A 218,712-nucleotide genomic window follows, 5' to 3' on the forward strand; every position below is an offset into this window, starting at 1 on the left:
TTTGAAGAGCACAGGTTCCTACAGCAAACTATGCTAAACTATGGCTTGGGCTCACTGCAGCACAGCTGCAATACATCCAAGGATGCATGAAGCATCTGCTAGCCATGATTTGGCTTAGCATGATGTGTTAACCAGGTCATTATATCACGGGAGCACAGAAAAAAGCATAGAACGTTACCCTGGGTGCACCATTTATGACTGCAAAGACATGCTTGGAAATGGTTGGCAATGCTTGCTAAAACCTCAGGTCAGAGTTGGAGCTGAATGAAAATCAGAGAGAGAGGAGATCAATTCCCTGCAATGCTCAGAGAAACCAACAAATTAGAACAGTTTACCTGTGAAAAGTGTGCATTAAGCCTGGGAAAGAGGCAACTGAGATAGGATAGCCATCTTCAAATATCTCAAGGGCCAACATATTGAAGGGGGAACAAGCTTCTTTTCTCCTGCTCTGGAGGGTGGGACTCAAACCAATGGCTTCAAGTTACAAGGAAGGAGATTCCAACTAAACATCAGGAAGAACTTTCTGACAGTAAGAGCTGTTTGACCATGGAACCATCTTCCTTGGGAAACTGTGGACTCTCCTTCCTTGGAGGTCTATAAGTAGAGGTTGGATGGCCATCTGTCATGGATGCTTTAGCTGAGATTCCTGCATTGCAGGCAGTCGGACTAGATGATCCTCAGGGTCCCTTCCAAATCTACAATTCTATTATTCTATGGTTCCATGTCCAGCTTTAAAGGTTCCCCACTTCCCTAACTTCTGGAAAGCTGTGAAATATGTCCAAAACAACCAAATGTTGCAGAGAAACGGTCCCGCTTCCAAACCTCCTTGGTATAGCCTAACACTTTGATTCTCAAATGTAGCTTTTAGCCAAATGTAATCCACATGAACAATCAAGCCAAAAACAAGACCCAATATATATTTCTGAGTTCAGTAATTTTTATTTTATATTACACCGTGGGGCACTTTATGGCAACGTGTTTACCAAATACTTTGTACCAACATTAGCAAAAACGGTCAATTTAAAGTGCATATAGAGGAGCTACTGACAGGAGTTTGAGTTCCACAGTCTTTAAACTCTAGGGCAGTAGTCCCAACACTTTCAGGCCCAGGACCCATCCCTAATTCCAACCTAAAACGAGGGACTGGCTTTTAATCCCCTGCAACTGCTATATGTTCATAGGAATGCAAGAAGCTTCCCCAAGCTGAATTAGGCCGTTGATTCCACTAGCTCAGTAGACTGACTGGCAGTGTGTTCTCCTGGGTTCCAAGAAAGGAGCCTTCCCAACCATCCCTGGAGATGGTCCTACCTTTGAGCCAGGGTCCTTCCCTCCACATCTTCTCTCCATTCGTCTCCTTGAAGTGCAAGGAGGATACGACTCCTGTACAAAAGAGATGTTGGCAGATGCAAGGGAAACGAGAACTAACTGAGAAGCTGCACGTGCTGAATTTCTCCTCTTCACAGCTTCATTAATGTTCAAGGAGCTTCAAACTCCATTATATGGTCTCCTTCTCCTTCTCTCTCTCAAATTACTGTTTTAAATGGTGCTGGCATAACACTGCTTTCATAAGCGTATGTCCCACCTGTGGGTCCTGGTGCCTTCAGCTGAAACTGGTGCTCTAGAGGAAAATCTCCTGTTATCTAAGCTAAGGTGTGCAACACTACAGATCGAAGCCCTAATTGGTTTTTTTTAAAAAAAGGGAACAACCCTTGTTGGCTTTATTTGTAACACAGTTTCGATTCATTTACATAGCTTTGCATTGTCAGAAGAGATCAAGAAATGCGTTTCCATGCAAACGATTATTTATCCCACAATGCCTGTATCAAATGATTTCTTCAAAACTGGGTAAAAGGCAGCTATGAAACTGTTTAGAGATAAGGCCCATTACAAAGGTAGGTTCTTCTGTTCACAGAAAGAGACATTTCCCCCTCTCTTCTCTGAGACATAAATTGAAATATGCTAGATTTTCACTACCTCCATGAAATAGCTTCATGGGTAGCATGGGTATGTACAGAAAAAGAAATTTACCACAAACCTTGTTTGTAAGTTGCGTCTAGAGCTAGATAAATTACACAGTGCTTCAGTTAACTCATTCAAGTAAGTTAATTTAAAATAGCTCCTGATAAAACGCTTGGCCATGAGAAGAAAATGTACATCAAATACATGGATTAACATCATTAACAAACAATTTAAAAGATACTTGCAACATCTATTGATCTGAGCAATCATTTATATCAATTAAGGATGCCACATGCTGGATTATGAAGCTGGAAATGTCTACCATAAGTTGCCACCTACCATCCATCGTATGGAACAAACATTATTTTGCTTGCTCAAAGGACAGAGGAAGTTAGCAGCAGAATTTCCAGGTGAATTAAACACAAAAACTACCCTGCTGTGTACTTACAAAGTACTGTGTGGAATATAGACGTCATTAGCTGTGAGTCTGTTGTCTACTATGTAATTGGCAACACTTCTGTTTATCATTATAGCACAACAATGTGGCGTCCCTAGTCATCTTCAGTCAACAGAAATGCCATTTGTCTACTGACAATGTACAGTACTTTCATCCACAAGACAATTGTAATTAAATGCTACATGTAACTCTACACGATCCTGAAACAAAGCAAAGCAAAACGAACACCCCAGAAAAATTAATCTCAAAGATCTACTGGGGAAGCAGATGTTTTTAGTTGTCAAAATAAATTCTTTTTAAAACACATATACACACAATAAAAGCAAGCAAAGATATTGCACAAAATCCATCTTTTGTTGTAATCTAGTACTTTCCCTCACATCCCGGAATCTCCCTTGCAGTGCAATTCAATACAGATCTACTCTGAAGTTAAGTACCATTGAGTTCAATGAGACTTATTTCCAGGTAGATGTGTATAGGATTGCAGCTGTTATCATGATATCTGGGATTGGCGAAGGGGAGAGAAGGTTCACCAAGAATCTCGGTTTTTTTCTTGTCCCTTTCCTCCTCAACCCACCCATATTAATACTGATCCTAGAATCTAAATTAAAAAGCTTATTAATATACATACAATATTATTTATGTCTGATGTTAGGGAAGCACTCAGAAGTGTACTGAATCCATCCAAACTAGTCTATAAACACCTTTTCGTCAAAGAAGAGTTGCAGGCGGGGGGGTGAGAGATGGGTCTGCTGTCCACAAACTCTTTTAGTGGGATTTACCTGATGCACCCTATCAGAGGAAGCCCTGTGAAAGGATGACCATCTGCACAAGAGGGCTTCCCCAAAATTGGTGGGGCGAAGGGGCCAGGAGAACCCCCAGTACAGTGTATCCGAGGAGAGAGGCGATTGCTGTGTGTGAAAAGCTGGTGGGACATAATGCAACAATGAGTTCCTTTTTTTTAATGCTTAGCACTCAAGACGACTTCATAATGGAGGATTCCTTGTTTGGATCTCTCATATCAAGGCAGCCTTTGGGTGCCACCGAGAATGGCAAGGAGGAGAAAGGCAGATCTGACTAAAGGGGCCCCAAGACACAAGTCTCCCTACACAAACACAACTGAAACACATGGGATCTACATAACAGCACACCGCACAACTCTACTCTGACCCATTTTAATGTGAGAGACACCATTTGGATTTTCCACCACAGGTGGCAAACATCTTACACTCGTCTAAGATCCAATGCATCTCATAAGTCATAACGTCTGGAATGGCACACAGAGTATTATTGTGGTGTCCTTGAAGTGGAAAAAGAACCAGTCCTAACTGCCTGGAAGCTATTAAAGCAGCCCCTAGGCAAGTTAAACTAAAAGGAAACAGGGTCCCTAAGCACCCTTTTCCTGCCTCGGATCTGGAAAAATATATATATAAATAAATCTAGGGTGGTTTGCTGCCTTCTGTAAGATTAAGGAGTTTGGTTTATGAGTGATGTCAATGGTCTTCAGAGCTAAAATCAGCAGAGCTTGCAGTCATCCTGTGACTAGGCATGTTGGAGAATACCAATGGAAATGGAAATGGCCATTTTTGTTGATTTTTCCCATGTCCAGAATAGAAATCAATCCAGTGAATTAAAGTATTCACTGTTGATGTTGCTCTCAATCCACAAACAGTACATAATTATGTTCCACCCCCACCTCCCTTTTCTATTACGTTTCTTTTGCACTGAAATGAATGGGATGGAATAATGCTACAGCAACTTAATTTATGTAATTATGTAAATTATGTAATTTCACTGCAGCAGACAGCAAAATGAATAACATGGTTTTGGGTGAAGATGAATTGCAGCAGAATGGAAACAGTTCTGCATGTGAATATACTGCGGAATATAAAATAATGCCTTCTTACATCTCTACCTGTGATCTTTCTTTTAAGAAGTTAAAAGATGTAGGCGTCAAAGGCAGCTGATATCCTATGCAGGAATTTAATCTTTCCCCTCTGGCCACACAGATTAGGGAGAGAGGTGACTTTCTCTTGTACCTATCCTCCTTGCATTACGTTGAGAAGTAGATGGTATTGTTAGCAATAACTTCAGCTCCAGTCTTGCCCTATTATGAGCAAAAATATCTGAAGAAAAGCCTATGATAACAGAACTACTTTTCTAGTTTTGCAGCTTAACAGGATCCTGAATTATCTCTGGTCAGATGAACAAAAGTTTTAGCAGATGATTATGAAAATGAAAGGCTTCAATTTGGTAACTAGCTAGTTACTATTTTTCATTTTCTGCACAAAGCAAGCTATTTAAAATCCTCCTTTTGCAAGGACACGATGTAAAAGAGAAAAGAAAAAGAGATTTTCATTCTGCTTGAGATAATCTGTCTAATATAATTTGGGGCACAATCCACCATAAAGTTCTCTTGTGAAAGCCCCAAAGAATTCACATCAGTGGGACATCTGCAGGAGAATCTTCTGGTAGATTGTATTGTTTTATCTATTCTATAACAATGAAAATTAACATTTTCAAAGGTGCTCATCAGTGCAGGCTGCACATTCAATCAATTGGAAAACTACTGTTGACATCTTTGGGAGCAGAGTTAGCCAGTACTGACAGCTTTTGATAACCCAACTCTTAGCGATCAAAAAGCAGCAATATCACTCGTTGAAATGCTAGGGAACAGTACAAGTTTCAGTAAAAAGTGACTTCTTTCATTATTTCCAACAGCACACCATGCAAAATGTTGGGTCATTTCGGGGTTTTCATTTCTTTGCATAATGTTTACAATCTGTGACCAACATTCTAGCTCATTCTCAGTGCACAGAATTCTACGTGAACATGTAAGGTCTCCTGCTAGTTTAAGCAACTTTCGTTTCCGAAACTTGGCAAAGGCCTTTTCATGATCTTGAGCACTATTCAAGGGTTTGGGAAGGAGATGGCAGAACAGTTTATTATCCATTAGCTCCATCAGTTACTGTGATAGCCTTTTCCAATTTTGGAGTATAGCTAATGTCAAGGAAAGTCCTTGGTGGCTAGATCCCCTAATATGTAGATGCTGTCAGAACCTTACAAGTTTGGGGATTTAAAACAAAGGGCTTAATGACCCCAAACATCTGAGGAACACCATGGCAAGCTCCAATAATATATTAAAATCTGCTGAATTTAATATACTAAAATAAAATGTGACCACCTTTGTTTGCAACTAAAAAAGGCTAGAGCACTGTTAGTACTGAATTGTCTTAAATAACTAGGTTAACTTTCAATGAAATTCTTTAGGTGAAGAAAGGAATCTAATGGTCCAAAGCAGTTTTACTTAATTGGGATTCCTGAGAAACTTTAAGGGTTACCTGAAGTCTGTGAGCACTATATTAAAATCTGTGATTTCCTAAGTTCCTATGAACATTGAATATGGTGGGGGAAATGTGACAATGAAGCAGAAATTGAACCATTTGTTTTCCTATGACACTATAGTAAACATCGAAATGCTACAGATGCGAGTGATTTGAGAATTTTACATCATAATCAGTGGAGAACAGAGTAGACACTGACTAAATATTTGATAAATTGATTCATTTGGCAAGTCTAATGTTCTTTTGACAGTAAGAAAGCTAACTGGCAACTATTCAGGGCAAAAATGTAAGGCACAACTATTAGCCTTCTAAAAATCTTATCAGTGATAAACGATGCGTGAATGCTAACAGTTCTAGCAAATCTACATATATTGCAGTTTAAGTGGGGTCAAAATGAAGTTGCATTTCAAAGGTTCATCAACAAGACTACACATTACTCATGTTACTGTAAGAATTACATAAAACGTATTTGACATTAGCGTGGCAACTCTAAACACATTCACTGACAATGTGAGTCACTGAAAACCTGCATGTTTTGCCAGACATTTCTTAGTTTTCTCTCCTCCAGCCTCCCACCCCCTATGATTCAGAAACCATCCATGCAGGATTTTGTCACTCTCGTTTACTGAAAGAAACCCGTTATGGCTGTAGTAGGAAGTTTCCATATGCATAGAGTTTTTCTTTTCATGAAGGAAGAACTGGAAGCTCCTGTATGCACTGGGCTATGGAACATGCACCTTCATCCACACGTGTACACAGAGACATAAATATACCCTCACCTAATCACTACTCTCTTGACTCAAGCAATCTAGACCACCACCAGTGACAATTGAAAGGACAAACACAGACATCGGGAGGGGGAAGGAGGGAACAGCACAAACACAGGGAAAATAGGTCCTTCTATCTAAGCAGATAGGTCCTGGAAAAAGGACAATGCCATGGGCTTCCACACTAAATTGTTACTTGTATAGTGCCTAAAAGTGTACTACCCACTTTATAAATATGTGGAATACCACTTCCAAATGGTTTAACAAAACGTTCTTTGAAAGGCACCTTTGGATACTGATGTTACGCACCAAAGGTTTGCTTTTAAGAGAAGACTTTTCGGAAGACAACTTTTAGAAGTTGCCATTGGTGAGCATTGTGGTGCATCCCATAGCAGGCCAGTTTTGAGCCACTGGATGGCAGGGACATTATTTTGGATGCATCTTTTTAAAAGTTATGATTAAGCTTCAGAAATTGTGTGTGGCCCTTGATTCCTTTGCTTAGGCCTGGAAAGAGATTTCCAGATTTACACTATTAAATTACTTTCTTTATATTATTATTTTTCAGCTGCTATCATTTTTGTTTTAAAAAAAACATTAGAATTTGTTGAAGGAGCACATCGAATAATGATCCAAGTCCTAAACGTTACTTTAAAACACTACCTCTGAAGGTTAAATTGGCATGAGCCCCAGTAGGGCAGATCAACTGTAACACAGAAATATTAAAACAGTGGAAATTCTATGCCAATAAAAATCTACCTGTTCCACTCGAGCTTTTTCCTTTTGAGAAAACTGAAGATGCAAAAATGATGACAGTGAGTAACACCTTTTAAATGTTGTAAACTTCACATTGTATTTCAGCACTTCAAAAAAGATTAAAAACACACAGTACCATTTTTTCAGGATTTGGAAGACAGAGCCACAGTGCCTACTTGGTAAAGGACCCAATTTGGGGGTAAATTCAGACAAACCAATAACAGTTAATTCATATGGTGATAAATACATCAAGAGACCTTTCCTCTCACTGATGGCTATTGCTTGGCTAGGTGAAAAGAGTTCTCACCAAGGAAGACAAACATGTGGGAGAGGCTCCCATTCGAACCAGGCTCTCGTGTGGTAACTACATTGCTACATAACACACGGTCACATGAGTGACCACTGTTGGTCGTATGAGTTCCTGGGGTTTGGAAACGACCCATATTTCCCTTTGTTCATGCGCTTCACTGCTGTGAAATCATGGCATCTCTTTTCTAACAATTTGCATTTCATCCTGTACAATATTTAAGCGAGTCCCTAAAACTTTAAGGCAACTGGATCATGGATTGACAGGACTTGATAAGTTCCAGACGAACAATGTTGCATTTGTTGACTTTGTGCTCGGCAAGATAAAAGTCAATGCCTACCTGGGAAGATACGTTCCTTTCTGGAAAGGGAAAAGGGGAAATGGTAAAAACTAGCAGGTGCCAAATACCAGCTGAAGCTTAAATATGGAGTCAAACTATTAGCTTGACTTGAGAATGCAGTAGCTGAAGAAGAAGCTGCCCTATACTGAGTCAAACTATGGGTCCATCTAGCTCAGTGCTGTATGGGGGCCCCTAAATACTTCCAAGGACCACCACATTCCCTTGTGGGCAATATATAGGGGAGGGTGCATTTTGGCAGTGGGCAAAGCACCCTTCTCTTCTTTCCGCGCTCACCCACCCACATGAAATGTGCCCAAACGTCACAGGCTCCCCACCTGTGGTCCAGACCGATGGAAAACAGCTTCCTGGGGTTTCAGACATTTCTTAGACCTACCTGGAGATGTCAGAGGCTGAACATGGGCCGCTCAGGATGCAGAGCATATTCTCTGACACCGAGCTATGGCCCCACCCACCCCAATCCAGGCCCATGCTGTGAAATTATGCAGCAAAGAAATGTGTTCCGAAGATATGTTCAAAGCAAGAGGGAGAAAATGGGCATGTAAGGCAAACCACAATGAAGGTTAGCAAAACGGAAGGTTTGTCGCTTCCTCTGTGATGTTTTGGTTTGCTATGTGATATGGAATCCTGAGTTGTCTTCCTTAAGTCATTTGTCAGGAGCGTTATTTCTCCCCTCAAAAAATAAAAATAAAAAAATTACGCTTTATTCCCGCTGCTACTGGAAAACCTGTCCCCTGAAATGTTTAAACCATGGTTGAATGCAGAAGTCATTTTACACAAAGACACCACTTCGTGAAGAAGACCACCCTCTTCCAGGATTTCGTTTCCTGTTCTGGCTTCTCTCTCCCAAGGAACCTGAGAGGATGGATTTTGGCTCAAGTTTGGTGGTATCTCATCTGCTGAGGTACTGCTTAGTGTTTCGCTCCACTTAGTCTTTTTTACTTGAAAGACTCCTGGAGAACACAACTGCATAGTTTCTTGAGATGGGTTTGGAGATTCTGCATGAATTTTGAGGAAGTTCACATCATCGGCACTAGGGATATGGGCGGGACTTCCTGTTTTTGGCACAAAGAGATTTTCTCTGTATCCAGTCGAAGGAACACGTTTCCTTGGAGACGGGGGAAGTTGCTTCCCAGTGAGGATGCTGTCATCTTGCCCAAGATTCCAGTCAGCTGGGTCAGACGTTCGACCACTGCAAAGCAGAGCCAGATTGCTCTCACTTGGCGTGTTGGATTTATTCTGAAATAAGAAGAACAGGCAACACATGAGGATTCTTGGCACTAGGGTCTCCGAAACAGCCACTTTGTTTTTACAGAAAAGTGGGGTGTAAATATTAAACTAATATTTTTTTAAAAAAAATGACTGAACGACTTGTTGTTCATTGTACTGATGATGTGCTAAACTGAATCACAATTTATTTTTTGCTAACAACCTCTTAATAGGATTCAAATTTTAATTCCTCTTCTCCTTCCAACATTAAGCAGCTAAACTGAAACCAAGATAATTCCATTTCAAGTTAAAAAGAAGTGTTTCTCAATGTGTTCTGCAGCCAAAGCACACTTTCTCTGCTTTAGATTTCAGGGGTACACATCACTTTTACACCACAGTCAGACATTGAGGAGCAATACCTGGTTATCACAGAAGCATGAGGATGTATGAGAGACCCTAAAACACCATGTCACCCAGGCAGCAACTATCACCAACAGAAGATTATGTGGATGCAAAGAAGTTTTAACATTGGAAACACAAGGGGTGGGATAACTAACCGTTGCCTTATAATCAATATCATCCATTGATCGAAAGAAGTCCAGGCTTTTTGCTCCTGAGAGCTTCCCTTGATCCGAACTGTGTGTACTCAGACTATCCAAAATCTCTCCTAGCAAGTCCATTTCTCCAGGAGGAACAGATGTTTTGGCCACTTCCCCAGAGTCATCACTGTCATACAAACAACAAGATGTTTCCTCACTATCTTCAGATGACAATCTAAAGGAAAACAGAAAACCACTTCATAGCTATGACCGCAACAATGAATCTGAAAATGAATGAGCTTTTTACAGGAGAATTATTATAAAGATAAATTTCAATAAAATAAGTGACTTCTGAACCCTTTGTATTCATCATAAGAAACCAAAAAGGATTCAGCACAGGATTATTTTAAACCATTTTATCTTGCAGCATATTCAGATATAATAAATAACTTTTTAGTGTCTATTTTAAATTTAATGTGTGTGCGTATGAATGGCTCTCCGTGTCCTTTGCTTCAAATGGCAGGCTAGGAAATGGTTTCTTGCTGCAGGCAAAAATAAAAAAATGTATACCTATAACGCATTGTGACAATGCCTTGATGCATATACTTTTTGTGTGTGAAAATCTAACTTTGCAAAAGAATAGACTCAGACTCACCTCTTTCAAAACTTTTTATTTGCAAATAATGTTTTGGGAGAGTCTCGAAGCCTTGTGATCATACTTGTTTTGATATGATTAATTGTTCAGAAGCCTACCTAGATTTCAACATGGGGTTTTTTTTATGACAGACATTCTTCTAGAGCAAATCCCTAATGTATTTCATAGATCAAGGGATCATGGTTACAACTGCAATTAGGTCTTACAGCAGCCTTTCCTAAACTTCTGATAGGTTGACTCTGAGTCCTGGAAGATCTGCTCCCTGCCTTGAAGCCTTTTTCCACATGACCTGGGAGAGCACAACCCAGACTGACTCCAACAACAAAAGCTGAGTGCTGAACACACTATTAGGCTGGGTGTTGTTTCTGGGTTGTTGGTTTGTTTTTTTGTATCTTTATTTTAGATTTTGTTGTGATTTATGTGGGAATTGCTCAGTTTGGTTTTGTATTTTTTTCATGTTTTATTTATAGTATGCTTTCGTTAAGTTGTGGTTATGTATTTTTTCATGTTGAACATGGTTTGAATAGTAGAAAGGCTTCACACAAATAAAATTACGTATGCATGTAAAGCTGGGGCACACTTCTTTGTAATTTTTGTACATTGCACTATTATAGATGATGCGACCAGTTTTTAGTACAGTAAGTAAGAAGTACTGACTCTCAGAAGAGTCTATATCATATATCGTATTTTTTGCTCTATAAGACTCACTTTTTCCCTCCTAAAAAGTAAGGGGAAATGTTTGTGCGTCTTATGGAGCGAATGCAGGCTGCGCAGCTATCCCAGAAGCCACAACAGCAAGAGGGACCGCTGCTTTTGCTGCGCAGCGATCCCTCTTGCTGTTCTGGCTTCTGGGATTCAGAATATTTTTTTTCTTGTTTTCCTTCTCCAAAAACTAGGTGCATCTTATGGTCTGGTGCATCTTATAGAGCGAAAAATACGGTAAGTTGCTTTACAAGTTGCCAATCTGTCCTTGAAATTGTGAAGAGACACATGCATGCAGTGACTCATGCAGAGACACAATGGACAGTCTCCTCTAAGGGTGGACAACTCTGATACATTTCTGCATCAGGAACAACTGGCAGTGCAATTTCAGACACATCTACTCAGAGACAAGCTCCAATGAATTCAATGGACTTATTCCTAGTGTGTATAGGATTCTACCCTGAATAATCTAATTACAGTGGTACCTCGGGTTACATAGGCTTCAGGCTACATACGCTTCAGGTTACAGACTCCGCTAACCCAGAAATAGTACCTCAGGTTAAGAACTTTGCTTCAGGATAAGAACAAAAATTGTGCGTCGGCAGCGCAGCGGCAGTGGGAGGCCCCATTAGCTAAAGTGGTGCTTCGGGTTAAGAACAGTTTCAGGTTAAGAACTGACCTCCGGAAAGAACTAAGTACGTAACCAGAGGTACCACTGTATGCTCGAATGCAGAGGCTGCTTTGAATGAAACCAGCAGAGAGTATGAAACTGTGCGAAGGTGCATTAGAAAGCCTCTCTTCCGGGAAGGGGCTCAAAGGCACCAATCAATCCATTTTTGTAGCACATGACCAGTTCAGTCATGATGGACTAGGGTGGCTTAGAGAACAAGTTTGGAATTCCTACTTGAGGGGTTCCCTGTAATCCCCTTTCCAGTGGTGGCTGATGCCCATTGGACATTGGAAAGGGTACGGTGGGAGGCAGGGAGTCCAAGAGGAAGTGAAGCCAGAGTCAGTGACATCCCATGGCTGGTGGCAAGTAAGAAGGCAGGCAGGTGGGGACTGGCCGAGGCTGGTGGAGATATGCCCTGCTTGCCTGAATGGACCTCCCTCTAACCTTCGGTTCTGCTCTTCTCTAGATCAAGATATTGCTTCTTCTCTCCTACACATGCTTTTGAATGCCACTCAATAATATCTTAATATCCTTAAGTGCAGTTCCCTGACCCATTTCTCCCCACACTACCAGGGTTATGTTCAGAGTTTAGCAGCAGCTCAGAACTCTCTCCACACAGCAAAATGGAACATTTATCCTGCATTTAAAGCTGCTCTGATGAAGAACTGAATGCAAGCTGGGCTTCTTAACAACTCATCTTACTTGCTTCCTCCATCCATCTCATCGTCTGCATCATCGTCCAAGGCAGGATCATGGTTATATGTATTGGCATGGAGATGCCCAAACCGTGTCTGCAAAGGCAAAAGTTATACACTTCAGGGCTTCTTGCTGATTTTCACATAGGCTGCCAAGGGACAGAAGTATTCATAAACAATACTGCCCAGTAATTTCAATTGAAGTGTCCATAGAATCAGTTATAGTCATATGTGAAGTATTCAAATGGATTCATCGCTTATCCAAAGCAGTTCAGATGAAAAATTCAGGGTGAATTGACAGGCAATGGACAGAGCAAAGTTTGTTTCAGACCGGGGTTGAAATCACAAATGAAGCAAGGACTATTTTGTTCATATATATATATAGTTCATATATATAGTTACCAGTAAACTCTCTCTCTCTCTCTCAATTCAAAATGACATATTAAAACTGAAGTAGAAATTAAATCAAAGCTAAAAACAGATGAAAATACACTAGCTATCCTCTAAAGTGCAGCAGAAATTTCTAGACTAGCACTGAAGACATGTACAAAATAAAAATTAATATATTACTATTGAAGAAGTCACCATCGGGAATATGAAGACATAGCTAACAGTACATTTAAGCTTCTGGATATGGCAGCCATTGTTGTTGTTGTTGTTGTTGTTGTTGTTGTTGTTGTTGTTGTTATTATTATTCACTTAACAAATGTAAAAGGTAAGTGGACCTCTTTAGGAAGTGTGCTACCATGGAGAAGAATTAGCAGGTTGAATAAGAAATAAGGGGATAGCCAGGACATATTACAGAATGGCAGGCTACAAGAGGAACATGACTCAAATGTAATGTCACAAGGCACTTGGACACTTGAGTGCCAATAAACGTATATCTACTCTCATACACAAACGAAGTCTCTGCTGGGGTCTTAGCCAGCTCTACAGATTCCAATATTTATTAAAGAATTTCTATCTTGCATCTTTATTTAAAAAAAAAAAAATCCTACAGATGGGATGCAGCAAGAATTTGTGTTATTTCGTTCTGTTCATTCTTGCCCCATACTCCTGAGCTTACCTAATATAAAGATAAGATGGTAGTATTCTTCTTTTAAAGAAAACACGGATAGGTTTTGTTTTTTGTTTTTTTTATATCAGAATAAAACCTCATGGGATTACTGTGAAGGTCCACAGAATAGCTTCTGAAAACAATGAATATTCAGTTTGTAAATATGGCAGGGTTAAAAGGAAAGGAAAAGGAAAGGAAAGGATGCCTTTGGGGAATGAAAAATGAATTCTCCAATTAAAATTGGCAAAATTCCACTGGTACTGTTACGCTCATCTTCATTTCCTCAAAAAGGTCCACAGAAAACTGTGGTTCTGCCAACATTTTGTATTAAGATGGGGCAGATCATATTCCAATGGGAAAATAAAAATTAATAGGTACTTTCCCAATTCTCATTGTAGAAGGGTGGGGCCACCTTTCTGTTTTCCCTTATACCTAGACATATGCTATAAAGATGCTGACATTTAGTTGTGTGTGTTTTTATTTAAAGAGATAGCTATATACAGAACAATCCTTGCATAAAATTAGTGGAGAAATGTCACTGTCTCCAAACCTTTTAAAGGTTTAATATTATCACCTGTCACTTAAAAGCTCTTTTAATGAGAAAACTTGTTTTACAATCTTTATCCTGCTAATTTTTGAAACAGTCCTATGAGAAAGGTCACCACTGTTCCCCTTTAAATACAGAAAACGGGAGGTGGCAGTGCCTTCTCTACGACCACCCAGGGCTTATCATTTATTATTTTCTTTCTATACCATTTTTTTAAATAAAACATTTAAATATAATAAACATAGTGAGGCTGGTTACATAAAAACACAATATTGAATAACATTTCCTAAAAACTAGAGATAAAACAGCAACAGTAAGTCACAAGTAAAACAGAGCAGTATATAAAATAATAAAATAAAAATTCAGAGAATGCTTGGGTAAACATATGCATTTTAAAGAGGCATTTAAAGCTAATAGTGTCTCAGCCTTGTGAATTACCTGAGGAAGGCCAATGCAGAGGGTGCTATCACCCAGAAGGCCTGCTTCCACCTTGTCACAAAGTGACCATCTGCTAGTCGTGGAAGATCTTAAAGATCAACCTCACCAGTACCAGGGGAGCTGGCATGCTACATAACCTGGGCCCATGTTCTCCAGGGCTTTGAATGTCAACAACAAGACCATGAACTTGGCTCATTAGCTAGTAGGCAGCCAGCTGCAGCTTCCAAAAAAGGGTCAAGAGAGCCCTACATTCAGCAAATTACACAGTAGTCCAATCATGAAATTACCAGTATACGGACTATTGTGGTAAGGCTCCCCTTGTCTGGAAATGGTAAAGGTAAAGGAACCCTGGATGGTTAAATCCAGTCGAAGGCGACTATGGGGTTATGGCGCTCATCTCGCTTTCAGGCCGAGGGAGCCAGTATTTATCCACAGACAGCTTTCCGGGTCATGCAGCCAGTATGACTAAACCACATCTGGCACAATGGGACACCGTGACAGAAACCAGAATGCATGGAAACGCCGTTTACCTTCCTGCCACAGAGGTACCTATTTATCTACTTGCACTTGCGTGCTTTCAAACTGCTAGGTTGGCAGGAGCGGGGACCGAGCGACGGGAGCCCACTCCATTGCGGGGATTCAAACCGCCAACCTTCTGATTGGCAGGCCCAAGAGGCTCAGTGATTTAGACCACAGCGCCACCTGCATCCCTACAGTAATAGCTGGTGCACCAACTAAGTTTGGTAAAGGATGCTCTGAGTTCATACAGATAGGGATTGGGAGTGAAACTGATAAGATGCTTTTTACATTTCACTATGAGACTAGTTCTTTTATGTGCTAGTTCAGCTCTCATTTGCAGACTTGAGCACTTGTTTACTGGAATTTTCCTGAGTTTCCAGTACTCTTTCAAGATGGAGCTAAAAGTTAGGAACAACCTTTTTGTTCTCTTCCAAAGCACTCTTAGCCCCTGTGACCACAGGCAGAGCACGGTCAGTGTTGTGACCGGACTGTTACCAGTCACATAAGCTGGGGAGGGAAAATCTTTGGCTCAGCTGGTCAGGGATTTCCTTTGAGGTCAGTCCAGCAAGCTCAGGGGTATCACAGTTCTTTCGCTTTCAAGGTTTGGGAACCTCCTTGAGCTGTGCCTTGTTAGGGGTAGGTGAGTAACTACACAGTTCCCTGGACCCTTAAAATCCCCCTTTAGGCTTTTTAATTTGTTTATTTTTTGCACACTTTCTTCTACAGTCCAGAATTCAGGTGAAAAATAGGCAAACTTTCAAGGGGGCAGTCAAAGGCACACAGAAAACCTGAGGTGCTTTTTAACAATAATAAAAGCGAAATGGAACCAAGTAAACTCTGTTGGATCTGCTCTGTTTTCAGTGCCCCGAGTTCACGGGTTGAAGTGTGTAGATGGGGGAGGAGAGAACATTTCTGTCACTCATCGTCCGTGAAGTAACGGACAGTACTCGATAGGTATCTGTGGCAAATAACTTGCAAAACAACCTGCTTATAAAATGGCAAGAAACACCAGTGTAAAGAAAGGGGGGGGGGAGAGAGAAAGGAAAGAAACCCTTAATAAATCCCAAAAGGAGAGCAGTAAATCCTTTTCAAAGCTCTACTAGATGAAGCAGCATAGAATGCACACCTGCAAAAACTGTCAAAGTCATTTAGGATAACTTTCCTTTACTGATGTCCCCCTGCTGTTCACAGTTACTTAAGATTTTAATTTCTGTCTTTTCTGCATTTTCAACTGTGCACAATTTTCTCTGGCTTTTTTTGGTGGGGGAGGTGGGGAATGGGGGAGGGGTTGAGAGTGGGGGACTTCTTTTCTGATCAGTATTCTAATAACCACCAGACTTCTTCCATTTGCTAAAACAGAGGGGGGAAAACAGAACTGGTTTCAAGTTCTAGGAAAGTTTATAAAGGTTTAATTTGGAGAGCACTTGCACAAAGTTAGAAACCAGCTTACATTTTTTGTGTGATTTCTGTTTATAGAAATACCTTTCTTTCCCTTTGTAAAATGAATGCTGTGTCAGTGCAATTTCTTATCTTTGTGGGGAAAAACAGCCATGTTCTTGCTTGTTCCATTGAACCAGGATGAGGTTTTTGTCCATCCCTATGAAACACCTTTATTATTAAAACTTTAGGACTATTTTTATGTTACACTAGAACAGCAAAGGCAAGCAGATAGGTGTCCTATATGGCTGTCCTACGATTATGAAGCTCTTTCCCTGCCAGAAGGCAGCCGAAGTCTGAGAAAAACTGTAAAAAAACCCTAAACTAAACAAAACTGGGGTTAAATTTTAATTTAACTCAGGATTTTCTTGTGAGTTTTATTTTCAACTGTTGTTACCCTTGAAGAAAGAGAGGATATGGACTGCCCACAGTAATAAAAAAATGTGCATTGTGCAAAGGTGTCTTTTCCCATACTGTGGAGACCCAGAGCAAATCGCAAATTCTTGTGGTGTGTTTCAAAATAGTGGGCACACTGCCAAAAAAGAAGGCCAAGACCATGAACGTCATGATACAAGAAACACCCACGGTTACATTTGGTATTCAAGCATGAATCTATTACTGTAATATAACAAGGGAAGGAAAGGGGCTGCAGAATCCACTAGGTGTTGCTGGTGATATCTGTATAATAAAACAGTGTGTTTACTAATATCTTACTGATACCTTCACACTGAACAACTAGCAATTTTCCTTTGGAACTGTATGGAAAAGTGTCCTGGAAGGGAACTAAATTTGAAGAAAAGAAAAAAATAGGCCAAAATGAAGAGATATACTTAACAAGTTCATTTGTGAGATTTTACAAAAATTAAAACTAGTAGCAGAGTGGCAGAAACACAGTCATGATAAATAGCCATGTTGTATGCCAGCATACAGAAAAATCATGGATGCAAACTATCTCTGAACATTGTCCATTAAAAAATAATAATCAAGAGATGCAGAACAGATGAAATGCCACCTTTTATTGGACCTGTTAAGTATTATTATTATTATTATTATTATTATTATTATTATTATTATTATTATTTCAATAATGTATTCTATGGAACTGATTCTATGTAATTCAGTATATTTTAAAATGCTTAGTGTCTCCATTTCCATAATCATAGGCAACTGCCATGATATAGCAATATTCAAGATCTCAAACTTGCCAAAACCAAAACCAACCAAACAAAATTCCTTCCAGTAGCACCTTAGAGACCAACTAAGTTTGTTATTGGTATGAGCTTTCGTTTGCACACACACTTCTTCAGATATGCACACGAAAGCTCATGACAATAACAAACTTAGTTGGTCTCTAAGGTGCTACTGGAAAGAATTATTATTATTATTATTATTATTATTATTATTATTATTATTATTTAACCATTATTTCAACTATGGCAGACCAACACGGCTACCTACCTGTAACTTGGCAAAACCATTTTGCCCACAAAGCTTTGTTTCAAATAACTAAATCTGATACCAGATTCTTTAACCAAATTCAACCACTTGGTAGTACATTCAAAATGCACAAAAGAGAATACTTCTTCACCGATGCATAATTTGTTTAGGGACTTTCATGCTAAATGTGTAGTGAAAGCCACTTACTTAAATGACCCGAATAGGGCATTCGACCAACCATGACCAGATGAAACTCCATGTTCAGAGGCGCTGTAGCTATGAATGCCAGTTATTTGAGGTCAAGCTACAGGACAAAGTCTGTTGCCTTCTGCCTCTGCTTGCATGTTTCCCAGATCATCTGGCTGGCAACAGTTAGAAACAGGATCCTGGAGAAAATGGACTTTGGTTGAATTTAGCCAGGCTAAACTAACTTTCAGGAATTTGTGTTCACCATAAAACACCACAAATCTAGCCGAACCCTTACATTTCATGTTTATAGCTCCACTTCAGCTAGTCTGAGGAGAAAAGGCTGATCAAAACAGAGAAAGCTGTGTTGGTTCAGGCACTATTTGTTTTTAGTGGGAAGAACACATTGCATGTTAAGCCTGTTAAATGTAGAAAAGTGAATTAAGGGGGCGGGACATGCAAAAGTGCTCAGGAAATGCGCCATTGCCATTTATTGTTCCATTTGGGATTTCACAGCACACTCAGAAGATCAGGGGCCAAAAGCCCACACTTATTGGGCAAGCCCAAGAGAACATTGTGTTTGTGTGCCTCAAACAGCTATGATAAACAGGGGGCAATGGCTTTATGCAGAAGTCACAGTGAAGGCAGGTCTAGACTGGTATAAGCATCAAAAGATCATATCAGATGAAACACTGAAGGAATTATTGCTATTTTAAAAAAATCTATGACAAGAATAAATATTTTGTTTCTTAAAGCTGATCAGCTGTAAAGAATTACGGCTCAGCATGCAGCATTCACTGTCTGCATACAGTGAAAGCATTCACACCACCAGAGGGCAGTCTTGTAATCTACAATGTAAATTTTTAGCCGTATAGGTTTTTCATTTTTAATTAAAAGATATGCTGAGTGTTTTGCAATACAGAGGGATCATAATTGACATGCAAAAGACAAAAGACCCTCTTTTAAAACAAAAACTGCCATTACCAAGTGAATTTATAGATTATGATTTCTCTTGTCCAAAATATTTTCCTAATTGACTGAATTAACCATTTTTCCGTTGGAAATCTTCTCTTTAAAACGAAGCATGCTACCAAACCACACATTCAATACTGCTCACTGTTACTGTATATGACATCTGTCACATATAATATTTTATTCACATTACTTAAATTGCCAGATAGGGCTTAACGCTGCCTCAGAATTGTGTGGAATTTCCAGCAGAGAACTACACAGTGGAAGGACTGGAGTTATGTGGGCATAAACCACAATACAATTCTCCAAAGCTTTCGGCTGATCTAATTCCGAATGAAAACATACAGGTATTCCTCTTCCAGTTTCTGAAATTATTCTGTGCAAGCGGGACTTTGAATTTGTTGCATGCAATCTTCAGATCACAGTATGAGGTTTTTGTCCTGCCAGGATTGAGTTTTATTTGCTCACTGTATCCTACTCCTTACTGACAGGACAGGAGGGCAGCGAACTATTGAGTATGCCATTTCTCTGCTGGTTGGGCGGGCAGGCGGGGGGGGGGTGGAGAGTGGAAGGGAGGTTCCTGATGTATAAGGAACATGCTCCTCTCTGAAAACGATCCAACATGCCAGCCTGCAGGAGATTTGCCATGTGTAAAACAGAATCTACAAATGAACACACACTGCAACATGGATGGCATACATTTGCTTAGGAAGCTGCATCGTTTAATGTGGCCTTTGGTTTTTCTTATTCAAGGATAAAACTTCAAAATATCAATTGCGCCACTCCGATTTTTTTCTCCCCTCCACGAAGCAACATACAACAAATATTGAGGTGCTTTTCTGAGGGCTTCGTTAATTCTATTTGAGATTATATTACTGATGGTATTTCACATGCTGTAATCTACCCCTGAAACCTTTGGGACAGGATGCAACAGAAAGTCCAGCTAACAAAATCCAAACATTTCGTTGCTATTTTGTTGCTGGAGCTTTGTTAAAACAAAGTTTCAACAATAAAGCACACGGTATTTTAAATACAGTATCTTTAGGAGAAGTAATTCATTTGCTCTTTTGAAACATGCATATTGATACGAGGTGTGCTGGGCTTGCTGGGATTACTGGAAAATCCACACTTTGTACCCAAATGTCATTTTTTTTACTGCAGCTACAAGTTACCGCATGCCTCAAGGTACAAATCTTATATATATTTCATTGGAGACAAGGATGCACTGCTAACTTATTAATTATAAAATGTTCTCATGGCTCTGCTACACAGGACTCTGCCAAAAGTGCAACAATATTTTATAAGCCAGTAACTATTTAAAGCTCTCAAATGTTTCATTTTAAATGGATCAAGGCCTATCCCATCAGCTGAGAAGATGCTTGTGTGAAGAGGAATACTAGGGAAATCAAATTCACAATAGCAAAGAAAACTGCCAGTATATTTGCCTTTGTTCTGTCTGAAATCCTTATTTTTAAGCAATGCTGCGGAAACAGAATTTTTTTTTTACCATTCAGCTGAAAAGTGACATATATGGACACTAAACAAACAATGTCCCCCCCCCCAAAAAAAACCCCAGCCACCAGAATCTGTAGAAGTAAGAGCTCAATAGTTTATGATGCCTGTTTTTGAAGGAAGGAAAGAAGTAAGAAGAAAGACATGTAGCTGCGATCAAAAATTGTGAACGCTGAAAAATATCATAATCTGCTTTCACTTTCCTTTTTAGGATCTATTCTGATATTTATCAGAAAAGCTATGTTCGATCTAATTTATGCAGGAGACAGGAATTATCAGTTAGGCGTGAAGGCACGAAAGAGTTAACAGTAAAATACAAGCCAAGGTTTTAATAAGGCTTTACAATAAAAAGCTTCAGTCCTCTACTTTCACTAGATTTTGTTGTGGTGGTTTTTCCCTTGCTTAGGGCAATCCATCTGTTAATTTTGACTTGCAGTGCAGTTAAGCGCTCTCTTCTTCCACCACCCCCCTCCTCTGCACACCCACAACCAAACAGCCCAGAATAGCTACGAGGAGGCTGACACACACGCCTTACAGAAATAGAACAATTCTTTTCGGAACATCTTAGGCAAAGATCAATTGTGCATTTCTCATTTGTGTTTCGTTTCGGGGTCTCCCCCTCCACCACTTGCAGGATTAATACACAAACGGTGCAGGCCCTACTAACGATAAAATAGTTTGCGGTGAAAATTATTTACTTCTCCGTCTCGTTTCCTTTTGGTGCATTTTAATTCACTGATTTCCTAAAGTGCCTTCCCGATTGGACAACGCGAAAAAGAAGAAGTCTATGCTGGCTGTGATAGAGATTAGTAAATATTCATTGTTAACAACTGATCTGCACTGTGACCAATGCGGTTATTCTCAATGGGCAAACTGGCCTTGTTTTCAATAAAAGCAGAGAAGTAGCCTTTCCCTTGAGCCCTGTTAGACTGACGCGGCAGTTGGAACTGTCATCTTCACACAAAAGCAAAGGGGCTGGGTTTTACAAACGCAAAGCCTAATTGGGAGATCTTCATGGCTGTACCCCTGACATTTATTTAAACCTCATCAAAAAAACAGGAAATAACTGAACTAATTAGTGGACTGGCATACAAACTACTATTTGTTGGGGTAGAAAAGCATATTCATATTCTGCTCTAGAAAATGACAGTGCTACTAATGATGATGTCAGAAACAATGGCATTAACGTGATCTTCAAGAAGGAAGATGACTTTGGTTTTATATACTGTTTCATATTGCCAATTCGTCAAACTCCTCGGCCCCAAATAATTTCTGCCTTTTAAATAAAATTGCAAATGACGAGTTGAATATTTATCTCTCAGGAGAAAGCAATAGAAAACACCTTAAAACTCCCTCCCAGAGCGAGGATGGAACAGAAAATATTATATATCTTTGGGCTCATTTTTATTTAAAAGGTCACATTATTTTTCCCAAGGTAGCACAGGATAAGCAATCTGTAGATGTAAAATTTGCACTGGCACTCTTTTAAAGGTTGCTGAACAGAAACCAATATTAGGGTAAGTGTAGCAAAGACCACATTCATTTGAAATTAAATATAGTATATATAAATCATAATTCAGACACACACATAGGTACTAATTAAAGACTGCTAAGCTTTATCTTACAATACAAAACAGATTTTAAAAAACCTGGCCTAGACAAAAATGTTTGGGATCTAATAGTAAAAATCATTTGTTTAACAATGTAATTCTAGAATCCTTAGCCCATCATTAAATGTTGGGTGTCTTGATTACCTAGTTTATGCATAGAACATAGAATATACTGTTCTCAAAACTTGTACAAAATATGTAAAATAGATAATAAATTGTGTTCTGCCAGCATGCAGCTCTCAGTAATGATGCAAAACATTTATGATTTATTAAGATTAGCTCCATTACTGAACAATTAATGTGGAACAGCAGATAGAACAAACTGGGCAATATATCAGTAGATTTCTAATTTTCATGAATGTAACAAATGGATAAAAATAGATCAGTGTAAAAATTCAAATTAAAACTACAAATTGCCAATGTCTTTTACATTTAAAAGATACCTATATATTGAAAACAAAGATAACACAGATCTTGCCATATCAGTTTACAGAACACACTGAACTTGTGGTAGAAGATGACACACTAGCTGTCATAATGCTTAAACGTGTTAACTATACATTTGCAGTTCAGATTTTTTCACATGTACTATTTGCGTTCTCAGTTGTCAATATATTAAATATTTACAGAAGTGGCTTGCTAAAAAAATTGATGCACTGGGTGTCTATATGGAACATACACTGAGATGCTATGGAGATAGTCGTTTACCACCATGTACCAAAAATGAATCTCTTTAAAACTGAATACAGCCTTCTTGCCTAATTAAAACACAAATATGCATAAATTACATCTAATAATTTGTAGACTAAGGGATTCAGCAGTAAGTCTAAAATTGCTACTCACACAATTGAATCTCTTCCTACACCCTTTTGCTGCTCTACACATACATACACACACACACATGAAAGATCAAGATTTGGGCACCGATTCTTAAGCACAACTCTTGTTCCTATGTTCTGCTGACATAGACATTGTTATGTTGGCATGGGGAAAATGATTTATGCGGCAAAGGGGGTTGGGAAATATATGGAGACACACCAAAGATGCTTTCTCTCTGTCATACACACACCAAACTCCAACATAATTGCACAATACAGTATCAGCTAAATTCTTTAACCTGTCTTTGATTATGAAGCAAGCAAGCATGGCAGATGTGAAAATCTGTGCCCATTGCCTTGCACAGTCTGTGCCACAGCAGTCATGAACAAAACCAGGTTACCCTTTTATATAAAGTGATTTTCAAGGTGGGTAGAAATACAAAGCTTATTTAATGTTTATCTGCACATGGTGGGAAAGCGAGAAGCATTACGCTAACATTAATTCATGCCGACTAATTCATCATCATCATTATTACTAATTACTAATCATCATTATCATCTGCCACCATTTACAGTTTAGCCAAGGAAAGTGAACTACAAATCTTATCTTACAAAACAACCGAGAAGCAATCTCCTTCCACTTTGGAATCGAGGCTCAAAGTCCACCCAGGGAGCTCACAGTCCTTGAGTTGTAAGAACTTCCCAGGTCAACAAAAATACTCTGACTACTGTAGCATATGGAGTCTCTAAATACGTATAAACATGAACCATTTTCAGAGGGGTAGCTGTGCTTGTTGTTTCAGCCACAACAGAGTCAGCACCCTAAAAGTTTAACAAACATTTTGTGGCATGTTTAACGTCAAAGCTCATGGCACGATGCATAGGTCTGGATATATAGCTTTATTTGTAGCATTTACCGTCAAGAGCAGAGATTGACTTTTGGTCATCATAACTCTGGGAACCAATGTGCACCCAAAGCATTAGTAAAGAGGAAGTTATTTAAAAGATCTGAATGTAGAAAAAAAGGGAAAAAGGTGTCCTGAGCACCTTTCATTTTGTGAGTGATAAATATATTCCTTGACTACAGGCATACTTTGCAATATTCTTATAACATGGAAGTTAAAATCTGAAAACATGTGTATGTATTTTGCTCAGAAAACTAACCATCTTTCTAGTTTACTGGCACTAGTAACCAAAGTAATGAAGCATATGCCTAAAATTTGGAGACTTGGGGTTATAGCTCCCGCTCTCAAAGAGTCCAGGTACCATTTTCACACCTACAAGCAACCTGAAGACCAGTATACTAGATAGCACTGCAATTCTTATTGCATGATACACATGATTTAGTACAACAAAAACAAAATGTGTACAACACAGGGGTTTGTTGTTCTGTACCTTTTTCACACCTATCTCTCACTGAGGTATGTAAACCTGTGTCTGGACTGTGCCACTTCAGATGACTGGCGGGGGCTCACACAATAGTATGCTCCATTCATATGTGAATATTAGATGTCAGAAAGAAGGGTTCTAGCCTGAGATGCTATTTTTCTCTGTGCAAGAAATATGTTTACATGTAATACTCAGTCAGATGAGCTCCAATCTGCAGCCAGAAGGGGAACATCTGTGAGAAGTAGGGTTTAGTCTTCATACATAAAGGTAAAGGGACCCCTAACCATTAGGTCCAGTCGTGGCCGACTCTGAGGTTGTGGCGCTCATCTCGCTTTATTGGCCAAGGGAGCCGGCGTACAGCTTCTGGGTCATGTGGCCAGCATGACTAAGCCGCTTCTGGCAAACCAGAGCAGCACACGGAAACGCCGTTTACCTTCCCGCCAGAGTGGTACCTATTCATCTACTTGTACTTTGATGTGCTTTCGAACTGCTAGGTTGGCAGGAGCAGGGACTGAGCAACGGGAGCTCACCCCGTTGCGGGGATTCGAACCGCCGACCTTCTGATCGGCAAGTCCTAGGCTCTGTGGTTTAACCCACAGCGCCACCCGCGTCTTCATACATATCCTGCCTCAATAGGTGGATGGGTATGGGTATATTTGAACACACTGTGTAGGGGGACTGGGGAACATGCTAGACAACACGCACACCCTAACCCACCCACCCTAACCCAAATAGGCAGGCAATACGTCTATTGCAGACAGAACTCTGGACTGAGGTTGCACCTTTTTCCTTAGATGCAAAGCACCTAGTGCACATGTGTACATGCAGAGCTGCAACATACAAAAATTTAGCCATAGTCTTCCAGCCCAATGCATCCCGAGACGACAAAAGGAGGAGAGCCATTTATCTGGGGAAAGGGTGGGGAACAAATGCAAGTAACAACGGTAACAACAAATATACACACACAAATATACACACTCTTCCAGGATGGAGGTCCAAATGCCATACCTTTGCTGCACCTCATCTAACAGTAGTACTGCATGTATATTTCACTGAGAACATCGGATACTTGGTGAATGCCAACATATACTTAAGAACGAGGGCAATCCCACAGGAATTTTGTGAACTGCTTAACTGATATACAAGTGCATGTCAGCAGTCACCTAAATGGAATTGTCAGTATTTGCTATGTGCACGTCCAAACAGTGCAAAATATCTATTTCTCAGCATCGGGGAAATTTAAAGAAATGATTTATCTCATTTTATATACATTTAAATAATATTCCGTATAATTTACTTCCCAGTTTGTGGAGATTCTGTCAAGACTGCCTGCTTGCATAGATCATACGTAATGTTACAATGGATTTCTGAAGTTTGGCGAGTACCAACACTGGCATATGAATGCTGGCAATTGTAGTTAAATAAAGCATTGCTTAAATAGATCCTGGAGTTCAACTGTTCTGGCTTGGCACTATTCCACCCATTAGAATGGGCAAGCAATGTTAAAAGGTGACACACAGAGGATCTGCTGGAATACATTACTGATTGCAACTAGACATGACAAAAGAGGGACGAACTGTCCCTATCTTGATTTGAAGGGAGTCATTCTTTTCAGAGTGCAAAGAGACCTTTCTCATGCCAAATGTTTACCCGCAAGGCATCCACCATCTCCAGCTTTCTCTTCAGCAGTTACCCTCCCCAAGGAACTCCCTTGCTAGCTTGGACCCCTTTCCTTTTCCCTAAACCTACCTTCCAACAGCGTGGATTGGAGGGTGCAAGGAAGGGGACTGCTCCTCTAGGACTTCATTTGGCCCGAAACCCATAGTAACAGGAGGTTATCAATGCAATGGGGAATTTTGGAATTGCAGTTTGCTAGGATTTTAGGGTTGCTACAAAAGCAGTAGCTCAAAATAAGCCTGATCTTATTTATGAGCTGAGCCAAAATTTAAGGAGGTTTTGTCTCGTATCATAAAAAGCTTGTTGTTTCCAAACAGCTCTCCCACTTCCAAAACTAGGCAACATAACCAATCATAACAATTAATGGCCCTCTAAAAAGCTATCTAACTTCTAGACCAAGTCAAATCTATAATTTGACACTATGTAAGATAGGAAAAATTACAGAATCAGTATATCTACAAATATATCAGTTATTAATATATTTTTGTTTATCCTTTCTGCTTAATGCTTGTACAAAGTATGAAAATGAGAGCAAGAAAATGCTTTACTAGATAATAAGTCCAGGCAGCACGAATCTAAAATGTATATGTGTCTTACAATTCTTGTATCTCTGCCTATGGTACCTTGTTCCATTAATAATTCTGTACAAATACTTTTAATGTGGCAGTTAATGCTCAACATTGGCATGAACATAAATGATATTTACTTAAGCTTCTCAGTGTTTTGGTTTGACATATTTTTGAAATAACAAAATCACAGGCATGCATGGAGATGAGTTGGAGTAGATGTTTGAAAACCGCACTCATCCAAATTTTTGTGCCCCTTTAAAGCAAATTTCAACACACACAAGTAGCATTCTTTTCTATTTCAACAAAAACATGCAAACCTACATGCTTTATACAGGGCCAGACCACAGTTCAGTGGTAGTCCAAATGCTCTCAGTTCCAAATACTTTTAATTCCAAGTATCTCCAATTTGAAGGGGGGAGGGACTGGAAAGCCTCTACTAGCCATAGAGCAGATAGCATTGAAGGAGATGGAGAAGTGGTCTGACTCAGTATAAGGCAAATTTATACATTTTTATGCTACCCATCAGACAAAGAGAATAAATCATATTTCTTCAATAGCTTTCAAGAGGATTTTTCTTCTTGAAATTATCTTACCTGCCCAAGTCTTCTTTTCTCTGTGCTAAGTCTTTGTGGATTATGCAATGTGTAGACAGGAGTATATTGCACAAAACCCGAGCTACAAATTCCATACTCATCTTCTGTTTCCTACAGAATAAAATTAAGATTGAAAAACCTTTATGCATTTACTATATGTGCGACATTTAAAGCGTCAAACAGAATTTCAGACAGTTTTACTCTGTATTCCAAAGGACACAGTTAATCACTGAAACCATTTATTTATTACAGAGACTAACAAACAGAGATATTTCTTTAAGAGTTTAATATCTCTGTTTTGTTAGTCACTGCATACACACACATATATGGTACTAAATCACTTTTGCTAAAACAGATGGGGGGAAAGATGGCATAAAAACTGTCACCAAAATTAACTTAAACTTCATAGCAAGATGTTTAGGCTGCCAAATAACTTTTAAATAGAGTGAAGCTTTCATGAAGAACAATTAACAACCAATTCATGTAACCAGCCTTCACGCTTGAAGGAGAAGAGAAATAATATTAAAAGTACTCGCTATACAATTAAATATTGCAGGCAAACAAATAAAAATTTAAAACGAACAAACAATGCCTTGACGACATGCCTCCAATACGTTTATATTGCTGCTCTTGAAAGTTAAGGGATTTCAGCATGCTAAAATACTGCCACCATTTACAGATCTCATGAAAGTTAGACAACTACACCTTCTGAATTACATTTCTCTGGTAAAACTGGCTTGCCTTAAATTCTCAGCTTGAAGCAAAGGCTTCAATTGTGATATCAAAGCAATCAGCTTTATGAAAACATACATCCTGTTAACGTATCTTTGAAGACCTCTGTTTTTCCATGATAAATATGCAAACAATAAAGAGATTATTCGAGTGGATGCATAGAATGACAGATAGTTGCCAGAGGGCTTGTTATAAAAAATGTATTGTTGAACAAAGGGCTAAGCATATTTCAAAAGTCATTAAAAACACAAATCTTGTGGGATTTGTAAGGTATGTGCTTCAAACTGAAGAAAGAAACAAGGTAAGAAAGTACAAATTCTGTTACATACCTTGTGTTTTAACTTACTTCTCACCTCCTTTATCCCCTGTTTTGCATGATTTTTTGCCTAGGAAAAAAAGAAAATAGAACTAAATGGCTTTGCAAAACAATGGTTTGAAGAGTGCTGCATATGAGGTGAAATTTAATTAAAAATTAAATCTCTCACATTATGTGGTATAATGAAAGGAAATTACTTCCTTGCTAATTTCACACATGATTGTTAATAAGGTTTGAGTGCATTAAAAATTGTATCTCAGCATATGTATATCTGGGTTACCAAAAGGAAAAAACAACCGCCACTAATTAAATGATATTTCTTTAATAGTTCTTTTGTGCATAATGGTATATTGGAGAAAGACTTAGTTCAACCACTTGTTGAATAGTGAAAAAGTTATGGCAATGGAGTTCCAGTTGTGTCATTTTATGCAGTGATGTTGCTAACTGTGGCATCTTTGAGTTGGCACCATTATTAGGTTTACATTTTGTTGCACCAAAAATATCAGTCAAGTTTCATTCCACTATATGATATCAGCTTGCATAAAAATGAATCTTAGAACTTCCCTTAATTTAGAGATGCAATAACCTCATACAGCTTAATTAACCATGAAGCCCAAAATTTGTGATCACCTCCAAACTGGTACCAAAGTTGTGTGGTTGTTTTGCAGCATTTTCTGGTGAAACCTTCATGTTTTGCAGCGCCCCATGAACTGAGTAATTAATACATCAAACCGGGATTCATAATTAACACTAAAAAAAATCCAGCGTTGTCTAAATTGCTTCAAACCACACACACCCATTGCATAAAAGGTAGTGGATGTTTACTTAAAGAAAAGGTTAAGTTTTAAGAGAGCAAGGGGAGCTCCAACCACCACCCATTTGGATGCAGCTTAGATATTGGAATTCCTAAGACAGAATTCTTTCATTGATTAGCGGTTTTCCACACAGATATAGCTGTCGGGCAAAACAGAAGTCAACCGGGGCAACTAACTCTAAATTATGATGGGGACTGTCACTCACAATTTCAAGGACCTGGGGAGAAAAATGGGCCTTGCAACGAACACAATAAAACTGGTAACTGAGACTGAATTTAAATATATATGTGCATTTGGATGGTCCCTCTGCACTGCTCTGCTTGCAAGTGACAACACACTCAGATGTCTCCAAATGACTATTTGAAAGCATTGCAACACAGAAAAGCAGTATCCATGCTCTGATGTAGATTCGGGCGATCTTTTCAGACAGATCTAGACAAGTCTGAAAAGTTGAATTTGGGTATAGGAAGGAGTAGCATCATGACACGGCAACTTGAGGTAGCAGTGGGTCACCAACGCTATGGTGCAACACAGCAGTGATGCCTGGGTTTCCCAGTGGCAATATATGGTGAGCCGCCATTTTAATTTACCTCAATGCTACAGAGTGATGCTAGGTCAGGGCATTGTGGGATATTCAGATGGTCACTGCCATAGCCACCATCAGCTGAACCCCAAGGAGGCCACAACAACATAGGGGGGACCCAGCAGTGGGCACATTCAGCACTAACAGATAAAGAGATATAATTGGCAAAATAGAGGGAGGAAAATCTAGTGGAAAAAAAGAGAAGGGTAATTTTCTGACAACCTGTTAATGAGCTGCGTGTAAATTATAAATGAGCACATGAATCCACAGTGCTTTTAATGTATTTACCTGGATTATTTTTCTTCAAATGTTCGGTATGGTTTTGAATTGATGTACAATTAAAAATTCTCTTTTAAAAAAGAGATTAAGGAACTGGTTTATTTATTGATGACTGGAGCCTCAAAGGAAGGCTGTGATTTGGAATAATAGTTTTCAGGCAAGGAAGGCTCTCCTTTGCCTCTGTGTTTGGCATTTAACCTTGCTGTTCCTTCACACGCAGAGCGTTCCCAACGTGAGGATAATCCCCATGTAGAGGGAAGGGTTACTAAACTTGCAATGTTGCTGTGAAGCCAAGTGTGTGTACTTGTGGCAAAATGTCAGATGCTGTGGCATGAATAGCCAGCTAGCTATTTGGGGGAAGGGGCGTCTTGACTGCTACAAAGTCTAGTCAAAAAGAGGTAATTCTCAAACCACTCATTCCAACTGAGTCTCAAAAAAGAAAAGCCATTAAGACCATATGGGATTATACCTCAGGGGCATCAATTCTTTCTGACCAACTGAGTTAAGTTTCACATGATATATAATTAAACTGGGCTTATGCTGTGGGTACGAATGCCAAAAGGTACTGATAGTTTTGCTTGGGGAAAGGGTGGTTGCCAGTAAAATGGCTAAAGTTGTTACGACGCAGTAACAAGTAACCTCAGCAAAGGCTCTGGAAAATACATTACTTTTTTTTCAATGTAAAAGTTTAAAATGCCTAGGAATGACTATGCAAATTTTGCAGAGAAGCTCTAAAACTGGTGCCCTGAAACTCTTGTTTTAGTCACACATCCGTTTGCCCTGCTGCTTTCCCCCAGCAAAACCTGAATCGGAACAAACAGCAATCTGGGTTTCTGCGGATTGCTGTTTGTTCCGATTTAGTGCTAAAGAGTGGTTTTTCTGGAGGAAAGTGGTGGGACAAAAGCAAAACTGCTCAGGCCCGTCCCTAGAAAGCACAGGACAAGTGGAAAAAAGTAGAAGTGTGGATGAGCCCTAAGCCAATGACATATAACCCCAATATCTGAACAATCCACAAATTGATGAAGGAACTCTAGAAATATCATTACTAGACACTGGAAGGACCTTTCAAGAGTGAACATAAACCACTGGTACCAAAATGTATGGGAAGTCGCCCTACTGGAAAAGTTAACCAACCAACTTAAACTAGCATGGGGACAAGCAAAGGAGGATGCCGTCACCCCAGTGTGGCTCCCCGTAATCACATATACAGCACAATACAATACCTATCCCCTGCAACAGCATACAAATCAATACGGCTAAACTGACCCAACAACCCTGGCCCCCATACACACACATTAAAAAAAACCCATACTGCAACCAACTGAAAGCAAGCAACCTGGACCCTCCAATCTCTCGCAATGCCTATATATATATATATATATATATATATATACACACACACACACACACACACACACACACACACACACGACCTACCCACATGATGCTGGCACAAAGCACTGCATAAACACTATGCAATAGATGGACTATCATAATCCCTATGGCCTTTCCCCCCAACCGCACAATGTCTATGATAATAGTGTCTCATCACGAATGTAAACAAACTGTGAAAAAGACTATGAATTGAAAGTGGAGACACTTTAAAGTAACATATCTCGGGATGAAGTCGCTTTGGGATGAATATTTTCAGGTTGCGCTCCATGGCGACCCAGAAGTAATGGAGTGCGTTACTTCCGGGTTTCGCCACTCGCGCATGCGCAGACGCTCAAAATGACGTCATGCACATGCGCGGAAGCAGCGAAAGGCGACCCGCGCAGACGCGTCTTACGTTCACTTCAGGATGCGGGGCTCCGGAACGGATCCTGTTCGCATCCAGAGGTACCACTGTATAGACTTGTTTGTTTGCTTGTTTTGTAACACAAGAAAATCTTTAATAAAAACTAATTTTAAAAAATTGATGGGGGAACTGACTTCCGTTTCCATCTTTATCTAGAAATGTGATGATGTGGAATTCGCTGCAGTGCTGAAGAAAAAAATATTAGTAAGAGACAGATAATGCTCATCCGAAAGTCAGTGCTGGGGTGCAGTACTTAGATGGAGATGAAGGCCTGTGTAAAGAAAGTTCACAGCCAGAAAGGTGGTGTTGGAGAAATTGAATTAGTACTATATGGAGAAAATCACTCACAAGGATGGAGGGAGAGGTTGGAATTTTAGACCAAAACACTGGGTACAGGGAAGAAAGGGCTGAGTTTCCCTGCTGTGCTGCCAAGCTGCAATTGTGTTGTGTTTGAGTGAAATGAATTTCCCCACTACAGTGGTACCTTGGTTCTCAAACGCCTTGGTTCCCAAACGCCGAAAACCAGAAAGTAAGTGTTCCGGTTTTTGAAAGTTTTTCAGAAGCTGAACGTCCAATGTGGTTGTCAGCTATTGTTTCCGGGGCGCCTGCACCCATCAGAAGCTGAGCCTTGGTTTTCGAACATTTCGAAAGTCAAATGGTCTTCCGGAATGGATTAAGTTTGGCACTTTTGTTTTTGCTATTTATTTTGCGCTTTTGCTTTTGAGGCTTTTTTGGTTAATTAGTTTTTGTGACTGACTGACTGATTGATTGTGTGACTTCGGAAATGGATAAAAGCCCCCCATCCAAACAATGACTATCATCAGTGCAGGTAAGAAAAAATAATAATTTTAATTTTTATCATCTACAATACTGTCTTATTTGTTTTATAGTACAGCACATTGATTATTGCTTTCATTTTATGGATCAATGGTCTCGTTAGATAGTAAAATTTATGTTTAATTGCTGTTTTAGGGGTTGTTTTTAAAAGTCTGGAACGGATTAATCTGTTTTGCATTGCTTTCTATGGGAAAGCACACGCTGGTTTTGGGATGCTTTGGTTTTGGAACGGACTTCCGGAATGGATTAAGTTTGAGAACCAAGGTACCAGTGTATACCTGGCAAAAATGGCCTTCAGTTTGGATAGTGAACAGTGAGTATGATTTGCATGCAAACTCCAGCATACTAGGAAGCCTGGAAGTTGGTGGAACTCTAAATTAGTCCTCTTCTCTGCTTGCAGCCTGCTCTATTATTCCGTTCCCTTTCTAAGCAAGGAACTAGGTTGGGTCCTGCATCACGGTGAAAATGAGAAAATACTATCTGCATCCTGGAGTTAAGCTTGGCAAGAAGAACAGGAGGACTGGGGGAGTTATGGTCCTGTTCTTGCCAACCCTAGTTCCTGGAAGCTGTAATAGCTGTTCTGGAAATAAATTCATTTTTTAAAAAAAATTTTGCAGTAATTTAGATTAAAATAGGACATGCAGTTTGCAGAAAAATGAAACAGAACAGGGCTAGAGCTTACATATTGGTATGCTGTTTTCATAGCTGGGCTGGCTCTGGTCATAGCTGTGTTGATCAGGGCTCCTCCTTTCTGAAATATACAATGCATAAATATTCTGAAATACACAAAACACACATTGATCACTTTCCCAGCATAATTAAACGTTAAGGTTTTGCAAAGCAAAAATAAAATGCAATGGCCTCACCACTGCCATTGTCACTCCCTGATATCCCTCTCAGAAGATTTATACAGCTGCATTTTGTCAGCCTTTGTCTGCTACAGCCCAAGCATTATAATATGTCATCCCTATGGCTGACACATTTATCAATGCTTTTTAATGTAGCCATATAGGGCACAATCTACCAGGAAGTTCTCCTTCATAAGCTCTGATTGTATAAACAGAAGTTGTGTAAGAGAGGCTTGCACAGAAGTTCATTGTGCATATGCTCCCATATCTGTTGTACAAATTCCTAGACATCTTCCTGTAATTTGCTAAATGAGAATACTACATTATAGCAATAGATAGAAGCCATGGGCACATTTTAAATACCATTGACACACTTGCTTACCTTAACTGTATACATCCACTGGTGATATGATCTTGAATTTCCTAAAACACAAATGAGAGAAACCAGAAAGGTAGGATTCCTTTAAATTTTTGTTTGTTCAAAAACACATAATATTCTTTACAGATTTACATGCAGTCCCAACTTCCTATGGAATGTAAAAGACTGAAACCTCACTGAACATCAGCATGAAGTATTCTGCTTTATTACAAAACAAAACAAAAAGATGTGTTGGTTTTCCTGAGAATGCCCATACCAAATATGAAGAAAACTGAATAAAATTGCAGGAATTTGTACTAGAATATTAGTTTCATACAGTGGAAATAAGGGGTAATATATTAGAGTATTAAATGACATTTTTCTTTTTCTTTGCTGTCTACAGGAGCTACTGCCTTGTAGGTGAGGAAAATTAGGCAAATGGGAGAACTACAAACAGATACACGTTTACTGGGCACTATTACTCTATTAAACTGCTCACAACGGTCAAGTTAAAATTTGACTGCTTGAAAGAGGAAGCTTTCCTTTTACTTAGCAGCACAAGCAAGACTCGTGAATTTGGTTTTTAGAGAATATTAAGAGCAAACGGATTGTTGATTTTGAGACAATGTGAGAGGCAATGACAATTGCTGCAATGGAAACTTCCAATCCAATAAATGGAGCTAAAAAGAAAGAGAATGTGAAGGGTTTCCCAAGCTACATATGGGTTTTACAACAGTGCTTCAAAAGCCTCTTAAACTCAATAATAAACCTAACAGCTAGAGGCGGAGTGAAATTCTGTTTACTTTGCACATTGGGGTAAAGCCAAAAAAACACCTCACCTCTTATAAACCACTTCTGCAAACTACACACGATGGTGGCAGAACCACATCTTCCAAAATGCACGTTCCTGTCAAAAGAACGCCTGTATAGCAGGCGGCAGCAAATTCTAGCGAAAAAATGGGAAGGGACTCTCAATGATGAGAGTGCATGCCTGACAATGAAAAAAGATGTCAGGCTCAAGCCCTGGTAGGGAGAAAGAGCTCCGCCATTGGAGTGTGGAGAGCTGCAGTCAGGCAGAATAGACAATACTGGTATATAAGGCAGCTTCCTAGGTATTCTGCATGGCAGGTGGTTGCGAAATCCAGGTTGTTTTTCCTTTCTGTTCTCAGAGCTCAGGTGGGACAAAAACGGCTAGGATACATGGGTTGCATGAGGAAGAACGATGGGAACCTCCTTTCCCCTCCAGCTTTGGAAGAACTCATTTTGCTGTTTTGCGTTTTGAGTAACACGGCATCCATTTTGTATATCGATTTATCTGTTTAGTGAAATAATGAGAACTCTCTACAGCTGCCTGGTGCCATCCAGCTGTTTCTGACTACACCTCTCACAACCTCAGTCATGGCCACTGGGTACCATGCTGGTGAAGGTCAACAACATGTCGAAAACCAATTTTAAAAACTATTGTCAACCACCATTATTTCTTTCATAACAATCTATGCCCTTTTAAATGGAGGAGGGGGGTGTTATTGTTTTTGTTCGTTACTATGGTATGAATTTCTGTGTTTTTACATTGTAAACCGCCTTGTGGTTCTTGAATGAAGAGTGGTATAGAAATTTTAACAACAACAATGATAATTTCAACGCAACGAGAATGAAAAGACCCAAACAGTATGGACAAAAATCTATACCTCCACCAAAGCCACCTGAAGAGATTTCTTCTTCAAACACATCAGAAAACCCTTTTCCTGCATTTAGCTTTGCAAGTCGACCTTCAATGAACTGCGAAAAGAAAAAAGTGGATGAAAGCAATTATGTCTTTGTTGAAGGTTCACGTTTCAAACCTTCTGTTTAATTCTTATTTGTTCACAGCCCTACAGAAAGCGCCAGAGTTACAGAAGGAGCCCCATTATTGTCGGCTAATTCTCTGATGATGCTCCTGAGAGGATTCCACAGGCTGCCAATCTGCTAATGGGCCATATCTAAGGTGCTAGCAATTATATAAAAAAGTTCAAAGCAACCTGGACCCTAAATGTTTGAATTAGCATCTCCGCCCATATAAATCTACCCATGTGTTAAGATCGGCTGCTGAAATCGCCTTGGCTGTCCTGCATCCAAGGGGCACTGCCTGATTCCTGCTTCATCACTGGCACCTTTGGGAGAGTCACTGCTAGTGTCCCTTCATGGCTCAGATGCATGGCATGCATCCATAAGAAGCCATGCATTCAGTATCAAGGGCCCAGTTTTGTGAAACTCCCTACCAGGTGAGGCCAGACTGGCCCCCTTCCTGTTGAACGCCTGGTGCTTTTGTTCCAGGCAGCCTTTTCATTGAAATCTGATTTTATAACATCGGCCCTGAAAGACCTACATTGGCTCCCAGTATGTTTCCGAGCACAATTTGAAGTGTTGGTGCTGACCTTTAAAGCCTTAAAAGGTCTCGGCCCTGTATACCTGAAGGAGCATCTCCACTCCCATTGTTCAGACTGGACACTGAGATCCAGCACCGAGGGCCTTCTGGCTGTTCCCACACTGCGAGAAGTGAATCCATAGGGAAACAGGCAGAGGGCCTTCTTGGTAGTGACACCCACCCTGTGAAACACCCTCCCATCAGATGTCAAGGAGATATAACCTTTAGAAGATATCTGAAGCTTGCCCTTTATAGGGAAGCTTTTTAAGGTTTAATGTTTTGTTATGTTTTTATATATGTTGGAAGCTGCCCAGAGTGGCTGGGGCAATCCAGTCAGATGGGTGGGGTACAAATAATAAAATTGTTGTTGTTGTTTTAACTCATTTTTAGTTTTATTGTACTGGTTTTCTTGTACACAGCTCAGAGATAACTTTGATTAAGCAGCAAACAAATTGTGGACATCAATGAAATAATGATGAATCTGCTTTGCAACAACCAGAGAAAGAACTTACTCTGTTGTGGCACCCAATTATGGAACACCTTCCCACTTGATGCATGGTTGGTGCCAGTGCTGATGTTCGATGAATGTAGTTGAGAAACCAAACCAATTGAGTGTGGCTTAACATGTTAACAAAGTAGCAGCAGGAGGAGGACATGGAGATATTGAGTGACATTATTATTATTATTAATTATAATCATCATCATCATTATTAGTATACTGCCCTTCATCTGAAGATCTCAGGGCAGTTCTTAAAGGGGAAAATGCAAAATAATAATATAAAATACATAATAAAACAAAAACAAATGAGTAACGCCCCCTCTCAGAAGACTTGGACTCTCATCTCCCTGTGAAGAAATGTGAGAGTTCCACGCACACATCTGGAATGTACAGATGTGGGAGACATTTGCATGTGTTACACAAGAGGGCAGTGAGAGTAATATGCACATATTCTACAGGGCCTAATTTGCAAATTCTGATTCTTCCCCAGGGTACCTCCATAGTCATTAAATAATGCTATGAATTGTACTGTTCCGTATTGTACCCAAGCATTTATATTTCATATTGCTTCATGAAGCAAAGTTCATGATTTACTCAACTGAGGAACAGAACTATGCTCCAGTCAGTTTTACAGGATGACTCAAGGAAGAGTCCATTCATTTCCTTAGAATTATTATAGACCAAGGCCAAAGAGCTGAACCTTCCATAGCACTTTCCCTTCATTAATTCCTTCATATTCAGTTGTATTTATACTTGTATTTATACCCACACATGGTCCAAATTTAATTATAGCCACAAAGACTTTGTGACTTACCTTTGTAAAGTTTATTATTTAGGTACATACATTGGTTCATTTTACACCATAGTTTGAAGGACTGGGAACATGCCAGAGGTTTACACCATCCTTTCCCTCATATGTATTCTCCCTTCTCTTTCCTGGTTTGCCTAACTATATTTTTTTCCAGTGCTAAAATCAGACAAACTATGGTTAATGCTAACCATGCTAACCCACTTGTTTTCAAATCATGCTTTGGAGACAGTTGCCATTTAAGCCCATTTGGACCTCATGGCTCTATCTGATTAGAACAAACTAGGAAACAGAATAAGAAATCAGCATGTGAGACTAAGACATGCCCGTAATTCACCAAACCATGGAAAATGCTAATCTGAGCCATAGAGAAATTTAGAGTCTGCCTATACACAGACGCATGGTGTGAAGTAACACCAGATTAAGAACGCAAGATCAAGAATTGTTCACAATGGTAAACAACTTAGTAAAAGAAACTACAATGTTTTGTTAAAAGCTTTAATTTGCCTTAAAGGATTAATAAAAACAAAGAGTCTTCCCCCACTCTTCAAAAGCACTGACATTTTTAGAATGCTTTCAAGCAGTAATCTATTTTGGTCAGGGTTAGGTGGTAGCCCAAGTATGAGATAAACGGAGAAAGCATTTGACTGATTGCGCATTTTTCAACATGAATTACTACCGAATTGCTGTTAGCCGAAACAGTACACAGGAGCCAATAGAAATTAATTATTTGGCTGACTGTCATACACTATCACAGATTATCCAAACAGACCCGTCAGTGACAATCTGATGCTTGTCAATGGATAGACTGATGACATGAAACAAACTGTTCCACGAGTACATTTTTTAAAAAAGAAGAAGATAAACGCAGACACAGCAGTAGCAAAGTACACACTATCACTGGCGATTATTTCCTCTTCTCCTCAGCTAACTTTTTTTACCCACCCCACTTAAGCTGGCTTTTTCCCAAATGGGTTTGGTTCATGGTCAGACCACAGTAAGGGATTGCTGGATTGTTTCACAGCAAGAATGAGATAAAGCACCTTTAGCTACCAGGGTGCAGAAAACATCTCTTGAACCACAAGACATTATCTATTCAGGGAAAAGCTAAGAATTCATCCCTCGCTATAAAACCAGCACATGATTTATGGATAGTCTAATCATTAGGTAAAGTTACACAGACACAAACTGAGCTGCTAAGCTTTAGGATATGGGAGGCGGGCAGGGGGGAGCTGAAATCTTGCATAGACCATTTTAATACAAAAGGGAATTGCACTGAAATGAACAGTGATTCCACAGAGCAGTGTTAGCTGGACTGGATTTTATTTTACCTACAAATTTAACAGTATACCATAAAACAGTGATGGACAATTAGTGATCGAGCTGGATGTGGCTCCCAAAGCAATTTTGGGTGATACCCAATGTTAGTCATACTCTGTCCATTTATTTCAATGGGTTGCTTTGAATAGCACTGGATCTCACCCTTCATTTAGCCCCTAGTAGCCCTGGTTTAGGAACAAAAGTCTCACACTGTCATGATTTAACGTTGCGCGCACACAATCCTAAGGATTGGTGCAACTGGGAACTATGCTCCATTAGCCATGACATTTTTCTGCTAGGTAGGTATCAACTTTATTATGGAGCTGACCACCTCTGGCCCTGAAGAACGTAGTGGCCTCTAAGATTAAATAAGTGGTCGTTGAACCAAGAGCACATTTGCACAAAAAATTCAGAAGGGCTGGAAATGCTGAATGCACTTCTGAATGCTGCAGAATTCTTTTGCAAAGAAGTGCAAAAAATAATGTTCTGTTTCTTACAGTATTTACCATCATGGAAAGAGATCTCCCAGTTATCTATTTGCCAAATTACATGCAAGCCTGACTTCCCGATTCCAAATTACATCAAGATGCTGTCCTTTTTCTCCCCCTAAGGGACCTTTTTGTGCTAAGATTTAGGATTATGAAGACAAGCTTTGATCTTTCCTTCTTGACCTTTGATTCTCACTTATGATTCCTTTCGGAACAGCTAGCTGCCATCAGCTGTAGCAGCCACGGTTTTCCAAAGCAGCTGTAAGCAACAGTGCAGGAGTTAATACCAAATATGAGATATACTCAAGGCTGGAGTAATTGTGGGTTCATTCGTTCAAGTGTGCTGGTGCCAGTAGTCCCATACCAATCATCATCAGATTGAAATCATCCCATCTGTGGCCTCTTATTTGCACAACCAAATAATATTGGTGCAATAAGCATCGCAAATGTTGCTTAGTAATGTGTATGTAGAGATCCTGCGCATTAGCAGTGATATACCAATATTTTTGTTATAACATAGCTTTGCTCTGTAGCCACATAGGATACCCTTCTCGTTCTCTCCCAATTGCATATCTTCCCTGTTGATTTCCATTTCGAAGTAGGTGGGTTTTGAAGAGGATTAGAAGACAGTGAATGGGAAGCACACCAATAGTTGCCCCTTTGCGGAGCCACCAATCTAGTCCAAAGTCTTCTATGACCTATTTGTTTTATCGGTGTTATATAACTCTGTGTATTCACAGCCCTTATAATCTAGCCTATAAATTTATTATGATTCAACTTTCCCCAAAGAGCCAGAGTTAACACATGGATGTGTCTCCCAAAACTACCGTAATAAAACTGCTTTCTCCTATCTACATATTATTCCACTATAGGCCTTCGGACTGTTTAAAAGATTTATTTCCTGTTGCAAAGGAAGAATGCTTTGCATTGGATAGAGCAAAGTTTTAAATTGAGCGTTCTTATAACTCAAATAACCTTGAAAGAGACCCAATTACAAACAAGAACTCTTGGATAAGAGGCAGCTGGATGAAGGATAAGGAAGAAGGATGATATCCAAAATAAACTGAAGAAGAGGCAATACATTGGCTATAAAAATGAAATAGTTTTATAACATCTTCCTTTGCCTCTTGGAAGATAATATTATTTCTGTTCTACCCAATTAAAAGCTGCACATATTTCACTTACATTGTCGTAAATCTCTACCTCAGCCATTAAATCTCAGACACAAACTTACCATTTTTTATAGTGAAAGTTGGCTACCACCCTCTGAATTTCACTTATCTATCATGGTAGTATATCTTCAAAGAGAGCTAGCAGATTAGTTAAACACGGCCTCCCCACCTAAGATTCCTGATGCTTTAATCAGAGATGGCGTTTTCTGCTTTGACCTGTAGCTTGTGCCGCAGTGTTTATCCAGCACTATAAAAATAACCTTTTTGGACTGATCCCTTGGCCATATTTATATTGTATTTTCCTCTCCCCATCCAAGCAGTGGATATCTTCATGGCAGCCATGTAAGGATCAGTTTCTTCCAACAAGGGAGGAGCAAGTCTTATGACACCTTTCTTAATATTTAAGTAGACATTTACAGGCTCAAAAGAAATGGATAGAAAATGGCAGCCAGCACTGGCAAGGATATGTCCAGGGCAGAATTGAAGCACCTCCCTAAGTCCAGCAAGTTAAGAGTATTTCTAGACTGCTTCCATTAAGCCCCCACCTCTGAACATCTAGCTTCAAACCTAGAATTTAGGATTCAGTGGGGAACAACTGAATCTGTTGTAGCAGTGAAGAATAGATCAGAGGCATCTGCTTATAACCTAACCAGAGTTCCTTATTATGTCAGAACGCAGGAAACTCTGATTAGTTTAAAACATGATTTGCAAATGAATCAGGGCCAGAAGTTACAGTTTGATCCTGGCTTGTTTGAACAAAGCATAGTTTCGGAACTGTAGTAGATTGACTAGACCTCTTGAATTCTCCTTGCATAATCTCCGGAGTTGCTGATAGAAATGGTCAATAGCTATTAAATGCGGGAAACATATTGCACAGATTGCATCTATTCTTCAGTTTTCGTACATGTACAATAGAGGAGAACTAAACTGAGAATCCACTCGTTCTGTACCTGTTTAAAAAGTTGAAGGTTCACTGCAGTTTCCAAAAACTGCTTAAAAGTGCTGGAACGATGCTTGACAAAACTTTCTTCACAGAAACTGACAGGCTCACCCTAAATTACAAGAAAGGAGATCAGTAAGATATTTATTTGGGAACAGTCTGTGCAATTCTATTTAATACACACACATATATACACATATATCAATCACTCCCTAATTTTCAGCACTGAAGAATTACATATCCTTCAAGCCATGTGGGCATTTGCTGACTCGCAAACAAATGCAAAAGACAAAAATAACAACATGTGAAGTTCACATGTAACAAATCTTAATTTACGTTTTACACAGAGAACAAAATTTGAGACCATTCTTACCAATGCAAGACTGCAAAGTTTTAACTTCATGAAAAACTGAAACTTCCAAAGGGACCTTGGCATGGCCACTAAGTCACTGCAATTCTTATCATAATCTTATTATGCATATATCAGTAAAAAAAAAAAATCTAATAATTTTTATGCCCCCTTTACCACACATATGCCCCCTTTACTGCACAACTGAAACCTGTGCAACTTTTTTTTAACCCCTTCCTTATGAAAGGCAAGCAGTTTGTTAAAAGCAATATCTATGTATTTTTTTGGCCTGTGGGGAAAATCTTTGAAATGTGGTAAAGAGATATATAAGAGCAGAATAAACGAGACCTCCATGGTTATAAGATTTGCCAAGTATGACCCATGGGGAGACTTTGAAACTTTTACTTTCCTGTAATTCTATAATGAACTACAGTGAGCTCCATTTCCCCAATCAAATCCTTCAGTCCTGCAGATTCATTGTGAATTTCCCATAAGGCTCCAGTGGCTGCTTAGTTCTCTACTGGGTGCACCTGCATTTATCCTAGTCTGTTTATCCAAAAGATCTGAATAGGCTCCAAGATATTTACATGAACAATATTGCATTGAATTCCTGCTGCACAATCCAGTCAAAATTGTGTGCATGTTAGCCCCATTGACTTAAATTAGAGATAAAAGCTTATGCCTACATTTCCCTCTGAAATCAATGGGACTACGCTTACACTTGGATCTTCCTGAAAAGATTCTGTGAGAGTTGTGGGAGACTCAAAAGAGGTCTGTCATGAGCCACTAAGTGCTTATGCTAGAGAGGGGAAATTCTCAACCCAGCAGTCAGCAGTCTACAATTCCACATGCACATGGAAGTGTTTTGTGCACTGAGCTCTTTGGATACTAGCATTTTCTTTTTTATCTGTTTGCCATTTATTCAGATCTCTTCCTGACGTTATTGTTACTGCAAGAGGCTTCAGAAACAAAAATTAGCAACTGTTGCTAATGCAATTCCCTAGAGTTTTTCTAATGCAATAAATTTCTGCCATTGACTTGTTTGTTCCTTATGATGCTTCGGTCTAGAACGTAGCCTTTGGAGGAATGCTGTGCTGATACGTAGCCGACGCATGCTCTAATGGTCCTTTTAGTATTGATTTACAACATACTTTCAAAGTTGTTCGATCAAAGCCTAGTAGGGATTCTATACAGAAGAGGAGACTGCTAATACTTGGACCCCAAAAAATCTATGCCAAACAAGTTATCTGTCCTCTTTAACAACAGTTATTGTAGAATGCCATCTCTCCCCAACTCATCTTCATGGACTGTTGGGCACAGCAGGACTGATTCCATTTAAGCTGCATTCACATTTTAAGCAAGCGCCTTAATATCATTGTAAATAACTCTGATGCATTGACTTAAACAGAACAATCATCTTGAGCACAAGAGCTTAACCTATCCAATTTTATTAGAAGGAAAGGGAAATCTGGCACAGCAGAGGAGATATTCTTGCTTCTAAATATGCTAAGCAATATGAACCAGAATTCTTTCCATGCAAAACAAGACACTTGCTCAGTTTGTAATACATTGATTGCTGTCTTTTTGCCTGAGATATTACAAACCGATTTAGGTGTTTCTGTTGTTTAACTAACAGGGTTGCTTATTTGTCGCTCTTTAACCATGGTTGACACAGGATGGATTTAGAAACCTAGGAGTAACGTGGTAGCTACGGAAAAGCACAGGGGTAGAGAAAATGCTTTGCACACAGAAAAGACTGGGTTCAATAAGCAGCATCTTCAGGTTTCAGGGCTGGCAAAGACCTCTGACTAAGGTTGTTGAGTGTACAGTCAAGGACCAGATGCAAGCACTCTTGGAAGAAACTACCGTATTTTTTTGCTCTATAAGACTCACTTTTTCCCTCCTAAAAACTAAGGGGAAATGTATGTGCATCTTATGGAGCGAATGCAGACTGTGCAGCTATCCCAGAAGCCAGAGCAGAAAGAGGGATTGCTGCTTTCACTGCACAGCGATCCCTCTTGCTGTTCTGGCTTCTGAGATTCAGAATATTTTTTTTCTTGCTTTCCTCCTCCAAAAACTAGGTGCGTCCTGTGGTCTGGTGCATTTTATAGAGCGAAAAATATGGTATATCTTTTCTAGATCCACTTCAATCGGGGTTTAGGCTTGGCTTTGGCACAGAAACTGCTTTAGTTGCCCTATACGCAAGAACATTCTTCTTCTCCCAGGCCTTCAGTCATTTATGGCCTTTTAAACTGTGAGGGAGCAGGTATTTTTGTTTGTTTGTTACGATGTTTTGCATTTGTGTGTTTTTTATCTTGTAAACTGCCCTGCGACCCTCAGATAAAGCACAGTCCAGAAATTTAACAAACAAATAAAAAACAAATTGGACCCTGGTGAGTGTCTGTCTATCAGAGTAGACAGCAGACAACGAAGGCACACTCCCCAAAATTCCTGGGAAATTCCTAGCTGGGGGACTGAGACTAGGGAACAGAAGGGGAAGGGGTCGGTGCCAGTAAGGACTTGGACTAGGTTGAAAATGTGTCGAGTTATTTCCGGGTTTTTTTTCTTTTTCTTTTAATAGCCAGGCTCATTTCAAAACCATGCTGGATACAAGCAGAGAGGCACCGGGAGTCAAATTATTTTAAACTGCACCCCCCTGGAAAGAGCTGTTGCTACTGCTTTCCTGAAGCAGTGCTTCTTAGGCTGATCTAGAGGCAGAGAAAAACAGAGTGAAGTTGTGACCGGTGTGATGGGAAAGCTGTCCATTGTGCTTCTTCCACTAGTAGGTCACAATCTACTTTTTCTGCTTTTTCTTTCACTCCTACTCTGAAGGGAGAAGGAAAAGTTAGATTGGGTAGTAGGGGAAGCTGAGGGTAGGGTCCTGTGGGATAGGGGAGGAGGGTTTTAGAATCAGAGCTCTTTTCTGAACTCTCTGCAAAAGATAAGAATAGGAGAGTATGTCATCCTTCCCATTCTTAATTTTCTTTTCTCTGTTTCTCTGTTATAGCAGGCTATGCCAAAAACGATTAAGTCATTGAAAATCTTGCTGTCTAGGTCAAAAGAAGTGGACAAGAGACCACGGCAGAAGTTTGACCACATTTATTATGAACAAAGCTTATTAAGGAAAGGAGAACAGAAAAACTACTTTATAATTTGTGAAACGGCTCGGGAGAGCGGGAGGGGACATTATGCATGATAAATGTGTACATCTTCATGATAAAGCATGAAGGGGGGGGGGAAATACCTGAAAGAAATCACCACTCTTAAAAACATGCATCGTTAAAAGATTGTAAGGAACATAAACAGCTAACCTGATTTATATTGCACTTTTAAAAAGCTGGCATTGTTTCAGAAAGCTAGCTAAGAAAAAGATAACTCTGTGAAAAAAGATAGTGGCACCTCTGCAAGAATAAAGGCAACCACACAGAGAGAGGCGGGGGGCATATGTTAACATTTTAAACAGAAATTTACCCCCATAACTTTGTTTAAACACTAAGGCTTACTGATTACTGATTTGAAAAATTAGAGAAAGGCTTGAGGTCTGCTTGTCTCTTATATTTAACTATTAAACATCCTGCAGCATCCTCTTATGTTGATAAATGCAAGCAGAGAACAGTGCAAGAAGAGGCAACTTAAATATTTGGGATAGCAGTACTGAGATTTGCCCTAAGCCTTTAGACTCAAACTAGAGGAACAACATTAATGGGGGTGTGGGCAGATTATATAGGAGTCTGCTGCGATTTTAGTTAGAAATTTATTCTTCAATTTGTATACACACAATTAATGTACTGTAAAACTCAACCAGATCTATAGTGGAGAGGGGGAGAAAAAAATTCAAGAGTACTTCATGAACCAAAATGTTGGCATATACTAGAAAATGGAAATGGGATGTTCAGTAAAGTGCTGAAATATTTATACATAGAAAATGAATTTATACTTTCACTTCAAAATCACGACGAGTTCTGCAGTACTGGTACAGAACAAAATCCAAAGCTTTCAAGATATCGGAATTACTATTTACTACTGGAAAAAATATTTGAGAACAAAAATCTTTTTTTCAATTGTTCTGTTAATGCCACATTTTACTGCACATCCACTATTGATCTCGGTGCAAAGATGATTATGTCCCTTGAACTACTTTCATAGTTTTGGACATTTATCCTATTTTTGTCTAAATATAGCTGAACTAGATATCATTTAGCTGGACCCTTCTAAATCTACTCCTCCTAACAAGGTTAGGGAGAAGAGCAGAGCTAATGTTTTGGATACTTCAGGTGCCAAGTTTAATCTTCAGTTCAGAGAAACTCGGATAGCAAGGCTGGGAAAGACCTTTGCTTGGAGCCTTGGAAAATCACAGTAAGTTTGAGTACGATAGTACTGGGTCAGAACTATTTTTTACCCCACGTGCTTCACAGTTACCAATTTTAGAACTACAATAACTTATTGCTTTAGAACAGAGGTGGCTAACCTATGGCTGGCCAGATACTGCTGGACCACAACTCACACCATCCCCAACTTTTGTCCATGCTGGCTGGGGTTGATAGAAGCTGGAGTCTGACCACATCTGGAGGACCACAGTTGGCCAAGAAGAACAGATATTAACCTAACCTACAAATGTACCAGCTTTTCAGCAAGATACTAGGATGCAAAGGAGTTGATTCACAGCATTCGATGCCACAGCATTCAGCATAGCAGCCAACTCCTAGGGTCTTTGGCCCCCAATAAAATAGTTGAGGGGGCTAGCTCCTCCCCCAAGTTGATGGGAATTGCTATTCCAATGGCGAGCGTGAACTGTGTCATGTGATTGATTATGTCAGGTGGAGCTTACCTGCCCCCTGCTCCCAATATTTTTGAAGTTGGCACCCCTGGCATTCAGCAACTTGGGGGAAACTGAGCCTGGGCAAGTAGCAAACTGGGAGGCAGTATCTGGAAAGTGTGCCCCCAGCCCAAAACAACTGCCACTTGCACCCAGACATTTTCCATATCCCAACCACACTGGGTCTCTAAAGTGACACATAAATGCTGGGTTATTTGTTGGGTGTTTTGGCCCATGAGCTCACAAAGGCTTTTACCAACAGCTGCTGTAGTCTGCGTTCACTGGACTCTCCACAACCTTTCCACAACCAACCTTCGGACTTGTTTACCTTGAGGGGTGTGTTTTTTTCTAACTCTGGTGAGATGTTTAGCATTCCTCCTCACAGACATTAAGAACATTTGCAATCTTAAGAGTCAATGGGAAATGGATACTTGAACTGCATCGCTTACTGGTTTGTATCTTAGAGCATCTCTGTAGGATCCAAATAACGCTGCTTGTGCCCTCAGGAAGGCCCTGGCTACTCCATCACCGGTAGCTGTGGACTGCTTCTTCAGTTTATTTTTCAAGGCCGAGACCTGCGTGACAGAGAGGAGCAGTTAAATTAACACCTCAGAAATTGGTACAGGGAGACACGAACCCAATCAGCAGGCAAACCATGGTGTCTGCAGGTCAGCCAAAAAGTCATCCTCTTCCTTGATAGCTTATCTTTTTAACTGCAAAGAACACCTGCTGGTCTGTTAATTGAAATGAAAGCAGGGGGGGATAGTAAACGGCTAATGCAAATTGGTTTATGCTCTCTTTTTTTCTCCAAGGCCTCTTGACATAAATAAGCTTTAATTATTTTACAGTAAATGGCTTGTGAGCCTCTCCTACTGCAGATTTCTTGCCACCATCATAACATGTGCCTACTTGTCTGAGGCGGCACCGACCGGGTTTCTTTCATTTGTCTGTGTTACAAAGGTTTTTCTGGGAGGCTCAGTTGAAGCTCAGCTAGTCACTTAGGGCAGCCCTATATAGTCCCAGGGCTCTTACTGATGGCTATAGGAGACAAACTCACAAGCGCACAAGGTCTTTACCTTTCCAGAACAGACTTCACGAAAGTCTCACTGTGATACTGAACGGGCCCTGCTAACTAGTTGTTGGTGGTGTGGTCATTATAGCTTTAAAAAAATAATTGTTGCATCATAAGGTGATTGCAGAAGCCAGGGAGGGACAAGCGTGTTTGCAGTAACTCACAATTAAACATTTACCTTTGGTTTAATGTGATAGGCAAATCAGGCCCCTGTGTGCAGCATATGCAAAATTTTGGGGTTACAGCCACTGCATTTATGCATATATGAAGATGGCAATGCAGATGTCATACTTTGAAGGGGAAAAACCGCCTGCACAAATGAATATCCTTTTGTTTCTTCTTCATGCAAGCAGTCACGGCTATTCTTGTCAGTGATGACTGTAATTGAAGCATCAATCTAATTAACAACTAAACTCTGAATAATGCTAATGAGAGCTGAACACGGCATCAGAGAAAAGACCAGCTCTACAGGTGATAAACCTTCACAGTAGTGACATTTTCCAGTGTAAAGTCATGGTTACTGTGATCTGATCAAAGAAACAGACCCCCATTGGGTCCAATTATAACTATAGTTTTGTGGGGGGAAATATTGAGTTATGATGTTCATAATCTATGCAGAAAGGCCTTTACAGTATAGGTCTTTTCCCTATAGCTGTGATCTTTTCAATTTATATCCAAACTCCATAGATCCAGATAAAAGTTTAGAGTCTGATTCATTTAGTCCATGGAGAGCCTACACCAATGTTCACTAAAACATCTTTAAAAACTACAAAAAAAATACAATCTACAATTTTTAAAGTTACAGAGTTCAAGGTTGCAAAATAAATTTATGCAATTTTGTTACCTGTGAGTTAGTTTACTATTACACTGAGTTGTGTTTTTTAAATTAAAGTATATATATGTCATATACAACCTTTGAGAAAACTAGGTGCAATAACAACTGCAGCTATATTTATTTATTTACATTTATATACCACTTTTATCTTCCAAGGATCTCAATATGGTGTACATTTCTCAATCACTGCAGCATGGGGCTGGCTTTGAAGTATGGCCAAAAATGTTTTGGTTTTTCTTTAATTGGACATTTTCAGTAGGTTCAAAAAAATGCTACAGAATGCAAGTGCCAGGCTAAGAGGTAATATAGCCCACGGAACCATATAGTCTGACCGTAATCCAAAAGAGGAACCAGAGACCAAATTGCAAACATGCGCTGGATTATGGAGAAAGCTAGAGAGTTCCAGAAAGACATCTACTTCTGCTTCATTGATTATGCAAAAGCCTTTGACTGTGTCGACCACAGCAAACTATGTCAAGTTCTTAAAGAAATGGGAGTGCCTGATCACCTCATCTGTCTCCTGAGAAATCTCTATGTGGGACAAGAAGCTACAGTTAGAAATGGATATCGAACAACTGATTGGTTCAAAATTGGGAAAGGAGTACGACAAGGCTGTATATTGTCCCCCTGCTTATTTAACTTATATGCAGAATACATCATGCGAAAGGCTGGGCTGGATGAATCCCAAGCCGGAATTAAGATTGCCGGAAGAAATATCAACAACCTCAGATATGCAGATGACACAACCTTGATGGCAGAAAGTGAGGAGGAATTAAAGAACCTTTTAATGAGGATGAAAGAGGAGAGCGCAAAATACGGTCTGAAGCTCAACATCAAAAAAACAAAGATCATGGCCACTGGGCCCATCACCTCCTGGCAAATAGAAGGGGAAGAAATAGAGGCAGTGAGAGATTTTACTTTCTTGGGCTCCATGATCACTGCAGATGGTGACAGCAGCCAAGAAATTAAAAGACTCCTGCTTCTTGGGAGAAAAGCAATGACAAACCTAGACAGCATCTTAAAAAGCAGAGACATCACCTTGCCAACAAAGGTCCGTATAGTTAAAGCTATGGTTTTCCCAGTAGTGATGTATGGAAGTGAGAGCTGGACCATAAAGAAGGCTGATCACCGAAGAATTGATGTTTTTGAATTATGGTGCTGGAGGAGACTCTTGAGAGTACCATGGACTGCAAACCTCTCCATTCTGAAGAAAATCAGCCCTGAGTGCTCACTGGAAGGACAGATCCTGAAGCTGAGGCTCCAATACTTTGGCCACCTCATGAGAAGAGAAGACTCTCTGGAAAAGACCCTGATGTTGGGAAAGATGGAGGGCACAAGGAGAAGGGGACGACAGAGGACAAGATGGTTGGATAGTGTTCTCAAAGCTACCAGCATGAGTTTGACCAAACTGTGGGAGGCAGTGGAGGACAGGAGTGCCTGGCGTGCTCTGGTCCATGGGGTCACGAAGAGTCGGACACGACTAAACGACTAAACAACAACAACCAATTAACTTGCAGGTTGAATTCTGTGTGCTGGTTTTGATTTATAAAGTCCTGAATGGTTTTGGCCTGTGGTTACCTGAAGATGCATCTCTTTGTACAGGTGCCCCTTCAACTCTGTGTGAGCATCAGTCAGAAATACCCTGTTGCAGGTTACAAGTCCATCTGAAACTTGGAAAGTGGTTACCAGGTCTAAGGCCACCTATTTGAAGCACTTTCCTCCCTGTGGAACTCATTCTGGAGGGAATCTTGTGTCAGGTAAGTTCATGTCAAGTTTTTAGAGAAAGATGACAAGATATGCATTTTCAGAAAAGCCGAGTGGTACCACTACGAATGATCGACTTGAATTTACTAGTGGCTATTGTCCTCCTGCTGTGGGACGCTCTTTAGTGTAAAGAATTTGTTGTACAGTGGTACCTCAGGTTACATACGCTTCAGGTTACAGACTCCACTAACCCAGAAATAGTGCTTCAGGATAAGAACTTTGCTTCAGGATGAGAACAGAAATCTTGCTCCAGTGGCGTGGCGGCGGCAGGAGGCCCCATTAGCTAAAGTGGTGCTTCAGGTTAAGAACAGTTTCAGGTTAAGAACGGACCTCCGGAACGAATTAAGTACTTAACCCGAGGTACCACTGTAATTATATTCTAATCGCTATTTTTATTAAGGGGCTTAAATGATAAGCAGATTGAGGAGCAAATTTTGGCTGCTACGTAGAATAAATAAGGTGTTATATTAAAAGATGTTCCTGAGAATATCCTAGCTTTCCCTCTTTGAGGCAAAGAACTGTTACAGGATGCAGCTGCTAGGACATTTGTGGGGGCCAGGAATTCAAAGCATAGAACAACAATGTTGTACCAGTTGCATTGGCTTCCTAGGTTCAATTCAAAGTGCTGATGATGACCTTTAAAGTCCTAAATAGCTTGGTATTATGTTATTTAAAGTATCTCCTATACCCATATGAACCTGCCTAGACCTTAAGTTCATAACTGGAGGCCCTGCTCACAGGCCTAGTTCCATCAGACTAGCAGGCACACGAGTTAGCCTTTTTGGTGCTAGTGTCTCACCTTTGAAAATGTCTCTGCAAAACAGATACATATGGTCCAATATATGAACTGTTTCCGTTTGCATCTTTTATGTATGTTATGAGCATGGCTACTGTTTTACCTTTATAGTTGGGATTTTAACCATTTGTAAGCCACTTCAGGAGTCTCCAAACACAGTATATAAATACTTTAAATAAATAAATAAAATTAATTCAACACTACGTATTAAGAGATGAACACTATGTTGGTACTTCAGATTAGTATATTACACACACACACACACACACACACACACACACACATACACACACACACACACACACACACTGCATAGACATACACATAGATACAATCTCACACGTTTACTACACTCTGTTGACATAAAAACCTTAGAATCATGAATCAGGTTGCTTGATTCTCATCCCTACTGATTTCCACCACACTTCAGGACTCCTATCTAACTGGCGTACAAGAAAAACTAATGAGAATTATTAAACTACTGTATCAAAAGTAAACTTCTGTTCCTAATGAAGCCACTATCCATTTAGGGGAGGAGGCTATATCTCTCAAGTGTGAGACAAATGCACAGTGAAATGATGTATTGCAAAAGCCAAGTATGTTTGGCAGAAGACAGGAATAGGGCTTTTTCCTCCTGAAAGAGAAACAAAGGATTCCCGAAAAGCCTTACATTGATTTATTTTTCCAATTTTGAATACCTTAGGAGTAGCGGAACTGCTACTGGCATGGTAGTATTACTAACAGTCAATAAATCTAAAATATTATGTGTGAATATTGGAATGAAGCCATTAAGAAGATTACAGCACACAACACAGCAGAGGGTCCACATGAAAAAAAGGACGGGTAATTCAGGACAACTGTGACCGCTGACCTCTGAACAGTCGAGACCACTGGTCAATCTGACAAACTAATAGAGTTCACATGCATAGAAAGTCATCTAGCCTGTAAGTATAATTTAAATGCTTTGGCGAATGATTTAAAAAGGCCCGTTAAGTCTCAGGTAATTTATTAAAGAGTTGATTAGGCACAATGCCGAACAGTAATGTTTTTCAGATTTCAACTGATAACTTTTTCTTTAGAATGAAAAACCGTCCACAGTAAGTGAGACATTTCCATATTAAACAGTACTGAGAACATATGCTGTTAAAACTACTGTGGGCTGAACAGTAGATATAAACTTTATATAACGATATAAGCTTTAGCCTTCATGTGGGGGGGGGGGAATCACAAGTCACTGAAAAGATTAAAAAGCCATTCTAATTTGAGAACACTGCTGTTTAAGGAAATCTTTTTTCCAAAAAAAAAAAAAAATTAAATTAGTTTTTAGACAATGGCAGTAAAACTTCATATGTTTATCCTTCATTTTTCAGTTGCCTTCACTGCTACTCTTTTTTATCTTTTTGAATATAAAAGTTGGCAATGAGAGATTACAGATATAAAATGATGAGCCTAATGTCATATATGCAGGAATATACTTACATCTACCGTATATTAAATAATTGTGTAAATTCTTATAAAATTTGGCATCAGCTTTTTTTGGACTTATGGTTACTCAATAGAATGTCAACAATATTGTTGCAATTTACTGTCAACACTGATACAGGCATATGAATACTTACTCTTACTGTTGAATAATACAGTGTTTATCAGGTTATCAAGTAAAAAGTCTGTAGAGGCTGCACAGTGCACATAGCCTATGCCTGTATGTGTTTTTAATTAACAAATTAGCTCCATGAGGAAGGTTTTTATGGTAGAGTTAGAATGAAAGGGATCAGGACAGTAAAAATATCAAATAACAAAACAAACCTTGTTTTAGCAGAGAGGGTGGAATCGAATTATGGAGTATACATAAGGTATTTCCTTATTTTGCTATATATTTTATACAATGAAGCACCTTTGTAAAAAGCCTGTTGTTTACTGAGTGGATACAAGAAAACCTAATTAATACTAGTAGCTTGTAGGCTTGTAGGCTTGCATGTAGTTGCAGACACTGATCCAAAAAGGTTGAAGTGTTTTCACTTACTATTTGCCCCCATTCAGAGAGGTACAAGAATCCAATGCACATACCATGTGAAAAAGCGAGTCTGCTCATGTAAGAGCTCAGTGAGTTCCTGTATTTACTTGAATCTAACACTCACCTTTTTTGGCCAAATTGTGTTGTGAAAATTAAGGTGCGCATTAGATCCAACGGTACATTTGCCAGCAAATACTTTTTTTGGTTTCAAGGTTCTGAGAATTGAGGTGCTCATTAGATTTGATGGTGCATTCGACTTGAGTAAATATGGCATTCGAAGTACCTAGGGACCTTAAGGTACCATATTTAATTCAGGGTATCTTGGTGAGATTATTCAAAAGCCTCAGACATCTCCCCACTGGATGTACTTGTTTTGGGAAATCTCTGTATATATATTTTCAGTTAGAAAACAAAGGCATACAGGGATGCAGAAATTGTACTCAGTTGCTATTAGTACTGTTAGTTGTAACTATGGCGTGTGTAAAATGGGCCTAAGAAATGTTGTTTCCTCTCATGCCAAGCCAAGATATGGTCATTAAGGAAACTGTAAAATTCGCATGATGAAGTTGTGACTCGCCCATCATTTTGCATAAGTTTACACAATCCCTCTAGCCAGTTTTGACTAGTGAGCATAAAGAGAACTGGGTTGTAACCTATAGACACACACAAAAAACCCCTATGTAATGGGAAATCCCCACTGGGTGCAAAGTGCATTCTGCTGTTCACAAAAGAGAACTGAGAGTCCCCTGTGTGTTCAGAACTCTGCATGCGCTTTGAAACTACTCTAGCTTCAGGGTCTAATAAGCTAATTTCATTTCGGTGATTCAGGCGGCAAGGTCAACGTATATGTATTAAGATTAAGGAATGAGTGGTTTGTTTTTGGCACAATAAAATACGATTCAAATTTATGAGAATAAGTAGACTTGTGGATAAGGTGGGTTATACATCTAAAAATAATTTGAGCACCACAATCAGTCGAGAAAACACCAATTTTTGTTTCTTTTTTCTGCCCCTACTCCCACCCAAAAGCAAAGAACAAATGTATTCAGCTGAATATTTAATCTGCTTCTGGTCAAGATTAATTACTTCAAAAAGTATATTATAATTTAATACAGGAACTAAATAACTTATGGTCTCAAATTAATTTACAATGAAAATAAAAATATAAAAATGCCTTCAATGTCCTATTGCCTTGAACTGTGGCATATTTCTTAAAAAGCACATAAAACCTAGCACTCATTTTATGAATAATAGATTATTATTTCTTTCTCATTATGGAACATTTACCAACATCTAGATATGTAACAACAGCTTTTACTAAATTCTGCCTCAAAAATGCACACAACATGATAATTTGAGCATTTTTTTCAGAACCATGATGCAGGATAGCAAGGGAAAGTAAAATGCTATTTTTTTGGGGGGGGGGGAGATCTTATTTAACATGAAATGTAGAATATGTTCCATTATAAGCAGCAGGAGGGGAAAATCTCTATAAGATCAAAGTCCAGGAGGAACTGGCATTTAATTTATCTTCCTTTACAGACAAAAGACAGTTTTCGTCATTTTCAAAAGGATCCAATGTCTTTTATGACAAACTGGGTTTGCAGTTTAATTTACAAATAGAATTATAAGTAAGCAGTCTTTGCTCTGCCAAAGCAAATGACAAACAGAGTAGGATTTTCAGTTCATGCAGCCCTCAGCAGGATAGAAGAGATTAAAATAAAACTGAAATAATTTAGAGAAAACAAATAAATGTTTCAGAAAGTTGAATGAGATCAAAGTGTGCATTTTCTGACCCCAACTGTACAAGCATTCCTTATTATATTGACCAGTGTCATCAGATCATTAATTAAAAGGAGATGTGCTGGCAGGTGGCAGGGAACCAGAAGCCGATAATTGGCCCCCTTCTTCTTTTTGCCTTCAAAAACTCTTCTTCTTCTTCTTCTTCTTCTTCTTCTTTTGCAAGATATGCCACTAGGCAGACAGAAATGCCTACTTTGTAATATAATGATTAAAATGAGATGAAGAGACTCTTGCGTTTAAAGCAGCTATGCCTAATGAATGCAGCTAGCTTTATAATTATCTTTTTTCTCTTTCTTTTTTTTACAATACGAAGCATGATGCTCCACTCAACGTGTCCTCAACTGTCAAAAACAGGTAAAAAAACACACACCAAACACATTTAAATAGGAAATATACAGCTGGTGGCATAGTGTTATTTTTGTGGGGGAAGGGGCATTCTTTTCATTTCAGCTAGTAAAAGCAGGCACAAACGTCAGCGATTCAAGCAGCTAAGAGGATAAAAACCGACGAATGAAACCTCTCAGGCTTACCACTTCACTTGGTAGGTTGCTCAGGTCATTAAATGGAGTTTCCAAAGTGTTTGTGTCAACGTTTAGCATCACCACATCCTCCAGTGATTTACTTTTCACTCTCTGTACAAGGAAACAAAATTGGTTACAAGCATCTTAATGCATCATTTGCTTATTTTAATAAGGTAAAATGCTACTGGTAACTGGGGATTCAGCAGAGTAGGAACATAAAGAAATGTGGCAATATTTTTCCTAGCCTGCTTCTTCTTGTCCTAAGGGCCAGCAGAGAATCTTTACACAACACAAAATTAATTTATGGAATTAATCACCAGAAGATATGGCAATGTCTGAAATCTTACATGGCCTTAAAGTGGGATTAAACAAATGCATAGAGGATCGGGCTGTCTATCATGGGGGTTGTATAGTTCTCTAGGATCAGATACAGCATGCCACTGAATTCTTCTTTCTGCTTTGGCAATCACTCATAGCCGAATAAGATTGTCTTCCATGAACATGGTTTTAACAGTGAGTCCGTAAGTGACCGTGGAGGCCAATTCTGGATCCACACGTCCTTCCACAGTGGGGACATAGGTTTCCGGGTGGGAGTCGATCACGGTGAGGGTTTGCCAAGCATGCCGTCCTCTTAGCACATTTCTCCCTTTTGTCCTGAGTTCAAGCGTCTTCAAAGCCCATGACACCTTTGGTAAAGGCTGTTCTCCAATTGGAGTGCTCACAGGCCAGTGTTTCCCAGTTGTCGGTGTTTATACTACATTTTTTTAAAGATCTGCCTTGAAAGAGCCTTTAAACCTCTTTTGTTGACCACCAGCATTACGCTTTCCATTTTTATGTTGGGAATAGAGTAGTTGCTTTGGAAGATGATAATCGGGCATCTGCACAACATGACCAGTCCAAAGAAGTTGATGTTGAAGAATCTGCCCAGCCCCACAGGCCACTACAGTTACTAACTGAACTACAAGCAAAGAAGCTTCGGTAAGAGGGGGCCTATCAGAAGTAGGTACATTTGGTGGGGTGGGGGCTATGTCTTTGTTTGTTCTTGATCTACACCATAAATTAAGAGAGCCAAATGAACCTGCAGTTATGAATCACCTGTGATGAATCTCACTCAAGTTCATGCAACTGACTGGTGCTTTCAAATTCCTTAGGAAAAAGTTCTGTCATATTCCAGCTAAAACAACAAAATAAGCACCAGTCCTGCCAAGGCAGCTGTATGACAGGTGTCATTCTTCAAACTTGCCAAGACATAGATTACTTCCTAAAAGATACATATATACAACATGCTATATAATATCTGAATAAGAAATATCAAAAAAAATCACACATGTTACCAAGTAACAAGTTGTACACACCCACAAACACTAGCTATCTGAAAAATCAGTATTCACTTATTATCTATATATTTTAAGAAGCAATATATAATAAATAATAACACTAGCATGTAGCAAGCAGCTGGTTCTCTTTCTTTTCCAGTTACCTCCCCTTCCATATTAGAGGCCTAAAGGTAAAGGGACCCCTGACCATTTGGTCCAGTCGTGACCGACTCTGGGGTTGCAGCGCTCATCTCACTTTATTGGCCGAGGGAGCCAGCGTACAGCTTCCAGGTCATGTGGCCAGCATGACTAAGCCGCTTCTGGCGAACCAGAGCAGCGCATGGAAACGCCATTTACCTTTCCGCCAGAGCGGTACCTATTTATCTACTTGCACTTTGATGTGCTTTCAAACTGCTAGGTTTGCAGGAGCTGGGACCGAGCAACGGGAGCTCACCCCGTCATGGGGATTCGAACTGCCGACCTTCTGATCGGCAAGTCCTAGGCTCTGTGGTTTAACCCACAGTGCCTAGATGCTGCTAAAAGAGCAGAGTACAAAGTGACCATTGCAGTGCTAGCAAATTCCATGCTGAAAAGGACCACAAAAGAAGGACAAAAACAGGCTCTAATTCCATTTCCCAGCAACACAGGATACCAAATAAAAGCACATGTCGCTGAAGGGACCCACTTTCCGTACAGTCGTTTCCAGTTCATCTCCTGCAATAATGCCAGGGTTACTTTTCAAATTTCTGCTGAAAACAGCTTCACTTTTTTCACTCTGAATACTTTTCAGGACAAAGGAGGAAGTTGTAGGAGAACAAACCATATATATATATATATATATATATATATATATATATATATACACACACACACACACACACACACACACACACACATGCTCATGTACCAAATGCATAGAGAAATGAAAAGGCAGCCTGACTCACCTCCATTAAACTGAAGTGAACTCCAATCAAGTATGGCATGGGTGCGCTGAAATTAAAAGAAAATGAAACAAAGTGAACTACAGTTAGAAAACCTAAAAGGCTAGCATCTCCATTCACTTTGCCGTATTTGCCTGCAAAGCTACTGCAAGATGGTAGTTTGCAACTTTCAATGGCGGTGTGACAGTGGATATTTAAGAATGGCAATTGGTCTAGAGATCTCATCTTCAATTGACGGGTCAGGATGCACAAATGGGTTGTGCCATGATCCAAGGTGAATCACAACAGGAGCATCACCACCATGAAAATATATGGTAGAAATTAAGAAATGGGTCTCTAAATGCATGTTTGGTTTAAAAGTGGGTCTTGGGTCTTAAAAGGCTGGAGATATGTGGTCCAGAGCTTTCATTTATTATAGCACTCCCCCCCCCCCCCCAGGTTTCAGCCCAGCATATTTAAGTTGATTTTCTAATTACTCATTTTAAAGTAAGTTATAAAAAGTATTTATATAGAACTATTTATTTTTTTAAAAAAATCAGAGCATCTTACAACAATACAACCATACAGTTAAAAATTTAAAATCAGAGTTCAACTATTACAGAAGTAGATTTTTTTTTAGGTTAAGCTTGCCATAGCTGCTTCATTATGTGAAGTGTCACTATAGTATAGAGTAATCCTGCCCTCTGTGTGCAGGGGCAGAGTATGAGATACTGTACCGGGTGATGACATTGCACACCTCCATTCATACCACCAGACTAGTCTTCCGCAATCTGGTGCTCTTCTGATATTTTGGAATACAATTTCCATCAGCTTTGGGCCACATTGACTAGAGCTGATGGGTTTTCTATTTCAAAAGACCTGGAGCACACAAGGTTAGAGGAAAGCTGAACTAGGCTATTCAAAGACTCCACATATTAGCCACTCACACTGAGTGCTTCATGGTGAGGAATCGAGGGAATTAACCAAGACAATCCGTGTGTGGAGTGGCTGAAGCTGGGGTCTAGACTGACTCATTCTTGCTCCTTGCTAATTGATCAGAAAGTCATGGCATCCAACATCCAACTGGAAATTTCACTGAAAACCTCCCCACAGGGAAGGCAGGACTGTGGCCAAAGAAAATGACATAATGTGACATATGATGACAAAACCATTCTCTTTGGCGACTAGATATAGCTGTCGTTATGAGTAATCTTGTCACTTCACGATAGTTATTACAACCTATATGATAAAGCTACAGGAAATTAATAGAAGTGGTATTGAATATATGCAGGAAAATTCTCTTTCACCTGTGTCACAGTGTGTATTTGAAATTATTGCATTTTAAAATAGATCAAATCCCCACGACAATGTTATGCCTTGCTGGACTGCTACGAAGAGTTTTGGTTATACATGGTTTCTTTTCTTCAGTACTGGAAGTCTAATTTCACATAACTGAAGTCTCAAAATGCTGGTAGCTCTTATTGTTTCCAGAACTGCTCTCCTACATCAATTATCCCTCCTCTTGGCCACCTCCAAAGTAATTATTATGATTAGCTTTATTAACCATCCATGGGAGGTGACAGCAATATAAAATACAATATTAAAAACAGTTTAAAACAACTTGCAATCATAACCAGAGTGGGTCCTAAAAATATATACCTTAAATGTCAAAGGCCAGGGTAAAGAGGTACATCTTTGGTATATGATGGAAGCTGTACAATGAAGGAGCCAGACATACTTTTGCAGGCAGAGCCTACCTCTGTAAGCTGCCCAGAGTGGCTGGGGAAACCCAGCTGGGTGGGCAGTGCATAAATAAATAAATAATATTTATCATCCACCGCTTCAAAACAGCTGAGGGCAGAGGAACTACCAAGAAGGCCACTTATGCTAATCTTAACACCCAAAAGTGTATGTAGGGAAGGAGGCAGTCTTTCAGACACTTGAGGCCTAAATCAATTAGGGCTTTAAACCTAATTGGGCCCAGAATCAAACTGGCAGCCAGCACAGTTGTTTTAAAACAGGGATTATGTGAGTTTTAAAGGAAACCCAGCCAGTAATCTGGTCACTGCATCAGGGATGAGCTGAGTTTTCCGAGTCATTTTCATGGGCCAGCTCCACATCGGGTGCATTGCAATAATCCCATCTGGAAGTTACCAAGGCATGGAGTACTTTGGCCAAGTCATATCCATTCAAAAGGGGTCAGAACTGGTGAACCAGCAGGAGCTGGGGGGGGGGAGCTCTCCTAGTTACCAAGGCTACCTGAGCCTCAGGTGACAAGGCTGAATCAAGAATCACCCCCAAGTTATGGGCCTGATCCTTCCAGGGGTGTGCAACCCCATCTAGGACACGCTATCTCCCCACCTCCTGGACATGAGAACTTGTGACACCTAACACCTCTGTCTTTTCAGGATTCAGCTTCAATTTACTGGCTCACATCTAGTTCATCGCCATCTCCAGACACTGGTCTAACATACTGGCTGCCTCTCTTGATTCAGATGGAGCAGTGATATAGAGATGAGTTTCACCCACATACTGATGATACTATAAACCAAATCTCCTGATGACAGCTACCAGCTTCATATATATATTTATATTAAATAGCATGGGAAACAAGATGGAACCCTGCAGGAAACAACAGGACCACTCCCATGGTGCTGAACAATAGCCTCCCATAACTACTTTCTGGACATGATCCAGGAGGTACCACCAAAGTACAATGCTGCCAAGCCCCCACTTCTCTGAGACACCCAACAGTATCAAAAATCACCAAGAGATCAAGGAGAAAAAGCAGAGTCACACTCCCCCCCCCCCCGTTTCCTGACAAATGTAATCAATCAGGGAAAGCAACCAGGGCAATTTCAGTACCATGGCTAGACCTGAAGACGGACTATAATGGATACAAGCATGTCTGAAGCTGTACTTCTTTAAGGGAACTCAGTACCACTCTGGATGCCTCCATTAGACTTGATCTAACTGTGGCATCCAAAACTCTGTCCAAATCCAAGTGCTTTTGTCCCTGAAGTGCCTTGCAAAGTTGTCACAAGTGGCTTCCGAGCAAAACTCTCTTAACCAGACGACAAAAGCCCATTCACCACTTAGAAAAGCTCTGCTGGATGACGACTTGAGAAGGCAATGGTGGCAAAAAAACAACCCTCCTCCCTCATTTGGGAAATATTTCGCCTGACAGAAGGGGTATTTTAAAGAATGTAGTAGATTGCACTGAAACAACAAAGGCCATGGGGACCATAAAAATCTGAAGTAGAGATCAGAAAACATCAAATGACTACACATACATAGATGAATGTTGCTTTCATCTCTAGACATCTTTATGTAAAGGGGGGGAGGAAAGGTTTGCTCTGGTTTATTTTGTTAAAAGGCAAAGTTAAAAGGCACCCATATCTGATCAATAGAAAGAAATAAAAGGTTGTGAGCTGATGCCTATTAAATAAGATTCATACGTTTGGATCAGGATGAGGTTGCAATTTACAAACATATTTTCATACATTTGGTGTAGCTTCTGCAATGTTTTAAAAGTTCATTTTACTTATATTTAGAATCTTCATCAAAACATAAAATTAGATGTTCTAAGCTAGAGAATTCCAGCATTTTAAAGTCCAATAACCTGCCAGCAAATGGGACAAGCATTCTGTCCAGACCATGTCCAGTCCAGTCAATGGCATCTGGTTTCCATCTAGGATCTGATAATCCTAATATTTTGTTCACTTGCTGTGAGATGCAGCTGATGCTAGAATGGCTACCCAAAAATTGTTTGCAAAATACCCACAATAGTTGCATTGCTCTACTGGTTATCCAACACAAGTCCTTCAGCATCCCTTGATAGGCTTTCTCCCTTATGAGAGAACACAACCCACTCTTTTCTGCATTTATGGATTTTCAACAGCCACTGCACATAAATAGAACAATCAAAGTGATCTGAAACCAAAGTTGGGAGCTCTCCCAATATTGTTTTTACATATATATAAAGTTCATATTGCATGCAGCTTGCCCTGCATCTTCCCAAACAGGTGCCCATTTTGATGGTATTGATTATCTGTCATAGCATAGTCTTTTGTGCTCAGATGCACGTGGCCAGCAAAATACAAGGGTCACAGAAGGGATTCAGCAGGGGAATGACTTGCAACATAGGGAATGTGTGCTGGGACCAATTTATGTCCCTCATTCATGACATGCATCGTAGGCACAGATGACCTAACACCAGGTTCACCTGAGACACAATGATACTGTATCACGAAGCAGTAGGGGATGTTGGATAAAGCAGGGGAAGCTAGAATGAGCTGAACTGCAACAATATTTCCCCAGAATGTAGATAATTCTGGCAGCAAACTACCTAAAAACCACCTTAGTGCTCGCTCCTTCTTGGGTAAATAAGACAGAAAGAAACAGCAGCTGAGAAAGTCACTTATGACTTCCATACTGCTCACAAACATCAGAAATGTCAAGGATATCTTTGTAATGGCACACCTTGCGAATGTGAATAGATTACTTGGGCTGGGGGAATGCCACTTTGTGTATGCAGAAACTGCTGCATATGACATTCAGTTTTGTTGGCTTAAAAGAGATTTCATTGTTGAACGTGGTCACGTTTTAGTCAGCGAACCAATGATCAATGTTGAATTGAAATCTGGGTTTGAATCCAAGTCCTGCTGCTTTGTAACTTTGCATTAGGCAAGTCAGTTCCGATCTAGAAGTTGGAAATAGTAACAAGCAATCTATAGGAGTGCATTTTAGAATGCTTTATATATTACCTTGCATAATTATCACACAATGCAATTTGATGCATGTTTAATCAGAAGGTAGTCCCATTGTGTTCAGTGATCTGCCTCCTAGTAAAGCATGCAAAGGATTGTCGCCATAATGGGAAATAATATATTTTTTCTATCTTACCAGCAGTAGTCCAGCAGATGTGGAGGGAGCACTGGGATGTATATGTGTTGCCAGTACATTGGATATAGCAATGCAGATGACCCATGAATGCAAGCAGTTAACTAAAAGTAAAAACAAAACACAGATCTGAGAACAAAGTAACAAATTCCTGATTTAAATTTAAACACCAAGAAAATAAATTTCCAAGGCAGAATACATTTTACCAAGAACTGAAATGTATTTTACCAAGAACTGAGATGTATCTGAAACATCCGAATGAATGTCATATGAATATAAACAATATAAAGGCAACACCACAATTAGTCACATTCTCATAAAGGCATAGAGAAACAGTTGTGTTCTCATTTCAAAATGAGCCGATTCAGATTTGCAAGCCTTCCTCAATTATTTTTCTTCAGACATGAATCTACAGGAACAATACTGCCACAGAAAGTGACAAAGGCAACTAGTTCTGCTGCCCTCCCATACTCAGCTACTATTCAGACTGTGATCACAGCAGAGGATGTTTTGTTTTTAAATAATTTCCTCCTTGGGCTGCTATCATTGCCCAGGATTATTAGACAGATAGATCCAAAAAACTCTGATGTGCACAAAAGTAGAAGACTGACTCTTACAGGAACACATAATAGAATAAACTCACCCCATCCCCATGAAAATTAAAGGTGATACCTGTAATTAGACTAAACAGAAAAAGGCTCCTGAAAAACTCAACTGCTACAGGCAAATATACTGGTAATAGAAAGTAGTAAAAAAAGAGACTAATGTTTTGTTTTCTCTACTTCATACAGTGGTACCTCGGATCTCAAACTTAATCCATTCTGGAAGTCCGTTCCAAAACCAAGGTGTGCTTTCCCAGAGAAAGTAATGCAAAATGGATTTATCCGTTCCAGAATTTTAGAAACAACCCCTAAAACAGCAATTTAATATGAATTTTACTGTCTAACGAGACCATTGATCCATAAAATGAAAGTAATAAACAATGTACTGCAGTCACACAATCAATCAATCAATCAATCAATCAATCAGTAGCTGAACTGGGTTCAACACAAGTCACAAAAACAAAAAGCCACAAAAACAAAAACTCAAAATAAATAGCAAAAACAGACAGACCTCAGTGTAACACTCAAAACGGAAGTGTGGCACTTAAAATGGAAGTGTAACACTCAAAACAGAGCACATTCGGCTTCCGAAAATAGTTCGCAAACTGAAACACTTACTTCCAAGTTTGCAGTGTTTGGGTTCCAAGTTATTTGAGTACCAAGGCGTTTGAGAACCAAGGTACCACTGCATTGCAGTGAGCTGAAAGCAACTGTTTGAAGAGCAATCCTATCTTTACCAGTTTCTGGGGGTTACTCTGAGGCAGCTGTGCATAGCATGAGAGTCTAAATCTATTTAGGGAACTTTTACAGCATTCCCTTGTGGCTAACTTTCCAGGAGCCACATGCCACCACGGTGGATGTGGCCAAACTGAAAGTGGGTGTGGATAAGTTGAAAATGGCGGGCCATCCCACGCTCTTTCACACCACGTACATTTGTTCTCTTTCACATACACACACATCAGGCTTTCACTCTAACTCAAGCCCTCCCCAGGCTCTAATTTGGCATTAGTAAAGTCTCCTATGGAAACCAAGTATAAGTTTTTCCTGAGCCCAATTCTGGGGGGTGGCAGAGGTTAGAGTGAGAGACTAGCTGTGATGCAGGGGGAAGGGGAGTGGAGGGAACTTACTGCACACAGAGGAAGAATTCACCCTCCCCTCCCCAGATGACACCTCGTCCAAAATTGGCGCCTGAGCCATATTTAGACCGGGAAGGGAGGAATTTCCTCTTGACACCAATGTGGAATCTTTTATTCAGTAATTTTATTTAGTATTTGTTTGCATGTATGCTTTTCCAACATGGATTATGGAACACATAGAAAGGTGATGTGTTACGGGCAATGCCTGCCTCTTTGCTTACTAAACACTACAGTCATACCTTGGGTTGAATGTGCTTCGGGATGAGCGCGTTCGAGTTGTGGAGCGCATTACTTCTGGGTTTCGCCGTTTGCGCATGCGCAGATGCTCACAATGACGTCACGCGCATGCGCAGAAGCGGTGAAAAACGACGCGCGCATGCGCAGACGTGCCGTCACTGGTTACGTTTGCTTTTAGATGTGAACGGGGCTCCGGAACGGATCCCGTTCGCATCTAGAGGTACCACTGTACATGCCAAACTGGGGAGGCCACCATATGCAGCTTTGGACATTAGTGTGTGCTCGTTTTAATCGGAAAGCACTTTTCCAATTTTGCCACACCAAATCTTGCTAAGTAAAAAAAACAAGTGACATTAAGGTGGCTCAAACCAAGAGAAAAGGAAGCATGTTCTTCATGCAAAATCCTTGGCATTTCTGGGTAGGGCTGGGAAAGAAGACCTCCGTCTGAAACCCTGGAGAGCAGCTGCCAGTGTTGACAATGCCAGACTAGATGGACCAGTGGTCTGACTCAATATAATGGAAAATGGAAGGGCAGCACAGGAGATCTGAATGAAAGCTTAGTGTGCCAAGGGTGAGGCAATCCTAATATGCTTCGCTACAGCAACATGAGACGGGGTGGGGGTGGGGGGGTGGCGGCACTAAAATGGCAAGAAGACAGAACAAAGCTGGCACCATTTACGGAACAACTTTCTGAATAAATGCCCAAACAGCATCTTGTTTGATGAAAGCCGGGATCATGCTTCTCTGTAATGAGGTGTTAATCTCTGCTAACAATTGTCTCAAGAGCCCAGTCTGCTGTACAATTCAAAAAGGGTACAAACAATCCTTCTTCTGCATAGTATCCAGTTTGGGGCCTTCTCATATTGTAAGCACCATTTGAAATACGAGAGGGATTAACACGAATATGCTTCTTTGGACAAGCCCCTTCCGTTGTTAAAGAGAGCTAGAGTGATTTCATATGAATGAGATATATTCCTTTCCAGCAGATACGGCAAGGGCAGATACAGCAAGCTGAATATAACCCGTTGCATTGCTTTGTTATTTTTAGACTCTGCCAATCTACTATACATTTCCTGCTGCTATAACAGAAAACTGCTTAACTCATTGTATACTTCTGACCGAGGACAGCTTAGAAACCATTGTGGGACTGCAATAAAACAAGAGGCCTTCTTTTTATTTGTTAGATCTTAAATTTATGTAGGGGTCGAGCACTCTCTGTCCAAGAGGGGACCTCTTAGAAGATGCACGTCACAGGACCCATTCTGACAACATCACCGTGCAACTGCACAGGTTTTAAAACATGGTTCTACTGGAGAGAGGAGCCACTTCTGTGGATTCCTTCCTTGTGGTCCAGGGATTCTGCCATCATGCCAATAGCAGCAAGGAAGAGCCTACTACACTGCTAACGTGAGAATGGGGCTTAAATTAGGCATCCCCAAAGTAAAGAAACCTAGACAGCATCTTAAAAAGCAGAGACATCACCTTTCCAACAAAGGTTCGTATAGTTAAAGCTATGGTTTTCCCAGTAGTGATGTATGGAAGTGAGAGCTGGACCATAAAGAAGGCTGATCACCGAAGAATTGATGCTTTTGAATTATGGGGCTGGAGGAGACTCTTGAGAGTCCCATGGACTGCAAGAAGATCAAACCTATCCATTCTGAAGGAAATCAGCCCTGAGTGCTCACTGGAAGGACAGATCCTGAAGCTGAGGCTCCAATACTTTGGCCACCTCATGAGAAGAGAAGACTCCCTGGAAAAGACCCTGATGTTGGGAAAGATGGAGGGCACAAGGAGAAGGGGACGACAGAGGACGAGATGGTTGGACAGTGTTCTTGAAGCTACCAGCATGAGTTTGACCAAACTGTGGGAGGCAGTGGAAGACAGGAGTGCCTGGCGTGCTCTGATCCATGGGGTCACAAAGAGTCGGACACGACTAAACAACAACAAAGTAAAGAATAGAATATGGAAGGGTGGTTGAGGGAGATGAATGGGACACAGCAGTCCAGTTAAATAAAAGGGAAAGAAGCAGAACCATCTAGGCCCACAAAGGAAAATGGCTGGTGGAAATCAAGGCTAGGCTCTCCTATGGGTCCTGGAAAAGGGATGAGGCACCAGCCACCTGCACTGCCTAGGAGTGGTCAGGGGAGCTCATATGCTTCTGACAGCTGTTCATACCTCATGCTCTAAGGGACTTTTGCATAGAGATCCTCAATGAACAGACTGAGCAAACCTAGGGTATTTCAGAGAAGGATGCTTGCATTTCAGAATCATTCTACCATTTGAGTTATAAATTTCTATCATTTAAAAAGGGGGGGGAGCAGTGGGGAAAGAAAATGCTTTAAATAATAATAATAATAATAAGCCACACACAAAAAAACAAGAGACAACTGTTTTGTGCAGCCCTGTTTGCTCTTCGCTCGGATTAATCTAACAGGATTAAATATGGAAAAGAAGAGGGGTCTGAAAGCTCCTGAGGGATATCATTAGGGCAAATTGCCAAAGAATGAAACATGAGCCAGCCAGGGGAGGCTGGAAGATGCAGTAATACCAAGGGACTTGAATGTTCGACAGTTGGAGCTTCAGTAATGTGTGAACTGCGGGTTACAGACTCTGTTCACTGACACATAGAATGTCACTATTGACCACCGAACTGCCCAAGCTTGACAGCTATACTACAGGCAGCCAAAGATGTCATAATTCCACTGTTAAGCTGCCCATTTCTGATTAAATTTTGCTTCCTACTTCTAAGCCAAACAGCTGCAATGTTACAGAGTTGTGTTTCTTCCCCCATTGTTACTTAAGATAAGTGCCATTTTAATTACTGTTTTCTTGCTAGAGATAATTTAATGTTTCAGCAAATGAATAGCTTGCCTCCCTCCCTAATGTTTATTCCACTGGCTGCATTTCCAATTACCTTCCTAAATAATTTCTGAAATCCTCATGATGCTCTATCATCATTAAGAAAGGCTTTTTTTCAGGTAATCTTTACAAAGAAACAAATTGGGAATTTAAATATTAAAACTTTCGCTAACTATAATCCAAAGAACCAAGCATGTGGCATAAGTCTTCACACCCAATATTTCTGGACGGTTTCCATAAGGAAGTTAATACTTATCAATATGTATCTCTGAGTTCAGCTTCTATTTCCCTTCCTGGCTTTCTCCTGGCCATTTTCTGCTTCAGTACTCAACTAGTCTCTAACTCTTTTCAGTATTCCAGCTTGCTTAAAAGTGTTTCAGCCTTTTTTAAATTTCTTGCAGCTATTCAGTTCCAGCTCTTTGACTTCTCAACTCTGTAACTTCACAACTTTTCTTTTTTTTTTATAAAATATTTATTAAGGTTTTACAAAAAACAGAAGTTTACAGAATAAAAAGAAAGCAAAAAAAGAAAGGAATAAAGGAAAAGACAGAAAATACAAAAATACATAGGAAAAAAAAGAAGAAAATACAAAATACAAAAAACACATAGATAGAAAAAAATTAAGAACAAATCCATTTTTTGAAATCTTTAAGCTCATTTGCATATTTCCTTGACCTCCTCACACCTCCCCTTTTTGTATTCCCATTTACATAATCAATTCAGCAAATCCTTACCCTCTATATCTTAGCATATTATAGCTATATAATTTCATCCATTATCAATCCATTTTTTGCATATTCTTATTAACCTTGTTGCTAATACCACTTAATTTCAATCCAGCATCATTTTAACATTCATTAATTTTACAATATTTCTGCAAATAGTCTTTAAATTTCTTCCAATCTTCTTCCACCAACTCTTCTCCCTGGTCTCGGATTCTGCCAGTCATTTCCACCAATTCCATATAGTCCATCACCTTCATCTGCCACTCTTCCAGGGTGGGTAAATCTTGTGTCTTCCAATACTCTGCAATAACTATTCTTGCTGCTGTTGTTGCGTACATAAAGAAAGTTCTATCCTTCCTTGGCACCAAGTGGCCGACTATGCCCAGGAGAAAGGCCTCTGGTTTCTTCAGGAAGGTGTATTTAAATACCTTTTTCATTTCATTATAGATCATCTCCCAGAAAGCCTTAATCTTTGGGCACGTCCACCAAAGGTGAAAGAATGTACCTTCATTTTCTTTACATTTCCAGCATTTATTATCGGGCAGATGATATATTTTTGCGAGCTTGACTGGTGTCATGTACCACCTGTATATCATTTTCATAATATTCTCTCTTAAGGCATTACATGCCGTAAATTTCATACCAGTGGTCCACAACTGTTCCCAGTCAGCAAACATAATGTTATGTCCAACATCTTGTGCCCATTTAATCATAGCAGATTTAACCGTTTCATCCTGAGTATTCCATTTTAACAGCAAGTTATACATTCTTGAAAGTATCTTAGTTTTGGGATCTAACAGTTCTGTTCACAACTTTTCTTTCCTTCAACTAACAACATTCTCCAACTCAATTTTTCTCTCAATACTATATTTGCACCAGTCCATCCAAGAAGCTCCCATTGAAGAATTTGTAGCACTGCATCGTGAGCCTGGATTTGCATGGTTTCAGGGTGGGGTAGAGGAGCATGAGAGAACACAGGTTGCAGAACAGCAATAGCCGTAACATGGGAGCAGAAAGGGAAGGACACTGAGATAGGAAAATTTGGTGTTTAAAAACAATGGGAGTGATTTTTTTTACTGGAAGATTTTATTACAGATTTTTCATAATAAAGTACAATAAATAAAAGAAACTAATCTAAATAAAAACAAGAAAGAGAAAAAGGACTGAATAGACTGGGAAGAGAGGAAGACTAAAGAGTTGTTGTCTTCAAAAAAAGTTTTTTAAAAGTAGAAATAGTGGAGAAGTGTACAACAGAGAAGCCAACACAAAAAGCTAACACAACCAAGCCTTTCTCAATTCCCTTAACGCTGTACTCAAAACTTATTTTAAACCACCACTTTTTCACTCTCAATGTTTTCCCCCACTCACTCTACTCAAACCTCTGCTGTTGTTTAACACTGCCACTTTTCCCCTCTCAGTGTTACTCCATACCTCCTTTATTCAAATCTCTCCCATTCTTCAGCTGCATCATGTGTGAGAAATAAACATACCCCCAAATATTGTATCATGTGTTGTCTTCTACATGAAGTTTCAGATTCAATACAGTAAATTAAAGCAGGTGTTTTATTAACAAGCAAACACGCATGTATGTACAACATCCATCACATAATCCTCTACAACTGACCAAGCTGTCAGGTTTGCTCTTAAGATTTGATTCATCTTAAAGATCTAGTTAACAGATCCTCTGAAGAAGAGGGTTGCAGAATAGAAGACAGGAGGAGACATGGAAATGGGGATGGTCTGTGTGCAAGGGGTAGCTGAGAAAAGAAGCAATAAAAAAGAGGGTTAATGTGAAAATGGAGGAGTCCAAAGGAGTGGTTGCCAAAAGGAGGCAGTAGAAAATATGGGAATGGGGGTGAATATGATTAAGCCAATGTAATAAGAACATTTCAGGAAATGTTGATGGGGTTCTGCACCAAATGCAAATGATAAGAATATATGATGGAATTGTGATAGCATTAAGGATTATTGGAATGATGTTCTGGCTATTAATAGAAGCAAATTATCATTCAGAACAACACTAAAACTACTTAAGTTTCTCTTAACCACGTTGACCATGTTGCTCAAATAACAATGGTTAATCTAGCAGCAGCAGCAGCAAGAACTGAAGTGACCAGGAGGTGGGGAAATGCTGCAAAACCAAGTATAGTCGACTAGTTCGGGTGTTTTATTATTTCTTCTTATTATTTGAGGTGTTTTGTTTATGGATAAAGGTTACACAGTTAATAAGATATCGAAAAAGAACAGATAAGTAATATTAAAACTTACTATGAAACTTACTTTATCAATTTTTGGAATGCACAGTTCGAAACATTATCCATTAGGTGGATTGTTTATTGCTAGATTATATTTAAAAGGAGTCATGCTGACCTAATTTTTATTAATTTTTTCATTTTCCATTGGATTAGCTGTGTTAGTCTGTTACAGGAAAAACAACTAAGTCTTGCAGAAGCTTAAACACTTTCATAGAATCCTAGAATTGTAGAGTTGGAGGGGACCCTGACGGTCATCTAGTCCAACCTCCTGCAATGCAGGAATCTCAACACGCCACCCCCCCCATCCAATTTGAAACTGTATCACACCCTGCTTAGCTTTGCAAATGTCCTAGCAGTTTTACTGCTGCACCACTAGGTTTGCTTTTTTATGACATTTATTTAAGACATTTTTATGCCACCCGAAAGTTCTTTGAACGCACTAAAATAAATTAAATAAAAAACAAGTGAAAGACAAAGTAAAACATAAAAACATTTAAGGGAGAAGAAAGGGGGACATCCTATGCCCTTTTAAAATGTGTTTTTTGTGTGGGGGGGGCTATAGGGTCGTTCTTTCTATTTTTATCATGTATTTTGTGGTTTTATATCTTGATTTTATTCTGTGCACCACCCTGAGACTCCCGGGTATAGGGCGGTATATAAATTCAATAAAAAGAAGAAGAAACCAACGTAAACAAAAATACAATTTGCTGCTGCTCCCAAATTAAAAACAGAAGCCTAGGTTATTTTAGGTATTTAATAGGAATGTGTTCAGCTGGCATTGGGTAGAGTGGAGGCAACAAAGATGGTGTCAGGCAAGCCACCCTGGGAATTCTGTTACATAAGATGGCTATAGGTCTACTGAAAAGGCTCTCTTTCTGGGGATTGCTGATCTCACTTTATTCTGCAGGGGTACTTGGAGCACAGACTCTCATAGAAGATCTTAAGTTTGGGTAGTCAGCACTTTGAATTGGGCCCAGAAACAGACTGGGAGCCAATGCTACTGACAAATATTGTCAAAATTGCCTAGTCACTTATAGAATATTATGTTTAAAGCAAAGATGAAAAGAAACAAAGATGTTAAGACGACTAAGTAAATTTTATGAGATTTTGTTTTGGAAATCTGTTACAATGATATATAATGAAATTCAGTCAAGGGAATTTGAGGAAGTCTCTTAACAATGTTATTAAGATTGGATTAAGTACACTTATGATGTATGTTTGTTTGTTTAAAATTTTGGAAAATTAATAAAAAAAAATGAAAACAAAATTGCCTAGTCACAGAGAATTAACCAATTTATTGCTCTTGGGTATCTACCATAAGAGTAGGAAACACACTCCATTCTGTAGGAGGTTGGCAGCATTGGAGAGAGTCCAGATTCCTAAAGGTCAGTGTGCATTTAGCAGGAGAGATGGTAAAACCCATCTATACCAAAGCTGTGGATTTGCTGCAACATGGCAAAGAGCAGAACAGAGCCATCAGGAGAATCATGAAGCCAGGCTGTGCGCTGTAGTGGCTTACAGGCGTTTATAAAGAACACCCTTCCTTCAACAGATTATTCTGAAGTTTCTTCAAGCCTTTAGCAGAGTGTATGATGCTACATTTTTTTATGACTTGAAACTCAGGTTTAGACTATCCAAGCATCCATGTTCAGCTTCCTGGTCCATACAGGTATAGGTTCTATGTACTGGTGGCAAAAATAAGTGATTTGTACTATGCTACATGTAATACAATATATATGCACATACTCTGACATATGCAAAATATAAATGTATAGTTCCTAGAAAAACTAGGGCAGAAGCAATGTGGTTTGAATGTATGGTGTGTACATGACTTAAGAGTCACCCTAAAGGCTATTTTTTGTGACTATTGTGACCTATCACAAGAACCTACTGTGTCAGATGCATGTTTTTAGAAATCTGATTCCAGCTACTATTTTGTTTAAAGAATGATTAATGTTCAAGATTCAAGAACTTCACATTGCTCCGATTATTATTTTTTATATTTCTACAGCTGCTTTAGACACGTGAGATTTTGAGATCTATCCTGCAAAACAAATACACTCTCAAAGGTATCATCAGATTTTTGAAAAGATTTCAGCGCTCAGTGTAATACATCCTGCACATCATCTTCATTCCTAATATAAAATATTTAAGTTTGTGTGTGTGTGGACAAAAAAATATCAACCACCTTATTCTCTTTAAAGAACCAGGAACACACACACTGAATGAGTTTAACAGAGTTGAAAATAGACCATTTCCTTGGCAAAAGCAATTGTTTTGAAACTTTCTGGAACTGAGATCTACAATGTTGGTTGGGGGGGGGGCAACCCAAAGAACAAGCATGCCTGGAAATGACTGCCTGCTAGATATCAAATGGGGCAGGAGGGGGGGAATGGTACTGAGAAAAACAGACCTTTGGGAACCAATCTTATTGCAAAGCACAAGGGCTGCCGCTGCTGATATTATTATAGTTGTCTAAAGCATTTGATGTCATTGTTCAGTGCATTCTGCAACGCTGTCAGGTTTTGACTGGGAATGTTTTCGTCTGATTCCACCGTTACCTGACAAGACATTATACTGCAGTCTAATGCTAGAGATATGTGTGGTTTGATGTTGCACTCGCAGTGGGTTACCACCAAAGCAGTTTCACTGAGCTGCAACCCTAAAGGGACACCTGGGGAGGAAGAGAATTCTCATTTCTGGCAGAGATGAAGCAGTGCATAGAAAGGTGATATGTAGGGAGCCAACATGATGGGTTGGTGAATGTGGGACCTGTGCAGATACCTGATCTTCCCATGAGATTTTAGTTTGGAGGTGCAGATGAGAAGGAATAGAATTTCACAAAGTCTGAGAAACACCGATTTGAGATCCAAGTAATATAACAATACTTTCTGTTGGGAGTACGTACAAGAATGTTTAGGTGAAATGGTCCTGATTTCAAAATACTTAAAAAATACTGATTCTAATACCAGTTAACATTTACTGCAACATGTTTACGTATTCATTAGTTGTACAGTCACCAAGCATTTATCTAGACGGCTCTAGCAAATTCATGGATTAAAAAGGTAGCCTAAAGTTTTAATTCTTAATGTGACTACCAAACACTATTGCCTCCAGTACTATTGCTTCCAGCTTCAATGGCGATACTGCTATTGTGTTTGTTCATATGAAGCAAGCTTTTGCAAATCACATTGCTATTTGGGTTTTATCCAATCGTTTTATCCAAGACTACTTAGTCTTCAAGTTCTCTTCAAATTCATACAATTCAAGTGAGCAATCTTAAAACAGTGTATCATTCAAGAACATCTCTCTATAGTCCTCAGCAGTTCCAAACAATCTAAATTATTATGCTCAAGTACTCTCAGCAATTTTGTACAATCATATAGAACAGGTGTGAGGACTCCCTTGCCCAGAGTGCTCGAATTTGGCCCTGGAGGCCGTTTTTTTAAAACCACGCCCACCTGCCAATCAACTGATGTCACTCAGATGGAGGTGATGCCATTTGATGGGTGGGGGTTGATTCTGCTGGGAACTGGTGCATGCAGTCAAACTGAGCATGATTTAACCACACTCATTAGCCAGAGGTCCACGGAAAAGCACAAGGCTATTTGAAAGCACTTTTGCAAGCAGCTGGGTACTGATCTTTAAACCTCTAAAAACTGGAGATTTAAACAGCAATGCATAACTGTTTGCATAAGGGCTTTTGAACAACCTCGCCCTGCACTTTGAAGTGCCTCCAGTGGGAATTTTAAAGCACGACATCAGCTGATGTCGCTAGGATATTGAAAGGTGGGCAAGTTCTCTACGGGTGGGGAGAGAAGGGTTCAGCCCACAAGCTAGAAAAGGTTTCCCACCCCGATACAGAATATGGGAAAGATTTATAATGTCGACACATGAAGTCCAGGATTTCAAAAACTAAATTCAAGAAAATCATCTGGCATCTAAGCAACTCTGAGATCATGTCCAGAAATGGTAAACTATAATTCTGCTAGATGTGAAAAGGCCTAGGCGCCTCCCGGGCTTGTCTGTTCCGCTCCCAGCTTTTCCTGCTGTGTCATTATTATTTTTTAAATAATTTTTATTAATTTACAACAAAAACACACAATAATTCCACATCCAATTTTTCACAAAATATCTCTTTTCTGGACTTCCTTCAGCTTCTCCATAAATCATCCATAGTCAATTTTAAATTACGCATTCCTTAAGTTTGTATTGTCATTATTTTATCCTTTCCCCTTCTAATCCCTTTTAACAATACTTCTCAAATTTCACAGTGCTTCTTTAAACCCCTCTAGCGTTATCTGCCCCTCACTTATACTTCTCAGATATTCTGCAAATTCTCCCCAGTCCTCGATGAACTTTTGGTCTCGTAGATATCTAATCTTCCCAGTCAATTTATCCAACTCAGCATAGTCTAACAGCTTCATTCTCCATTCTTCAATCTTCGGTAGTTACTGTTGTTTCCATTTCTGAGCCTTCCCTGCTGTGTCATTAAGAGGATTTCTCAAGTTTCGCATGTCATCTGAACTGCGAACCGTGGTTAACATTAACTATTCATATTTTAAGCAGGTTGGCTTCAGAAACCACAGCTTGACGTTGGTTTAGTTTAATCTAGCAATAATCACAGATCATAGTTCAGATGACATGGCAAGCCATGCCAGCTACAAGCAGAACCTTAGTCATGTTAACTACTGTTAGTTAGTCCAGACAATATGACAAATTTTGACTAAAAGCAGAAGCTTCCAAATTCCTGTCACCCTGAATGATGCCTTGGAACGGGGGTTGTGCTTTACCATAGTTTTGTGTGGTATCCACATGCCCTTAGAGAAATATCCTGATGATAAAGTAATCTGCAAGCACTTAAATATTGTTCTTGTATTTGATAGACTACTTACTGTAGTGCTCAAAATCAACTGTACGTCTTCCTTATTCATGCAAATCCATCTACTTGATTTGCAAAACACCTATTATTCTACCTAAAACAAGATGCTCACACCTTTGCTTAATTCAGGAAACTTTGACAAAGTTGCTTTTAAAGCAAAGTAATTGTCTCTGCCTAATTCTGGAAACTGTCAAAACACCGCCGGCTGGATTATGAAGCTTATGAGAATTCTTAAAAACAACTCTTTCTAATTAATGAAGTGACCAGAGGAATGGCTTGATTCCTTAGCTAGTAAATAGGTTCCATGATAATATCATGACTCAACAAGGTTATCCTTCCTGAATATATTTAACAATCTCAAAAATGTGTAACATTTACAGTACAACCTTTGTATTTGACTAAACTGCTAATATGCCACACAGTTAAATCTCCAAATACTCTTCATTGACTTTCTTAATTTTGTTTTGCCGGGATTCTACTGGCACAACAGGACTTCCCTTTCTCTCCAACAATGTGTGCTGAAAATCACTTCCGGGGTAACCCGTTTTGAGGGTGTGCAGGATGCTAGAGGGGAAAGGAGACGAAATTCTGCTGTGAGCACTGAAATCCATTGAGCCAGCAAAATTGCAGAGTTGAATATGGCCTACTGTTTTGGTGACTTTTAGTATCTGATTTCTGAAATAATTGCTACTGTGACATCCTCACACCTTATTTTGCTCCCAAATGCCTGAAGGATTTTATCCCCTTATATTCCCATCCTAACTATCTTGTTCATATTATGTTCGTCACTACGATTTGTCTTTATTGAGCTGACTATCCCTGCTGTATATGTTAGATTGCATGACCCTTGAATTGCGGCATGTCATACCTGTTCATTGTAAAGTGAACATAAATAGTTCTAGATAAATAAAAGCAAATTTAATATAAAAAACTTGTTTCTTGCTTAAGCTATCTGTTCTCCAACTATATCCTCCCCTTAATTGATATATTATTCTTCTCCCACTTCTTTGACAACACTGAATATTTACATATCTGAATTTTATTTCTGTACAAAGGTGTTCCTGCAATGACCTAAATTAAACTCTTTTGCAGGAGAGAGGAACACTTAAAAAATTGTTTCCGGGACCTTAGGAAGATGATATTTGGAACAGCATCTCAGTTAGAAGCAAACTGAAGACATGAACTTCATGTTAGTAACTGTAGTGGCCTGTGGGGCTGGGCAGATTCTTCAACATCAACTTCTTTGGACTGGTCATGTTGTGCAGATGCCTGATTATCATCTCCCAAAGCAACTATTCTATTCCCAACTTAAAAATGGAAAGCATAATGCTGGTGGTCAACAAAAGAGGTTTAAAGACTCTCTCAAGGCAAATCTAAAAAAAAAGTAGTAGTATAATCACCAACAACTGGGAAACACTGGCCTGCGAGCGCTCCAATCAGAGAAAAGCCTTTACCAAAGGTATAATGGACTTTGAAGACACTCAAACTCAGGATAAAAGGGAGAAACGTGCTAAGAGGAAGGCACGTTTGGCAAACCCTCACCATGATCAACTCCTGCCCAGAAACCTATGTCCCCACTGTGGAAGGATGTGTGGATCCAGAATTGGCCTCCACAGTCACTTATGGACTCACTGTTAAGACCATGTTCATGGAAGACAATCTTACTTGGCTATGAGTAATCGCCAAAAGAAGAAGAAGAATGATCTTTTCTGATCTTTTACTGAGGGAATAAGTTGGATATCTGTCCAGATCTTCCAGTGCTGTGGCTTTCTTGTGTCTCTGACACTAAATCTTAAACTCTGACATACAGAATTTTTGATCCAAGATTCATGCCAAATTGAAACAAATGGAATGAACATTTCAATGGGATGAGGAGAAATAGGACAGTTAAAATTTGCACACATAACATTTCTACCTTCTGTACTACAGTGGAAAAATAAATGACAAGTGTGCTGCAAATAACTTATGGAACCAAGAGCAAAATTTGAATTAGGCTGTGTTGGAAAAGTAAGATGCATATCCCACACATGACTGAGTGGAACTACTCTGGGGAGTTTGTGATTCAGTAAAGCTGTTTAGATCATACTCTCATCTGACCTTATAATGTGAAGCCAATTCATGCGAATTGCAGATTCGTATTGGATTTTTGCACTGGATTCTTGTCTTAAGACAGGAGTACAGTAACGGAAAGTTCAGAACCTGCCCTCTTCCTCCCCATTATTCCTCTTCCACACGATCTGCACAGAATGCTTTTTAAGTCTCTCTCTGTGTGTGTTACACACTACTTCTGAAGTGGGAGGGTGGATCTGATGCACATTTTTAGATCTCCAGCAGTCAGAATAGCAGGTTCTAGATCTGAAATATTTCATAATATATGCAGGCCTCTGAAGACTGCTCCTCATAATAATTTAGAGACTCAAGATGAATGAACTTTTGGCAAGGCACACCCACATCTTATTCCCTACCAGTTGGACACAGGGGTAACTATGATGGAATTCATCTTATTAAACAGTAGATTTCAAGAAAGGGAAAACACACAGCAGAAAGAAACCATAATAAATAAAATCAAATAAATAAATGATGCAATGCAGCTAAATGGCTGGCTGGCTGGCTGACTGCAAAAACGTTGTATGCAGGTTCAGTTCAAAAGCTGATGTGATCCAGCGGAGTCATTAAAGCACAAGGAACTTTTCCAAGAATTTGTGATTTGAAATGGAATATGAACAATAATACTCCTTGCAGCCTGGTCCACAGCCAGGCAATAAGTCAAGCTTGGAAGTTTCTTTGAAGGCTTCCATCCCCATTAACAAAGAATACTGACGTAAGAAACAAGTTATTAAAAACACCAAAAAGGGGGGGGAGTAGTGGGCTTTCTTTATATTGGTGCAGGAATATGCAAAATGGCACAAACTAGTTTGCTCATCAGTAATCTCTTACTCATGATGCTTACACCAGTCTTCACCTGTGTATCCATCTTGACTATGAGTCCTAGAAGACCTGTTCCCTGCCTTGACGGCCTTTATGAAGCAATTGTTCAGTTTGGTTGTGTACTTTGTGATAGGTAAAGGTAAAGGGACCCCTGACCATTAGGTCCAGTTGTGACCGACTCTGGGGTTGCGGCACTCATCTTGCTTTATTGGCCGAGGCAGCCGGCGTACAGATTCTGGGTAATGTGGCCAGCATGACTAAGCTGCTTCTGGCGAACCAGAGCAGCACACAGAAACGCTGTTTACCTTCCCGCTGGAGCGGTACCTATTTATCTACTTGCACTTTGACGTGCTTTCGAACTGCTAGGTTGGCAGGACCGAGCAACGGGAGCTCACCCCGTCATGGGGATTCAAACCGCCGACCTTCTGATAGGCAAGTCCTAGGCTCTGTGGTTTAACCCACAGTGCCACCCGCATCCCAACAGCGCTACCCGCATCCCAATTTTGTGATATGTGTCATTTATTGTTTATGACTTTTGCTACGTTTGCAATTGTGTAGATTGTGTTGTAAACTGCCTCAAGCATGATTTTAGCTATCGAAAGGTGACATGCAAATAAAACAATGATGGACATGTGTACTTCCTGGCTCTCACATAAGGATGTAATGTGCAATCTAGCTCTACGTTGACCTGGAAGGGATTCCTACAATGGCTCTTGCAATTTTTCAAGCCATCCAATTTGTAGGAACGCTGATAGAAAGATCACTGTAGTTGTGAACAAGCTGGGTCAAAGGTTAACTTATCCACAATGATGCATTTCCAGGGATAGGTGAAATAGGGATTACTAGGGCTTTTTTGTGGCAATATTCACTGGTACGGAGTACTCAATTTATTTATTTTTTTATTTACGGCTATTAGCCCATAAAATATGTACAAACATAAAAACACAGGGACATAAAAACAGATAGGTACGGAGTACTGACGGAGTCCTTTTTTTGTACCCACTGCACTTTTATTAAGATAAAAGTACTGGAACTTCATTTTTTAAAACCAAAAAAAGGACTGCGAGTTGCTTTACTCGTAGCCTCTTTGGGTCTGTTTGAGAGTAAAATGCCTACATGAGCCTTGTCCCGTGTATAGGACAGTAATATATAGCAAGAGTTCCTTTTATCTGCTTTTACCTAGTTATCAGCAAGCTACTCCAGCTACTTTTCAGGTGAAGAAAATAAAAACCTTGGCAACTATAAACAATAAACTGCTGCAGAGTACAATGCCACACATTCTAAAAGAAAATGGTAGTGTTCCTTTTGAAAGCAACAGAAGGAAACCATCTGTTCAAAGTCTAAATATTTAATTTATGCTCACTTTTTTAAAACAAAAAATGCTGCAAAATAAGGTGGCAACCATCTATAAAGCAAACAACAACATATTTAAATAAGTGCATAAATATTTTAAATTACCTCAGCAGGTAAGACTCAAAATACACTTTAGGGCTTTTAGAATAGATTTCTTTGAAAATGATGAAATCGTAGTTAAGCCAGGCTGTGGACCAGCAAGCACTTTTTCACAGGACCCCATCTTCAGAAATTACTTTTGAATGACACAAGTAAATGCTTGGATGGCACTCCATGAAATTCAGAACACCACAATCCTACAACACTGAGGCACATATAAAGGAAGTCTCAAGGATTCAAAACAATGATGCTAAATATTGTGGGATACGGGTGGCGCTGTGGTGTAAACCACTGAGCCTTGGGCTTGCTGATCGGAAGCTCGGTGGTTCGAATCCCCGCGACGCGGTGAGCTCCTGTTGCTCAGTCCCAGCTCCTGCCCTCCTAGCAGTTCGAAAGCACGTCAAAGTGCAAGTAGATAAACAGGTACCACTCCGACAGAAAGGTAAATGGCTTTTCTGTGCACTGCTCTGGTTCGCCAGAAGCGGCTTAGTCATGCTGGCCACATGACCCGGGAAAAACTGTCTGCGGACAAATGTCGGCTCCCTCGGCCAGTAAAGCGAGATGAGCGCTGCAACCTGAGTCGTTCGCAACTGGACTTAACTGTCAGGGGTCCTTTACTTTTAAATATTGTAATCTTTTCTGTGTAGGGGTTGGGGGTTTTTTTGTTTGTTGGTTGGTTTTTTTGTATTTACGATTTTGTTGTATAATGTGCAACCTGCCCATGTAGAATGTCCACTTATCATTGCCGCATGTCCCTGGCAGGGCAAGAGACATTTCATACAGCTGCACAGTACACGGTCCCTTAGAAATCCATTGTATCATCTTGGTAATAGCAGTGTATTGGTGACTGAGCATGGGGTATTTAAAATGTGTTTACAGTTAAAATCAGAATTGTTTATACTGAGGAAGTAAGTGTAAATCAAACCCTGGTCCTTTATCCATCAGTGAAATGGGCAATTTGTGGATGATGAACTGCATGCGACCTGCGGGCCCTTATATTTTGATCTCAGCATGTATTCCATTTTTATTGTGCGTGACCTGGTAGTATTTATTTTTTAACAACTCAGGCTACACTAGCAAAAAAAAAAAATCTCCACTCTATGAAGAAGCTATGTACAAATATGGGGTTAATGAATGTGCGAGACATATTCACATACCCAATAGCCTCACCCTCGAACTCTACACATCGGTTAACCCTGCATAGAAGAGCCAAGCAATGTGCGGTCGGAACGGAACGGACAGGCACAATCCTATTCTGCCCCTTCCCATGTACTTACTGCCCCTACATTTAGTCTTCTACCCAGGCCTCTCCTCTACTGGCATCACACAAACTGGACTGGTCACAGAGTCTGGGGGACCTACTGTTTAGAAAGGAAAGATGGTTCACCAGGGGTGTCAACTTTAATAAAACATGGGGGGGCAGGTAGGCCCTGCCCCACGCAATCAATTACAAGATGTGGCACACACACAGCATTTGAATGGTAATGCCCATTAACTGAGGGGGGGGGCAATCCACTCAAATATTTTAGGGAGGGCGAAGAGACCTCTGCCCCTAGGAGTTGGCAGTGCCGGATTAAACCCCGTGGAGGTCCCTAGGCAGTCGAAATCTTGGGGGCCGCCCTCACATTGAACTAAAAAGGCTTGATTGTAATTTTCCTTCAATATCAAATAAATTGTATTTTGATGAGTTGTAGCGGGGGCCCTAAAAACCATGGGGCCCAAATAGGTGCCTACTCTACCTATTTGGTAGTCCGGCACTGGGAATTGTGGGGAACAAAAGTCACTTATCCCTGTTTTTCAGCACTCAGTGGAGTTTTTAAAGCATTTAAAGTCAGCATTTTGCTGAAAAAAATCAGATGCAAGTGAGTTTCAATGACTCCTCACAAAGAATCGTTCAAAACAAGGGTGGTAATAATCAGCATGAGGATACTCTATGAATCACTAGGACAAAGTACCACATTAGGGGATCCTTAGAATCAGCTGGAAGACGAGCATGATGAAGTACAATGCAATTATGGCAAACCGAGAGCGCTTTGCGTGCCCAAGCATCTGGTCAGTTGTTCTGCTGCCTTCAAATGTTTTAAAGTCCCTTGGCAGCTATAAATAAAACCCCGAGTTTTGGAAGGGAATTGGAAGAAATATATATTATTTACACATATGGGCTAGTTAAGAGTTATGATACACCATGATTTAGCCTAACCAAAGGCGCAATCATCACAGATCCACTGGGGATAAAGGGGGTGTTTGTTCTTCATGGAAGGCAAAGACAGTGAACATTTCAATAACTGGGGTTCCTCCAAAACAATTTTGAAATTGTTTTTAGCTCACCTCCCGATTCCTATTTTGCAGAAATGAAAAACTCTCCTGGATTAGGTGGAATGCAAGAACAGCTCTTACAAAATTATCAGTCCAGCGCTAGTTGAAGCAAATATTGTTATTATTATTAAAAAAAAGGAGGGACGAGAGACAACATTTCAACATCTGCATTAAAGTATTTCCACCTGCTTCTAGAGCAGAGGCCACAAAACAGGCACACACTACTTAACATATTACTGACAGAATGATGAGAAAGCTCCTGTCAGGCACGGGCCAGCCGGGTGTTGGAGACAAAATGCACAGCCCCAGCTGACTAGTTAGAGAAAGTCTGGAGAGGTACAATTATAGAGGCATATGACAAGCCTTCATGCTTGACTGACTTGAGAACCGATGACATGGCATTAAACAGCAATCCTTCCTACCCAGCGGTCACAAAACAGCAATAAGTCAACTGATGCACCGTTGTAAAATCATGATTTATTCCTTTGCTTTGAATACACAAGACTACAGCACGATGTTCTGGTAGACTACCACTGCAGGTTCACTTGGGGCCCAAACATCCAGGGCTTGCCTGCCTACAGCAGGCATAAAATCAATGTTCTAGCACTGGCTTCCCGAAAAAAGGTTTCCACGCTAGCTTAATTCACACTGCAACTGCAATACAAAAAGCTGCATTCAAGCTGTTATATTCTCATACCTTTTTAAAGTGCTGAGTGCATGCAGGATGCTTGTTTGTATGCATATTTTCATTTACAGGAAGATGGAAATAAAAGAGAAATGCAAGACAGAGAAACAGATACAAAGTAAACGTTTTACCTATGCAAAAGGCAACCATGTATTTATGTAAAAATGCATATATGTAAATAAAGCACCGATCGTTATTTTGTTACACTTACTTCTTTCCCCATTAAAATAGGTTGATCACTATATGCTGCGCTCTCCAAAAACAGAACCCCCTTTTTCATTTCTATACATATCAGGATTAGTCCTTTAAAACCACAGGGTAGAATGAAATGGCAAAGGTGCTAAATCTTAAAAAAAAATAGTGATTTATAGATTCAGAGAATTTTCTATCCTCCACAAAACAAGAAGAGTAAGGAGAGCTTGAGAGAGAGCTTGAATTATGTCTTTTGTTATTGGTGCAACTGCCCTTAGATAGTGAACCGAAACAGAGCTGATAACTTGGAGGTGACATCACAACTCAGTCTGCATGAACTGTCATAAACACTTGGTATTAAGTTAACCTCAAAGATAAAAGGACAACTCCCCTAACAATAGAATGGATTTGATAACACTATTTTCAAAGGAAAGGGCGCTTATTCAGAAAGCAAAACTCTAATGCAGGAGTTACATTTTCACTGGGGATATATAGTCAAAATTTGCTTTATTTTATGCAAGTGGTAACCATAAAAACAAAGGGTGGTATCCAACTAAAGTCTACTCAGGATAGATCCATTGAAATTAATGGATCTAAATTAGTCACGTCCATTCATTACATGGATCTACACAGAGTATGACTCAAGTTGGCTACAACCCATTAGAATCAGAGAATATGCAATACAAAAGACTAATTGAGGTGGCTTGGCTGTTAGTGCAAACATGAAACACAATGTTTAATACAGAAATATAAAAAGTGGACCAGAAGATAATATGGTTACCACCTTCAAAAGAAACCAAAGCACAGTTAATTACAAACTTCTGGGTTTCATTCCTCATGTCATAAAGGGGCTATGTGTGGGCAAAAGGTTCACTCATATCCCATCTTAATAAGCCAATATTTCTTCCTCCAAACTTAGCCAAGATACTCCTCATAAGACTCTAAACTTAACTAATTTTAAAAAAATTCTGACACTGGTAAAAGTGCAGAAATGCAAAATAGATAATCGGCATGCTACACACACTTTCAGTCTACAGTCTGTGTAGAAGAGTGCAAAATTAGGATATAATCCAGTTACTACTTTAACTCTTAATGGTAACTCTTAATGGGTCCTAGATGGGATACATGAACATTTGATATTGCCCTACATTGATGCAGACAACAGTTCCATCCAGCTGGAACAGTGTTTCCTACTATTACTGAAAGGATCTCCAAGATATTAGGAGACTAATACATATTTTTATTTCTCTGAAACGGAGATAAACCTGGAACGTCATGCATGCAGTCCATGTACTACAGGGGTCAGCAAGGTTTACCTCGCCTGGGCTGGTTCACTCCAGCAGAGATCCCTCCGTGGGCGCCTGAGCATGCGCAGATGCGATTTCCGACACCGTGGAAGTGAGTCCACACACCGCGCTGCACTGGTTTAGAACAGCGTGCAGGGATTCGCTGAGCAGGCAGCTCAGTTCAGGGGTGGCTCGTGGGCCGCTTGTGGCCCACGGGCCTTAGGTTGCCTACCCCAATGTACTATGATACAGGTAAAGGTAAAGGACTCCTGGGCGGTTAAGTCCAGTTGAATTCAATTATGGGGTGCAGGATCTCCGCTTTCAGGCAGAGGGAGCTGGCATTTGTCCACAGACAGCTTTCTGGGTCATGTGGCCAGCATGACTAAATCACTACTGGTGCAATGGGACACACTGTGACGGAAGCCAGAGAGCACAGAAACGCCATTTACAACACACACCCCTTTGGGAAACAGGAACAGTGACTGGTGCTAAAAAATTCCATTGCAAAAAATGCCACTACAATATTTCTACAATGGTCAATAATTTCAATCACAAGTAGAAGTGCAATTTGAATACAGAGGCCTACTACATGAAATTCCTTAAATGTAGCTAACAAAGTTGTTGTCAGACTTTACTTCCCATTAGCTCCAGTCAGCACAGCCAATATTCAAGGATGATGGGGGTTACAGTCTAACAACATATGGAGGACACCACGTGAGATACCTCAACCTTAAAGGAAGGAGCCACAAAACAAAACCCTGGACCTTTGGGAATGCCCAACATGATGCATATTCAGAGGGTTGCATCCAATCAAGCTGCAGATTTTCACTCACACAATGAAACCTCCCCTCTCATCTGCAGTCCCTCCCCTCCCCATCCCACACATGCACTGTCACAGGGATTGGGAGGCCTTCGGAAGCAGATTGGGCAGAGACAGAGAGCAGAGAGAGGAAAAGTCCAATTGCAAAACCAGAACTGTGCCTGTACAGCATCAGATACCACCAAGAGGGTGGTTCTACTCTAATGGAAATTTGATTGCCACGATTGACATCCTATACCCTTTTAAAATGTGGCTCTTTTTTGGGGGGGGTGTTATTGGGTTGTTGTTTTTATTTTGAGTATATATGTTGGGGTTTTATATCTTGATTTTATTCTGTGAACCACCCTGAGACCCCCCCCCGGGGTACAGGGCAGCATATACCGTATTTTTCGCTCTATAACACGCACCCGACCATAACACACACGTAGTTTTTAGAGGAGGAAAATCCATAGGCATGCCACCCGTAGGCATTCCCTCCATAACACGCACAGACATTTCCCCTTACTTTCTAGGAGGAAAAAAGTGAGTGTTATGGTGCAAAAAATACTAAATAAATTCTAATATAATAATAATAATAATAATAATAATAATAATAATAATAATAATAATAATGTGCACTGACTCTACACTCACTCTGCACTGGTTACACTGCCAACTGATGCAATCCGTCTACATGACAGTTGCCCTGCATTAAGTTGTTCCTGCTGAAAAAGGAGCTATTGCTCAAATTGCACTTCAAGAAACTGAAGCCAAATCTGAACTGCAAGACTGACTGATATAGGCACCCTTCACCATGTAAAGCATACTCACAAGTTCAAGAGGGGCACTTCGGGTTGTCCCTAGACACAGGTCAGAGTATTATTATTATTTGTTTGTTTGTTTGACCCACCACTTTCCCCTGGAAAACGCACTCTTTCCCGCGGAATCAGAACCAACAGAAATCCACAGAAAGTCCATGGATTAACAACTGGCGTACAAGCTTAACAAGTGAATGACAACTATAGTCAACAAATGGATGTTGGGCTTATTTTTATCTCTTGAAATGAAGAATGCTATTTACTCAGCACACTCTCGTCCCTGCATAACAAAACTTCAGAGTATCTCAAATTTCAAAGCTTTCAGCACATTTGAATGAGAGCTAAGCACCAATAAAGTTGTTAACTGTATTTTGATCACTCAGTGCAAGATTTTATTTGTTCGTGCTTTTAAAGCCCTGCTCTTGCTATCTATAAAGACTCAGATAGTAATCCTGCAGAGTTAAGCAGCTCAACTGAGTTTAACCTCATAAATTCCATTAAATTAAAGGAAATTAAAATTAGCTTGTGTACAGGCTTGCCTAGTGTACATCCAGATTAGCTAACAGTGCAAAACTATTTTTGTACTATTTCTGATTACACTGAACATACTGTAAGTGGTTTTGCATTCAGTGAATCATTTGAACACACCTATTACCAGACTAGAAAGTATGTCATGCAATAGATTTGAAGGAATCCTAAGTAATATATTTCTATACTTAACAGACAAAACTCTGCATACACAATGATGCCCATTGGCTTGAAAGCAATGTTGCTTGCAACTTAATTGAGATGGGTGTAGACCTGTATATTACACCCCATGGGAAAGGATAGAACAAAAAGTGGCTATCAAAAGATTTAGGCATGGCTGTAGAGTTAAAACATGGCTCTCTTTATCTCTGTGCCATCTGCAATGACATAAGAAAGCCATTTCAGCATAGGCAGAAGCATAAAACCTGTAATAAAAAAGGCTATTTGGAATAGTAAGTTATTATCAGCCTGAAGAGCTGCTCCAAAATCAGAGCTATTACAGTATACGCTCCCCAAACACTACTCTGCAACCAAGATGAATTTACCTATTACCAGGTTTAGGATACTAGCTATTATCATGCCCCCTTGATTTCTTTCAAGTAGCTCCAATGGAATAAGCCACAAGTGAATAATAAAGATCTTATAATAGCCCTTAAGAATTCTTTATAGGGTGGAAGGAACAGAAATGAACTCTAGCGAGTTAGAGAACTCTCATCTCCGGATAACAAAAAATAATTAACTTGACTTAATGTATCTGAGAAGGCTTTATATAAATCAGACTTTTGTGCTTCAAGAGTCAGATTAAAACCATATATTTTTAAAAGTATGTAGATATTGTCTCATAAGTACCTACTGAACATATTTAAATCTGCAAGGGTCTTTTTGAGACGCTCAATGTATTCTGCTTGAAAGAAGTGTGAAGTACTTACAGTGCTTAGTTTGCTGGAGGTAATAATGATGCGTCTCTCGTGCAACATGCTGGCATAAAGTTGCAGCATGTTGTTCACATCCACAGCAACAAAATATTCAGTAAGATTTCTCTGTTTAATAAAGAATAAGTACTGTTAACACATTAATAGTGGTAATTGAGTGGAGCATAAACTTATAACTACCAATTTCCCTTCTGAAGGGGTTTTTTTAAAAATCTCGTTAAAGAAATATGTCTGCACAATAAGCATCTTTAACTGAAATTTGTCACCTTGTTATCATTTGCAATATTAAAAACTGTGCTTCAAAATATTCAGATTTCATTTTTTAAGCAAGGCTGCCCTCCCTCACCAGTTTTTTAGTTTAGCTTATTAAACATAACCACTTCTTAAACATTCATGCCTGCAAACACACACACAGAATGAGAGCGATCCTTGCATCCACTGTGGGCAAATGATTGTTTTAAATTACATAAATGGATACACACTAGTATATGCAAATCCCCAGCACTATGGAATTGAAACAGTCTGTGAAGGGAGAAAGTGGCGGGTGTTGGGATGTGTAAATGAATTAAAGGAGAATAAAGCCACTGAGGAGAGAGCTGAACCAGTTTATTTTCAGGTTCTATCCAGCCTTATAATTCAGTGGGTATGTGCTAAATATCTAATCTTACCCCCATATAAATCTTACAAAACTTACACTTTCAGGTACTGTTGGTAATCCAGTTAGATCAGGAGTAATGAAATACGATTGCTGATCAAGGAAAGGAAAACAAAACAAAACAAAACAAAACAAAACAAAACACAGAGTTATTGGTCCTGGAAGTGATAACAGTATTATAAACTGCTGTTTATGTAGGCTAGTTAGCTTTTGTTCTTGTGGCAGAATGACATGATTAGTAAAGTAATCAGGAGCACCAGATAGTTTGATTCAATAGACCACAGGCATGAAATACCCTTTTCAGAAAAGTGTTTGTTTTCTACTGAAATCACAGTTTTGCTAATTCCGGGAGTTTTAAAAAACACAACAGCGTATATGTAGAGCATCATCAGTGTTAAAGAGTATGTGACAAGGCTCTTTTCAAACCTTGGAGCTGAAGGAGGAGAAAAAATCAGGAGAACAGGAAAAAAAATAGAAGAAAGGGACCATACATCCAGTTGCTTCTGTAGCCGCTACTGCCCTAGACAGCAGACACCAGATCCCCACCTGCACTATACATTTAAAGCAGTATCATGCCACTCTAACATGTCTTCCCCCAAAGAACCCTGGGAACTGCTGTTTGCTACTGGTGCCAAGTATTGATAGGAGACCCCTATTCTACTCATAAAGCTTCAATTCCCAGAGTAGTTTAACAATCGTAAGGAGATGGAGGGGTGTGGCCTCATTTTCATAAAGTGGAATAACAAATCCTGCATTCCTAGCTACAATTTTCTTCTTGTATCTCCCTTGTTCATAGATTGGCAGCTGGTGGGGGACGGGGAGCCTGTACTCCTCACAGGGTTGAATATAGCCTTGGGCTTCCAGTTGCTGATTGTTACAGAACTGGGTTCATTCTGTTAAATATTTACAAGCAGGTTGCAAAACAACCCAAGTTCCCCCCCCCCCAATAGTTTATGAGAAATGTAACTTAACAAGGTTCTGCATGCATATTTTAATGTGATCCGCAGGAGGTGTCAAAAGCTTCACTAGTCCACAAGCATGGACAATAAACACAGTGTATGAGAGTATGAGGCCTCCAGCTGAAAAACTGGCTTTTTTAAAAAAAAATGTTTTAATTAAAGGTTTTCTTGGGTTACAGATATACATCGTCTCTATTTCTGACACTAGTCACGATCACCATGAAGGTCAACGAGAAGTGGACCAGCACTGTATGTTGGGAAAGCAATTCCTATTCTAAGGGAAAACATTATGGGATTACCAATATGGGCAGATATCAACTAGTCTGTTCTTATCAAGACAATGGAAGAGATTAGCAGGTGAGGATTAACTAAGGTGAGGGTTGGTCCAACTTGAGGATCCGGAAACCACAGGAAACAAAGGTGTGTAAGGTCTGCCTCTTCCTTACTCTCATTCACCAACTGCCAATTATTGTGAACAGCTGGCCTGCCCTGCTTCTCATGATGGGGAATGTGGAAGTTGCATTTTTAATTGTAGCACTGATGGAGGTACATTCTCAGCACAATCCCACACATGTCTACTCTGAAGTCTCATTGAAATCAATGGGGCTTACTCCCAGGTGAGTAGGTAAAGGATTACAGCCTCCGTCTACAAATTAAACTCAGGACCTATGAGAGAACAAGCATCACAGAAGCTCTTAGCTAGCCTCATAATTGTGAATGGGGAAAATGTTACTAGACTAAGACCATATTAATGGGATCTAGAATTTTGTACTAAGGAAAGGACCTGGGTAAGTTCATTTATAGCTACTTGTTAAAGTAAGGTGTTTATGCCACTAGGTCTTTATTATCCTGGTCCAATTATAGCCTTATTGGGCAATTCTGACAACTAACACGTTTTTCACATTCAGAATTAGTTGATAGCTAAATAAAACATGAGGAATGGTAGAAAAAGAAAGAATTAGAAAAAAAATAACATTAGGAATGTGTTTTATAATCCAGTACATGTACAGAATGACAGAATTCATATACAGTGGTGCCTCGCAAGACGAAATTAATTCGTTCCGCGAGTTTTGTCGTCTAGCGATTTTTTCGTCTTGCGGAGCGCGGATTCGCTGGGTATTAATGGCTTTAAGAAAAAGGAAGCAAACTCGCAAGACGTTTTCGTCTTGCGAAGCAAGCCCATAGGGAAAATCGTCTTGCGAAGCAACGCAAAAAACGAAAAACCCTTTCGTCTTGTGCGTTTTTCGTCTTGCGAGGTACCACTGTAACATAGAAAAAGGATAAATTCAGATATTATGAAACCAAGAAAGCACCCCAAATTCTGAAAAAATATTTTCTGTTTATACTATTCTTATACTTAAAATGCTTATTTGAAGATGGAGGGGGGAATCCCAAGGATGCAAAACCCTTAAATGTATTTAAATTTCAACCTGACATTCTTCTTCAGGGATATTTACAAAGCTGAACATTAAATAAAATGTCAGATGATCTTCAGATAGTCATCACTAGCAAAAATAACTATACTTTTATATTATCTTTCACTAGTTAGCTTAAACCCTTTTAGGTTTTTTGTGGGGGAAGGTGAAATATAGGATTCTTTCCTATCATCATCATCACCACCACCTTTCTCACTTTTTTGGTGGGGTGCAGCCCTTCTTTTTCATTTTGGTGGATAATTATTCAACTTTTTTCTTCTGAGGAGCTAGATTCAGTCATTAAAAAACAAAATATTCAACCTCTGCTGAGATATTATGATAAAAACGGTACGTACCACTGAAATATCTGTAGAGATATGATGTTAAGGCATTGCTCACATGCTGCCAACAGTGCCAAGTGTAAATATATTCAGTGAAAATAATACATTTTTTATTCCTGTTCTACAAAGAGGCCTTCTCAGAAATTCGTAAACAGTTGAAAGGCATAAAAAATATTTTTTAAAAACAAAAAGTCAGTAAGAATAAACTATTGTCACTCTATTAAATGTAAAGAGGATATTTAGCATACAATTTGCACATATACTTCCAATTCTGGTTTAGTCTAAACAGAAAATACATTCAAGAGTTTTTTCCTTTTATACCAGAGCTGCAACATAATAATTTCTCAGGGGACATTTATGAATCACTTGCAATCAACAGAGACATCATTTGGCAGGCAATTATTTCTTTCAAGAGGGGCTATGAGTAGCCAGAGCAGTTTAAACTCACCGCCATTAAACAACGTTGATTTTTCAAAACTTGCTCACTTGCAAAAAAGATCTCGTTGTTCTTTTTCCAATATTAGAGAGAAAATTGAACAAATTCAAGTTTTGAAACCAAAGAACTGAGTTTAACTTGCAAAGCTGCACTTTTCTGAAATAACTTGACTCCATTCTCTTTAACATCATGTAATGTTTCAAAGGCAAAAACAAACAGTTCAATCAATCTACCTTGTTGTTTTCAAACTTTACAATATAGGGCTTTTGGTTTGTAAGGTGTAGGGTGTGAGGTCATTTTCTGTTTTTCTTTGCAGAAGAAACAGAAATGGGAATACCAAAGATGAATGAGGAATTATCACAGCAACAGATGGAATGGCAAAGGACTGAGCTATGTATTGAAGTAATTGGGCATATATTCAGGCAAATATCTGAAATCCTTTCATTACATGCAGAACTGCACATATAAATTAAAGCTGTGCCTAGCAATCAGGATCAGTTGTTTTTTTAAACAACCAGCTATGATATTCTAGGAACAGAAACATGCATTAGCAACTAGCAAAGTATGATATCCGTTGCACTGCTAAGTTTAAACTTTTGTGTTCATAAATGTCCATATCTTTGCATGTATACTCTTATTAGCTGTGTGTAACATGGGTTTTGAGTTTGTTCCGCAACAATGGTACTCTACATTATGAGTACTGTGTTTCTCAGTTCCTGCTAGGTGCAAATTTTCTTAATGAATATCCAACTTTGCTTTCATGCTGGTTCTGGTTCATCCGGCCAAATGGCTGGTTACAGAAAGTTCCATTTTCAGAGTATTTTATGTAAAACTGGTGTTGATGTGTGAGCCTCAGAGAACACAGCTTGGCATCCAGATCCCCAGAGGAGTATATGGCAGAGACAATTAGAAGGGGAAAATGTTTTTACTACAGCACCAAGCTAATTTATTGGACTGACTGAGTGCTGTCAAACATGGCATTCCAGACTGCCAGCTTTTCAAGCACTTTTCAAAACCTAATTATGTAACGTCTATTAGAATTGTGCAGATGATCATTTTTGTCTGAATAATTTGTGCATCAACAAAGCGAGTGTCCATGCCCTACCTGCACCCCCAAGCAAATTAAAGATTGGTGGCTTGCAACATAGTGCTTGCTAATATTGTGCGCCATGTGATTATGTGTGTAGAACAATAGAAGGGGAGGGCAGTAAAGCCTACTGATATTGATATTATTTTTATTCTGGATTGTATCCAATGTTAGTCCTACTCAGAGTAGGCCCACTAAGGTCAACAGACCTTACTCACATAGGCTTATTAATTCATATGAGTCAAATCTAGATACAACTTTTTTATTTCTAACCCACCCTTCAACCATAAGGCTTCTGGGGCGATCCACAAACAATTCATTAAAATGCAACACAGCAACATCACATAACAACCATGAAACCAACATCATAACAGTTCACAAGCAGAAGAAGCAAATTAATTAAGTCAGTCATCTCCATAAGTCTTGAAGAAAGAGTGACATATTGACAATGGAAAACAAGTAATGGGGGTGACAACAGTTTCTGCAACAGGAGGAAGTTCTACATCCAGGGTGCCATAACAAGTATGTGTGTTAAGGTTTCTAAGGGAGATATGCCAGTGAAAAAACAGTAAGAAGTACAGTGGTACCTCGGGTTATGAACTTAATTCGTTCTGGAGGTCTGTTCTTAACCTGAAACTGTTCTTAACCTGAAGCACCACTTTAGCTAATGGGGCCTCCTGCTGCTACCACGCCGCTGCTGCGCAATTTCTGTTCTCATCCTGAAGCAAAGTTCTTAACCCGAGGTACTATTTCTGGGTTAGCGGGGTCTGTAACCTGAAGCGTCTGTAACCTGAAGCATATGTAACCCGAGGTACCACTGTATTTTAAAACAGGTCTAGCTAGCCCCCTGTCATCACACAGTGGATGTCAAAACACAACCCAAACAAACAGGCATGGGCTTTTTTATTAATATATTGCCTTATCATAAAATATCATACAAAACACAAACATTAAAAACAATACAAAACAAGAATTAAAATAGGAACAAGAAAAGCTGGAAAATCAGGCAAGGAACCATGGAGATACTGAATCTGTGTCATCTATCCAGCTTGGTGACAAGGACTAGACTTCTGGGAGGTCATGTTCAAATGAAGGCTGTGGCTATTACTCATTCTACTCCTGCCTTTCCCAATCTGGTGCCCTCCAGACATTTTGAACAACTACCAGCAGTTAGTATGTGCAACCCCTAAGTCATATAAAGTCTCCATTGTGCAAGATTGTATGCTTGTCCATAGATCCTAGAAAAATAGAGCTCCTTCCTGTGGTACAGCAACTGAAGAGTGCTGTTCTCCTGGCAATGTCCATACCACAACCTTTTGGAGCTACCTGCATCTGGACATCAAAGTCAAAGATTCGAAATGGAACCTAAGAAACTTGTGACAATTAATCTAGTGTCTAGAACAGCAGGGGATCCACATGTGGGTTGTGACAATAGCACGTAAGCACAAAAATGGTGTACAATATTAGCTCATGTGTGGCGTTTAGAAAAGGGGAAAGGGGAAAACATGCCCAGATATTGAGTTGGAGGGATGTCAAAAGCCACCTTAACAATTCCCTTAGTAAATTCCTGTGCCTCCTTGGGGAGATCTGCCTCCCACTTTGAGAGATGTGAGAATATAATTTGGATACTTTATCATGGCATCAAGCTCCCCAACTTATACAGAGTAAATAAAAAGGGCCGTTTTTGTTGCTGATTATTATTAATTGGTATGAGGCTCTGTAATGAAGACAATACCTACCAAATTTAAGCTGATCGGAGTATTTGCCTTTGGCACAGAATGCGTATACCAGGTTTCTAACAAGTCATTCAAGTCATCTTCCTATAAAAAATAAGATTTAAAAATGTCTATTCAGTAGTTATATAAACCATGGTCGCCGTAATGCAGTACTTCAGATATGAACACAGTAACAAATGAATTCTAAAACTCCTAGTAATTTAAACCAATATCTGATTTCTCACCTCTGCAAATCCTAATTGAAGCCCTGCTCACTCTTTGGCTTTACTGCTTTTCTAACTCTGTCCCCTCTGGGTCTTCTCTCCACCTCAATCTTCTGAATCATTTCTTCTCCCACACCTGAACCTTCCTACTTCTCTTGTCCTGCTTTCCAAAAACCATGCTTCTTCTACCTCCTCCTTTCCCAGGCCTTTATTTCTGCCCCACTTCTTCCTAGGAATCACACTGAAAGTATCTATAAAACAAATCACATATTGTTCTACTTTTATCCCATTATCTGGGCAGCAGGTTAAAACGACCCCAGTTGTCCTATCATTTCTTTCTATAATATCTATTCTATAACATTCCAATAAAGCAAACCTTATAAAAAGTCATTCCAAAATCTAATGAAAATTGGTATATAACTGTAAAAAAACAGATAAGCAAACAAATTGCAGTGTCAATATTATAAGAGACAGAGTCCTAGTTGGAACTAGGACAACAAAGCTTGCTAGCATCTTGAATGTTTGCATTTATATTCTGTGAACGCATGCCAGAAATCCATCATCTCTCCAACTTGGATTAGCTTTAAAAGAGGATTAGACAAATTCATGCAGGAAAGGGCTATCAATGGCTACTAGCCATGATGGCTATGATCTGCTTCCAGCAGCACTTCTGAATACCAATTGCTAGAAACCACAGGAGGGAAGAGGGCTCATGCGCTTGAATCCTGCTTGCTGGTTTCCACAGGCAACTGGTCGGCCAATGTGAGAACAGGATGCTGGACTAGATGGGCCATTGGCCTGTTCTAGCAGTTTTTTTAACAACTGAGTGCATGAAGAGAGAATGATATCATGCTCACTGCCCCAACCTCCTGACCTTCAGGTGACCAGCCATTGAGATGAACTGAACTTTTGTGCAGAGAGAAAGCTGCACAGATATAGCTTGTATGTACATAGGCTGTATTCGGTGAATGTGTGAAAAGAGTTCATGTGACTAACAGTCAACACACTGGTGCATTTTCAACACAGCGGTAAACCCACTCCTATATTTGCTTGTACAAAATAGTAACCATCACCTTTATAACTGGTTGGCCCACTTTCCATTCCACTACCATGCTACTTAGATGACTGATATAGCCATCATTTTGGTCCAGTTCCATCCACTTTGGCAAGTAGGTTATTTCTTTTTTAAATGCTACCCAGTCAAGACAGGTGGAGTACAGACGATGATATTATTATTATTATTATTATTATTATTATTATTATTATTATTATTATTATTATTAAATTTATATCCCGCTTGATTGTAAAAAAAACCCAAGGCCCTTCAAAGCGGTTGTCATGTCAAGAGAAAGGGATGAAACTTGCAGTCACACGCAAGTAGACAGAACACATTAGGAACTAATGGGGGGAGAGGCACAAATAGCAAGAATAGACTGCATGAGCTTCATCCTGAGTACACATACTATAGCATTTTGTTGCATGCATGGGCATGCCCAGGGTGGGGAGCGACCGCCAGGCCAGCATCGGGAAAAGCAACATTGCTTCTTTGACACTTCCTCCCCTGGTTAAGGCTTGACCTACGAGCGGAGCTGTGGACAGGCACAGGGCGCGCAGCCCAGCTAAGGAGAGAGGCAACAACACTGTCGACTTTTCTTCTAACAAGCATACATTTAATTAATAAAGAAAACTAACATAAAATTACCTGTCCTTTAGACAAATAATCTGCCAGCGTATTTAAAAGTTTGTAGTATACCTCGAACCACGGCAAGTAGCTGAAAAGAGAGACATAAAAGCTTTTATTTAAAAAAAGGAGAAACACAATATGAAAACGATTTCATCGTGATGCGCTTTTTGAAAGCGTTCAAGCAAGATTGAACAGTAAAATTTTAGATCTAAGTAGTTCATAAGAAAAAAGTGTATTGACTTGATCCTGCAAAACAAAACAAAATGTATCTAACTTTTTTCTCATTTGTAAGAAAATACTTTAAAAAGACAGTACATGGTGATGGCTGTTGGTTTTTTTAAACAAGAAACTATTCTTGGTTTGTTTAGCTTTTCCTTAAATCCTCAAGAGGGCATTTGATACTTACCATTCATTAAAACCATATCACAGGAAGTCCACAAAGCTTGGATGCAAAGGGACAAACTTGATACATTATGAAAAACAAGCACACAGAGATATGTTTTATACACATACACACTAAAGTATGAAGAATGAAAAAGGCCAGCTAATTGCATATTGAAATACTAGATACTAGAATTATTTTCCTTTCAAGACTTAACAACAGCTACCCCCTAGTTTCAGAAACTGAAAAATAATGTTTAAAAAACAAAACAACAGCTACCATTAACCTACAACTGTTAAAATGACAAAAATGCTAGATGCAAATAATATAGATCCATTATTTAAAACCAAAAGATCAAATTGAACCATACATTAGCATTCAGGTAGGAATATACCTATCACAATTATAACGGAGACTTTGGCAACCTGCTCTAGACATTTTCACCAGCTTAACCATATATATGACTGGTATAACCATCTCCACCATGTGCAGAATGATGTCACTCTTTGTAACATAAGAAGGGTCTGCTGGACCCAAAGGCCAATATAGTCCAGCATCCTGCGCTCACAGTGGCCAACCAGATGGCTGTGGGAAACCCACAAGTAGGACCCAAGCACAAGGGCACTCCCCCTCCCAGTTGGTTTCCAGAAACTGGTATTCAGAAGCAGAGCAGTGGAGGCAGAGCATAGCTATCATAACAATGTGCTGTCATAGCTATGGGTACCCAGAACCACACAAGCATTCCTCATTTCTCATTAAGGAGCACTATTACTTCACGGCCTAGGACCCTTGTACCTATGGGACCACCTCTCCTGGTATGCCCCACGGAGAGCCTCAAGGTCCATAAATAACAACACCCTTGTGGTCCCAGGCCCTAAGGAAGTTAGATTGGCTTCAACCAGAGCCAGGGCCTTTTCAACTCTGGCTCCGGCCTGGTGGAACGCTCTGCCTCATGAGACCAGGGCCCTGCAGGATCTGATTTCTTTCTGCAGGGCCTATAAGACAGAGTTGTTCCGCCTGGCCTTTGGCTTGGAGCCAATTTGATTCCCTCCCTCCCTCTCTTTCTTTTTTCTTTTCCTTCTCCTCCTGCGATGAGGCTACATTTTAATATTTTAATGTTCCATTATTTTAATGTTGTTTTTTTATTTTTGCTTTTAAGTTGTAATCATTCATCTTGTTTTTATTATTGCTTGTAAGCCGCTCTGAGCCCGGCCTTGGCTGGGGAGGGCGGGGTATAAATAAAAAATTACTATTATTATTATTATTATTATTATTATTATTATTATTATTATTATTACAAGGGGGCAAGCGTACAGCCCTGATCCCAGATTACTTTCTACCAATATAAATAATATGGTTGGCATCCGTCTATCTCGAGAAACAATGGAGTGTGCCTCTAGGGTTGAAGTCAAACCACTGGAGAATCACAGCGCCTGCTGTGGCTGCCGAGACCCAGTAACTCATTACTGATGCCTCCCACATTGTTTTTGCTGCTTTAACTGCACCGAAATGACCTCTCCGGGGCGCAAGCCTGGGCAGTGTGTACAGAGGTCCTGGGCTGCCCAGATGACAAGACCCCCCTCTTGGCTTCCCTGATGTGGTCCAAAGGAAAGCAGAGCAATACATTTGGCTGCAGGAGCTGCCAGGAGGAGACATGCAAGACGCCATGTGTTTATGTACATATAAGAAAGACAGCTTGGCTCTGTCTTTCTTACCTTATACATATTGACTTCAATACAAACTATTGTGAATGAAATTCTGCTCACAGAAAAGGACTTTCCTGTCTCCCCCTTCCTACTGAAGCTCCCATGGATCCTCTTTAACCTTTTCTTCTTCCTAAATTAAGCATAACAACTATTGTGGAAGAGGGTGATGTTTATCCTCTGAACCTAAACTTAGGAACTTTCTTACTCACTTCAGCATATGCCACAGTTAAGGCAGGAATAATGATTATGCTACACAATAATACAGCTGAGGAGAGGAAGCCAATTAGGATTTGGTCACCTCTGTACAATGCATAACACAGAGAAACCATGAAAAAGCTGGATCACAAAACCGGCTTAATCAGTATCTCCTAATTTCAATAATTCAGAGAGTGCTTCAACAAATTTCCTGCCTGCCATGTAAAGCACAAAATCTTTAAAATGACATCTGCAGAATCAATCGCGGATGTGGAAGTGTTATGCTTTTAAAATGCATTCAGTCCTACCTAAAGAGTGGCCCTTACCTGTCACATAAACAACGGCAGCATATATTTCATTGCTAATTAAAAACGTATTTAGCATATTCTTTTAATCCAAGGAGCCACAAGGCAGGCGCTCAGGCTTTCATTCAAAGTCATTCTTCAGCTTTGTTGCACTAAGTAGACTTCCACCTCGCTTGCGCTTCCACTACAGTTCTGATAAAGCTTTTATATTCGCAAGTCAAAGGTTAAATAAAGGAAAGGAAATGTTTTCTGTCAAACAGTCAGGTAACCACTAACAGTCCTGAACTATCAGCAGGAATCTAACTTCTAGTAATCAAATAAAACTAAGGAAACCGCCTTTCCGTAGCTAAATGTCTAATGTCTAGGGGCTACTTTCTGTCTGGAAAATTGACACAAAATGTGTAAAATTGAAACATTCTGCTTCTGAGGGATTTGCCTAAAGGAAGAAGGGGGGGGGAGAGCTTCAAGCACAGTCTGAGATGAAGAACTACAAAGGCTTCCCAAATAAACCTGTCTACCTTATTAGAACATTTCGTTTAGAAATCTAGGTGACAATTTTACAGTCATAAAATTTCATTAATCAAATCCAAGGCTGAAAATTTTAATGATGCCGTCTGCATTTCACAGGATGCATAAGGTCAGCTAGAGACACAGACAGTAGTTTAACAAAATGAACCCAGTCAAATTATTTTCATGCATTTAGGAAGATATATACCTGGTTTCTTACGAGAGGGAGTATTAACAAAACAAAACTAAAAATCCCCCAAAGCATACTGTTCTTTAACAATGACACATCAAAGTTAACCCAGTAATTTACACTGGAACTCTCAAGTCTGCACCATCATTAACGTGAAAAATTAAATTTAGACAGCAAATTTAGTATAGCAAAACGTGTGTTAAACAGGACTTGAGACATCTTCTTCAGTCTAAATAGTGAAAGGCAGATTAAAGGTTCTGTAGAAGCCTCGGCAACAGCAGGAATCCAGACTGTGAGCTCCACAGAAGAGGCAGACGAATGGAAAATACTATGCTGCAAAGCAACACAGAGAAAGCCTGCAGAAAGTTCTAGCCACCTCTTTAAGCTGTTTATATTGCCATTTCGTATCCGTTTGCAGTTTTGCTTCCATTTTAGTAGCTGCAATGGGGGAGAGCAAAATGATTCATCTTTCTTCCTCTTTTCCAACTATAAAGGTATCGAGCACAGATATTGATAAAGACCAAAGTGACACACGGCAGCCATTGTTAAGTGACAGAGTCCCAGGCGAGTTATAGTGGTCTATGAAAATAGTAGCCAATAAAGTGAACCTGGTGCAGTAAATTTGCAACATATTGTGATTTTTCTTTACCCTTCCAAAAAGAAAAAAAATACACTTTTCTTTCTAAAAACAGTGTAGATCACCCGACCCCACTCTACTCACCATTCCCCCTTCCCCCTCTTTCCTTCCTAATTGCATAAACCAGTTCATGAAACCAAGAACTTACACACTGACCACTAACAAAGAAACGTATGTTGTAGCTATATTTCCACATTTATTATGCTATTTTTGTGGTATACAAATGACATGAGAAAACTTGGTATACTTATTTGTACAACATTATACTTGCTTATAAAACCAATAAGTTAAAAATAAAATATGGTGCAGATTCTTAAATCAATGTTAGGGATTTATTCCCTCCCCTTCAACAAATCCCCAGGGCAGAATTTAATTATTATGTTAATAAAAGCAATCAAGGGCATATACCATGGGCAAGCAAACTAAGGCCCGGGGGCCGGATCTGGCCCAATCACCTTCTAAATCCAGCCCTCGGATGGTCCAGGAATCAGCATGTTTTTACATGAGTAGAATGTGTCCTTTTATTTAAAATGCATCTCTGGGTTATTTATGGGGCACAGGAATTCGTTCTATTTCCCAAAAAAAATATAGTCCGGTCCCCCACAAGGTCTGAGGGACAGTGGATCAGCCCCCCTGCTGAAAAAGTTTGCTGACCCCTGGCATATACAGTAGGGGCTGGTGAGGCAGCATGGCATTGCTCACCTGACTTCCCACTGTCCTGCATCGTTGCCAGTTACCAAGAGGGGAAGGCAGCAGGTAGCTGGGTGCGGGCAGAGTCAATTCAACGCTACTGATGCTGTGTCAGCACCAGGCTAAGATCCCCACTGCCTTCCCCCTCTCAAAACGCATGTTAGAAAAAGGCACTGCACCCCATCTTGCACTAGTTCTTGCACAATGATTCATCGAACCGAGCCATTGCCAGAATTGCTTTCGCTAGTGCATCTCTAGCTCCAACCCTCAGATGGAAGGGTGCACTAAATCTATATCACATTGGTGCAGGGGGCACTGATCTGCACTGTGTGTTTGTTGGGGGTCAAAGTCCCTTGATAGCACTCCTGGCGTTGCTTTAAGGCACCCAAGCCATAGCTGTGGACAGGAATGCACTTTTCCATCTTTGTTTGATCTGTGAGCTATGCAGAGGCTGATTGTACAGTGTTCAATTTTATTACTGTTAATGGGTCTGTGCTCCATTCCTTTCGGTGCCTTTTATGGCAGAAAATAGACATTCTAGGTTTAAATATAAATAAAGATACACACTATCTTACATGACTATCCAAATGGATTCGGTTATGTTTCAGTTCACTATTATCTGCTTTTGTCTTTCCCTTCGTGCAATCTGCATCTCTTCAGAGCCCATCAATAACACAGTTAAGGTTGTAATATCGGACATTTTTAAAACCAGAGAAGAGACCTGTTCCCTTTAAATATATTCCTTACATTCAAATTATTTTCCCTCACTGCCCTCAAGAGTAAAAGATGGATGTGCTTCCAAACTATACATACAGAGTATTAAAAAAAAAAAAAAAGCTGGCCTGGTACGCATTTAGCATTGCATTGTAAATTTGAAATTGTCACAATGGAAGGAATAATGGCAGTACTCTTATTAAAGCTTGCTGAAAAATTATAGCTTGCCACTTTTTATTTGAGCAGTTACTTCTACAAAATAACAGACCAAAACTAAAGCATTCAATTAAAGTTGGAAATTTGGTGCCTTAAGGATATAAGAAGGATCTAGCTAGATCAGCGTAACACGGTCCAGAAAGATGCTCCTAGGAATCTGGCAAGGACGCATGGAGACGATTGCTTTGTGTTGTTGTTTGTCCACGGAATCTTGCATTCAGAAATACACTGCCTCTTAACATGAAGATCAATCAACATTGATAACCTAACCTAAGAAGGTTAGACTACATCCACTATACGGCAAATTTCTGCACTGTGGTTGCATAAAGGTAAAGGGACCCTTGACCGTTAGGTCCAGTCGCGGACGACTCTGGGGTTGCAGCGCTCATCTCGCTTTACTGGCCGAGGGAGCCGGCATACAGCTTCCAGGTCATGTGGCTAGCATGACTAAGCCGCTTCTGGCGAACCAGAGCAGCACACAGAAACGCCGTTTACCTTCCCGCCAGAGCGGTACCTATTTTTCTATTTGCACTTTGACGTGCTTTCGAACTGCTAGGTGGGCAGGAGCTGGGACCGAACAATGGGAGCTCACCTCGTCGCGGGGATTCGAACCGCCAACCTTCCGATCAGCAAGCCCTAGGCTCTGTGGTTTAACCCACAGCGCCACCCGCATCCCTAACTATGGTTGCACAGTTAGACATTAAACCAGAAGTGGGGGGGATATGTTACTGAAGGAGGGAAACCTAGACTACTCCTGCTAATTTACCAGCTCAGATTAACTTGGGTCAGTAGCATGGAGACTGGCGCAATGCTTCATAGGCGTACTGAATCAAAACGGCCTGGACATTTGAAAGCACTCTCTGTCTGGAAGCAGCCAATGTGAGAATCAACATGCAAAATACCATTCTGTAATCTGATTTGCGAAGGAAATGCACACACAAAATAGGAAGAGTGGCTTCAGCAAATACCTTAACTTTCAGCAAAGGTGCACACCAGAAAATGAAGTGTAAAGTGAGGTGCTTAATTTCCTGTGATATACCCAAAACCAAAGTAAATGGATTAATATGAGCTTTGTCCAAAGGCAATGGGCATTTACAACCATTATTATATGTTAAATAGTAGTTGCAGTTGCAGTAGAAGCTACAAGGTAAGCATTAGGAGTTGCAGGTTCAATGCATGCAGCCCATTGGGTTGGGTGTCTATGTGTCTGCTTAGTGAGAATAGCTGAGCAGAGGAAGGAACAGCAGAAGGGATTCTGTTTCAGTACCCTGTGTTTTGCAGCTTGTGTAGAATCCCTTCTGGTGTTCCTTCCTCTGCTCTACTGAAAGTTTCCTTTACTGAATACAGAGGATGCAGGGCTAGCAAAGCATAGGGCAAGGACCATCTGATGGCCCCATCCCTGTTCAAATGCTGGGGCCTCCCTAAAGAGGTGTTTACATTGCAGTCCCAATGTGGTTGCAGCCAAGCACCTCAGTTCTAGCTGGCAAACTGGGGTGAGTGGTGAAAGTCACCCCTTCATCCAGAATCAGGTCCGAGGCCTGTAAGATTGCCCCCGCCGGGGTGGGTGGGTTCCCTGCTACGTGATTGGCCTGTCCAATGTCTTATCCAACCCAAATTGTAACAGGATATGTAAAATACCTAACAGAATATTCATTTCTTGGGGAGGGAAAGGCAAAAACCTCATACCATTTGCCAATCAGGTGTGAGAGAAAAATATTTCAACACCACTCCCAGCAACAGGGAGTGTTGGGGAGGAAGCTGCAGACAAAATAGGCTGATTGGGGCCAGAGATTCTACTTTTTAAACAAGAAAGGAAAGGAAGCTCAGAATCTTGGCCCCCTGTTTCACCTGGGCCCAGTACATGTCCCCTCTCAGCAGTCCTGCTGTGGTATAAAATTGCCACTTCTCTGTTAAGTAGCAGTAGTAATAATTAAAGAGGTAAACCTAGATATAGGATAAAATTGAAACCACATATTTGGTGGTGTAAATAATTTTATTTGATTTTGATAAAAAAAAAAGTATTATTCTTAGCCTTCTTTAAGCTACCCTTGTAAAACTACATGCAGTGATTATTTATAACCTAGACAATAGACAATAACCCCAGTAAACTAATTTCCATGAAATAATGATCACTCTATAAGCTTTGCTGCTTCCTAGTACATCAGCCTTACACTTCTGCCCAGCTGCCCTGACTTGGTTTCTCCAGGCTATCACTGGTCCTCTACTTCATAGTTCATCTTTGTACGTCTGTCCCCTTCTTCCCACATGCATCGCAGTGCAACTGGTTGGCCTGCCATCTTCCTTTGTCACTTCTTGCTTTAGTACGACCACTGATAGCTCAAGTCTCCAAGCGGTTTCTCCATTTCCTTTGCTGCTCATATGCATGGCAGGTTGCTTGAACATTTGTTTTCAGCTGCGTTTACAGGCACCCAGGCTCTCCTTTAAAGAGGCAAAATGTTTCTTTCATTTGGCTTTTAATTAAGCAGTTTATTGTGGTCGTGCTGTTTATGTTTTAATATCTATTTTGGAGCAAACTGATGACAAGGTAACATTCACTGTGAAAATCCACAGTTGTAATAACATTTTTAATCACCTTGGCCTGTGGTGTTTTGTTGTTTATAGCACTTCTGTTTACCATTAAGTGTTCTCCTAATTCTGCTATGGTTGAACCGTACTAGCAAATGAGTCACTTCCTGCAGTTCCATGCTCATAAAAAACCCCCCAAAAATACATTAGTGCTTCAGTATGCAATTCTTGTTGAATGGCAAAAATTGGCCCATGAAAGGCATTCCCTCTTCTTCGTACTGTAAGCATTCTGCTATTTTACCTATTTATTGTGAACATTCTAGACATCTTCTCTCAATGGTCTGGTACGGATGAAACACTGACCCAATTGAAACCATCAACTCACTGGTCCCGTTCACATGTAACACTAGCCAGACCATGGCTTAGCACAAAAGGGCAAACATGTGGGCTTCTGGAGAGGAGATCACAGCCCCTTTGCTCGTGCAAGTCATTCCGCTGTTGCACTGAGCTAAGCCATGGTTTAGATAAGTGTGTCATCCAAACCCAGGTTTATGGTTTAGCTCTCTTCAGACACAAGCAGCAACCAAGGTTTGTCCTCTGATTACCAAGCCTACTTTGACTCAAGAACTTGCCTGTTTTGACACATTTGACTACAGTAGGCTACTGTCTCCTCCTTTCTTGTTCCCTTCCTCCCTTTCATATGAAGTGCCCTAGTGGAGGTTATTTGGAAGCAGGTATGTCAGGGTAGGACAGCAGGTCTTTCCAGTCATAGCCCCTATTATTACTTCCTCAAGTCCTATAACGTAAAAATAGTTGGGTGGGTGGGAAAACGTCCTGAAAATTAACCAACTAGAGCAATAAATTGAATTAAGCCAGGAGTAGCTGCCCCACAGGCTGTATCCAGCCCCCTCAATAGGTGTTTTTTTGGGGGGGTGCTAAGACCCCCTCCCCCAAACAGGGCCACACCCACTTTTACAGTATAGTCACTCCCACTTTGATATTCAAGCCCTTGATTCACCATGGGTTAATGGAGCCTCAATCACAAAAAGATTAGCCACCCCTGAATTAAATACTTATCATAGGACACACAGAGAGGGAATCTGAAAATGACAGCGTAAAACAGGGTTACGGAAGCTGCAACCCTCCGATTCCCATCAGTCCCACTCAGCATAATGGCCACAGATAGTGCAGGCAGCAACATCTAGAGAGCCACAGCTACATCATTTCTGGTTTAAAAGAAACCAAAAAGATTTATGCTACCTCACACATACATTTGAAAATCTAAGAAGACCTTCAGCTATCAGTGCTCACATTTCACATGCAAGAAACAGCATCTCTTCCAAATATAAATAGTTGATAATTTTCTATGTGGCAACAACCACATTTCAATCTTGAGGGCTTATAAAGAAATGGAAACTGAGGGCTGGAGGGAAGACAGGCCTAATTTGCAAGAAGATAACAAGTGCAATGTTCATGGAGGGAGGATTCAGTTACCTATGTCAGATAGGACATTTCCAGTGCTGGCTGCCTCAGGGAATTACATAGATTACATAACAGTATAAATGCTGTGGCAATGAAAAAGCAACTGGTCAAAAAAGAAATAGCCCCAAGAAGGACATAAGCAACCCTTTTCTGCTCGCTTAACACTTAGAAGTAAGTTGCATCCTCCTGTATAGTTATGACGAATGCCAGCTTTGTCACAGCTAATATTAACCAAGATTCTCATTTAATAAGGATTTGAAACTGTGATTTATTATTGGGTTCAGATCCTGTTTAAAATCAAATTCTGCTTAGCATGAGGGGTGAATATGTTCCTAAGACAGGAGGAAATGGGAGAAAGAGAACACATGTTCAACACTGGTTTCAAATCTCTTAAGTGCAAGGAACAAAAACCATTATTACATCCGCACCAGCCCAGAATATCACTTCAAGTTGTGGTCATATGTTTGACATTCATCCAGCACCAGTTTTAGTATTTCAGTGGGCTCATGTGGAGCCAGTGTTACATCTGCATCAGCCCATCTAAATACCCCACAATAAAGAGTACCGCTGCTTTTACTGTAGAAGGTGCAAAAATGTCACTTCTTTGCATTTGTGAAATACAGGTTTGATGATGATGATGATATTTGTGAAATACTAGAACAGAATGTTAACAAACGTGCAAAAAAACATAGCATGAACTGGGCAAAACAGGACACAAAACAGTAATCCATCTACAAGAGACAACTGCAAAAGGTCAGTTCAGACAATCCTTAAAAAGTTGGATTTTGCCGTATATGCATAGTATTGTACACACACAGGCTGAATATGGATGGGCTGCCCCTGGCACAGAAAGTCCGGGATGACAGAGGCAGGGCTGAACGAAATCAAACCTATGAATAACTGTCTGAAGCAGCCCAACACCCAGTCCTTTCTGAGAAAGTTTTGCAAAAATGCATTGCTTCCAGCAGTGCTGCAAGGATCCTGTAACACAAATAAATACCAGCCCACTTTGATTCAAGATGGATGCAAAGTAAGGGTATAATGCAGTCTTGTGACTAAGGTTAGGATGAAAAATTCACATATACTCTTTCTTACAATGCAACTTATTTTCTTTCTTTTGGGTCAGGAAGGAAGAGAAGTATATCTACTTATCTGAACTAGAACTACTTCTCTTCACTGCCCTAGGACAATTTCAATTGCAACTCATGCGTCGAATTTTTCTCCTTTTAAAAAAAAGTTACACAAGTTCCTGCCAAGCCAGGCCAGCTATGGTACATTTTCAAAACACCTCATTGAAGCATCTTACCTTATGGAAAAAATAAGTAAAGAAAATCATTTATAACTGTCAAGAAGTGCCATTGTGATGGTAGCAGGCCAGGACACATAAAAGTTTTTCAGATAAGCAGGGAATCTACAATTTTCAGCAATGATTAATAATTAACTGAGAGAGAGTAGTTGGACAGGGTAAGGAAATTACTAATTTGTTGGAGATAGCTACTTACCTTAGAATGCATAGGCAGACTTTGCCTCCTGATGTTAACCGGCAAAATCCAAATCTTTGTTTGCTTTCAATGTCAGTAAGCACAAAGGTAAAGTGCTGTCCAACCTGGGTCACCCTAGGAGGACAAGAAATATATTAAGCTGTTCTAACCCAGAAAGATGAGCTTAGAATTCATTTACCGTATGTACACTAACCGGAAAAAATATTCTAATCTAATAAATCAAACAAGATAAAGTTTTATAAATAGTCACCAGGCGGGGAGGGACCCCTGACAACTTGATTCACCCTAGATTCACTACTAAAGGAAATTGTTTGTTAATTTGCCTATGTCTCCATGGCACAAGTAGCATCTGCATCAACTAGCAGAATTTCACCTGGGCTTCAGACTATTCCATCCTCACCTTGTGATAGCAGGGGCTGAAGCTGGGACCTTTTACATTCAAAGCATGCGCTCTAACATTGAACAAGGGAAACAGGGCTCAGTGGCATTACACCAGGAGGGGGTGGAGTGTGAACAGAACTTGCCACCGGGTGGGGGTGAGGCGTGGAGGGTTCACAGAGCTTGCCTTGCCTGCCCATCCTCACCTCGCCACCGGAGCCAAGCGGGGCTGTGCTGTGCCACCTGCCACCATGCAGGGAGGAGCCGGGCTGGCTGATGTGGCCCTTGGACAATGCCCCCCCAATGGCTGGGCAGCCATTCAGTGAGGGTGCCCGGGATGCCGTAGCGAGGCCAGGCCAGGCCAGGCTCCCAGGCCTAGAGACCCTGGCAGCAGGCAGGGCAGGACAGAGATCCCTGAATGGGTACGCCTGGTTCGTGCCCCCTCAAAATTGTGCACCCAGCGCTATAAACCCCCCCCCCCGCCCTCTCTCCCCCCGCACACATTTTGCCCCTGCTAGGGCCTGCCACATTAAAGATTAGAAATAATTTTTCAGTCTTTATTCTATTTGAAAGTTTTAAAAATTGACTACATTTCAAGGTTTATTAAAAAGTGCTCAGATATTATTACAACAGCAGTTTTCCAAATTATATTGCTCCCATCAGGAGCATCCAGGATCAAAACCAGGTGCCGAGTGATCAGTTTCGAAGGTCTTTTACCAGGAGTAACTCAAGGCTGAAGAAAGCAGATGGAAATAATGTTTATTACACACCCCAGCTCTAGCGCAGCTCTACCTGCTCAGCTCCCCATCAGTTCCCCCTGGCTTGGCTATTAATGTTCTTTCATTCTGGCTTCGGTCATTTGGCTGCCCAGGTGCCTTTGAAAGAACTGCACTCCCCTGTCCCCAACCTCTGTCTGATTTGCCCAACTTATTCAGACCTCCTGCAATTTCTGCCAGTGCAGTTTCTTAGAAATTCTGGTCTCATCCCAGTAGGGCTTGGCCTCTAGAACCCTGGGCTCTTGGCTGCCTCAGTTCTGATAGCCTGCTGCTCCCTCCAGCTAAGATTCACAGACTACATGAGGAAATGGAAAGGTTCAGCACGGAATTCTATTTCCAACTTGACCCCAGTAGTTTTTATTGTTATTTATCATTACAGCGGTACCTCAGGTTAAGAACTTAATTCATTCTGGAGGTCCGTTCTTAACCTGAAACTGTTCTCAACCTGAGGTACCACTTTAGCTAATGGGGCCTCCCGCTGCTGCTGCTGCCGCCACCGCCGCACAATTTCCGTTCTCATCCTGAAGCAAAGTTCTTAACCTGAGGTACTATTTCTGGGTTAGTGGAGTCTGTAAAGCCATTTCCGACCTGGGAGGAGAGGGGGTTGCGGGCAGAAATCCCTCCCACATCACACACGCGGGGGCTGGCCCTTGCCCCCGCGTGATCAGGGAATCCCCGGGCGTATCGGCGACCCGGCCCGCCAATCAGCGGGCCGGGGAGGCGTGGCCTAGCCTATTTAAGGCCAGGCACGCCCGGGGACCGCCCTCTTTGCCCCCTTTCCAGCCGAGCGGTTTTCCCATCCCACCCACCCTTTAGGTTTAGCTAGCTTTGACCTTGCTATGGACTTCGGTTGGTCGCCGCAAGGGGCCTGGTAGGAATTTTTCCAATTCGGCACACTTCGAGCCTTTTGGTTTTTTCGCCTACCTCGTAGCAAACGTCACAACTTATTCGGTATTGGCGGTTAGGCATTGGCAGGGGTCAATTGTTATGCAAATGAAGGGGGGAAGGAAGCGCCATCACCTTCCCCAAAAGGAAAGGGTAGTCCGGTAGAGGACTCCGGGGGGCGTTGCCTTGTCTGAAACCTAGGGAGGTAAGGGCCTCCGGCACGCCCCAGAGCGGTGACACCCGTGGGATCCTAGTTGGCGTACTTCAACAGGACTCCCACGGCTTGTGGACAACCCTTCCCGGTCCCCATGCCGGGTAGTCGATAGGAGCCAATGCCTAAGGCCAATACCTTCCAATTCTGTAATCAATAAAGTTGTGGCCTTTTTATGCCCATTAACCTTAAATGCTGTGTCCAGTGTCTTCATTTCACATGGGGGAGGGGACTTGCCACGCAACCTGAAGCATTTGTAACCCGAGGTACCACTGTATCTGAATTTTAAAAGCAACCTGCTTTACAGCCCTTCATACAACCAGGAAGCTGCCTTATACCAGCACATATTCCAGTTGCTACACAATGCTATACATGGTCTGCCCCATGCCCATCTCCCATTATCATCTGAACAGCCCTGGGGGCCAGGCTAGGCTAGGCTAGGCTGAGAGAAAGTAACTGGTCCAATGTCAGTGAATTTCATGGCTGAGTAGGAATCTGAAATGGGACTTTCCAGTCACAGCCTGACATTCTAACCACCACACCACACCAGCTCTCCATGCTTCATAAGTGCATGATTAAAAGACCAGATGGAACAACTTGCAAAGATCTGAAGGAGAGACACTTAAAAAGTAACAGTGTGACCTAGTGCCAAGTGATGTAACAGAGTCCTTTGTGCTTTATTTCTGCTCGTGTGCCTTCATCATTTTCTGTTCTAATCCAATGTCATGATAAAGACAGTAATAATAATGATGATGATGATGATGATGATTTATAATTTATACCCTGCCCATCTGGCTGGGTTTCCCCAGCCACTCTGGGCGGCTTCCAACAAAATATTAAAATAAAATAGTCTGTCAAACATGAAAAGCTTCCCTAAACAGGGCTGCCTTCAGGTGTCTTCTAAAAGTCTGGTAGTTGTTTTCTCTTTGACATCTGGTGGGAGGGCGTTCCACAGGGCAGGTGCCACTACCAAGAAGGCCCTCTGCCTAGTTCCCTGTAACTTGGCTTCTCGCAGCGAGGGAACCGCCAGAAGGCCCTCGGCGCTGGACCTCAGTGTCCAGGTGGAACAATGGGGGTGGAGACGCTCCTTCAAGTAAGCATTGTTATTTATTGTCTCCACTCTTATACTTTGTTATTTGGGGATATTATTGTTTTCTCGTGTCACCATTTTGTCCTTAGCTTTTCCTTCTCTCAAAGATATCCTGCAAGACAGTAGAGGTTTAGGTCAGAGTATTTCTTCTCCTAGGTGGGCTACCTTCCTAGGTTGATGAGCCCTCACTTCCCTCTACAGCACATTTCCCACACAAGCGGTACTGCCCCTCTCCTAACACCCTATACACCCCATGGTTGTATGAGCATGGAAGAAAGAGTGTGCGGGTAGGGGTTTTGTGGCTCCGGCCATGCGCACCACTGGCGTGCTGCCCCTAGAAGGTTAAACATGTGGCAATGTGGCCCACAGGCTGAAAAAAGCTTCCCCACTCTTGACACAGAGGCAGGCCTTACACTGGCCATTCCACCCTTTGTAGGATTTGTAAGGATTCGTGACTCCACAAACCAAAGATGAAAACACAACCTGTAATAAATAGGAGGCAGGCCACTCCAAAGAGAACAAGTTAATAAAGGAAACTGCTTTTTAAAAAATATTCTTGGAAGCTGTTGGCACTGCCACCAGTCCTTGAACTGGAGCACAAATACAAATGGTTAAATGAAGTATTTATATAATAATACTGCAAACTCAAAATTGTTCATCAGAATTGCCTTGCTATAGTGAATGAATGAGCCAAAGGCAAAAACCCCAAATGACCCACAAACGTATATTCCAGCACATACTCCTCTCCTTGCTTCTTTGTTCAAAAATAATGTTTAATGTATATAAACATCAAACCTACACTCTCTCAATGTCTCTACTATATGAATAAGGTTTTAAAATCAATATACATGTTCTTCAGTGGACAAAACTGATAGGGAGTATTTATACTGTTATGTTCATTATCAAGGCGTGATTTAAAGTTCTCTTTGAGGACTGATTAAGAATTTTCTCTCTTAAGGTATGAAAATTCGCATCATCAGCATCAAATGTAAGCTGTTTGGCCTTGGAGGAAGAACGCACTTTCTTCTAGATTTATGGCTCTGTGCAATCATTTAGGAATGGGGAGTTATTCATATGAGAGAATGTTTTTGCACAAAAGTTATGTATAGCCCATAGACACCATGTATTTAATGAATAGTGGACTCTGGTCCATGAAAGCTTAAGCCATTGTAAAACTGTTAACCTTTACGGTGCCACAAGACTGCTGTTTTGTTGCAACAAACTAATATAGCTATTCCTCTGAAAATTATTATGTTATATTTAGTAAATTGTCATACAAGCTGGCTTTAAAATAAGAATTAAAGTTGTGTAGTAAAACAGTAGTTCAGTTAGTGTTTGTAAATGAACAGGACAGAAGTTCATAAAAGTATGATTTGTATGAAGAGAGTAAACAAGAGATTTCATAATGGTATTCTTGAACATGGGATCATCCAAGGAAAGTATGTGGCAACAGATCTGGGATACATAAAATAAAATTCTAACTGTTCATAACTAAATTGTGAATCTCACTAACCATAAGTTTAGACAACTTTAAACATTTTTTTTAATACTTCTAAGCTTCTGGTTAGAAGGTCTATAAATATGTTATTAGCTATAAGTGCTAAATGAAAACTCCCTGTACAAAATGCAGCATATACGTCAATACAGGTTTCTGATGAGAAACAATAGGGATAAGCTTGTAAGGTTCCCTAAGAGAATCTGCTAATGTTGGGGGCAGAAATCCTGTCTAGATAAGATTCTTCATGTGATCCACAAAAGGGAGTTCCATTATTATATTTATTCTTTAGTGCCATTATACAGGGATGAGAAAAGTACAGTGACACTGTGGAATGTGGCAACAACATGAAGCTTTAGGTTTCATGCTACATTTTGATCTCCCTGCTGAAAGAAAAATGTATTTTGCATACCTTAAATATTTCTTTACAATACAAGTAAGGTGCCACATATCTCTCCAATGTTTGTTATGCATGGCAAACATTTTTCTCCAAAAATTAATTAACAAAGGCGTGTCAACAAAAGCAACATTATTACTGCACGCCACCACAATATCCTAGTGGTGAGAGAATCCAGGGGTTTCAGCTCTTACCAGGATTTGGCTTCCATGGAACGAAGGTTAGTGGAGCCTGTGGTGTCTTTTAAGGTATATGGTTTTATTTACACATATATACAACCTGAGCATAAAATGGAGGGACTCATAGCATTAACACGCCAAAAGATCTTGCTCCTTCATTCATCACAAGTTTGAATTCAGCACAGCTCAAGCAATGTCTCTGTATCTAGATTCTTACGACTGCTTTCTCTTACGTTCACATACAACTACACTCCCGTTGCACTTCTATCTACCAGCCATGGGGGAAGAGGAAAGGCCCACCCATTTACCCTATGGCACAGAGCAATTTCTTTGGTTATGCTAAGTATGGTGCTTAAGTGGTCAGCTAAGGCCAATTGTCTAGTTTGGGTCTAGATTTTAATCCTTACTGGGGAAAGACTCAAAGAATTGGAAGACTGACCCACCCACCCCACAAACTAACAATGTTATGAAGAGCAAACAGAACAAAAATAGTTCCATACTATTTTTTTCACTTTGTTAATACTTCAAACATTTACTAGAAATGCACCTCCATCCTTGAATTGAGCATACTTTTAACCTTTACTTCTGGATCTACCTTCCATAGGTCAGGCTCCAAATTTCAACAGGTTAGAACAAAAATGTAGCAGAGCCCTGCCTAGATTGAAAGCTTAGAATACTATCCAAAAAGCTGCAACATTATATGGACAGGTTATGGACATGTACTGCAATGCACTCTACGTGGGGCTACCTTTGAAGGTGACCCAGAAACTACAACTAATTAATTCAGAATGCGGCAGCTAGACTAGTGACTGGGAATGGCTGCCAAGACCACATAATCTTGAAAGACCTACATTGGCTCCCAGTACATTTCCGGGCACAATTCAAAGTGTTGGTGCTGACCTTTAAAGCCCTCAACAGCCTCAGTCCAGTATACCTGAAGGAGCGTCTCCACCCCCATTGTTCAGCCTAGACACTGAGGTCCAGCTCCAAGGGCCTTCTGGCGGTTCCCTCACTGCAAGAAGAGGGAACCAGGCAGAGAGCCTTTTCGGTTGTGGTGCCTACCCTATAGAATGCCTTTACATCAGATGTCAGGGAAATAAACAACTATCTGACTCTTAGAAGACATCTGAAGGCAGCCCTGTTTAGGGAAGCTTTTAATTTGATGTTTTAATGTATTTTTAATATTTTGTTGGAAGCCACCCAGAGTGGCGGGAGAAACCCAGCCAGATAGGCAGGGTATAAATAAATGATGATGATGATGATGATGGAGATATGAACCATACGAAACAGTGCTTCTCAACCGTAGCTGTCAATAGAACATAGTCTGAAAATAGCTAATAGTAGCAATTATTTTTAACACACCAACATGGAAATACTACTCCAGAATATTTGGACGCTAAACTGTATTGTCACGATCCACTTCATAAAGAGAAGTACACCAAATCAGCACATACCATAAAACTTATATGGAAAAGTTGATAAAACAATGGAGAATATCCATTCTTGGTCCTGAACTTGATTAATTTTTTTACAGATGATGGAAATAGACTTCAAAAAACTTTCCTCATAAATTAGACATATTCATTGCATTAGAAAGGCAAAGCTATGGTTATTAAAATATGTTATATGCATGCATGCTTTGAAATTAAAAAGAAATTAAGTAATCTCAAACTTCCACAATTTTCAAATGGTTCATAGAAAAAAAAACTGTTTAAGAACTGCTGTGTTATATTGATTTGCTTAACTGAGCAGCATGCAAACAAAATGTATTGTAAGTTAAGTAAAAGCAACAAACAGACCTTAAAATACTTTTATATAAAGGGATGACCATTTGGTCTTTTGTTTATTAGAAGAAAAAAACCTTCAGCTCCAAGTTCCTAGCTCTCAGGGAGGCTCTGAAAACCTTGATGATTCCATATTCTCAAATAAGCTAAAATTGTTATTCAAACCCACTTCAGTTCACTGCATGTGCAAGTAGTAATTCATTGGAGATGAAACAGTGGATTCATATTCCTAAAAATCACTATATAACAGCATTTTTATAGTCTCTTCTGTCCTTGAATGCTATGTTAGGTGAATAATGTGGTGTAACTCCATGTAATTAACTCTTAATAAAATAAAATATATGAATTCAATGATATAGGACACTTCACCTAATTTCATTTATCCATTTAAACAAAAAAAAATTATATCTTTAACCACCTTTCCATGTCTTTTGAGAAAACACAACTTTCTATTCTACAAGCTGAAATTCTATTCCATATTGCAGTTAATGCATCTTCCACTATTCAGTGAAAAATTCCATTTAGTTCAAATAGGAATTTAGGTAAATTGCCTGTTGAGGTATTGCATTTTTATGGATGTAACACTACAGTACATCATATATGCATGATGTACAATTTAGAATATTCAGTTCTTCTTGGATTGTAATAGAAAATGATGCAGTAGTTTGGTAGCATAAAAAAGTGTAAAATGAAATGTGTGCTAATGGAAATCACACCAACAAAGATACTGTCTATATCTATAATAATACATATGCTACATGTCTCTAAAATGTTGCTATGCATTTATTCTCACACAAATCCCTACGACCGAGCTGTTCTCAGCTTCTTTAATTTATTACTTCGTATAATCATGCTATTTACCGAAATCCTAACCACTGGATGGCAGCAAGAGAGCCTCATGTGCTTTTAATGTCCCTAATTTTCATTTGCTTTACCTTCGTTACCAGTTTTAGATTCAATGGCATGCAGGCAAACATTACATTATTTTTAATGTGGTTTGTTTAAACTATCCTTTTACAACAAGCCAGAATCTGAAATCACAGTTTGATCCTGGCTCATTCTCAAAAGCCGCAGCTACTCAATTCTCCAAATATGGACATCATGGAGATCTGTGGTTTGTTTTAAATCAGAAGTGAGAGCTTCTGATCTCTTCCACAAATGTATGAAAGAGGAGGAAAGGAGAGGAGAGGAGAGGAGAGGAGAGGGGGAGCACATGAGCCTGGGGCTCTCTGAAGCTTTGTCAAGTAACAGGAAACCATGGTTTCCCATTACATCCAGGCTGTGCCAGAGTCTTGTATCACCTCAAACACTAACTGGCTTATTTTGTGGCATCTGCTCTCATGATCTAGAGCATGCTTCATCAGATGCATGATGGCATCCTCAATTCAGGTAGCTCATCTAATGAAGTGGACTGTACTCTATGAAAGCTGATGCCTCAAGAAAACAGAATAGGGTTTTAACGTGCCACTATCATTCTAGGTAGGATATTGAAATGTGTGGATTTTTTGTTGTGTTCTCACTCGGCCCTACTTTTCTGAACATACCAGTTCTTCCATTTCTTGAATCTTGATTTACCTGTTTTTTAAGCATAGTTTGATACTGTTAATCAACTTCAGTCAGAGTTTATATATGAATGGGCCAATATAGGTGTATCTTCCAGACACTTAACCACAGATCAGAAGAGGATCACAGAACTGGGCCTGCCCTCGCTACTCTTCCTCTCTTCTCACACTCAACTTTTTCCAGCCCTTCCCTTGACAGCCTTTCTGCACCAACCTTAACCAAGGCTATCTCTATCCATTTCCCTGTTGCTTATGAGTTTCCAAACCACTTCAGATCCTGGCTTCAATTACCTGTTTGTATCTGCTGCCGAGCCTAGGCCATTACTTGCCTGACTAAAGATTTCTTTCTTTCTTCTTACAAGTGAGAGCCTCTGTCTGTATGTTTTGGGTGGGAGCCAGGACATGTAGTTTAAGCACAGTTAAACTATCTAGATTTTAAGCCTGCATCAGTCCAGTATGTTGAAGTCACAAAGCAATATATGTCTGGAAGCCTTCCAAATCTCCTATCTGTACACATCTGGAATCATTCTCAAGGTAACCAAATATGCAAATCTATCCAAAATAAGTTATGCCGGCTGCTTGCACTGGGGGTGGGGAATAAGACCTGTGAATCCACCCAAACTTCAATTTGGGCTACAATATGTCATAGAATCATAGAATCATAGAGTTGGAAGAGACCACAAGGGCCATCGAGTCCAACCCCCTGCCAAGCAGGAAACACCATCAGAGCACTCCTGACATATGGTTGTCAAGCCTCTGCTTAAAGACCTCCAAAGAAGGAGACTCCACCACACTCCTTGGCAGCAAATTCCACTGTCGAACAGCTCTTACTGTCAGGAAGTTCTTCCTAATGTTTAGGTGGAATCTTCTTTCTTGTAGTTTGGATCCATTGCTCCGTGTCCGCTTCTCTGGAGCAGCAGAAAACAACCTTTCTCCCTCCTCTATGTGACATCCTTTTATATATTTGAACATGGCTATCATATCACCCCTTAACCTCCTCTTCTCCAGGCTAAACATGCCCAGCTCCCTTAGCCGTTCCTCATAAGGCATCGTTTCCAGGCCTTTGACCATTTTGGTTGCCCTCCTCTGGACACGTTCCAGTTTGTCAATGTCCTTCTTGAACTGTGGTGCCCAGAACTGGACACAGTACTCCAGGTGAGGTCTGACCAGAGCAGAATACAGTGGCACTATTACTTCCCTTGATCTAGATGCTATACTCCTATTGATGCAGCCCAGAATTGCATTGGCTTTTTTAGCTGCCGCGTCACACTGTTGGCTCATGTCAAGTTTGTGGTCAACCAAGACTCCTAGATCCTTTTCACATGTAGTGCTCTCAAGCCAGGTGTCACCCATCTTGTATTTGTGCCTCTCATTTTTTTTGCCCAAGTGCAATACTTTACATTTCTCCCTGTTAAAATTCATCTTGTTTGTTTTGGCCCAGTTCTCTAATCTGTCAAGGTCGTTTTGAAGTGTGATCCTGTCCTCTGGGGTGTTAGCCACCCCTCCCAGTTTGGTGTCATCTGCAAATTTGATCAGGATGCCCTTGAGTCCATCATCCAAGTCGTTGATAAAGATGTTGAATAAGACCGGGCCCAAGACAGAACCCTGTGGCACCCCACTAGTCACTCTTCTCCAGGATGAAGAGGAACCATTGATGAGCACCCTTTGGGTTCGGTCAGTCAGCCAGTTACAAATCCACTGAGTGGTAGCATAGTCAAGACCGCATTTTACCAGCTTCTTTACAAGAATATCATGGGGCACCTTGTCAAATGCCTTGCTGAAATCAAGGTAGGCTACATCCACTGCGTTCCCTTCATCTACCAGGCTTGTAATTCTGTCAAAAAACGAGATCAGGTTAGTCTGACATGACTTATTTTTCAGAAATCCATGCTGACTATTGGTGATCACAGCATTCCTTTCTAGGTGCTCACAGACTGTTTGCTTAATGATCTGCTCCAGAATCTTCCCTGGTATTGATGTCAGACTGACTGGGCGGTAATTATTTGGGTCCTCTCTTTTCCCCTTTTTGAAAATAGGGACAACATTTGCCCTCCTCCAGTCTGCCGGGACTTCGCCTGTTCTCCAGGAATTCTCAAAGATGACTGCCAGTGGTTCTGAAATCACATCTGCCAGTTCTTTTAATACTCTTGGATGCAGTTCATCTGGCCCTGGAGACTTGAATACATCTAGACTAGCCAAGTATTCTTGTACTATCTCCTTAGTTATTCTGGGCTGTGTTTCCTCTGCTGAATCATTTGCTCCAAATTCTTCAGGTCGGGCATTGTTTTCTTTATCGGAGAAGACTGAGGCAAAGAAGGCATTGAGGAGTTCAGCCCTTTCTGTGTCCCCTGTTTGCATTTCACCATCTTCTCCTCTGAGTGACCCCACTGTTTCTTTGTTCTTCCTTTTGCTACGAACATACCCATAAAAGCCTTTTTTGTTGCTTTTAACCTCTCTAGCAAGCCTGAGTTCATTCTGTGCTTTAGCTTTTCTGACTTTGTGTCTACACGTGCTGGCTATTTGTTTGAATTCCTCTTTGGTGGTTTCCCCCCTTTTCCATTTTTTGTACACATCCTTTTTTAATCTTAACTCAGTTAAAAGTTCTTTAGATAGCCACCCTGGCTTCTTTAGGCACCTTCCATGTTTCCGTCTCATTGGTATTGCCTGAAGTTGTGCTTTTACTATCTCCCTCTTTACAAACTCCCAGCCATCATGAACTCCCTTTCCTTTTAGTATTACTGTCCATTGGATCTCACCAAGCACTTCCCTAAGTTTTATGAAGTCGGCTTTCTTAAAGTCGAGAAATTGAGTCCTAGTATGCTTGGCTGCTCCTTTCCGCTGTATAGTAAACTTCAGAAGAGCATGATCACTCGCGCCTAATGATCCTTCCACTTCTACCCCACTAACCAGGTCATCAACATTGGTTAGGACCAGATCTAAAATGGCTGTTCCTCTTGTTGCTTCTCCCACTTTCTGGACAATGAAGTTGTCTGCAAGGCCAGTGAGGAATCTGTTTGACCTTATGCTCTTGGCTGAGTTTGACATCCAACAAATATCCGGGTAATTGAAGTCCCCCATTACTACTATCTCCCTTCCTTTTGCATGCTTGGCCATCTGTTCCAGGAAGGCATCATCTATGTCCTCCGTTTGGCTTGGGGATCTATAGTAAACTCCCACAATGAGGTCACTGTTATTCTTCTCTCCCTTAATTTTGACCCAAATGCTCTCACTTTGGCTTTGAGGTTCTAAATCTTGGATCTCTTCGCAGGTATACACACCCCTGACATATAACGCCACTCCTCCTCCTTTCTTGTCTGGTCTGTTTCTCTGAAATAGATTGTATCCCTCCATTATTACATTCCAATCGTGGGACTTATCCCACCAGGTTTCAGTGATGCCTATTATGTCATATTTAGTTTGCTGTACCAAGAGCTCAAGCTCATCTTGTTTATTTCCCATACTTTGCGCATTAGTGTACAGACATTGAAGTCCATTAATCATTCCCCCGTGTCTCTTATTTAAGGATTTTTTCCTCCCACCACTAGGTCTGCGTGCTGTTTGCTCCATTCGGTCTATGACATTTGGATGATCATCTTCATCAATTGATAGACTCCTACCTTCAGGAGCACTGTCTCCCTCCCCCACATTAGTCAGTTTAAAGCCCTCCTGATGAGGTTTCTGAGATTTTTTGCAAAAACATTCCTCCCAACCGTTGTGAGGTGCAGCCCATCGCTTGCCAGAAGTCCATCTTCAAGAAACTGCATTCCGTGATCTAAGAATCCAAACCGTTCCTGTTTACACCATTTGCGAAGCCAGTTGTTCACTTCCACTATTTTTCCCTCTCTCCCTGGGCCACGTCGTTCAACTGGGAGGACAGATGAGATGACAATTTGTGCATTTAATTGCTTCAATTTCCTGCCCAGAGCCTCGTAATCTCTTTTGATCTTCTGGAGGCTATTGCTTGCAGTGTCATTGGTTCCCACATGAACCAAGAGGAAGGGGTATTTGTCAGTGGGTTTTATGATTCCTTGCAGTCGTTCAGTTACATCTTGGATCTTAGCCCCGGGGAGACAGCACACTTCCCGAGACATCTTGTCAGGCCCACAGATCACTGCTTCTGTTCCCCTCAGTAGGGAATCCCCTATCACCACTACACGCCTCCTCTTAGGTCTGGTCGGGGTTCTTCCGTGAGCTGTCTGTTCCAAGGTCGCCTGCACATTCCCTGAGGACTGCCTTTGCTGCTCGTCTTCATATACCTGATCGACTGTAATGAGGGAGAGATCCTCAAATGGAGTCTGCTCTTCGTCTTCCATGCTAGGGGAAAGGACCTCAAAGCGATTGCGTATTTCTAAACAATCAGAGCGAACCCTGGGCCTCCTACTTCTTTGAGTCACGTTTCTCCATATATCTGGCTCCTGTGTTGGTGAACTAGCCTCCTCAGGGGAGTCCCCTGTCTCCTCCTTGGTGGAGACGGTGTGCTCTGTTGCTTCCAAGAAGAGCTCCAGCTCTCTAATTCTTTGGAGCGTAGCTACACGTTCCTCCAGTTGCTGGACTTTGTCTTTTAAGAGGGCAATCAACATGCAATTGCTGCAGGTAAAGCTGCCTGCAACCTTTGGCAAGATGGCAAACATTGCGCAGGAACCACAGGCGACTGCAGCTGTTCCCTCACCCTCCATCTTGAGAAGGTGTCGTTGGGGGCGACTACAGCGGTCCTCCATCATAAAAAGTGTGAAGACAGGACAAATAAATCCCCCCAAATAAACCTATATCTCCCCCCAACAAACGTTTGAGACTAGCTCCCCTAAATCTAAAAGATGGATCAAACTGTGCGTGCTACAAGGCGCGCGCCGCTACCCTACAAGCTCTGATAAGCTCCTCCCACAGCTAATCACCTACCTCAACAGAAGCCCTGCCCCCTCTGACCTTTGCACAGAGAAAGCAGCTAATCAGCCACAAGAAACTCACGCAAGAAAACCCTTTTTGTTCCTTCTTCAGCCGCTGCCCTACAAGCTCTGACAAGCTCCTCCCACAGCTAATCACCTACCTCAACAGAAGCCCTGCCCCCTCTGACCTTTGCACAGAGAAAGCAGCTAATCAGCCACAAGAAACTCACACAAGAAAACCCTTTTTGTTCCTTCTTCAGCAGCTGCCCTACAAGCTCTGACAAGCTCCTCCCACAGCTAATCACCTACCTCAACAGAAGCCCTGCCCCCTCTGACCTTTGCACAGAGAAAGCAGCTAATCAGCCACAAGAAACTCACACAAGAAAACCCTTTTTGTTCCTTCTTCAGCTGCTGCCCTACAAGCTCTGACAAGCTCCTCCCACAGCTAATCACCTACCTCAACAGAAGCCCTGCCCCCTCTGACCTTTGCACAGAGAAAGCAGCTAATCAGCCACAAGAAACTCACACAAGAAAACCCTTTTTGTTCCTTCTTCAGCTGCTGCCCTACAAGCTCTGACAAGCTCCTCCCACAGCTAATCACCTACCTCAACAGAAGCCCTGCCCCCTCTGACCTTTGCACAGAGAAAGCAGCTAATCAGCCACAAGAAACTCACACAAGAAAACCCTTTTTGTTCCTTCTTCAGCTGCTGCCCTACAAGCTCTGACAAGCTCCTCCCACAGCTAATCACCTACCTCAACAGAAGCCCTGCCCCCTCTGACCTTTGCACAGAGAAAGCAGCTAATCAGCCACAAGAAACTCACACAAGAAAACCCTTTTTGTTCCTTCTTCAGCCGCTGCCCTACAAGCTCTGACAAGCTCCTCCCACAGCTAATCACCTACCTCAACAGAAGCCCTGCCCCCTCTGACCTTTGCACAGAGAAAGCAGCTAATCAGCCACAAGAAACTCACACAAGAAAACCCTTTTTGTTCCTTCTTCAGCTGCTGCCCTACAAGCTGGCAGAACAGTGGCAGAACAGTGTACTGCAGTTGAGAGAATGTTGGGTTTAAATATGAACGATTCTGATTAAAATTTCTGCTTGGTACTGAAGCTCAATGTGTGGGTTAGGGGCATTCACCATCAGAAAGAAATAGAAGAGTTTCTTTCAATTGGCAGAACATGTGTGGCAGAACAGTGTACTGCAGTTGAGAGAATGTTGGGTTTAAATATGAACGATTCTGATTAAAATTTCTGCTTGGTACTGAAGCTCAATGTGTGGGTTAGGGGCATTCACCATCAGAAAGAAATAGAAGAGTTTCTTTCAATTGGATTAAAGAATTGTGGAGAATTTTGCCCATTGAATGATACTATACAGGAAGGCTCTTACCTGATCAAAGAAATCATAGCCTACTAATCACATGAAATTTAATCAGCTATAATTACAGAGATTTCCAGATTTCCATGTGAATAAAACAACAGTTTTTAGGGGGGGGAACGTTTTGTTTTTAAATAAGTAAGCACACATCACAACAGGCACCATTACAGAAGAGGCATGATAGTAAAGAAGCAATGACACTTCTAATATAGCACCTGCCACATCTGGTTTTTGTAACTACCTGTATTCAAAATAATTCATGTTTTTTTTATAAAATCTATAAAGTGAGGAAACTTTGTGATCAATTATTCTAGCCAAGTGATTCAATGTTGCAGCCCTACAGTGGATATTATAAGCAAATGTAAGGGTATTAGAAATTTATAACCATACAATATTCTTAAAACTAACTCTCAGAGCACATCTGGGTTTGCACATTTTCAAGATACATTCCAGTAAGTTCTTCTGCGCCACTGCCACTGAAATGAATAGACGTGGCACAACAGCCCAGATGAGTTGTATGTTTATACAACTCCAGTTCAACATGCTTAAGCAGGAAAGATTCCTGGTAAAGTGTGCTGAAATTATTCTGAAGATTCTCCAATACCTACTCAGAACAAAATATTATATCCAAGTATTGAACTAGGCTACAATGCCACCTTTATCAAGAAAACATATTGTTATCTCTTTTATACCAATGCATTTCCAGTTCAGTTGGTGCAAACTTATATGTTGTTATAAGAAGTCTATTCTGATATACAATATATTAAAAGCAAAAGTATACATTTTTCCATTAAAAGCCTAAAGGCATATTTGAAAATCTAAGACACTGACAAGATTATAAACTGAAGACTGCAGTTGGAAAAGCACTTTGCTTCTTAATTTCTCTGAAACATTGCTGCTACACATCACTTTAGTCTCCCAAAAATAAATGAACCATACTTTCCAGCACAAATAGATTTGTGTACAGGTAGTATTAATTTTGCTTATTAAAAAAAGCAAAGACAGACATACCTTGCAATGTCAAAAGGAAAGCAGAATTTGGGTACACTCTGGAGTACTTCCTGTAAATGCAGAATAAAGAATGTTAGGTGCTTAAAAATTACTTGTAATACTGTTTGGGTTTTTAAGATAATAAATAAATAAACAATATTTGGCTTGGGGGAGAATATAACTATAGCACACGTTCCTGGACTGAAATAATTGATTATTAAAAAGGAATTAAGTTTGTGCTTTGGCAGATTGCAAAGACAATGCCATGGAAACCCCAGGAGGAAAAGGCCTGGCCTGAAGGGTATTAACACCCTTCACATCCCCGCTGGGATTCCCTTCAACAAGGCCATATGGATTTTACAAGAAGCACCGTACCATATGGGTAGGCCACGTCTGCTGCTACTTGTACTACAGACTAGCCACAGGGACTTCTGACAGATCCTGGCTCAAAAATACAAATGTTGTTTCAATTAAAATGCAAGCAGAGAAAGGGGAACCAAGTTGGCAGCAAACTGAATTTACTGAGAGCTAAACAACTCTATATGCGTTTCATAAGCTAATGCTTTAAAAAGCTGGAACTCTTCACTGGGTACAAAGCATAAATTGTACAGTTAACCCTTTAGGGCAGTGGCAGCAGCACAAGGTCACAAGTGCAATTCATTCTTAATTTTAAAAGAAAATAAACCTAATGTTTCCATAATCCTACAAGAATTGTAAACTTGTTTTTCGCTTTTCTATTTAAGATGTTGTTTTGCAGCAAGTAATGTGTGTTAATACAGAAATAATGTTGGTTTAAAAAACTACATGATGCCTGGAAAAATTAGTAGAGTAATAATGGAAACTATTATCCCAAATAGACAACATCAGTAGGGTTGTCAGCTGACTTTTAGTCTAGAAAAATGAAAATCACACAGAACATTAGTAGCACACTGTAGCAATGCCAGCAGTGTGCACTGTGTTGTGCACAGTAACAAAACAATGAAACTGGATTCTGCCATTAGGAATTTACAATCTAAATTTTGAGAGAGAGAAAGGGAAAAGCACACATAGGAAGGATGAATATGAGCAAGTGCTAAATAAAATTTATCTAGGCCTTAGTACATCCGGAGATAATAAACTTGTGAGTAAAAGGCTTTTTTTAAGGAAAGGAGTAGCTAGGTCAGAGAATTACACATCAGAACAGATGCACCTTATTTCAGATATCAACTTCACATACATGACAAATCAGTGATTGTCATACTGCCTGCAAGACTGCCTGCTCAAGAGGCTTCTGACATGAATGGAAGGCAGTATTTTGAGACAGCTTGGCAATAGGCATTCCCATGTAATATGTGGTCCAAGTGTGGATGGAAGCTTGGAATACAACGAGGACATCTGAAAACTTTAAAGACACTCCTAGGACCAGGTCAACATGGGTAGGAAACTATCTAAATAAAAAGGTAAAGGTACCCCTGACCGTTAGGTCTAGTCACGGACAACTCTGGGGTTGCACGCTCATCTCTAAATACAGATATACAAATTAATGCCCAGGTCCTTTAAAAACAACAACAACAATCAGTGTTGAATAATTACTCAGATTATTTGGACTATCACAGTAGAGAAATCAGCATTTCTGTGTTCTGTAGGGTATGTTTTTTATATGCTGGGCTTTCACAGTGCTAAATATAGATTCCTGTTAACAGAGCACCTGAAACTATACTTAGCCCTCATTTCTTAACAACACTGATTAGTAAGCACAGATGATGGCATTGCTGGGGATCTGTATTTGCAAAAATTCATTACATTCCTGTGATATTTCCGCTCCTCAATCCAAAATGAGCACACAGAGAAAGTAGATAGATAGATGATAGATAGATAGATGTAGATAAACGTATCAGTCTCCTCTGCAATATTGTACGAGGCAGATGAACTACAAGACTTTCCCACTGCTATTTTCCATCCCTCCCCCTATCCTCAATTGGCACGCATGCGTATACAAAGACACACACACACAAACGTCTGCAAAGCACAGCCTCAGCTCGCTTCCCAACTGGCAGGATCATCCCTCAGGGGACAAGTCTTTAAACCTCCGCACTCTTTAAAATTCAACCAGCCAGCAGGTCTATAGACTGGTGTATAAACAGTATAGGGAGGAAAAATCCTCTCAGCTTATGTCAGTGACAAAGCAGCTCAGCAGTTGACTGTTTCTCCCCTGACAGTGTAAGCCAGGTTTACACAGATCAATAGATGGAAACCTACCTAGCTTGCAGGGCTCAGTTTTCTCCCTTAATTACAGGTGTTATTCAGATTTTTAAATGAATGGAAATAACATGCTGTCCAGAAGCTTTCTAAATGCCTACTGTGCAGTTGGTTTAAAATATTCATTACACAATGTAAAAATAATGATATATTTAGAAAGTATTACTATGCATCTTAAAGCTGATTTTGCATAGCACTGACAATATTTCTATGACAGGCCATTGTTCTACGAAGAATAAAAAGCCATTAAACTTGCACTTAAGGTGTGCCTTGGCTGGTAGACAGACCAAGTTGACAGATTTGTAAAGAATTGCTGCCACTCTTGCTGCAAAGATGGACTGAAGTGTTCATTCTCTGCTAATGAAAAAATATTATATAGATATCTGTATACAAGGAAGATGTCTACTGGATAATGCCTTTTGGCTATGTCCTGGACACATCTGGATGTTCTAGGAGTCATATGTACAGTTCAGGAAATCAGAGAAAGAAATGCATCTCTGTATATAGTGCAGGCAACTGGGAATCTTACCGTTATGCGTCAACAACAAAGCTATCAGATCAATCAGTTACCACTTTGCTCGTTAGAAATGGTTTAAATTTAGAAACAGTTGTTAGAAATGGTCCACAATTTAATTAGTTATCAAACAAATGCTGGACGCTGCCCTTGCAACAACGAAATATGTATTTTATTGAATTTCTGTTTGTTCTTAGATGAATGGCATAAGCTCCAAGGCACAAAACTGAAACAACATCCTTTGTTGAGGGAAAAGGAATAATTTTACTAATCTAGAATACGATGCTCTAGAGTACTCAAGCAGCCCAAAGACCATACTGATTAAAAATACTCGGGGGGGGGGGAATCCAGTTATCCTCCTGTTCTCAGTCTGAATTCACTTCAACCTGACATGCCACTGAACTGGGAAATGTCAAGTTAAAGTAAACTCTCTTTAGATGATAATGTTCCATATATAAGCCTACATCTGTTCACTTCCTCATCTGCGCCACTAGTACAGACAAGAGAGGTGCCACCAAAGAGGAACGATGACCGAAACAGTTGACTTAGAAATATCATGCCAAGTAGGTTTGGAGTATCATCAAGGGGCAGACCTGGATAATGGATATAAAAAGGGAGACATTTTGTATGAAGACCATCACTTCCAATCCTTGGAGACCTATGCTGCTTGGAACTCTGCTAGTTCATCTCTTTTCCTTCAGCCTTTCCTTCTTGTTCTCTTTGCCCCTTGGGTTCTCCATCTCCTGGACCTTTTCACTGAGCTTTCCAGCAATGTTGCCTGCCAATGCCTCTGTCTCCTGCTTTTTGTCAGCACAACACAAGGCCTCCTGACCATAGGCCTCAGTGACAGAAGTGCCAAGTTTGGCAACATTTCATTTCTTAGCATTCCCTCCTCAGTAGCTGAACATGCATTGGCATCAACAATCACACAGTCAATGGCTTAGTGGAGGCCACAGGAAATAAATTTTAGCCAATTATAAAGTGCAGGTATTAATTAATTAATTGGTGACCTATTTAAAGGCAAATTGCTGTTTCCCATTTAAGAGCATTTGTTGTACTGGAAAGGAGACAATGTCACGAAACCTTCATCTGCCAAGAATAAAAAACCAGAACTAGAATTGCTTCCTCTTTAAACCTTCCTCACCCCCCAGAAAAGTATCCAGAGGATGGAAACAAGATCTCTTTAACTTGTGTTTCACCTAAGGATGAAGATGGGCTTGGGTAAGAGCCAGTTTTTCGGTTCCTAGGGACTGCTATGCTTCTGGTTCCCAATAGGCCTTGAAGCAACCTGATACCTTCATAGCACCTAAAGGGCCTCATTTGAATGCCTGCTACCTCCTCTCAAATTCTGTCTCAAGACTCCCACCAGATATAGACTCATGGCATCGTCATCAGCCAAGATTTTCCCTTCCCACACCTTGCTTTGTGTACCAACTAGCCCGATGAAGAATTCTGGGGTACACAAAAGCTTGCATACTGTCTTGATTTATTTTGATTGGCTTAATAACGGTATAGCTCTATCGTGGTTTTTGAATTTTTCTCATGGACCAACACAGCTCTTTTTTTACTTTTAGTATCTGTATAACATCACAGTAAACATTGAGGAATCTTATTATCATTACAGTTCTGTCGAGAATTAGAAACCGTTTTATTTGCCATTCTTAAACTGAGAGTCTCTAAAATATGATAATATTTTACATAACTCTAAATATTTATAATTTATGCCAATTCCCAAATTATCAGACTATATTATGGAGCATGGCACTTGTCTTTTTTTAAAAAAGGCATGCCCGGAATAGAAGAATCTGAGTGAAGGAATGACCGCCGGGTGTGGAGCACACTTCCACCCGCTGGGTGTGGAACACACTTCCGCCCACAGATGAGCCACAGCTGTCTGAACATCATAAAGGTAAAGGTAAAGGGACCCCTGACCATTAGGTCCGGTCTGAACATCATGCCCTCTATCTAACCTTTGGCTTTCTCAGTGGTCTGCCGTGCCCTGTCTGTGACCTTTGTCTCCTTCATCATACATTGTTCAAGGGGAAAGTGACGCAGTGGAAACAGGTGCCAAAATAACTTTGTACCACCCCACAATCGCATGACTGGAAGATGTATAAAGGGCACGGTCCAAAATTTATCTGACTGGTTTTGCATATTGTGCTAATAAAAAGAGCCTCAGCAGAGCTAGCTGGCAGCTTGCTTATGCACAGCTCACCTGCATTACCAACTCCTGCCTCATGTCCTTCACTTCACTGGGAATTGGGAGGGGGCAACAGGGCTTACTCAGCTGATGCATGGGGAAGTAGTGGTGGCTGCTACACTAGCCCACATGTCAGCTGTTGGGCAGGAAGGCTGACCAGCCTCAAAAGGCCCCACTGCACCTCTGGTTTGTGAGGAGACCCTCCCCAGAGCCCAAAGATGTCCTCTCCGGGATGCTCCCCATTTCTGGGTTCCCAGCACAGTGTGTGCATGCAGTCACACACAAATGGGGAGTTGCCTGTACTCCAAATGTGGTTGCACCATTCCACTTTTCAGTTCCTTGAGAACTCTATGCATGCATGCATAGAAGTATTTTTATGCTGTGATATCATAAAATACCTGGGTGGTGTACTACATTAAAATATAAGACAACCTTAAAAACAATACAGATAAATCACTGAAGTGGCTAATCAAAAAATTAAACATTAAACAGCTACAAAGGCCTGTCAACATAAAAAGGTCTTCAAGAGAAGTCGGAAAGGAGGATGGCTGCCAAATCTCTCCTGAAAGAATGTCGCACAGCATGGAACCTACAACACTAAATGCTTAACTTACAGTCTAGACCAGGCCTCTGTAACATGAGAGACTACCAGCACTCCTCCAGATGATCTAAGTGAACAAGCTGGGATATAAGGACTCAGGCGATTCTTGAGGTATCCTGTGTCCAAGTTGTTCAAGGCTTTGTATGGCAATACAAGAACATTGAACCTGACCTGGTAGCATATGGATAACCACTGCAGATGTTTCAGAAGAGGTATCACATGCTATCAGCTGTCTGCCCCAATCAGCAATCTAGCCATTGGAGCTTCTCAACCAGGCCCAAAGGCAGCTTCACATAGAGTGCATTGCATTAATGTAGTCTCAAGATTACCAGTGCACAGACAATAGTGGCAAAGTGATCCCAATTCAGGTATGTCCACAGCGGGCATACCAGATAAATCTGGTAAAAGGCACTGCTAGTCATGGAGGCCACCTAAATGTATCCAGGAGTTACCACAAAGCAACATAACACCTTATTTAGAGGGAGTACAACCCTGTCCAGAATAGGCAACTGGCAAGATTGCTGGACACAAGAACCACTTGCCAACAGAGCCTCAGTCTTCCCAGGGTTCAAATTCAGTTTATTAGACCACATCCAGTCCACTACAGCATTATAGCACCAGTCCAGTGCTTGCACAGCCTCTCCTGGTTCAGATAATATTGAGAAATGGAGTTGTGTGTCATCAGCTGACTGATGGCATCATGCTCCAACATTCCTAAGGACTTCTCCCAATAGCTTCATAAAGGGACTCCAAAGCTTTAGGTTGCAATGCTATACCCACTGATCTTGGAGTAAGTCCCACTGAAGTTAAGAAAACTTAAGAGGCTGGGCTATTAATGTGCATTTGGCTCTTACATAATAAACATAAATGGGCCTCTGCATTAAGAAAAATGACAAGAAAATGTGTGGAATAACAACTGCTTGATATGGTACCATATAACCTCTTTGCAAACCAATCGGAATAAACACTTAATAAACACTTTACTGTTCACATGTGAGCAGCCATATCTTTTCCATATAGTTCCCATGGAGTGCCACAGAATATCATCAAGTCCCATCACTCCTGGAGGCGTGCTAATCACTCCAGGCTATGAGCAGCTGTATTATGAATTTTTTAAAGTTTCAAAGGCAAACAAATATTTAACAGGAACAGATACAGCATTCAAAATGCCTCACAAGTACTATTTTTTAAAAAAAGTTTTGTGCCTGTGGATTTTAAAGGGTTTTCTGTTGGAAATCCACTTATAATGGAACAAGAAGACCTCAGTCCTATCCTCATGCAGAAGAGGAATGGGACAGACTTGAATAGATCCATCCATTCCCATCGGGAAGCAGCCTACATGAACTGTAGACCAGCAGGAATACAGATATAATCAGAACAACTTTGTAATTGGAGCCAGAGACCGAAGTAAGGATTGTTTTAATATTTTTGCTTAAAGCTATGAAGAATCTATAAAGCAAGGACTGGGAGATACTGAGGGTAAAATTGAATGCTATGTTAAGCACAGTTGTTAACAAGTATGCTGACTGCTTAAATTTTCCCACAAACCAGATCAGAATCATGTTGCGCAGAAAGGGGGAAGCCTTTCCTCTCAGCGCCATTTTTTTCTCTCTCACTCTCTGTCTGTCTGTCTCTGTCTGTCTCTGTCTCTGTCTCTCTCTCTCTCTCTCTCTCTCTCACACACACACACACACACACACACACACACACACAAAATCCCACCTCATAGCTTCTTGTGCTTAACTATGACCTATATTATCAAAAATAGCACTTTGAGAGCTAAACAGCAGCTGAGGGGGCTGCTTCCTGTGGGAAAACATTGCAGGAGAAAAGGGGCGAACTCCCTCCTTCTTGCTAGGTCAGGCTCTATGCAACTGATTTTTATAAAAAATAATTAATGGCCAATGTTCACCATGCTTTTTAAAATAAATAAATAAAGCATGCCTATCATAATGTCTAGTTTGGCCCTAAGTGATAAAATCCTGATTAGCCTGAATCTGTTTATCAGAGTCTGTTTTCCCCAGGTACCTAGATAACCTTGAATAACAAGCATTTAGAACTAGACAGAAATGTGAAATTGAATCATATTATCTCTGCATTGGGTTAGGGTAAATTGTACCAAAATAATGTGCAACTAATGTTTATCCAACGTATGAGTAGAATATTGGGATGAAATCTATTACAATAAGATTTTATAATTGTTAAAATCAAAAAGTATTGAGATAAAAGCCATTCTTCAGCTCCTAATACCACATTGGCTATGATGTTGTGCAGTTACAATTACACAGGTTCCTCTGAAACCAAAACAATAACTGCATGCAGGACAGAAGCAAACAATTTTAGGTAAATATTCCTGATAAACCGAAAGCAAAAGTTGTAACAACCTACTTCCTCTTATTCCACTTATTTACAAATGTCAGAGAGTAATGATGTAGCATTGTAGTTCTACTGTTTGCAAATCTGCTTAATGCTGGTCTCCAGTGCCAGATTTAAGTTTTCTGATCACACAATTAAGATAAAAATAAGGCGGATTTCTAGACATGGTAGCTCAACCTGCTTCCAAAGAAATACGCCTCGATGGAAATATTTGCTGAGCTACACCACAGACATCCAGAGCAAAAAGAGTCTCTAGAAAGTGAGCACACACCTGATTCTAGAGCTGTTATAGTCAGAGATTCCATTATACCCTGTGGTTGGCAAACATAGCGAGACTCAAAACCACTCTTGTGTGAGTCATATTTGTGCAGTATCTAATTAGTTGGGCTCTGGGTGCTACAGCAAGAAAAATGAATAATTTATCCAATGACACCATCATTTCTTTACAATGAAAATCGGAGAAGGGAGACAGAAGGGGATCTAACACCTTTTCCACCCAGCCTTAAGATATACAAATGCATGCATTTTGCAGGGCTTTAGAAACACCATATGGAAGTTGTGAATACTACAAATTAGTGTTTTAGTGGATTCAGCTTTGGAATCCCAGCCCTTCTGAATTTTCATTCTGAATCCACTCCGAACTTATATGATCAGTGTAAAGAATAACCGCAGCTATCAGGCCTGTTTGTTTTAAAGATAATCTGTTCAATGTGTGAAACACAGAACAGAAATCACAAGATAGGTGATAGGAAGCTCCACCAACAATACTTTTGAATACTGTGTTCAGATCCCCCAAAATAATAATTTTAGCTGTGCACATCCACTACTTGATAATCTGTGAACTGCGCCAGGGTTTGGTATACTGAGTTCTGAGAACCACATCAGAAACATAACATGAGGATGACCCCTGATAATTTGAAATGCATAATATAATTAGCACACTACTTCCACAAACATTTATCTCTGTGTTTGTGTTTATTACATTTATATACCACCTCTTTATCCCAAGGAGCTCAAAGTGGTGTTCTCCCCATTTTGTCCTCGCAGCAACCCAGTGAGGTAGGTTACACTGAGAAATTGTGACTGGCCAAGGTCACCCCGTGAGCTTCATGGCTGAATCAGGATTCGAACCCTGGTCTCCCAGGTCATAGTCCAACATTCTAACCATTACACCACACTTGGCATGAATATTGCCAAAGTGCAGTTGCTATGAGTTGTTCAAAGGGATTCTGGCAGTAATTACAAAGACTGCAATTTGAAGATAGACTCCTAAATTCTCCAAGGCAAAAGCTATTTTCAGATACTGGTTGAAAATGATATACGAAGAAACATAATCATGTCCACAGCCTCTGTACTCAAGCTAAGTCAGGGGTGGAGAACCTTGGGAACAAAATACAGTCCTCTAGGCCACTCTATTTGGCTTTTGGGGCTCTTCCTAGGCCACACACTTTTCCCAGTCCATATCCCCTATTCTTAGACTATATCCATCAATGGACCTGCCCGGCGTCCTCAACTGCCTTCCCTTGGCTGTGAACCATGATCTTTCCCTTCCCCTTGTCAGAACCAGTGCTTGTGAACTTCCCTTTCTGCTCTCTTCCTCTAATGTGGTCACAAGGAGGACAATGGAAGTGTTCACTTTCATTTTTAACTCAGTTTGTTACATCTGAACCCAAAATTGCACTTAATCATAATTATAGTTTAAGGAAACAAGTCAAAATAATAAACCATGGTTTGAAATCAGCTTGTTTCCCTAAACTATAGCTAAGACTAAGCATAGTAAAGTAAAAATAGACGTGAAAGCTTTCCATCTCCTCATCCTGGCCCTGCCTGAGGAAAGAGCAGGGGAATGTGCATGAGCCCAAGCTTCTTTCACATCACATCCAAAATGAGCCAGTTATTAGCAACATGATTTGGTAGCCTCTCGCTGTGTTTACCTCAAAGAAAACCTATTATTTGGGAAGTTGATCTGGCAGTCGCTACTTTAAAAAATTGCAAATAGTTACAGGAAAACTCTGCAATAGCCTCAATAATTTCTACTGGACCTAATTCCAGTGGCAAAAGTGAATCTTCACCACAAATTATGTAAGAAAGGTACAGGTTTGTGAAAAACGTTCTCTGTGTCATGAAGGCAACTTGACCAAGAGAAGCATGCAAGAAAATGGCAATGCACATGGTCAAAACTTTAGAAAGAGCAGGAGTTTGACAATGGTCACTAAAGACTGACAATGTGGTAACGGGTGAGTAATTGAGCTGCCTTCTGCACTGGACATGAATAGGAGAATCAGTCAAACAGTCTTCATATGCTTATTAGAGCAAACATTATTGGACGCACCACTCAGAAAGATACTGCAAGAGTTTTGGCTAAAGATACTGCTTTAACGCTGAACAATAATTATTTTGTTCAACTCATGGAATGATGAACACATAACCGTCAATGAAATGTTTGCGCTTTTATTACACTGCTGCTTAAGGCAATGGATAGAGGCCAAATTCAGCATTCACTTTTTGTTGGTTAATACGCAGTATCTGAAAGACTGTCCAATATTAAATTAAATGTTACACTTGATAAAAATGAGAACATTTTTAACAAAGTAATCTCTAATATTACAGCTGTACTATAAAATGGGTAACATATGCATACAGTCTATTAAAATGCACATAATTTATCCAGCTCAAAATGAAAACATATCTAACAAGTAATTCTATTCATCTGGCCCTTTTTCACCCAGCCTTAAGATATACAAATGCATGCCTTTTCACCAGAACACAGCAGCTGGGAATGAAAAGGAAAGCATTCAAATGATCATTTTCACATCATATTCCATCGTCTTTTCACCAGCTTCTCCTCTGTCTTTCTTTGAGCCCTATTCTATTACAAGAGAGCTGCTTCTTAGATCAATTCATATTTCCATAATCCACACTGCTGTTTCTCCCTCTTCTCCCCAGGGTAGACTAACCCCTACATCCAGAGCTGTGGCTTACAACTGTCATTAAGACCTATAACAATAACAAGATAACAAAAGAGTTGGTCGAGATGAGGCTTGGCTATACCATATGCTGATCAAGTGCAAAATTTTGAACTAGTGGAGAAAAATCTATAAAACAAAACCATGATACATATATTGGGCTTGCCATTTGTCCTTCCAAATGCAAGGAAAGTCAACTTTTAAAATCATCAAACATTTATTTGCAAGCACACAGAGCCTTCATGTACAAGTGATATTAATGTCTGCTCAGAGGTGAAAGATGACGATTAAAGGTCCTTCCAAGTCTTTAGACCACAATTGTCAGGGGATCTCCCTTGTGTCTTCAAAATGTCTGTTTTCTTCCCAAAATAAGAGCCAAAACCCACCACGTTCATAAAATGGTTTGGATCAACCAATGCATTACTCCACTAGCTGCAATTTCATGGTGAAAAACATGAAATGGTTTATATTTAAAGTTGCATGTGCATGTTCCTAACACTTTCACAGTTAAAGGTGTATAGTCTGTTAGCCTTACAACCGTGTTGGGCATGTGCAGAGCTGTTGATTCCATCATTAAATATAACATTTCCAATTTGAATTTGTTTGTTTTTTAAATGAAAGCTTTTTAATTAACAGGTTTTTCTCTATGTGCATCTATGAAATTATAGCAAGCATTAAATAACTTGTACTAGTTGCTGAGGGGAAACATTACGTGCAGTTCCATTATTCTTTTTTTTCTGGGGGGGTGGGGACCACATTCAATTTACGGGCAGCACTTGAAGCAAAAGAACAGCATGTAACCAGTTCCCCCTTGCACCATTTCCCACTGAAAATCACCCTCTAAAACTGCTTATATCCCAGCAATGGGAAAGATCCAGGAATCCATATCAGTCCCTAGACGAAATCACAAAACATAATGTGTAGTTCTGTGTGCATATCATAGCTCTATGTGCATATTATAGCCTCCAGTGGTCCTGTTTTAGCCAGGAAAGCTGCGTTGTTTAGAGTTATGCCCTAGGAAAAGAACCCATTTTCCAATTACCCCGGTTTTCAGGAAGCAACAACATTTCTCCTTCACTCCCACCTCTTTCGTTCTTTATTCCTTTATACACGTGTGGCTGGACCAAGAAATTTTTGGGCCTGAGGCAAAGGACAAAATGCCACCCCCCTATGCCATGTACTGAAGCCAACTGGACAGGCAATTGCATCTTACTTCAACACTGGCAATGGGGACAGTGGCCTATACCTGAAGGAAACAGACTAGCTTGGGGGTTGCAGAACAGGTCATGTGGCATACACAGCTCTGTCCTCCAACCTAGGAGAGTGGCCGATGGGCTTGAGAGCATTGGCTAGGGATCTGCCACTGCTACCTGTACCAACATCTGCTGTCACCTCACTCCAGCTAAGGGTGAGGCAGCTCTGCCACAGCAAAGGCTGAAGTCCAGTGCAGACATCATAAACAATCTGCCAAATCACAGCTATCTATTTTTGTCATCCTTTATTTTTTTAATAAAGCACTAAAATTATTCAGGCAAGCAAAGTGATTGTGATAAAAGTATTTGTTTATGAACTGGTTTGATGATTCTCCCCCTCTGAACTTTCCCCTCCAAAGTCTTAGAGTTATATATTAAATTTATTTATACCCTACCTTTCCACCACTTAGTTCAGGCTTCTCCAGAGTGGTGCCCTTCAGATGTTGCTGGGCTGCAACTCTTATTATCCCTAACAATTGGTAACATAGGCTGGGGCCGATGAGGCTTGGGACATCAGGTTGGGACAAGCTGACTTGGGCCTTCAAGGGTGCTCGTATGTTTGCATGGTCTGCAGTCTCAACACATGCAGACTTCCACATTCTTAGAATGAAGGTCTGCAGCTGAGTGACGGAACAGCTTGCTTTGCATGAGAAGGTCCCAGGTCCAATCCCTGACATCTCCAGGTAAGACTGGGAGAAACTTCCTCTCTGAAACTCTGGAAAGTCACTGCCAGTCAGCATAGACAATACTGAGCTAGATGGCTCATTGGTCAAACTCAGTATGTTGGCTTGCTCACCCTCAGCTTTATGTATACTCCAGTTGGCCTCAAAAGAATAAGCCCACCTAAAAGAACGCACAACTTCAGGCCAATCTTTTTCATACATTACATTGGAAGAATTACAGTCATACCTCGGGATGAATACGCTTCGGGTTAGGCAATTTCGGGTTGCGCTCCACGGCGACCTGGAAGTAACGGAGCGCATTACTTCCAGGTTTCGCCGTGCGCGCATGCACAGACCGTCAAAATGACGCCTCGCGCATGCGCAGAAGCACCAAAACGCGACCCACGCACGCGCAGACGCGCTATCGCGTCTTGCGTTCCATTCAGGATGCGAACGGGGCTCCAGAATGGATCCCGTTCGCATACCGAGGTACCACTGTATTCAAGGAGACACAATTCACTTGCACTTTCTCTCTCCCCACTTCAGTGTAGTGTACAATGCCACCCTAATCTGACCAGTTTTCATCTGGCAGATAATGAAAGTTTAGGGCAAACCATAACAGTGAATGTCTAGAACTTGAGGAGGAAGGCAAAGGGAAGCAGCAGACAATTTGGCACTGTAACTAGATTTGACCCTAGGCCCAAAATAAAATCACTCCAGTTCTCATCTCCTTTTACCCTGAATGGCCATCTTATTTATGATAAGTGAAACCTTTTTTTTCCTAGTTGTTCTGAGCCACCTTTCATACTGATTCCAGGGCAGTCTGCAACATTGTTGTCTTCATTTACCCTATTGTGTTTTAAAACAGCAATTACAAAATAGGAGCTGACAACTCCGAGCCAAATGCCATCCTACTAAAGGTGCTACTTGGCTCCTCAATTGCCAAACCAAGTTCTGCCTTCACTTGTCGGACATCAGTTCAGGCAACAAGGAGCAAGAGCAAATAGAGGGGTGGAAACAAAATGATGCAGAATCACCACTAGGGAACAGCCTTGCACATACAGGTACCTGAAAGCACTAAGAAAACATGCAGAGCCTTGCAAGACAATGATTCAATATGCCTATAGTTCTCTTCCTCCACACAGGAGAGGAAGAAGGGAGGGAGGGAGGTGGTGACTGTGCTGTGTCTTCTGGCAAGCTTTAAAGTACCAACCCAGAAAAAGCAACTGCTGCTGCAGATCTGTAAGAGCAAATCTTTTATTAAAAAAATCAAGCTGGGGAGGAAAGAAAGAGGCTGCTCTTACAGAGAAATTTTAGAATCCAGTATGTTCAGTAGTGAACTAAGCAGTAAAATTGTGGTTAAGAAGGTGCTAGTGCTGTCCAGGCATATCTCTTTATGGTTCTAGTGTCATGTCAAATGTTGAAAGGAAAAATGAGTGTGTCTGTGCACACAAATAATTATATTGAAGATTTCGTGCATACAGGATTGTCTATATGTTTTCTTTTCAAAGGATGAAGCAAAAATAACTTAATTGTGCTCTTCGGTGTATGTTGCAGATATCACAAAGATCACCACGCCAGTTTGGTTATAGATATTCAGTACAAAAACTGGTGTCTTCAGAATTACTAAACACGTATTTCAAAATATAATTATACTGGCTAATACTTTCAAAAATTCTGAACTTCTTAATTGTCTCTATTTGTTTTTAAGTTCCATAGTAAGCCAAAATACAAATAAACACACACAAAACCAAAGCTGGCATGAGAGACAGTAACAGTCTTTCTTTATTCTGTTTGACAGGTAAGGCATCATTCTACTTTAAAACACGAGTTGCCATTGTGGTCCACTTGTCTTCAGAGGGGTCTGGAAGACTTTGATTTCAGCAAGTATAATTAAAAGAAGCGGCATAAAATTTACTTACACTTTGGTCTCATTTGTATGCCAAACCATCATCAAGCCAAACTTTGGTTTAAAGAGGAACCTACTCAGCTCCTGCTGATGCCAGGCTGCCATAAGCTAAGGCATTATCTTAAGAGTGACATTCAAAGCTAGGCTCATGGTTTGTTATTATGAATGAATATATGAATTGTACACATTTTCTTTTAACTATACAGTCATACCTCGGGTTACAACCGCTTCAGGTTGCATTTTTTCGGGTTGCAAACTGCCGAAACCCGGAAGTACTGGAACAGGTTACTTCCGGGTTTCAGCGATCGCACATGCTCAGAAGCGCCAAATCGCAACCTGCGGGTGCGCAGACGCGGGTTGCGAACGCTGCTGGTTGCAAACGTGCATCCCACACGGCTCACGTTCGCAACCTGAGCGTCCAGTGTACTTGTTGATGTCAGAGAGCTTACAGTTTGTTTGGGAAGAAACAAACCATAAACTCAGATTGAGATGTAACTCTAAACTAGAACAGAACTTAACTTGTAGCAGCAGCAGGGGAAAAGTGAAACACTCGAAATTTCAGCACCAGTATGATGTAAATTCACCTTTAAACCATATGTTAGTTTAACCATGGTTTAAAGTGACAAACGAACTAAGCCACTGACTGTTATCTTGGTTAATGCATCATATTCTGCATCTTTTTCTCAGGAACATCTTTATGTGGCAAGCTACTAACTTTAGCCCATTTCTCTAGTTTATCAAGGTAATGCTTTTTCACATTTGTTTAGATTTCTCACCTATTCTACTCAAAGGAACAGAACACAATACTTATGTGCCTTTACCTTGGTTTATCCAACAGCAACATAATGTTCATTAGGTTGGCCTCTAATAATTTAGCCAGTAAGATTTACGGCTGAAAAGGTACACAGGTTTACACCTCCCACATACAAAGCTGCTACTATGGCATTTAGCCCAATCGCAAGGACAGTTCCCCTTGCCATTGACCCTTTCCTATGCCATTCAACTCTATACATTTGTAGCTGGATTTAACAGAACACACACCTATAAAAATACTAACATTTGCAACTGACAGACTTAATAAAACTTGCTTTGAATACAATCAATCTCTAATGCACCTTTGATAGTAACATTTGAATAAGAGAGACAGAGTGAAATCGAAAACACAGCTGCTCCCAGGCAAAAAGTCTCATTCATTCAAATGGTATTTGCAGTCTACCTAAAGCTCTTGACTACTGGAATAGATTGCAACTTCATATTGATGTGTGAGCAACATGTTGCCAAGTAACAACACACATAAACTGGGGTTCTCTGTGTTGTCATAAAGAAGTATCATTGATCTGAATGAGTTTCACACATGAACAAGTGACAATTTTGTTCGGAATTTCAGGGCCAAACTGCAAACTGCTGTGGCAACATACTTTTTATATAGGTTCCTATATTCAAAACAGAATTCGAACTGTTGTTTATGGTGTTTTTCTCCAAGGATCTGGCACTATTTAAAGCAAAACTGAGAAATCTGTCTGAGCCACAGATAGAAGAAAGTATGCTGTTCAATAAAACCAAAATGAAAAGAGTGAAATGCATTCAATGAAGAAGCCTATCAAAACAAAACCCCATAATTTTTAGAGGATTTGGTTGTTGTTTTTAATGAAACCACTGTTTTAGACAACCACCTGTTTGTTGCAAGCATTACGCTCCTGTTTAAAACTGCTAACATGCCCAAGTGTCAAAGTAGCTCAGGTGAAAGAGAGAACATTTTCATGAATACTGAAATACCACCAACAGTATATACACAACCAACATGTTAACATCAGTGCTGATACTAACAGTTGTGCAACCTCTTAGATTATCACTGGTGATGTGCGCCTGGTGGCAATTTCAGTGCTGTATGTCAATCATAATTTCCCAAATTTATTCCTCTGGAACTATATTCATGACTTCAGAAGAAGAAATGCCTCCACTGGCGTTTGGTCATAATATCCACACAGATTAAAAATAATAATGTGATAAATCCATGAAAGCAACTATCATAGTGTGCAATACTTCCTGCCACAAACACCTTCTAATGATCAAATCAGCTGGTGAAGAGTCTTTTATTGTTATCATCAGCCATCTGCCTTTCTACAGTTGAATAGGAAAGCTTTAAAAAGCTGTAGAAAGGCAGGTTATTCTGATATTATTATTATTATTATTATTATTCCATCATTTTAAAGGGATCAATCTCATGTTTCTAACCTTGTCTCCAAAGTCCTCCGGGAACTTCCACAAAACCACAGGATCTGTAAATAATTGACAGACAGCATTAATCAGAGACAAAAGAACAGAGTCTTAGAGTAGAGTACATTAATATTAAAGAGGGTCAACGTAGCTTCAGGCTCACAGACAGGTACAAAAAATGTGTCTCAAAACTCAGATCCGGGATTATTCAAAATATTTTTTTAAATTTCATATTTATGAAACTCCATGCATATTTGTTAACACAATAATGGAAGGTTATTTTGTGGTGTGTGTGTGTTTTCCGTTGCCTTTTACTCTGTGGCTGTTTCAATGCCTTTTTAAAGATGTTATTCCAATATTCATTTTTGCAAAAGGGAATTAAAAGTAGAAAAAATGCAAAATGTTTTTCAAATGTCACAAATATCACTGTTTTTTAAAGCAGTTCACCAAGCTTTTTTCCACATTTACAATTTAAAATTACAGGTTAAGAATATCACAGAATACTACACATTCACCAGTTGAAGTTTGGGACCTGCTACATCCAAAAATCATTTGGTTTTATGCAAACTATCACTGGCTAAAGAAATAAATTTGATAGCTTAAGGGAGGCATTTTTAAAAGTTTTTCTTTCAATCCTAACCCCATGTAGGATGTGTACCTGGAACTCTTATCTGGCAGAACTCCCAAATACTTCATTCTGAGGGATGTTCCGTGTGATAAAAAAGTTGTCAAGTAAATAAAGCTTCAGTCTGCACAACACTTAAATAATTCTGTCTGATACTGTTGTTTTGAAATTTGCTACTACTTCAGGCTTTGTTATATGCAATTATGGTATGTTATTAGGTAGTAATAAAACACACATGCAGCAGTTAATTGCCATATGAATATATAAAACACAATAGATCCCACAAGCTTGAAATCTGTCCACATTTGCTCTAATCCATTCCACAAAATAAAAACCAGTAAATATAGTCATGTTACTTTGTATTATGATATTGACTTTGCATCCCTTCAAAGGTCTTACTGGCCACTAACAAATATTCAAAGGATCAATTAATTTTCACACTTCCTTTCTGAACTGCTCCCATCATTTTCATTTAAGGTACAGTAAGGAGAAGGGGAGTTTTCCATCACAAAAAAAGAGATGGATATTTTGGTGTACCCAGCACCACAATCCTGAATGTGAGTCTCCTACCCCCTGAGTTGACAGGTATGAAAACTTTTGTTCAGAATTCTTTGTGCACTAGGAAATTGATTAAGTGAATGGAAGGAGGGTGTTGACAAGAAGCAAGAGGCTACATCTTGACAAGAAGGAGGGAGCATAATCCTATTCTGCAGTTATGTACTTCCTCTTCAGAACTACTGAGACCAAATTTACTTTTCCTGGGAAGACTGGTTTCTAGACACCCAACAACGTTAAGTCAATTTTATGCTGATTTTATGGATGAGAGAACAGAAATAGCTAGAAGAAAACACCGTCACCATAGATGACTTGTAACTCACTACACAGCTTAGATCAACATATGCCTTATAACAACTCAAAATATATTAGCGCTGGATTAAACACTTTTCATTTATATTTTTAAGTGACCATAAGACTCACCAAGTATTTGCAACTAATATAGATATTACGAACATTATATTGGTTACAGATTTGCACAAAGTTGCTTCCACATGTGCAAGATATTGCTTCAGGAAAGGCATTCCATAAGACACAAGCAAGTGTCTCCACGGGCCCTCCACTATGTGCAAATAATCCCTTTCCACTCGTGTAAATAGTGAGGTTTGGATCCAAACCCCTGGGATTATCATACAGTTCAATAATCTATCCTACTTTCTCTAAGAACAAGTTATTTCATATTTACTGAAACGACAATAAACTTATCTTAATTATAGCAAATTTAAGATGGGCTAATGGTCAGGGGTCCCCTTTACCCCTTTTAATGGTGGTTAAAAATTAAATCCAACCCCTTCCTCCGTATTTAAAAGTTATTTTTTTAATTTCGTAAATGTCTAAACCTGTGTCCAAACACGGATTCTAGGGTGGTGCACATTTTAAAAATTCAAACACCAATACAATATTAAAGCAAACTGCAAAAATCAACACATAATAAAAACTAGAAGTAAAGTTAACATAGCATCACAGGTGTTCTCCAATAAAAATTACACGATATCAATATTAAACTCAAGACAAAGAGCATATGAAGGAAACCTGCTACAAGTAGCCTCAGCAATTATCTAAACAAAGGAAAATTTACATTTCATATATGTTTGTTACTGTCAATTAATTTTAGATATTTAAAGGAAACACAGAATCACAGAATTATAGAATTGGAAGGGACCACAAGGCTCATCTAGTACAAGCCCCTGCTAAGCAGAAATCTTGCCCAATGTGGAGCCCAAACCCAGAACCCTGAAAGCAAGAGCCTCATGCTCTACCATCTAAGCTTTCCCAACAGTTTTCTCTGCATTAGAAAATATACCCTACAAGAACTGAAGTTAATGGTTAGTTAAGCTTTGATCCCATTTTGAAATCAGATTTCTACATCTTAGTTAATTAATATTCAAAACATCTTATTTTGGGCCAATATCAACATGGAGTGATATGTTTCCAAAAAGAGAAATACAAACAGCAAGAGGTCAATATACAACATTTCTAATAAAAAGGCAATTTTTTACTGGTAACTTTACTATTTTGTATAAAAATTAATCTTGCACACTGTTTTCATTGGACCAGCTGATAAACTCCATAGGTTTTAGAACTAGAAACCAGTTTAGAGGGAAATAAATAGGTTTACTTCAACTTTTCCCTAAGGCTCTGAAAGTGGCATAGCAAGCAAAAAACAAGATGTTGTGCAGGCTTGGTCACTTGGTCACATTAGTTTTAGGAAACATGAGTGCACACATCCTTTTATTAAGATGCATGCAGATTAATAACATCTGCACAAGCATCTCAACTATTTTTCTATTTTTTAAAAATGTATTTTTAATACAGTTTCTCTCTCTCTCTCTCTCTCTCTCTCTCTCTCTCTCTCTCACACACACACACACACACACACCAACATTCTCAAAGCAGATGCTCAGTTGGGATGCAGTGCAACTAGGCTCCCCATCAAGCTGGGAAGCAATACAACTCTCTCAAGCTGAGCTTTGGCTTCAGAGCAGCTGGCATGGCACACAGCTCACTTTCTAGCCACCAGCTTTTCCAAGACAGACTACTCTCCCTGAGGCAGACACTGAGTTGGGAGACTGGTGGAGAACTGCCTTCTCACTGACCATCAGTTTTAGAGAGGTTGGCAGAAATCCAACTGGTAAAATATCTCTGATCTGCACTGGGAGCAGATGCAGGGTTGTATCAGAAGCCTCGGTGCACAGCTTCAATTCCAAAGTTAGGTGTCTGGAAAATGATGTACAATTTATATATCACCTTTTGTCCAAGAATGCAGAACAATAAATTGCACATGGTAGACAGAGCACACCATCAGCATATATGGCACTTTCCTGAGCACAGGAGGAAAGGTTCCCACCCAGAAGAGCTTACACTCTAAAATTTGAGCCAGGAGAAACATCAGAGAAAAGAAAAGGAAGTGGAGGCAAAAGTAATCAGGGAAAGAAAATGCAATTGTTTACACTAAATGTACTTGAGCTTAGCTAGAGTGGGCATGGGAGCTTGGGGGTTAACTCAAAGGCTCCATGGGAAAAGGTGGGTTTTTAGGAGTGATTTGAAAGAAGTTGAAGAGAAAAGGCTAAAAAAAGAGGAGCTGTTTTAAGAAACAAAGAAAGGAGAAGAAGAAAAGCTCAAACATCATTTAGTTAATCAATCACACCAAGTAGCCAAATTTGCACTGGCAGCCAAGAAGCTTCGTTCCAGCTATGTAAATGCACCTCAGTCTTAAGTCTTAATGTTGTAAATTTCTTTTTATGTTGTAAACTGCTACAGGTTACGTGTATGATTTTAGATGAAAGATTCCTTTTATTCTCTGTCGTCCATTGTAAAGGCCTTTGGCTATACTGTATACAATAAAAATTGATTGATAGTTAAACAATCAATTAGTTAATCATCAATAGTCCAAATCCTCTCACCGCAAGTTACTTGTTCAAAAGTGGCTAAAAGACCACCATTCTGGCTTAAATGGTTAGCGCATTAATATCACACGTATTAATGTAAAATGTACTTAACTGTAAACCATGAATGCAGAGATTGCTTCTGTTTTGCTCCCCCACTAGCATGAGCAACAAACTATGATTTCTAATTTTGCTGTACGTCCTAACTAGGAAGCATGGTTTGTTTAACTCAAACAAACCTTGGCTTGACACTATGGTTGGTTTGGAGTGAAACCAATCACTATTCTTGCTCTGGACATAATACTAAGTAAAGGATATTAGGGTTGTGGCTCCCACTGCCTAGCAGGTACGACTGGAATGGAAGCCCTCTGCACATTCACAGTAACCCACTAGCTATGATTTTCTGTAATGTGCAATCACTGCCACTGAATGTACCATGCACAGTCCTTCACCTGGAACAAATTGCTGGCCTTTGAGGCTTCAGTGCCTGGTTGGCATCTGTAAGAGGGTTGCAAAATGCACAGTATTTGCCCACCAGTTATGGGAGAAATAGAGGTGTACCAAAGGACTTCAGTGAAAAGTTTCACAAAGTGTATCTATTGTGTGTATCTATTCATTCATTACTTCTGTACCATTTGCAGTTAATTAGTTACAAAAATACCATAGAGTACTCTAGCACTCTAAATACTAATGAGCATATTAGAAAGGTTAGAAATAACCGATTTCCTGTTTGTCGTTTCAGCACAGCAAATTATATTGGTTACAGTAATTCCTACTGAAGGAACAGTGTAAACCATAGGTAGGCAAACTAAGGGCCGGGGCCTGGATACGGCCCAATCACCTTTTAAATCCGGCTGCGGACAGTCCAGGAATCAGCGTGTTTTTACATGAGTAGAAAGTGTCCTTTTATTTAAAATGCATCTCTGGGTTATTTGTGGAGCATAGAAAATGTTCATTATTATTTTTTAAAAATATAGTCCAGCCCCACAAGATCTGAGGGACAGGGCCCCTTGCTAAAAAAGTTTGCTGACCCCTGGTAAGCAGTCTGTAGTCATGCCAGTTTTTAGCACAAAAAGATGGCTTTTTATTTTAAAAAAACCACACACATTCTATAACTGGAAGAATTTGCTGTTTTTAAACTCTCTTCCAGCCAACTGAAAGGGGACAGTTCTGGTGTGCAGCACTGAACTTTTTAAAGTTGGAATTATTAGGTTATTATATATACACACATTAAAAAGAATTGGCTGCTAGTGGCTAGGAAAGTATATCAGATTAATTTTTTAACAGATTTCATATAAGGGATACACATTATAAACCAGAAATATTACTGTCAGGCACATCTGACTTTAGGTGAGGGTCTCAGAATCTTATCTCAGGAGGATAAAAGTGGAAGATGTTTTAGTAGCTGAATGAAAAGCTGCATGGGCAAGTATGGAAGAAAGCAGTCAGTATTTGCCAAGGAACAGTAATCAAAAGAAAGAACAAGGGCAAAACAGAGTAGAGGAACTTAATAAAAAAAAAGAGGGGGGTGCAGAGAACCTTAAAGAACACTTGCTATCTTGTCTGGCACTTAAAATATGTTAGATTAAAGACAATATGCAAATGACAGTGCCACTTTAAGACATACTTGAAAGCACACTTTAATGCAAATCATAGACTTGGTGGATTTATGCTCATGAAAAGAATTTTGCTGATATTATCAGTCCACTCTTTACTATAGCAGTCGTACCTTGTAAAATCAGGCAATCTGTTATAAGGAATATTTGGCCAAAAGAGGTGTGTGTGCATGTGTGAATCCAATTACTCCAATTTTAAAGAATGGATTGAACTATTAGTTGTGTGTGGACAATCTAGGAAAGAAACTTTTTTGGGGGAACTTCTATTCAGTTTTGTGGACAACTGAAAAAAAGCTGATTTTTCATAGTATTATCAGAGTTTAGAGCAACACTGAAAACAACACTATCATCATGTACCTTGAGTCCTCAGCTTGCTTTCTAGGAAGTTTCTTGTAGCTGCTGTTGTTAAAATGAAAATGCTTCCTTTGAAATGTAAATACAATTCTTGTATGGTGTAATATAACGGCAAGTCAGTAGAGTGCACTGCTATGGTTACTAAAAGGCAGAAATGACTGCCTTCTCTGGTGGCTTCTGACCTGATCCAAGGAGTATGGCATGGTAGAGGAGATTATGAGGGACTGAGATTTATTCTGAAGATGTCTGTCACAGTGTCCTTAGCCTGCAGCAGAGTAGGAAAGAAGCCCTGATCCAGATTCAGAGAAAAGTGGATGGTTGCCCATCAAAACAAATTTATATATATAGAAACACATGAACATGACCTTTGATCAACTCAAGCATGAGTTGTCTCATTGTACTCTAGAGTGCCTAATCTGTTATCTGCAACATCTGTGATACTGAAGAAGTCCATGATGTTGAAACACATCTGGCAATTGGAATAGTTAATCATCACACATATTTTATTTTTTTTAATTCTCCCCATATGCCAAGGAACTTTATAGTTAACAATAAATATCTGTACTGAAAATACATGTACTGAAACATTTTAGTTTTGTTTGTAAATGCATGTCTCTATGTTCATATGTGATAGTAAAACACATTATTTTTGACTCTGCAGTTCTGTCAACCAAAACAATGATATTTTTATTTAACAATTCCATACCAAACTGTATTACAAAAGTAAACACAAATATAAACATATATAACTGCCCCTATGAAGAGTATTTCAAGATTCTTTAAAGGGCATTTCTTTAATAAACAATCTATTCTATAAATAATATTAAAAATATTCTATTTAGCATAATATTTGATCTACTATAATGTATAATATTAATTTTTCATTTACAGCATCCTTGTTTTCCATAGGCTATAATCAAAACAAATCATGGCGTTAATTAGATCCACATTTCATTTTTCTTAATTCATCTAATCTTTCTTCAATTGATCCTATCTTCCCAAGCCATTTTATATACAGTTGTAATTACAAAATTCCTGGCTATTTATAAAATCAATAAACAAATACCAACCTGTCCAAAACTTGAGTGACTTTCTTTGACCTCTCATTACTTGAGGTCTTACCAATACAGCTATTTGCCAAACTTTGCAGTACCAATAATCTAGATTCATTAATGACATATTTTACCCAAAGACCTCAATGTAATGTGCACATATTTCACCTATTTAAAGGGTTCCTTCCGCCTAGCGTCTATGGAAACAAATAATGAAGGGCTGGTTCACATATAATGCTTCCAATCTCTTATGCATCGCTAAGGGCCTGAGAGCAAATTCTCAGATTATGTGTTCTCTCGCCACCATGATCCAAGATTAAAGGTGTATTTCAGCATTTACCTTATCCGGCCAATGATCTTCTCTTAATCCCAAACTGATCTGCTCTTAATCACAGGACTCTAGTCATGAATCAGAAGGATGATGCTGGTCAGCAAATTAGGAACCACTGCTAAAGATACTGCCAGCATGAACCTCAGCATGCTTAAGACTTTCAAGTAGGAACAGAGTAAGACATGGGCATAGCCAGCACTTATGTTGGGGGGAGCAAGTAGACAGGATTTATGTTGGGAGGACGGAGCACCCGTCTGTCATCGTCCTCTGTCTGGCTCTGTCTAGCATATTCAGAATGAAATGTCTCAACAACAGTTGTTTTAAACTACTTTCTTTTGACCCCAAGTGCTCAAAAAAATCTGTCAATATCTTTCCACTTTTAGTTAAGTATTTTTATTTATTTACTTGATTCAGGGAAAGGCACCTCTCCCCGGTACACCCATGGAGTAAGAAGAGAATATGAAATCTTGCCCACACTTTTTTAAACCTGATTCTGAAATTAACAGCATCCATTTAAGGAGACTTTACACACAACAAAGGTCCATAATATTCCTACAAATATATCAGAAAAGACTAGATAGAGAAGCTGTCTCCAGGCATTCACTGTTGGACATTTGAAGGAGCCTTCAGGAATGTGAGACTAGCTCTATCACCTTGATAATGCCCAGGGCGCAAGCAGACACATGATTGGCAGAGTCTGAAGAGACCCACTTCATTGCATGGAAGGTTTCCAACTCAAGGACAGGAATCCTAGTCAATCAGCATTCCCACTCCAGTTGGAAATCCCTCACATAATAAGGGAAGCTCCTTCAGATTCAGCTGATCACTAATAGCCAACTTCCTAATAACTGTGAGCCTGTGTCTCTCCCCTGCCCCACTTTTTTTCTTTTTTGGTACTAACAAGACAGATCCAACTTTGAGCTACTTTAATGGAAGGTCAATCCTCTTTGCTCAATATTGTGCTATACCATTTAAAAACAGAATGGAAAGTCACTGGGAGCATAAAGGAAAGCCTGTTTTGCTACAATGCCATTAGTTATGCTACAAAATGAAAACCTTAATCAGGTGAAGGTTCATTGCACAGAAAGTACAAAGATGAAATTGAACCTGCCAAGCTTTTAGCTTGGCTTCCTACAAACTAAGGGATTTCAAGAAACGAATTCCCCAGCTTATCTCCTGGGTTAACGAGTAGGCTTGAAAGACATGCCACCTTTTAAAACTTAAACAAGCAGATGTAAAATTAACTGCACTTTAAATTAAATTAAATTAAATTAACACTTTTAATTTAAAACCTTGATTTTAAAACCTCAAAGTGAAGATTGTACTTTTTTTAAAAAAAAAGGCAGGCAAATACTGTACAACTGTCCTCAGAACACCTAACATTTGGCAAAAAGTTACAGTCATTATTGGACAGGGACTGCCTGGCCACAGGCTGGTAACCTCAGGTAGACTACTGTGATGCACACTATGTCAACCGGCATTTGAAGTTGGTTCAGAAGCTGCAGCTACACTGGGTTAAATGGTAGCCTGTATACTGTATACTAAATACTATCAAGGTAAGAGCAAGGTTCTTGAAAGACCCTTCCCACACAGATTCTCCTGATGTACTGTAAAGACCTTTTTATGCAGGCATTTGGTTAGTTGAGATGTTTGGTCACTCTGATGGAGTGCATTTGATTTATTGTTTTTGTGATTTCATCTCTCAGATCGTTTATTATATAATTTGTATGTATTATATATTTAATGATATTTATAGTTTTATATTTATAGTTTTAAAGAACAATAGATTACAATAATCCCCCCACAAGGACACAGTTAATATGTGGTATGCGGCAATGCAGGAGAGGGTACTCTCAGTAATGGAATTTCATCTCCTCTCAGATATGGTTGGTTCCAATTCTCAGTGCTAGTGGAAGACTCATTTATTCATTCAGGCTTTTGTGGACCCCACTAAACTGCTGTGCTTCTGGTTTCATGGGGTTTTTTTCTCTAGTTCTTGCATCGTATAGCTGGCTTTTAATGTAATCTGCTCTGGGATTGCTTCAGCAGTGATGCAATAAATATTTTAAATAAATAATAATAATGAAATAATAGAATTATCACTGCTAATATCCTACAGCACATTGGCTGGTGATGGCACTTATCATTTGGCACTTAATAGAAAAAAGCTGTGGAGCTGTTGCACGTCTTTTACAAAAGATAAGCATGACAAAGCATGCATAAAATAATATGCACCTAACAGCTGAATATATCTTCTATTTCCGCCACTCAAAGAAGATAAATTTGCTTTAACTGATTTCAACACTGCATTTTTATATTGTTGTAACCTGAACTGAGGCTTGATGGTAAAGGGTGGATAAGAAATCCAGTTATGGTGGTGGTTGTTGTTCATGAAGCCCAGAATGCAGCAAGACCAGAACTTCAGGAAAAAGCACATAATTCTGACCTCTGAAGTCCTTAACTCAACACAAGATGCTGTGCAGGACAGTTACTATAAAAGACAAGGGCGAAAATCCAGTACAAAGACTGGTATGCTGGGATAGTCAGCATACCTACTGTGTGCTCCACAAGAGCATAGAAATACAACAGTGGTGGAAAATCAGCATCCGTGCACTTAATTCCAAAGAGGTGTCAACAATATGTTCATGTTCCTGTGTAATTGTTAATCTAGGTTGCTTTGTGCAAAATGCTCCCTTTCTGTGGAAAATGCCCTTTTTTCAATAATTTCTAATCACCAAAGTTCTTAAATGTGCACAGCATGAGGCCAAACGCATGCTCTGTCATCTGAGCTATGATGTGGAGTTTTGATACAGATGGTATATGCTGTGAATGGGTACTGAGTTATACCCTAATTTATGCTGTTTTGTGGCAACCATTGGGGGGGGGAGAATCCCCTCCAATTCATTGCACCATGTCTGTGGCTGGTGTAAAGTTGCACTGTCAATCGGAGTAGGAACAGTTTCTCCTCGTGCCACCCCACATTATGCCCTGTGACTCCACTCTCGTCCCTTCCAGTGGAACAGGAGCAGCAAGGAAGTGTTCCACAAAGGCAAGCAAACTATTTTGCCAGCATATAAATCCTAACAGTAGCATATCTGGCATTCTGCCAGCACAGCAGAGCTTCTACCAAATCCCAGAATGCCCCATCAGACAGGTCTTCAGTACAGGATCATGCTCTTCAACTTGCACAATACTGTTAATGGGTTTGCAAGGGGACCAAAACCTGGGTGCTAGGTTCTCCCCATAATCTCTGAAATTAGTAAATGTGGGGTTTGAAGTCAAGCCAAGACAGCTTCCTCGGGAGATTAGAGAGGTGCCATCAAAGAACAAAGACAGGTGGTGACAGAGTCATTAACCTGACAATAGGTGAGACATTCAGCAACAGACAAGAAAGCAGGAGACTACTAGGATTACAGGGAGCACGATGTCCCGACAGAAGGAGGTGCTTTTTGCAGGAGGCTTTTGAATCGTAGGTTCCCAGTGTGGGTGGAGGCTGCACCAAGAGACCATGTGCCTTGATTTCCTAATGGAAACACAACCCTGGGTGAGCACCTGGAACCCCCTGGAATCTTGCTAGCTCTTGGCAGACACTGGGCTGTAACAATACTGTGTTGGTTGGTACTGCATAACTTGAAAATTTCAAGCCTTTTTACAAAGGGAAATCTAATCATGCTTATTAAAGCATATACAAATGAATTGGAATGACATTCAAATATCAGTGAACTGTAAGTTGTTATCTCAGTAGTGTTTCCATAATAAAAACCTAGAATACAAAACTGAGCTGCAGGTTTTTTTAAAAAAAACAACAACCGAAAATCCCTTTTTAAAAAAATAGTTCCCAAAAACCATTTCTTTCTTATTTTCCTTTCCCCACTAAGGAAATGTAAACCCTCAGTTTTTAACACAGGTAATGCAGGGACACACAAGGGAACTTCACTGACACTAAGAAGCCAAACCTGACCTGATAGATCAATTCCCATTCTGGGGAGTATCCAGGATACCATAATTCAAACCACTCTGATTGTGACATTGCCAACTGTATCAGATTATATTTTGCAGCTTGGTGATTCCACTAGGAATTTAACTTGAGAACCTAACCTTTCTTACTTGCACAAAGAAGTCTTTAAAAGCTCTTCCAGATTTAAACAGAAAATCACAATCAAATTTAAATCTGTGACCATTACTGCTTGTAAATATAAAGAGTGTACTTCAAAGGCCAAGTTTACTACTCTACCCGTAAACTTCATCTTTTGTCGTACTATTCATGTTCAATATTGTTTGACTGTTCAAATATACCAAGCAGTGCCATGGTTTAAAGACACTTTATTAATCAATAACTATAAACCTTTTTTATTTTCCTTTTCCATTTTATACCAGGCCTATTTCAATAGCCTAAGAGGGGGAAATACACTCATCAGTCACCTGACGGAGTAATTCAAAACTTAACGAAACAGGGCTAATGGGTGAGAATTGAATTGAAAACACCTTGACAAAGAAAGCAATTTCTTTTCTTCGCACTCCTCTGAAGCTGTGGGTGATCACTGAAATCGAACCATCAACAGTGAGGGGCCATCTGTCCCAAGGGCCTTCCACATGAACACAAGAAAAAAATTTAAATGCTCCTCCGCATACATTCAAGCATTGATTTATCTATGACAGGCAACATGTAGCTGAAAATCTATGTTTTGACGTACTTCACATACCAGTCTTTAAAGTCAACACCAAACTTCTGATAAGAACAAAGCAAGAAGGCAGGTTAATAGAGCTGCTCAGAGAAAAATCAGTGTTACTCCAACAGCTAAGAAACCTTTTAATGGAATTATATCACTAGGCTAAGTTACAGGCCTTCTGCCTTATGCAGAGATTCAGTTCACACAGCGCTTCTATCCATTGTTACACTTGTACCTATATTTATGTGATATTTGTACATACAGGATTGAGCCAGATTACTGTTCAGTAGGACCAAAAACAAAACAAAACACATGGGTAGAACAATGATGCAGAATGCCCATGGCACTCAAAGCAGCACTAAATGGCTTGAGAATGGAAAAATTCAATAATCCACATGAATGCTGAATTACTGTCTCACTGGATATCTACAGAAAGGAGGTAAACTGAATTCTGCACTGGAAACTCATGGATATTTGAAAGAACTCTCAGTAATATTGGTACGATTCAGCCCACATCACTCACCAGGCACACTGAATATTAAGCTGGTTGGCCCTCTTGGCTGGTTATTGCTGTTAACTGGAAATGCTGCTTTGCAAAGTATTTATTTACTGTACAGCAGATGTGAGGAACTTGGGCACTTCCAGATCTTGTTGGTCTCCAATTCCAAGCCCCAGGCAGCAGGGTCAATAATCAGTTATGATATCAGCTGTAGTACAGCAACATCTGGGGAGGGAGGGCACAGGTGCCCCAGTTCTGATCCAAGGAGTATCTCAATGTTTCAAAGCATTGTGAGCAAAGTATGGAAAAGATTTAGCGTGTCGGGGGAAAGTCCCAGATAAATCTTCTTGACTTCAAAGTAGCCTCAACTAAAGTGGCTATCTGCTCTAAGAAACCTTCAAAGTTGTCCTTTAACAAGTTACTAGCAGTAGTAGTAGTAGTAACAACAAGCTACTACTAGTAGTAGTAGTAGTAGTAGTAGTAGTAACTTTGCTAATGGCAACGTTTTTACTATTTGTAAAAATAGGTTCCAAACTAATAATTTTATAATAAATTGTAGTGGTACCCCTTTCTGATAGAGAAACCCTATTGGAAGGAGTATCTAAATTCTGAGAAGAGTAAAGAGTCTTTTTCTATGTCCGCGAAATGTCAGATTACAAACCTTCTAACATTAGTGCCATTGTGAGAAATTTAATTCAATTATTTTTATTTTTCTGTATATTTGTTTGTTTATTTATTCAGCATTCATATAACCTCAAAAGCCACTTGCTTCTATTATTAATGGAAATAAGAAGCTTCAAGTCAAAAACATTTTTTAGATAAAGAAGAGAAGAAGCAGGAAGTCTGGGGCTGTGTGAACTGTAATCTTAAATTAAAATTAAAAGCATAGTGACAAAAACACAGTAAATACCACAGGAGCCGACTCACTGAATGAGGCTGGCAATTACTAGCCAAAGTGATGTTTGTGTTGTGAACAATGATCTTAAATAGATGACAACACCAAATCCCATACTTTTAGTTAATTATTCCTAAGCATCGCCTTATAAAATATTTCTGCAGTAATGGATAATACTTTTTAAAGTATTTCAACAAGGGTAACAAGACATCCTTTAGGGTAGAAAACGAGATCAAAACTGTGAAATACACCACAACATGAAGGCTGGATCAGAGACACAATGCTTTCAACTCTCTGAAGAAAACAGTTTTGAAAAGGGGGTTGCTTCTTGAGAAGGCAGAGGCCCCGGGAAGTTGCAGTTATTTATATTAATCATGGCACTTTTGATCCAGAGTAGGCCACTGGGACAGCAGATTCCTAATCCCATCTTCTGCAATGCCAGTCTAGACTCAGTACTGCTAGAAACTTATGTGAGAGTCATAGCACATGTGTTGCATGTAGAAAGCCCCTGTGGTTAAAATAGAAAAAGAAAACAGTTCTCCAAAAGCAGGACTGGGCAAGGCTACTTTGCCTGAAACCCTGGAGAACTGATGATAGCTGGAATGGAGAGTAAGGGGCTGGATGTACCTATAGTCTTGTTTGCACTTCATACTAAGCCAAACATATGAGCACACAGGTTTCCAGAGAGGAGATGCCAGCTGCTTTGCTCCTTCCCTGCAGTTCTGTTCCTGCGTTGCACTCAGCTAAGCCATGGTTTGTTCATAAGCATAGTTTGGCATAATGTGACATGCAAAACAAGCCAGTATAAAGCAGCATCATGTGTCCATTATGCTTATTGCAGTATGATTTCAAACCTATTAACATTATATATACAGTATATATAAATAAAAAGAGTACAGTGGACGCTCTGGTTGCAAACTTGATCCTTGCGGGATGCACATTCACAACCCGCAGTGTTTGCAACCCACAGCTGTGTGTCTGCGCACGCGCAGGTTGTGATTTGGCATTTCTGCGCATGTGCGACCACCAAAACCCGGAAGTAACCCATTCCGGTACTTCTGGGTTTCAGTGGGTCCATAACCCAAAAAAACGCAAACTGAAGCATCTGTAACCAGAGGTATGACTGTATACTATACAGTGGTACCTTGGGTTAAGTACTTAATTCATTCCAGAGGTCCGTTCTTAACCTGAAACTGTTCTTAACCTGAAGCACCACTTCAGGTAATGTGGCCTCCTGCTGCCACTGCGCCACCAGAGCACGATTTCTGTTCTCATCCTGAAGCAAATTTCTTAACCTGAGGTACTATTTCTGGGTTAGCGGAGTCTGTAACCTGAAGTGTATGCAACCTGAAGCGTATGTAACGCGAGGTACCACTGTACAGTTTAAGAACAGCCCTGTTTACGAACTATTCGGTTTACGAACTCCGCTAAACCGAAAGTAGTGTCCTGGTTTGCGAACTTTACCTCGGTCTAAGCACAGAATCAGAACAGTGGAAGGGCACTGGCAGCGGGAGGCCTCATTAGGGAAAGCGCGCCTCGGTTTAAGAACGTTTTCAGTTTAAGAATGGACTTCCGGAAAGGATTAAGTTCATAAACCAAGGTACCACTGTATATACATCTATAACACATGCCCTTCTATTCAAATAAATATTGGCTTCATTTCCAAGTCATTAGGATTATAGTATTTTATAAGACAAAAACTTTAAGTTACTGTCCATTTCCTATTGCAAATTATACTATACAGCAGACCCAGACAACAAGCTCAAAATCCCAGCACTACATTGCATACTCTTGATTGTTGATGCTTGACTTACAGAAAAAAAAGGAGGGTAACCAGTTAGGCTTAGACCAGTAAATCTGAGCATGTGGAATATGTCTATTAACTATCAGCATCCACCTCCATCATTTATAATTGGATTGTGCCTAAGTTCCACAGTACTTATAATGCCAAAACAAGATCAGAGAGAGAAATGTCCTGATTTCTTTTGCATTACAACTGGGAACAGCTCTCCCCTGGTGTTGCACAATAGCAGTGACCACCCAAAGACCTCTGCATTAACTATGGACACTCTTCCCACTGCCTGCCAAAGAAACGGGCATGAGGAAAGCCCACGATGTAGGCTGTCCTTTATAACTGCCCTAAGGAAGGATAAAATTTCTTACTGAGAAACAAAAAATATGGAGATTCCAGGGAATAAATTTAGTTGTGTGTACAGATGTTGCAAACTGAGGTATCCTTACATGAAATCCTACGGGGTGTTTGAATGTATGCTCTAAATCCCGCCCCCCCCAAAAATCTACTTTAGCACTCCTCATACTTCAAACTATCTAACTGGGGGGAGGGAGAGGGGAGAACCTGCGCAAGTTACAAGAAACTAAAGTCCGCAGAAATCATGCCGTCTTACGAGAATTCATGTAACCACACCTGACAATCATTTGCTTGACCCATTTTGAGTAAACAATACGCAGGGTACTTGAAGGGGTTTTTTCCTGCCCTTGTTTTATCCCACTCTTTGCTGGTCTCTTATTTTACGGTCAGAGGTTAAACTCCTGACCTCTCACCTTTAAGGCAAGTTTTTCTCCTCTCTTGCATAAAAAAAAAGTTTTTCACACTGTGAGCATTTAGATTAGCCCCTCTCCTTTGGAACAAAAGCCACGTCTTTGTATCGCTGGTTTGGGCATGGAGTCTGTACATCAGAGGAAGCTGCTCCTACTTAACATTCACAATAACTGTATTGTGAGGCCCCACTAAAGCCTCGTCTCTCAGTGTCTAGACTTTCACCCAACCAGCCAGAAAAAGAAAATCCTATCAAGCACTCAACTGAAAATTAACTAAGGTACCCTGTTGTGAACCTGATGAAGATGTTATTTGAACATACGGTAAAACTTTCCATTGTTTAATAGAGAGATAGGAGAAAACTTTAAGAGGCCTGAGCTTTAAACAATCATTGGCACTAATTCCCTTATGGGTCAGTACGTGCATTTTATTGGGATGCAGCTACCAGCCCTCTCTGCTCCTTTAAAGTGCACAGAGTACAAGATGACATTCAAACTGCTTGTTATTGAAAATATATTTGCCCCTGCTTTATTTAGTCTAAAGCAAGCCATTTATATATTTTTTAAAAAACATTAAAAGTTTTTTGTGTGGCAACAAAAAAGATTCCTATGGTGAGGCATATGGCAATGGAGAAACCACAAGCCATGGTGTGTCTTGGTACTGAGGATGCAGTTTTATAGGCTTGGGATTTTAATATCATTGATGCTTTAGAAAGAAAATGAAAGCATTTCATCAACTGATAACCACATATATTGTGGGTCTTGAATAAAGTCGCCAAGACACACCAATGACATTGTGCAGAAACATGCTTATATTTCTGCCTAGTTTACTGGTAACAATTACTCAGGCTGAGCAAAGAAATTCAATCAGTATCCAGCTTGCTAGAATTTAAAGAGCTCAGGGGCTCTGAATCAAGACACCTTGGTGCTTCTTTGTCTATAGGCAACTGTTCTGCTGCAGTGATTACACTCATGCCATCTTCTAGCAGTCCAGCAAGTTTATGGACTTACTAGCAGAAGCAGTAAGTAGCAAAAACAAACACAGGATAGGAAGACAACAAACTTGAATGGATAACAGGAAGGCAAATATGTAAGAAAGTTACTTAAAAAGAAATTTGATTCAGGCGTTTCCAGGTGTCAAGTGTTTAAATGTTCTAGAATTAGCTCATCTAGCGAACCTTAAATCAACTTGAGATTTATGTTCACACATTTACTACACTACTATCAACAGATAATTTTATGAGAGCTAGTTATCAGCTTCATTATACAATGTGTGTCAGAAATATTTGGCCATTCTTACTGCATGCTTAGTCTTCAACATGTTTGATATTGTCCTTAAACACTCCTCCCACACTTTTGGAAGAGGCACAACACATCACAGCACCCTTTCCGTTCAATCTACCATTCCATTCCCATCACCTTAACAATTATTTAAAAAACACGTTACTCAGAGGGAGCTAGGAAACTCTTCTCTGTCAAAGGTCACATTTTCTTGGGAGTTTTCTGTTGGGGCTGCATGCCAATTGTAGGTGGAACTGAAACCTGTCCTTCTCTGAGGGTTTTTTTTTCCTGTTTCTCCTCACCTAGCACAGTGGGAGAAAAAGATCACTATTGCCACAGTTCTCAACTGATCACCTGTAGAGAGCTGGTCACCGAGTGAGTGAGTGAGTGAGTGAGTGAGGGTGTGTGTGTGTGTGTGTGTGTGTGTGTGTGTGTGTGTGTGTAGGGAGGGAGGGAGGGAGGGAGGGAGGGAGGGAGGGAGAGAAAGGACAGAGCTGTGCACACTGGCCTTGCTCCCAACCCTCACGTGTTTAGCTGAAGGCCAGAATAAAGCCTGTGTGTACACAACTTTACATGCATTCGGTTCCTGGTTGAGCAGAGAGCACCACACCACCTAGGCTGTATTCAGACTTCCTGTGGATGTTAGAGACAGCAACAGCACTAACAATTGCACCATCCATGCATGCATAGTTTTCATGAGCAATGGTCATGAGGCACATGCTTCAAATCTGTGCTAAATTTTGTGCTTAGGATCAGTAATGAACTGGATGGCGATAAACAAATTCAAGCTCAGTCCAGGCAAGGCAAACAGCTGGACATTTGTCTAACCAGGATAGTGATGTTCAGCCTGGATGGGATGGGATGGAATTGCACTCCCCATGAAAGAGCCAGTCTGCAGTGCTGAGACACTGACTAATCCAGCTTTGTCACTGGAAGCCCATGGCATACAGTGTTATGTAACCACGAAATACCAAGTATGCCTGATGCGCCAAACTGCAACCCCTCCCAGACAGAGATAGCCAAGCTAAAATAGAACGTAAATAGTTTAACATAAAGTGTGAAGAGAAGATTCTGTTAGTTGCAGCAAGAAGAAGAGCTAGGAATAGTGCTCATCTATTGCAGGTGGGAAGGGACTACAATTTCCACAGAAGCAGGATGTAAGACTAACATATAAATGAAAAGATGCATGGATAGCCTGCTTAGTGCTGCCATTTGAAATGTAGGCCAGTACTTGGATAACCACATGCATGGTTCACTACTTCTCTTGTGGCCTTAAAAGTCTCCTACCCCACCATGGCTAGAAGCAGCAAGACCCTCTATACAGGGTTTGTCATGAGTGACCTTCCAGCTCATATGGATAGCTGTTCAGAAGGCTATGTCAGCACAAACCAAACTACCAAGAAAAAACATAGAACAGCATTTCCATGTAGCACTAAAAATATCCAGGTTAGGATTTCAAAGATTAAACAGCTAAAATATCAAAATATTTGAAACAGGGTAGGTAAGTAATTAAAATACAGAAACCTATCCCAAAGTCACACACCCCAATTCCAGTCCTAGTTACTATTCTAAAATTGTTTGCTATTACCTCAACTTCCTCCTCCCAGATTTTTGCTATTTTCAGGTTTGACAAAACATTGGTCGCTTACAGGTGATCTGTGTATTCAGCATTCTGATTTGTTTGCACTGATTTTGTCAGGAGGTTTAGCACTATTTAGTGCTAAATTGGAGCAAAAGGCAATTGAATTTTAATCTGATTTAGCACTGAAGAGCAGGTTGTCCCTGGGAAAGGAGCTGAGCAAGCGGAAGACTGCTTAGACCCAGGGGTATAGCATGGGGAGGACAGGAAGATTGCCCCGGGTGCAGAATCTCGGGGGGCACAAACAAGGCCCCCCCCCATGCACCTGGCGCCCAAGCACTCACCCATCAGTAGGCAGGCGCTAAGTGGGTGTGTGTGGGAATGGAGGGTAAAGAGCACCCTCCACGCCCCACTGGTGCTCGGGCAGGGATAGAGTATGGAGCATGCTCTTCACCGCCTGGCATATGTGTGCCGGTACATCAGTGGCGGGGGCTGGGAGAGGATGCCCTCCATGCTCACCCAGTCCCCACTGCTGATGGGCAGAAACTCATGTGCTGGGGGGGGGGGTCAGGGCATAGAGGGTGCTGTTCAACTTCTGCACTCTGCCCCCCCCCCAGCAGTGGCAGTGGCTTCTATCCCGCTGGGGAGGGGGCATGAGGCAGCAGCCACGTCCCCATGCACATCAAATAGGAAGCAAGGAAGTAAGAGCTTAACAAGATGGGGGAAAACCCTCCCTTTCTTTAGCTGGCCTGAAAGGGAGAAAAAACCCAGAGTTGGGTATACTGTTCAAGAAGTGGGTACAATCAGAACCGTGACAAGCAACATAATCCTCTACCAAGTCAGTTCTACTAGTACATTCAGATGAGTTTACTGCTATGTAGGACTGCAACCTAAGTTTCTCTTGAGCTGAATCCGTGAGTGTACTCTCTGAGCTTTATCACTGGCACAATCCTATACTTAAACCACAGCCCCAAAACTTGTGTGACTGAAAGAAGTAGCCATTATCTCCTGCAAGAAGCATTTTTTTTACTATCTTCTCATCCCCAAGCTGAACAGCACTTTCGTGGAAATGAGTGATTCAGGAAGGAAATGCAAGATTAACACTTCAGCACAGTGTTGCTCATGCATCTCAATGGGAGGGCAAGGCACCTAAACATTAATAACAACATTCTGCATTTAATTGCACAGGGCGTTATTAAATCGGAAGGATCTAAGTTTCTATTTTTAAAAGCTTACTCACCTGTATCCTCTGTAACTTCTGCTTTGCTGTAATGAGTTTCTTATGCAATAACACATTTAAATTCCTTGTTGACCCCTTTACAAGGCAAGTAAATGAGCAACCATAGCATGCTTAGGAAACTTTATTGGTTTTGGAAGTAAGTTCTAATGACGAGAGGCAAAGTCAGTAGAGATAACTCGATCTATGTTAAGATTTGTATTGACAAAATTATGTTGAACAAACCAGACATTCATTCGTTTTTCTAAGGCGTCCTTCATCTGAGGATCACGGGGCAGTTTACAATACAAAAACACAAAAATATGTAACATAGTGAGAAATAAAAATAATACCACACACACATGCACACAATACTAAGAAAAATCACTTGTGGGAACAAGATCACTGAAGTTCTCATGAACTATCTGAAAGTTACATTTACAGAGATATCTGTTTGTACTGCTATCCACAGAGGATAGGTTCCTAGGTTTCTGTGGGACTTTAGCAAAAGATCACATGTGGTCTATCAGCACCACCTGATTCATTTGTACACGTGAACTAGGTTGAGGGTCGTAATTCCCCTGCCCAAGCAATTGTGAGGAACAATTAAAGAAAAGAAGTAAGAGAACTGTTGGTAGAGAACAGGAAGAGAAGCAACTGCCACCATCCAACAGAAATCTGGGGAACTCCAGGTCATCATGGAAACAACATGTGGCAAAAGCATTGCTCTGAGCCTAAAAGGCAAGGATAGCAGGCACTAGAATTAAAGCCAGTAGATTGGCCCCCACAAGAGGCTCCAGAAACTCTCCACAGGTTTATTGCTTTATCTCCAGCATTCCTCCTCATTGCAATTCTATAGAACTTTTCATTATTTGGGTAGCTTTTAACTTTAGCTCTTTCTAGATGACATGGTATATACACTCAGCACACATGCATGGGTTGGGATGACACGCCTTGGCTCTCCCCCAACATACATGTGTTCAGCCTTACACGTATACAAACATTACACAAGTAGGCTTGTAGGTGTGACCAAGAGCTCTCACATGTGGCCAAGTGAGAGCCACAGAACTGAAGGGCTAAATGCCCTCAGGCCTTGGACTGGCCACATCCACCTTAGAAGGTCATTGGAACTGCTCTTCTGTCTTCATTTCTGGCCTTGGACACAATTTCTGCATTGCTTCTCTGTGCCAATTCCTGCTTTGCTCATGGCTCCAACACCAGACTTCTTCCCTGACTTTGGCTTCCTGGCTCAACTCCTACCAGATTTTGGGCCACTGCATATGGATCAGCTCTGATAGGGCCCCTGCCTCTGCTAGCAAATCAGCTGGTGAAATCCTGACCGTAAACCCCCAAGCACTAGCCACAATATCTTAGGAGCTACCATTTTAAGCCTTCCTATGTAACCTTTTATAGTCAAGGGGGAAACACTGGATTTCCTTTAAGGATGCTGCAAGATACAAAGTGATTTCCTAGCTTGTAAAAATAATTTCCTTGAACACCATCAAGACACAAACATTCTATGGAAAGGAAAACTGCCCTCATCAGTAGTCTAAATAAAGACAGCTCAAAGCATATCCTTGTTTCTCAAAGAGTGCATTCACAGTGGGAAGTCGTTTTGTGTTCCATTCAGAAATAACTGCTGGATTCCCCCATCCCTTCTCTTCTGAATACGTCCTACAGTTGTTAAATTAATTCTAGCACTGCTACACAGGGAAATTTTTTGGCTACCCTGTTACACAGTGCTAGAATTTTCTATAAATTATTTTGAGCACTGCTCATCACTTTTGCTCCTTTTGTTCACTGGAATTAAGCAAGCCAATATATATCTGGATCCACACTTCCAGCAAATTAATAATCATGTAACTATCAGAATAGCCTGCAGATAGTAGCTTTGAAAATAAGTATCTCACCTATTTAGTGTTCTAACTTAAACAGCAAAAAAATTGAGAAAAATAAAGAACTTCAGCAGATTACAGGTAGAATTCAACTATGTATTACTCAATATTAGACCCACTGAAATTAGTGGTCCTACCTCAGCTATGTTCATTAATTTCAATGGGCCTACCCTGAGTAAAACCTACTTGAATACCACCCTACATATTTGCCAGACAAGCAGTGCCTAGTTTTATAATTACTCTTTTTTAGGTTTAAACTCACAGCATTTCATCTAATAAAGGCAACAACCAATTAACATGTGTCCGAAAGACACACAATTACACATGTGTGCTGAACTAGGAAGTGACTGAAAAAGTCACAAAACATATAATAAAATGGGTGTAATGGGGTAGGGTGGAACAGAATGGGGGTGGGGCGGGGCGGGGTGTGATGGGGCGGAGCATGCTTATACATGCTTCGCCAAGTTGTGTGCCACCCATAAAAAATGGTTGTAGACGGGCAAACGTTAACTTTGTTGTATTCAATGAACTACACAGGAAGTCTGCAACTTATGTATTTATATTTATGTGCATGACATTTTTAAAAGAAAAGTTAGAAAGGTAGTGGGAGTCCGGGAAAAACGGCATTGGCAATCGCACTCGCCATTGAACCCAATGGGTTTTGACTATACACGATTTTGGCTTTAGGTGCAATCCACCCTGCATAAGTTGCGGTCTTACTGCAGTCTGATCTTAGACGTCTGCACCAGCATACCTGCGTGCATTCCTGTTGGCGTTCCTGCAACACCAGAGTAAGGTCAGGGCTTGTGTTGGGTCATCCAGTCATAAGAAGTATCTGTCCAAACAACAAAGCCTTACATTTAAATTCCTCAGTGGGAAGGATGTGCTCTACAGCATTATGGGCATGCTGTTGGCATTCACAGTGCTAGTAGTGGACAATGGAACAATGGAGAAATGAACCTATTTTACAATAAATTACAATTTGCCAACAAAGGTCCGTATAGTTAAAGCCATGGTTTTCCCGGTAGTGATGTATGGAAGTGAGAGCTGGACCATAAAGAAAGCTGATCGCCGAAGAATTGATGCTTTTGAATTATGGTGCTGTTATGAATTATGGGACTCTTGAGAGTCCCATGGACTGCAAGAAGATCAAACCTATCCATTCTTAAGGAAATCAGCCCTGAGTGCCCACTGGAAGGACAGATACTGAAGCTGAGGATCCAATACTTTGGCCACCTCATGAGAAGACTCCCTGGAAAAGACCCTGATGTTGGGAAAGATGGAGGACACAAGGAGAAGGGGACGACAGAGGACGAGATGGTTGGACAGTGTTCTCGAAGCTACAAACATGAGCCTGACCAAACTGCGGGAGGCAGTGGAAGACAGGAGTGCCTGGCGTGCTCTGGTCCATGGGGTCACGACGAGTCGGACACGACTAAACAACTAAACAACAACAACAATTGGGTTTACTGGATTTACATAACAAAACACCTGTCCCAATCAGATCCTTAGGTAAAGGGACCCCTGACCGTTAGGTCCAGTCGCAGACGACTCTGGGGTTGCAGCGCTCATCTCCCTTTACTGGCCGAGGGAACCAGCGTACAGCGTACAGGGTCATGTGGCTAGCATGACTAAGCCGCTTCTGGTGAACCAGAGCAGTGCACGGAAATGCCATTTACCTTTGCGCCAGAGCAGTACCGATTTATCTACTCGCATTGGCTTTCGAACTGCTAGGTTGGCAGGAGCTGGGACAGAGCAATGGGAGCTCACCCCGTCATGGGGATTCGAACCGCCAACCTTCTGATCGGCAAGTCCTAGGCTCTGTGGTTTTACCCACAGCGCCACCCGCGTCCCTTTAAAACCAGATCCTTACCATAGCATTAAAGTAATGTTGCAGTGAATCAGAGAGGAAACACAGCATTCCATCCTCTTCAAGGTGTGGGAGGACACAATACAGGCAGAGCAAGACATATATTGCTCTTTAGCAAAATACAGAGCATGCAAACTTGAAAGCAATTAGGAAAAAGATCCTCTTATGAAAACAATGTGTTGTAGAATATGAATCAAAGTTGATAGCTATGAGCCAAAGAATTGTGTGCCCAGACTTCACATGCAGGAGGAGTCCTGGGTGCCTTTCTCCCTACCCCATGATCCAGCAAGCCATCCCTGATTCATAAGAATCACAAGACAGATGTTGCGGAAACATACACTTTTGCCATTGTAATATAGGATGCCAGAAATATGCCAGTTCTAGTTCTGAATAGTTTAAAAAACAACATGTAAAGCAAAATCATCAGAGGTGGTCACCGCAGGAAGAAATGAGGTGCTATGCCAGAAGCCACATTTGCTTTTTCATATGCCAACCTGTTCAAATATAAGCTACAAGATGGGGGGGGAGACTATTTTTAACAACAAAAAGAGCATGTGGCTGAAAGGAGCTGGAATCTCCTCCCTACACTATAGTTGGGCAGTGCTGTGTTTGGATCAAAGCAGTCTTCTGGGCCTGAAATAAAATCAGCAATAGCACACTGACTGGGCTGCTGCTTTCTGCAGAAATGATGTGTGCAAAAGAGAACAATCCAAACTTGTAACATTTGGGAATCAAGGTTTACAAAGCCTTCTGGGTGTTGTTTATAGCTGACCTCTTTTCTTTCTGTTTTCACTAGCATGAGGAATTCTACAGAAACAGATACCAGACCACACTAAATTCATCTTCATCAACATCCTATCAGACAGCCTGCTCTACATTTTTTGGTCCGAACTGGCAAGGTGATACCAAACTCCCCACACTCCCTTCCACCCTGCATCTCCCAGGTCTTTAAGAACTGGGTCAGCCCTCCCTACTTCTAAAAGGTTAGGAATGGGGGAGGGTCACAATAATAAGGTTTCCTTGACCTGCTTCTTCTATCTCTTCCACGATATGCATACCAAATATCTTGCCAGCAGTGGTGAAGAGTGCTGCAGAAAATTCTTTGCAGACAGGAGATAAGGGAACAAGACAGTAGCAATCTCTCTCCTTCACCCACCCACCCACCCACCGACAGATTACACAGTAGTAATCATAGTCACTGAGCACACAATTTCCAAGTTATACTGTGAAGACCCTAATAACTCTCCTCCTCTTCAGACCCCCATAGGAACATAAAATATCTAATCTTTTCTATTCCTGTGTTTGTAAGTCCCATTATAATCGCTATTTGAAGAGAGCATGTCTCTTGAAAAACACTGGTTCAAGACATCCTCTAAATATGATATAATTAGTTTCAACAAAGAATCTGTTAAATTACACCACAATACTATAGTGTTCTAACATTATAAGAGGCTGACTTTTTGTCATTTATCATGCTTGTAATGTGATAAAACACTTTTAAAAAGAAGATGACATTTAAAACACACATTTTTTTACAAAGAAAATACGTCTGTGGCTAAAATCAATGTTCTTAAAGTGTGAGGTGGGTTTTCCCAAAGGGCCAAGAATCATTAAGTAGTAAGGTGAAGACATAAGTAGATAATGGGAACAGAAAGAGAAGAGGAAAAAATGTCAAGAAACTATATCCCACCCAAAACAGCTCAGAAAACACCTCTCTTCTTAAAGGCACATTTAGGCCACAATTGTCCCAAGAGACATATTTAAAACCACAGCAAACCACATGCAAAGAGGTTTGTGAGAGCGGTATTACAGGAGCTTTTCATGTTTGTGCAAAAAACTATAGATCTTCAGCTAGATGAATGGTTTGTCCAGCTCCTGTATCCAGAAGAACAAAGCCAGGACCCAAAGAACCATACAACTAGCTTTGTGTGCCCAACGGGGTTTTGAACTTGTAAACAATGCCAATTCACAAGCCACTTTTGAAGCTGAGAGTTCAAAGGCAGTTTGTGATATGACATGGTGGCTTGCTGTTCAAAGTAATAAAAAAAACAACCCTAGGCAAGGCTATGCCCTTGGATGCACCTAAAATAGCACTTTGGACCACATCTTTGTATGCAAGGGAGTCTTTTGATATCAGCAGGACTTACTTTTGCATTAAAAAAAAAAATCCTTACTCAGCCAGGAAGATAATTTGGGTTACCTTGGGCTACTCACTATCATTCAGTCTAATATGCATCTCACAGGATCATGGTGAGAATGAATAAATGATCAGAATCAGGCCACTAATTGTTGCAATTGTCACTTTAGTAACAAAGTTTGAGAATGCTTGACCCAGAAACTGAGAGTGTGATGGCTGGACAGAGCGCAGGTAGTCTGCATGTAGCCCCCAACCTCATTTTATGTGGCTCTGGGAGCCTCCAAAAACTGTCTCATTCTTTCATCCCATCAGAGTTTGTTCCTTCATTTCCACCTATTTTTTTCTGGCTTTTATCCCTCTTTCTACCTTATTTCAGAATTACTGGAAGGGGTGGTATTCTACTTGTCAAAAATAAATTGATACTTCAAAACTTTTTTCTGATTATACAGCTTGGGAAAAAGGAAGGGGGTTGCCGTCTGAAAACAAATTTGTAGGCTGTTGCCTTGTGTGTACATATTTTGCATCTGTATGTATGTGTGTCAGTCATAAAGGTTGTGTAAGTCTTAAACCAGTCCCGATATGCAGTGGTGGACTGGATGAGGGCCAGTAGATTGAATCTGAATTCTGGCAAGATGGAGGCCCTGTGGGTGAGTGGTTCCTAGGTCTGGTAGATAAGTTGATTGCCTGTTCTAAACAGGGTTGGGGAGAAACACACACACATAGACACACACACACACACAGGATCATGTGTTGGTTGGGGATATTCCTGGATTCATCTTTGTCACTAGTCCAAATAGCCTCAGTGTCTTGGAGCACCTTCTATCAGTATTGGCAACTATAATAATTCTTGGATAGCAACAGTTTGGCCACGGTGATCCATGCATTGGTAACCTCGAGGTTGAATTACAGTGGTACCTTGGGCTACAAACGCTTCAGGTTACAAACACTTCGGGTTACAAACTCCACTAACCCGGAAGTGGTACCTCGGCTTGCAAACTTTGCCCCAGGATGAGAACAGAAAACGCACGGCGGCAGCGGGAGGCCCCATTAGTGAAAGTGGTACCTCAGGTTAAGAAATGTTTCAGGTTAAGAACAAACCTCCAGAACAAATTAAGTTCGTAACCCGAGGTACCACTGTGCTCTATGTGGGGTTGCCATTAAGGCCGGTCTAGAAGCTGCAGCTGGTGCAGAATGCTGTGGCTAAGCTGCTGTTAGGAGCAACCTACCACCAGTATGTAACAGTACATAAAATAATCTTCACTGACTGCCAATTACCTACTGGAAAGAGTTTGAGGTTTTTACTGCTGATATACAAAGCCCTAAGCGGCCTAGAACCTGTTTGCATGGAAGTTCACCTCTTCATGGAACCCTGCTTGAACTCTTCTGCTACATACCCAAAAAGTTATTTTAACAAGTACTAGGCCCAGAATTTTTAGTGTGGTACCCACACTTTGCAATGCACTCCTCCCTGGAACTTGTAATCAAATCAACAATTTGTTATTTTAGGCATCTCCTTCAGGCTTTTTTATTCAACCAGGCTTTTACATGGTAGCATAATTTGACAATGTTCATGCTGGTTTTTCAAAGTGAATTAACATACTTTGATTGGTCTAATTTTGTATTTTAATATTCTTGAGTGGTGGGCAGTTTATAAATTATTTAAATAAATAAGGTTATCTCCTTTTAACAGCTGGTGTTATTGTCCAGAATCAGATGTACAAATTTAAAACATCAGCTTCTGTAACTGAAATGTGGTTTCAGTGAGCCTTTAGCACACTGTGGCATTATTTGTCTATTTAAGGCAAACGTGGTTGAGATGATCACATACAACTTCCTGTTTGCTCAAAGGAGAACAAAGATGTACACCTAAATTTAAAACACAAAGGGGATAATCAAATTTCCTTCATTATTTATACCATCCCCCCGTCATTTCTATTCTGAGAACCAAATCAATATACAGTAAACAATCCCTAATTTAGCATTAAGTTGCCAACACTACAGATATAGGGTGGTGTTCAACTATGTTTGAATAGACTCACTGAAATTAATGAACATGACCAAGTTAGGGCTATTATTTTCAATAGGTCTACTCTGAGTAAAACTTAGTTGACTACCCCTACAATCAAAAGGTTATCTAATGAACAGATTAACATACAACCACAATGTACATCCAGGTATCAGCATGCAAACAACCTAAATTCTACTTGAAACATAATGTTACCATTTAGGGAAAATAACATGCTAACACTATTGTTCTGAGACTTAATGGAAAATTCTAAGAGCATAAGATGATTTTTCAAAAGTAGCCCACCAAAGTTACTAAATTACACTCTTCAAGCCTATTAAATGAAATTAGCAATCAATACAGTGGTACCTCTGAGGTACAGTGGTACCTCAGTACTTAATTCGTTCCGGAGGTCCGTACTTAACCTGAAACTGTTCTTAACCTGAAGCACCACTTTAGCTAATGGGGCCTCCTACTGCCACCGTGCCTCCGGATTCTGTTCTCATCCTGAAGTAAAGTTCTTAACCTGAGGTACTATTTCTGGGTTAGCGGAGTCTGTAACCTGAAGCATATGTAACCTGAGGTACCACTGTACCATCCCAGCTGGCCCTCACACAACAACATGCAAATCACTTGACACACATCTCCCTCACTTTCAGGTCTGGATGCCTAAGAATTCATTTTCAGATATATAATTGATTACAGAGGCCTCTACATCTTAAGAAGTTAGAAGGGTAACTGATTAACACAGTCGTTATTCCTGCTAATAAAACACCCTCCAAACAGGAGCACAATTCCCAGTATTTCAACAAAGAGCTGCAGATTGCAAACTGTGACCTATCGACTGCTCACTGCCTATCTCTGTTTGACACAACTTGGCAGCACAAACCCAAATGTGACTTCCGTTCCTGAATCCTGGATACTTTTTAAGCCACCATAAAGCCTTTCTCAGTCTTCCCCTCTGCTTGCAAACTTCAGCATCACAATACTGGAAAGTCCTCGTGGCTCTTGAGGAGACCCTCCCTGGAGCCCAAAGAGAATTTTCCCTATAGATTATGAAGGAGCAGGACTCTGGTGCTTGCTGGCTTGAAAAAGGTGTGTGGGGCCCCTGCTGCTGCTGTGCTACTGCGCTCAGAGGTGAGAGGCAGAAAAGCTGCTTTCCAGCAGGTCTTCCCTGTGTGGCTTTCCCAGCCTCTCTGGGCTTGTGGTGCTTTGAGGCAGAGGGACTCCCCTGAGTAGAATCCCTTCTATAGCCACCAAATGAAGAAGGTTCAAGGTAAAGGTCCAGAAGTAAAGTTTTAAAATGTTTTAAAAGGACTTTATGAGTTCTCCCTAATGCTGCACTACTCCACTCAACAGCTGTTGGGCAGGAAGCCGTTCCTTGCAGCAGGGCTTGGCTAACATCCTGCCTTCTGAAGCACTGCACAGTGGAACAGAGTCAAACAGTCTTCCCCATTTGCCAGACTCAAGACTATACTTGTGCCATGGCAATGCACACTCCTGGAACCTGGGTCCCTGGTGCTGAAGCACACATATATGACTAGGTTTCCACTGAATTTTGCTTTGAACGCATCCATTCATCCCTTACAATGTACAGTCCACTAAATAATAGTAAAGTTCAAATGAAGGTTCAGACATGTTTGAATCAAAAGCTTGAGCTTAACAAGAAGCCAGCAGTTGTTCAGCAGTAATTGCCAAGTACTTGTCTCCTTTTACTTGTTCTTGGACACCACATACTTTTTTCAGCAAGATATATAGGGCAGAACTATCTGCTTGATGCCTTTGTATGTTCACCTGCACTAGCCACAAAGCCAAGGGCTGTCAACTTGCAAGCAGTTATCAGCAGCATCCTGCAGGTGTGGCCTGAAATGCTTTGGCCAGGATGTCTGTGAAGACTCAACACAAATTGAAATGTAACCAGTAGTATGCCTTGCAAAGTTATTTTGGTCCAGCAATATTTCCAGTTCTGGGGAAGGGTTGTAGCTCCGTGACAGAGCATATGCTTGATGTGCAAAAGATCCAATGTTCAATACCCACCATCTCCAGGCAGGGGTAGAAAAGCCTGAGACCATGGAGAGTAGATAATAATGTGTTAGATCAGGGTTTCCCAAATGTGGGTCTCCAACTGTTTTTGGACTACAATTCCCATCATTCCTGACAGCTAGGGATGATGGGAGTTGTAGTCAAAAACCAGCTGGAGATCCAAGTTTGGCAAATCCTGAGCTAGATGGACAAATGGTCTGACTCTGTATAAGACAGCTTCCTATGTTCCTAATATTAGACTGAATTGCAATATGAGCTGGAAAACCTCACTTAGAAAGAAACAAATGTTTTGGTTAGCAACCAAACCATCAAGGAAGTTGCTCTCCACCCAAAAGTGGTGCCCACTGTGGGCTTAAACAGAAGGCACCAGGTTCCTTTCTGGTCCAGCAAAGACTAGTGTCATTTTGTTACATAGACAGGCATCTTTCTTCCTCAATCACACAACAAAAGTGGAAGAAGCTGTCAATGTGAAACTGATAAATCTTAATAATATTAGTGATAACACACTAGGATTTCTGCTTTTTTAAGGCCTCCACATGATTTTACAATATATATTTTTTTAAATGTAGTGTTGTCTGCTCAAATATATTTTTCAACCTGTTTCTACCAACCTCAGCAGCCACATACAACAGCCCACCAACTGAAAATGAAAAGTTCTCTGAAAGGAGAGTGGGGATGGCATGTCAAGCAAGTGGCCACCTACAACACACAGTTGGTGAGCTGCAATTGGCTTGAAGAGTCGCGTGTTTTCTTTTTTGAGGAATGCTTCTAGTCTATTTTATCTCACTTCAAGATCCAAGGCAGCTTATAATATTAAAAGGCTAATACAAAAGTTCCTAGGAAGCTCAGAAAATATATTTTATTTTTCAGCATCAAGTCAAGCTTGGCTTAATCACCAAAGCTCCCCCCCCCCCGAAATAACAGCATAATCACAATATGCCAAAAAACCAAGGAGCAACAAAGCTAAACAGGCTTCCTGGGAACTGGAGTTCCAAACCCCAGATTCAGTTACTAAAAAGGCCCTATCATATGTGAACACCTGCCTCATACCAGACAGCCGGGCAGGGGGAGAAGGAAGTCACAAAGCAAGGTTTTGGATGAGGTAAGGCAACAGTAATCAGAGGTAGGAGGGAGAATGATGGGGAGAAATTGTCATTGATGCCCAAATATTACATATAAGAAGTAACACGACACAACCTTTCCATCAACTGCAAACTAGAGAAGTGTTAATGTGAATAAACTGACTCCTATCAGAAGATACGTATCAATTACAAGATAACAAGCCAGCATTACACTATTAAAAAAAAAATACTTCAGCAAAAGGGGTTTTAAGAAATACAGAAAGATTTAGAAAATTTCCACCAGTGGACATTTTTCAACAAAAATCCGATAATTTTATAGGTCATATTAAGGTCTTTTTGCCTCCTAACCCAGTCTTTCCTGCTGCTCAGTCTTTGCAGGGAGACCATAATTTTCTGCTTCTGATATTTCTACAGCAACACTTATGACTGTGATGTCATAAACTCAACCCCAACTTCACAGCAAGATCAAGCACAGTGAGCAGATGGGATGCAAAGAAGAAAGCCCATTTAAAATACAAATCTCTTTCATAAAGAAGAAAAGGGTGCAGGCACAGAGGGTGAATGGGTCTCATTTCTAAGTATGACATATTCAAAAGATTATCCTAGCATGAAAATCTATTTAAGGCTAGACCTGCAACAGACCAAGTAACTGTATAATTCACTACATTTTATGTTAAATTTATTAATTTAAGTTGAAGGTAGAAAATGCTAGTCAGAGGAAGGACTGTTATCAGTATCAAGACAGAGTAGGGGGAAATGTTTAGAACGTGGGGGGAAATAAAAGAGTTATGGTTTTAAACACACAACCTCAAACAGAAAGTCCCCCACCTTCACCAAATGTACATAGCTATGCCTTCCTATACAACATTAGGGACCCTGTTAGTGGAGGGATGTGGAACATCAGTCCTGGGGGCCAAATGCAACCCTCCAGGCCTGTCTGTCTAGCCCTTGAGACTCTTCCCAGGCCACATCTCCCATCAGTTTTGTGTTCTTGAACTGTGACCATGCTTCTTCCTTGCCTTGGTGGAGCACAGATAAGAATTTGTGAGTGCATGTAGAAAGCAGCCTACTGAACAGAAGTAAAATTCACCTTAGGTGCTCTGCCCACTTTTGCCTCTGACCCTACCCACCATTGATATGTGGGCACTGGGACTACATTTTTAAGAGTTGTTTCCTGTGATCCTGGAATAAAGTTTAATAAATGACTCTATCATATGGATAAAGCCCTAGGCAGGGCACTGTTTTACTTGTCATTTGAAAAAGACCAGGTACTTTTAAAAATTTATTTGATTCAGAATTAAATCCAAAGATGGGAGGGAATGGTAGTAAAATGGATGCAGCTGAAGCCCTGGGACACAAGATGAAGATCAAAATTATTTGGAAGTGAATTTTCCTCTATGGCCCCAGATTATCATTAAGCTCCTTCAAATCCTACAATTCTGTGATATTGACCTTGAAAGGGTCCTATTTAGGAAATAAGCATGTGCTGAATTTGTGAATTCAAGATAGAAAAATGACCAAACTAATCTCTTGCAAAGCTGAAAATATTATTTACACATACTGTGCCTTAACAGTCAGATGAATTCATAGTATTCCCAGTATAATGCTGTGTCCTCATTATACTATGCTACCAACAATTGACAGACTATGATAGGACTCTGCCCTGAGACCAAACTAAATTAAATATAACACAGACAGAAGTGATAATAAGTAATACAGGGTGGAACCTTACACCTGTAAGAAAATAATTAAGACTTTTCAAAAAGTGTTTACTTGTTATTGCCAGCAAATCCTCTCATTTAAAAATACATTGACTAGGATGTGGCCTGGAAGGCTGGTATGAAAATCTAACTCATACAGTGATTATTTCCAAAGTGCAGAGTGTAACTACCCAACTCTCACCATATGAAAGAGCAACCTAGACACAAAGGGCAAAATGAAAAGGGGAAGGCAGAGGAACACATACAAAAGAGACATCTAAAAGCATCCATCTCTCTGACCCAAATCATAACTAAGGTGGCAGCTGCAGGAGCATGTGAGGGAAGTTAAACCTTAACAAAAAAATTAAAGAAATGGTAACCAGATCAGAAGCTAAGGCAGGTATGAAATTCAAAGAAAACAGACAAGGATATCGCTCTTGAGAAGGCTTGGCTCAAGAATATTTTCCACCTTCCCCTCCCCACCCAGTTACAGCCCACTTTCCAGTCATAGTGCCCTGAAAGAAAGCTTGCAACAATAAATTATCAAGAAGTCCAAACTATTAGTCCCAAAACCAGAATGAGTTTGATCCAATGGTTTCCTTATTCCATCAGAGGAAGGTAAACTTTGGATCTATCCCAATGAAAGTCACTAAAACGATAAACGACAGGACTGAATAAAAACCAAACGTAATAATTTTACCCTGCCAAAACAGGCCTTGGGTGTCCTTCCCAACAACCTTTATGGAGGTCAACCTGCAGTCTTTGTGAAGAAGTGTATCACACAAAACAGCTACCAAAGAAACCCCACTCCTAGAGAATGTCATTGTAAACTCAGAAAAAAAATGTACCTGGCAACCACTTAAATGGTCTCAATGGTGCATAATGCTTAAAAGCTATGTGACTACATCTGCAGAACCCTCTGGCTTACACACTCACCCTTCTAGTGTGGACACCAGAAGAACTAAAGCTTTTGCTTCCATTTTTGACGAAATGCAATTTCACTATTTCTTCCAAAGCCAAAAGAACTGTGGTTAATTTACACTGTGGTTAACTCAAACAGGTCAGGATCTATTGTGGCTTGTTCACTAACAAGAGTTTGAAGTAATCAGAGTTTCACAAGTTCAGGCTAACAGGGAACTCTGATTAGTTTAAAAGCAGAAGCAGAAGCTTTCAATCTGCTCTTCATGGCCATATCAGAGGAGCAAATGAACAAACGCACAGTTCATTCAGACTCATTCCATTAACACTAAACTATTGCTTAGCACTGCAGTCAAACCAGCCCAGTGTGGTAGGAGTTTATATAGAAGGCCTTTTATAAAGGCCCAAGCCATTGAGGAATCTAAAAGGTCAGCTCTGGCCCTTTGAATTTCGCTTAGAAATTAACTGGCAACCAACAGAATAATATGGGGTTGCCAACTCAAACAATATATTCTGGATCCAGCGGAGTCCAGCAGTTTTACACACATATGCACATGGAGTTCGCCACAAAAGCCACACACACAGATGACAGGCCAACCAGCCAGCAAAAGCATAGCAACTCTTGCATGATACAGTCCAAGCAAAGTGCCTGTTAATAATCCTATTGCAGCATTTTGGATCAACTGAAGTTTCCAGACTGTTTTCAAGAGCAGCCCCATTCATCCAAGAAGCATGAAGGACAAAAATAAAATACACATAGTGCCAAGTGTGATTATTCTAGAAAAGAAGAACTGAATTATCAGAAAAAGTGACTACACAAAAACAAAGAAAAGCTGAGACATGCCTAGATGCTTTATAAGAGATCTAATATGAGAAGTACAAAGTACTGGACTGCACACAAAAAAGTCTCATGATCAGAAAATTGTTTGTTTTAACCAAGAATGAGAATAGAATCAGGAGTCAAGTATAGGAGAAACTGAATAGAGGACCAAAGAGTGAACTTTAAGTAAGGAAACAGAAACACATGTAAAGAAGGAAAGCAAAATGCAGTGTTGGAAAGACATGCAACCCAACAGGAACCATGAAATGGTGTTGCACACAGCAGATCAGGGAATGGGACAAGTCGATGACATAAATAAGTTTAGCCTATGGTAACCTGAACAAAGAGACATCACCTTGCCAACAAAGGTCCGTATAGTAAAAGCTATGGTTTTCCCAGTAGTGATGTATGGAAGTGAGAGCTGGACCATAAAGAAGGCTGATCGTCGAAGAATTGATGCTTTTGAATTATGGTGCCGGAGGAGACTCTTGAGAGTCCCGTGGACTGCAAGAAGATCAAACCTATCCATTCTTAAGGAAATTAGCCCTGAGTGCTCACTGGAAGGACAGATCGTGAAGCTGAGGCTCCAATACTTTGGCCACCTCATGAGAAGAGAAGACTCCCTGGAAAAGACCCTGATGTTGGGAAAGATAGAGGGCACAAGGAGAAGGGGACGACAGAGGACGAGATGGTTGGATAGTGTCTTTGAAGCTACAAACATGAGTCTGACCAAACTGCGGGAGGCAGTGGAAGACAGAAGTGCCTGGCGTGCTCTGGTCCATGGGGTCACGAAGAGTCGGACACGACTAAACGACTAAACGACTAAACAACAACAACAAACCTGAACAATGATGCAATCCAAAGACAAAACAACCCACAGGGCAACAATACCTTGGTGAAACAAACCAGCTGACATTCGGTATAGAAGCAGCCCATAATATTGCAAACAACAAATGTTGGAAATGACAAATCTTGGCAATGTCTTATATGGCAGTATTGTCAACAACTGATCATTGCTATTGCTCAATGACTAGAGACCTCAGTGCTGATCATACCATTTCAAAAGCTCCGCATAAAGGCACAAAAACACTTCTGCTTTGGCATACTGATTTTCTTCCCACAACACTAGAAAAAATTTCAAAGTTTGTGGTCACATAAACCACAAAGCATATTTCTGAAGAGGTTGTTTAAGCATGTTATTCCTGTACCTTTCATACAGAGTGGACCAGAGGTAGCCACCAACAGTCAACAGTAGAAGAGATGCTTTTTCCTTTTTGAAACATGCATCTTCATTTCACCTCATTTTATTTGTCACAGACATGCTAGAAACAAGATATTGTGTATATTTTTCTCATGTTTGTATTATCTAAAAAGTCTAGTATCTGCTGCCTCAAGTAATTTAGTCCTAACAGGTTTGTTCACAACCCAAGTTGCAGAGGTGTCAGTAATAAGGAAGGAATAGGCCATCCCAGTGCCGCAAGCCTAATGAAAGAACCAAACAAATAAAAAGAACTGATCTACACAGTTAGGAAAGAAAAATCACATGACACAGCACTCTCAGGATGGTACCATTTCAAGATGCAGGGAAGACAGCACATGTGACGACTTTCATTCAAGAAAAATTCCCTCCAAGTAGAAAATTAGCACTAGCCAGCAGCCTCTCCCATACACGCTAACTCTCCACAAGCAAATTATATGATGCTGCATGCCAGAAACTAAGACATGGCTCCCTACCTAGATCCTTAAATGGTACAGTCCTGAAATAGCATGGCTACTTACAGGGGCATAGCCAAAGAGAAAATCACCTGCTTAAAACATTCTAATTATACATACTGCTAAACACAACTTATTAAATTCATTAGAATGTGCAAATTGAAAAAGGTCAGAAAAGCTAAAGCATGAACTTAAAGTAAGCTGCATGTCTCCAATTAAATATTATATTTGTCGCAACTAACAATAATAGGGGTAAATAAAACACACGTAACATAGTAAGCTGTAATTAATTTTCCTATTATTGAAAATCTAGTGTCATAAAAAAACCAATTTAAGCAATAATTAAGCATATGTCTTTCGATATATTGCCTACATTTAAAAAGATATGTGAAATAAACAACCTGAACATATATTTTGCACCTTTAATTTATATGGATGAATACAAATGGCTAAAGTACATTACCTTCATTTTCAGAAGCCTGGCATTTTACCTGTAGCACCAAATCAAAAGTACTCTCTGGATTTTCCCTGGAAGTAAAAACAAAACATTTAATTAGTTATACATGCATCACAAGAATGCAAACTATCTGATTACAAGGGTATTATCGCTGCGCTTGGTTAACATTCAACTGCATGTTGACTTTAAATTGTTCTCCTCATATCACAAAGATATTCCTCTCTATCAATCCATGATGAGATACACACATAATTGCATCAAGATTCATGTCCAACAAACAATTTTCAATCTTGCAGGACAGGTGGTGTTCAATACACAATCTGTTTCCACGTGGATCTGACCACTGGATGATGGGACATGGCTCAATGTGGGGAAAAAATAGTCATGTGAATCCACATGGAAGCTGACAAATGCAATGACTCAGATACCCTGTCACAAATCAGAAGTAACATTTGCTTTTATGTTCTGAGAAAAATGATTACTTTTCTCCCCAATAGTGAGCAAAAAAAACCAACTACAAAAATGAGATTACTTATTTCAGGGGGGCAACGTATACAAAAATGTGTTATCTATCTAACTTGTTGGCATGCTTCCTTACAGTCCTGTAAGGAACTGTAATATCAGCCAGCTCATATTAAAACACTGAAATAAAAATCAAACTTTTAAAGTCAAAGAATGTCTTGTTTTTGAAAAAAGAACTGAGAGCTCAGCGGCTGAAAACCACTCCCTATTTAAAGCCATCAGATTGTGGACCATTCTCCCACACAAGGGCCATCAGGTTTTTTTAGATGAGTGGATGGTTTCCCTCCCGTTACATTGTTGCACTGCTATTTTGCTGCTCTTGTAACTTGGTTTAGTTTTGTGGTTTTAAACTTTCATTAATTGCATATTGTTTTGAAATGGTGATATTTTATGTAGCCCACCCTGGGGCCATGTGTGGAAGGGTGGGCTATAAATAAATGAAACCGTATAAATAAATAAAGCATTCAGGATTAAACGGCTTCAGAGTTGGTTTCATGTTGTGAATATGGCTCTGAAAAAATAGCATGGAGCGATTGCTTCCCATGCAAACTCCGTCCCAAGTTCTTATGACAGTACCAGTATTTCCTTCTAATGTCATGTAAATGTTTTGGGAGTCGGTGTAATGTACCAAGCAGACAGAGCTGGGTTTAAATCCTCACTCAGCCATGAACCCAGTCTCACTGCATGACCTTGGGCCAGTCTGGTGTTCACTTAACAATCCTAGTAAGACAAACCAGTTTATTGGTCCGGGAATTAACTATGTGCTATTTGCAAACTTGGGATAATGCCAGGATTCTAAATGATTACTTCAGAGATTATTGGCTAAAAAGTGCTTATCAAATGCAGTTTACTTCATATGCACGTAACCTCTTCAAGAAGAATGCTGGGCTCAGCACGACTAATAACAACAGAGAAACCAGTATACAAGCAAGCAGTAATTATTTCAGAAACAGGAACAGCATGTAGATGAAGAGAGAAAAAGAAGTTTCCTCTGAAGTTACAAGAGGAATAAAAGTCACTAGAGGGTTGTGCATTGGAGGGGGGATTAGCAGAAAACCAGCACCCAAAATAACCAATGTAAGAGAACAAAAGAGAGTTACACTGCAGCTTCACTAATGAAGAAATCTGAAGAAGTGTGTTATCTGAAGAAGTGTGCATGCACACGAAAGCTCATACCAAGAACTAACTTAGTTGGTCTTTAAGGTGCTACTGGAAGGGAAAAAAAATTTTTGTTTTGTTTTGACTATGGCAGACCAACACGGCTACCTATCTGTAATGAAAAAATGTTTGTTTAAACCAAGAGACCAGAATCCAGAACCTAAGGGTTAGACTGAAGGAAGGAGAGTCGCTCTTCAGGTAGGAAGAATTTTGTCCATTTCACCACTGCCTTTTTTGAACCACTTTTTTAAAATAATAATAATAATAATACAAACAAGAAACAAAGTTAGGCCCCACAGAGAAATGTAAGATTTGTTTGCCATCTTGGATCAGACAGAGGAACTCTTTAATTCATCATAACAAGAACTGAGCCACGTAATCTTGTGCTGATCTGCTTCCTTATTGGATTCCAATATATACAGCAGAGGTATCCCTTGAAACTTTATAGTTTTAATAGGGTTTGTCTTTGAAACCCTTTGGGGGTTTTTTCCTTTTCTCTGTTTTGTTTTTTGTAATTAATTTTGGGGGGTAATCAGGTATCAGCTGAAAATTTGAACTGAAATTGAAATATTAACACACATACCAATTATGATATAATTTTGCTAGGTTCTAAGTGATAATGGTAAAAATGTCAGAATGACACCTGAGGAGCTATGAGCAAACTAAAAGCTCATATTGAAGAAGGTACTAATTTTGTTTTAATGTTTATGTTCTTTCTGTATTTGTAATTTAAATTGTCAGAAATAAAAAGATATTTTAAAAAAAGTAATAATAGATTCTCAAATAGCATATGTTACCATGCCCTTGTAGCCCCTGATGAACAAAACAGGTAAATACAGAGTCAGAAGTCATCTTCTCTTGATCATGTGACTGAATAGTAAGTACGTAAGTCAAAGCAGATGTAGTAGAAGCAACTGAAGATGTACATGCTGCACTCAAGGTCAAATGGAGAGTGGGACAAGACACCCAAAAGGATGCATAGAGATCATTTTAATTTGTGTGATGTAAAATGCAAGCTAAATTGAACAATATGGTTGTGACTGTGAGCCATTTCTATCACACACTTCCTTTTCTTCTTTTTACTACAATATTGTACTGTACATCCTGAACCAAAATTCACAGAAGGTAAAAGCGCCCACCTTCTTAGTCCTTAATCCCCTGAAAATTCCAACACACACATACCCAACTTCAATTTGGGGTGGGGAATTAATACTATCATGCCTATCCACATACAAAATATGATTTGCCATACAATCCTCTGCATGTTTACTCAGAAATAAGTCCCGATGCGTTCAATGGAGCTTGCTCCCAGGTAAGTGTGCATAGGAATGTAGCCTTACTTGAGTGTCCAATTTGGATCCCTCCTAAAACAGCTGCAATAAAATTTGGGCAGTTCAGTCTGCTTCTAACAGCAGAGGTACCCACAATGACTAAATAAGAAACTTTTTATCATAACAGGCCCTCTAACTGTAACCACAACTTCTTGTCTCAGGAACTAGATAAGCATCTCATCAATTCAGTCTCTGAAATGATAGTAGTAAATTTTTGTGCTTCCTGCTGTGCATATCTACAAATTTGCTTCCACAAGAAGGCCTTTCAAGTTTATTTGTCCTTCACACCGTATTTTAAAGTGTCAACCCAGAGCAATAAATGTCAGACAGGCTTTCAGGTCTATTCCAAACGGTTCATCATAAATAGATTACTGTCACTTTGTTAGAGTGGAGGTTAAACTTCTTATCACTTTAAAACTACTCGGAACCTAAAGTTCAGCAAGTCTCACAGGGTCAAGGCTTTAACTGCAAATAAGAGGGGAAAGCCCAATCATTCACTTTGCAAATATATCTGCTTTAGAATTGGCTAATGCAGTCAAAATGTATATTGGCTTACAATTCAATGTCAAAACAGTAAACAAAGACCGATTTAGGAATTTTTTGGCATCTTCTGTTCACATCTTGACTAGTCACCGCAATTTATTTACCAAACTAATACCCCACAACCCTAAAATGCCCTCTATTGCAACTGGGGAGGGGTCCCCATACCACTGCAGGGCCCCCCAATGCCAAACCACTATTTCATAGACTCTAGTATGAGTGTTTTGACAGGCTGCAGGGTTCCCATGACATGCCATGCATAGTCAGCCAACCACGTGCAGGCTTCAGGGAAAGGCATGATGATCTTCGCAGAAATTAAAGCAGCACCCAGTTCCTGTCAAATATGTGGCTGACAGTCAGGGAGGAAGATAGAAGAGAGGAGGAGGACTCCTCCAGTAAGGTATAGGAGTCTGAGTGCCAGATGTTCATAAGGAGGCTGAAAATGTGCACTGGAGATGCTGAGGGAGGGGTTCCCCATGCCGGCTGGCAGTAGAGTTGCCAACTTCAAAACATCCTCCACCCTAGCCTGCTCTTGTACCTTTAGCAGCTGCTTAGTTCCTGAAAGTCACGGGGAGAAGCTTTTCACAGCACTGTCAACTGGTGAACTGTGCAGAGGTCAAGCTGCTGTTTAAAAGGACCCAGGAGGAGGAGGAGACATTTTTAATTAAGTTAAAGCTGTCAGATGTGTAAAGGACAGTGGAAATCTTCAGTTACCTATGATGTTTGTGAAGTGTTTATACATACATAAAAGGAAGAATAATATTGGGGTTATTGGTTTGTTTTGTTCTTGTTTTTTATTAGGTACTTTGTATTTTTACCTTGCTTTTTCATGCTGCAAATCTACAGCTGAGATCTACAGCCCCGAGATCTACAGCTGAAGGGTGGGACACTCCCAAGCCTGCTGAAATGGCCAGAGTGCTGGGGGGAGGTGGGGATCAGGGTTCGAATCTCCCCAACTCAGCAGCTCATTTGGATGACCTTGGGCCAGTCACCATCTTGTAAAGGTAAAGGGACCCCTGACCATTAGGTCCAGTCGTGACCGACTCTGGGGTGGCAGCGCTCATCTCGCTTTATTGGCCGAGGGAGCCGGCGTACAGCTTTCGGGTCATGTGGCCAGCATGACTAAGCCGCTTCTGGCGAACCAGAGCAGTGCACGGAAACGCCGTTTACCTTCCCGCCGGAGCGGTACCTATTTATCTACTTGCACTTCTGACGTGCTTTCGAACTGCTAGGTTGGCACAACGGGAGCTCACCCCGTTGCGGGGATTCGAACCGCAGACCTTCTGATCGGCAAGCCCTAGGTTCTGTGGTTTAACCCACAGCGCCACCCGCGTCCCTCAGCATCTCTTACTTAGCCTCTAACCTGCCTCGCAGGGTCGTTGTGAGGATGAGCTGTAGGTGGGGGGGTGCAGAACCAGGTGCACCACCTTGAGCTCCTTGATGGCAGGTATATCGTTGCAAATAAATAAGACGGGATGGGGGGGGAGATGGGGGGCGTGCAGGTGGTCTTTGCGCCATCCAGGTAAGGGAGCTTGCGCGGGTGGCTGCTGACCCTGACCTGCGGAGACGGGGGAGAGGGCGAAGGTCTTTCCTCCGCGGCGCCTCTCTCTCCTGCTGGCAGTGGGGCTGAGGTGTGGGGCGAGCGAGGGGAGAAGGCTTCGCGGCCTAGCCCCACGCCGACGCCTCCCCCGGCGCCCCCTCAGCAGTGGCTCCAGTAGCAGCGACCCCTTCCTCCTCCCTCCCTCCCTGCTCCCTCCTGGCCTCGGCGCCTCGCCCTCCCCGCCGCCGCCGCCGCGTCCACTCACTTGATCCGGCAGTCCATGGTCGCATCTCGGGGGCGCCTCGGAGGAGGAGGGCGGCAGCACCACCACCACCACCCCCGGCGCGGAGGAGACGCGAGGCGGGCGCCGGCCCGGCCTGGGCGGAGGAGGAGGCGGGAAAAGGGGCGCGAGGGTCTCCTCGGCCCTCCTCCCTGCTCGGCGCTCTCTCGCTCGCTCTAGGCCCCGGGGCGGAGGCCGGGCAAGGCTCCCAGGGGCGTCCGGGCCGAAGGTGGCCGCCGCCGGCCTCTCGCTCGCTTCGTCGGCAGCCAGAGCAGCAGCGGCGGCGGCGCCTCCCTCTCTCTCCCCTCAGAGGCGTCTCTCTCCCAGTTCCTGTCGCGGCTTCGCCGGCACCTGGCGGGAAGCAGGAAGCCCGGACCAGAGACGCTTCCCGGGGCTGAGGCTGCCCTGGCCTGGCGTGAGGCGAGGAGAAGCCGAAGGAGCCGCCGCTTCTCGCCGTAGTAGTAATAGTAGTAGTAGTAGTGCAGCGACTGAGGGAGGTTGCCAACTGATGCGGGGCGCGCGCGCTCCTGCGGGCCTTTTTGGGCCACCGGCTGCCCGGCCCGCGGGAACCAGAAAGTTGCACTTTTATAGCGCAGGAGCCGGAGGACTCGCCGCCGACTCTGCTGAACAGCCCCTTTTTTTGGAGGGAGTTGGAGGGAACTTGGCAACCGTCCACGTCAAGGGACACAGTCCACGGCGCGCGAGATCTGGGTTCGAATCGCTGCTTGCGCCCGGCCTTGTTTCCCTGGGCCTGATAATTTCCCTCTCGAAGGGTGGAAGAGGCTCTCTCCACCTGTCCCCGTGGGAGCCACCCAGTCTGAAGCTGGCGGGGAGGGCTGGGTGTGAATTTTTAAAATATACACACACAATAAATAGGAAGTGTGTGCTAAGAACATATTGTTCGTGGCTGCAGATTCTCCCCAGTATTTCTTGTTGGTTAACTCAGTCCCAGGGTAGTGAGCGAAAGATTGGTGAAAGATTCCTGCGTGGCAGGGAGTTGGACTATGATCCTGGTGGCCCCCCAAAAAATAAAAATTGTTTGCCATTCAGATATCCAGCAAGTTAGAAAGCCTCTTCCCTCTGTCCACCTCTCCCTTTCTTCTTAGACAAGTTGCCATATTTCTAACCCCTGGCAGGGCTCCTGTGCTTTTCACAGCTACTTTGATGAAATACATTTAACAGGCGCAGCTGACGTGGAGGGGGTCTAATCTTGCCTGTTGAATTTTTACCTCTTGTTGCAGCTGATAAACATACAAGCAGTCTGCAAGGGGAAGAAGGGGTTGTTGTATTCTGAAGAGCAAAAAAGAGGACGCATTTGCTGACTTCTACTTTTTAACTATGGATCACTATGACGACTCGTAGAAAAGAGGACGTGTCCTGGAAAAAGCGGACATATGGCAACCCGTCTCCCGCTTCCAGGATGGAAAACTTCCTTTCTGTTTTCAGCCCACACAGCCTATGAACGTACGCGCAAGCATATTCTCAGTAATGCACATTAGTTGCCCCTCTTGTGTTCAGAAGTAAATCAAAGGAGTTTATTTCCAAGCTGTTGAGCAGCTATCTTAGAATCATAGAATAGTAGAGTTGGAAGGGACACCAGGGGCCAATCCAGTCCAGCCCCTGCAAATGTAGAAATATTCTGCCCAGCGTGGCGCTTGAACCTATGACAGTGAAATTAAGAGTCTCGTGCACTACCAACATACACTTTCAAGGGTGAAAGTTGGACTTCTACAGTCTTTACAATGGAAACTGGTAGGTTGCAAGTTTGATCCCTGTAAATGTCAGCTGCATATTCCTCCATTGCAGGGTGTGGGACTCGATGATCCTCAAATTCCCTTCCAACTCTTGTGATTCTAACCCATTTGTGAGTGCAGGACATGGAGGTAATAATTTCACAGGAAATAATAGCATGGTGCTTCCACACTAATCTTTTAGGTATTGACTAACTACCCATTGGTCCTAGACTAGAGAATCCAGATGCTGCTCATTCCAAACCATTGCATTCCACTGTCTTTCCCAATGTCATGCCACTTTTTTCCTCATGGCCCAGTTATTCACAATTTTAAAACTTCCACCATAATTAAAATGCAGTCCTTTCAGATATAAACTTGGCTATGGTTACATTCCTGTTGCACACTTATCCAGAAGTCAGCTCTGTTGAACACCATGGGTCTTACTTCCAAGTAAACATGCATAGGTTCACACACTGCAGCGCTATTGTTCCACATGATATGAAAGTATTTGTATATGTGTGTTTTAAAGTGGCTGAAGACACTTTGTAACCCTTCCTTTCTGGCTTGTCTGCCTATCCCACTACCCCAACAATGCTTAATTTCAGTCCATTTGACTCTGCAGTGTGTTATCAGGATGTCTTTGTTTTTCAATCTTGTCGATAACGTATGTTGCAGAAGTGGTGTCCAGAGATTGTCTTTTGAACAATAAAAACTGACTCTTTGCTACGTTTCAAACAATACAAACTTGCCTCAACCATAAAGGTAAAGGTACCCTTGACCGTTAGGTCCAGTCGCAGACGACTCGGGGGTTGCACGCTCATCTCACTCTATAGGCCAAGGGAGCCGGCGTTTGTCCACAGACAGCTTCTGGATAATGTGGCCAGCATGACTAAGCCGCTTCTGGCAAGCCAGAGCAGCACACGGAAACCCCGTTTACCTTCCCGCCATAGTGGTACCTATTTATCTCCTTGCAAACTTTGATGTGCTTTTGAACTGCTAGGTGGGCAGGAGCTGTGACCGAGCAACAGGAGCTCACCCCGTCGCGGGGATTCGAACCACCGACCTTCTGATCGGCAAGGCCTTAAAAAAAAATCATTTATAGGATACAGGATATCAGGCAAGGGTATATATTAGATCTTCCATAGATGCTGTCTCAGAATCTCTTGATACATATTAGCTTTTCTTAAATGAGCTATAACTACTCTGCTGTACAAACAATCTGGGGACATTCTCAGGGCCACTTAACACAGATTAATTACTGTTTAGCCGCCTTGTCATACCTCTAATTAGGGTGATTAAACAGCAGCTCTTCCTTACTCTTTCAGTACAGTATATGCTTATGGGTGAACTTCAGGATTCTACCCTGTGTTTGTGATTTTGAGTAGAGCCAGTGGGCGGTGGTTAATTAGGATCAAACAACGCAAGAGCACAAAAGTAATCTTGCATGTCTATTCTACAATTTCTGGGACTCCTGCAGCTTAAGGCACCACTGATGTGATTGAGTTATCTTAGGGGCATTGAGTTATCTGGAGCAAGGGTGGAGAAACCTAAATTTCCAGATGTCCCATCAGCCCCTGCCAACATAGTGGTCATGGATGATGGGAGCTGAAGTCCAGCAGCATTTGGTGGGCCACAGGTTACTCACCCCTGAATTAGGGGTTGTATTGTCCTATAACTGACATTAAGGTTTTAATCCTGTCTTGCTTTGCACTGGCTTGTGGTGGGTTATTGTTTAGAAGAACCAGTCATTTATATTTCCTCTACGGTATATACTTCTCCTTTCATTATAAATAGAGCTTCCCTGTTTTGGACAAAATATTTTTTAAAAAATAAAGTTTACAAAGAGGAAAGAAGGGGGCAGTTTTATTCCCATTTCTTGTCACCGAAACATTTACACAGGGTTACAAAGCAATGCTGCAGTCACTGAATGAATGTGAATCGTACACAAAGCCCCCTCCCCATCTCCTCACCAAATTAAAAAGGGATGGGGGAGGGAGGAATGAACCTTTAGTCAGCCAGTCAGCTGAAATGCCTAAATATCACAATGTATTTCAGAGAAACACTCTGATTTTCCATTTTGACTAACTTTGTGGTTGTTTGGATTGTTTTTTAATCAAATGCATTCAGCTTTGGTTTGGTTTTGGTTTTTAAGTAGGGAATTTCAAAAGCAGTCTCTGGGATAGCTTTTTTTAAAAAAGAAAGAAATGTTACAAAAAGCCTGTTAGACATGCAGTCTCCGGTGTATGTACAAAGGAGTTTACTAGATGGAGGCGTAGAAATGTGTCGTCAGTGTTACTAACAAAACTGTCTCGAATATTTACACGTTTTATTTCTGCTTCACGTTGTTTGTTCTGTTTATTTCAGGTTGCTTGGTTGCATCTTGCCACTGTAAATTATATGTAGCATTCTGATAGTAACCTGCAATGGAGAGGAGAAACTGGACTTAGTTGTGTCTTGACGGAGGCAGAGGTTTCCTGTTACTGTTCCCTGTTCTTGTTTCAGACAGACCATAAAGTTATTGTGCGGTTTCCTGACTTGGTATGTAGGGTGGCCAGGTGAAAAAGAGAACAAGGCTCATGCACCTTGTAATAGTTGAAATAGCAGAGGAAATTTAATACAAGCAATACCTGCTGATTAAATCCTCTCTTCCAAATAGCTGTTAGGCTGTTTGCTTTTTCACCTGGTCACTCCACTGCCTTGTCCTCTAACCCTTTCCATGACACAACCTATCCAGCCTGCAGTTAATTTTGTCCCATGCTTAGCAGGAGAGATCTAAAACAGTCTAATCATAGCCATTTGTAATCTGATCCAAATGTTTCGGCACTTATTTATCGTTAGACACATGGGAAGTGGTGTTCAACAAGAAGTGAGGATTCTCACCTCATGTGAGGAACTTTCTGTACAATTCCACTTAATTGCTAATAAAGTTTAATCTTTTGGTATGCGGCTCTTGACTGCAACAGCCCTTCCGCCCCGCCTTATGTATGGCTGTGAATCATAGCAAAAAGTAAATAGAAATCTTGGCTAAAGAGTTTATTCAGTGCAATCTTATGCATGCTTGCTCTGAAGTAAATCTTACTGTGGTCAATGAGGAGAGCTGCCAGAGAAGTGTGTTATACAACAAGAGTCCTGATACCTTAACTTTGACACGGTCGTCGTTCTTGCTTTGCTTTTTGTGTGTGTTGTTTTAGCTACTTGCATAGTTTCTGGAGCCCTAGCATTCAAATTGTGTTAAATAAACACATTTTATAGTTCTCTTTTGTCAGGTTTCTCTGTAAAAACCACTATTCCAATATTATACACTATACAAGTAAAGGTTGCTTATACAGGTCTGTCAACAGTTCTATTTTGCCGCAGAGTTTATAGCCAACCTGTTCTCCACGTTTTTTGCTAACTGTTTATCCACCCTTATTACCATTAGTTCCTGCTTTACATATCCTTTCAGTAGAGCCAATGAATATTTGCACTATGCTTGTATGAACACACACACACCCCTGTGACTTATTGTGCCCTCTTATCTAACTTAATACCTGATCATGATCCTAGATTTCATGCTATGATTTGCTGCCTGATACTCCCAGAAACCTACCAGCCACCTCTATGAACTTGTTCCTGCCTGTTTTTTGTCACGGCCACAGAACTCCCCAGCAATTGCCAGTCCTAGCCCTCTAGCGTCAACTATACAATGCATAGTATTCTCAGTGCCAAGTGGATTTCCAGGAAATTTTAAAAATATATAGTACTAACTTTAAGCAACAAAGCCAAGGCTTGAATATATCTTTGAGATGCCTTTTGATTAAATTATTCAAAGCAAAGCCTATTCTTTCAATGGTTGTTCGTTAGTCCACTTTTTATTGAATTATAATGCTAACAAAACCTTGCTCCCCTTCTTATAATGAGACTTATAACAGAATCATAATGATATCACATTCATTCATTCATTCATTCATTCATATTTGTATGCCACTCTTCCACACAAAAATAATGAGACTGATTATGGAGTTTAAGGTTTGGTTCTGAATTCACATCTGAAGGATTTCTTTGGATTTTCAAAAAAGCCATCAGTAGTATTCTAAGATTTCACTTCACCAGCACCCCAAGCCTGACTCGAATTTGTATGTACCGTGGTACCTCGGGTTACATACGTTTCAGGTTACAGACACTTCAGGTTACAGACTCCGCTAACCCAGAAATAGTGCTTCAGGTTAAGAACTTTGCTTCAGGATGAGAATAGAAATCGTGCTCCAGCGGCACGGCAGCAGCAGGAGGCCCCATTAGCTAAAGTGGTGCTTCAGGTTAAGAACAGTTTCAGGTTAAGTACGGACCTCCGGAACGAATTAAGTACTTAACCCAAGGTACCACTGTAATGCTTTGGTCCACTATGATCTCAAACTGCCAGCAAACCACAATGCTGAAGTTGATTACTACTTATTTCTGAAAAAGTGCAAAACAAGGCTAAATGAACCACCTCAATATGAAACTAAAAAGTATATGTCCCTGCTACCTCAACAAATATCTCCAGCCCTGTTTCAAACTTTTGTGGGAATAAGGAACTGCAAACTAGAAATAGCTTCAGCCTTGTCACATACCCTACACTGGACTCGCAAAGCACAAGGATTTATAATGGTGAGTCACCCAGAGGACCAGTTCACCATCCACCACCAATAAACCAAATTGACAGGGAAGGGTCAACCTTGAAAACAAATGAGAATCGGTATCAATTATGTCAGTCCTCTCTTCATGTGCCTCCTCCACAAGATCTGGATCTGGCCACACAGGAACAGACCTTTTCGTCACTGGATCCCGTTTGTGGAATGCTCTCTCCAGAGAGGTTCAGCTGATACCTTCATTATACACCTTTAGGTGCCAGATGAAAATGTTCCTCTTCAACCAGGCCTTTGGCTGATTAATCACCAATAACCTTTTAAATGTTGGTTAATTCTTGGTTTTGTTTTGTTATTATTTTTATTAAATTTTATATATATATATATTGTATTTTTATGTTGTGAACTGATTAAGGGCTGTATTCACATTTAATAAATAATAATAAATAATAAAAATTGTATGCCACAACTGCTGCTCGTATTTTGTTAGCTAAAAAGTGGAAAACCCAAGAAATACCAACAATAGAAGAATGGCAGATGAAGATGATGGATTTTTCGGAGCTAGCTGACCTAACTGGAAGAGTCTGCGACCAGAAGAAGGAGGAGTATCAGGAAGAATGGATTAAATTTAATGATTATTTAGTTAAATATGTTAAGTTAAATTAACTGAAAACAGCTTGCAGATACTTAATTGGCTTAGGATTTTATTTATGTTAATTAATATGTTTAATTCCGTAATGTGAAGATTTAAGGATGTTAATGTTTGAGTTAAATTTCATAAGAATTGTGATTTGGAAAACCGTTAAAAGGACATGCAATGAAATTCAACCAAGGGGAAGTGAGGAAGTCACGTAACAAAGTTAATAAGTGTAATTTTCAATAAGGTTATGATTTATGTTTGTTTTTCTTGTGTGTGTGTGTGTGTGTGTGTGTGTGTGTTTGCAAAATTGTGAAAACCAATAAAAAAAATTTGGAATTAATAAATAATCATAATCATATGCTTGCAAGATTAGCTATTGTATCCATTTCCAGTTAGGGTATGTTATTCTGCCTTTCTGTAGCCTACTTTTCTGTTCACAGTCTAAACTTAGTCCAGAATGTGAACACAACTGGTGCATGTACCATGTGTCACAGAAGCTAGCTTGTTATAGTGGCCAACCAGATGTTTATGGGAAGCCTAACTAAGATCTTCTTAAATGTGCATATTTCACAAGCGCCGACTGAGCTTAAATAAATGCATCCATTCTTGTATTACGTGGCTTGACACGACTGAGTCTTCCTCCTTTCAAAAAATTCAAGATGTGAGTCTGTTTTCCTTCCGCACATAGGAATCAAACAATGGAGGGCAGATGGGAAACTCTTCAGAAATATCAATAGAACTGTAGTTCCCTTTTTGTGTGTGTGTTTACAGTACTTTTTTCTGCTTCTGATGTGACAAAAGTAGGCTGCAACCGCGATCTTCAAAATACATATTCATGAAGAGAGAGGCACTGTCCGCTGAACACGGCCCCTACTGTCATTCGAAGAGTACTCTTATTCATTTGTAGGAGCATTAAGAGCTAAGCCATTCTTTACCACAGCACTGTGAGAAGTGTTTGTCTTCTTCTTCCCACATTGTTTTAAGTCATGTTTGGATACAGGAAATATGTGGACAGAGCCAATGAAGTGGTTCCTTCTGATTCATCAACTTCCGAGTTACAGCTGCTCTGGAGACATTAACTCAGAGCACAAGGGTATGATGGTATAAATGTGAATGCCTACAGTTTCACCCTTGCAATGCAGGAAAGAGGCCAAGCGTAACAGCACTGATTATTGGCTACAGTACTGTCTCCACCCTGACACCACTTCCTTGGGTGCCCCTTGTTTATTTTTAAAATTAATAATTTTTTGAATCAGTTTCAGTTACGAAAATGACGAAAGAACAAAGAAAAAAGAGGGAGAAAGAAAAAGTGTGGGAAAGTACAATGATTTAAAAACATATACAGTGGTACCTCAGGTTACATACGCTTCAGCTTACAGACTCCACTAACCCAGAAATAGTGCTTCAGGTTAAGAACTTTGCTTCAGGATAAGAACAGAAATCGTGCTCCAGCGGCACAGCAGGAGCAGGAGGCCCCATTAGCTAAAGTGGTGCTTCAGGTTAAGAACAGTTTCAGGTTAAGTACAGACCTCCAGAATGAATTAAGTACTTAACCTGAGTTACCACTGTAATATGGTAAATATAATCAGTTACATTTTATAGATAGATATAAAATATTATTGTCGAAACAAATATATGATTATTAATAACCTACTATATTTTGTATGAACTCATTCCAAATGTCGATATATTTATCCAAAGTCTACATCTGTAAGCAATCCGTTCATATGTTGCAGGTGTTGTCATATCATCAATTCATTGATTAAAGGGGATGGTATCTTTACTCTTCCAAGTCATCAATTCCAGTCTCTTAGGCACAGTTAGGGCATGCAGAATCCATTTTCGTTGTCCAGTTGTCAGCTTCCATATGATAGGAATATAGTCCTAAAGTCTATTTTCCTCTAATAAATGAATGGAAAACGAACCTATCCACGTGACGCTGCCACGAAAACCTTGCACATATACTATGTAAAAGAATGAAAGTGTGCTCTCCCCGCCCCCTTCTCTCTTCCCTGCTCCACCCCCCACTTTTCTTTCCCCTCCAAAAAAATCTCACACTGTCTATAACATTAGTGTCTCACATTGAATGTAACTGATCAATAAAAAGGGCTCTTTGAACTGAAAGCAAAGGCACGGTATGTACTTTTGTTGCCCAAGAAAATATTTAATAAAAACAATTTTTTTAAAGTACCGTATTTTTCGCTCTATAGGATGCACCCGACCATAGGACGCACCTTGTTTTAGAGGGGGAGAACAAGAAAAAAAAATCTCCCCCTCTCTGCTCAGCACCCCTTCAGTGAAGCGGCAGGAGAAACGGAGCCCCTTCCATTTCTCCTCCCGCTTGGCTGAAGGGGCGCTGCGCAGCTCTCCCTCTCTGCTGAAGCCAGCTGCACTCCGGAGGCTTCAGGCGGCTATCCCTGAAGCCTGGAGAGCGAGAGGGGTCGTTGCGCACCGACCCCTCTCGCTCTCCAGGCTTCAGCGAAAGCAACGCAAAGCCTCTGGAGCGTGGAGGGAGCGCTCCCTCTGCGCTTCGGAGGCTTCACATTGCTTTTGCTGAAGCCAAGGAGCCTGCATTCGCTCCATAGGATGCACACACATTTCCCCTTAATTTTTGGAGGGGAAAAAGTGCCTCCTATAGAGTGAAAAATACGGTATATTTTCCTCTGTAATTTTTTAGGTTTCCTCGTGTGATCATGTTTATATAGTTCAGCACTTTCTCCCAAAATCTAGTGAGTACAGCACTCTAGGAACATACGTTTCAAAGAGATATCATCCCCTTACAGAACTGCCGATGTGATGCTGTCCCGTCACACTTTATTTTCAACTTCCTATCACGAAGCTTGACACCAGGGAAGAGATGGGGTGCACACCACCCTTATATCTTCCAGTAGCATGGGGTGTAGACCTCGGTGAGTGGCAGTGAATCTCTCTTTCCCAGCCTAGCCCACTTCACAGGGTTTTTGTGAAGTCAACAAGAGATAATCCCAAGTACAGCATGAAGCAGCTTAGTCATGCTGGCCACATGACCCGGAAAAACTGTCTGCAGAAGCAGACAAACACCAGCGGCCTGTAAAGCGAAATGAGCGCCACAACCCCAGAGTCATTCGCAACTGGACTTAATTGTCAGGGGTCCTTGTAGTGGATAAGAGCGGTAGACTCGTAATCTGGTGAACCAGGTTCGATTCCCCGCTCCTCCACATGCAGCTGCTGGGTGACCTTGTGCTAGTCACACTTCTTTGAAGTCTCTCAGCCCCACTCACCTCACAGAGTGTTTGTTGTGGGGGAGGAAGGGAAAGGAGAATGTTAGCCACTTTGAGACTGCTTAAGGGGAGTGTTAAAGCAGGATATCAAATCCAAACTCTTACAGTATCCTGAGTTATTTTAACAAAAGGTGGGATGGAACTGTCAAGACAAGGAAGAAGTCCTTTTGCAAACCTCCAATTCATTCACTCAAACCTGTCAGCTAATATCACTCCCTTTCCCTTCCAATATTAACTGATGTCTAAGGTTAGTTAAAATTACAGTCCTGCTATTCTTTTCTTTTAAAAAAACCCTCACAAATTCATTCAAGCCAAAAAGCCAACAAAGTTTACTATTAATACTGAGGCCCGTATCTACATGGGAATCATCACCTGGGGAATTCTGTGCAAGGAGAGAAACCTGTCAGTGATTTTACCCATGTTTAGATTTCAGCCACTATTCCACTGCATAGGAGTCATTGCCAAAAGGCTTAGTCATTTTCCAAGCAATTTATATATTTCTTGGACTTGGCATCCCAGTTAGTCAATTGATTTCATGTTCTTCTATTCCAAGTTGGAGTTCCAGCTCATTGACTTCTCCATCCAGTGCTGGTTTCGGGAGGTGTCATTGAAAGACATCTCTGCTTTAAACAGCTACATGTAGAGCTATAATTTTTTTTCCAGGCTGATGAATTAGCTTCTAAATATCCTTTCTGCAGGGCAGGATATTCCTCCCCCCCCCCCTCAGGACAGGAAGGGAAGGAAGAGCAAGCTGATTTCAGTAATAAAAAGTTTCTGCTTCAGCCCACATCCATGGCCACAATCCTGGCTTTAAATCACTGTCACCATAAGCTTTAAGAAAATCCTTTTTCATACTGCCTTCTGATTCAGCAGCATGTTGTAAATTAAACGCTGGCCATTATGATTATTTTGAGGTTGCATCCAAAGTCCTCTGATATATAATTTTTTTAAATCCGCATTTATAGAACGCAAAAGCCAAGTGTACAGTGTGACCAGTAGCTGTTGTTATTGGGGGGGGGGCAGGAAATAGGATGTTGTTTTATAATTTAGAAAGATGGTGTCTCTGCCTTGTACTCGATCCTGTTTTGAAGAGAAGAAGAAGAAGAAGAAGAGTTTGGATTTGATATCCCGCCTTTCACTCCCCTTCAGGAGTCTCAAAGCGGCTGACATTCTCCTTTCCCTTCCTCCCCCACAACAAACACTCTGTGAGGTGAGTGAGGCTGAGAGACTTCGGAGAAGTGTGACTGGCCCAAGGTCACCCAGCAGCTGCATGTGGAGGAGCGGGGAATCGATCCCGGTTCACCAGATTACAAGCCTACTGCTCTTAACCACTACACCACACTGGCTCTCATCTTTCGGACCCCAAGGGTCCGAAAACTGGCCAACTGCGCCTGCAACACTATGGATGTTAACCATACTGTGCACAGCCCTACACAGAAGCAGGTCCCACTGAGTTAACTCAATGAGCTTACTTCTGAGCAAGTGTATTAGGACTGTAGCTTTCAGCATTTTAACTCCCTTTGCCAGCATGGCAGCTCACCAGAAGAAAAAGCTGCTCAGGTGCAGGCGTGTTCGTTATTTGCAGGTGTTTTGTTTTGTTTAAGAAAACACATGTGCCTCTTAATGGCAGTGGAATCCCCAAGTGGTTTTTGCGAAAAAGAAAAAAAGTTATTGGTATTAGTGTTATTTAAAATTCTCTCTCTTTTTTTTCATTTCACACACTCCTTCCCTCACCCCTCCTTCCAGATGTTGCTCCACTGAGCATCAGCCAACATGGTCAACAGTCGGGAGGTGATGGGAGGTGTAGTTCAGCAACATCTGGAGAAGGATCATGTGTTAACCACCCTTGGTCCATAGGCTAAAGTACCGGTGCATGATGAGAGACTTCACTTGCCAATGGGCAGAGCCACAGCTTCTAGAAAGGAAACAATCACTAGCGCAATTTCTTACATTTGCTCAGTTTCTGCCTTCCATGTCAGTCCTTGTAGCCTGCTCAGCTTCATCTTTTGCCTTCCAGATCTCTGGACTCTGAACAACTTCTTATTGAATGCCTTCCAAGAACTCTCCTTAAGACTGGTCCTGTTCGGTCTTCTTGCTGGACCTTGGCTGCTCTCATCTTCCTTCTCCCCATTATTCTCTCAGTGAACACTGGCAACAACTCTTCACCTAAGCAGAACCAGGACAGAAGATGATTTCCCCCCCTTTAATTGCTTGCGGTGGGGGGCGGGGGGGAGTTGCATCATCTGTCGCTGTCAGTTTTCCTTTTGGCAAGAAATGGTCCAAAATCAATTACCTAAACAATCAGAAGTAATATATTGCTATACAGTCAATTTGCCAAAAGGCTTTAATGTACTGCAGCTGAGCTCTGCATTATTCCGGTCGCATACCCATTCAGCAGGGAGTTCACTCTTGAACCGATCAATGATCCAAGTCTTACGATGATGGCAGAGGCTCTCACTATTACGGCAGAGAGAGAGGCAGCTCCAAGGATGCTTCCAGGGGGAACAGAATTGTGGTGCCTTTGCATCTTGTTGGCTACTAGACGAAGAATCCTCATTCTGCCCCTTTGTAAAATGGGCGGGGGGGGGGGGGAGAGGCAGGCAGAAAAATGGGAACAGGGCAAGGAACTGTGGCACCTGCATTTTCTTTTATAGATGGGGAGCCATCAGAAAGACAGGTAGGATGGTTCACAACTCTGGCAAATGGTCCATGTGGCTGGGTCTGTGGGATTGTTGTGCTCCACAAAATCTGTGGTAAGCCTGTGATCTGCTCCAGCAAACAGCTCTTGAAATATTTGCTACCCAGTGCTAGACCTGGAACCGGACTGCCTCTTAAATTCACACAGCAAATCTTCACCAGTGTCTCAGGAATGGCTTTACAGTGGTACCTCGGGTTAAGTACTTTATTCATTCCGGAGGTCCGTTCTTAACCTGAAACTGTTCTTAACCTGAAGCACCACTTTAGCTAATGGGGCCTCCAGCTGCTGCCGCGCCACCGAAGCCCAATTTCTGTTCTTATCCTGATGCAAAGTTCTTAACCTGAAGCACTGTTTCTGGGTTAGCGGAGTGTGTAACCTGAAGCGCATGTAACCTGAGGTACCACTGTTATAAGTTCCTGATTTCCCTCCCTATTCTCCTATTGCCATTCCACTTCTCAAGCAACTATAATAATTAGCTAGCCAACAATACACAGAGAGGTGCAAATTAGCCATGAGAAGAGCAAAGAATTGCAAACACTCCCTCTTTCCCTCTCCTTCTAGTAACATCTATTGTTAAGATGTTGCATGATGCCCTGTCATCTGTATGTTTTTCTGCCCCTGACAGTAAGTGATCTGAGGTGGGAGGGGGAGGGAAAAGGCACAGAGTGATCACATCATGACACATGTTGCGTAGAACTGGACATTGCTGGGACAGGAAAAGCAGGACAGGGGAGCAGCAGCTCTTTGTCTCTTCTAATGTCTCTAGGTAGGCTCACCCTCCTTAGCTCAGCAGCAAAAAACCCAGTATGAATTGGCTTGCTTAACTTCCAAATTCCCAGCCAAAGCCCAAACAAGTAGCAAAATATTTAGGGGTGGGGGTGGAACAGAGGCAAATAGAGGCTAGGGATCCTGTACCTTTAATGCAGGCCACACCTGGTTAAATTCTCTCTTGTACACAACTATGAGTCCTGGAAGACCTGCTCCCAGCCTTGTAGGTGTTTTTCCACTTGGCCTTGGAGGGCTGGGCCCTGACTGACTCCAGCTACAAAAGCTGAGGCTGTTGAACAGACTCTTGGGCTGGGGTGTTACTTAGGAGGTTTTGTTTGTGCGGGTTGTTGCTGTTATTGGTCTTCATTTTTGGTATTTTATTTTTTTATCTTCTTACAATTTATTTGGAAATTGTTCCATTTGGTTATTTACTTTTTGATGCTTTTTTTTTTACGTTTATAATTTTGTAATTTTTTATACGTAATTTTTTATACGCCCTTAGAGGGTGAAAACTTCCACCTAGAGAGAAATAAATTAAGTAACCGAGCTGCCACATAGTGGAGGCCACAGTGGTAGGATATTTAAAACCCTGTGTATTGGAGATAGCAGTGGGATAGTAAACTGTGAGCATGGTTTTAACTTTGGAAAGGTGGCATAAAAATATAATAATTGAAATGAACGATAAGAAGTCCAGGAGCCCTGTCCTCTTTTGCATCTGTCCATCCTAATACAGTGGTGCCCCGCAAGACGAATGCCTCGCAAGACGGAAAACTCGCTAGACGAAAGGGTTTTCCGTTTTTTGAGCTGCTTCGCAAGACGAATTTCCCTATGGGCTTGCTTCGCAAGACGAAAACGTCTTGCAAGTTTGTTTCCTTTTTCTTAACACCGTTAATACAGTTGCGACTTGACTTCGAGGAGCAACTCATAGAACGCAGTGTACATAGTAGCCTTTTTTGAGGTTTTTAAAGACTTTGGTGATTTTTGAAGCTTTTCCAAAACTTCTTTTGCAGCCATTTGGTAAGTTAAGCTTTTAAAACTTTTTTGGGGGGTTTTGGATTTTGGGTTGGGGTGTTTGGAATTCAAGGACTTGGTGTTGGGGAGGGATTTGCAAGAATCTGGAAGCTTGTGTGTTTTTTTCCTGCATTTTTATGATTTTTTGTGACCATTGGGGCACTCTGCTGTTTTTTTAAAAAAATTCTGGATTTGAATTTCTGTGTGCTGGGTGGCTGGGGGAACAGTTGGGGAGGGGTTTGCAAGAATCTGGAAGCTTGTGTTTTCCCCCCTGCATTTTTATGATTTTCTGTGACCATTAGGCCACTCTGCTGTTTTTAAAAAAAATTTCTGGGTTTGAATTTTGAAATGCTCTTTACAGTATGTGTGACTTTAAAGAGCACTTAATAAACTCTTGTTGTACCAAATTTGTCTTTGTTTGGACTTTTTTTGACCATAGGAATGCATTAATTGATTTTCAATGCATTCCTATGGGATTTTGTGCTTCGCAAGACGAAAAATTCGCTAGACGAAAAAATTCGTGGAACGAATTAATTTCGCCTTGCGAGGCACCACTGTAATAATAATAATAACAAAAACAGCAATAACACAACTACAAGTCATTCTGGACTGAGAAATCACAACACACACCCTGTTGAGGCTCACAGTTTACTATCCCACTGCTATCTCCAATACATAGGATTTTAAATATCCTACTTAATTTATTTCTTTCTAGGCAGAAGTTTTCACCCTCTAAGGGCACTGTATTTTCAACTGTGATCCAACCACATACTGACAAATTCAGGTCATGAAATTATAGTTGGTTGGAAGGTCTCATGCATCAATGCTGCTTCCCAAAAAGTTCAGACTTCTTGCAACAAGCAACACAAACGAAAAATGCATGATAACGCTTGCTTTGAAGCAGTGTCAGCTAGCCTCCCCACAAACAAATCAGGATGAATGCTCAATTATTCACCAGCCAACATCATCTAATTGACCTGCTAACAAATCAGGATGGATGCTCAAAAAAAACCAACCAGATAATCTAGGAGCATGTTATATGTGGAGTTTTCCCAGTGGTGAAGCACTGTGTAAGGAGGGAAAGTTAGGAACTTGCTCCAGTTCAGATATGAAGGAGGAAAGGTTTAAACAAGCACAGGGGTCAGCAAACTTTTTCAGCAGGGGGCCAGTCCACTATCCCGCAGACCTTATGGGGGGGGGGGGAATGAACGAATTGCTATGCCCCACAAACAACCCAGAGATGCATTTTTAAATAAAAGGACACATTCTACTCATGTAAAAACACGCTGATTCCCGGATCATCTGCGTGACAGATTTAGAAGGTGATTGGGCCGGATCCGGACCCCGAGCCTTAGTTTGCCTACCCATGGCTTAAGGCTTCTTATGGTTCCAAGCACTGCCATTCCACTCTTTTGTAAACCATGCATCTTCACTATCTTCTTGGCAATAGTAAATAAAGTCACTGTCCACAGAGCCCTACATTGTCCTGGCTCCCTACCCCCCAGTCCACTCCATCTCTGGTTGGAAGTCTGCTCAAATTGAAGAACTGACTGGCTGGATCTAGACACATCAAATAAGCGTTTCAGTTAAAAGCACTGCAAACTTTGTACAGTGTTACCTCAGGTTAAGTACTTAATTCGTTCCGGAGGTCTGTACTTAACCTGAAACTGTTCTTTACCTGAAGCACCACTTTAGCTAATGGGGCCTCCCGCTGCTGCCGCGCCACCGGAGCACGATTTCTGTTCTCATCCTGAAGCAAACTTCTTAACCTGAAGTACTATTTCTGGGTTAGCAGAGTCTGTAACCTGAATCATATGTAACCTGAAGCGTATGTAACCCGAGGTACCACTGTACGAGAAATCAGGTTAACAAAACAGAACTCCATAACGCCATCTGGTGTCCCAGTATTAGAATGCATAAACAAAGCATATCAAGGGCTTTTTCTTTGCCAATGTAGCTGAGTCCTCTCTCACACTCAACCACAAATGGTATTGAACTCCCATCCAACTCTCCTCTATTACATCTAGAATGACTCCAGACTGTTGGAGAAGATGTGGTTCACATGGCAGCTGTTTCCACCTATGGTGGGGCTGCCCATTGGCTAAATACTTTTGGCCTGATGTGACAAAGGAGTTTACCAAAATTACAAAATAATGCATTGTTCAACATGTTTGATGACGACAACAAGACTGTGAAATCTGAAGACCTTGGTGGCAGCAGGTCTGAAAAGGTAAAAGGACCCCTGACCGTTAGGTCCAGTAGCGGATGACTCTGGGGTTGCGGCGCTCATCTCGCTTTATTGGCCGAGGGAGCCGGGTTACAGCTTCCGGGTCATGTGGCCAGCATGACTAAGCCGCTTCTGGCAAACCAGAGCAGCGCATGGAAACACAGTTTACCTTCCCACCAGAGCAGTACCTATTTATCTACTTGCATTTTGACGTGCCTTCAAACTGCTAGGTTGGCAGGATGCAGCAGGTCTACCTATTGTTAATCTCGCATCCTGGTGGAATGATGTGTGGAACACAGCAATCGTGCAAAAACTAACTTGGTAAGTTAGAGCTATTCAAGGATCAGTAAAGACAGTCAATAAGTTCTAAGTTATATGGTGGAATTTTATTTCATATGAAATGAACATTAAGCAGTTACATCAAATGCTGCCCTCTGCTTCCTTGCATGTATGGAATGTGTAGGTACTGTCTCCAGATTGATGATATTGCAACATCTATTTTTTTATTGCACAGACTCTCTTTTGTGCTTGTACTCAGGTGTCTTCATGTCACACATTTTGTATTTCGGTCTCCATACCGGATGTTTGCTGGTGGGATTTTTGTTTGATTCTTATGTATTTGTTTAGCTGTATTTCACTGGTTATTATTTTGCATCCATAACTGATTTTGATTTTTTTTTAAGAAAGAAAAGAAATGTGACAGAAAGAAATAAAGACATCTGCCAAACTTTCCGCATTTGTTTGGTTAACGTTTTACAGACCACACACAAAGACACACACGCAGAGAGAGAGAGAACACAACATTCTTACATTTAAATCCTTTGCAAAACCCAGATTCCCAGATGGCAAAGTTTAAACCTGAGTCCTTTTGCATGCGAACCATGTGCCTCCAGCACTGAGCAATGGCACTTCTCAATCATGTTTGCCATCATGATTAATGTGTCAAGGGGTTGTGTAAGACAGAGAAAGACAAGGGCAGCAATCAGGTTCACCAAGCACCCATTGTTCGAGCTGGGAATACAGAAGAATAAGCGATCAAATCACTAGCAAATGCAATTAAATCTTCTTAGGTCAATTTTCTAAAATGCTGTAGATTTTGTTTTAAGAACGATTGTTAAATTAATTCATGGCAAAACAAAACAACACCAATCCCGCCCTCTTTTCTAACTATGCCCCAAACCTGGACAAATTATTTCATTAAAAAACAGAGAATATATATTTCTTGACATGTCTTTTGGCCATTTAAAATGTTCATGTTCTTATGGGATTCAAGCAACTGTCCCTTAAAGCATGCCAGGGGCATGAGAATGATAATGCAATCATAAACCACAGCCCGGAGAGACTCACAAACATCTTCCCTTGAATTTCCATCAACTTTGGAAAACTAGATTTTACAACTGTAAGCAAACCCCAACTTGCGTAGCGTTTCTAATACAGTTGACATTCAGAATTCCGCTTTTAATTAGGCAAAAGAAAATGGGGAGAGTATTAGAACTCAGCCATGCCTGGATTGCAAAGAAAATTAGTATAAACGGACGGGTAATAGGCAGCAAGTTGACATTCATCTCTTATTTAATCCCTGCATATTAGTACCAAATGTAGCACACCCGTTCTCAACTCCTCATTATACAGCGTTGGAAGCCTGGAAGCTTTGTTCCGAGTATGGATTTCAACACAGGAGTGCAGAAAATACGTTCAGATTGAAGGATAAGGTTACTCATTTCCACTACCAGTATGAAGGGAAGATTTCAGATGAGTGTAAAATAATGATGACTGATCCTGGCTGAAATGTGACCTCGGCCACCAACTTGCTAGGTGGCCTTAGGCAAGCCAGCCACCTCTCAGCCTCTGTTCCGATCTGCAGTATGATGAAAACAACAATAACAATGATTTTATTATTTGCACCCTGTCCATCTGATTGCATTGCCCTAGCCGCTCTGGACCTTCCTTGCAAGGTTTGCCAGCATAAGATCTGTGAAGCACTTTGAACTCTTTGCATGCACACTGCATGTGCTAAGTATTATTTACAGGTGCTACTTACCTGTAGGGCCCACAAAATACCAGGGAGTGGAAGTTGTACTTCGGTATGTTATGCAGTAGGATATAACAAACTGCATCCCTTTCTCCTTTCTCTTAGGGTTGCATTTCTAACAATGCTTTATATTTGAATGGTCAAGGCTTATTAATAAGAAATAATTGGATGAACTGGCGTGTCTCCGAAAATTTTTATGCATCACTTGGGAAGACAGGTGAACTAATGCCACTGTACTGGAGGAAGCAAAGATCACCAGTGTCAAAGCAATGATTCTTCAACATCAACTTTGTTGGACTGGTCATGTTGTGTGGATGACTGACTATCGTCTTCAAGAGCAGCTACTCTATTCCGAACTTAAAAATGGGAAGCGTAATGCTGGTGGTCAACAAAAGAGGTTTAAAGACTCTCTCAAGGCAAATGTTAAAAAATGTCTTATAAACACCAGCAACTGGGAAACACTGGCCTGCGAGCGCTCCAATTGGAGAACAGACTTTACCAAAGGTGTCACGGGCTTTGAAGATGCTTGAACTCAGGATGAAAGGGAGAAACGTGCTAAGAGGACGGCATGCTTGGCAAACCCTCACCATGATCAACTCCCGCCCGGAAACCAATGTCCCCACTGTGGAAGGACATGTGGATCCAGAATTGGCTTCCACAGTCACTTACGGACTCACTGTTAAGACCGTGTTTATGGAAGACAATCTTACTCAGCTACGAGTGATCCCCAAAGAAGAATAATTATTAGTAAGAAATAATTGGATGAATTGCTGAAAGGGATGAAAGGGATGAGGTCATAGGCAAGATGGTGACTGTGTTAATAGAGGAACAAACTGCAGGCAAAGAGGTAGTGGAGAAGTCAGAATAAAGCTGTTAAGGTCTAGACCAAAGCAGCAAAACTGTAAAACCATTCCTGGATAGTTGCTTAGCTAGAGGATTAAGAAAGAAGCCCACTCAACGTCTATTGTCTCACCATGAAATTCCATACCCTCTGAGTGTCCCAACTTTCCAGAGGCACTTCTGGAATTACATAAGCCATCCCGGCTTCTGATTTGATCCCGGGATGTCACTATTTCCCTCTCCAGTGCTGCTGCCACTGCCGAACTTGGGAAGGAGGAAGAGCTGGCGCCTGTCCTGAGCAGCAGCAGCAGTGGTGAGGGAGCATCCTGTTGCCTCTCCGTGGCCTCTGCTGCCAGCCTCCTCCCTTGGGCAGCAACTGATGGAGAGCAGGTGAGGAGGAGGAGAGGCTGCTGGGACACCACCAAGCCCACCAAAGAGTGCCAGCCAGCACTCCTGCCAGGAGGTTGCTGACCTGAGAGGGTGAACACGGTGACTGGCAGGTGACCTCCTCAGGGGCACAGCGAGCTAAGTCCGCCTGTTGATTCCTACGTAACTGAGGTTACGGGGAGCAATCCTTGCCTTGCCCCAGCCTCTGGCAATGCATGCTACATCACTGCTTACTGCTGATCTTGTTGGAATGGAGCCTGCGTGTGGCTGGGCCAGAACGCCTTACAAACTGGCATTTGTAAAGGATGTCTGTGAATTTATGTACAAGGCCCTCACAGCCCTTGTTTTCTAGTGTAACCTGAAAAGTTCTGTGGCAATAAAATCACCTATTTGTTAAGGAAGGCACATAGTGCACTGGAAATGCCAAGGTCATTCTTGCACATTCTATTTTTAACTTTTTGTTTGCGCTGGCTCTGGCCTCCCCCAAAAAGTCAACAGAGACACTGGGTATTATATTGTGCCTCTCTTTCACACCTCCTGCCCAGAAATATCGCCGAAGTGACAGCATCAGTTCTGTTATGTTAGTAGTAAACAGCTGAAGGTAGATAAGTGAAAATCACCAGCTTGATTTTTAAAGTTGGGGGTTGGGGGTTTGATGCATCCCATTTATACGTCAGGACTTAAGAGACAGCAATCAGTGTCCCATATTGCTTTGCCATTCTAATTTTACTAGCTCCTTCTGGGCACAAGTTGCGAAAGACATATGCACTCCCTCACCAAATGCAGTGGGATGGATTTACATTTTGGCAAAAACTTGAAGGCAGTTGTATTGTCACCTACGTCTGCTGTGACTGCTACAGAAAAATAATTGCAAGTATAATTTGCATATGCAAACTATCTCACAGATTCAGCTAATCTGTTGCCAAAAATGGTGCCAAGAATTTGGGAGTTCTGTGAAAGGGAAGACTGGAGGATAAAATAATAGTACCACCTTCACCATATATCAAAATAGCAGCGCCCAGCAAAAGCATCCATTGTGCACCATTATCAGATTAAAACTTATTTCATCACATTACCAGCTTCTACGGTATTACTATATGAAATAGTGAGCATTTAATGGATCTTATTCCCCCTAAGTTAAATTACAAAGCATTATGAAGGATTAAAGCCTATATAAAACTATGTAGATTAATATCACTCAGCAACAAAGAGCATGAATTAATGGGCAGATGACCCAGTTACAGAATGTGGTGGTGTTCATACAAAACGTCAATAAGGTGCATTTTCAGCTTCATGCTCCTTGGTGGACGAGCTATCTGTCTTGCAGAGAAGTTGCACATCCTAAACTTGATGTTTAATCGAAGAACGTCTTGATGTAGTGTCATCTAGAAAAATGTGGCTCTTTTTGTTTTGCGGGTATAATGCTGGATTCATTAGTGCTGGGGAAAGGGGTGGGGAGCACAGAGAAAGAAGCGCTGATCTGCATGTGGTGTCCACAGCCGTTCTGCACAGGGCAGCCCATCCGGACCCAGCTCCCATCATGCACAGCCATATCATTCGCCCACCAACACATGGTCAGGAAGGCACCCAAATGTATTCCACCCACCATGAACAAACACATGTGATGGCAGTGGTGGGAACAGCATTGCATGTTCATGGAGGCCACACCCCTCAGCACCGGCCAAGCCCATAGCTGTCAACCGTCCCTTATTTGGTGGGAAAGTCCCTTATCCCAGCACCATGTCCTGCTGCTGTCCCTTATTGATGATGTCCCTTAAATTTCCCAGGTTTCAAAGGAAGCAGCTCCTCTCCCTCCCTCCCTCCCTGCCGGCCAGGAAGGAGGGAGGCTCCAACTGTGTTGCTTGGCTGCGTTGCTCACCCAATAAGGAGTCTAAGAAAGACTGGGGGGTGGAGCTTGCATGCCTTGTGCCAATCAAATTGGCTGCATTGCCTGGGGACTCGCCTTTGCTCAGCGCTTCCCAGAGGGGACGGTGGTTTCCCTCGCTGCATCCCCTTTGCTGGGTTGCTGTGCTGTGGGAACCACCGCTTGAGGCTTCGTTTGGCTGCCGGCTGGGCTTTCTGCCTTTGGCTCGGAGGGGCTCAGAAGCCGAACATACCTGTGCTTGGAAAATCCCTTATTTTGGCTGCTGATCCCTTATCTTCGAGGCTGCTGGTCCCTTATTTTCAAATCTGTAAGTTGACAGCTATGGCCGAGCCCTGTATGGCATGTCGCCCGGTTCATGCACATACCAACAAACCACAGAGCCTCATGGAACCAGAGAAAACAGTGCTTGGAATCTTATTTGTTTGAGTGACAGAAATGAGTCCCCAGCCCCAAACAGGCAGAGGAGGAGAGCATAGCAGCAGACCTCCCACCCAGGCATGGCAAGTAGCAGACAGGTGGAATGGGGCTGGGTTGCCCTAAGAAGCAGAGGCACAGCTGGCAGCGAGAAGGGGGTCAGAGCAGACCTAGCTTTGCAAAGATTGGGCACATCAGATGCTGCCCCCACCCTCAGGTGTTGTCTTTGGGAAGGAGTCAGGAGAATCCCCAGAACAGTGTGCAGTGGGGGGAAGAGGGGTGTATTGTTCTCTTTGGCAAGCTAAAATGCTTGTGCAGGCAGAACACTTGTCATACTTGGGTTTGGTTGGTTGGCATCCATCCAGGGGTGCCAACTTGAATAAAACATTGGGGGGCCCAGGTAAGCCCCACCCTACATAATCAATTGCATGACAAGGCACACACACACACCATTTGGGCAGCTTCCAACAGAATGTAAATACAATGAAACATCAGATATTGATAACTTCCTGATGCAGGGATGCCTTAGATCTAGATACCACTTTTGCCAATTTGTTGCACTCGTGTTTTCTCTGTTGTCCTTCCTTTTTTTCAGACTAGATCCGCGGTGACTTAAAAAATAATAATCCACAATTGCAGCACCCTTAATTATTTACTATTACTATTTTGCAACACAACATGAGAGGGAACCAGTTACAAAAGGGCCCTCCCCCTCGCTCCCTGTGGGAAACAGGACCTAATTAAAGGACAATTAAGCAGCTATTAAGGGGAGATGTTGCCACACTGAACAGGAAGCAATAAGGGGCAAAAGCTGCAAAGATGAAGCTAGTAATTAAAAGTGCTTTGGCCATTTTTGTAATACTAACAATACTTTTTTATTTTAAAAAATCCATCTTAGTCTTTTCTAGATCTATAAAGTACAGTGGTACCTCTGGTTAAGTACTTAATTCGTTCTGGAGGTCCGTTCTTAACCTGAAACTGTTCTTAACCTGAAGCACCACTTTAGCTAATGGGGCCTCCCGCTGCCGCTGCTCCACCACCACACGATTTCTGTTCTCAGCCTGAAGCAAAGTTCTTAACCCAAGGTAATATTTCTGGGTTAGCGGAGTCTGTAACCGGAAGCGTCTGTAACCTGAAGCATCTGTAACCCGAGGTACCACTGTATATAGATTGTTTTTAAGGGGCATCCTATTGAACAAGAATGCTACTACAAGTATCTTATTGGCTGTTAAAATGGAGCTTTCAGATATTTGCTTTCAATTAGCTTGTAACTGGTTGGTTGCTCTGCAAGGACAAAGGATTCGGAGCATATAGCATTAAAGGCATAGGAGCCAACTCCTAGGGGCCGAAGGGTCTTTGGGGCCCCCAATAAAATATTTGAGGGGTCTGAAACCCCCCCCCCCAAGTTGATTTGCATTGCCATTCAAATGGTGTGTGTGCACCACATCATGTGATTGATGATGTGGGGCAGGGCTTACCTGGCCCACCCCACCCCCACATTTTATTCAAGTTGGCACCCTTGATTAATGGTGTTCTAAGCAAAGAGAAGTAACACAGCTTTTATGCAAGGTAGCTGTATGGATACAGGGCATTATCACAGAGGCTGAATGAATTCAGTCCCTCTTTCTCAGAATGAGACTTTCTGTTCTGAACTGTGTGTAAATCCAGTCCCAGAGACAGGACTGAAATCTAGAATATGTATGGCTTGAACATTGTGCTTTTCCAAGTGAATAAAATTCCGCTTTGGCTATCAGAATTCTAGTTTGCTGCCCTATTATCTGGCAAGATTCATATAGAAAGACGTGGCTGGAGGCTGTATTTATATATACCTAAAAGTACTGGCATAAGCAAATGAAAAATATTGTCTTTTCTATCTGAAAGCCACCTATATTAATCACTTAACGAAGGCTCCCTTACATTTTAATCATCCCTCTCTGATTACATTAAAACAGCAGATGTAGCATCACAACCTGGTGCCTGTGCAGATTCCAAAGCAGATTATTAGTGCTTGGACTAGACGTTCTTCTACTCCTATCAGTTGAATCTGATTACATTGCAGCCTTTAGTTCAGCTAAGAGCATATATCATCCTACCATGTAGGATATTAAAAATGTAACAGCCCATATTTGAATAATAGACCATGTTCACAATAGGGCTGCCATTTTCCCTCTTTTTTTTTTTGCTATCTTTCTATTTTTTTTCCAAACATGTGGAACATTTGGTCCAAGGGTTTCTGTTCATGTGCAGAGTTTCTCCCTTCTATGAAACGGAGGCGTCCTCATCGGCCTAGAAACAGGGTGTAATATGGGATCTGGTGGCCTATGTTCCAACCTCCTTGGATAAATGCAGCAGTAGCCCCATAGACACTAATCCAGTGCCCTCACCACCTTTCCTGGGTTTCAGTTTGAAAATTGCTATGGAAAATGTAATTCAGCAAGTCAACCTTTAAATGCAAACTGAACTGAATTTATCCCCCATCCTTTATCCCCCAACAATATTTTCGATTGTGTCTTTATTTTTGTGCTTAGCACAAATCTAAGCACTCTATAGTCACATACACGTAAATACAGTGGTACCTTGGTTTATGAACTTAATCCGTTCCGGAAGTCCGTTCTTAAACCAAAGCGTTCTTAAACCAAGGCGTGTTTTCCCATAGCAATGGGCGACTCAATTTACACTCAACAGGAAGCGGAACGTGTTCTGCTTCCAAGGCAAAGTTCACAAGCCAAAACACCTACTTCTGGGTTTGCAGCGTTCTTAATCCAAGTTGTTCATAAACTAAGCTGTTCTTAAACCAAGGTACCACTGTATTTGATTCCTTTGTTACTGAATGAAGCCACTCTGCAAAGTATATTTCTGGAGCTTTCCAGTCACATACAATGTCCTGGCCAACCGTCAAGTTAACTGGAACCTGACATTGGAGCCCCAAATTTGAAACTAAGTTGACATGCCAAATAAGGAGCCGGAAACAAGAGCCAAATGGAGAGCCAAGAAAGGTGAACTGTCACCAGGGAAGCACGGGGTCTGGAAGGGGAAGCAGCAGGAGATCAAGAGCCAGAGACGAGAGCCAAAGACTGGCTCGTGCCAAGCTGCTCAGCATCTGATTGTGTGGTTCTTGCAGCACATTTAAACAGGCATGTACAGTTAAGAAGACTGCATAATAACCGCAGAGCAATGGGTCAGTGCGTCTAGCTGTTCATCAGAAGGTTGGTGGTTTGAGCCCACCCAGGGTCAGCTGTGGACAGGATCCCTACATTGCAGGGGGTTGGACTGGATAATAATAATAATTTTATTATTTATATGCTGCGCATCTGACAGGGTTGCCCCAGCCACTCTGGGCAGCTCCTGACAAAATATTAAAAACACAAGAAAACATCAACCATTTTGGGCTGGGTGTTCATCAGTATGTGGCTGATACCCAGTTCTACCTCTCTTTCAAATCAGAACCACTGAAGGCACTGACTGTCCTGTGTGAGTGTCTGGAGGCAGTTGGAGGATGGATGGTGGCTAGGTTTAAGAAGTACAGAAGTACCTTTGGGGGGACAGGCAGGTGTGGGGGACTCCCTGGTCCTGAATGGGGTAACTGTGCCCCTGAAGGACCAGTTATGCAGCCTGGGAATAATTTTGGCCTCACAGCTGTCCATGGGGGTGCAGGTCAGTTCTGTGTCCAGGGAAGCTGCCTACCAGCTCCATCTGGTACACAGGCTGAGACCCTACCTGCCTGCGGACTGTCTCGCCAGAGTGGTGCATGCTCTGGTTATCTCCCGCTTGGACTACTGCAATGCGCTCTACGTGGGGCTACCTTTGAAGGTGACCCGGAAACTACAACTAATCCAGAATGTGGCAGCTAGGCTGGTGACTGGGGGTGGCTGCCAAGACCATATAACACCTTCTGATCAGCAAGCCCTAGGCTCTGTGGTTTAATCCACAGCGCCACCCGCGTCCCTATTTTCACTATTAGAAGCCCTTTATTTTGGATTGAGGACACACACAGGAAGGGGATAGTTGGAGAAAGGTGGTCCCTGCAGGAAAGGTAAAGACTGGGAAAAGTAGGCTCTCAGGTTGGTGCTGGGAAGGTCCATTTTCCTGTGTGTGGCTGAATGATATGATTTGTTTAGTCATTTAGTCGTGTCCGACTCTTCGTGACCCCATGGACCAGAGCACGCCAGGCACTCCTGTCTTCCACTGCCTCGCGCAGTTTGGTCAGACTCATGCTTGTAGCTTCGAGATATGATATAGATATGATAATGATATGATATAGATGTGATAAAGGATCCTTATAGTTATTTCCCCCTCCTTTCTCTCTCTTTCTCTCTTTCTTTCTTTCTTTCTTTCTTTCTTTCTTTCTTTTCTTTTCCCTCCTTTGTTTACATTTCTTGTTTTCTTATTATTTCTGTTATTTGGATTAGTTTGATTTTTATTGTATTTTACATTGAAAACTTTAAATGAAAATACTTCTGTTAAAAATGAAGGCTAAAAGAATGTACAGTTCGTAATATGGAAGAAGTGCAGATTGGGAGCACGTAAGAGCACTACATGGGTGGCGCTGTGGGTTAAACCACAGAGCCTAGGGCTTGCCAATCAGAAGGTTGGCAGTTCGAATCCCCGCGACGGGGTGAGCTCCCGTTACTTGGTCCCTGCTTCTGCCAACCTAGCAGTTCAAAAGCATGAAGTGCAAGTAGATAAATAGGTACTGCTCTGGCGGGAAGGTAAACGGCATTTCCGTGCACTGCTCTGGTTTGCCAGAAGCAGCTTAGTCATGCTGGCTACCTGACCCGGAAGCTGTACACCGGCTCCCACGGCCAGTAAAGCGAGATGAGCACCGCAACCCCAGAGTCGTCCGTGACTGGACCTAACGGTCAGGGGTCCCTTTACCTTTTAAGAGCACTACAACTCTATAATGCTAGCCTACTGATATCCTTTCTTGTGAAGAAAACAACTGTATTTGGAAGATGAGAAAATGTCTGCTTAAGAAACCAAGGCACCACATTTTCATTTATTAAAAACAGAAAAAAGAAAACTCAATGCAACTGTACAGCAAATCTAGACCATTTGTATTTTAGTAACACTGCTGATATAGCATACGCAACGAGCTAGTACAGTATTCAAACTGGTCTATTTGGAATCAACATTCCGTATTGTCAGGGAGGTAAGGAACTGGTTAAAGAGCAGAGACGGGCGCTGCCAACCTATGAACAGTTAAGACTGCTTAAATCCCATTGACTTGGACAGGAGGGGTTGTTCAGCCACGTAACTGAGTACAAAGTATTTTGCTAAAAGGCAACATTTTCAAATTGGAGAGGAGTAGCCAGTGGAACTCCCCCTGGGATCAGCCGTCGGCCTACTTCGTTCAATATTTCATTCATTACCAGGGGGAAGGAAATAGTAGTGTATTGATGAGGTCTGCTCATGACATCAAGCTAGGAGGCACTGCAAATGCTTGGGGGAGATGTGACTTCAAGAATTGACCTCACCTTTCATTAAAACACACACAAACTTTTCTAACCCTTAAATTGTAAAGATATGTTTGAAAGTCTAGGGGCAATATCTGGCGAAATCTCAAAAGCCAGAGCAGTTGTTGAATATGATTTTCAGTGACCAGAGGGAGGGGTTTTTGGTGCCTCTCTCCAAAAGTGGCAGATGCGGAATAAATTATGCAAAATAAATAAATAAATAAATAAACCATTGCAGAGTGGCACCCTCACTCCTGGGCTTACCATGGGGTATATTTTTAATTGTTTCTTAAGCACACAGTGACTTGGAATCATAGAATCATAGAATTGTAAAGCTGGAGAGGACCACGAGGGTCAACCCTCTGCAATGCAGGATAATAAATTAATGGTACCTTTTACACAACAGACTGGTCAGATCATGTCTAGAACTGTGTGTCTACAGGGCCTCCTGCAGATACGATCTCATCTAGAGGTCCATTCCACACAATGTAGGATTTGGGTCTTTAGTCTTGTTTACAGCTACCCCTTGGAATTCCCTGCCACGTATTGCTGTAGAGATCTTTCCCAGTCTGCATTTGTATTTGTATTTGTATTGGAATTGTTTTTAGATGTTTTAATTGTGTGTTTGCTGCCCTGGGCTCCTTCAGGAGGAAGGGAGGGCTACATATTACCAGTAATTAAACAAATAATCTTCCTTTATTATTATCATTTAGATTTGCATACCGGCCTACATTTCACAACACAGAAATACAAGATAAAAAACACACAAAATACATAATAAAAACAAAAACAAACCAATACCCCCCCACAACACATTTAAAAGGGCATCAGATATCAATCAGCCCAAGGTCTGGTTGAAGAGGAACATTTTTGCCTGGTGCCTAAAGTTTTATAATGAAGGAGCCAGCTGAACTTCCCTGGGGAGAGCATTCTGCAAATGGGGAGCCACTGCAGAAAAGGCCCATTCTCATGTTGCCACCCTCTAGACCTCTCACTGAGGCGGCACATGAAGAAGGGCCTCAGAGGCTGATCTCAGGGTCTAGGTAGGTTCACTTTCAAGGTTCATATTCAAGGATCAGGTTCATATTCAAGAAGGATGAATTCATAGTGGAGAACTTGCAAAGCAGGGCAATCAGGGTGGCTATAGTAATAGGTACCATATTTTTCGCTCTATAAGACGCACCAGACCACAAGACGCACCTAATTTTTGGAGGAGGAAAACAAGAAAAAAAATATTCTGAATCTCAGAAGCCAGAACAGCAAGAGGGATCGCTGCACAGTGAAAGCAGCAATCCCTCTTGCTGTTCTGGCTTCTGGGATAGCTGCGCAGCCTGCATTCACTCCATAAGACGCACACACGTTTCCCCTTACTTTTTAGGAGGGAAAAAGTGAGTCTTATAGAGCAAAAAATACAGTATCTATCCAATGAAGAAAGAACCCTTTCCTCCACCAGGGTGTATTTTAGAGAGCAGCTGCTGATCTCCCGGTACATCATTTCCCTGCTTCATTACCAGGAGTGACATGTATGCTTGCACAGTTTTCTAATTACATCCTTATTGCATTTCCAGCCTCAATCTATGCAAACTTCAACAGCAGGTTCAAATTATTATTTTTTAAAGCCATTACACAATTCACCCTGCCCTTTGTCCAAGGAGTATACAGGGTCCCCACCCCAAGGAATCTAAATCGGTCCTTTCTATGCTACCCCTGATCAAAGCAAGCGGCATATTTCAGTCACTATTCCTTTTGCAAGCACTGACACGTACACTTTGGAAATCGCTTTGCCCAAAATGTCTTCCCTACCATCCTATGCAACTGTGAGCTCATGTTTCTGTGGAGGCTCTCCCTCAGGAAGCCTCAATCCCAGCAGCTGGATGTCAAAGGATTCCCTCGCTCACAAGAACCACCCCCTTTTTATATCCCTTATCCATCCTTGCCCCCTCACCATGCCTAAACTCTACTGTGTGCATATGACGTTCTTCTAGGTGGTCTGACTGTATCATGTGATGATCAACTGAGCACCTGGTTGAAGCACAAGCCCAGTAGTTTTTGGGAGGCTCTGAGGATCAAGCCAATGATAAAAAGATAAAGGTAAAGGACCCCTGACAGTTAAGTCCAGTCGCAAATGACTCTGGGGTTGCGGCGCTCATCTTGCTTTACTGGCCGAGGGAGCTGACGTTTGTATGCAGACAGTTTTTCCAGGTCATGTGGCCAGCATGACTAAGCCGCTTCTGGCGAAACCAGAGCAGCGCACAGAAACACCGTTTACCTTCCCGCTGGAATGGTACCTATTTATCTACTTGCACTTTGACGTGCTTTTGAACTGCTAGGTTGGCAGGAGCTGGGACCGAGCAACGGGAGCTCACCCCGTCACAGGGATTTGAACCCCCGACCACTGGCGGAGGAAGAGGAGTGCGGGGGGAGCACACCGCCCCGGCAACGCGATCCCGTTGGGGTTCCATTGCGGCTGCCCCCACCTGCGCTGGGCGTCCTGCCCCCGCAGGCGGCGACCCCCGCCCCCAGAACGCACGCCCCGCCCCTGTGGTCGGCACGCCCCACCTCCGGGACATGTGCCAGCCCCGCCCCCACCTGCTCTCCACCCCCGGTGCCAGAGCATAAAGCTCCGCCACTGCCGCCGACCTTCCGATCGGCGAGCCCTAGGCTCAGTTGTTTAGACCACAGCGCCACCCTCGTCCCGCCAAGCCAATGATATTTGGCTTTAAAAATGGCCGAGCCTCTTGCTATTCCGGCAACTTGCCTGAAGCAACACAACTAGTCACCTTGGCAACTGTCAACCTTACTCGCATCTCTTAGGGACATAATCTCTTCCTCTAAAGATTTCTCATGACCAGTTTGCATACATGAACACTGCCCAGACAGGCAGGACTTCCCAGCTCACAGTGAGCTAGTCACAGGAAGGGTTGCCACAAGCAGAATTGACCTGCTTGCATAAACTCAGGCTGGGGGTGGCACACATTATACATAGGTTCTCTTGTACAACTGCCACTTTGTACCAACTAGGGGTGCTATGCATTTTTTTAAATGGTCCATCATTCCATTAGTTTTCATTACTAAAAACCTCATTCATTGCCTTAGTACAGGGGTCAGCAGTGTTTACCTTGTCTGGACTGCTTCACTCCAGTGGAGATCCCTTCATAGGCTGGATTGTGCGCACGTGTGAGCGTGAGTACCTGCGATTTCCGGCGTCTGTGTCTGCACAGATGTGATTTCCGGTTTCCGTGTCTGCGCAGACACGACTTCCAGCATCTGTGCATTTGCAGACGTGATGTCTGGCATCTGCGCATGCGCAGATGCGATTTCTGGCACCGCTGAAGCAAGTCCCTGTGCTGCGCTGCGCCGGTTTAGTGCAGTGCACCGGGACCTGCGGAGCAGATGGCTTGGTTCATGGGTGGCTCGTGGGCCGATTAAACGACCCCCGTGGGCCGCTTGTGGCCCATGGACCCTAGGTTGCTGACCCCTGCCTTAGTAATTTGTTAAAATCCACATTTGTTTCCTTATTCATTTGTTTTCCTTCTTTGCAATCATTTTCGCTTCCTATTGCTTTCTGTAGGAGATCCAGCAGCATTCCTGCTGCCTGTAACATCTATGTTTTCCATCCCAGCGGCATGCAAGTTCCGGGCATTCTCCTCTTCTTCCAAGGGATCTGTCCTGCAAATTTTAGACAGAGTGGTGGTGGGGAATACACAAACCAGGGCCAGCCCACCCATGAGACAAGGTTAGGTGACCGCCTTGGGGAGCAGGATGAATGGGGGCAGCAGATCTGACATCCAAGAAAATGCACTACCCACTGCTGCTGTGGTGGTCTCATTGGAGGCCAGATCTGACGCTTCTTCAGCAGCCACCCCAGTGCCTCCCCTGAAGCAGCCTCTTGGCAAATAGGAGATGCTGGTGGTTTCTTTCCACCCCTAGTGAGGAAATGGCTGGGGCTGCTCTCGGTGGTCTCCTGGGCTGTATGCGTGATTCAGAGCAAGCCCCTTCCCCCTCCATGGTGGCCTCTGGTTCCCACTTCAACCACCGGGGAAGCTTGATTTGACTCTCTGCTTTTTTCACATTGTAGATCTTCACTCACCCCTTTTTCCATGGCAGGGGGCATGCCATTTTGTGGTACACCTCAGGTGCCAACATGTACTGGGCAAACCCAACCTTAAAAAGGTAACGGGACCCCTGACCATTAAATCCAGTTGCGGACAACTCCAGGGTTGCAGCGCTCCTCTCGCTTTACTGGCCAAGGAAACCAACGTTTGTCCGCAGACAGTTTTTCTGGGTCATGTGGCCAGCATGGCTAAGCTGCTTCTGGTGAAACCAGAGCAGCGCACGGAAACGCCGTTTACCTTCTCACCGGAGCGGTACCTATTTATCTATTTGCACTTTGATGTGCTTTTGAACTGCTAGGTTGGCAGGAGCTGGGACCGAGCAATGAGAGCTCACCCCGTTGCGGAGATTCGAACTGCCAACCTTCTGATCCGCAAGCCCTAGGCTTAGTGGTTTAGACCACAGCGCCACCCGCGTCCCATTAAACCCAACCTTACTGCTATGTAAAACACCATTTCTAGAGCGAGTCCTGCACAACTGCTCACAGAGAACAAACTAAATCGTAGGGAGAGGAATGGGCAAGTCCAGTGATGCTCTTGGGCCTTGTCAGAATGAAGCCATGCCTCTTCAGAACGGGTCTAAGTTTTGGAGAAACTTCTTAACTCTCCCATCAGCTCATCACAAGCTGAGAAGCTCCATTCAGAGCAACCACCACGTCCCTGGAGTTTCTGCACGTTCACAAGTCATGCAACGAAAACCTAGAACTGCAGAGAAGCAACCGAGATTCTTCACCATGACCCTAGTTCCTTAAGAGGAACTGAAGTCCCTATGATGGCTTTCCCAAACAAATCAAGGGTTGATTTACACATTCTCAGGAAGAGAAGTTAAACCTTGAATTCGTTGTTCCAGCCCTCCAGCCTCTTTCACTAAGAATTTACAGCTGAACAGATGTGTTTTTATATTGGATACTGGTGCGATAGAATGGCTCTGTGCTTGTATTATAACATCTCTTTTTCCTTGACTACAGTTGATCATGTTACAACACCAGCAGGAATCCATCTGTTCTGATGTGATCGTTTTGCCTTTTGGAGAACCAGTCCTGGGTGTACGTTTCCCTTATTCTGACACTCTGTTCTGCCCATAGCTGCATGCATCCTGTGTGCAAATCTAGTTGTACTTCAATAGTATTTACCTCTGCTTCCCATCTTCTCAATCTGTGACTACTGTAGTAAAATAGGCTCTTTATGAGGTTGCTTTCAGGAGTGTCTAATGCATTTCTTCACCTCCTTGGTATTATATATTTTCTTCCCCCTGCCTATTTTTAGCTGACGGAATTTTCAAGATTAGCAATGATGAAGAACGCTTTAAAGCCAGAATGTGAGTGGGTTGTCTTTCCAAGGAGGTGCGGACACTTCCTTCAGTTCTGCAGGAATAAAAGCTGACTTTGGTGATCAGCCTACCTTGGCCACATATATACACCATATGTTTACAGGGTATTTAAAGAGTGTTCCCCTCCAAAAGAATATTGGGAACTGTAGTTTGATAAGGGTGCTGAGAATAGTAGCTCTCTGAAGAGTAAACTACAATTCCCAGGGTTCTTTTTTTTGGGGGGGGAAGGAAGTGATTTAAATGTGCACACGCAGCCCAAATACAAAAAGGGGAAGTTTGCTAATGTTATGTTACGTTGTTTGATTTATTCTATATTATTACTATTTTGCATAATTTATTCTGGTGTTGCTAGGCACAGAAAATGGCAAGAAGCTATGCAGACAATGGAACCCCAGCTAATAATAATAATAATAATAATAATAATAATAATAATAATAATTTATTTATACCCTGCCCATCTGGCTGAGTTTCCCCAGCCACTCTGGGCAGCTCCCAACAGAATATTAAAAACACGATAAAACATCATACATTAAAAACTTCCCTAAACGATTGCAACTCTTATCTGGCTAGCCCTAGCTTCTGAGATTGCAGAAGGCATTACACACCCATTGTCAATTTTCATTTTACAGAAAAAACAGCTAGGCAGCAGCTTTTAACAAGCAAACAAAAACAAAGGTGACATTCTCAGTAAGTTAAATCGTACATCTAGTGGCATACTCTGCGCTTCTATTCCTTAAAAGTATTATTTAACTAGCCCTCCCCTCCTCTCCCTTCTAATCCAAACCAACTTATTATTCTAAAATTAAACTTCTACAGCGAAACAGACTTTTCTCACCACAGAATGTATAATGGGGGTGCACACCTATTGCAAACCTGTGAGCTAGAATCTAAGATTTCCTAGACAGATACGTGTACAAATGGAAGAAGGGAGAAAAATACCCAGAGAAAGCTTACTTGGTTATCAAGAAAAGAAAAGAAAAAAAGAATCACACACATATTTACTTCAAACTTTGCTGATAGTCCGTGTCTATTAATAACACATATCCGACGCTAGCCAATACACCCTACTCATAGTTTCCCTATGTGATTAGCACAATGGAGAGGCCTTAATGAGGCTCTTATATGACAACAAATGCATAGAATCTCCCCTGGGGATCATCTACAACCTGATTAGGTTTTCAAACTGCTCCCATTTCTTAGCCTCCTTTCTGTGTGAATTCAAATGGATGCCAAGATTTCCAGCTTTTAAATGTTTGTGGCGAGAAGCTATACGTCCCCATCTGTTGCTGGAGTGGGGAAGGGAGGTATTTAAATTTTCTAAACCCTTCACTTCTGAAGCATTCCGACGATCGAAGCCTGGGTTTTATTCTCAAAACCTTACAGTGTTGCCCTTACAGAAAGGAATATAGTAATAGCCTTAGAGATAAATAAACATCAGGCAGGGCTAGTTCCTGAGGAAAAGCAAGTCTGGCAAAGGGCCCAGGGCCCTGAGAGTGTTGGCATTCTCTGAAGACCATGTTATTGCTGTTGTTGTTTGGTCGTTTAGTTGTGTCCGACTCTTTGTGACCCCATGGACCAGAGCATGCCAGGCACTCCTGTCTTCCACTGCCTCCTGCAGTTTGGTCAAACTCATGCTGGTAGCTTCAAGAACACTGTCCAACCATCTCGTCCTCTGTCGTTCTCTTCTCCTTGTGCCCTCCATCTTTCCCAACATCAGGGTCTTTTCCAAGGAGTCTTCTCTTCTCATGAGGTGGCCAAAGTATTGGAGTCTCAGCTTCAGGATCTGTCCTTCCAGTGAGCACTCAGGGCTGATTTCCTTAAGAATGGATAGGTTTGAAGACCATAGAATGGATAGGTTTGAAGACCATAGACAACACTAAAGGATTCACTTTGCATGACCTTCCTCTTCCACATTAAGAGGAGGTAAAGGTAAAGGGACCCCTGACCGTTAAGTCCAGTCACGGATGACTCTGGGGTTGCGGCGCTCATCTCGCTTTACTGGCCGAGGGAGCCGGCGTTTGTCTGCAGACAGCTTCCAGGTCATGTGGCCAGCATGACTAAGCTGCTTCTGGCAAAAGCAGAGCAGTGCACAGCAATCCCATTTACCTTCCCGCCAGAGCAGTACCTATTTAACTACTTGCACTTTGATGTGCTTTCAAACTGCTAGGTTGGCAGGAGCAGGGACCAAGCAACAGGAGCTCACCCCGTCGCGGGGATTTGAACCGCCAACCTTCTGATTGGCAAGCCCTAAGCTCTGTGGTTTAGACCACAGCGCCACCCGCGTCCCACATTAAGAGGAAAGGGCTACAATTTGATGGTGGAAGACATGCATATATCAAACCCTCCAAGTGTCCCTATTTTCCAGGGAAAGTCCCAGATTTACAGAAGTCATCTCGGTTTCTGATTCGATCCCAGAATACCCCTTTTCCTATTTTATTGGAGAAATGTTGGAGGGGATGGAGCTATCTGACCCCCGGTGCCAAGGGAATAAGTATACAACCTTTAGAAGACATCTGTGTAAGAGAGTTTTAAAATTTTTAATGTTTTATTATGTATTTAAATATGGTTAGAGCTGCTGCAGCAGCCCAGTCAAATGAGCAGAGCAGAGTATAAATAGCAAGCTTGTGGCGCTGTGGGTTAAACTACAGAGCCTAGGACTTGCCAATCAGAAGGTCGGAGGTTCGAATCCCTGCAACGGGGTGAGCTCCCGTTGCTCGGTCGCAGCTCCTGCCAACCTAGCAGTTTGAAAGCACGTCCAAGTGCAAGTAATAAATAGGTACCGCTCTGGCGGGAAGGTAAACGGCGTTTCTGTGCACTGCTCTGGTTCGCCAGAAGCGGCTTAGTCATGCTGGCCACATGACCCAGAAGCTGTACGCCGGCTCCCTCGGCCAATAAAGCGAGATGAACGCTGCAACCCCAGAGTCGGCCATGACTGGACCTAACGGTCAGGGGGTCCCTTTACCTTTACCTTTAAGGAATAGGATGTCTCTATTTTCTTTGGGAAAATATATGTTGCATGCAGGTTCCCCCCGGGGGCAACTTCAGTTAAGTATCAGGTGGTAGAAGCTGCTGGGAAAGATCCTGAGACTCCGGAGAACTGTTGCCAATAGATACGATCGCTCTGGGTGGATGACTTTAGGCTGTGTACCCACTATACAATGGCACCTTGGTACTCAAACGGCTTGGCTCCCAAACAAATCAGCTCCAAAATGCCGCAAACCCAGAAGTAAGCGTTCCGGTTTGTGAATGTTTTTTGAAAGCTGAACATCTGACGCGGCTTCCGCTTGAGTGCAGGAAGCTCCTGCAGCCAATCGGAAGCCATGCCTTGGTTTTTGAACCGTTTTGGAAGTTGAATGGACTCCCAGAATGGATTAAGTTCAAGAACCAAGGTACCACTGTATCTTCTGAAGCACATCCCCCCCCCAAAGAATTCTGGGCACTGTAGTTCATTAATGGAAGTCTGTGAGGCATAAAAACTATACTGCCCAGAATTCTTTGAGGGAAAAGAATGTGTTTTAAAGGCAGGTTCCAAATGTGTATGTATTTATGTGGTGTTGTTGTTGTTGTTGTTG

The 218,712-nt window shown here is 41.1% G+C and overlaps 1 protein-coding gene across 3 annotated transcripts; it reads right to left on the reverse strand.

Annotated features, from left to right (window-relative positions):
- Positions 1 to 917: 917 nt before the first annotated feature.
- On the reverse strand, positions 918 to 182,709 carry DENND1B (DENN domain containing 1B). 3 transcript variants are annotated; one of them, XM_083620294.1, is made up of 24 exons: positions 182,641 to 182,709; positions 181,732 to 182,563; positions 176,382 to 176,446; positions 139,640 to 139,683; positions 122,707 to 122,756; positions 106,682 to 106,795; positions 95,648 to 95,717; positions 93,746 to 93,826; positions 90,932 to 90,991; positions 87,808 to 87,861; positions 87,111 to 87,221; positions 62,485 to 62,585; positions 57,604 to 57,649; positions 55,353 to 55,454; positions 46,988 to 47,113; positions 41,384 to 41,485; positions 35,431 to 35,521; positions 33,767 to 33,807; positions 33,219 to 33,287; positions 28,238 to 28,294; positions 27,177 to 27,287; positions 12,423 to 12,511; positions 9,712 to 9,928; positions 918 to 9,184 (listed from the first exon to the last, which is right to left on the reverse strand). In XM_083620294.1, the coding sequence occupies exons 2-24, from the start codon at positions 181,746 to 181,748 to the stop codon at positions 8,642 to 8,644; spliced, it is 2,361 nt and encodes a 786-aa protein (XP_083476420.1). In that variant the 5' UTR covers positions 181,749 to 182,563; positions 182,641 to 182,709; the 3' UTR covers positions 918 to 8,641. The 3 variants fall into 3 exon arrangements, with proteins under 3 accessions (XP_083476420.1, XP_083476419.1, XP_083476418.1); XM_083620293.1 differs by lacking the exon at positions 90,932 to 90,991 and having other exon boundaries at positions 9,712 to 9,880; XM_083620292.1 differs by lacking the exon at positions 90,932 to 90,991 and having other exon boundaries at positions 182,641 to 182,706.
- Positions 182,710 to 218,712: the final 36,003 nt, after the last annotated feature.

The sequence above is a fragment of the Podarcis filfolensis genome, assembly GCF_964270895.1.
Source record: "Podarcis filfolensis genome assembly, chromosome: 6".
NCBI classification, from domain to species: Eukaryota; Metazoa; Chordata; class Lepidosauria; order Squamata; family Lacertidae; genus Podarcis; species Podarcis filfolensis.

Coding starts and splice junctions, on each gene's coding strand:
- DENND1B (XM_083620294.1), bottom strand. Junction 122,757..139,639: donor CGGAGGACTTTGGAGACAAG/GTTAGAAACATG, acceptor CTGCATTTACAG/GAAGTACTCCAGAGTGTACC. Junction 90,992..93,745: donor CTCCGATCAGCTTAAATTTG/GTAGGTATTGTC, acceptor TATTGGAAAAAG/AACAACGAGATCTTTTTTGC.